This window comes from Oryctolagus cuniculus, chromosome 14 (genome assembly GCF_051225735.1).
Source record: "Oryctolagus cuniculus isolate XC-2025 breed Fujian yellow rabbit chromosome 14, ASM5122573v1, whole genome shotgun sequence".
NCBI classification, from domain to species: domain Eukaryota; kingdom Metazoa; phylum Chordata; class Mammalia; order Lagomorpha; family Leporidae; genus Oryctolagus; species Oryctolagus cuniculus.
This window is the reverse complement of record NC_142880.1, coordinates 38,198,475-38,447,500: the sequence shown is the minus strand read 5'-3', so window position 1 is coordinate 38,447,500 and position 249,026 is coordinate 38,198,475. Positions and strand designations below refer to the sequence as shown.

General features: G+C 44.6%; 3 protein-coding genes, 1 long non-coding RNA gene and 1 other non-coding gene across 12 annotated transcripts; 3 read left to right on the top strand and 2 right to left on the bottom strand.

Moving 5' to 3' along the window:
• Positions 1 to 43,938: 43,938 nt before the first annotated feature.
• On the bottom strand, positions 43,939 to 63,192 carry LOC138845216 (uncharacterized). The gene is made up of 4 exons (XM_089312570.1): positions 63,124 to 63,192; positions 62,574 to 62,631; positions 44,732 to 44,808; positions 43,939 to 44,443 (listed from the first exon to the last, which is right to left on the bottom strand). The coding sequence occupies exons 1-4, from the start codon at positions 63,165 to 63,167 to the stop codon at positions 44,215 to 44,217; spliced, it is 408 nt and encodes a 135-aa protein (XP_089168696.1). The 5' UTR covers positions 63,168 to 63,192; the 3' UTR covers positions 43,939 to 44,214.
• A 25,208-nt stretch (positions 63,193 to 88,400) lies between these two features.
• Positions 88,401 to 88,769, top strand: LOC100342662 (histone H2B subacrosomal variant). Its single transcript, XM_002721120.6, has one exon. It carries the CDS (start codon positions 88,401 to 88,403, stop codon positions 88,767 to 88,769), a length of 369 nt encoding a protein of 122 aa, XP_002721166.3.
• Positions 88,770 to 106,342: 17,573 nt separating this feature from the next.
• On the bottom strand, positions 106,343 to 156,746 carry LOC138845165 (uncharacterized). 2 transcript variants are annotated; one of them, XR_016220057.1, is made up of 3 exons: positions 156,611 to 156,746; positions 106,947 to 107,224; positions 106,343 to 106,501 (listed from the first exon to the last, which is right to left on the bottom strand). It is a non-coding gene; the product is annotated as an uncharacterized LOC138845165 (long non-coding RNA). The 2 variants fall into 2 exon arrangements; XR_016220058.1 differs by having other exon boundaries at positions 106,947 to 107,221; positions 156,611 to 156,740.
• Positions 156,747 to 156,832: 86 nt separating this feature from the next.
• TNPO1 (transportin 1) lies at positions 156,833 to 248,407 on the top strand. 7 transcript variants are annotated; one of them, XM_051833251.3, is made up of 26 exons: positions 156,983 to 157,108; positions 181,572 to 181,703; positions 190,443 to 190,556; positions 193,015 to 193,090; positions 196,730 to 196,879; positions 203,680 to 203,786; positions 206,953 to 207,086; positions 213,506 to 213,587; positions 216,786 to 216,908; positions 218,218 to 218,336; positions 221,378 to 221,438; positions 222,267 to 222,435; positions 223,537 to 223,689; positions 224,439 to 224,664; positions 227,308 to 227,479; positions 229,176 to 229,262; positions 230,088 to 230,195; positions 230,321 to 230,479; positions 230,567 to 230,654; positions 233,045 to 233,143; positions 233,331 to 233,426; positions 236,173 to 236,248; positions 237,085 to 237,184; positions 238,477 to 238,551; positions 239,339 to 239,481; positions 242,802 to 248,407. In XM_051833251.3, the coding sequence occupies exons 3-25, from the start codon at positions 190,452 to 190,454 to the stop codon at positions 239,444 to 239,446; spliced, it is 2,673 nt and encodes an 890-aa protein (XP_051689211.1). In that variant the 5' UTR covers positions 156,983 to 157,108; positions 181,572 to 181,703; positions 190,443 to 190,451; the 3' UTR covers positions 239,447 to 239,481; positions 242,802 to 248,407. The 7 variants fall into 7 exon arrangements, 4 of the variants coding, with proteins under 4 accessions (XP_051689208.1, XP_051689211.1, XP_051689210.1 ...); XM_051833248.3 differs by lacking the exon at positions 181,572 to 181,703 and having other exon boundaries at positions 156,833 to 157,108; XM_051833250.3 differs by lacking the exons at positions 156,983 to 157,108; positions 181,572 to 181,703 and adding an exon at positions 190,018 to 190,306.
• LOC149122296 (U1 spliceosomal RNA) lies at positions 167,196 to 167,359 on the top strand. Its single transcript, XR_016220910.1, has one exon. It is a non-coding gene; the product is annotated as a U1 spliceosomal RNA (small nuclear RNA).
• Positions 248,408 to 249,026: the final 619 nt, after the last annotated feature.

Here is a 249,026-nt window from a genome sequence, read left to right as displayed (position 1 = left end):
GCATATTTGACCCCTGCCTCCCCTATGTCCTCCCTGTGCCTTCTGAACCTCATCACTCTGCTTCTGAGACCAGAGGACCCTGCTGAATAAGCACTGAGAAACAGAAATTCTGGGCTTTGCCTCGAGTTCTGCCACAGATTCCCTAAGCAGCTGTGGCCAGAGCCCTCTTGTCCATGAGTCCTCTTCCACATCTGTGAGTCACACCATCGAACTTACAGCAGGGCACCTTAGTCAAGGATCGCCTTACACTGGGGCTGGTTAGAACTGGTTAGAGCACTCTACATTGGGTTGGTTAGAATGGTACCAGATTGTGGCGTAGTGGGGAAAGACACCGCCTCCAGCAGCAGTATCCGATATGGGCACTGGTTCGAGTCCCAGCTACTCCACTTCCTATCCAGCTCCCTGCTAATGCACCCGGGAAAGCAGCAGAAGATGGCTCAAGTGCTTGGGCCCCCGCACCCACGTGGGAGACCCTGAAGTTGTTTCTGGCTCCTAGCTTTGGATCTGCCCAGCTCCAGCCATGGCAGCCATTTGGGAAGTGAAGCAGCAGATGGAAGATCTCTCTCTCTATCTCTCTCTCTCTCTCTCTCTCTGTGTGTGTGACTCTGCCTCTCAAATAAATGAATAAATCTTAAGGGGGGAAAAAAAAAGCACTGTGCTGTCTGACCCAGAGCTGAGTGGTGCTTCCTGCAGAGAAGATAGCTATCAAGATGGTCTGGGTCAGCCCTTGTGCTAAGCACGGCACACACTCAGTCTAAAAGAAGGCTTATTTATTTACTTCAAAGGCAGAGTCGGTATCGTCCAGCCTTATTAATAGTTGTAGGTGTTAATCCTGTGGGTTCTTACTGTCTATTCAGAGAATTCTGAATATCAGCTCAAATAGGCCCAGCAATGTGGTAAGTTTTTAAGCATTTTATTCAGTGAGAGAAATGCACAGAAAAACAAGGGCTTTAATTAGGGGAGAAGGAAGTCTAAAAGCTAAGTTGGGTCCATAGCAGGCAGAGAGCAGGCCGGGTGCCACGTGGAGCAAGCATTTGGGCGGGAAAGCAGAGGCAGGTGGTCAGAAGGCCACACACCTGCAGTGCTGGACAAGAAGGGAGGGCCCACCGTGCTCCAGGCCTTTTATCCACTTCCAAAGGGGCGTGGTTACGTAGTGTGATGGGCAGGTGGGAGTCCAGGTGGGGTCAGATAGGGGTGTGAGATCACACAGGGGGTGTGGGGTGAAGGCGTGGTCTCCAGTTCACAAATCTAATCAATTTGACCCTATCTGCCTGCCAATATCAGAGTGAGAGAGAAAGGGAATGATCTTTCATCCACTGGTTACAAATGGCCTCAATAGCCAGGGCGGGGCCAGACCGAAGCCAAGAGCCAGGGACTCCATCTGGGTCTCCCATGCAGGTAACAAGAACTCCAGCACTAGAACCATCATCTCTGCTTCCCAGGTGCACTAGCAGAGAACCAGGTCGGATGTGGAGTAGCAGGACTCGCACCTGTGCTCCCATATGGGCTACATTCGTCCCAAGCAGCAGCTTGACCCAAGGCACCACAACACCTTCCCTTATCCTCACACTTTTTTAAACTATTTGATTCTCCCACCATCTCCAGGAGGTAAGATCACAGCTTCAGGGAAATCAAATAACTGGGTAGAAGCAAAATAAGCAAGAGGATGGTGCCAAACCCAGCCAGACAGCTGATGAGTCCTTAGGGGTCACTGGAGGTCACGGCCACTTTGCTGGGGGCAAGGCCCACTTCCCAGATGACTGAGTGCTGTGGCCGTGTCCTGGCCGGAAGCTTTCCAAAGACAGTGCACCTGCACACTCTGCAAGCCCGTGGAAGCTGATACGTGAGGCAGGGGCTTTCTTAATGTTTCGATCCAGTAGGAAGGACTGAAAACGATGTGTGACACAGGGGGAAACATGGCTATTTAAGCAAAACCAGCAAAATGAGGTGATTCTAGGGCCCAGCTGTCAGAAGCACCTCCCGGTCTTCCTTCTCCTTCCTGGGAACTGTAATCAGGATGGCGCCGGAGCTCTGTCTCGTCTCCCACGTCCTGTTCCTCCCCGCACAGGAAAGGCACATTCCTAGTCTCTGGAAGCACCCCACAGACGAGATCTATTTCTGTGAACGCAGACACCCCCTTGCCACTGCATCCACCATCCCCCACCCCCACGACCCCAGGGCCCCCTACCTGCCCGCCCCTCACAGTATCTCACTCATCACTCCAAGCCACCAAGCAACCAAGACAGAAGAGAGCCACCCCACCCCCACCCCACACCCCCGGCCAGCCAGTTGCTAAGCTCCCTGCTGAGCCTTCACAGCCACCACCCTATTGTAGCAAAGCCCCTGCTGAGCCAGGAACCGACTCTAGTCAGCACCCAAGCCACACCGACCATACTATGGAAAAGGAAGAAAATGGGGAAGAGACGACGGACAGCTTTGGCCTCCTGGGACTACAGATGCCCTCAGAATCCAGCAGCCCCTAGTCCCATGAGGCCACCAAGCATGTGACCTGCACTTACTCCAAACTGAGACGTGCTCTATGCTAAAACACACAGCAGATTGCAGACTTTGTATGGAGGAGGGAGAGCCGGGGGGAGGGGGTGTAAAATAGTTCAGTGATTTTTTTTAATTGAGTATATGTTGAAATGAAGAGTATATTGGGTATATTGGGTTAAATAAAATATATTAAAATCAATAAATAGAACCTGCTGTGGCGTAGTGGGTTAAGCCACCTCCTGCAGAGCCGGCATCCCATATGGGCGCCGATTTTAGTCTTGGCTGCTCCACTTCCTATCCAGCTCTCTGCTATGGCCTGGGAAAGCAGTAGAAGATGGCCCAAGTCCTTGGGCCCCTGCACCCACATGGGAAGACCCAGAAGAAGCTCTTGGCTCCTGGCTTCGGATCCGCACAGCTCTGGCCAAAGCAGCCAATTCGGGAGTGAACCAGCAGATGGAAGACCTCTCTCTCTCTTTCTCCTTCTCTCTTGAGTAACTCTGACTTTCAAGTAAATAAATAAATCTTCTTAAAGAAATCAAGTTCACCTATCCTTTTTACTTTTATAATCTGGCTACTAGAAAATTCTAAATTGCATGGACAGCACACACTGCATCTTCGTTGTATTTCTTCCAGGCTTTACCAGGGTTATTAGCATTTCACATTTCTCCCGGCCCAGCACCCACAGTGGGACCTGAGGTGGCTGCCTCTGCCTGCGGCTGTGGGGCCAGACAGAGGTTCAGAGGTCACCTCACTCAGGTCCTGTGAGTCACTTTTCAGGACATCCACATACACCTGAAAACGTAGCCAAGAGTGAGGCAAGAGGGAGGCATAGGAGAGAATCTGAAACCTTTCACTTGCTTGAGCCTGTTTTCCCTGGATGTCCCAGGAAAGCCAAACTCACCACCTTACACTCTGACAGGGCCAGAACCCAGCAGACAGGGACCCCTCACAGCTGCAGAAAACCGGTCTGAGGCCGGCGCCATGGCTCACTAGACTATCCTCCGCCTGTGGTGCCGGCACCCCGGGGTTCTAGTTCTGGTTGGGGTGCCAGATTCTGTCCCGGTTGCTCTTCTTCCAGTCCAGCTCTCTGCTGTGGCCTGGGAAGGCAGTGGAGGATGGCCCAAGTCCTTGGGCCCTGCACCCGCATGGGAGACCAGGAGGAAGCACCTGGCTCCTGGCTTTGGATCAGTGCAGCGCACCAGTCGCAACACACCGGCCATAGCAGCCACTTGGGGGGTGAACCAACGGAAAAAGGAAGACCTTTCTCTCTCTCTCGCTCACTGTCTAACTCTGCATGTCAAAAAAAAAAAAAAAAAAAAAGAAAGAAAGGAAGGAAGGAAGGAAGAGAGAGAGAAAGAGAGAGAGGAAGAAAGAGAGAAAGAAAGGAAGAAAGAGAAAACCAGTCTGAGTCACTTTGTTTATTTTTTTAGCTTGAGAGATAAAGAAATAACCCCCATCCATTGGTTCAGTCCCCAAATACCTGCAGTGGCTGAGGCTGGAGCCAGAGCTAGAAACTCAACCCTGGTCTCCCACGTGGGTAACGGGAGCCAGACTTTGCAAACTCAGTGGTATGTTGTAACCTCTAAGAGCCCTCCTGCTCCCCCCGTCCCACATCCTGTGTTAGTAAAATGGCGCAGTCCCGACACCATCCTAGGCTCTAACCCCCGCCATCATGGCTGGAAGCCAGGTGACCACACGGCTCAACCACCCGTGTCAGCTCCACTCCCATCCTAATAGGATTCGCTGCTCCTACTTCTCTGCCCATCCCCTGGCAAAGTTTTAAAAGGACCTATTCCTGAACACGTGGCTCCCTTTCTCTCCGTCTCCTGATCTCTGTCTCTCTCTCTGTCCTGGATGTCTCTCTTTTGCTCTCCTTCTCCCTCTTTTCTTTCTTTACCTCTTCCCTCAGCTCTGTCGGGTTTCCCCACCAATAAACCCTTGCCCTTACTCCGGAGTTTGGTGTGTTTTGTGGTGGCCTTACAGAGAGCAGAAGCCAGCGCAGCCCCAGGGCCAGGCCCACCTCAGCACAGGGGCACAGGACAGTGTCTTGGGTCTCAGGACTGGGGTGGTAAAGCCCAACAGTGCCCCAGTCCTATGGGGCAGTCTCTGGACTTGCCCCTGTGTCCGGCAGAGACCTGCACCTGGTGTGGCTCGCCCCTAGCCTCTCGTGGGCCTGGTGTGCACCCCCAGGATTGCACAGCGCCTGCTTCAGTAGCTGAGGGCCTGTCTCTATCACCTTGGGCAGACAGCAAGGAATCACAGGACTGTTTGGGGACTCTGCTGAGCTGATAAAACATAGCAGTGAGCAGCGCCTAATGGCCCCAGTCCCCAGGCCCGTTCTTGTAGTCAGAGCCTCTGCACCTGCTGCAGCACCTCAGTGGAGTCCCGTGGTCCCAGGTGAGCAGTCTTACACCCCAGCAAGCATTACCCATGGCAGGTAGGCATAGCATCAGGCAGTGAGCTCCCTTTGTGATGGGTGAAATGGTAATGGTGAAGATATTAATACCTTGGTTCTTTGTCTCACATGGAAGAAGCATTTCCAAGCGGACAAGCAGAGAGATTTAAAAGCAAGATTTATTAAGAGTCAAAGACCTCCAGCCAGAGCAGCATGGAGGAGGACTCCAAGGGAGGGAAAAAAAAAAAAAAAAAAAAAAAAAAGCAGCTGGGGGTACTGGGATTTTTAAGCTCAGTTTTGGGGAAGAAAGGAACATCAGCTTGACAGTCAGTTACTAGGTGAGGACAAAACCCATCAAAAGACCTGATTTGCGACCTTGTATCCTAACTGGCTTGCTCAGGATAAAACAAAGACCATCAGAAGGATGGGGATGGGTAACTTGTTTACAGTACACTGTGAGCTCAGGAGGATGGAAGGGCCACTCTCTTGCGATTCTCATGATAAGATAGGAAGTTTCCAAGGAGAGGGCCGGCAGGTACTTTTGACCTTGCCAAAGATAAGCTGTTTGGGGGAAGGAAGCATCCTGCAACCCCAGTTTTCCACCAGGGGACCACGCTGACTGCCTGTTAACCTACTTGACTCCTTACACCCGCAGCAGCACCCATAGCAAGGTGAGCTTCGTTCTTGCCCTCCTGCTGGTCTGCTCTTTCAGGGCTGTGGGCTGCAGCTGTGATCCAACAGCACTGGACACAGGACAAGGAGTCTGAGCCCGTCCCACACCCAAGGAGAATCCTCCAAGGATGGACTACTTTTGAACAGGTGCTTCCCCGGTTCGTACTAAGCCGCACATAAATGACTTGGGGGCAAATTTGAGCTTGGGGATGTGGTAAGACCGAATCAGTACAAAGAAAGCAAGGGCAGACCTGGGGCAGACCTCTACATGTAGTGCTATCCAGTGCCGAACCGGCAGAAGGGGCCACGGGCTCCGAGGAAATAAACAGACCGCTTAGGGTATCCAGGAACACAGCCAGAAGGGAAGCCAGATTTCTGCAGCCCGGCCTTCAGTGTGCAGGAGACGTCGTGCACCACAGGCATCAGGCTCTTCCTGGCCTCACCCGGAGAGCAAAACAAGCACCAGAAACCAACCATCTAGCAACTGAATCCCCAAATGTTTGGGGTTTAAGGAAACTCAGTGAAATTCCAGGGAACACAGAGAAACAATTCCGTTTTGTAGCCGAGAGCTTTGATAGAGGAATGGAAGTCATTGAACAAAATCAACCAGAAATGCTTCAACTGAAAAGCACACTGAGTGAAATTTAAAATCAATAGGAGGCATCAACAGCAGAACAGATCAAACAGAAGCATCCGTGGACCCAAAGGCAGGCTGTTTGGAAATACACGGTTGGAGGAGAAAAAAGAATCACAAGACATGGAGAAAGCTTACACGAAACATGGGCTAGAACAGGAAGAGCGAAGATTCGACAACAGGGGTGGAATAATGACTGAAAGCTTCCCCAACCTGGAGGAGGATGCAAGCATCCAGGGACGGGAAGGTCAAAGGTCACCAGTCAGAGTCAGCCCAGCCAGGTCTACTCCAAGATATACAGTGATCCATCTCTCCACGGTTACAGATAAAGTGGGGATTCTCGAAACTGCAAGCAGATAGAAGAAAATTATACAAAAGGGGCCCCAGTTCTGACTGCGGCCTTCTTAGCAGAGATCTTACAGGCCAGGAGGAAGAGGGATGGGACTTTTAAGGACTGAAGGAATAAAATTTCTTTTGTATTTTTTTAAGATTTTTTTTTTTTTACTTGAAAGTCAGAGTTACACAGAGAGAGGAGGAGAGGCAGAGAGAGGTCTTCTATCTGCTGGTTCACTCCCCAGTTGGCTGCTATGGCCAGAGCTGGGTCGATCTGAAGCCAGGATCCAGGAGCTTGTTCCAGGTCTCCCACGCAGGTGCAGGGACCCAAGGACTTGGGCCATCTTCCACTGCTTTCCCAGGCCATAGCAGGGAGCTGGATTGGAAGTGGGGCAGCCAGGACTTGAACTGGCACCCATATGGGATGCCAGCACTGCAGGGGGTGGCTTTACCCACTAAGCCACAGCGCCAGCCCCAGGAACAAAATTTCTAGCCAAGAATACTGTATCTAGCAAGCTATCTTCATATATGAAAGAGAAGTAAAGACATTCTCAGACAAACAAAAGTTACAAGAATTTATCACCGTCAAACAGGTATTTCAAGAAATGTTAAAGGATTTCTTCAAACTGAAAGAAAGATGCTAACAAGAAGAAAACATCAGAAGGTAGAAAACTCACTGATATGTATGGGTAAGTATACAAACTCAAAATGCTGTGATATGGTAAACATTACATGTAAGCATAAAAATTAACCATTTATATCTTTACTGTGAAGAATAAAAAGTTATTCTTTTTTTTTTTTTTTTTTTTTTTTGACAGGCAGAGTGGACAGTGAGAGAGAGAGACAGAGAGGAAGGTCTTCCTTTTGCCATTGGTTCATCCTCCAATGGCCACAATGGAGCAACCGGGACAGAATCCGGCGCCCCAACTGGGACTAGAACCCGGTGTGCTAGCGCCGCAAGGCGGAGGATTAGCCTATTTGAGCCACGGCGCCGGCCAAAAGTTATTCTAAAATTACTACATTAAATGGCAATAAAGAAAGAGGTCAAAGGTAACATCAAATATTCAAAATGTAGGAAGGAATAGTGTACAAATGCTTTATTAGGATTTCTTATACTTTTCCTTTTAGTTTCATCTTATTATCATCAACATTAAGTTGTTATCACTTTAAGATAGCTTTAACAGCCAGAGGAGTTTTTTGTAAGCCTTGGGGTGACCACAAAGCAAAATGCCATAACAGATTTGCCAGAAATAATACACAAGGAAGCAAAGTCCACCACTAGAGAAAGTCACTTAAGCACAAATGAAGATTGTAAGAGAGAAAGAAAGGAACAACACTAAAAATACAGACCAAGTATCCAAGCGACAGAAGCGAGAGCTTACCCACCAACAATTACCTGAGATGTCAATCGACTAAATTCTCCAACTAAACCGCAGAGTGACCTAAGGCATTAAAAACCCGGAGCCGACTCTACACTGCTTAAAAAGATAACTAGACTTCTAAGGCCACATATAGACTGAGGTATGGAACAAGATATTCCCAGCAAATGGAACCCAAAAGAAAGCAGGAGTACCCATACTTCTAACAGGTAAAATAGATTTTAAGTTAAAAGGAGTGGGCAGGCACCGCAGCTCACTAGGCTAATCCTCTGCCTGCGGCGCCGGCACACCGGGTTCTAGTCCCAGTCAGGGCTCTGGAATCTGTCCTGGTTGCTCCTCTTCCAGGCCAGCTCTCTGCTGTGGCCCGGGAGGGCAGTGGAGGATGGCCCAGGTCCTTGGGCCCTGCACCCGCATGGGAGACCAGGAGGAAGCGCCTGGCTCCTGGCTTTGGATCAGTGCAGCGCACCAGTCGCAACACACCGGCCATAGCAGCCACTTGGGGGGTGAACCAACGGAAAAAGGAAGACCTTTCTCTCTCTCTCGCTCACTGTCTAACTCTGCATGTCAAAAAAAAAAAAAAAAAAATTAAAAGGAGTGAAAAGAGACCGGAAAGGTTATTAAATAACAACAAAGCATTCAATCCAGCAAAAGGAAATACACTTGTAAATGGACCAACACAAGCATAATCTATCATGGGAGACTTTATGAAGTGGACGGATCATCTAAACAGAAAGTCAAGGAAGCAAGAGCAGAGTGAAACTGCACCCTACCTAGTTCAGCTGGACCTAACGGGCACCTACGGAACATCCATCTGACGGCTGCCTGATGCACGTGTTCTCAACAGACATGCAACATTTTCCAGGATGGACCGTGTGGTCAGTCACAGAACAAGTCTCGATAAATGTCAAGGAGTAGAAAGCATATGATCTTTTCTGACCACACACCATAAAACTAGAAATCAGTAACAACAAAAACTTTAGAAAGTACACAACTACATGGAAATTAAACAACTTACAGAATTTTTAGTGTTTTCACTATAAAGGAAAGTTAAATGCTTGAAAGGATAAATGTACATACCCTGATTGGACATTATGTAATTGCCACATGTCTGTTAAAAATGCTTTTAAAGAAAAATATTTTGGGGTCCAGTGTTGTGACATAGCAGGCCTTGGAGGGCCCGGCCTGATCAGCTGGCAGCCTGTGCCTGAGGGAGGCTCTGTTTCAAGGTGTGAAGGTCAGTTGTAGGGTTTCAACCTGACGGGATGAAGGAGTACCTGGGGACCTGGAAGAGCGTTCTGTTGGCTGTCTGCAAGGGTGTTTCCAAGTGACATCAGCGAGTGTGGGTGCAGGAGGTGGGAAGAACAGGCCTTGAAGTGGGCGGCCATCATCAGTGGGCTGGGGTTCTGGAGAGACTCAATGGGAAAAGGATCTGGGGTTCTCACAGAGAGAGAGAGAGAGAGAGAGCGAGCGCTGGGACACCCCGGACCCCTGTAGCCGTGTCAGCGGCTGGCCTTTGGTCTGCAGGACTACACTCGCGGCCATCCGGCTGGCTCTCAGGTTTTCTGACCTTCAGTGAAGACTCACATCTCAGTTCTCTGGTTCGGAGGCCTCTGGACTTGGGCTGAGTCCCGCTGCCAGCGCCTGAGGCTCTCCGCGCTGCAGACGAGCTGCGAGGGACCTCACAGCTGCCACAATCCCCTGAGCGGAACTCACCCTTCGTGTATTCGTATGTACGTACATCCCAGCAGTCTGTGTCCCTAGAGAACCCTCCCCGTGCACGAGGGCGTGCTCAGAAGGCAGGTTACAGTTTGCTTATTCAGCAGGTTAGCATACAGAGGTTACTTGGGGCCAGGCTTATCATTCAAGTACGGAGGCCGGTTAGGGCCAAACTTATTTCACTTCAGCATTGCAAACTCCTTAAGGAGGGCTGCATGCACGGCACACTGCTTCCCGGCTTCAGCAGCTGGAGAATCCTGATGACCAGTGAACACCACGGTGCAGCACAACAGCAGGTGACCAGGCACCAGCAGCAGCAGCGCTCCGAGAGGTGCCAGCCCCTGAGCCTCACCTCATCCCACCCAGACTTTCTTTTCTCTAAAATTAATTGTTATTGATTTCTTTTATTTGAGAACCAAAGCAGAGATTGAGACAGAGGCAGAGACAGGCAGATAGAGAGAGCTCCCGCCCACTGGTCACTCCCCAAATGCCTGTAATGGCCCCTGCTTGGGGCTGAGGCCAGGAGCAAGGAACTCCATCTGGGTCTCCTACGTGAGTGACAGGGACCCAAGGACTTGAGCCATCACCTGCTACATGCCAGTGTTTGCATTAGCAGGAAGTTGCAATCTGATGTGGAGCCAGGACTCAAACCCAGGCACCCTGGTATGGGAGGCAGGTGTCCTGTCCTGGGGTGTCTGGGCCCAGATCCTTGTCTCCAGTGCAAGAAAAGACTTGAAGCTGAGATGTAGGTAAAGGTCAGCAGAGAAGCAAGATCCATTCATACGCATGCGAAAGAGCGCTGAAGAATGAGTGTGGGCCGACAACGTGCTTTCTGATCAAGTCAACGAAAAGTCACCTGGCGCCCTAGAGAGTCAAAATCATCAGGTTCACGTAGTGATTCTGAAGGGGAACAGGAAGCAAAAAAGACATCTCTACAGGAAAACCAAAGCCAAAAATAAAGTTAAGGAAAAAAATAAAGATAGTGAAGGAACTAAACCAGAAACACAGAAAGAACAAAAATATACCAAAAAAATTCATCAATTCCAAATGAAGAAAAACCCAAAGCACATGAAAAATCAAACCCTTATGGAGAACGGCAAGAAAGTAACCAAGAAGTCAAGTCTGAGGAAGAGGTGGATTTGGAACTCCAGAGCACTGAAAATGAGTACGTGTCAACTTCAGACGGTGATGATGGGGAACCCAAAATATTTAAAGAAAGAAAGTCACTTCTCTTGGCGTTGTGGCAGACGGAGGGGCCCCCATTTTCAAAAAGAGAAGAATTGAAAATGGAAAGCCTAGAAATTTAAGGCAATGAGGTGATGATCAATAACTTGGGACAGAATGGAGACAACACAGCGATTCTCTGTGTGCGTTTCTAACTATTTTGATGCTAAAAATTTAGATTTATTCTAAATGTATTTTATGTGAATTAAAATAAATCTTTTGTATGAGAAAAAAAAAAGAATGGGTGCAGGCATGCTCAAGGAAGCTGAGCTCCTGAGGTTCAAGTCCACCCTTCCATCAGGGGAGGGGCCCTGGGCGGGGCAGGGTTTGAGTTCTGCCCATTCCCTTGCCCTTCTCTGGCAATCTCAGAAGAGTCACAGCATCAGGTGCATGATGGGAGTAGATGTGTCAATCATGGTAATTTTATTATCATAACTTTATAACGAGGAGAGGTCATCACAGGCCGAAGCCGGCAGCCATCTTGGTTATGTACAGCCAGTGACGCTGTCAAATGGCAAAACCGTGGGAGCTGTGGTTTTGCACTGCACAGAGGGAAGGTGCTTTGGGGTGCTGTAGGCGGGGCTGCAGGGGCTGGGTGGGGACCTCAGCTCTGCCTTGCTTGGCATCTTCCTGCCTGCATCTTCCCCTGCAGTGTCTCAACCACTGTGCAAAACACACCTCCACCCCAGAATCTCCGAATTAGAATCTCTAAGAGTGAGCCCCGGGGTTCTCCGTCTGACCCGCCCTCCCAGTGGCTAGAATTGCCATCTGTTGTTTTTGCTGGATCTGCATCCACAACCACTACCCTCTTCCAATAACACCTGTGGCGTTGCCTCAGGAAACCACTCCAAGCCCCCTTCTCGGGGTGTGTGGCTGCGGCGGGAGAACTAACCCGTCCCTTTCATTCCAAAGGAATTGTGGTCCAACAGGAACCTGGCGTTCACCTTGGGAGTAGTCATTGGTTCAGGATTTGTGTCTGTGACACAAGACAGACCGATCGTGACAAATGAGACTTAATCTTAGGACCTTCCTGGGAACAGCTGGAAGAGGCTGAGAACATAGGATGGATGGAAGCCTGGGACTGCTGTGACACAGGTTGTCCGCATGGGGAGGGAGCCTGCTTGAAAGTGAACACTGTAGAAGGAGTTTCGGAGAGAGAGAGAATGAGCTCTGGATGCAGCCTAAGCCAGCTCCTCTCAGGGCAGCTGAGCCCCCTCGTCCTGGGTTTGCACCATCACCCTCACGGGTGCTGTGCCCGTCCATCACTCAGGCTTCCACACTTGCTAAAGTGTTCAGGAGGAAGGCAGACTAGTACCTGGAGACAGACACTCTCTTTGAATTTTCACAAAGCACCACCTGGTAATGGCCCAGGTTCAACTCCTAAACTTTTCAGAAGAAAGTAAATTCTCTTTGGGGCTCAAGCCAGTTTGAGTTGCCTATCAATTACAATTAAGAGAGTTCTGATTCTGTGACCCACACCACACAAGGTTCTTGGGGATGGCAAGATCACACTCCGGGCTGACCTTGAGTCTCTTGAAGGCCATGAACTAGACCAGTGAGCTAGGAAAACCCAAGGAGGCTCTGAAGTGGGCGCTCCAGGCTCTGCCTTTGCTTGGTCCTCCCAAGCACGCTCTGAGACAAGGATTTGGGTGCAGTTAGTTTACTGGGAGGTGATCTTGGAAAGCACAGTGTGGGAGTGGGGAAATGAGGCAGGCATGGAAGGAGAGCCAGCCAAGGGGCATTGACTCAGGGCTGACTGCCAGGGATAACAGAGCACGCCCCTGCCTCAGAGCCAGAGCAGGGTGCCCCCAGGAGCGCTTGTTTATCTGCACACTGCCAGCCACCCGGGGGTGGGTCACCACTGTAGGTGCAGAGTTCCCAGCACCCCGGCCTGGCCTTCCTGCAGGCTGACCACGCTGCCGCAACCAGCAGATGCCTTTGCAACATCTGGCACCTGCACAGGTGACCCATGAGTGGCTAAGGGGACCTGTGTGGAGGGGGCATCAAGGGTCTGCTGCAGTGTCCCTTTAAGACTTGTTTGCACAAAGTTTCGGTTGCAGCTGAAGACAAGTTTGAAAACCACTGGTCTGGGTGATGGCTAAGGTCTCTTCCAGCGCCTCACAGCTGCCTCCTGGACATGTGTGTGGGGCACAAGCATGCTTAGGAGAGTTCCCCTGCCAAGACAAGGTGGGGTGTGGTGGATTGAGAAGGCCGTGCCAAGATGGTGCTGGCAATTGAGCGTCAGTTACTCAGGAAATGGCAGCGGAACCCACCTGGCAAAGAAGCCTGCCTGGCAACAGGCTGTGATTGGTTGCGGCATAAACCGCCCCTTGACTGGATTGGCTGCCTCGGCTATATAAGCTGCTGTACCAACTGAAATGAATGAGTCTGGGGGCTGCTCGCCTCTAGCCCACTTTCACCCGACTCCTGGGGTCTGTGTGGTGACTCCACACCTCTTGCCTTCACCATGCTCCTCCTCTCAGAACAAATCCACAGCAACAGTGGGGTGTGCGTTAGGCTCCATCCTTCCAGTAGGGGGAGATCGCAGAGGCAGGCGGACTTTCCCCAGTTCAAATCCCCATAGAAACCACGGAATGGAGGCTGCAGTCTGGGCAAAGTGAGCTAGGCTGCCGCCGGCAACACCAGCATCCCATATTGGAGCTCCCATATGAGTCCTGGCTGCTCTGCTTCTGATCCAGTTTCCTGCTCATGCACCTGGGAGGCAGCACATCATGGCCCAAGTACTTGGGCTCCTGCCACTCATGTGGGGGACCTGGATGGAGTTCCAGGCTCCTGGCTTTGGCCTGGCCCAGCCTGGGTCCATTGTGGCTTTTTTGGAGGAGTGAACCAGCAGGTAGAAGACCTCTCTCTGTGTCACTGTATCACTCTGCCTTTCCAATAAACCTTAAGGAAGAAAGAACCACAGAACAAACCTATTCATAACCCCTTTCATCCTAAAGCCCAGTCCACAGACACAGCCTTGGGCAATCCCAATGAGCCTGCTGCCCGGTTTCTGGGGCTCCCTTTATGCACAGTATGAATTCCAGGGCCCCGTGTCTCACTGAGTGGCCCCTCCCCAAGAATCTCCATGAAGCAGTGGTGGGACATAGTTCAGAAGGATACTATCCAGCCAGGCCTGGATACAAATCGCTCTCGCTCTCGCTCTCGCTCTCGCTCTCGCTCTCGCTCTCACTTTAAGCACGTCGGGTGCTCAGTCTCTCCCCTGACAATGTGGCTGTCACCAAAGACTGTTGTGAAGATTGAGGATGCTGCATGGACTCCATGTGAACAGAGAAGGTGCTCAGGGGCTGCCGAGAGTCGGAGCATCCAGGCTGGCCTAGTTCTGTGCGACCGTGGAAGGCACCGGCGTGGCTCCTCCCAGATGGGCCATATGTGTTTGTTCGGGTCTGGAGACACCAGTCCAGCAGAACAGAGAGGACAGATCGGAGAAGACAGGTTCAGGTTTATAGATTCAGAGACTAAGACGAGAGCTCTCACTTGGCTGACCAGCAGGGGTGTTTGGTCAGCTCGGGAAGTGGGTCACAGGGTCCTGAGACCACAGATCCTCGCTGGGATGATAGAGATCCTTGGAGAACTCAACTAACCCCAGAGAGATTGCAGGAAGAGAATCCTCAACCAGCCAAAGCCAGATTTTCCACTTCTGCATGCAACTGTCACACCTGCCCACATAGCGAACATCCTTGTGACGTCCCCAGGATTCCTGAACAACATTTGGGTTTGTCACACTTGAGACAACCAGGTGGAGACTGTGTTTGCAGCCTGGCCTTTCTGGGGAGGCCCTGCAGGGCAGAGGAGGGGACCTGCTGAAACTGAGCTCCTTAACCCTGCGGCCTGAAGAGTCGCTGCAGGTGCACAGCTGCGCTACAGCTATAAAATGACCTGAACGAGATGTCTCCAGGGCACAGCAGGATGCTCAGCACAGGCCTCCCCGCAGGGCCCACCGTGATGCCCCCGGCTCCTGCTGCCACAGCAAGCCTTGCCCAGAGCCAGAGAGCGCAGCCTCCGGGCTGCCCACAGCTGCGATCAGCCACTCTGTGTCCTTCCTGGCCTGCTTCCGCTTAGAGCACAGGGGGCTGCCGACCAGAAACCCCCAGAGTGCCACGTAGGACAACGGGTGCCACAGCCTCCCTCTGGCTCTCTCTGCAAAAGCGTGTCGAGTCCTGAGCCGGCTTCCGTTGCTTCGTGCTCTCCTCTGCCCCCGTCCCGCCACCCGGGGAGACACTTCAGCGTGGTGCTTGCAGCTCAGAGTATTGGAAGGGGCAGCCGCTGCCAGACAGGGCAGGCCTGCCCTGTGCTGAGGGCCATTCTGCTGGCCCAGGACCAGAATCCTGTGGGGGACATAGGGACCTCTGAGCACCAGCCCTTGTCCACTGTCCCCACAGAGGGCGGGGTCCGGATGGCGGCTGTGCAAAGGATAGTTGCTATGCAGCCAGCCCCGAGCAGCCAGCAGGGGCGACCCCCACGTGCCCCCAGAGAGCCTGGATGGTGCAGGCTTGGGCCCTGGGGAGACAGGAAAGCTGCAGGTTGGGAATGCTTCCCCCAAGCCTCTTGCCTCCTCTCTGGGGTGCTGGACCAAATCAGGGGGCAGTCAGCTGTGGGGCTTGGATGCAGGACTTCCTGTCAAGGCTGGACACATTCCAAATGATTTCCCAGCTGAGTGACAGCAGGGCCTGAGCAAGGGATCCAACAGTGCTGCCAGATAGAAGCATTCATGGGGAATTATCTGTGGCTTCTCCAGAATCTCTTCCCCTGAGATTGTCAGCAGCCAGACCGGGCTTAAAAACCGCCTTTGAAATTGTTGAAGCGGTAGGCTGCCTCTCCTCCTTGAGTGGCTTGTAGACTATGGCTTTGTAAGCAGCCATCTGTGAACTTCAGGCAAAGTTTTCTATCATCCATCCATCTATCTGTCATCTATCATCCATCTGTCATCTATCATCCATCCATCTGTCTGTCATCTATCATCCATCTGTCATCTATCATCCATCCATGCATCTGTCATCTATCATCCGTCATATATCATCCATCTATCTGTCCTCTCTCATCCATCCATCATGTGTCATCCATCCATCCATCCGTCTGTCATCTGTCATCCATCCATCCATCCGTTTGTCATCTGTCATCCATCCATCCATCCATCATCTATCATCCATTCATCTGTCTTCTATCATCCATCCATCTATCTGTCATCTGTCTGTCTCTTACTTTTGCCCCTCTTTCTCCTCTACTGTGGCCACTAAATATAAGAAACAATGGCCTAGATGCCCAAAAGAATCAAAATCAGGGGGGTCGGGGGCCGGTGCGGAGAGCCCTTCATCCCCGGAAACGGGGCGCGGCCGGAAAGGGGGCCGCCCTCTCGCCCATCACGCACCACACGTTCGTGGGGAACCTGGCACTAAACCATTCGTAGATGACCTGCTTCTGGGTCGGGGTTTCATACGTAGCAGAGCAGCTCCCTCGCTGCGATCTATTGAAAGGCAGCCCTCGACACAAGGGTTTGTAATTAGTAATACAAATGAAGAAAAAAAAAAAAAAAAAAACAAGAATCAAAATCAGAATCTCAAAGAACTATTTCAACAGCCATATTCATAGCAGCAGTATTTGGAACAGTCAAAAAATAGAAGCTGGGGGCTGGCTCTGTGGCACAGTGGGTTAAGCTGCCATCTGCAGTGCCAGCATCCCATATGGGCCCCAGGCTCCAGTCCTGGCTGCTCCACTTGCAATGCAGCTCCCTGCTAATGCACCTTGGAAAGAAGCAGGGGGCAACCCAAGTGCTTGGGCCCCTGCCACCCATATGGGAGGCTTGGATGGAGTTCCAGGCTCCTAACTTCAAGCCATGGCAGCCATTTAGAGAGTGGATCTGCATATGGAAGATCGAACTCCCTCCCTCCCCCATGTAACTCTGCCTTTCAAATGAAGAAAATAAGTCTTGGGGAAAAAAGTGTCCACTGATGGATGAATGGATAGACAAAACATAGAATATACACAATACCTAAATATTATACAATCTTTTTTTTTTTATTTTTGACAGGCAGGTTGGACAGTGAGAGAGAGAGACAGAGAGAAAGGTCTTCCTTTGCCGTTGGTTCACCCTCCAATGGTCACTGCGGCCGGTGTGCTGCGGCCGGCGCACCGTGCTGATCCGATAGCAGGAGCCAGGTGCTTATCCTGGTCTCCCATGCTGGTGCAGGGCCCAAGCACTTGGGCCATCCTCCACTGCACTCCCTGGCCACAGCAGAGAGCTGGCCTGGAAGAGGGGCAACCGGGACAGAATCCGGTGCCCTGACCGGGACTAGAACCCAGTGTGCTGGCGTCGCAAGGTAGAGGATTAACCTATTGAGCCGCGGCGCCAGCCAATATTATACAATCTTAAAAGGAATTCAATTAGGATAGAGGCTACGACATGGATGAAGCTTGAAGACCTTATGCTAAATGAAATAAAGCAGACACAGAAGGACAAATACCACATGATTCCATTTGTATGAGGGACCTCAAGTAGGAAGATCTATAAAGACAAAAACACAGTGGTGGCTGCCACGGGCCGGGGAGAACACCAGTGATTGTTTACCAAGTACTGAGTTTCAGTTTCACAGGGTGAAAAAGTGCTGGAGATTCCTTAACGATGTGAATGTACTCAATGGCAACAGACTATATATTTGAGAATAGTTAAGAGGGTGAGTTTTAGGTTTTGTGAATGTTACCACGATTAGAAATTCTAAAAGAGAGAAATAGTGGTGGCCAGAGATGAGATACCCAGGAAAGCGAGGCTTGGGTGGAGTCCGTTTGCCTGCAGCCCCACTGCTCCGGCAGCAAGGTCACAGAACAACAGGTACTTGATGCTCAAGCCCTTGCAAAGAGGGGAGGCAGCCCTACTCCACAGCTCGTGGCTGCACTTGATGTCAGGCCGAAGGGTTCGACCTCTTTCCCCTGCGGGCTGAATTGCGGAAGCCTTCTCCGTATAAGATGTCCCCAAAGGAACCCCTCACTGCAAACACACAGGCAAGGACGGAGGAGATCAGAGACAGCCCCTGCTTCCACACGGCCCGGTCCCACCTGCAGTGCCACCCACCCGTAGACAAGTGCTGGGTAGGCTCTGCCAGTGGGGGACTCGCCTTGTTCTGCTTGTTTCTCTCTTCCCTCCTCCCTGCTCCCACCCAAGAAATAACACCGCAGCAGAACTGTTCCAAACGGCCGCTGAACGAGTAGGCTCTGGACACAGACCATCTGCATCCGAACCTTGGCTCTGCCTGTATTGTTTTAATATGAGAAAATGATTTGCCCTATCTTCCATTTTTGAATTAGCGGTGATGATATTTCGGTTCTGCTGGGGAGCCTCAGCCCAGAGCCTGCAGCTAGCCCTTGGCAAATGAGGGTAGTTACAACCTTCTCCCATCCCAGTTCCAGGGGCGCGTAGCAGCCCCTCCTCCTCCAGAAAGTCTTCCAAACAAGCTCTGCTTGAGCTTCCCCGTCAACTCCCATTTTTTAAATAAACATAAGTCCTTTGTCTCTTTTCTAAAAAATATGTATTTATTTGAAAATCAGAGTTACACAGAGAGAGGAGAGGCAGAGAGAGAGAGAGAGAGGTCTTCATCCACTGGTTCACTCCCCAGTTGGCCACAACAGCCAGAGCTGTGCCGATCTGAAGCCAGGAGCCAGGAGCTTCTTCTGGGTCTTCCCACATGGGTGCAGGGGCCCAAGGACTTGGGCCATCTTCTGCTGCTTTCCCAGGAGATAGCAGAGAGCTGGATCGGAAGAGGAGCAGCCGGGACTAGAACCGGCGTCCGTATGGGATGCCAGAACTTCAGGCCAGGGCGTTAACCCAATGCGCCAGCCCGTAAATGCCCATTTATTTGCACCTTGACCACTTGTCAGAAGCAGGCCCCATCCAGATTGCAGCGTCGAGAGCTCCCCAGTGCACAGGGATCACAAGTGAGGGCTCACGGTTGCGCTCAGTGACAGCTAACACGGGACTCACTGCGCATCCTGGAACTTTCCTGCTTTGAGGGGCACCGAGAAAGGCTGCCACCCCCAAACCTCTGTGTTAAACCCAAGTGTTAAATGTTTCCTGGGGGAGGGGGATCTCATTCCCACCTCATCCCGCAATGAGTCTCTTGGTTTTCTGAGACTGTCTTTTTTTTTTTTTTTTTTTTTTTTGACAGGCAGAGTGGACAATGAGAGAAGAGACAGAGAGAAAGGTCTTCCTTTTGCCATTGGTTCACCCTCCAATGGCCGGCGCAGCCGGCGCGCTGAGGCAGGCGCACTGCGCTGATGCGATGGCAGGAGCCAGGTACTTCTCCTGGTCTCCCATGGGGTGCAGGGCCCAAGCACTTGGGCCTTCCTCCACTGCACTCCCGGGCCACAGCAGAGAGCTGGCCTGGAAGAGGGGCAACCGGGACAGAATCTGGCGCCCTGACCGGGACTAGAACCCGGTGTGCCGGCGCCACTTGGTGAAGGATCAGCCTATTGAGCTGCAGCACTGGCCTGAGACTGTCTTTTGAAATGTTGAATTTACCCTGTTTGGGGACAAAGATTCAGAAAGCAAGGGAGATGGCTTCCACGGAAAGCCTGACCTTGGCCATTAAGCCATCCACCGACCTTGCCTGTCAAAACATGCATTCAGGACACGCTTCTCCAACATCCACCACAGGCCAGGCCCTGTCTGCCTGGCGGGGGTGGCCCTGCTTACAGGGCACTTCAAGTCTGTGAAAAGGGTTCTCCAGTCTTTCCCAGGCTGCTTTGGCTTCCGGTGGCTAAGGATCTCCACCTGGCGATGTGGGAAACACAGACTACTCAATGGAGCAAGTGTAATTCAGTTCAGAGGCTATGGGATTATTTCTCTCTTATCCTGAACATCTCATGTGGGCATATGGTAGCTTGGGAAGGAGGAAGGCAGAGTGGATGCCAGGACGGACAGAGGGAGGGATGTGGTGGCAAACATGAAGCAGAATTGGATCCCGCGGAAGCACACCCTGCAACAAGGATAGAAGGGCACTGTTACTTGGCAGGTGCTCACAGGAGGTGCTGACAGGGAGAAGGGAAGGAAGGCAGGTGAGGGAAGAACGCCTGTGAGAGCTGTGTCATCCAGCAGGCCCGAGCCCGCTGCAAGCTCCAGGAGACTTCACACAACAAGGTGCAAATTCACCCCAGCCAGGGTGCAGGGACGCGGGCTGCCTCAGCCTCTGACTCCCATGCAGCACCACTGCCAGCGCCGGGCAGAAAGGGGCGGGCCTTGCCACTCGCTGGGCAAGCTGGCACCTGCAGCAGATGTGAGTGCTGAGCAGACGGATGGTTCACTCCACCCTCTGCCAGCCATGGAGACAGGGCCTCTAGGCCAAGGGCCCCTCTGTCCACGTGCACGACAGTCACCTGCCCTGGCTGCCACGAGCACCCTGGGTGACCTCGGCCCCTGCCTCGTGCTCTCCCTGCAGTCTGCTCAGGGCTGTAGGAGACTCGGCAGCTGCCCTCTGCCTGCCAGCACATTCCGGTCCCCCACAAAGGGTGCCCTGTGACAAAGCCGTCTCCCTACACACTTGCTGCAGAGCCTGGCTTAGCACCAAGATCCCCAGGCTGTGCCCTGCATGTGCTGCCCAGCGCTGACAGCCGTCAGCTTCCCTCAGAGCCGCATCCCCGGCCGAGGGGCGGATGCCCAGGTGACTGCGAGGCCCATCTGCTGCGCTGGGCTGGCACGTTCCTTGCAGGAGGCTGTGTCACCTGCCCTCCACGATAGGCAGGCTGGGGACTGCGTGCATAGGTCTTGGTTGCCAGTACACAATGATGGAGCCCACGGACCCACCAAGCAAGTGCCCTGAGCGCCCCTGGCAAGGCCTTGTCAGTAATCACTGTGGAGTTCACATCTCCCTCTCGGTGATTCCAAAGTGGGCAAGGAGCAGCACGCTTTTTTTTATTATTATTATGACAAAAAGAACTGATTTCATGTAATTAACGGATACAATTCTTTAAAAAAAATATGTATTTATTGAAAGGGCGGAGTTACAGAGGGAGAGGTCTTCCATCCATTGGTTCACTCCCCAAATGGCCGCAAAAGTCAGAGCTGTGCCAATCGGAAGCCAGGAGCCAGGAGCTTCCTCCATATTCCCACGTGGGTGCAGGGGCCCAAGGACTTGGGCCATCTTCTAATGCTTTCCCAGGCCACAGCAGAGAGCTGGATCTGAAGTGGAGCAGCCGGGTCTCGAACCGGCGTCCATATGGGATACTAGCCCTGCAGGCAGCAGTTTTACTGGCTACGCCACAGTGCTGGCCCCTCACAGATACAATTCTAAGACAATAACCATACTTCCCTACCTCTTCCCTCACTCTCTCAATCCCTCCTCCCTCCTTCCTTTCTTTTTTCGCTTTTGTAATTTTTGCAAAAACATAATTTCAATCCATTCTACAATCACAGGCTTAATGCACCACTAACCGTAATATTCAACAAGCAAGAATATAAACAAGGCTACAAACAGCAAACACAAGATGTCCATTTCATTCCTACAGGTTTTTTTTTTTTGTATTCTATATTAACTATTACATATAAAAGAAAGCATATTTGTCTTTTTGGGACTGGCTTATTTCACTAAGCATATTAATCCAAGCTGCATCCATTTTGTTGCAAAAGATAGTAACTCATCCTTTTTTATGGCTGGGTAGTATTCCATAGTGGCCACATACCACGTTTTCTTTATCCAGTCATCAGCTGATGGATGTGCCATATCTTAGCTATTGTGAATTGCAATAAACACAAGGGTACAAATAACTCTTTCATATGCTGATTTCATTTGGGTAAATTCCAGGAGTGGGATTCCCAGGCTGGGTCATATGGTAGATCTGTTTTCAGATTTCTGAGGCATCTCCATACTGTCTTCCAAAATGGTTGTACTAGTTTGTATTCCCACCAACAGTGGATTAGGGTACCTTTTCCCCCACATCCATGCCAGCATTTACTACTTTTTATTCTTGGATGACATCATCCTAGCTGGGAAGACAACAGACACAGGCACAAACGCTCAGGATCACTTGCCGCCAGGGAAATGCAGATAAACAAACAGCACCCTTGACCTTCCTTAAACCCCACGAGGGGCCTTCTCCTAGTACCTGTAGCCACCAGATATACAGTAGTTTCAGTGTGCTGCACCAAACACAGGCTCCAGGGTCCAAAACAAATGCGAAACGTTACACTCTGGGCCCATGAATATGTTAACGGCTCTCAGAAGCCTGTAGGTTATACATAAACAAAAAATCTCGCCAAATTTCGTTTACGGAATGTTTAGCTGTGTCATGCATTTGGCTTGCGCTTCTTTTTTCAAATGACTTCTGTCACAATCCAGGAGACAGCGTCCAGAGAAGACACTCTCGGAAAGTGGGCGGATCTCTTCCTCCCTCCTGAAAGTCCTGGAGCTCTCCCCACCTGCGTGGCCAGGCCCCGCCCACTCTTTCCTTGGACAGCGGGCACCCCTGGCGGATGAGGCCATGGGAGCAGGCTCACCATGTGAGAGGTGGACGGCCCACGCCCAGTGTTTCTCAGCCGTGACCCAAACCCGCACCTGCACATCACCGTCTGGGCCTGCCACTGGATCAGGAGGACGAGAGAATTGGGGCGACCCCTGTTCATGCTGCTTGCTGTGTTGTGACTCCTCCTGCCTGGGGGGTCTTGTGTCTTCTGCCAACATCCGGGAATAGTAACTCATTAGCTCAGGGGCAGAGGAAAGTCCACATTCTCCCCGGCCATGGGGATAAAACTGACATGCTGTCTTGGAGGAGCACCTCCAGGAGTCCAGGGGGCGCCCTCGTCTAGGTCCCTTCAGCTCCTTGTCCTTACCTTTATTCAACTGATTTTCGTTGGTTTCTTTGTTTTTAATTTATATAAAGAAAAAAATTCCATGTATTTCATACATACACTTTTTTTTTTTCTGTTTGAAATTCTTTATTATACATCATGGTTGCACAATTTGAGGCTGGTTAAATACAATTGGTTTTCAAAATCTCTTTGAATATTTTCTAGATTTACTACATGCAAGTGACCATGAAAATATTTGGCATTTTTAAAGTCTGAAACTCTAAGCAGACACTTACATGAAGGAAATATGAGCATCCATAGATACCGCCACATTCAGAACAGACGCTCCAGCACGTGGCGGATGGAGCCTTTGCCAGTAAAGAAATGGGTCACTGACCGTTGATCAAAGTGCCATAGTAGTAAAACAGGCTTAAATAATGTAATTTGGGTTATTTAGCTTACTCATAAAGTAAGGTTAACTGACAAAACTTACACTGAAGTGTATTTTAAAAAATATTGGTACAAAACCAATGAGTCATAAGTGAAAGCAGTTTCCCCAGAGAAGGCTTCCTTTTGGTTCTACACATCTTAGTGTACTTGAGATCAGACCCTGCATATGAACCAGTGACTGCAACTTTTTTAAAAGAGACAAATGACTTGAATTTAGTGTTAATAACTAAAACAGACTGTGTAAGTTTAGACTAGCCAAAAGTTTAACAAATGTAAATTGTCAAGATCTGAATAACTACATTTCATACACTTTTAAGAGTATAATGATACTTCCCATCCTACCCTCTCTCCCTTCCACCTCCTTACTTTCTGATTTTTCTTGTGATTTTTACAGTGATATAATTTCTTTTTCTTTTTTTAAAGATTTATTTATTTATTTATTTATTTGAAAGTCAGAGTTATACAGAGAGAGAAAGAGAGGCTGAGAGAGAGAGAGAGAGGTCTTCCATCTGCTGGTTCACTCCCCAGATGGCTGCAACAGCTTGGGCTAGGCCAAGCTGAAGCCAGGAGCCAGGAGCCAGGAGGTTCTTCCGGATCTCCCACGCGGGTGCAGGGGCCCAAGGACTTGGGCCATCTTCTGCTTTCCCAGGCCATAGCAGAGAGCTGGATCGGAAGTGGAGCAGCTGGGACATGAACTGGTACCTATATGGGATGCTGGCACTGCAGGTGGTGGCTTTACCTGCTACGCCACAGTGCTGGCCCCACAATGATGTACTTTAATTTACCTTATAATCACAAGCTGAACCCCTCCGCTAAATAAAGAATTCAGCAAGTAGTAAGTAGTGAAGCTACTGTTCTTCAAGAGTAGAGACAAGGGCTATAAATAATAATCACATCTCAATGTGTCAATTTCACTCCTACATACATTTTTTGTATTCTGTATCTTAGTTACCACAAATGAGGAAAAACAGGACATTTGTCTTTTTGTGATTGGCTTATTTCACTAAGCATGATGGTCACTCCAGTTGCTTCCATTTTGTTGCAGAAGGCGGGATTCCATTCTTTTATGCGGCTGAGTAGTATTCCCTCGTGGATGTATACCACAGTATCTTTATCTGGTCAGTTGGTGACATCTGGGTTATTCAGCTGATTGTATCACACGGAATCCTGATTGTTTCTCCATGTGTCGACTCCCCTACAAGAGTCAGACCACCTACAGGAAGAGGTTGCCCTTTATGCACCTTCAATCCCCAACACGGAATCTGCAACAAACCAAGCACCTCCTCGGGGCTTTTAAACGAGAGTCTTGTTGATACCTACTGTGTGCATAAGTCAATGAGATAATGAACGAAGTGGATCTTTCATCCTGGGTTTAGGTGCAAATTACAGAAACCAGCACATTGCTTTATGCGACCAGGCTCTAGGTGCTGGCAACACAGGGAATTTGGTGCTGACAGAATCGGACAGGTTAGAAAAAGAGACTCTGAGCTGAGCTTCTGGGAATCTTTTGGCAAATACATGGTAGCATGAGCTGCTGCTTCTCCAGCGATCGGGAAACCACAGAAGCTGCTGCTCCCGCTGTGCGCTCCACAGTGGTCCTGCCCAGAGGCTGCAGCACTCAGGAGGAGAGCATGTCCCCCATGCCATGGGGAAGCCCAGGCCTCCCCGCGGGGGCTTGCTGCAGAGCCTGCGGGCGCATGACCTCGCTCTCAGCACCACGCCCGCCTTTCGGCAGCAGGCACGTGGTGAGAATCTGAAATCCACAGGTGTGTGAAACATACAGTCTTTAGCAGACGGCCTCCATCATGCAGCAAGAACCCCTCCAGGGGGCTGGGAGGCCTCTGAGAGAGCACTTGCTAAAAATAGCCAGGTGCCGCCTTCCGCTGAGTCTTGACAAGATGTCCCCAGAGAAAGCTCTGGGACTCGGGGACTAACGAGCTGTGTGATCAGGAGACAGCGCCATGGAGAGTCTGGGACTGCGAGCTTGCGGGGCCTGCAATGCTCTCGAGGTGGAGCAGGTGCCATTCCTGCACTGCTCCCGCACTCTGCAACTTGGGGTGCTGCGCCTTCAGGGAACAGCAGGAGAGGGAAACAGCCACAGCTGCCTGGGGATGAACCAATGGCAAAAGTACTTTTGTTCTGTAGCAGGTGTGTGTGTGTGGGTTTGTTTGTTTTTTTTTTCTTGACAGGCAGAGTTAGTGAGAGAGAGACAGAGAGAAAGGTCTTCCTTCTGCTGGTTCACCCCCCCAAATGGCCGCTACAGCCAGCGCCAACGCCAGCGCCAGCGCGATGCGCAGATCCAAAGCCAGGAGCTGGGAGCCAGGTGCTTCCTCCTGGTCTCCCATGCGGGTGCAGGGCCCAAGCACTTGGGCCATCCTCCACTGCAGAGAGCTGGACTGGAAGAGGAGCAACAACCGGGACAGAACCGGCACCCAACCAGGACTAGAACCCTGGGTGCCAGTGCCACAGGCAGAGGATTAGCCAAGTGATCCGTGGTGCTGGCCTGTAGCAGGTGTCTTAGGAGACCCTGGAGTTGCCCTCTGCTTGCTCTCCCCACCCCCATCCCGGCCTCACCTCTCGGCACTCACCAGCCCTGCTGCTGGTGTTGCTCCGGGCTCCCAGACCCCAGCTGAGTCCCTCTCCTGGAATCACCCCTCTCTCAGATGGCATACGTGCTCCTGCCACGGGGGAGAGGGAGGCAGACCCCCCCAACCAATCAGTGCTTGCCTGCTGGCCTCAGCATGGGTCGACCCAGAAAACACCCTCCCACCTCTGGGCTTCCCGACTCTGGAATCAGCAACTGCAAGTTGAGTCCCTCCTGCCGCCTAGCCAGGTCCTGCCCGCCTTGGCCTTGGCTGCGGTGCTGCCTGCGCGCCACCCTCACTCACACTCTGGGAACCCCACTCCTATTCAGCGAGGCAGTGAGGATCCCACAGCGCGAGGAATGGGCAGGGCTTGGGATGAGCGTGCGGTTCAGGACAAGCCGTGGGCAGGTGAGCACCAGAGGAGTCGAGGACCAGGGAGGGAGGGTAGCCTGCAATTGGTAACTGAAGTCTCAAGTACCTGATCCAGTTTCCTCACTTACTCCTGGCCCCTCCCCACCCACCCCCAGACTAGAGGTGGCGGGGTGGGGCTCAGTCTTGGCTGCACAATAGAATAACCAGGCGTGCTGAGAACCTTCCTGCTGCCCGGGCCTCCTCCCAAACCAACCGAATCTAAGTCCCCTGAGGCTGAGTCAGCAGGGCTTGGTGCTCACAGCCCATCTGGGCCTTGCTCCCTCTCTTCGGAGGCGACACCAGGACACCACAGAGCCTCCCTACAGGGCCGATGGGCACGCCCCTGGCAGCTGGTTTTCGTTCGAGGCGTGCAGAGCACAGACACCCGGCGTGGCCTCCACTACCAGGGCATCAAAGGCGTCTTTCACCATCCCTGAAGATGAAGGGCTTCCTGGAGACTGCCCACGCTCATGGGAAGATCTAAGCAACGTTTCTGGAAAATCTGTTTCCTTTTTGATACATAAGGAATGAAAACTAGAGCAGTCTTTAAAATTTTTTATGTATTTATTTGAAAGGCAGAGAGATAGAGAGAGAGAGAGAGAGAGAGAGAGAGAGGAGAGAGAGAGAGGGAGCTGGCCCTGAAACTCTAGTTCTTTTTTTTTTTTAAGATTTATTTATTTATTTGAAAGTCAGAGTTACACAGAGAGAGAAGGAGAGGCAGAGAGAGAGAGAGAGAGAGAGAGAGAGAGGTCTTCCATCCGCTGGTTCACTCCCCAATTGGCTACAATGGCTGGAGCTGCACTGATCCGAAGCCAGGAGCCAGGATATTCTTCCGGATCTCCCAAAAGGTGAAGGGGCCCAAGCACTTGGGCCATCTCCCACTGCTTTCCCAGGCCACAGCAGAGAGCTGGATGGGAAGTGGAGCAGCCAGGACTAGAACCAGTGCCCATATAGGATGGCAGCGCTTCAGGCCAGGGCGTTAACCTGCTGTGCCATGGCGCCGGCTCTGAAACTCTTGTTCTTACATCAGTGTTCTAGGCACACAGGGAAGAGGGTGGGAAAGACAAGCTGGGCCCACTGGCTAAGTTACGCCCCTGAGAACGCTAAGAAAGCCTCCCTCAGCTGGCTCAAGGACTTCCTGGTACATTTCATGCCCCCACCCCTACACACACCTCTGCAAAGCAGCCTGGGGCAAAAACCCATCAGCGGACACCTTGCCCAGTGACATGGGGATTCTGTTAATGAATAGGAAGGGAAGCATTACACCCAGCCATCTTTGCCATGCCCGTTCTCAGTAAACAGTCATTAAAAGAAAGAAAAGGAAGGAGGGGAGGGAGGAAGGAAGAAAGGGAGGGAGGCTAGAAGAAAAAGAAGAGAAGAAGGAGAGGCCTGCTGAAATCCCTCCGCCCCGTGAGCCCCCCCCCGGGGGGGGGGCGGCACTGCATTGCATTCATCACTGCATCCCCAAAGACTAGCTCAGTGCTGGCGTTCAGTGGGTGCTCAATAGTTGTGTAACGATTTTACGAAAGACGGAAAATAATAAAACTGATAACTGATTTGCCTGAAAATCTGTCCCTGAATCCAGATACTTGGCCTTTAAAGAATTATGCTAGCAAGGGCCAGCACTATGGCATAGTGGACTAAGCCTCCACCTGTGGTGCTGGCATCCCATATGGGCGCTGGTTCGAGTCCCGGCTGCTCCACTTCCAATCCAGCTCTCTGCTGTGACCTGGGAAAGCAGCAGCAGATGGCCCAAGTGCCCCTGCACCTGTATGGGAGACCTGAACATCACAGGCCTGGGGAAGACTATCTCAGGCCAAGGCCCCTCGTGCTCATCCCCTCAGCGCAGGCAGTGTCCGGCTGGCCACAGGGAATGAGCCGAGTTGGATTATCCAAGGCCTTCCTGGTTTGTGGCTGAGGACACTGGAGACCCACAGAAGGCAGGCGGCATCCTGTCCAAGGCCACACAGCTCAGAGAGAGTTGCGAGCTGATTAGAATCAGGGGATCAGCTCCCAGTCCATGCTGACGGGGCACCGCGTTGCCATCGGCACCAGCCCCTCAAGAAATCAGTGTGATTGCCTGCAGCAGCGTTAGATGAACTGGGGGCTGCTCAAGACCCCTCTTTCCGCCACCGCTGGCTAACACGTTCCGCTCGCTTGGAAGCCTGCCCAGCACCTGAGCTGGGATGTGCAGTGCAGGGTGGCAGCCTGCACGTCTCAGCAGTGTGGGAGGAGAGGAGGCAGCAGAGGGGGAAGCAGCAGCCCCGGGAGCAGATGCCCTGGAGCGGGAGACGAGCGCCATGAAGGACTGCCAGCCCTCCCGGTGTTCCCGGGACAGCCCCGGATTTAGGAACCGATGTCGTACACCCCAGGAAATTGCTCGCACCCTGGTCAACAGAGCCAGATGGTCTCCCCAGCCTTTCTCTGTTGTTTCCCTTGGGCCTGACCTTTAAAGACTTCCCATGGAGGGGCTGGAGCTGTGGCGCAGTAGGTTAATCTTCCACCTGCAGCACCGGCATCCCATTGGGCACCCGTTCCAGTCCTGGCTGCTCCACTTCCAATCCAGCGCTCTGCTGTGACCAGGAGATGCAATAGAAGATGGCCCAAGCCCTTGGGCCCCTGCACCCACGTGGGAGACCCTGAACAAGCTCCTGGCTCCTGGCTTCAGATCAGCTCAGCTCCAGCCGTTGTGGCCACTTTGGGGGATGAACCAGCGGATGCAAGATCTTTCTCTCTGTCTCTCCCTCTCTCTCTGTCTGTAACTCTACCTCTCAAATAAATAAATATATAAATAATGAAAATAATTTTTTAAAATGAAAAAAATAAAGATTTCCAGTGAAACCCGAGAAAAGTGGGAAACAGGAAAATGAAAATAAATAAATAGTTTTTAAAAGCCTTCCTGCCGGAACCGTGCTCAGTCCTGGGAGGCGGAGCCGCCTCTGAGAGGGGCCCTCGCCTCTCAGACAGAGGGGCGGGAAAGCAGGCTGGCTCTGTGGCTTCTCCCGGAGCCCAGGAGACAGTGAGCCCAGAGCAGAGGGGAGCAGACACGAAGCCTCCTCCTTCGAGCATCAAAGTACACAGAGCTGTCAAGGCGTCAGGGTCCCTGGCGAGGGAGTCGGTGACAACTGCACTCACCAGACCCGGAGCACTGGGCTCACGTCTGACAGTGACCACGGGAATGATTAAAAACAAGAACCATTGCTGGCCACACCCTGGACATGGCCTGAGTCCCCTCCATATGTGTTTAAAATTTCTAAATACCCCACAAGGGACTATTATCTTCACTTTATAGAGGTAGAAAAAAAGGTACAGAGAGGTTGAGCGGCTTAGCCCAGATCACACAGCTAGAAAGGGGTAGAGCTGGGATTGGAACTCAAGAGATCCGAGGGAAACTGTGGGAGTTCCCAGCATGGGAGGGAGTGGATGCTGGCACAGACAGTTGACCAGGCCAGAGTGAATGAACTTCCCAGGTCGCCACCTTTTGAAAATGGTTTTGCAGGCATGCAGCCTGTGGTGGAATGCGGAGGTGAAAAGGTCATGCTAAGATGGCCGCTGACAAAAGAATCTGCCTGGCAACAGGCTGTGATTGGATGGCTTCAGAAACCACATGACAACAGAGGAAACCACATGACAACAGAGCCTGACTGACAGCAGGCCATGATTGGATGGTTTCAGAAACTGCCTGGCAACAAGAACCTGACTGGCAACAGGCTGTGATTGGATGGCTTTGGAAACTGCCTGGCAACAGGCTATGATTGGTTGGGGCATAGACCGCCCTTTGACTGGATTGGCTGCCTTGGCTATATAAGTAGCTGTAGCAAGTGAAATAAACAAGTCTGCGGGCTGCTCGCCTCAAGCCTGCTTTCACCCGACTCCCGGGGTCTGTGTGGTGACTCTGTGCCTCTTGTTCCTCACCACACTCCTCCTCTCAGAAGAAATGCAACTGCAACAGCAGCTGAAACACTAGAGAACAGTATTAGCCTGAAAATGCAAGCATCTTGCCATCTTCACCCTGCAGGGCTGCCTTCTGGACCATAAAGGATCACAACCAGCCTTAAAGTCCAGCCCTGTCTTGGGCATCATCAGCCAACTCTGCTCTGTTCATGAGACACAGACATCCACGGGGAGGCTACAGGCCAGCTGAGAGGCAAGGCAGGCATCGGGCAGGTAGAAAGAAGCATACCTCTGTCAACACTGTTCGCCCTGTGGCCCCAATTCCTGCAAACACGTCTCAAAACATTTGCTACTAATTCACAATGATGCCAACTTGTGCAATCAATGTGTCTCTCTCTCACAGCCAGCTGGTCAGTGCAGAGAGCAGCACACATCTGCATGCTCTCGGTGTGGGGAGACAGTTCTCCTGTGTTTCTGCTCATCTGATGAGCAAGACATTGACCGGCCTTTGTTCCAGATCCTCTGTGCAAGAATGTTTGGGCAATGGAAAGTCTTGGAGGGTGGAGATGGTGTCTCCCTCTGGAGGAAACGGCAGGCATGCTTACTGTCCATTATAAACTATTTGGGCTCCTTAAGCTCAGGGTTCTTCCCTGTGATGCAGCCCACTGCCTGTGCAGATGTCTGGTCCCATTACCATTACGTTATGAAAACCGGGCACCTGTGGAGCCCACTCCAAATGGCTTATACCCCAGCTGCTGCTGTTGCCATGGACAATAAGCTGTTCTTTGTCCAGGAGTCCCTGATACGGGCAGAGTAGATTTCTAGCTTGCCAGGAGGGTCACAACTTTCAGACCCTTTCCAGTGTGTGACACTTGGAGACTGCCTGCCTTGTTCAACAGGACAGAGTCTGCTTTTCTCAATCTGCAGACCACTGTCCATTCCATTCCCTCAGCTGAGGTCTCGCCGCCTCTGCCATGGATTTCTTTTCTGTGGATTTTTTTTTTTTTTTTTTTTTGGACAGGCAGAGTGAATAGTGAGAGAGGGAGAGACAAAGAGAAAGGTCTTCCTTTTCCGTTGGTTCACCTTCCAATGGCCGCCACGGCCAGCACACTGTGGCCAGCACACCGCACTGATCCGAAGGCAGAAGCCAGGTGCTTCTCCTGGTCTCCCATGGGGTGCAGGGCCCAAGCACTTGGGCTATCCTCCACTGCCTTCCCGGGCCACAGCAGAGAGCTGGCCTGGAAGAGGGGCAACCGGGACAGAATCTGGCACCCCGACCGGGACTAGAACCGGGTGTGCCAGCGCCACAGGTGGAGGATTAGCCTAATTGAGCCGCGGCGCCAGCCAAAACAAATCTTTTTAAAAATATATTTTTAAAGGACAGCACCACTACAACCAGAGAGGGTAGATCAAAAGTTAACAGAAAACTAAAGAGAATGGAAGAGCAGCAACCTATGGAGTCCACTGAGAATCCATCCTCTCTGGGGTATACCAGGGAGGCCAGCTGGCACTGATTTAACTCAAGGCTTCTATCCCAGGACTTCTTCTTCCAAATAAGACACCCCTATGCCATCATACGGAACGGATTATAAGAACCATAGAAATCTGTAACCTGGAATCCATTCCTGGTTCCAGGCCAGCAGCAAATAAAAGAGCATGTATAAATTTGCCATATTGAGACTTTGTCCTAAATTACTGCCGGAGGAAAAGAAAAATAATTACAAGGTTTAATCAAAAACACTTCACACAATTATTCCCTTTCATTTTGTTTTCAGCTATGGGAAGTCATGACCATGCCACAAATAATAACCTCTGAAAACAGAGCATTCACGGAAAGAGTTTAGTAATAAAATGCAGGATAAGATTAATCTGACTCAGTTCTCAGTGAAAACAACCACTGCGCTACCTGGTGACTAGGCATAAGCAATGGAATGAGCACCACCTCGATATGGAAGCCAAGCGCTTACAGCCCTTTCTTTTTCTCTCCTTGGCAGGATCCTTTTCTCTAACCTCCCAATCAGAGGCAGCAAAGGGCACCCAGTAAGCTTCCCTGTCACAGGACTGATCTTTCAGTGGCTGGGGGAAGGGGTCCACGTTAAGTTCCTTCTCCAACTGCTTGCCTTGGAACGGAGAACTGGTGTCCCCAGGTAAAAAAGTAAAAAAAAAAAAGGGAGCCAACAGCGGGACTTGGGGAGCAGGGAAGCTCCCCCACATTCAGCCTGATGTAGCAAAATAGAAGAACCAAAGGCAAACTGAGAACTAGGAGACAGTGTGGCCCCCTTGGCCTTGTTCTTAGAAGAACTGTCAGCAGAGACAGATCCCCGAAATAGAGGCAGAGGGACAGGGAAGACGAGGCGGGCAATGGTTAGTCCCTGCTTAGTGAACTGCCTGTTTTCCCACTTAGCATCCATAATGCAAATTACCGCACCTCCTTCCCTCTCTCTCTCTCTCTCTCTCTCTCTCTCTCTCTCTCTCTCACACACACACACACACACACACACACACACATACACTTTCATTCTTATTCAGACACATGGGCCCTTAGCCATCTCTGGCCCCTACCCCATGCACATCCGTCTTCATGACTGTCAACGCACGTGGCACAGGCTGCTCCCATTTGTGAGGGGATCACCTGTCTTACACAGTCCCCTTAGTTTCCTGAGAGCTCACTGCGTGGGCACGTGTGGCTCTCTAAGAACTGACTGTAGAACCCTCCACTCTTTCCATTTGACGGGCCTCCTCCTGGCCTTGGCAAGTACTTTATAATGACTATACTGAAATATGATTCACATTTCACATTCACGTTTCAGGGTGCAGTTCAATGGTTATGTGCCCACTGCCACAATCAAATTTAGAACATTCCCATCACCCGGAGTAGAAGCCTTTAGCTGTCACTCCCTGCTCCTCCAACCTTCCCTTCCACCCCACCCAGTCCTTCTCTGTGGATTTTTTCCTGTTCTCGGCATTCTGCATACATGGAATAGTACTGGCTCCTTTCTCTCGGCGCAGAGTGTTCAGGGCCCAGGCACGTTGTAGCGGTTACTGGGACTCCTGCTTACTCGTGAATGATGCCCCACTGATGAAGACACCGCATTGGATTTATCTGCTCGTCAGCCGTAGACCTCTGGGGCAGTTGCACTCCTCAGCTGTTGTGAACGATGCTCCTGTGAATATTCATGTGCAAGTTTTCGTGTGGACACGTGTTTTCATTTCTCGTGGGTATATGTAAGAGTAGAACTGCCGGGCCACAGGGTAAACTATGTTTCCCCTGCTCAGGAACTTCCAGATTGTTCTCCCAAGCAGCTGTCCCACTCACACTCCACCAGTCACCAATGTCTGACAGTTCTAATTTTTTCTCACCAACAACTGTTCCTATTAGTTTCTGATACCTCTAGCCTAATGGATATGAAGTGGTATTTCAGTGTGGCTTTGATGTGATTCTAAGGGTTAATCATATTGAATACTTTTTCTTGCATTCATTTACCATTTACACCTTCTTTGGAGAAGTATCTATTCATAAATTTTGTTCATTTTTTAAATCAGTTTATCTTCTATTATTGAGTTGCAAATATTCTTCATATATTCTCAGTACAAATCCCTTTTAGGATCTTTGATTTGCAAATATTTTCTTCTATTCTGTGGATTGCCTTTCCACTTTCTTGATAATATCATTTAAGGCCAAAAAATTTTTATTTTTTATTTGAAGTCCAATTATTATTTGAAGTCTAATATTATTTGAAGTCAAATTCATCTGTTTTTCTCTTGTTGGTTGGACTTTTAGTGTTGTATCTAACAAATTCATTATCTAATACAAGACCATCTATGCTTATTCTAAAAGTCTTATGGTCTCAGTTCTTTTAAAAATATTTTATTTATTATTTATTTTATTTTTATTTGAAAGAGAGAGAGATAGACAGAGAAAGAGCTTCCATTTGCTGGCTCATTCTCCAAATGTCTGCAACTGCTAGTTTTGGGATGGGACAAAGTTAGGAGCCAGAGCTCAATCTGGATACCCCACGTGGGTAGCAAGGAGGACCCAAGTACTTGAGCCATTGTCTGCTGTCTCCCAGAGTGTGCACAGGCAGGAAACTGGAATTGGAAATGGAGCCAAACTTAAACCCAGGCACTCTGACATGGAATGTGGGGATCCCAAGTGGCACCATTTAAAAAAACTAATTATTTTATTCGAAAGTCAGAGTTAGAGAGAGAGAGAGAGAGAGATATCTTCCATCTTGTGTTTCACTCCCCAGATGGCCACAATGGCCAAGACTGAAGCAGGCCAAAGCCAGGAGTCAGGAACTTCATCCAAGTCTCCCACATGGGTAGCAGGAGCCCAAGCAGTTGGGCCATCCTCTGCTGATTTTCCAAGACCATTAGCAGTTAGCTGGATCAGAAGCGGAGCAGCTGGGACACAAGCCAGCACCCTCATGGAATGCCCAGGTGGAGGTGGTGACTTTGCCCACTACGCCACAACGCTGGCCCCCAAGTGGCATCTTAACCTCTGTGCCAAATGCCCACTCTAGAGTGTTTAGCTCTTACATTTAGGTCTGTGACCCATTTTGAGCTAATTTTGTGTCTGGTGTGGGGTAGATTTAACTTCTTTCTTTGCATGTCTAGTTGTCTCATATTATTTGTTGAATAATTTTGCATTTTACAAAACTTCCCTCAAGAGATATGCTTTTCAATTCCTGGTACTTCAACTCTGCCTCCAAAGAAATATCCTTTTGTATGACTTCTTTCAGTGATGGAGGGTGGTGGTCTTATTTTAAATCACAGGAGGCTGGGGCGGGGGGTTGGTGCCCAGCCACGTTCCAGCATGTCTCCTGTGACACCCATACGTCTTTTACTGGGTTTCTTTGACTCAGCCAAAGTGAGTCAAAGACCCTGTGACTATCGTATTTTCATTTGGTGTAGCAGTTAAGATGCCACTGGGGATCCCCGTGCCCGAGTTCAAGTCCAGGCTCCTGCTCTGCACACCCTGCCAAGTAATTGGTGATGGCTCAAGTAGTTGGGTCCCCGCCATCCACACGGAAAACCTGAATTAAGTCAACAGCTTGTGACTGCAGCCTGTCTTTGCCTCCCAACTAAATAATTAAATAAACAAATAAACATTTGACAAAGGACTAAGCAGATGGCAGTGGGCGGAGCTCAGTAATAAACATTTGCCTGCTGGGGACGGGCCACTTCCTTGAACGCTGGCTTGACCGTCATCAGCCTCCATGCAAAGGTCACACTCAGCAAGGCCAGCACCAAGCCATGGAGCGCAGCAGGCCAGAAAGGGACGCCTGACCTCAAAATTCCAGAACAGCCTCATCTTTCTCAGATACGATCTTCAAGTTAGATGATGAGAGTCTTCCACTGGGGAGAAAGAAGTTGCCCATAAAGGAGTTTCCTTGAGGGGCCAGCGCTGTGTCGTAGTAAGCTAAGCCTCTGCCTGCAGTGCCGGCATCCCATAAGGGCACCAGTTTGAGTCCCAGCTGCTCCTTCTGTTCCAGCTCTCTACTATGGCGGTGGCAATGGCTCAAGTGATCGGGCCCCTGACACCCATACGGGATACCTTATGGGTGCCGGTTCAAGTCCCGGTTGCTCCTTTTCTGATCCAGCTCTCTGCTGTGGCCTGGGAAAGCAGTGGAAGATGGTCCAGTCCCTGGGCCCCTGCACCCATGTGTGAGACCCAGAACAAGCTCCTGGCTCCTGGCTTCAGATAGGCACAGCTCTGGTCGTTGTGGCCATCTGGGGAGTGAACCAGTGGATGGAAGACCTCTCTCTCTCTCTGCCTCTCCTTCTCTCTCTGTGTAACTCTGACTTTCAAATGAATAAATAAAATAAATCTTTAAAAAATTAAATAATGTTTGTGAACCTACAATTTTAGGCTCCAAAAAACTGCCATTCATGAAATAAGAATATTTCAGCAGAACCAAACCTGAAATCCACAACAAAGGATTTCTAAAGGTTGCACCTCAAGAAAGAAAATTATTTCAGAAGGAAATCTGAGAAACAGGAAGAAATGTTTTATTTATTTATTTGACAGGCAGAGTGGATAGTGGGAGAGAGAGAGAAAGGTCTTCCTTTTTGCCGTTGGTTCACCCTCCATTGGCCACTGCAGCTGGCACACTGCGCTGATCCAAAGGCAGGAGCCAGGTGCTTCTCCTGGTCTCCCATGAGGTGCAGGGCCCAAGCACTTGGGCCATCCTCCACTGCACTCCCGGGCCACAGCAGAGAGCTGGCCTGGAAGAGGGGCAACCGGGACAGAATCCGGTGCCCCGACCGAGACTAGAACCCAGTGTGCCGGCGCCGCAAGGCGGAGGATTAGCCTAGTGAGCCGCGGCGCCGGCCAACGGGGTGACTTTTTACAGGACCAGCCATATGTCTGTACACTCATCATCAGTTGTCACTTCCCCTGATGCTGCGCAGCCAATCAGCTTTGGTGGTAAACTACTTGGGGTACCGCCCACCTTACTTCCTTTGGGCGCCATCTTTAAATTGCCACTTGTGCCTAATTTCCCCACATAGGACTTCTGCCATTCTCCACGTGGCAGTGATAAACGACAAGGACTCCAGTGGCCCCCGAAATGAAAAGAAACATATTCCATGTAATCATCCAGAAGCCCTGAGGGAGGGGCAGAAGGGACAAACAGGAAAAAGGTGACCTCCAGATGTTGCATCTGCTGGAGCACACCCCTACCTTCCCTATGTAAATGAGCTCCACGTCAGGCCACTGGTGATTGGCTCCTGGTCGAACGAATCACATTCAGGCTCAGAATACCTTATTAACATACACCTCAACCAATCAGGGGACCAGCTTTCCCTGGTAACGCATAAAATTGGAGGTGGGGCGCGGAAAAAGCAGCTCTCTGCGGAGCGTCCAGCGGTTTGGAGAGCGATAGCGCCTACCAGCGCCTCTTTCAAGATTCCTGGATGGCTTCCCCCACTCTTCCTTGTCCATGTGCCCCGTTCCTCGTGGTTAGGAGACCAAGAACCCCTCAGAGAAGACAGGCTGTATCGCAGAAGACTGCGACATGCCTGTAGGACGAGGAGCCCAGCCGAGAGAGGCTGCAGCAGGAAAGGCTGGAGCGCGGAGCTGCTGATCACCACTGGGGTCCGTCACAGCAAAAGCTACTGAATGGATTTTCCTTGCACCGAAACCTCGCGTCCCTGAACAGCAGTGACCCTTGCGTGGGAGCCACTTCAAGCGTCTCAGCCACAGGCGTGCCCCGCGTGTCCTCTCCCACGGGCACTTAAGAGTCACTCACGCACAGGATGTCTACTCAAAGCGACCCCGGGGCAGCGCTGACAGAGATCTTGGCAGCCATGCCTGTCTTCAGTTTGCCGCCCCAAAGACTGCTTCCGGGGTGGAGGTCTCCGCAGCCTGCACGTCCTCTGGGCTGTGTGCGGTGAGCGTTCTTGTGTTGTTGCAGAGCGGGACCCGGTGGTCTGGCGACAGAACCAGCAGACGGAGGCCCTGCGTGATCAAGGACAGCACCCTTGACTCGGGACCTGCAGTCGTGTTGCCCCTGTGACGGCCGCACGTGCCAGACCACAGCTTCCCACAGAAAACACTGGAACCTGTGTCTGGAAGGCGCGGCTTCCCACCGTGAAATGGCCTCGTCGCAAAGACAGGAGTGACAATAACGCCAGATTCAATGAGCTGCTGTTGATAAGACCATGGGACGTTCTGAACTGTGGGAATGGTAATTGTTATTACCGGCAGTAACATCGAACCTTTGCAAGATTAAAAAAAAATGCTTTTTTCCCTATCTCTATAAAAATCTGGCGACCAGATAGAAAAGCTTTTCTATTAACAGCACACAAAAATGACCAACGTAATCCCAGCAGCCCCACTCGTGCTTGCCAGTCGGACAAAGGCGCCTCCTCTGCATGAGAATGATCCACAGTAGCCCCAAGGTTATTCATAAACCTCTAGTGCCTGCTCGCCTGGAGTCAGCCTAGATGAGCTATTCAAAATGCATCCACGGAATCCATTCGCTCTGATAGACTCGAATAACAAGGCAGAGGGCTTGATTCCCCCCACTGGAGAGGCGTCACAGCCATTGTCTACCTTCCCACAGATCACAGAGCTAGGGCTGCGCTCCTACCTGGCAACATGACTTGAGGCTTGACATTGGCGTTCAAACTCATATGCAGAGAACTTGCTAGGCACTTTATAAGAAACTCCAAAAGCTCACGGGCAGACATGAAGCCTGGCATCTCAGTGGGTATGCGGTCTTTTCTAGAACCGATGGGCGTATTTACAATATTGGGAAAGGATAATTAATTTAAATGGTGTATGTGGCAGTATGTCCTTAAAAGGGAAATCTTACTAAATGAATCATCAAATATTTACTGAGGTCTTATCTGCACTGTCTTGCTGGCAGAACACTGCAATTCAAATTGCTAATTAATATGCGATTAAAATCCCAAAGCATCTTGTTAACTGGAATTTGGGAGCTTTTGGCGCATTCAGGGAGCAGAAGACACAGAGGAGTGCAGAATTCAGACCTAGGCTGACACCCTGTGAAGCAGTGCCACCTGTTAGGTCACCCTAAGGAAATCTGGGTCACTTGTCTGAGTCCCCATTTTCCCATCTATAAAATAGGGCTAAAAATGCTTTGTAAGAGGATGAAATGACAAAGTGTGGGTGAAAACGTTGTAATCATTACATGAATATTAGTGATTATTGTTGCAACTACTAGAAAGCTGTTAGAAAAAGAATGGCTTGTTGTCGCTCCCCCTCTTCGTGGAGGAACGACACCAAACCCTGCCTAGGCTTCATATCCGAGTCACGGCACCATTATGTCGCTCCCCGTCTTCGTGGAGGAACGACACAGGACCCTGCGCTGTTCTTTCGTCTGCTCGGCCCTCCCCGGGTTTGCTGCTGGTTCTTCCCGGGTTGGCTGCCGTCCCTCCACCTCCGTGGAAGGGCAGTTCCCCCTGGCCACCTTCCCCACTTCCGCAGGGGAGCGGCACACCGCCGGCCAACTCTCTCGGGGGCTGCACAGGTGTTCCCTCAGATGTTCCCCTTAGATGTTCCTGGTGCATGTTGTCTCTCTCCTCCTTTATAGTCCTCTTCCACCAATCCCAACTCTGCTACCCACACGCCGAGTACGCTGCTCTCCTCCAATCAGGAGCGGCTCCTGCAGCTTGTCAAGTTGGTGAGAGGCAGCTGGGTAGAAGCTGTTTCTCCCTTCTCAGCGCCATATTGTGGGAGAGCAGATGCATAGAATAAGTCTTAATTCCAGTAACTTAGTCTAGTCCGAGTTGCTCCCCACAGCTTGTCCCATTATTTTCCATGTCCTGTGTGCAGTGATACAACCATTACTGTCACCTCCCTCACCACCTCAGTGTGCTATGCACACCCTAGGGAAAACGAAGCGTGTATTCTGAGATAGTTACAGGTGCGGTGATATGATGGCTGGGATTTGCTTCACGGGAAGAATGCAAGCTCTGTGCTTCCTTGGAGACAGATACAGCTGTGGAAATGAATGTGGAAATAGATGTGGCTTAGATGCAGACTTCCATAGCGGGCGACAGAGAGAGAGAGACACCACACACACAGAGCCAGCCCGAGATAGCGTGATTATTATATCTGAGTGTAATTCTCCCGTTCTTTCTGGACACAGCTGTACTTTCCAACTTTTTTAAAACAATCGTTTGTTTCTCTAGTATTGAAGTGTGGTTTGCTTTCTGTTTTTATATTGTTTTTCACAAAGGCATTAGACAGAAGATTAAGCTGGTGCTAAAAACACGAAGGGTTGGTTCTCAGTGCTGGCTGGAAACCAGCACAACCTCTGGACCTCCTCCAGGTTTCCCACGCAGGTGCAGGGGCCCAAGGACCTGGGCCATCTTCTACTGCTTTCCCAGGCCATAGCAGAGAGCTGGACTGGAAGAAGAGCAGCCGGGACTAGAACCAGAGCCCATATGGGATGCCGGCGCTTCAGGCCAGGGCTTTAACTCGCTGTGCCACAGCACCGGCCCCTTGGCACCTTGGCTTTGCACAGACTGGTCCCTCCTCTTCCTTGGTCCTCCCCAATCGTGGGGCTGGCCCTGTAAGGTCTGGGGATGAGTGCGTGCACGTGCAGCCTGGGGACTCTCCCAGCTGGCCTACCCAGTGAAGCTCATCGCTTTCCTTCAGCATGCCCAGCACAACTGAGAAATTCTGTCCACTTCTGTTGGTGCCCTTGCCTGTTGCCTGTGTCCTCTGAGGCTCTAAGTGTTAGGAGGCAGCCACTGTGACCTTTTCATTGGTCACTGGTTGCCCAGTGCCTGGCACAGGGCCTGGCACCTAAGCATGTATTGAATAGATAAATGAATGAATGGAATGAATGAATGAACAATCAGAACCCATGAACAATGAAGGCCAACGTCTTTGTTCAGACACCCCAGGCTCTGAAGTGGAGGCCAAGGGCAGAGTCAGCAGGCATCAGAGGACTGGCTTATCAATAAACACCTGCTCGCCACATTCCAAAGGACCACTGAGGCCATGGTGAACGAGCTATGTTGGAAGGCGAAGCACTCCTCCAGGCAGTCTTACCTGACAAACCGGGCCTTGAAACCCAAAGCACCTGCTGCAGATGGGGAAACTGAAGCGAGGGAAACCACACAGAGGTTGCTCCTGCTTGTCAGTGCAGGGCCTCCCATGTGCACCTCGCGGCCCGCACTGTGAGAGCAGCATCACCCAGGCACGCCCAGGCGGATGGCCCCAGAGTGTTTCTTGGATTTTGCTAGCACCGGAGTCTAAAAGGAAATGAACAGACCTGCTTTCCTGATGGCCTGTTTATAGGTTGTTTAGTACATCAAGTACTTATTCATACCTCCGCCAGGGGAGCCACCTCACATCCCAAGCCAGTACAAAACTCACTCTTCCTCTGACTCCTCTACCGTAGGAACTCACTTAGGGTTCCTTAGAGACAGGTTTGACTTCAATCCTCACTCCACTTGTTTTGCATTTAATGGTTGCATTGGAATACACATTAAGCACATGTAATGATTACATGAGTCTTTACTGGAATCCTGGCTTGAGAAATCACATGCGTAACTCCACATGGTTTTACACGGGGTATTTTTTTTTTTCAGGCAGAAGTGGCATAGAGGAAGAGAAGGAGAGAAAGAGGTCTTCCATCCATGGGTTCACTCCTCAAACGGCTGCAGCAGCTAGGGCTGGGCCAGGCCGAAGCCAGGAGCCTGGAACTCCATCCACGTGGAGGTCTCCACACGTGTGGCAGGAGCCCAAACACTCTGCAAAGTCCACTGCCTCCCCAGGTGCATTAGCAGAGAGCTTCACTGGACGTGAAGCAGCCAAGACTTGAATCAGTGTTCATATGGGACACCTGCATCGCGTAGTGCAGGCTCCAGCATGTGCTGTGCATTAGCAAGGAGGCCCATGGGCCAGCCCTAGGAGGCTGCCTCTGCCTCCCTCAGCAGCTGACCTCTGTCTCTAAACCCAGTTGGAGGAAAGGTGGAGCGGGGAAGCAGAAGGCCAGCTGCTCCCTTCTTCTTGGCACCTTTTCATTTTTTTAAAGATTTATTTTATTTATTTGAAAGACAGAGTTACAGAGAGAGGTAGAGACAGAGAGAGAGGTCTTCCATCTGCTGGTTCATTCCCTAAATAGCCACAATGGCCAGAGCTGAGCCCATCTGAAGCCAGGAGCCAGGAGCTTCTTCCAGGTCTCCCATGTGGGAGGGGTCCAAGGACCTGGGACATCTTCTATTGCTTTCCCAGGCCATAGCAGAGAGCTGGATTGGAAGAGGAGCAGCCGGGACTAGAAACAGCGCCCATATGGGATGCCGGTGCTTCAGGCCAGGGCTTTAACTCGCTGTGCCACAGCACCAGCCCCTTGGAACCTTTTAATTTTGAAAATTTTCAAATCTATAGGGAAAGAAAGTGGAAAGACTTTAAAAAAAATGCAGCCAACAGCAGACTCTTTTGTGTAGGTTTCCCAGTTGTGAACACATTGCCCCTGTTCGTGCTCTCTCCCCCAGCCAGTTAGAAGCATTAGAAATGAAAACATTTGATGAGATAAAAACACTGTGGGTGACTTTCTTCCTTATTCTCCTTTTAGATAGAATGTTGTCTGTCCTTCAAGAAGAATGCACAAACCAAAAAAAGGAAAATGTTTTTTAAGAGATGAAAACATCAGATTCACAATCACACAATGTTGCCAGGCAACAGACTGAAAGAGGCAATGGGGGAGGGGGGAGTCCCAGCCTCAGCTCTGCCCGGGGCTGGGCTCTGGGATAACTGAGCAAGCCACTTGGACTCCCAGAGCATCAGTTTCTTCATGGTTAAGATGTATGGGGAAGAATGTATAGATCTCTATTTCCAATAATTCTAGTAGGTCCACGATCGAACCCAAATCTGCCTCCTTAGTGAGTCCAACGTAGGTAGTTTCACAGAAACATTGAATAAAAGAAAGGAAAAGAATTTCTGGAAGGCAGGACAGGATCTCCAACTGTCTGCAATGTCTCTCCACTCTCCTTCCCGCACTGACCCTGCTGCAGGAACACTTATCCTGTCCCACACTGAAGCCTGCACACAATTTTGCCTGTCTCACTCCAGTTTAGTCTTCTGCAAGCGAAGTCATCCTGTATGAGGGTATTGCAAACATTCATGGAAAAGGGGGCTGGCATTGTGGCACAGTGGGTTAAGCCACTGCTGGGGAGACCTGCATCCCATAGCTGAGTGGCTGAGATGGAGTCCTGCCTCTGTTTCCCATGCAGCTTCCTGCTCATGCACCTGGGAGTCAGCGGACAATGGCACAAGCACTTGGGTTCCTGCCACGCACCTGAGAGACCAGGGTGGAGTCCCTGGCGCCTTGCTTCAGCCTGGTCCTGCCCTAGCTGTTGCAGGCATTTGAGGACTGAATCAGTAAATACAAGATTCTTCTTTCTTTCTCTCTCTCACTCTCTCTCTGTCTCTCTCTGTCACTCTGCCTTTCAAATAAATAAATAAATCTTTTAAAGAAATGACGTAGCCTTTACCTCTACCATGCACCATTCTCACTCTGGGTGTCTCTAAATGAGTTCTGAGCTGCTTCAGGACGGAGGCAATAATTTCTCCAGCCTCCTATTTTCTGGGACACCGGCACAGTGCTAGACACACAGTGGGTACACAACTCGCCCGGCCCTTAGCTGACTTGTGGAGAACACGAGAGGAGGAACGCAACTCTGTAAGAGTGAGAACAGAGGTGGAGCTCATCCTTGAGTCATGGCTGACCCGCTCCTCGTGTTCGCTTTAAATAATGAGCTGTAAGTGGCAGGATCAAAGCAGAGTTCAAGATAAAGCCTGAAATGAATAAGAAACAATGGGAAAACAGCTGTAGCCACATGCTCGGTTGTATCTTTCATGAATTTCAATTAAAAATAACCCAACCACGTTAAAAAAAAAAAAAAAAACCTGGTGAATTCCCTTTATTGTCCCTTTAATGCATTACTAAGGAGTTGTTGGTATCATTTTATGGCTCCGGCACAAATGGCTTTAGGATTTATCACGAGGTTCATATCTCTGCCTTTTTATGGATTTTTTTCAGAGAGGGGCTTGAACACGGGGCTCCTATTATACGTCCCCTGTGGTAGGTTGGCGAGAGCAAGCTGCATCAGCAAATGGCAAGAAAGCTCACCGAGGCAACACGGGCTACTCACCAGCGGGGCCTGATTGAAAGCAGAATGTTTCTAGATGGATTCTGATGTAACCCTTTTACCTCCATCTCCCAACAACACGGAAATTGAAAAATCAATTATAGCACCACCCAGGTTCCTATGCTGCTGAGCCTTGGTGGGGAGGAGAAGACACACACACACACACACACACACACTTAACAATGCATTTTGTAAGCAACCAGAAAACAATGAGCAGTCTTCCAGGAAGGTGAGAGGTGTGCTTAATTAAGGCAAGTTACAAAAAAAAGCACTATTGTAAAAAGGGCTTATTAAAAAAAACAATTAATTATGTGTTTAATTACTTTTGGTGCTTTTTTTTAAAGATTTATTTTATTCATTTGAAAGGCAAAGTTACAGAGAGAGACAAAAAAGGCCTTGTGTTTTTTAAGGGTTCAGAAACCACAGAAATCACGAACTCTTTGTTGTTTATGTCAGCAAGCTATCAATACAGATCTGTGTACTGGGGTCGATGCTGTCTTGGGGCATCCACCAGTCCCGGGTCTTTAACCAGAGGCAGTCACCACATCTCATTAGCTCCTCTGCCTGCAGGAACAGGGACAGCATCCGCCAGGTACCCGTTACTTCGTGACAAACAGCAGGAAGCAGAGCCTGAAATCCAAGCCCAGGAAGGAGGGGCTCCACGTCCTTGGTTGCCAGCTCTGGCAGGAGGGGGCTGCAGGGGCGATGGCTGTGCGTGGGTTGGGATGTCTGCTGTTCTGTTTTACATTACCCAATGGTTGCACGCTCCGTTCAGCAGGCATGGCTTGCCCTTTCTGGATGCTTCCTCCTCTCACTCTCCACAGAAGACTGGAAAATGAAAGTTGTGAATCTAGCAAGGCTTTAGTGACACTGTCATGAGATAACTTTCGCGAATCACGACTGTTCGGGCTGCACAGCGGCTGTGCAGACAGCAAAAACGGGACAGGAGCAACGGACCCACGAGAGTCAGAGACTCCCTTTCTTCCTTCCATTCCCCCGGGGCACCTTCTCTTCACAAAAAGCAACACGCCATTGCAACACACACTTTCTTCCCACCCTATCAAGCTTCCGTTTATCTAAATGACTACCCTTGTGTAAGGGACCACCCCCACCTACCAGAGGCTGGGCCAAAGTCTCAGCTCAGCAGACGGTCCAGGCACCCGGAGCGGAGCGGCGCTTCTCAAACCCCCGCCCTGTGGGCAGGAGAGGGGCTAGTTAAAAACCGCGGGTTCTGATTCCGGAGTCTGCAGTCAGGCCTGGGATTCCACGTTTCTGGGGGACCCCCGGATGCTGCTGCTGCTGGTCTCCGAGTCACCCGCCGAGCACAGATCACCTTAATCATCTCGAACATTTCCAACAGGAAGTATGAACACAGTTGGGTAACTGCATGCATTTTGCTTCCTGAAAGAGAGCATCTCTTATTATTAAAGCGACATTTATTTTGGACATAAATTTTCAAACACAACCCTGAATGCTATCTCTACGGATAGACATTTTTCAGATCTCGGAGGTCTTTTAAGGTCAACAAGTATTGACTGCAGGAAGTGATCCAAATCCAAACACACAGAGATTCATTTAAAGCAAAGCTTAAATCCAATACTTTCCCCCTGCTGCGCTATTGATGACTGCTTGGCTCTTTCTTTGCAGTAAATGTATATAAACAAATCGAAATACGCTCTCCTTATTTTTGAAAGTGTCTCCCTGAGAACAGGCTTCAAGTTCATTGGCTCACCTATAGCACCTGCTGTGCAAAGTTTATTTAAAAATGACACACTTAGGATTTCTGTAATTATCAAGTCTAACTCCCTTTGAAATTTATTAGCCTAATATGGATTCACCTATATGCCGAAAGTATATAAATACCAAAAGTTCCGAATGTGCTGCTTCGTCTTCAACATACTGCAGTCCTATATTTAGTAACAGTTTTCTTCTGGGGAAGTCGTAACACCTTATATGCATATTCCACAAAACTTCCCTGAGTTTGGAAAGGAAGCAAGTCACTGTAGAGAGATGATTTTTGCAAGGCTGTTACTTAAGGGTGATCTAATTTAAACAGAACACGGTAATACCTTGGATAGGATTCTCTAACAGAGTATAACTAAGTTCTCCAAAAGCAAAGTCAGCAGATTCCCTGACACTGGCATAATTTCCTATCCACTAAAGGAAGATCATTACCACACAACTGAATACATTCCTTCTACAGACATTTATTTAGCATCTATAACACTGAGGCTAATGACAGTACTGATGATACAGAATGCTTAGAATAAACTAGAAAGCTTTCCATGTCAGTTATTATCCTTTGCTACAGTTCTATAGGGCAGGCACTATTATTATCCCCAGTGCACAGTTGAAGAAAGTGAGATGCTGAGAGCTAAATAATTTATCCAAATGACAAAACTAGCAAATAGCAGAGCTGGGATTCATAGCCAGACAGCCTAGCTTCTGTCACACCATCCTAGGCAATGTGCTCAAAACAAAAGGTGCTTGTAGGGACAGCACCTGCACCAATGGCCATGCCTCTTGGAAGCATCGGTATTCATCATATCCTTTGATATGAGCTTACATTTGGCCTCAGAATCTCAGTGTCCCAGGTAGCCATCACCAATCCATTGAAACTGACTCAGGAATCCAAGTTTATTTGCCATTCCTGATTGCATGAAGTACATTCATTTACGAATCTTTGAATTATTTTATTTTAAAAGGGGTATTTATTTGAGAGACAAAGAGACAGATACAGAGACAACTCCCATCTACTGGTTAAGTCCCAGATGTCTGTAGCAGCCAACTAAGTCTGGGTCGGGGCAAGATCTGGGAGCGAGGAGGCAGTCAGGGTCTCCCATGTGCGTGGCAGATTCCAGTTACTTGAGCCATCACCACTCTCTCCCAGGGTCTGCACTGGCAGGAAGCGGAAGTCAGAACAAGAGCTGAGATTGGAACCCAGTTACTCTGAAACGGGACGCAGATTTCTGAACCATTGGTCTAAATGTCCACGGTTGCTAAAGGCTGCAAGGAAAACCGAGCGCCTCCCAGAGCAGCGATGTTTCTGGCCAGTAGGGACGCTCGCCTGTGTAATTAGCTCCCATCCAGTCATGGGTCCCACGCTTTGGCTGCCGTCTTCAAGGAATTTTTACACGAGCATTCTTTACAAATGTCTTCTAGGCCTTACTCTCTCGTTAGCCTGAGAACTTGAGGAGGAAACACAGGCCTTCTGAAATAATATATGATTTCAAAATCAATTATCTATAGAAAAACATGAAAATTAGATTCATATACTCCACACCATAAATATATTCAGATTTTTTAAATGTTCGTTTCAAAATATCTGACTGGAAAAAAACGTTTGTATCATCTTAGGGGAAAGAAATCTTTCCCAAGCATGACAGAAGTCCTTAAGCAATGAAAACAAACAAACAAAAGCGGACAGATTTGGTCACATAAAATGACAACACTACAGGGACGCTATGCACTACGGTGAAAGAAAGTTGACATCATTTCTGGGTGGCTGAGTTTATAGTGGCTGCTGAGTAAGAATCTCTCTACACATCCTCCCAGAAAAGCATGCAAGTCAGTGTAAGAAGTGAGACACAAAGGCCCGCCCTTCACCATAGCTAGAAAACCAATGGCCTTACACACTTGCAATCACTTATAATTAACGGGGAATGGATGGAGCTGGAACAGCCCTGGATCTAGACCTTCCACCGGAGCCATCGTCGTGGCAGGGGAACGAGGGACCTCCCGAAACTCCTAGTGAGAGGGACAGGGGAATGAGCATAAACAGGAATCCATGTTATGCATCAAAGAATGATCAGAAGTGCTCTCCGGCTGGTGTCGTGGCTCACTAGGCTAATTCTCCGCCTAGCGGCGCCGGCACCCCAGGTTCTAGTCCCGGTCAGGGCACCAGATTCTGTCCCGGTTGCCCCTCTTCCAGACCAGCTCTCTGCTGTGGCCCGAGAGTGCAGTGGAGGATGGCCCAAGTGCTTGGGCCCTGCACCCCATGGGAGACCAGGAGAAGCACCTGGCTCCTGCCATCGGATCAGTGCGGTGCGCCAGCCGCTGCGCGCCAGCCGTGGCGGCCATTGGAGGGTGAACCAACAGCAAAGGAAGACTTTCTCTCTGTCTCTCTCTCTCACTGTCCACTCTGCCTGTCAAAAAAAAAAAAAAAAAAAAAAAAAAAAAATTAAAAAAAAAAAAAAGAAGAAGTTCTCTCCACAGAAGGAAAACAACAGGGAGCCTGGGAGCCGAGGAGGCAGGAGAAGAAGACCCCAAAGAGGAAAGGCAGAAAGGAACAAAAGAGAAAGCTCTGGAGACCGGCTAGACAAAACCAAACCAAGGGACGCACACCATTGTTTGAGCCAAAAGTTCTTTTATAGAAAACATTTGTTTGTTTGTTTGAAAATCAGAAAAAGAGAGAGATCTTCCATCTGCTGACTCACTCCCCAAATGGCCACAACAAGTAGGCCAGTCAGAAGCCAGGAACCAGCAACTCCGACCAGATCTCGCACATGACTGGAGGGACCCAAGCACTTGGACCATCCTCCACTGCCTTCTCAGGCACATTAGCAGGGAGTTGATTCATAAGTAGAGCAGCCAGGACTCGAACTGGAACTCTGACATAGGAGGCCAGTAGCACAAGTTGTGGTTTAACCCACTGAATGACAATGCCAGAGCCTGGGCCAAAACTTCTTTGTTGTTGGCAACCCCCTGGCTTCTACCTGTTGCACGTCATCGTCACCCCACTCCTGGTCATAACAACCAAAGGTGGTCCACAGGCATCCACAAATTGCCTTGGGGGGGGGTGGGGTGCAAAATCAGATCCAATTGAAAACCACCGACCTAGAGCACTGATTTGTGAATGTCTGATTGGTTGGTTTGTCACTTGAAAACTCTCCTTTACATTCCTTGTGTGTCTTTAGTAAACAAGGGGCAAAGAACAGAAATTAAGAAAAACATACTTCATAGACAATAAGCACTAAGAGATAAACAGGTAAGAGAGCCATAATCTAAAGTTGGATACTTTCAGGACTACTTACTTAATTTAATTTAATCATAATTGTATTAGCTTCCGTATTTCCAAGAAATTGATGCGATACTCATTTCTAATCTAGGATCTTAACACACAAGCAAAACGTTGCGTACACGTCATCTTGCTACACGTGGTTAAGAAACTCCTTGTGGATAGTTGTTTGTTGGTGCTACAGTGGGTGTATCAGTTAGATGTTGCCACATGATGTTGTATAACAACCATGTAATCTCCATGAAGTACAAATAAGCATTTACCTCGCCCCTCTGCATGTTGACCAGAGCCCTGCTGGTGCAGGCTGGGCTCAGCACAAACAGCTGGGCTCCATCCGCCCCTCTTCTTCTTCCATCCATCGGCAGGCCAGCCTGCCCGTGTGCTTGCACAACAATGGCAGAGGCACAAGAGAAGCAGAATCACACACGACCTAGGCTCACACTGTCGCTCTGCTCTCCCATCCTCAGCCAAACACAGTGTCGCAAGGCAGAAAACACATACCCCACCATGCAGGTGAAGGACACTCCAAATTCATATAGGAAAAGACATGGTGGAGGCTGCAGGCCACTGCTGCAACTTTTCATGGTGATTTTTTAAAACTGAATTATATTTTAGTATCTCAGAACTAAGATTTCTGCACACAGGTTCTTAAATTAAATGAATGAATATAATAGAATAATAATTTTCAACAATGGGGAAAAAAGGTTACATAAGCTGACAACCTCAGAGGGATTATTATTTCAGCATATTTTTATTAGAACAGCAGCAATACCAAACATTTCTATTACAGCAGTTCATTTCCAAAGACCAACATTTCAGTGATAGATGCCAATAAATGACTTTTACTGTCATATATATTATACCTTTTATAGCAATTCTAGGCAAAAAAAAAATCCAGGTGTCATTTCCATCCTCTATTTGTTCTTAAAAGGAAATTTCCTGAAGCACAACACTTCTTAAAGTCAAGTACTAACCTTCTAGGTTTAGATTTCTGCATTCTTAATCTCCAGGGGAAAAATGTAATTGGAGTGTGCTTTCTCATTCATGACCACTTAAATATTCCGTTTCTGAGGTTATATTTTAGCGTGTTTTATGTTTTATTCAGGACACAATGTTCCAGCAAAATCACAAACCCAAATCTGTGGTTTAGACCGTCATTAAGTATGCCATTAGCATGCGTGTTCTCAGAGAAGCTGTCAACAAACCTGCAGAGAAAGCCTCAGTGCATTCAAAATAAATGATGAAAGAGGCACCGGAAATCACTTGAAACTTTCAGGGCAATGGAGAAGAAAAAAGGGAATCCGAAAATATTCACCTGTCTGATTGGCAAACAAAAATTACTCCAATTTCCATACGCCTGTAGCTGACAGCAAAGCAGTGCGTGCCGTGTGCACAGCCAGGGAACTGCTGTGCCTTTTAGTTCTGGGACCAAAATGGGCACAGCAACTGGGATGGGGAACACCCGGCCCGCGGGCTGAATAAGGCCCATGAACCACTGGGTCTGGCCCTGTTGAGGCAACTGCAGACAAGACTCCAAATTCAATGCATCTGCAGCAGGCTGATTTTCAAGTTGATGACTTTGTATGGTCCATGAATGATGGTACAAATATCCAAATGACTGTCTGCAGAGACAGAGTTGCCCAGCCCTGCTAGCCTTGGTCTTCAACTTCCACATCACCATGAGCAATTAGCAGGAGCCCACAGAGCAGCGCCCCTGAGAAAGACAGCATTGACAGATGAGCACCTCAAACTCGGGGCAAAAGGAAGATCGGATATGTCAGGTCACAGAATTCTTTGTTCATTCATTGATTAAACAGACAGTACGTGTGTGGAAAGGTGGTAGATGTCCCGCCAGCTGGGTAGAGACGACCGGGGGTAGCCCAAGGAAGCTGAGTGAGTAACAGTTGCTTAGCCTGGGCAGTAAGGGGAAGAGGCTTCCGCTGAGGCAGCCTGGGAGGCCTTGGCGGTACACCTGCAGCCCAAGGGGTCTTGGGTGAAGAGTCCAGTGGAGGGGACACACCCAGCGTGGGTAGGAGGTCACGAATGGTGGCAGCACTGGGAGGGGCACCCAGAACTCCCGGTCTAGGCTCAGCTGCCTCCGTGTGTCTGGGCTGTTTTGGGGGCTAACAATAGCTCATATTCATAGCGATGACCCAGAGTCACCCAAAGGTATTAAATCATGGCCAATTAGCTCTTTTATGAAAAAAAGGGGCGGCTGGCGCTGTGGTGTATCTGGTAAAGCCACCACCTTCAGTGCTGGCATCCCATGTGGGAGCCGGTTCAAGTGCCGGCTGCTCCACTTCCCATCCAGCTCTCTGCTTTGGCTTTGGAAGGTGGTGGAGGATGGTCCAAGTCCTTGGACCCCTGCATCTGCATGGGAGACCCAGAGGAGGCTCTTGGCTCCTGGCTTCGGATGAGCTCAGCTTTGGCCATTGCAGCCAATTGGGGAGTGAACCGGCAGATGGAGGACCTCTCTCTCTCTCTCTCTCCACCTCTCCTTCTCTCTGTGTAACTCTGACTTTCAAATAAATAAATAAATAAATAAATCAAAAGGAAGGAAGGAAGGAAGGAAGGAAGGAAGGAAGGAAGGAAGGAAGGAAGGAAGGAGGAAAGGAAGGAAGGAAGGAAGGAAGGAAGGAAGGAAGGAAGGAAGGAAGGGAAAGAAAGAAAGAAAGAAAGAAAGAAAGAAAGAAAGAAAGAAAGAAAGAAAGAAAGAAAGAAAGAAAGAAAGAAAGAAAGAAAGAAAAAGAAAGAAAGAAAGAAAGAAAGAAAGAAAGAAAGAAAGAAAGAAAGAAAGGAAGAAAGGAAGAAAGGAAGAAAGAAAGAAAGAGAGAGAGAGAGAAAGAAAGAAAGAAAGAAAGAGAAAGAAAGAAAGAAAGAAAGAAAGAGAGAGAGAGAGAGAGAGAGAGAGAAAGAAAGAAAGAAAGAAAGAAAGAAAGAAAGAAAGAAAGAAAGAAAGAAAGAAAGAAAGAAAGAAAGAAAGAAAGAAAGAAAGAAAGAAAGAAATGCAGGATAAGAGCTATAGTGTAGTGGGCAAAGCTTCTGCCTGTGGCGCTGGTCTCCCTTATGGGCTCCTGTTCAAGTCCCAGATGCTCCTATTCTGATCCAGCTCTCTGCTGTGGCCTGGGAAAGCAGTGGAAGATGGCCCAAGTCCCCAAGGACCCACCTGGGAGACCTGGAAGAAACTCCTGGTTCCTGGCTTTGGACCTGCCCAGCTCCAGCCATTGCAGCCATTTGGGGAGTGAACCAGCAGATGGAAGATCTTTTTGTCTGTCTCTCCCTCTCTGTCTGTAATTCTAACTCTCAAAAAAATCTTTTTAAAAATACAAGATAAAGGACATTCTTCTTTAAAGTAAATTTAGTGAAAACTTGTTACATATTTTCAATACTTTCATTGAGCTGTACTTAGCACACACATGTTTCAAGTATGGGGAGGTTTGACACACACCTGTAAGACCATTGCCACGATGAAGACAATGAACACCTGTGGGGAGGAACTCGGACTAGACTAAGTTACTGGAATTAAGACTTATTCTATGCATCTGCTCTCCCACAATATGGCACTGAGAAGGGAGTAAACAACTTCTACGCAGCTGCCTCTCGCCAACTTGAGTGATGACCTGCAGGAGCTGATCCTGCTCCTGATTGGAGGAGAGTAGCATACTCGGCGTGTGGGTAGCAGAGTTGGGATTGGCGGAAGAGGACTATAAAGGAGGAGAGAGACAACATACACCAAGAACATCTAAAGGGAACATCTGAATAACGTCTGAGCAGCCCCCAAGAGAGCCAGCCGGTGGTGTGCCGCTCCCCCGCGGAAGTGGGGAAAGTGGCAGGGGGAGCCGCCCTTCCACGGAGGTGGAAGGATCGGCATCCAACCCGGGAAGAACCAGCAGCAAACCCGGGAAGGGCCGAGCAGACAAAAGAACAGTGCAAGGTCCTGTGTCGTTCCTCCGCGAATGGGGGAGCGACAAACACCCTTGAACTCATGACTTCCAAAAGATTACCCCAGCCCCTTGTGACGCCTCCCTCATGCAGTTCTCTGTCCCCACAACCAATCCCTAGGTCACTGCTGATCTGATTTCAATTAGCTTCCATTTTCCATAACTTTATATAAATGAATTATACATTACTTGTTCTTTTTGTTTGGCTTCTTTCACTCAAAATAATTAATTAAAAATCTATCCATATTGTTTTGTGTATCCATAGTAGTTCATTCTTTTTAAATTGCTGAATAGAATGTCACTATAGGAATTCATCATAATTTATTTATCTTTTCACCTGTGGGTGGCTATTTGAGTTGTCTCTAGCTCGGGGCTGTTATAAGCAAATAGTTCCTAAGAACACTTATGTACAAAGTCTTTGATTAATACCTAGGAGAGGAACAACTTGATCAGAGAGTAGGTATGTGGTTAACATTTTAAGAAACTGACAAATTCGTTTTCAAAGTGATTGTGTTAGTTTTTCATAGCACACACTGTTCTTGAACTTTTCTTAAAGATTTATTGATTTGTTTATTTGGAAGGCAGGGAGACAGAGAGGTAGATCTTCCATTCAGTGGTTCACTCCCCAAATGGCCATAAATAGCCAGGACTGGGCAAGACAGAAGCCAGAATTCAGGAGTTTCATTCAGATCTCCCACATGGGTGGCAGGGGTTCAAGTACATAAGCATCCTCCACTGCCTTCCCGGTCATTAGCAGGAAGCTGGCTCAGAAGCAGAGTCACCAGGACTTGAACCTGCGCTCTGCTCTGGCATGCCAGTGTCACAAGCAGCAGCTTAACCCACCAAGCCACAACGCCAGCCCTTCTTGAACTTTTTAAAGATCCTTATAGACATCAATTACAAACATTTTTGCACTAAAATAAGCATCTTTCAATTCCATTTTTCACAAAGTTTTTGAAGTACTCTTGTTGTGGGGCCTGAGTTGTTGTCTCTGATGCAAGGAAAGTATGTGAAGATGAGATAATCAAGAGAATTAAGATTTATTTACATTCAAAGTGAAAGTATAAGCCCAGGACGAGTGTGGGCATGATCAGCAAGGAGCAGCACTCCACCAAGGTCCAACCCTAATAGGAACTGGAAGCCCAGGCGTGGCATCTGCACAGCACTTAACTGAGTATTCAAAGAGGGTGGAATCTGAGTCATGAGTATCACCCATTGCCTTGTCCATTTCTGGATATCTCAGAAGAGCCATAGGGTCAGGTGCATGATGGGAGTGGGAGTGTCAGCCATGGTGATTTTAGTATAATGACGCTATAATGAGGTAAAGATCATCACAGGGACACAGCCTGCAGCCCTGCTGGACATGTTCAGCCAGTGCCGGCTCTAAATGGTAAATCTGTAGAAACTGCAGTTTTCCACTGCACAGGAGAGGGTGCTGAGGTGGTGTAGGTGGGGCTGCAGTGCTAGCCAAGCTGCAGGGAGGGGCTGGGGACAGCCATTCCTCCATGCAAGCTCCGTCCCTGCCTGCATCGCTCTCCTGCTTTTCGACCCACAGTGCACAAGACTTCCCGTTGTTACACATTTTCACCAACACATGATACAGGGATTGTGATTTTATACAATTCTATAGGCGTGTAACATTATCTCAGTGTGGTTTTGATTTGTATTTTCCAAATAATTAATATATTTTAAGGTGCTTATTTCCCATATATATATATATATCTTGTTTGATGAAACATTTGTCCAAATCTTTTGTTCATTTTTTAACTGGATTGTTTGCTTTCCTTTTTTTATTATTTTTTATTTGAAAGAAAGAGTTACAGAGAGAGGTAGAGACAGAGAGCTCTTCCATCCGCTGGTTCACTCTCCAGATGGCCACAACAGCCGGAGCTGCGCTGATCCAAAGCCAGGAGCGAGGAACTTCTTCCCGGTCTCCCACATGGGTGCAGGGGCCCAAGGACTTGGACCATCTTCCACTGCTTTCTCAGGCCATAGCAGAGAGTTGAATCAGAAGAGGAGCAGCCAGGACTAGAACCGGTGCCCATACGGGATGCCAGCATTTCAGGCCAAGGCTTTAACCCACTGTACCACAAAGCCGGCCCCATGTTTGCTTTCTTAATATTAGGTTTTGGGAGTTATTTATGTATTCTTGTTATAAATCCCTTTTTTAATGATGTATTTTATTTATTTAAAAGGCAGAGTTACAGAGAGAGAGGAAGGGACACAGAGAGAGGTCTTCCACCTACTGGTTCACACCCCAAAATGGCCAAAACAGCCAGGGCTGGGCAGGCTAAAGCCTGGGGTCAGGAGCTTCATCCAGGTATTCCGCATGGGTAGTAGGGGCCCAAGTAGGCCTTCCTCTGCTGCTTTCCCAGCCTCATTAGCAAGGAGCTGGATCAGAAATTGAGCAGGTGGGACTCAAACAGGCACCCATATGTGATGCCAGGGTCACAGGCAGCTGCTTTATCCACTAAGCCCCAATGTCAACCCCACTATAAATCCTTTTTCAGATATGCAGTCTGCAAATATTTTCTCCTAACTCACAGCTTGTCCTTGCATTCTCTTAACAGAAGTCTTCTGAAGAACAAAGGTTCTTATGTGTGATGGAGTACAATTTAATGTTTTTTTTTTTAATGAAACATGGAAGAAATCTTTGCCTTATTAAACAGGAAAAATGTTCTCCCATGTTTTCACTAAGAAATTCCTAAGTGTCTGGGATCTAGTTTGAGTTAGTTGTCATGTGTGCTGTGTGGGTTCCTTGTTTCTTTCATACCCTGTTGTAATAGCACCATTTGCTGAAATGACTACCCTTTCTCCATTGAATTGCCTTTGCTACTTTGCCAGGAATCACTTGATCCTGCATGGTGTGTCTGTTTCTGGATGCTATACTCTTTACTGATTCACTTCCATGCCAGTATCACACTGGCCTGATTAGGAATTAAAAAGCAGGTAGTATTAGCCACCTATATGAGTCTTTTGAATTCTGTTCAGGTATCCAGACCTTTTTCATTCTCATTTGAATTTTATAATTAGCTTGTGAATTCCTGCATAAAATCTAGGTTTGGATTGCACATAATCTATCAGTAAATCTGGGGAGAATTAAAATCTTTAAAGTGAGTCCCCATTCCATGAAGACTATATTACTGTTAGAGCTCCTTTCATTTCTCTCACTGGTACCTTACAGCTTTCAGTGTGCAGACTTTGTACATTTTTTGTTATATTCATATCTAAATATGTCATATATTTTCTGCTATTATAAATTATATTATTTTTAAAATTGTTGCTGCTATACAGAATCATAATTTTAACTGTATATTGATCTCATGCCCAGAAAACTCGCCAGCTCACTTACTAGTTCTAGTAGCTTTCTTGTACAGCTCATAAGATTTTCCACATGGATTATCTATCAAGATAATTTTACTTTTTCTTTTTGAATCCAGATGCTTTTTATCTCTTTTTGCTGTTGCTGTTGGTATTGCACTGAAACCCTCAGTTGAATAGAAGTGTGAAAACAAACGCCCTTAATTTGTTCCCATCTAGGGAGAAAGCACTAAGTTTGATGTTAGCTGCTGGTTTTTCAGAGGTGCTCTTAGATTGAGTGAGTTCTATTTCTACTTTGCTAGGAGTTTTCATTGGATGTTGTCCAATGCTTTTTTTGTATCTTTTGAGATAATTATATGGCTGTTATTGTCACATCTGTTAATATGGTAAATTATATTAATCAGCTTTTTTAAAAGGTTTATTTATTTATTTGAAAGTCAGAGTTACACACAGAGAATAGGAGAGGCAGAGAGAGAGAGAGAGAGAGTCTTCCATCCACTGGTTCACTCTCCAACTGGAGGCAACAGCCAGAACTGAGCCAATCCGAAGCCAGAAACCAGGAGTCTCCTCTGGGTCTCTCACGTGGGTACAGGGGTCCAAGCACTTGGGCCATCTTCTACTGCTTTTCCAGGCCATAGCAGAAAGCTGGATCAGAAGTGGAGCAGCTGGGACTCGAACCAGCACCCACACAGGATGCCAGCACTGCAGGCGGTGGCTTTACCTGCTACACCACTGCACTGGTCCCAGTCAGTTTTAAAATGTGAAACCAATGTTGCCAATTCCTGGACAAACATCCCCGGTAATATATAGTCCCTTGCTATATTGCAGGCTTCTATTTCCTGTGTTCATGAAGGACACTGATTTTGTGGAGAGCTGAGCTGATCTGGAGGGAGTTTAGCTGCCAGAGGTCACAGCAGCCAGTTCAGACAGAAGGAAAGTAACAGTCAAAGCTTCCCTCGCTCACTACAATAGTACAGCAAGGTGCTAAAGGGAGAAAGTTCTGGTTCCCTCAGTGGTCCATTTATTGGCCCGATGGAATGACATCCACTGAAAGTAAGATGCACCAGCATGGACTGGGGGCCTGGGCCCCAGACAAAGGTCTCTGCCACTTTATGGACCCAGAGAGTGGGCCCCAGGGGAGGGGAGGGTGAGCCAGAGTGGGGAAACACTAAGTGCCGACTGAGTGGAGGAAGATGACTTCAACGCTGCCTTTTTATTTTTTTTTAATTTTGTGTGTCCTGTTATGTTCTTGTCAGGTTTTGAACGAGAGCAATTCCAACTTCATGGAATGATTGGGAAAGTAGTCTTTCTCCTTCTCAGTTTTCTGGAGAGGTTGGTAGAATTGCTATGATTTCTTTCTCAAATATATAGTGTGGGCCTGGATTTCCCCTTATGGGATGTGTTCACTACAAATGCAAATGGAATCACCATACGAATTTCCAGGTTATCTGTTTCTTCCTGAGTGAACTCTGGTAGAGTGTGTCTGTCAGGGAATTTGGACAGTTCATCTACATTGTTGGATTTATTGGCAAGAAATCAATCATGATTCCTTTATTTTTGTTTAATTTATTTTTGCTTGTTTGTTTTCATCTATTTAAAAGGCAGAGCAACAGAAGGGGATGTAGGGAGACAGAGACAGAGATCTTCCATCTACTGATTCACTCCCCAAATGCAGGAAGCAGGCAGGACTAGGCCAGGCTAGTCAGGAGCCTGGAACGTCATTTGGGTTTCCTGCAAAGGTGGGGGGGACCCATGCGCTGGAGCCATCGTCCGCCGTCTCCCAAGGCGCAGCATCAGGAAGCTGGATAGGCAGCGGAGGAGCCAGAACTGGAACCAGCACTTGTATACTCGTGTATAGGATGCAGGCACCCCAAGCATCAACTTCACTGCTGCACCACAATGCCATCCCCCACACCCCTCCACAGCTCCCCACCCCGCCATATAATCCTGTAGTCTGCAGTGTTGTAACCTCCCAATCCAGATCAGTCTGGCTAGAGGCTTATCAATTTTATTGATCTTCTCAAACCGTTGGCTTTTGGTTTCATTAATTTTTCTCTGTTGTTTTTTTAGTTTTCTGTGTCTCTGAATCTGATTGTTATTTCCTGATTCTACCTATTGGTTCTTCTTTTACAAGTTTCTCATCATGGATGGTAAGGTCATTGATTCAAGACCTTTCTTCTGTTCCAACATAGCTCATGTAATGCTATCAATGTCTAAGTCATGCTTAAGCTGCACCCCATAAATCTTGATAGGCTGTGTTTTCATTGACTTCAGTTTCAAATACTCCCCTACACCTGTGTAGGAGACCCGAAAGAAGCTCCTGGCTTCTGGCTTCGGATTGGCACAGCTCCGGCCATTGTGGCCATCTGGGGAGTGAACCAGAGGGTGGAAGATGTCTCTCTCTCTCTCTCTCTCTCTACCTCTCTACCTCTCTGTAACTCTGCCTTTCAAATAAATAAATAAATCATTTTTTAAGAAAAGAGAAATTTGGCTGATGAAACTTCTAGTTATGACCTTGGGTTTATCTGCTTTTTATTGTTTCTCTGTGTGAAACACACAGAATAATTTGAACTTTGAATAATTTGCTGGGTCTTCAAGTTCACGAGTCTCTTCTTCTATCATGTTTAATCTGCTATTAATATGATTTAGTATATTTTTCATCATATTGGTGCTTTAATCTTTAAAAGTTCAATGGTCATTTTTATATCTTTCTTGTCTCTCCTTAATATGTTTAAGTTTTCCATTAGCTTCTTGAACATATAACATATAGCTATTACAAGAACAATAAAATGTTGTCTATTAATTCTAACATTTGTATCATTTGATTTTTAAGTTTTTTAAAATTTATTTATTTGATTTATTTTTATTGATTGTTTTAATTTTAATTGATTTATTAATTTAAAAATTTTTTTTACCTAGTTGTAGATTCTATTTTCTGTTTCTTTAAAGTTTTCTTATTTTCTATTTATTCAAAAGGCAAAGATACAGAGAGAGGAAGAAAGAGATAGAGAGAGATCTTCCATCCACTGATTCACTCTCCAAATGGCCACAGCAACCAGGGCTGGGCCAGGTCAAAGCCAGGAGCCAGGAACTTCCTCTGGGTCTCCCACGTGAGTGGCAGGGGCCAAAGTACTTGGGCCATCCTCCACGTTTTCCCAGGCCATAGCAGAGAGCTGGATTGGAAAAGGAACAGCTGCACACAAACCAGCACCCATATGGGATGCCGGCATTGTAGACAGTGGCTTTACCCACTATGCCACAGCACTGGCCCCTGCTGGTAACTTTTTTTTAGGTGCTTGTCCCTTGTTGAAATTGTTCTGGAACATGGTTAAGTTGCTTAAAAACTTCAAGTTTTGCTTTTAACCTCGTATTGTTTAAATCTCTTTGAAACGCAAAGGGACAGAGAGAAAGAGAATGACAGAAAGAAATTTCACATCAGCTGCTTCACTCCCTGAATGGCCACAATAGCCAGGGCTGAACCAGGCCAAAGCCAAGAGCCCGGAACTCTATCTGGGTTTCCCACACTGGTGGCAGGGGCCCAGGTACTTAAGCCATCACCTGCTGCTTTCCTGGGTACATTTGCAGGAAGACAGATCAGAAAAGGAGCAGGGGCCAGCATTGTGGCATAGCGGGTAAAGCCGCCACCTGCAGTGCCAGCATCCCACATGGGTGCCAGTTTGAGTCCCTGCTACCCTGCTTCTGATCCAGCTCTCTGCTATGGCCTGGGAAAACAGAGGAAGATGGCCCAAGTCCTTGGGCCCCTGCACCCACACGGGAGATCCAGAGAAAGCTCCAGGCTCCTGGCTTTGGAAAGGCGCAGCTCTGGCCAGTGCGGCCAACTGGGGAGTGAACTAGTGGATGGAAGACCTCTCTCTCTCTCTCTCTCTCTCTCTCTCTCTGCCTCTTCTCTCTCTGTGTAACTCTGCCTTTCAAATAAATGGATAAATCTTTAAAAAAGAAAGAAAAAGAAAGAAATGGAGCAGCTGGGACTCTAAGGAGCTCTCCACTATGGGATTCTGGCATCGCAAGCAGCAACTTAACCCACTGTGCCACAGCACCAACTCCTGCTTTTAAGCTTTGGTAGGCAGGACTGAAGCACCATTTAGAATACAAATAATTTTACTGTGCTAATTAAAGAAAATGCTTCTAAGGACTTTACCTGGCGTCCTGTGGATAATACATTTGCAGCCCATGCTGGTGGAAGCTCACACTATTCCCTGGGCCGTGGGAGCCAGAGACTGCTCCTCTAATAGTTTTGGAGGGGGGTGTGGTTCTTCCTTGGCTCCCAGTGAGTTTTTACACAGGCCTGAGTTCATCAGTAGCCACCCGAGTGCTCAAGGAGACTCTGTGCAGATCCTTGGATTCTCCCTCTGTGCCTCTCCCTCCGCTCTTGTACTCTGTCCTTGAACTCTACCCTTTTGGTCTACCTAGCATTAGGGCCTGAACTCAGGGAGCTGACCCGGCCCCATCCTGAGTCCCCCTGCCAGCACCCCAGCCTAGAAACAGTCTCAAGACAGGCAGGTGAGGCAGGCACAGGGACCGCTTGTCTGTTTAGCTCCTCTCAGCGATCACGGCTTCCCCCGAACCGATGTCAAATCCTTAAGCTCTCTTGCTTCATATATTTGGTCCTACTTTTCACCACTTTCAGGCAAGGGAAAAAATCTAATCATTATTACTCCAACATGGCCAGAAGCCAAAGTCTAAAAATTGTTAAATATTTTAGTATCAGCAAGATAGTTTGGCTTTTTTTAATATAAGAGGGTTTTTTTTTTATTATTTCCATTGCTCAAAAGTCTACTTATTCCTTGCTGATGGCGGATAGAGCACAGTTTTAGTATAAATTGTCATTCATCATGAGACCACCCAGCGTGCAGATCAGGAAATAATGGACTGTGCACTGACAGTGGTATAGATCTGCACACACATTTCCAAGGAGCAACAAGAAGAGATCGATAAACAATTAAGTTTTTTTGAGGAGTCAACATTTTAGATGTTACCAGATCATTGAACTTTGGATGTCTGCGCTGGAGTAGAGCCTAGCAAAGAGCAGGAAGCCACTGGTGCGGGCACTCCTCAACTTCCAGGAGCCTTTATCAGCGCATGCATCCTGCCCCGTGTGTGTAGTGAGCACCGACGTCCGCCAGCGACTATGCAAGGCTCCAGAGACACAACAGTGAAGAGAGCACCGGTCCCAGCTTCAGAGAACTTACTGGAGAAAGACAGTGAGCAAGCATCCAATAGACAGGAACCTGAGTGAAAGGGCGAAAACTCCAGGGGATAATATTTTAGCTGGAGCTGTCAACAAGGCCTCACTGGAGCTGTTACATCGGATTTGAAGGAGGTGCAGGAGGAAGCCATGCAAAACTCCAAACAAAAATATTTTGGTGGAAAGAAAGAGATAGTGCAGACACTCAGGAGTGAATAGGGCTTAAGGGCTCTGATGGGAACACCATCTAAAATCAGCTGTAATTAGAGCCATTGACTAATTTTGCTTGTATTAATTCATGTAATAAACTCTATAGCAAGCACCCTGCTGTACCATGGAAATGCGGAGTTGCCTCAGAAAAACTCACAAGCACAACTTCATGGTGATGCTCCAAGACATGAATTACAAGCAATGATCATAATAATGGGAGCAGTGGTGGCCGGCGCCGCGGCTCACTAGGCTAATCCTCCGCCTAGCGGCGCCGGCACACTGGGTTCTAGTCCCGGTTGGGGCGCCGGATTCTGTCCCGGTTGCCCCTCTTCCAGGCCAGCCCTCTGCTGTGGCCAGGGAGTGCAGTGGAGGATGGCCCAGGTGCTTGGGCCCTGCACCCCATGGGAGACCAGGAAAAGCACCTGGCTCCTGGCTCCTGCCATCGGATCGGTGCGGTGCGCCGGCCGCAGCGCGCCGGCCGCGGCGGCCATTGGAGGGTGAACCAACGGCAAAGGAAGACCTTTCTCTCTGTCTCTCTCTCTCTCACTGTCCACTCTGCCTGTCAAAAAAAAAAAAAAAAAATAATGGGAGCAGTGGGTCTTCCAGTTTAAGGGTCTAAAGGATGGGTTAGAGTTAAAAGAATAAAAATAAAAAACCTGGAGAGAGTGCAGTCTCAGGGAAGAATTAGGGAGAAAATGGCAGAGGAAACTTCAGACAAATTACAGGGACACTGTGGACCTCCACTTCCCTAATTTGGAGAAAGAAAGGGACATCCAAGTACAGGAAGCACATAGAACTCCTAATAGACATGACCAGAAAAGATCTTCACCACAACACTGTAAAACATAAAGAAAAGATTCTAAAAATGTGCATGAGAGAAACACCAGATTACTTTCAGAGGATCTCCAATTAGACTCACAGCTGACTTCTCATCAGAAATCCTAGAGGCTAGGAGAGAATGGCAAGATATATTCCAAGTCTTAAGAGAAAAGAATTGACAATCCAACATACTGTATTCTACAAAGCTCTAATTTATGAATGAAGGTGAAATAAATACCTTCCATAACAAACAGAAATTGAAAGAATTTGTCAGCACTTGTCCAGCATTACGAAAAATACTTAAGGATGTGCTATACACAGAAACATGGTCATTACTATGAAAGAAGATGAAGGCAGAAAATCTCCCAGTAAAGGTACACAGGATACCCAAAGTAAACAATAAGAATACTTACAGAAAAAAGGCAGGGCCAAGTTGTTACTTACCAATAGTCCCCCCTGAATGTTAACGGCTTCAACTCTCCAGTTAAAAAATACAGACTGCCTGAATGGGGGAAAAAAGGAAAAAAAGCACACCTATTTACTGCCTACAAGACACACATGTCACCGACAAAGATACACACAGACTGAAAGGGAAAGAATGGAAAAAGATATTCCATGCTAACAGAAACCACAAAAGAGCTGATGTAGCCATCCTAATATCAGACAAAATAGACTTTAACACAAAAACTGTTAAAAGAGACAAAGAATGGCACTACATAATGATTAAAGGGTCAATTCAACAGGAAGATGTAACTATTAACATATATGCACCTAATTACAGGGCACCTGGCTACTTAAAAGAAATGTTGATGGATCTAAAGGGAGACATAGACTCCAATACAATAGTCATGAGGGACTTCAAAACTCCCCTTTCAGAAATGGTCAGATCAAGCAGTCAGAAAATCAGCAAGGAAACAACAGTTAGACCAAATGGACCTAACAGATATCTACAGAACTTTTCATCCTACTGCTGCAGAATACACATTCTTCTTACCAGTGCATGGAACTTTCTCTAGGATAGACCACAGGCCAGGCCATAAAGCAAGTTGCAGCAAATTCAAAGGAATCGAAATCACACCATGCATCTTCTCTGACCACAGTGGAATGAAGCTGGAGATCAACAACTCGAGAGTCTCTAGAACGTAACAGACACACAGAGACTGAACAGCCTGCTCCTGAATGAACGGTGGGCCAAGGAAGAAATCAAACAACTGTTGGGGAGCAGTTTTTTTTTTTTCATACCATTTGTTGACATCTTTACTTAATCTAGAGTTAATCTTCTATGTATAAAGTTAATTGAAAATAGATCTTAGTAAAAAAAAATAATGAGAATAGGGTGGGAGTGGGGGTAGAAGGGTGGGTACCATGGGGAGAACCACTATCACTGTCACTATGTTTTTTTTTATAAACGGATTAATTAATTCATGAGGACAGAGCCTTAATCACCTTGGTTTTTTTTTTTTCAAGATTTAGTTTGTTTATTTGAAAGACAGAGTTACAGAGGAAGAGCTAGAGAGAGAGAGAGAGAGAGAGAGAGAGGTCTTCCATCCACTGGTTCACTACCCAAAGGGCTGCAATGGCCAAATCTGGGCCATTATGAAGCCAAGAGATTCTTCTGTGTCTTCCCATGCAGGTGCAGGGACCCAAGGACTTGGGCCATCTTCTACTGCTTTCCCAGGCCATAGCAGAGGGTTGGATCAGAAGTGGAGCAGCCAGGACTTGAACCAGCTCCTATATGGGATGCCAGCACTGAAGGCAGCAGCTTTACCTGCTACACCACCCACTACACCACAGCACCAGCCCCTATCACTATGTTCTTAAAATTGTGTTTATGAAATGCATGAAGTCTGTATACTTTAAAAGGTTTCTGTGGGGGGCGGGGAGGATAGGTTAATTCTAAGAGGTCAGACCCACTGGAGCATGTGGGTAAAAGGCAAAGGAAGGTACTGAGGGGTGGAGAGTGTGAGGGGCAACGTGACTTGTGTAACAATGAGTGGCTTTGAACAGAGCGGAGCACACGTAATGAGAGCCCTGCTGCCCTGTCCCTTTGCGTTCATGCCCAAGCTCTTAGGAAGAACAACTTGTAAAAGAGGTTTTCTTGCTGGCACCGCTGTAAGAAATCAGAGCTGCAGGCCATGCTTCTTGAGGAAGTGGTTGAATACTGGCCCCCTTCACTGGGGTGACTGCTGGAGCATAGCCCAACAAGGAGTGGAAATGGGTACAGGGAGGAGGTAACCACAGCCACCAGGGCCACAAACACCACTGCCACGGCCAACAGTCAGAGCAGCCCCCTGGGATGCTACCTGAGAGGAGGCAGTGTTGTGGCCGGGAGAGCTGTGTTTATGAGCACAGGGGATGTCCCTGGGACTCCCTGACTGAGCCTCTGGGGCAGGTCTTTGGCTTGGTGGTGGAGGCTCCAGTTGAGACACCTGTCTTCCATATCAGAGTGCCTGGGTTCAGTACCCAGCTCCACTCCTGGCTCCAGCTTCCTGGGAGGCTGTGGGGATGGCTCAGCGATTGGGTTCCTGCTACACATATGGGAGACCTGGGTTGAGTACTGGGCTTCCTGCTTTGATGTGACCTTTAACTATTTGTAGCTCTCAGCAGACTGGAGCATCTCTCCCTCCCTCTCCCTCCCTCTCCCTCTCTCTGTTTCTCTCTCTCTCTCTCTCTTCCCCCACTGTTTCTGTTTCTGTAAAGAAAAGGTGGGGTGTAGCTCTCCTGGGAGAAAGGGATAAAGCAGATTTTATCTCACAAAGACTTAGTCTCTGTATTTGTCTTAATTCAAACATGCGATTTTGGAATTATATATGAGGGCAGTTCAACAAGTTCATGGTAATGAGGAGTGAAAAGATAGGCATATTTTGATGCAAAAATATTCTGAAATCCATATTACCATGAATTTGCTGAACTATCCTCATGCACTTTGTTTATTATGATCAGTCACTTACTAGCTGTGTTATCTTGGGCAAATTTCTGAACTTCTGTTTTTCCAACTGTGAAATGGGGATAATAGTACCCCGTTAGTTGCTGGGATTGCTCTGAGGCAAATGTGTTCAGTCAGTGCTTAAACAGTGGCAGCTGGAGACCACGTGAGGCAAAGCTACAGTGCAGGCATCCCATATGGGCACCAGTTCGAGTCCTGGCTGCTCCACGTCTGATCCAGCTCTCTGCTAATGGCCTGGAAAAGCAGCAGGAGATGGCCCAAGTGCTTGGGTCCCTGCATCCACTTGGGAAACCTGGAATAACCTCCTGGTTCCTGGCTTCAGCCTGATCCAGCCCCAGCTACTGTGGCCATTTGGGGAGTGAACCAGCAGGTGGAAGTTCTCTCTGTCTCTCCCTCTCTCTCTCTGTGACTCTGACTTTCAAATAAATAAATAAATATTTTAAAAATATGGCAGCTGCTTTCTAAATATGATTACTGATGATGATGATGGTAGTGACAGTCCCAAAAGTTGGTGAGTAAGGAAGAGGAAAGACAGCTTAGAAACTGTTAGATCAAGGTGTTGATGCCCGGGAAGCATGGGGTAGCATTGCAGCAGAGTATGAGGCCGGTGGGTTAAGTATGGTGAGCTTCAGTGTCTTCGTCTGTGCCACAGATTTCGTGCTATCTGCCCTGCTCCCCAGCCCACGCCCGAAGTTGTTTTTCTGACAATGGATAGGGAAAGCGTGCTATAAAGAGCCATTTCCCATCTCACTCGTGTTCAGCTGTCATCACTCTCAACAGCTCTGCCTGATGCAGCTCTCAGGTCCCAGAAAACTCATTTTCAGCTCCGTAAAGCCACAGCTGCTTGGAGCCGAGAGAAAGATGGCTCAGACGTTCTGCAAGCCCCTGTCTGGTCGCCCCTGCAGACGCCCTGGGAGCAGTCGTCCCCCAGCTCCTGACTCTGGGGGCTCCTGAGACCTGGCGGAAGTACCTTTCCCCTGGGGTCGCTGTATTTACTTCCTGCTGCCTGCCTACCTCCCTGCACATCACTAACAGCCCCTGAGCCTTGAGGATATTTATTTTCCACCTGCTCCCTCCCCCTGGCGACAGCAGAAATGCACCCCTCAAGGTCTCCTCCTGGAGATTACAGGCGAGAAAAGCTCCCAAAGCAGTAGAGCTGTCATTTTCCTGGGGGATCTCACACACCGGAGGGTGGGATTCCAGTCCTCAGGACACAGCCAAGTCCGGCTGAAGCCAGGTACATCCCTGCAGAGGGGACCCCAGTCTGTCCTTCCCCTGGTCACAAGGGAACACATCATTTGAGACGTCCTTGAGAAGCAACTCCCAAACCTGCCCCAAATTTAGTGCTGCTCTGGAAAGCATTTTCTTGGGGTTGCTGTTGTGTAGTGGGCTAAGCTGCTGCTTGCCGGGCCAGCATCCCATATAGGCGCTCGTTCGAATCCTGTCTGCTCCACTTACAATCCAGCTCCCAGATTATGGCCTGGGAAAGCAGCAGAAGATAGCCCAAGTGCTTGGACCCCCGCCATACACGTGGGAGAGCAAAAGGAAATTCTTGTCTCCTGGCAGCCCTGTCCATTGCGGCCAGCTGGGGAGTGAACCAGCGGATGGAAGGTTTCTCACTCTCTCTGCGTCTCTCTTTCTGTAACTCTGCCTTTCAAATAAATAAATAAATCTTCACACATACACACACACACAAAGACATTTTCATTTCCTTCCCAATTAAGCCAAGACTCCACTTCTCAACCTCATCCTGAGAGGTCTCTGGAGAAAGCGAGAGAGAGAGAAAAAGAGAGAGAGAGAGAGAGAGAGAGAGAGAGAGAGAGAGAGAGAGAAACATGAACAGGCCAAATATGGAATAAAAAAGGGAAATACTGACACCCTGGAAAGGAAATTAAGTCTATTTAAAATATTTTTAAAATTGTACTTTAAATAAAATTAAAATTGAGAATTTGTAGAAGAAAAATTTGAAAATTTCTAGAAGGAAGAATTTGAGACCTTAGAAATTAAGAATATGGAGGCAGGCGTTTGGCTTAGTGGCTAAGCCAGCTGTTGAAACACCCACATCCCACATCAAAATGCCTGAGTTTGAGTCCCAGCCCTACCACTGATTCCAGCTTCCTGCTAGTGCATATCCTGGGGGTAGTAGTGATGGCTCCAGTACTTGGGTCTCTGCCACCAGGTGGGAGACCTGGATTGGATTCCTGATTCTCAGCTTCGGCCTGTCTCAGCACTGGCCTTTGTGGGCATTTGCAGAGTGAACTAGTAGGTAGGCAATATCTTTGTCTCTCCCCTCTCCCTCCCTGCCCTTGCCTAAAACAAATAAATATTTTTAAAATGTAGGCCTGACAAGAGCAAAAGTCATGGACACAGTTTTTTTTTTTTTTTTAATAGAGACTTGCAATATGTTAGAAGGGATAATAAATGAAAAGAAATGTGTGTTTACATATCCGAAAAGAAAAACACTGAAAGCAATGGTGCAGTATCTGAGGGCAGAAAAAAACCCACAGGAGAACAAACGATACACTAGAATCCATGAGCAGACTTGCTTGGAATGGTAGAATTTGGAATGGAATAGAAACACGTAGGGTGGGAAGATTCCTAAGAAGTTCTATTCAGTCATTCGTGACATTGAAGGAAACGCAGATAGCTATTCTCCCAGAGAGTATGGCTTCATTTTCACTAGAAAGGATTTAGGACGGGCATTAGAAGATAGCCTGCATAAAATTGTTTGAGAATAATGTAAAAACCCCATCTCCAAGGCCATTAAAAAGTCATCAGGGTAACTAACCACTGTCTCTCAGTGTGGCTTAGGGGCGAACCCAGATACACCATCCACACGCAGACGTGACTCTGTGTTAAGTGTTCTGCACTCCAATTCCTTCTCCATCACAGTATGGTATAGAGAGCTTTTCTTAGGCACCTTTGTTGTTTACAGGGTTTACCTGTCCCAAATCGGCTTCCTAAATCTAGTCCAGCTCCCTGACCAGCATCCCAAGTGCTCCTTAGCCTTTCAAAGGCAGGGATCCTGACATTTCTCTCAGAACTCCTGGTCCATGCTGTGTCTGGGACACAGAGAGAACTCCCCAAACAGTCTCTGGACAACTTGCCCTTCCGAAATAATGAAGAAAACCACGGCAACAGAATAAAATAAGGGTTAAGGAAACCTGAGCCATGTTAGAGAGAAGGGGATTGGCTTCGGCTTCCTCCTTTAAAACTTGCTTGGTAAGGGTCCTTGTCTTTCACCCATGCGGTGGCTAATTGTATGCATCACCTTGACTGGGCTACAGGCCACCCGGATAGTTGTAAAAGGGAATGTATTTCCAAGAGATTAACATTTGAGTTGGTAGACTGAGTAACAAAGATCTGCCCCCACCAATACAGGCGGGCATCACCCAACTGTTCAGGAGCCAAACGGAGCAAAAAGGAGGAAGGAGAGTTTCACCCCCTCTCTGCTTGAGCAGGACATGGGTCATCTCCTGCCCCCAGAGAATCAGGTGCTCCTGGCTCTCCGACCTTCAGACCCCAGGACTGAGCTCAGCAGCCCCCAGTACCCACGGCATGCTCAGGCCTGCCCACTCCGCCTGGAGTGACACCAGCTGCCCCCTGCTCCTCGGGCCGGCCGCTGGGTGTAGGTGCTATTCAAGTGCTGGCTCCCTTTTGTTCTGCAGCTTGCAGACAGGGCTCCTCAGCATTTTTGGAGAACCCTGACCAGTACAACCCATGAAAAGCCCAGGAGAGAGAGCGACAATTAATTCTGCCTGAGTATTTATGACTGCCACTAAGTATTTAAAGCAAAGAAAAAGTGCACACGCAAGGAGTAAGTTCAGGCAAGTAAGAGACAGAGAATGAATAAAAGTCAAAGCTCACAAAGACCCCTCAGCAAGGTCAGGGCCATTCTTGTATATCATCAGGAGGCACAGAGGATGGTGTCTGGGGTGCAGCTTAATCAGATATGCAAAAATAGCTTGAGTGACAGCTGTTTCTGTGCATTTTTTTTGCAAATATTGCAAGCGTCACGACATCAGGTGCATGATGGAAGTGGGAATGCCAGTCATGGCAATTTTATTATAATGACGTACTAACAACCTGAGGTCATCAAAGGAACACAGCTCGCATCCATACTGGGTATTTCAGGTTGGAGCTGGTTCTAAGTTTGTAGCCTTGTGGAACTTGTAGTTTCTGTTACATGGAAAAGGTGGAGTGGGGCGTGGGGGAGACTAGAGGAAGCCAGGTTTTGGATGGTGCCCAAGAAGAGAGTTGCAGTGGTGCAGACTGGGCTGTCCCGCAGGCCGGACCAGGCCATCACACAGGGGCCAGCCACAGCCACTGCGCAGAATTCCTGGCTGGACATGTCCCGTGGTGGGCCACCATGCAGTAGGTGGGCTGTCACGTGTGGGTCAGCCACAGCGGTCAAACCGCAGGGCAGCTGGAACTGTGGGACCACCGCTCCTTTCTCTACCACCCCCTACTTATCCACAGCAACTTTATTTTTGTTTATTTATTTATTTTTTTGACAGGCAGAGTGGATAGTGAGAGAGAGAGACAGAGAGAAAGGTCTTCCTTTGCCATTGGTTCACCCTCCAATGGCCGCCGCGGCCGGCACACTGCGGCCTGCGCACCGCGCTGATCCGATGGCAGGATCCAGGTGCTTCTCCTGGTCTCCCATGGGGTGCAGGGCCCAAGCACTTGGGCCATCCTCCACTGCCTTCCCTGGCCACAGCAGAGAGCTGGCCTGGAAGAGGGGCAACTGGGACAGAATCCGGCGCCCCAACCAGGACTAGAACCCGGTGTGCCGGCGCCGCAAGGCGGAGGATTAGCCTAGTGAGCCGTGGCGACAGCCAGCAACTTTATTTTTTAACACTAAAGTGCGTAAAAGCAAGTATGAATCAGCCACTTACTATTCCCCTTGTGGTGGGAAATTCTGTCCAGGGTTAGATTCCAAGTGACGGCCCAGCCTTTGTCAATCACGTTTCCTTCTTCCTCCAAGTTGCTGTTCACACGGCCAGCCCAATCTCACAGTGTCTGAACTTTCGGCCAGCTTCCAACAGGAAAACTGGGGCCCAACACCGTGCTTTTCTCATTTGGTAAGGTGCACCAGAGCGCAAGCAAGAGGACACGGTCATAGGGATAACCTTGAGACAATACTTCCTCAGAGGTGACGAGATACCAGAACGAGCCGTCGAAGCACTGAGCTGGTGCAGCACCCAGCTGGAACTCAATAATTCAGTCCTGTTTTTGCTTGCATGGATTGTTCATCAACATCAGTGATATTTCCTCAATTAAAAAAATTTGGGCCGGTGCCACGGCTCACTAGGCTAATCCTCCGCCTTGCGGCGCCGGCACACCGGGTTCTAGTCCTGGTCGGCGGGCCAGATTCTGTCCCGGTTGCCCCTCTTCCAGGCCAGCTCTCTGCTGTGGCCCGGGAATGCAGTGGAGGATGGCCCAAGTGCTTGGGCCCTGCACCCCATGGGAGACCAGGATAAGTACCTGGCTCCTGCCATCGGATCAGCGCGGTGCGCCGGCCGCAGCATGCCAGTTGTGGCGGCCATTGGAGGGTGAACCAACGGCAAAGGAAGACCTTTGTCTCTCTCTCTCTCTCTCTCTCACTGTCCACTCTGCCTGTCAAAAAATTTTTTTTGACTTTTTTTTAATGGCCTTGTTTTGATGACTGTCTGGGGGCTCTGACCACCTCTCACACCAACAGGCAAATAGGTGGTCCACTGCCCCAACCATACTTTCCCCCAGAAAGGATTTCCTGTTACTTCGTGGCCTCATGACTCTATATTTATTTTTTGTTTGCAGTAGAGCTGAGCAAATTTATATTCAAACAACATCTTTTCCTGGTAGAGTTTTATCTTATTCCTCCATGTAAAATGGGTTCTGACAGGCTAGTGGGATTTAAAGACACCATCTATCAAATCATTAAGAAAAACATGAGTTTATGTTAGAAGTTTAGAAGAGATAAAACAATCATCCTGTTTTCTATTAACACCTTCTAAAAAGAAACAGGGAAAGATAAACACCTGGTGCAGCAGGTTAAAGCCCCAGCCTGCAGTGCCGGCACCCCATGGGGTGCAAGTTCAAGTTCCAGCTTCTCCCCTTCCGGTCCAGCTCTCTGCTGTGGCCTGAGAAAGCTGTAGAAGGTGTCCCAAGCCCTTGGGCCCTGCACCACCAGCATGGGAGGCCTGGAAGAAGCTCCTGGCTCCTGGCTTCAGATCAGCTGAGCTCTGGCCGTTGTGGTCATTTGCAGAATGAAACAACAGATGGAAGACTTCCCTCTCTCTCTGGCTCTATCTACCTTACTCTGTAACTCTGTCTTTCAAATAAATAAATCTTTTTTAAAAAAATATAAATACCAAAACTACTATGAGATCAGAAGCAAACTGAGATCAAGTCTAAAATAGTTATTGTATTCCAGAAGAATAATCATTTATTCTTTTTTTTTTAACTTTTTTTTTTTTTTGACAGGCAGAGTGGACAGTGAGAGAGAGAGACAGAGAGAAAAGTCTTCCTTTTGCCGTTGGTTCACCCTCCAATGGCCGCCACTGCAGCCGGCGCACCGCGCTGATCCGATGGCAAGAGCCAGGATCCAGGTGCTTTTCCTGGTCTCCCATGGGGTGCAGGGCCCAAGCACCTGGGCCATCCTCCACTGCACTCCCTGGCCATAGCAGAGAGCTGGCCTGGAAGAGGGGCAACCGGGACAGAATCCGGCACCCCGACCGGGACTAGAACCCCGTGTGCTGGCGCCGCAAGGTGGAGGATTAGCCTATTGAGCTACGGCGCCGGCCATTTATTCTTTCATTAACTTATTTTTTCAATGCACATTTATTGAACAAATGTTCTTCAAAAAGCTCTGGGATGAGAGCAGTGGGGAAACACAGAAACATTCTTTTTCATCAAATAATTTACATTCCAGTAAGAAAAACAAAACAGTAGAACATGCAGCACAGTTAGGTGAATGTCTTTTTTTTTTTTTAAGATTTATTTATTTATTTGAAAGTCAGAGTTACACAGAGAGAAGGAGAGACAGAGAGAGAGAGGTCTTCCATCCGATGGTTCACTCCCCAGTTGGCCGCAATGGCTGGAGCCATGTCAATCTAAAGCCAGGAGCCAGGAGCTTCTTCCAGGTCTCCCATGTGGGTGCAGGGGCCCAAGGACTTGGCCATCTTCTGCTGCTTTCCCAGGCCATAGCAGAGAGCTGGATCAGAAGTGGAGCGGCCAGGACTTGAACCAACGCCCATATGGGATGCGGGCACCGCAGGTGGCAGCTCTACCCACTACACCACAGCGCCAGCCCCAGGTGAATGTCTTAACTACTAGCATCTGTGTCATGAAAATACCCTCAGAGCTTTCAGCTGCTCTTCTCTATTCCTAGGTTTGTGATTCGTTTTGAATCTTTATTAACAGCCCAGGGTGTGCATGGTTGGTTAATATTGGACCAGAAGCCAACATGTCTCATCTCTTCCCTTACGGCCCACCGGTGCCAGTGGCCCCAGCCCGGTAATGGAGACAAGGACGGGGAAGGGACTCAGAGTTACAGGAGGCAGAAGATGCTCGCACCCCAGGAAGTCAGTAATAGTAAGCATTACTAAGTACAACTCTTAAGTCCCATGACAGCTTCTTCTTCTTTTTTATTTTTTTTATAAATTTGCTCCTGGTATTTTTTTATTGTGTTGGGTTTGAACTTAAAGGAGCATTTGGGGGCAGGCATGTAGCCTAGTGGTTGACCTGGGTTTGATACCAGACTTTTTTTTTTTTTAAATTTTTTTTATTATTTGACAGAGCTATAGACAGTGAGAGGGACAGAGAGAAAGGTCCTCCTTCTGTTGCTTCACCCCCCAAATGGCCACTATGGCCAGTGCTGTGCAATCCAAAGCCAGGAGCCAGGTGCTTCTTCCTGGTTGCCCAGGAGGGTACAGGCACCCAAGCACTCGGGCCATCCTCCACTGCCCTCCCAGGCCACAGCAGAGAGCTGGACTGGAAGAGGAGCATCCAGGACTAGAACCCGGCGCCCTTATGGGATGCTGGTGCACAGGCAGAGGATTAACCAAGTGAGCCACGGCGCCGGCTCCTGATACCAGACTTTGGCTCCTGACGCAAGCTTCCTACCACTGTGCACGCTGGGAGGCAGTAGTGAGGGCTCAGGAAAGTGAGCTCCTACCACCCATGTAGGAGCTTGTGATTGAGTCCTGGCTCCCAGCTTTGAGTTTCCAGATAACTCCAGATGTTTCCGACCTTTACAGAGTGCATCAGCAAATGGGAGTGCTCTCTATCTGTCTCTCTCTTTTTGCTGCTCAAAGAAAATTGTTAAAAAATAACATTTTGTCAAGTACAATGTAGAAAAGAAGATCAGAAAGTCAAACAGCCAAGAAAAAAAGAAAGAAAGAAAGAAAGAAAGAAAGCAAGAAAGAAAGAAAAAAAGAAAAAAAGAAAGAAAGAAAGAAAACTTTGAACTGGGACCAAGAAAAACTATTTGATTATCTGAAAACAGTTATGATCCACGCTCCTTCTGAACAGGTCAAAGAGAGTGGAATCAGGTTCTTTAGAAGTACAGTGTATGAGGAGGCATGGGCTTCGGAGTTGGACAGAAGTAGGTTCAACTTTCAGCCCTAGAGGGCGATGTTGTGGCACAGTGAGTTAAGTTGCCACCTTTGGCTCCAGCAACCCATGTGGGTGCCAGTTGGTGTCCTGACTGCTCCACTTCTGATCCAGCTCCCTGCTAACGTGCCAGGAAAGCAATGGGAGATGGCCCAAGTGCTTGGGCCCCTGCGCCCATGTGGAAGACCCAAAAGAAGCACCTGGTTCCTGGCTCCCAGCTTGAACCTGGTCCAGCCTCTGGGACATGAACCAGCAGATGGAAGATGTCTTTCAAGCTCTGCCTCTCGAATAAATCAACAAAATCTTTTAAAAATACAAAACAAAGCAAAACAAAATGCTTCCAGTCCTAGCATTGCTCATATGATCTCAAGCCACCTTACTCACCTTTCCACCTTTGTGAGCCTCAGTTTCCCCATTTGAGCTCAAAAAACCTGCTTCACTGAACCAAACGAGACCGACACCCATAAAGCACCCTGCACTACAGCCATTCAAACCTATCTGTTTCCTTCGGTCCCTGCATTGCGGAAGATTGGGATGTGGCCCCGCCCACTGCTCCAAGCGTGCTATTCGTTCATTCAGAAGTAGCTTTGATCACCAACAGGTCTAAGTAATCGTGCTAGCACTAGGAATAGCCCAGTTCCCATTTCCTGTCATCTTGGGAGTTTTGGAGCCTCTCTTCCTTCAGGGAACCCCCTGCCCTGAAAGTGGAGGATGCGCTGACAGAGGAGGTATGTATGCACAAGGACACGCAGTTTAAACAGCAGTAGAAGACCCAGGATCCGAGCTCATTGTCAGCACCCTCTTTTCACCTGCAGCTCATCCAAAGCCCGCTGGAGAGGGAAGAGGCCGGGAAGAGAAACTCAAAGGTTAGGTGGGAGAGTTCGGTGACTCCGGGTAGCAGCTACGGTGGGGGGCAGGGAGGCGCAGAAAAGGCTAAGAAGGAAAGCAGGCCGATTTTGACTGCTTCCACAATCCTTTGCAGTCCACTTAAATGGCAGGATGACAGCACAGTGGGGCGGCAGGAGAGGGTGTTGGGGGAGGAGTTAGTGAGCGAGCCTGCAGCGACAGTGAGACACGTAAGTCAGGGCTTCCCCGACGTATTCTTCAGAACACCGGCTCCTCCCCGGCGTCACTGACTCCAAACTTCTGGAGCCCTAAGCAGGGCCCAAGACCCCGCTGCTTTCACAAGTTTCTCAGATGAGTCTTTATCATGAGAAATGTCAGTCCCTCCAGTGTTTCCGTCTGTCTCTGCTTCAGGCTCCGGAGCAAACGTTTTGCCCCTGAGTGGGTACTTGTCACGAGCGTGTGGCACCCCCTGCGGTGAGGAGGTATCACTGCAGGCTTTTAACCGCGGGGGCGGAGCTGTGAACCCCTCCTTCATGAGCACAACTTAACGTATGATAGATGGCGCTGTTCACGTGTTTGTTTGCTTTTCATAGTAACTGAGATTTGATGAGATTATTAAATATTTCCAAGAAAAAAAACTAAAAAAATACTCAAAACTATTTGCCATATTTACATTATATATCTTTTTTAAAGTAATCAAAATATAGATACAGCCAATGATCCCATCATCCACCCTCCCTCTCCCCTCAGAGGGAACCTCTACCAGGTATTTGAAATCATCTCCAAATTTTTTTTTGTATTTGTACCATATATATCTAGTTCCATAAATAATAAATCCTGCTAGGCTTCTTTTTTTAAAGATTTATTTATTTACTTGAATGGCAGAGTGACAGACAGGGAGAGAGAAAGAGATCTTCCATCTGCTGGTTCACTCCCCAGCTGTTGGCAACAGCCAGAGCTGGGCCAGACTAACGCCAGAATCCCAGAACATCCAGATTTCCTATGGGCAGCAGGGGCCCTCGCACTTGGGCCATCCTCCACTGCCTTCCCAGGCACATTGGCAGGAAGCTGGATCAGAAGCATGGAGCAGCCAGGACTCAAAGCAGGCACTGCAATATGCGATGCAGGAGTCCCAGGCAGCAGTTTGACCCACCGTGCCATAATGCCCACCTCTAGACTGGTGTTTTGTGCTTCAATTTTTTTTCATGAATGACATCATGCCAAACAGTTTGTAACTTGCACATTTTATTCAGCAGTATTTGAGTTTTGTGTGTGTGTGTCCCAATTCATTATTATCATTGCTTCAGATTATTCCACCATATGGAGCCAACCAGTTTACTCAGTGATTTCTCTACTGAGGAGTAAATCATTTCCTCTGTTTTCCTATATAAATATGACTCCACTGACATCCCCTCCCGAGTCTCCTCCTACATGGGCATTTTAATGTCTCCAGTGTCGACATCCACAAGTGGGACTGCTGTGAGGTAGAGGTGCACATCTTCACACGCACCAGCTAGTGCCAAAGTCGCAGTTCAAGGTGGTTGCATCAGTTGACACTTGCAATAAAAATAAATAATGAGCATTTCCTCACATCCTTGACACCATCCGGTGTTATCAGGGGAATTTATTTTCATCAATTTGTTGTATATGAAGTAAGTTCTATATAGTTAGCAAGGACTGAGCCAGCAGCAGAACAAAAGTACAGAGCAGAAGGATGTAGGTGTAGCAGTGACACCACCCCTCAGGATGCTCGTCTCCCATATCGGAGTGCCTGGGCTCAAGTCCAAGCTCCGCCCCTGATTCCAGGTTCCTGCTAATGAACACCCTGGTAGGCAACAGATGAGGGCTCAAGTAGGTCCCTCCCACCCACATAGGAGCCAGACTGAGTTCCTGGCTCCCTACTTCAGTCCAGCCCCATCTGTTGCAGGCATAAACTACAGGTTGGGAGCTCTCTCTCTCTCTCTCTCTTTCACTCGCTCTCTCTCACTCTCTTTCTTTGTGTCTCTCATATTGTCAAATTTAAATATATGTACTTATATGCATATAAAATATATGTACATAATTAACATATATATACATATTTACATATATCTATTCAGGGAAAAAACTGCATATGTACTAAATACATACAGACTATTTCATAACATTTTCCCCTAAACGATATTGTATGACAGCTATTCAGCTATTTACATCACATTTACTTTGCATCAAGTACTACAAGCAATCCGAGGATGATTACAAGTATATGGGAGGGGGCTGGCGCCGCGGCTCACTAGGCTAATCCTCCACCTAGCGGCGCCGGCCCACCGATTTCTAGTCCCGGTTGGGGCGCCGGATTCTGTCCCGGTTGCCCCTCTTCCAGGCCAGCTCTCTGCTGTGGCCCAGGAAGGCAGTGGAGGATGGCCCAAGTGCCTGGGCCCTGCACCCCATGGGAGACCAGGATAAGTACCTGGCTCCTGCCATCGGATCAGCGCGGTGCACCGGCTGCAGCACACCAGCCGTGGCGGCCATTGGAGGGTGAACCAACAGCAAAAGGAAGACCTTTCTCTCTGTCTCTCTCTCACTGTCCACTCTGCCTGTCAAAAAAAAAAAAAAAGTATATGGGAGGATATGCACAGGTTACGTGCAAGCACTAGACCATTTTATATTTTATATTCCAGACTCAAACCAGCACTCCCATATGGAATGCCAGTGTTGCGAGCTATGGTTTGCTGCGCCATGACACCGACCCCTATATAAGGGACTTGAGCATCCACAGAGTTTGGTGTTCCTGGGGGTGCAAGCCCTGTGGCTCTGAGGGATGGATGTGGTTTCTATTTGCATTTCCCTCATTACCGCTGAGGTTGAGCATCTTGCCATAAGTTTATTAGCTTCGGGAAGATTAGTCTTCTATAAATTGCCTGATCACATAATTGGCTCATTTTTCCAACAGGTTGCCATTTTAAAATGATTTACAGTTCTTTATATCCTCTAAGTACCTACTCTAGACTAGTTACATGCTGTATAAATATCTTCTGCTAGGCTACAGCTCGTCATTTAATTTTGTTTATGGTGTCTTTTTTCATACAGTTGTCTTAAGTCTAATACAGGCAAATAGCTCTATCTTTGCCTTTATGATCAGTGCTTTTTTTTAATCTCGATTGAAACAGTTCCCCTTGTCCCAAATTCCTAAAAAAATTATTATTTGATATGTGCTGAAAGCAGACAGAGTTTTTAAATTACCCTTATGTATGGGGATAATTCTTGAGTTGGCTATCACCCATATGATGAAGGAGTCAGGTTGGAAGTCGAAGAGAGGGGCCAGTGCTGTGGCGTAGTGGTTAAAGGCCTGGCCTGAAGCGCTGGCATCCCATATGAGCCACTGGTTCTAGTCCCAGCTGCTCCTCTTCCGATCCAGCTCTCTGCTATGGCCTGGGAAAGCAGTGGAAGGTGGCCCAAGTCCTGGGCCCCTGCACCTACGTGGGAGACCCGGAAGAAGCTCCTGGCTCCTGGCTTCAGATTGGTGCAGCTCCTGCCATTACAGCCATCTGGCAAGTGAACCAGTGGATTGAAGATCTCTGTCTCTGTTTCTACCTCTGTCTATAACTCTGCCTTTCAAATAAATAAAATAAATCTTAAAAAAAAAAAAAAAAGTTAAGGGGAAGAACAGCCACATCCCTTGACATAGCCCCCACCCACCAGCCCCTGAAAACGTAAGAAGTCTCCTACAGCCCACATTGGCTCTCAAGAACGAACTCCTGGTCAACGCTGCAGCTCACTAGGCTAATCCTCCGCCTTGCGGCGCCGGCACACTGGGTTCTAGTCCCGGTCGGGGCACCGGATTCTGTCCCAGTTGCCCGGGAGTGCAGTGGAGGATGGCCCAAGTGCTTGGGCCCTGCACCCCATGGGAGACCAGGAGAAGCACCTGGCTCCTGCCATCGGATCAGCGCAGTGCGATGTCCGCAGTGCACCGGCCGTGGCGGCCATTGGAGGGTGAACCAACAGCAAAGGAAGACCTTTCTCTCTGTCTCTCTCTCTCACTGTCCACTCTGCCTGTCAAAAAAAAAAAAAAAAAAAAAAAAAAAAAACGAACTCCCACTGTGTGTGTCCTGGTTCCACACTCACAGGCATTAGGAAGAAGGTCAGACGGCACAAGCAAACAAGCAATGTTCGCAAGACAGCGACTGTGTACTGGGGTGCACCTCGCAGATTCATCCAAGAGCAGGGAGCTGCAGAACTGCAGAAACGGGCTGCCTGAATCACTCCCTTCAGCCCACTGAAGCCACAAAGCCCACGGAGGCACCGAGGTCGGCGCGAGCTCTGATTTTCCTGCAGCAACAGTGTGAAAGGGTGGCCAGACTGGCCCCCGGACTCCGTCCATTCGTGCTGCTGGGCTGCGGGACTTTGAAGCAAGTGGCTTCATTTCTCCAAGCTAAGTTTCATCTGTAAAACCTCCCATCAGAGCGTTGCTAAGGAAGCGGCATTGTTTAAATGCTTCGTGTTTTGGTGGCCGTGACTTCTTCAAGATGATGAGATGCTCAACGGGGAAGCGACCAGGAAGGCAAGACCCGGCCTGAGCCAGTCGAGCAGTAGGCACCGTTCCGAGAGCCAGCGCGCGCTTTCAGAGTCCTCGGTTAGCCACGGCTTGCCTCTTCCGTGCCCTGGCAAACCGGCAGCAATGCTGAGACGTCCCACCAGCCAGACTTGGTTATGCAGCATTTTTTGGATCCCAGACAAACCCACCTATGTCGAAGGCCCCTAAACCCTTTCTGTTGGAAAACAATATATTACTTTTTTTTAAGATTTATTTATTTATTTGAAAGACTTACATGAGAGAAGGAGAGGCAGAGAGAGAGAGAGAGAGGTCTTCCATCTGCTGGTTCACTCCCCAAATGGCCGCAATGGCCAGAACTGCACTGATCTGAAGCCAGGAGCTTCTTCCAGGTCTCCCACACGGGTGCAGGGACCCAAGGACATGGGCCATCTTCTACTGCTTTCCCAGGCCACAGCAGAGAGCTGGATCGGAAGTGGAGCAGCCGGGTCTCGAACCAGCGCCCATATGGGATGCTGGCGCTGCTGATTGCAGCTTTACCTGTTACGCCACAGCGCCAGCCCCAAAACAGCGCATTACTACGCAAGAGTGAGGAAATGGTCGCCATCAGGCAAGCTGATGGGGCCCACCATAGGGCCTAGGATGATTCTTCTTCTTCTTCTTCTTCTTCTTCTTCTTCTTCTTCTTCTTCTTCTTCTTCTTCTTTAGAGAGATGCATATATTTATTTATTTGGAAGGCAGAGTAACAGAGAGAGAGAAAGAGAGAAGCAGAGAGGATACAGGAGAAAGAGGGGGGAGAAAGAGAGACCTACCCTGTGGTTCACCCCCCAAATACCCACAACAGCCAGAGCTGGGCCAGGCCTAAGCCAGGAGCCTGGAACCGAATCTAGGTCTCCTACATGGGTGAGAGGAACCCAAACACTTGGGCCATTGCCCACAGCCTCACACCCGGAATCAAGGCAGAGCCAGGGCTCCATCCAAGGCCCTCCAAGGGGGAATGCAGGAGTCCCTGGCCACAGCTTAGCCCGCGGTGCCACAACACCTGCCCCGTATTCTTCTTCTCATTCACAAACTCCCAGTGCTCTAGGAAGGAGGAGGTACGCTGCAGACGGTCATCACAGATGATGGCTGCCGAGGCCACTGTGTCCCCACACGGCGGCCGCCAGCACACGCCAAAGCAAGCGAGCCTCCCTCGGGGTCCATCATTCCTGTGTGCAGTGCAGCCCTGGCCGAGGGCCTTGGCGAGACCGGGAGACCATGAGAGCAGCCGTACTCCATGGGAGACTCCTGTAAAATGAAACATGGCCCCAAGAACGTGGGCAGTGTCTTCACACCAAGGTTCCGAAAGCATTGCATGCTTTTATCAGGCCCTGGACACACACTCGATGTGGGCGTTTGGATTTTTAAGATTTATTTATTTTTATCTATTTGAAAGACAGAGACAGAAACAGAGAAAGTGAGATCTTCCATCTGCTGGCTCACTCCCCAAATGGCCACAATGGCCAGGCTGGGGCCAGACTAAAGCCAGAAGCCTGGAACTTCATCTGGGTCTCCTATGTGGGTGCAGAGGCCCAAGGACTTGTGACATCTTCGGCTGCTTTCCCAGGCACATTAGCAGGGAGCTGGAGCAGAAGTGGAGCAGCCTGGTCTCGAACTGGGGTCCATATTGGATGCCAGCATCACAGGCAGGGACTTAACCTGCTGAGCCACAATGCCAGCCCTGGACATTTGAGTTTTATTAAAGTCAAGAATGTTGTATGTTTTCATTTTTAGTGTAACCAAGGCAAGACTATATGCCATCGCTTAGCATGGAAACTAGTCCTGTGTACTTCCACAAAGACTCATGGCAGCCCCAGGTTTCTAGTTCAGCTGATTTGCAGTGGGCATCATTTTCTCATCAAGCTCATAACCCCCCAATTGTGCCTGTGTGACATATTTGCCTTTTTGATTTCTGCATGTGTAAGCCGGCTTTAAAAGGCATCACAGGAGAACTGGGGACAAGATGTGGTTGCTAAAACCTTATTGGGATTCTCTGAGTGTCGGCTCCCTCCCTTAATCCTTTCCTCCTGATCAATCCTCCCTCCCTTGCAGGTAAGGATGTGCTTTGCCCTCTGACTTGTCTGGAATGTGACCGCTGTCCATCTCCTCCCTGGTGGAGGAGACAAAGGCTTCATCCTTTCTACACACTGCAACAATCCATTTCTAGCCAGAGGAAAGTGAGGGAAGCATTTTCCTGAAGCTGATGAAAATCAGATTTATTTTATGGGACTGGCATTGTGGTGTAGCAGATAAAACTGCTACCTGCAGTGTTGGCATCCCATAAGGGCCCTGGTTCAAGTCCCAGCTGCTCCCCTTCTGATCCAGCTCTCTGCTGTGACCTGGGAAAGCAATAGGAGATGGCTCAAAGTCCTTGGGCCCCTGTACCCACATGGGAGACCCGAAAGAAGCTCCTGGCTCCTGGCTTTGTATTGGCGCAGCTCCAGTCGTTGTGGCCATCTGGGGAGTGAACCAGTGGATGGAAGACCTCTCTTTCTCTCTCTGCCTCTGCCTCTCTATAACTCTCTCAAGTAAATCAAATAAAATCTTTAAAAGAAAATCAGATTTTTCATCCTAAATCCTAAAATCACATCTTTTCTATTGCTTCTACTCACTGTCTTGCTTTGGTTCATGACTCTTTGTGGGTTTTTTTGTTTGTTTTCTGGTAATCTGGGCCACAGAGTTTGGCCACAGCCCTAGAGACGGAGTTAAACCTGAGTTCCAGCCTTGATGCTGACACTTCTTTGTTGGTCACAACCACAACTATGGCTGTGAGGCCAGAAATACCACCTCTCGGCCTTGTCTCTGGTGACGATTGAACAAGATGCTGTGGCCAGGCCTGTGCGGTATGCGGAGCACCACGCACGCGCAGGGGGATGAGGGCAGCAGGGGGTTGGAGAGGCAGGTGCACGGAGCCCGCAAGCAGAGTCCTGGACTTGAATCCGGGCTCTCCTACTAATCGCTGTGTGCTGAGGCACGCTTGCTTTCCTCACCTGTGCAAAGTGCCCGTATCATAGGATAGTTGTGAGAACTGAGACGGTACCTGGAAGGTCCCGGATGAAGATTCCTTATGCAAAATGCTTGGGATCGGAAGTATTTGGATGTCTCATTCCTTTTGGATTTTGGAATATTTGCCTGTGTAGAAAGAGTTGTCTTGGGAATGGGACCCGAGCCTGAACACAAACTTCATTTATGTTTCATATACACCTTAGACAGGTAGTCTGAAAGTAATTTTATGCAATATTTTTAATAATTTCATGCATGAAACAAACGTTCATGGTCAGGAATTTTCCATTTGTTGCATCAGGTTGACACACAGAAAAGTTTCAAGTTTTGGAGCATTTCATATTTGGGTTTTCGAATGAGATGCTCACTCTGTACTTAGAGCAATGCGCAGACACAGGGTGCTCCTTGCATGCCAGCAGACTCTTAGAGCCTTCCTCCACCTTGGTCCTGGGCATCAGTCCAGTCTCACCAGCTCTTCCTGTGAGGATGGGTTCTCCCTCCCAGTCCCAGCACTTGCAGTCCAGGCCCCTGTGGAACCACTCCACAGCCCCTGAGCACAGCTCACACCCTCTGACCCCTCCTGCACCTGGCACCGGATCCCATCTCTCCAAGCATCACTTTGAGTGGTCGCTTCATGCTCCAAATTCTAAGGGACTCTCAAATGCCCATAGGACCATTTCAGCAGCTCAGACCACACGTTAAGAGATGTTTATGGGGGCCGGTGCCGCGGCTCACTAGGCTAATCCTCCGCCTTGTGGCTCCGGCACACCGGGTTCTAGTCCCGGTCGGGGCGCCGGATTCTGTCCCGGTTGCCCCTCTTCCAGGCCAGCTCTCTGCTGTGGCCAGGGAGTGCAGTGGAGGATGGCCCAAGTGCTTGGGCCCTGCACCCCATGGGAGACCAGGAGAAGCACCTGGCTCCTGCCATCGGATCAGCGCGGTGCGCCGGCTGCAGTGCACCAGCCGTGGCAGCCACTGGAGGGTGAATCAACGGCAAAAAGAAGACCTTTCTCTCTGTCTCTCTCTCACTGTCCACTCTGCCTGTCAAAAAAAAAAAAAAGAGAGAGAGAGAGAGAGAGATATGTTTATGGGGGCTGGTGCTGTGGTATAGCAGGTAAAGCCACCGCCTGCAATGCTGGCATCCTATATGGGCGCCAGTTCGAGTCCCGGCTGCCCCACTTCCCATCCCGCTCTCTGCTATGGCCTGGGAAAGCAGTAGAAGATGGTCCAAGTCCTTGGGCCCCTGCAGCCACATGGGAGACCTGGAAGAAGCTCCTGGCTCCTGGCTCCTGGCTTCGGATCGGCACAGTTCCATCCATTGCAGCCAATTGGGGAATGAACCAGCGGATGGAAGATCTCTCTCTCTCTCTCTCTTTTACTCTCTCTCTCTCACTCTCTCTCTCTAAGTCTGTCAAATAAATAACTAAATCTAAAAAAGAGATGTTTGTGAATTGAATCCACTGCGCCTCCTCTACCCCCTCTCATACCTGTAATCCCTCTGCTCTCCCCCAGATAAACCATCTCCCCCTGGTTCTTGAATATCGCTCATGATTTCTTATCTCTGTGTTATCCATTCCTTCCCTCCTGCTTTGGGCCTGCTCCCCTTAGGCCCGGCCACAGGAGGCGGCGTGGTAGGGTACTGGGCTGCCCAGTGTGGGTGTCCTGCAGCCTCTGTTCATCTCCTGACCCCACACCTTCGCAGACATGGACCTTGGGTAACTCTCATTCCCAGCCCCTGTGCTCAGCCACTCTTATTCCAGTCAGACAAAAATCCACTCTACACAGATGCACTCATTGAATCGGGCCTTTGGCTGTGTAGCCCCTGGATGTTTCCATGTGAACCAGAAGGTGAAGCAACAAGGCAATGTTTCCTTCTCTCGGCTGTCCTGATTCATTTTCTATTTTCTGTTTCAGATCCATCGGGAACCTCATGAGGGGTTGACAGCTTCCTGCGTACTTTTTTTTAAAGATTTATTTATTTATTTGAAAGTCAGAGTTACACAGAGAGAGAAGGAGAGGCAGAGAGAGAGAGAAAGAGAGAGAGGTCTTCTATCTGCTGGTTCACTCCCCAGATGGCTGCAACAGCCGGAGCTGCACCTATTCAAAGCCAGGAACTAGGAGCTTCTTCCAGGTGTCCCACGTGGATGCAGGGTCCCAAGGACTTGGGCCATCTTCTGCTGCTTTCCCGGGCCATAACAGAGAGCTGGATGGGAAGTGGAGCAGCCGGGACTAGAACCAGCACCCAAATCAGAGCCCATATGGGATGCGGGCACTGCAGGCGGCGGCTTTACCCACTACGCCCCTTGTGTCCTTTCAAGGCTGATTCCTCCACTGCGTTCTCACTCCACACAGAGCTAATCTGCTTTGTCTCTCCCCGGTCACCTGAGGACTGTGAGCCAGCTGACTGATTAGCCGGGGCCAGACACAGGTGCCTGCGGTAGGGGAAGGAGAACACGCGGGGCTCGGTGCTGCCAGGCAGGGCGGGCAGACTTGGCCACGCAGCGACAGAGGGCAGAGAGCAAGGGCCTTGGCCAGCAGTGGGGGGTGGGGAACGTTGGTTTTCTTGCCACTCAAATGGGCAGAGGGAAGATGGGGAGCGCTGAGAGGGTGGTCCCGCCGCCTCAGCCCCCTCCTCGGCTCCTCCAGATCTTTTCCTGCAGAACAAGGAATGACTCTTCAGGTCGCTCCATCTCCGAGGCAAGGAAACCAATTGGCGCCAAGTCTGCTTCTCTGTGTGCCCGGTGCTGGGGGTGTGTGGCTAGGGGGCCCGAGTGCCCTCCGAGCCCTCTCATCCACTCCTGCCTTTCACTCTGTCTCCTTCCTCTCCCCCCTCTCTTGTCCCTCCCCCCGCCCCCACCTGCACCTTGCAACTCCCATCCCAGGGTTTAACAAATAGAGCTCCCCCAGCACCTTGGACAATTTTGCTGTCTCTGAGCTCAGTGATTCTCTTTCTCTCTCTCTCTCTCTCTCTCTCTCTCTCTCACACACACACACACACACACACACCGCCTCCCACTGCACAGTAGAAGCCCCTGAAGCTCCAGGCCAGTCTGACCTGCAGAACCCCATTCTGCCAGTGAGGGCCCAGCCCTGGTTTTGCTGCTGATTCCTGTGTGCAGCCATGCTTGACGACCCCACCTCTCCCCTGCCACCAACCATACCTATGCCCTTCAAGGTGCGGCTGAAATACTGCCACCTCCTGGAAGCCTGCCCTGCCAGGCTGGGTGATCTACGCACCGCCCTCTCTTCCCACGGACACCCAGCAGGTCATTCTACTCAGGTCCTCTCTGTTCCTTGTTCCAGACTGCCTGGAGGAGGAGAGAGGGAGGGGGAGAGGGAGAGAGGGAGAGAGGGAGGGGAAGGGGAGAGAGGGCAGGGGAGAGGGAGGGGGAGGAGAAGGGGGTGGGAGGAGAAGGGAGGTGGGGGGGAGGGGAAGCAGAAGGGGGTGGGAGGGGGAGGGGAGAAGGAGGGGAGAGGAGAGGGATAGGGAGAAGAAGAAAAAGCAAACCCAGCATATCAGCCATGGGTTCACACATATTTTCAAAAGCCTCATTAAATGTTAAAAGAGAATTTGAGCTAACATAAATGAGCCAGAAATTTGATAGAATCAGTGTGCCTCATTTTCTGAACTTTCTGGTCCGTAAGTGTTTAGCACATACTTATTATCTTGACTTTGAAAGCTCTTTTCTTTTAGACATTCTTGTACACTGTACCCTTCCTTCTCCCCACCCTAGCACAGAAAAAGCAGTCTAAGGAACCAGAAGATTGGATCTCAAACTGTCAGCTTCTTAAAAAGAGTCACCACTTGATACACGTGATGCATATTTTAATTTATTTATCTATTTGAAAGGCAGCGCAACAGAGAGAGGAAGAGAGAGCAAGCTTCCATCTGCTGGTTCACTCCCCAAATGCCCACAATAGCCAGGGCTGGACCAGACTAAAGCCAGGAAGCAGGAACACTCTCAGGTCTCCCTTTGGCTGCTTTCCCAGGTGCATTAGCAGGGAGCTAGCTAGGAAGCAGAGTAGTGGGTGCTCGAACCAGGCGCTCTGATATGGGACGTGGGCATCCCAAGTGGCGGGGTAACCCGCTGTGCCACAGTGCCCACTCCAAATGTCAGTTTTATTACCAACTGAGTGTATATAGAACAACAGGCTTGCTAGTGTAGCATGGGAGGGTCATGGAAGAACAACGAAGAAGAAGGATGCAGTCCCAGAGGCAGAGGTGCCCACAGTCAGGTCCCAAGGAGAACACAGAAGGAGCTGCGCTTCACCATTTGTCCCAGGGAGGAGTATACGGGCGGTGGGCAGGTGAGGGGGAGAAAAGCAGTGTGACTCCTTACGGTGGCTACGTGAGAACAGGGCGTAAGTGTTCTCCACCTGCTAGTTACTCCTAAATGTCAGCTAATAAAGCTAGGCTATAATTAAGCAAACTGCGTAATTATATGCAGAGAAATCTGCAAGCACAATTAGCCACAGCTGCCAAAAGACGCATCCTCCCAGAGCCCCCCTGCAAGCGGCAGCCTCCAGGTTGGTGTGTCCCAAGCAGCAGCAAGTGCACGCTGACCACCTGTGTCTGTGGTCTTTAGCGCTTCGAGCTTGCTCCCTGTCGTCGGCGCCCGCGGTAGCACCATCCTTCCTCACCTCCTTTCAGCTCTATTTTCTTGAGGGAAAGAAAATGGGATTTCCAGATCCCGTTCCAGAATTCAGCCGTAGCCATGCGGCTCTGCCTAGGCAGCAGCTCCCGTGCAGGACACGCAACAGCTGCACGGAGAGTGTGGCCGTGGGAACAGCTGGCAAGCTCCAGGGCTGCCGCACTGAGGGCTACTTCCAGCTCTCTGCTGTTTTACTCTGGGATAATATAAACACGACACATGCTCAAGAGTGACCCTAAAACATGGCTTGCTTACCGACACATCTACAAAGCCAAGTAAAAGCAGACCCCGAAAGAACACGTAGGAAACTTGTAAGAAGCATCCAGCTCAATTGGAACTGCAAAGTGGGGGAAGTTTTTTGTTTGTTTGTTTTTTGTTTTTGACAGGCAGAGTGGACAGTGAGAGAGAGAGAGACAGAGAGAAAGGTCTTCCTTTTGCCATTGGTTCACCCTCCAATGGCCACCGCCTGCGGCTGGCGCACCACGCTGATCCGAAGGCAGGAGCTAGGTGCTTTTCCTGGTCTCCCATGCGGGTGCAGGGCCCTAGCACTTGGGCCATCCTCCACTGCACTCCCTGGCCACAGCAGAGAGCTGGCCTGGAAGAGGGGCAACCAGGACAGAATCCGGCGCCCCGACCGGGACTAGAACCCGGTGTGCTGGCGCCGCAAGGCGGAGGATTAGCCTAGTGAGCTGCGGCGCCGGTGATGAAGCTTTTGTTTTTGTTTTTGTTTTTATTCAGTGGTACTTGTTTGCCCCTAAAGAGCTAGAGTCTAGAAAAAATTTAAAGCTTCATTTCTAAAATAACAGCTTCAATTATTTTTTTAAAATATATTTTATGTACTCGAAAGGCAGAGTGACAGCAAGAAAGAAGGGTAGAGAGAGATCTTCCATCTGCTGGTTCACTTCTCAATGGCTGCAACAGCCAGGGTTGGGCCAGGCTGAAGCCAGGAACTAGGAACTCCATCTGGGTCTCCCATGTCGGTGCAGGGGCCCAAATACTTGGGCCATCATCTGCTGCTTTCCCAGGTGCATTAGCAGGGAGCAGGATCAGAAGCAGAGCAACTGGGGCTCAAACTGGTGCTCAGACATGGGATGTTAGCATCCCAAACACCACCTGCTTAACCCACTATACCACAAAGCCAGCCCTGGCCGCAATTCTTAAAACCAGGTTAGCCACATGAGTTTATTTTTTTGGCAATAAACAATCCTTCTGAGATTTTCAGTGGTGAATTTATTCATTGGTTTATAAAGTGAATTTAGGACTGCTTTGTCAACACTGACCTGCACACAAGGCCCCTGACAACTTTTTCTTTGCTTTTCTCCCAACAACTCCTGCTCCCCCGCCCCCCGGGGTTGGTGGGACCATTGTATATGATGTGTCCAGACTGCTAAGCAACAAAGTAGTGAAAATGCCCTGAAGTCAACCTCAGTCCTTCCGTAGTTCCTTTTCTCGGCTTAGGGGAGATGAGGTTAACCAAGAACAAGACAGCCTCCAGCAACAAATCAGCGCCACGGCTGCGCAATTGTGACATAGGGAGAGTAACCGCCAATCAGAGAGGAGGTCCGGCAGCCTGACTGTGACCTGTCCCTATAAATACGAGTGCCCCCACATTCCTTCCTCCTCTCCCTTCGTACCTGCCAAGGGGAACACCACCTGCCATGGCCAGATCCAACATCAGAAAGTACAAGTACTCCAGAGGATGTCTAATCCCCATCTCCAGAAAGAAATCACATTGCAGCTGCGATTCTGGCCATAGAAACTATTCTCTCTATGTGAAGAGGGTCCTGAAGGAGGTTGTTCCCCATAGGCACATGTCATCTTGCACCTTGGAGGTCATGAACACCTTGATCAACCACATGTTCGAGCGCATTGCCGTGGAAGCCTGCAACATGATGTATTTCAGAAACCGCTGCACCCTCACCCCGGAAGACATCCAGAAGGCAGTGTATTTGCTGTTGCCTGGGAAACTAGGCAAGCACGCGGTGACTTTTGGGAGCGAAGCGGTCCACAGATTCTTCCACTACTAACCTCCATGTATCAGCAGAAAAGTAAATGAGGCTTACTACCCAAATGATCACCTCCATGTCAAATTCCCTTTTCTTTTTCACAGCATAGCAGTGTTTCCTGGTATTTTCGTATCTTTCTGATTTCTAGATTTCTTCTTTCTAAGATTATTTTCTTGCTATTTTGCCTTTTGAGGACCTGGGTTTTCCTGACACCTACTCCCCTGCCTTGACTCCTGTCAGAAACTGTTTTTCCTATGGATGTGCAAAGCTTGTTACATAAATTCAATACATATTACATCGTAAAGGTGTTGTTAACTGCGTGCAGGACCGTACGATCTAGCTACTCAGTCACGCTGGCTTCCAGTTGATGAACACACATATCTTCATTCAGAAGTTGACCAACACAGATAAATTCTCATCAAGAAGCATTTTCTAGAGTAAATGGCATTCAACTGATTTGGTTATTAATGAATTTGTATTCAGCATGTTAGTTATTTCTGGTTTGCTTTAATTCTTACATTCTGAATGTCAACCAGCTCAATTCACATCCCTGTAAATTTTATCTTTGTGTTTTGGGTCACTGAGATTAATTGCCTTACTTTTTTAAAAAACATGTATTTATTTATGTGAAAGGCAGAGTTACAGAGAGACAGGGCACGGAGAGAGAAAGAGAGAGTTCTTCCATCTGCTGGTTCACTCCCCAGATGGCCGCAATGGCTGTAGCTAGGCCGATCTGAAGCCAGGAGCCAGGAGCTTCTTCCAGGTCTCCCACGTAGGTGCAAGAGCCCAAGGACTTTGGGCCATCTTCTGCTGCTTTCCCAGGACATTAGCAGAGAACTGGATTGGAAGTGGAGCAGCCGGGGCTTGAACTGACGCCCATATGGGACACCGGTGCTGCAGGTGGAGGCTTAACCTACTACGTCACTACGCCACCAGCCCCAGTTGTCCTAGATTTTTAATGTGAGAACAACACTCAGGGGCCCACCACCCACTCTACGAACTTCAAGAACTTCCCAAAAGTCACTGAAGATCTTTCCCAGTCCCATCTCCCTATTATCCTAAGTTTTATTTCTTCCCAATTCCTCGGTTTTCCATATGCTACCAATGTATGTGTCTCAAAAATAAGGCTTAATTTTGCTTATGTTATAAGGAAGGGTCACTACCTATGTTCTTCTGGGCCCGGCATGATTCTCTTAACATTGTTTCTAAGATTTGCATCTGTTCATGTATATGCAGCTCTGGTGTGTTGTTGTTATTGTCTGCTCTAGAGGGTTCCTGGGAATGAAGAGACCACAGGGTGTTTATCCATCCCATCAATGGAAGGGTGGGTTGTTGTCAGTTCTCAACCACTATGAATAATGCTGCTATAAGGAGCGCTGTAACCAAAGCTGTAACATGTAGCACTTGGTATGTCCTCAGTACTCTACATCTGTTAACCCACTTTTTAAAAAGATTTATTTATTTATTTATTTGAAAGTTAGAGATACAAAGAGATACACTCCCCAGATGGCTGCCACAGCCTGGGCTGGGCCAAGCTAAAGCCAGGAGCCAGGAGCTTCTTCTGGGTCTCCCATGCGGGTGCAGTGGCCCAAGGACTTGGGCCATCTTCTACTGCTTTCCCAGGCCGCAGCAGAGAGCTGGATAGGAAGTGGAGCAGCCAGGACACAAACTGGTGCCCATATGGGATGCTGGCTCTGCAGACAGTGGCTTTACCCAGTACACCACAATGTCAGCCCCTATTAACCCATTTAATCCCCATAACAAGGAAAACAGGGCACAGAGAACTAAGTGATTTGTCTGGGGTCACACAGCTATATAAGTGGCAAAGCTGCAATTTGCTGAGTTCCCCACAGTTGGCAATGGATCCTGTGCTACATGCTGCAGAAATTCTTAGACACATGAGGGTACTTCAAAGAGTATGCTTGTTTATTTATTTGTTTATGTGAAAGGCAGAGTGACAAGAAAGAGAAAGGGAAAGAAAGCTCTTCCATCTGCTGGTTCACTCCCCAGACGGCTTCAATACCTGGGGCTGGGCCAGGTCAAAGCCAGGAGCCAGCAACTCCATCCAGGTCTCCCACATGGTTGGCAGGGGTCCAAGTATTTGAGCTATCATTCGCTGCCTTCTCAGGCACATTAGCAGGGAGCTGGATCAGAAGCAGAGCAGCCAGGACTTGAACTAGCGCTCTGATACAGCATACCAGCATCCCAAGTGGAGGCTTAAAATGCTGTGCCACACCACCAACCCCACCACGCATTGCTTTTTCATAATACACATTTTCCATCAAGGTTGTGAAAACATCTCTCATTTCCCAGTACACATAAGGATGTTGCCAGGAAAAATACCTAAGAGTGCAACTGCAGGTCAGTAATAGCTCACATTCAATTTTACTAGATAATGCTGGATTATCTTTCAAGTGTGTCAATTTCTGTTTGTAATAGGTGAGAGTAGTTTAGGTTTCTCTGGTTACAGGGAATACAGACATTTGCGCAAGCAGGAAGTGATTTGGGGTATGTACGAACTGCAATGGGAACAGAGGCTAAGTCTGTTTCTTCTGGGGTCTGGAGGCTTCCTTGTCAGTTTCAGGAAGTAGATCCAACACAATCTGCTCCTCCTACTGGAGTCAGGGCCAGGCAGAGGTTGCTGTCACCACCCTAAAGATTGGCTGATCTTAACCAGGTGCCCGCTTCTGCCCATGGGCTTCAGCTTGGTGGCAGAAGGGCCTCTGGTCTACCAGGGTCAGCAAGTTACAACCTGTAGGTCAAATTTGCAGAAAAGCAAATTACAGCTGTTTTTGTGTGTGACCCCACAAGCTAAGAATCTTTTCATACTTTTATAGTTTTTTTAATAATAATATTCAGTAGTCCTCCAGCAGCCCACAGAGCCTACAATGTTCACTACGAGGTTGTTTACAGAGAAAGATCGCAGATCCCCATGCTTGAAGGGCAGGGTCTGTGAAAGGCAGGTTTTCTGGGGCTTTGGCCAATTCAGTTCAGTTCAAAAACATGGAAAGTTCATAGCTGGTTTTTCAAATCATTGAAATAAGGCTGGGAAATACAAATGGTCCTCAACAGCGGTGGCGATGCTCTGTTAGGGACTCGGTGCTGAGACTGCAGGAAGAGAGCGAGGCAGGGCTCCATGTGCTGTTCTGGGTGCTTTGGTGCACATTTTAAAACTTTTTTAAAAACGTAATTGGTTTTATGTATCTCAAAGTTAAAGAGAGAGAGGAGAGAGAAAAAAAATTCACTCTCCAAAAACTGCAACAGTCAGAGCCAGGAGCCAGGAATTCATCCAGGTTTCCCACTGGGTGATGGAGCCCCAAATACTTTGAGCCATCACCTGCTGCCTCCCAACAAGAAGCTGAATTGGAAGCGGAGCCAGGACTCAAACCCAGGCTCTCTGATATGGGACGCAGTGGTCCAAGTGGCATCTCAACCACTGTGCCAGCTGCCCACCTGGTACACACATCTTGAAGCCTCCTGAAAAACAAAATTTCAAAATAAGACCAAGATTTGGGGAAAACATCTCTGAAATTGACTTCAAATCAGATTGTATAAATGCGTGTATGTGAAAGTAACTATGTAAAATATGTAACCATGTGTTACAGGTGTAAAATTTGCTATTTTAACCATTTGTAAGTGGACAGACAGTTCAGGAAGGTTAAAAGCATCCACGATGTTGTATAACCATCACCAGCATCCAGATAGAAGCTTTTCATCTTCCCAAATGGAAACCACACCCATTAAACATGAACTTTCCAGGCTCCCCTTGCACCAGCCCCTGGAAATCACTATTCTACTTTTTACCTTTCTGAATTTAACAACCTCATATAAATGGAATCACACAGTACTTTTTAAAGAAGATTATTTATTTATTTATTTGACAGAGTTACAGACAGTGAGAGGGAGAGATAGAGAGAGGTCTTCCTTCCGTTGGTTCACCCCCCCAAATGGCCACAACAGCCAGAGCTACGCCGATCTGAAGCCAGGAGCCAGGAGCTTCTTCCTGATCTCCCACGTGGGTGCAGGGGCCCAAGGGCTTGGGCCATCTTCTACTGCTATCCCAGGCCATAGCAGAGAGCTGGATTGGAAGAGGAACAGCCGGGACTAGAACCAGCGTCCATATGGGATGCCGGCGCTGCAAGCAGAGGATTAACCTACTGCACCATGGCACCAGCCCCCAGTACTTTTTTTTGAGAGAGAGGGAGGGAAATGTCCTCTGTAGTCCTTTGACCATTTTTAAAAATCCACTTGTTTGGTCTTTTATTATTGAGTTGTAGCTTTTCACACATTGTTGCTCTTCATCCTTCCCAGTTACATGATGTACAAATGTTGATCTCCCATTCCTGGGTTTGCCTTCTCATTTGTGCAGAGTGTTCTTCAGCACCCCAAAATTAGTCATGTTGATGACATCCTATTTCTCTATTTTGTTCTCAGTTTTCTGTGCCTTCAGAGTCATATTTGAATACTTTTTAGTGCTCCTTTGTGTAAAATTATGTGCAACAACCTTAATAATATGAAGGAAAGGGAAAGGTCAAAATTATCCCAACACATCTTTTTTACATCAATAAGGCCATTTTGCCAACTTTCTTTTTAAAAAAAATATTGTCCATTTCATCTATCTGAAAGGTAGAAAGACAAAGACAGAGATCTCTCCTCTGCTAGTTGACACTCCAACTGCTCACAACCGCCAGGCCAAAGCCAGGAGCCAGGAACTCCACCTGGGTCTCCCACATGGGTGTGCGGCCCATGCACATGGGCCATCTTCTGTTGCCTCCCGGGATGCACATTTTTTTTAAGATTTATTCATTTTATTTGAAAGTCAGAGTTACACAGAGAGAGAAGGAGAGGCAGAGAGAGAGAGAGAGAGAGAGAGAGAGATAGGTCTTCCATCTGCTGGTTCACTCCCCAAATGGCTGCAACAGCCAGAACTGCGCTGATCCAAAGCCAGGAGCCTGGACCCTCTCCCGGTCTCCCACGCTGGTGCAGGGACCCAAGCATTTGGGCCATCTTCTACTGCTTTCCCAGGACATAGCAGAGAGCTGGATCAGAAGTGGAGCAGCCGAGACTCAAACCAGTGCCCATTTGGGATGCCGGCACTGCAGGCGCAGCTTCACCCAGTTCGCCACAGCGCCGGCCCCCAGGATGCACATTAGTAGGGAGCTGGATCCGAAGTGGAGCAGCCAGCACCAGCAATCAGCACTCTAACATGGGCTGTATGTCCCCTTGGTGGCTCAATGTGCTGCACCACAACTCCTGTCCCTTATCAACTCTTTTCCTGGTCCTGGGTTCTGGCAAGCTGAGACCGTGAAATGGCAAAGACGAGCAGCGTGGGCTGGTGGTGATCTTCTTACACACTGACCCCTTATCAGAGATAGGACTCAGTGTTTTAGTTGAGCCCTGGGCTACCCAGGACCAAGACTGTATTTCCAAACCTTCCTTTGACCTACAATGTGGGTGTGTCCTACAAACAGAAAGGTACCATCAACCCTCTCTCCGTAGGTTTCACATCTAGTCAACTGGATTCCGATGGAAATTACAGTATTCAAAAAAAATTATCTCTGTACTAAATTTGCAAACTTACTTTCTTGTCATTATTCCCTAAACAATAATGTATAACAACAGTTTGTACAGTATTTACATTATCTTAGGTATCATAAGTAAACTAGAGATGAGTGTGTAGTGTATTAAAGTATATGGGAGGATGTGCATAGATTATATGCAAATATTAAGCCATTTTTTCAAAAATTTATTAATTGATCTGAAAGAGTGACAGAGAGAGAGAGAGAGGTCTTCCATTCACTGGTTCACTCCCCAAATGGCTGTAATGACCAAGGCTGGGCCAGGACGAAGTCAGGAGCCAGCAGCTTCTTCTGGGTCTCCCACATTGATGCAGGGACCCAATCACTTGGGACATCTTCCGTTGCTTTCCCAGGCACATTGGCAGGGAGCTGGAGCAGAAGTGGGGCAGGAGGGACTTGAGCCAGTGCCCATGTGAGATGCCAGCACTGCAGGCCATGGCTTTACCTGCTGCGCCACAGCACCAGCCCCAGTACTAAGCCATTTTATGTAAGGGACTTGAGTGTCTGCAGATTTGGGTATCTTGAACCATTCCCCACAGATACTGAGGAACAACTGAGAACGCAACTTCTAAGAAGTGCCCTCCAATAAGAGAACAGTGCTCTTCTCCCTACTCATGCTCCCTCCTGGCTGGACTGGGGATGGCGAAGGCTGGATCTGGAGCAGCCATGGTAAGCCAGGAGCTGAAACCTGCCGTTAAAGATGGTGGAGCCGCAGAAGGGAGAGAACTTGGCCCCTGATGGCTGAATTGCCTTCCCATCCCAGGACGGTCTGTGTTTACGTGACAGAGAAATAAACTTTAACTTATTTAAGCCGCTGTTGTTTTGAGCTTCTATAATTCAAAGCCAAACCTAATTCTAACAGAGACATTCAGAAGATTATTCACTGCTGCACAATGCAGTTAGTCCCAAAATGATTCTGCACTTATCCAATAAAAGCGCGCTAATCTAGAAATGCAGGGTGATGAATGTCTTGTGGATTTGCCAGATGACGTTGCTGTAAAATGAAATCTTGTGCCATTTCACAGCCCTTTCTTGGGGATCTGTAATGCAGATGGCAAGCTCCTGTTTGTTCGTCGCCTGTTGAGTCCACAATGCAATTTTAAAGCATTATTTATAATACGGAAACAAAGGAGAGATCCAGAGAAGGTAAGAAACGAAACCAACACCACTGGAACTAGTGCCACATAATATGTTAAGAGATGTCTTACACCGAGAGAGAGAAGGACAATGCTGACGGGGCGATACCCTTCTCTACGTTCAGACACGTTTCTTTGGAAATAATGTTATCCCTTATATCATGCATGTGCTGCAGTTCCTCACAATTCTTTAGAGACTTGCACACTGAAAGCTTGTTTCTGTATGAACTAAAAGCGTCAGAGAGCGCTGGGGAACAGGAAACATCACTAAGTCTAATAATACTTTACATGTGGTGCTGCTTCTCACTTGTGTTTTCAGAGACCACTAAGCGGCTTGTCTGCACTACAGGCTGAGAAAACCAAGCCAATGTCCATCCTTTTAACAGCTTAGAATTTTATGGAACAGCAAACTGAAAGTAAAACAAACTATTGGGGCCGGCGCCACAGCTCACTAGACTAATCCTCCACCTGTGGCACTGGCACACCGGGTTCTAGTCCCAGTCGGGGCGCCGGATTCTGTCCTGGTTGCCCCTCTTCCTGTTCAGCTCTCTGCTATGGCCCAGAAGTGCAGTGGAGGATGGCCCAAGTGCTGGGCCCTGCACCTGCATGGGAGACCAACGGAAAAAGGAAGACCTTTCATCTCTCTTTCACTGTCTACTCTGCTTATAAAAAAAAAAAAAAACTATTGGGAACAGCTGACATGCCCTGGATGTTCACACTGAGCTAGATATTATTCTAAGCATTCTATATTTTCCACTGCCAATATGCATCCCAAGAGAGCCACATGACAGATACTAATATTTATAATTGGGAAAATGGAGGCACAAAGAAAGCTAAAAAATTTGTTAGAGATTGCACAGGTAGTAAAGTAATACAATCGAAACCTGCATACGCTGGCTCCAGGGTCCAGAAGTTTTACTGCAATGTGTACTGCATCCCATAGCAAAAGAGACTTATAAAAGATGCTGTGGGACGTGGGACAGGCCTCTAATCCAGACCAGAGAGGCGGCTGATAAGGGTTGAGATGTGCCATACGTCTTGAAGGCTGAGTAGAAAATGCACATCAGATAGAAGGAGTAATACTTGCAAAAGCATCAGGCGTTTACACAGCATGAACTTAAGATCCTTCCAGCAAGCACAGGAGGTGGGGCAGGGGGATGCGGTTAGAGAAGTAGGCAGCAATCTGCGGGCTGGTAGTGGACATTTCGCTCAGCAGTCAGGACACCCAGGGCTCACCTTAGAGTGCCTGGCTTCAGTTCTGGCTGCTAATCCTGACTCCAACTTCCTGTCAGTGTAGACCTCGGGAGGCAGCAGTGTCATCTCAAGTAATTGGGTTCCTGACGTCCTTGTGGGAGACTTGGACTGAGTTCCTGGCTCTGGCTCCAGCCCCTGCTGTCACAGGCATTTGGGTATGAACCAGTGGATGAAATTCATTCTCTACTCTCTCCCTCTCCCTCCCCCTCCTCCCCCTTTCCTCCATCTCCCTCTTCCTTTATCTATCTATCTATCTATCTATCTATCTATCTATCTATCTATCTCCTTCTCAAACACATTCTTTAGAAAGATCTTTGTTCTGACTTATAGTTTGATTCTGAAGCCCAGTACCCATGGGGAGACCCAAGAAAGGACTTTAAGCAGAAATAAGATGTGATTTTGCTTCTATTTGGCAAGATTATTCTGACAGCGATAACGTGGAGGATGAATCAAAGCAAGGTGAGACCAATTTGCATATTGTTGGCATTTTCCAGGGAAGATTTGCAAGAGGCTGAGCCAAGCATGTGACAGCAGATATTTAAAGAGAGGCATCTGAAAAATACTCAGGAGACAGGACGCACAGGGGACAGAACACACGTGTGCCACACGTGCAGCAACTGACCAACAGCCGGCAAGGGGTTCCCAGGGCACAAGACACCAGGCACCATTTCCTTAGAACTCTCACATAAACCTTCTACACAAGAGACAATATTAAATGGGTAGCACAAGGGTTCTCAAAGTGCAGAGGCTCTGGCGAGAGTCAACAGCCGCGGGCTGGCGACCAGCACTCGTTTAAAGCTTAGCCACAAGAGGACCGCTTGGCTGTCTAACACTTGACATCCTCTCTTATCACAGCTCCGGGAGGTGCAACACAGCAGGTGCTGACAGGTGTCCTCACCCCTGGCAGCTGATTGCTTTAGGAGACGTTTGGCAACGTGAGGGAAGGCTAATAGACGTGTGAAAGTACAGCCTTTTAAATGTAAGGAAGAGCATCTAAAAAAGAATAAATGAAGATAAAAAGAAGACTTTCATATGGACTTGTTTCAGTTGGGCTGATAGATAACAGCTCTTTCAAAACAGCAACGACTAAAAGGTTAGTTAGCTGCATTAAAGATGAAGGGCACAGAAAATAATTTGGGGCTGTCAGGAAAAGGAGAGGGACCACTGATGGATTCTAGCCTGAGTTCAAAAGATCGCTGGAAGGAGAGGAAGTGTGTGTTTTGGTTTAGAGCTGCAACTGAAATCTGCCTGCGGATGAGTTCTTCCAAAAAGCTACTTTCCAATACCAAGGCGTGTTTGATTGCTCAACAATGGTGAAAACTATCAGGTGGAGAATCAGCTAAGGTTGAGACTATCTGAGCAGCGTACTTAACAAGCATTACCTGAAGGATGTATGAAACACTCCACCCCACATCAGCAGAATCCACATATTTTCAACTTGCCATGGGATATTCACCAAAACAGACCATCTCTTGGGCCATAAAGCATCAATAAACATTTAAAATTAAAATTAGGGGCTGGTGCTGTGGCATAGCAGATAAAAGTCACCACCTGCAATGCCGGCATCCCATATGGGCACTGGTTCAAGTTCTGGCTGCTCCACTTCTGATCCAGCTCTCTGCTATGGCCTGGGAAAGCAGTTGAAGATGGCCCAAGTCCTTGGGCCCCTGCACCCACATGGGAGACCTAGAAGAGTCTCCTGGCTCCTGGCTTCAAATAGGCGTAGCTCTAGCCATTGCAGCCAACTGGGGAGTGAACCAGCATATGGAAGACCTCTCTCCCTTTCTGCCTCTCCTCTCTCTGTGTAACTCTGACTTTCAAACAAATAAATAAATCTTTAAAAAAATAAGTAAGATAAAAATTAAGATCATACAGGGTATGATTTTGAATCACACTGAAATCAAACCAGAAGTCAATAACAAAGATAAGAGGAAAATTTTCTATACACTTGGAAATGAAACAACAAACTTGGGATACCTGCATCCTGTTCTGGGGTTCCCGTGTCCGGGTCCTGGCTCTACTCTCAATTCTGGCTTCTTGCTAATGTGCACCCTGGGAGGCAGCAGTGACGGCTCAAGTACTTGGGTTCCTGCCGCCCATGTGGGAGACTGAACTGAGTTCCTGGTACTTGGCTTCAGTCTGGCCCAGGCCTGGCTGTTAGGGAGCTTGGAAAGTGAACCAGCAGATGACAGCTCTCTCTCTCTCTCTCTCTCTCTCTCTCGTTCAAATAATATTTTAAAGTTTTAAGTGAAGGAAGAATAAAGACTTTCTCAGATAATCAAAACTTGAGATTTGTTACCAGTTATATTTGCCTGCAAGCAATGTTCAAGTCTTTAGCGAGAAGGGGGAAGACATGCTATAAACTCAGATCTACATAAAGAAAGGAGGAGCACCCAAGAAGAAATAAGTGAAGGTAAAATGAAGACTTTTATGTCCTCCCATTTCAACTGATCTTATAGCTAATAGCTTTTCCAAAACAGCAGCAATGTGTTTGGTTATGTATTCTTGCGTGTGTGCATGCTTATGTAGGCTTATGTATGAGTGAACTGCATGAAAGCAATGATCCAAGGATTGAGGGAGGAATTAGGATTACTTTTAGCTTATAGGGGCAGGCGTTTAGCCTAGCATCTAAGATTGCCACATCTCTCGCAGCAGCCCCTGAGCCTGCTCCTGGCTCCAGCTTCCTGCTAACGCAGACTCTGGGAAACAGCACCGAGGCTCAAGTGATTGAGTTCTGCCACCTACACAGAAGACATTGAATTCCTAGCTTCCTGCTTCACATCAGGCCCGTCGTGGACATTTGAGGAATGAACCAGAGGGTGCGCATGTTCTCACTCTCTCTTGCTCTCTCTCTCTCTCTATATATATATATGATATGTTTATTTATTTTATATATTCTATATTATTTATTATATATAATAAATAATTTTTGAACTGTAAGTTATTTGTACTACCCATGAAGCAGTGTAGTGTTGTTTGATGTAGACTTGAATGAGTTGTAAGTATATATCACAAACTCTAGGGCAACAAACCACTAAAAAGTGGGTTTTTTTTTCCATTTTAAAAAGTATAACCCACATGCTAAGAAAGCAGGAAAAAATGAAACAATATAAAATGTACAATTAAAGCCAAAAAAAAAAACCTTAAAAACGGATAGAAGACAAAAAACCGAAACAAAAAATGGGCAACAAATGAAAAGTACTAACAATGACAGACATTAATCCAACCATAGAAATAATCACTACCAATTAAAAGTCAGAGATTATCAGAGTGGCTCAGAAAACATCCAACTATATGTCATCTACAAGAAACCCATTTAGGAGCCGGTGCTATGGTGTAGCAGGTTAAGCTGCCTTCTGCAGTGCCAGAATCCCATATGGGCACCAGTTCGAGTCCCGCCTACTCCAATTCCAATCCAGCTCCCTGTTAATGTGCCTGGGAAAGCAGTGGAAGGTGGCCCAAGTGCTTAGACCCCTGCACTTGTGTGGGAGACCCGGAAGAAGCCCTGGGCTCTTGGCTTCAGATAGAGCCAGCTCCAGCCATTGTAGCCCATTTCGGGGGTGAACCAGGAATGGAAGATCTCTCTCTCCCTCTCTTTCTCTGTCTCTCTTTCTCTGCCTCTGCCTCTCTGTAACCCAGCATTTCGAATAAATAAATACATCTTTAAAAGCAAAAGTCAATATGTGGAGAAAGACATACCACGCTTATGCTTACACTAATCAAAAGAAAGTCCATGTAGCTATATTAATTTCAGACCGAGCAGACTTCAGAGCAAGAAAAGTTAACAGGGAAAAAGAAGAACAAGCCTAATGCTAAGAGTCAATTCTTCAAGAACACTGAACAATCTATGGATGCATCAAGCAAGTGAACATCAAAATTTGTGAGGCAAAAACTCAAAGAGGCACAAGGAGAAATGAATTCACTATTACAGTTCTCTATCAGAAATGGACAGATCCAGCAGGCAGAAAATCAGTAATGACACAGCTGAATCCAACAACACATCCATCACCCGATACAATGAACAAAAACCTACACACATATGTTTATAGCAGCAGTAATCATAATTGCCAAAACTTGAAACAGCAAGGACGCCCTTCAGCAGGTGACAGGATAAGCTGTGGTACATCTGAACAATAGAATGGTACTCAGTGCTAAGAAAAGAATGAGCTATCAAGCCATGCAAAGACGTGGCAGAGACTTGGATGCGTGAAACAAAGTGGGAGAAGCCGATCTGAAAAGGCTATACACTGTATGGTTCCAAGTATGTGGCTCTCTGAAAAGGCCAAAAAGGCAAAAAGATGATTGGTTGCCATGGGTTAGTGAGGAGGTTGGGGTGGATGGGCAGAGCACAGCAGATTTTTAGAGCGATGAAGCAATGCTATGATCCTGTCATCGTGCCCATAAGAGGGGCAACCCCCGCAATGGTCAAGTAGGGGCTTCAGGTAATTGTGCTGTGGCAGCGGAGCTTCCTCAGCTGTAACAAAGGTACCCACTCGGTGAGGGACGTCGATGATGTGTGGGGGCAAGGAGCACAGGAAATCTATCTTCAGCTCGATTCGCAGTGACCCTGGGAACCCAAGAAAATAAAGTTTATTTGAAACAAAGAAACCACCAGACAGTTTATTGGAGAATTGAACCAAACATTTAACAACAATTTTACACAATCTCTTTCAGCAAACAGCAGAGGAATGAACACTTACTCAGTTCATTTTATGAGGCCTGTATTACCTAATACCCAAACCAGACAATGGCTGTACAAAAACCAGAAAGCTACAGGCCAATTTCTTCCATGAGCCTAGCCACAAAATAAATCCTCAATAAAATGATAGCATATCAAATCTAACAATGTTTGAAGAGAATTAACATATCATAACCAAGTAGAATTTCATCCAAGTATGCCAGAGATTTAAATATGCATGTAGAGACGTGGAGAAGTCATTACAGAAGCCTCGCTCCTTTATTCTAGAAAGCTTACTTGGAAAAATGGTCTTAGGCTATGCAAAGTACAGGTCATACAGGAAAAGAAAATACTTGCAAGATGGCCTCTCACAGGAACACCAACACCTGGGGTGAAGTGAGGAAATGTTGTCTCTGCTGTAGAGGTGATTTTCTGAGCTGTGCCAAAAAAAAAAAAAAAAAAAAAAAACCACCACTTGTCCTTGTGTGTTCCTGGAAGAGTTACTCAGAGGCAGGAAGGACCTGTGTTCGGGAAAGACTGTGATTGACTATGTGTGGGTGGTGCAGCTTCAGGGCCCTTGCAAAGAAGCAAGACACAAGAGCTAGAGAAAGGGCTGCACCTGCCCGGCATCCCTTTGGCCTCTGCAGGATTTGTAGCTTTGGAGGAAAAGTATGTTTGGTAAAGGCATTGGTGTTCCTATGATGGGCATTATTAGCATAGACTACATGGTGACCGCAGTCATGGACTCAATGTAGCAAGCAACAGAAGGACCCCAGAGAAATGTCAACATCACTGTCCCTTGGAGGGGCTGGATGATGGGCATGTATGAGGCCAGGGCTCCTCTGGAGAATCACAGGGTATCTGTGGGATTTTGCCAGAAGGGTGGGTTACAGGAACTTTGAGTTATTATGGATTTTACCCTACATACTGGGGCCTTGCAATGAGCACCTCTCCTCACCTCCGTGTGTCTCTCTGGCAGACAAGGCACAAAAGATCACTTAGCCTAAAATGAATCTCTGTAGAGAGGCATGCTGATCCCCAGCCAGGCCACCCTCTGAGAATGCTGTTACTAGACCAAACAAGTCTTAGCCCAGTCTGATACTTGTGCACTTGGGTTGCTCCACAGGTAAAAGGCTTTCAGGAAAAGCAACCAGTACTACTGAACGTGGTAGCCAGCCTCCAGGGGGCTCCCCAGCGACTCTTGCCTCTTGGTGTTAATGGCCTTACCCCCACCCCCACCCCCCAATGTACTAAGCTTGGTCTGTGTAACCAACAGGACTCAGTGTGTGTAGGGGCGGGAGGCACAGGACAAGCTTAGCGGTTAGGATTCTCACTTCCCATCTCAGTGTCTGGGTTACAAACCCAGCTCCAGCTCCTGATTCCAGCTTCCTGCTATTGCAGACCCTGGGAGGCAGCAGTGATGGCTCAAGTAGTTGGATTCCTGCCACTCACATGGGAGACCTGGATTGAGTTCTGGGATCCTGGTGTTGACCCTGGCCTGGCCCTCCTGTCCTTTGTGACTTTTGGTGAACCAATGGATGGGATCTCTCTCTCTCTCTCTCTCTCTCTCTCTCTCTCTCTCTCTCTTCTCCAAATAAATAAATGCATTTTCAAAAAGAAAACAATACAGCGAAATAGACAGCTCACAGTTCTTCGGGCTCTAGCATAAAAACATTGCCACTTCTTCATTTTCTCCTGGATCACTCCCTGTGGGGGAACCAGCCCCCATGTGATTATCTTGAGATTATCAAAGCAGTCCTATGGAAAGATGTGAGTGGTGAGGCATTGAGTCCCCTCCTACAGCCACGGTGGGAGTGGACCTCCCAGTCCCAGTCAAGTCTTCTGGAAACTGAAGCCCTGGCCAACATCTCAACTGCAAACTCATGAAAGACCTGGAGACAGAACCACCCGGCTAAGCTGCTCCTGCATTACTGCGTCTATGGGCTTCATGAAATAGTAAATTGCTGTTCTTGTTGCAAGCTTTAGGATAATTTGTTAAGCAGCAATATTTAACCCATATACAGAATTTATGTCGACATCAACAAGACAACTAACTGAAACAATCCTTCCAAAATGAAGAGGAAGGCTGGCCCTGCAACAGGCTTTGTTTTTCTGACATTTTTCAAATTCAGTCACATTTGTGTCTCTACCAGCAGACAATAATGTTCAGAAACACCCACTGCAGTCCTCTATCAGCAGCCAGCTAGGTTGCAAGGGCTGGTAAATTAATTTCAAAAAGCGAGCAAAAAAATTGATCTAGACAGCGGCTATGGGTAAACAACATCATTATACTCAATTATCTGTCTCAAGAGAGAAGGGAAAGAAACCTGACAGTAATTTGATTTTAGACAAGAGCTATAATAAAATGCTCTTACTAAAGAAAAGCTGAATGGTGTATTTTCCAGAGCAAAATGCCTACTCAAACATGAACACAAACTATTTCGCTGAAATCCCAGGGCGATGCTGCCCTCCACATCAGATGAGGTGCTGAGATATGTCCGGGGGGGGGGGGGGCGGCGGGTGGTGAACTGCAGTGTTTTAGGAAATCAAGATGTGCAGACACTTTGGAAATCACCGGAACCAGAGACAGCTACTCCCGCTGCAGAGCCGGGATTACTAGCGGTCATCACACACGGCCTTGCTGCTCATGCTTCGTGGATCTGTCTTGGAAGGGAGGCACTCGGGATCGGGCTCAAGTCCCTGTCCATAGCGGGTGGTTTAGACTTGAGTCCCCTAGGAAAAACAGGCTTCTAGCACAACCCCAGGGCAGGACAGTGGAGGAAGGGAAGCAAATGCAGGTGGAGTCCTTGGCCGGGCAGGTTACTGCTCCATGGCAAAGTGTTGCCTGGTTCACGCCCCCACCTGGCCACGCTCGACTTGTCTGCACAGGCTCTGTGGAAACACGGTGACTCTGAACGGGACATGGGAAGGAGGGATGGGATGGGAATTCCTGCCACCTCCAGCCCGGCACCTAGTTCCCAGACCAGAGTTGGCTCTGGGACTGTATCCTTCTGAACACACAGAGGGTGGCCCCCCAGCAGCCACCAGGGAGTCTGCACCCTGTGCCTTGCGGCTTAGGACTGCATTCAAATGTGGAAATGCTAAAGGGGCCAGAGACTGAGCAGCAGCCTGGGGTTGGGGGATAAATGCGTGAGCCCATGCTGAGTCCTTCATTGCGGGAGAGCCCTTAAAACACAAGGCTTTTGAAGACAGGGGAGGCTGAGAGAATGCATTCAATACAGCCAGTAGACATCGACATAGGACTTTCTTATCCTCTGAATGGCAAACTAGAAAATACCATGGACCCGGGATAGCTGCAAAGTCCAGTTTTATCCAGCTTCCCACTTAAGTCTAACTTGTCTAGCCAGCTCCAGCCAGCTCTCCCCAACACTCAGGCAAGGCGCTGTTGCCACAGAGATAGGGATGAAAGACCAAAGATTTTACTGTCTCTGCTCTTCCGAGACTAATCTTCTTAGGGCCCACCATCAGGTTTGAGTTCAATAGCTGTTTCCCAATGATCCAGGCAGGACTCAGAATTCCCAAAACACAGCCCTCTCTTGAGTAGCAGCCTAAGTTAATTCATTTGCTTGCATTTTAAGAACATGAGTTTGAAAGGTTAGTAAAAGCACATTTTGTGCACAAAAGTTTAAATAATTCAGGTGGCCTATTTTCAAAATAAATTCTCAGGGCAGCTGTTCCGCACAGCACAGCAGCTTAAGTCACCACTCAGGACCCCCAAATCCCATACTGCAGGGTCTGGGCTTGAGTATAAGCAACTCTGCTTTTGACCCAGCTTCCTGCTAGTGTGCATCTGGAGAAGGCTGATGGCTGAAGCACTTGGTCCCAGCCTGGGAGTACCTGGGAGACCCAAATGGTGTTCCAGGCTTCTGGCTTCAGCTTGCCCTGGCCTGGCTCTTGCAGGCATTGGAGGAAAGAACCAGTGGATGGAAGATCTCTCTTCATCTGTTTCTGTGTCTTTCTCAGTCTCTGTGCCTTTCAAGTAAAATGAAAATAAATTTAAATAATAATAATTACCTTAAAATTAAATAACTGTCACTAATTGCATAATTTTGAAGCTGGTGAATGATGCTTCTACAAGTATTTTTGCCATTTATTGGGACCACTGGAGGTGGTAAAGAAGCAAGCTTTTCATTTTTCAGAATGAGTCATGAATTATTTGAGATTTTGAAACTATATTCTCACACTCAGTGTATCTGCCTGATATTTTTCTAGAGTTATTATCATTTCACAGATGAGGAAACAGTGATTACAGATTGATTCGGGAACTGGAAGCCAAGTCTTCAGTCATCAGACCTCATGTGTGTTTCCAGTTATATTGCATCCATGGTTCCATTCCCCCTACCTTTGTTATAATCAAATGCAATAAGCAAACTTCACCTTCATGTATGGCATTAATAAAAATACTGACCAGGGCTGGCACTATGAAGCAGCAGGTAAAGCCAGCGTCTGCAGTGCCAGCATTCCATATGGGTGCTGGTTTGAGTCCCACTTCTAATCCAGCTCCCTGCTGATGCTCCTGGGAAAGCAGCAGAAGATGGCCCAAGTGTTGGGCCCCCACCACCCATGTGGGAGACCGGGAGGCTCCTGGATCCTGCTTCGGCCTGGCCCAGCCCTAGCCATTACAGCCATCTGGGGAGTGAACCAGGGGATGGAAGACCTCTCTCTCTCTCTCTCTCTCTCTCTCTCTCTGTGTGTGTGTGTAATTCTACCTTTCAAAATAAAATTAAAAAATAAATAAATGAATAAATAAAAGTTTTTAAAAAAGTATTGACCAAGCCTGTGGTGTTCTACACAACATGTTCCTTTAGACTGATGACAGACACTCTTTTGATAGCATGGTTCAACCCATTCACTTATTTACTTTAAGTGTCAGCAAGCTATAGTTTACCATTTACAACAATGCTTAAAAAAATTCATGGAAAATGGAATTAAAAGATAAGTTTATTTTGATCACAAAAAAAGTTTGAAATCCATGCAGGGTTGTTTTCATAATATACATTTTCCAAGAACTTTGTGAAGATCCTTTATACATTATTTCATTTAGTTCTTTTTGTTGTTGTTATTGTTAGTAGAATCTTTTTTATTCTGAAAAACAAAAAAAAAAATGAAAAAAATGTTTTCCAATCACACACAGGAGGGGTATGGGTAGGGGGAGGTGTCTGTCCATCCAGCCCAGGCCCCCAGCCTGTGTGGTTTTGACAACAATAAGGGGTGTAGGATAATGGCCCCCAAAATAAAAGTGGTATGGGTGTGTATTTGGGAAGGAGAGGGGTGCAAAGGTATGGAGGGGAAGGGGCAGAGAGGGCAGGGGCGAGGCCATCTCACGACCTCACACTGCCATGGACACCTTCTTTGCCCATCAGGACTAGCATCTTGGCAGCGATGGTGACGGTGACATGGAAGGTGGGTGCTCTGTGGACAATTCCCCTTCCAGGAGCAGTGAGTCCAGGGTCACAGGACATTTCTGGTCCCCAGGTGTCAGTCCATTCATGAAAAAACTTGACCGGTCTTTGCCAACCAGGACACCAACCTCAGCTGGCTGATGGTGTGATGTTGACGCCCCGGTGACAGCGACCCACGACGGCCGCGTCCTGACAGGTGCTGGCTGCCATGAGGTTGCCGATGTAGGCGTTCCACCCCGTGCCGGCACTGGCACTGGGGCCGCAGGCTGGGCCGGACTGCCTCCAGCTGGCAGGCGGGGGAGGTGGAGAGCTCGTGACACGCACTGCCCTCCGGCCCGCACCAGGGCTCTGCCCTCATTCAACTCTTGCATTAGTGCTTTGAGGCAGTTCTCTTCCTCTCATTCTACTGATAAGAAAAATGAGGCTCAGAGACATTTAACAATTTGCCCAAGATCACACAGTCAGTAAATGGACACTTTGCCCTCAAGTAAGATTTTTCCCCCATTCACCCAAATTGTATTACACCTGCAAATTACATTAGACTTAAAAACACAGTCATATTTGGTTTTTATGCGTGCATTAGCTCATTTAATCTTCATCTCAACTCATTTTACAGATAAGGAAATTGAGGCTCAAAGAGTTTAGATATCTTTTCCAAGGTCTACAGCTTAAAGTGTCAGAGCTGGGGAGGGGGGAAGTGTGGAGTTGTTTTTATTCACTGTTTCTCACTGGAGACCATGGAATGCTTAGCTGAAATCAAGACTACCTACATTCAATTCAGCGTTTGCTAATCTATCATCATAGAAATACTATCTGAAAATTAGTTTCAAGAAATCTATTAAAATTGCTTAGAACAGTTATGTCCATGAGTTCCTGGCCCTGAATTAATAAGAAGCCTGCATGTGCGCTGATGTAATTGCGATTTTATGCTGGGGTCTCGTGTGGATTTCGGAGGAGAGGGAGATAAATGAGGAAACTGTAAGATCCTTACAGAGAGATTGGAAACAGGAGTGCAGTAATAAAGGCCCCAAAATAGCCCACATTTTAATGGGAAGCTGGAAAGATTACAGAAGGAGAGACGATCAGACCAGGCAGCTGGAGAGGAGCAGAAACAAAAACCACACGATGCAAGTGCCTCACCATGCTGATGGGACCACGGAGAAAGCTCTCTTGAAAAGTTTCTCAAATTTCCTTAGACCTGAAGCAATGGCTTATTCATTAGGGTTGGGTTTGGCTGAATGTAACAGAAAGACCCAAGGTAACAGTGGAAATACGATGGAAGTTTATGCTGCCTCCACGTCACAGAAGGCCACCAGTAGGCACTTAAAGGTTTTATTGTGTCAGAAAGCCAGGATCTTCCCTACCTTGCTGTTTTGTCCTTGAGTGCCTCCATTTCCAAGGTCACATCACTGTCCAAAATAGCTGCAGGGGCTCCTGTCATTATATATACATTCCAGGCCACAGGAAGGAGGAAGGAGAAGAGTACTCCTTCCCTTCTGAAGAGATTGTTCCAGAAAGAGCTCACACTTCCATTTTGAACCTACTGACCGGTTTTCTCAGGTGGCCTCAGACACACCTAGCTGCAAGGGAGCTTAAGGCCTTTAGCTAGGGATACTGCACCCATTTAACACAGGGTTCCATCACTGAGGACAGCAAATAGATACTGGGGTGTGCACCAGGCTCGGCCACAAATGAGTAGTAGGAAAATCTAACAGCAACGCAGTAATAACTTATTCTACCTCCTCAGAGGCATCCACATCAAGACCTCCCAACACCATAAATAGGGCCCCATTGTACATTTTCTATTTACAAAATATTCCGTGTAAAATCAATTTAGATGCTTTTGTAGCAAGAATAATGGAGACAGAGTGGCTACGAAGCCAACAAGGAGCAAACTGAGTTTGGCATGGCACGAAAAGCACGGTATTCCTCTAGTCTGGCAGTTGGCTTTTGTCCTCAGGCTGGGCTGGCTGGCTGCGTAGGTAAGAAACCCTTTCACACTCAGTGCCGTCTGTATTCCCACACCGCTGCGCCGCAGATTGCTTAGATGGAACCTGCTGCAGCCGTTCTGCCACGTAACTACGTTCATATTTCAAGCAAGCACAGCTGAAATTTCGAGGGAAAACTCTATCAAAAATGACATTTCACTCCTATCCATCAAATACTGCATAGAAATGAATGTTCACCTCTTTCTAAAATCATTCAGAAATGTGTGATAAAGGGAATTCGGGGGGGCGGGGGAAGAAGACGTATGTTGTGTTCCTACGCAAGAACAATTTTTCTCCTAAATAAATACATCTTTTATTCTAAATAATGATAATAGCTGGCATTTATTGTGCTGTTTTATATTCCCAAGGAGTCGAACACTTCATCTTACTCATTCATAAACTATAAGAAGCCCTTCAGTGCGATGTCTTGGGATTGTGTTCCTTAGGCTCCAATCTTGCATTCGTCCCTTCCGTAAGCATTGCCAAGCACCTACTACGTGCCTCAGGCTACACTACAAGTTTGGGACACAGAGCTAAAAGACAGACACCACCCTAAGGAAGCTTGCGTTTTCTTTTTCTGAAGTGGCCAACGGGAGAACCAACATGAGTACTTCCAATGACTCCCGTGAGTGCTGGGGCTCCGGACCAGACCGTCCGGGTTCACCTCCCGCTCGCGGTGGGTCTGGAGGCAAACCACGTTGATCTCTCTAAGCTTTGGTGTCCTCGGCTGGAAAGTGGGGCCAACCAAAGGAACCGAGTGAGACGATCCATGCCGAGCCCTTAACTCGCTGTGCAGCGCACCGGGAACACTCGCGAGGCCCAGGCTAAGGGCACGGCGGGGACAGACACAGGAGCCTAGGAAGGCTGGACGAGAGGCGGCTTCGAAGCTGAGTGGGGAAGGTAGTACAGCCCAGCTCTTGCCCCACTTGAGCAGCTTTCAAAGAACAGCCTCGTCTGGAATGGCCACGCGAGAAGGCCACTGTCAGAGCGGGCTGAGCTTTTTGGTGGTTACTCCTTCAGGCATCGCAGCGGAAGCCACAATCCCCAGGTTCTCCCAACCACATACTGTCACAGGGCCGCTGTTCTGCGCGCAGCACCTCCGCTCAGGCCCGGCCACTGGTCCCAGACTCCTCCTGCAGACCCCACACGCAGTTGCTGATCCTCCATTAATGTCCCAAAGCAAAACTAGGAAGGGGCTGTCCCCTTCAATAAGACCTCACTAACGCATAAAGAAAGCAGAATGCACCCGGGAGAAACCCATACTATGACTACCAGTGGCTGCTCTGATTCCCATGCCGCAAACACAGGCTGGGCCTCGCGGGCCTCGCGGGCCTCGCCTGCCTCCCTGAGATCTTTTCCCTAACAGGAGGGCGACCAGCTGCATCCCCATCCCTGGGCCTCCGTGTTACAGAATCCAAGCACAGTTTCCTCTTTGCCCAAGAGTTGGCACGTGCATGAGCATCCATTTCCTTCAGGGCGATGCTGCCCTCATCCCAAAGACACACCTAGGGCAATCACTCAAGTTCTTAAACCTTCCCCCAAATCAGATTTGCTCTATCTTGAATTAACTTCTGTGTAGGACACTGAGTCCAGCCCATCTAGTGCTGCTACACGCTAATCTAATTTCTTATCACAGACTCCCACTAGCCAAGAGGCGAAGGAGATCCAAGCCTGCCTGAGCTTCCTGCCCTGTTCTCCACCTTGAAGAGGCATTGCTGGGACAAAAAGACACGGAATGCTACCAATGCAATGGCTTCCAGGTGAAAGTGACCCTAAATACAGATTCGGGTGATCATTTTTTTTTTCACTAACTTGCTTTTATGTTATTAAACAGGTGCTTAATACCTTACTCTGAAGCCTTTGCCTACAGTCTGGGATTCCCTGAGAAAAATGAATAGGTGTTTGCCTTACATTCCTTAAAGGATTCACTCAGGTGGCCCGTCATGAAACAGAGGGAAGTTTCAGCCCAAAGATAAATATTTACAGGCCGAGTGTCTCAATCCCTCAGCGCTCGCTCTCGCTGGATGATGAGTTAGCTGTGCTTTGCTTTTCCCTGAGTGGACGCGTCCATGCTTGAGACTGGAAACACCCCAGAGCATTTTAGAAGCAACGACGGCGTGTCTTGTTAAAAGCATTTGAGTGTTCGATGGCATGTGAACACATATTGGCCAAAAACTCAGTCACAGATATTAGACACGTAAGCTAGTCCCTGTTTAAAAAGGAAAACCACTTTTTGAATAGTTAACAGCCATTGGCATTCAAATATATATAAGCACAAAGGATTATATTAACATTACTCAATGATTTAAAGTTCAATCACTTAGTATTATGGTGCCCTTAACTTGTCTTCAATCATCGTTTGCCACACTTCTGCCTTAAACTGACAAGTTCAGATAAGTTTAGATTTTCATACCAATATGCCATGTTCTTCCTTGCCTCTATGCAATGGAGAATGTTAAGATATATATCATTGTTGGCTGGCGCCGCGGCTCACTAGGCTAATCCTCCGCCTTGCGGCGCCGGCACACCGGGTTCTAATCCCGGTTGGGGCGCCGGATTCTGTCCCAGTTGCCCCTCTTCCAGGCCAGCTCTCTGCTGTGGCCCGGGAAGGCAGTGGAGGATGGCCCAAGTGCTTGGGCCCTGCACCCCATGGGAGACCAGGAGAAGTACCTGGCTCCTGCCATCGGATCAGCACGGTGTGCCGGCCGCAGCGCGCCGGCCGTGGCGGCCATTGGAGGGTGAACCAACGGCAAAAGGAAGACCTTTCTCTCTGTCTCTCTCTCTCACTGTCCACTCTGCCTGTCAAAAAAAAAAAAAAAAAGAAAGAAAAGATATATATCATTGTTAATATTCAATGTTAACAGAAGTTTTAAAAATAATATTTGCTATCTATTTCAATGGATTATTGGAAGAAATCAGCTGGCATAATAGGGTAATGAATTCAACAACTTCTAGGAAACTATAGACCGCATATAAATTATTATCAATATTAATTTTTAAGGCAGAAGGAATGTATATAAGCATTAATTGTATGAATGTACTTCACACCCAGCCCAGGAGTTCCTTTCCAGTTTAAAGGAAAAGGAATGGGGGCCGGCGCTGTGCCATAGCAGTTAAGCCACCGCCTGCAGTGCTGGCATCCCATATGGGCACCGGTTCAAGACCTGACTACTCTACTTCCAATCCAGCTCTCTGCTGTGGCCTGGGAAAGCAGTGGAAGATGGCCCAAGCCCTTGGGCCCCTACACCCACGTGGGAGACCTGGAAGAAGCTCCTGGCTCCTGGCTTCAGATCGGCACAGCTCTGGCTGTTGCAGCCAATTGGGGAGTGAAACAGGGATGGAAGTAGAAGATCTCTCTCTCTCTCTCTCTCTCTCTCTCTCTCTCTGCCTCTCCTTCTCTCTGTGTGTAACTCTGACTTTCAAATAAATAAATAAATCTTAAAATAAAACAAAGGAAGAGGAATGAATTCACATTGAGACCAACTTTGTGACCACTTAGTCTTCCTCCTCACACCCAATCCATGAATTCAATGTTATTTTGATTTTACCCTATAGGAAGCTAGTAGAGGTTAAGTGACTTGTCCTATGGCCATACAATAAGAGTCTGAGTGAAACTTGAACTCAAGGGAGAAGGTTCAGAAAGCATAAGCAGAAGAGCAACAAGAACAGGACTGTTGGATATGCATCTCTCTGTGGCCTGCTCCTGCCGGCCTGATTCTGGTTCCAAAGTGGGGAATGTGAGAGCCTTCCTGCCCCAGTCCTGCAGGCTCAGCCCTGGTCCCTGAGACCACCCACGCAGGCGTGGCCCATTGCCTGCACCATGGGAGGGCTGGCATGATGGAAGACTGGCACACGGGGTCAGTGTGCCATTGCAGGTCCAGTGTCTGCTGGACCTACCTTCCAGCCCTGAGCCCCCACAGACCCACGGAGCTACAGCTGCCTGTTGCTTACACAGTGCTGTGCAGTTGTGCACAGTTGTGCTGGGCCTTTGTTACCCCATTCCCTGCTAGGGAGAGAAGCCTGTCCCAAGCCTCAGCCCATTAACCTCCCTCCAGTCAATGAACCTGTCTCTAGGATTGCAAGCAGATGAGCCAACTTAAACCCTTATCAGGTTTCCAGTGCTGCCATTAGCTGAAGATCCCTCCATCAGGAATTTCTTTGGACAAGGATTCCTTGGTCTTTGGTTGTCAGTTCTGAATTATTTGCTTCGGTTTTCCAGAAAGCATAAACAGAAAAGCAGCAATTCAGGCACATAGTTCACCTATGTGCCAACTGCTGACCCATTTTGGGCCAGGTCACACCTGCCCTGCCTTTATTCCTTCCCCAGGCTGCCCAATCTGCATTAGGGCAGGATGAGGCATTGCTCCACCATGGACACTCTATAAGGGTTTGCCACAAATGGAAAGTGTTCACACAGAAAACAAGCCACCTGCTGCAAAAACTCAAGGGTGTCACAATTTATCAGGATGCAGCTTGACTTGGAGAGTCACAGATAAGAAGTCTGGAGGTGCAGTGAGTTAAGCTGCTGCTTGCAACCCCAACATCTCACATCCACGTGCTGGTTGAGTCCCGGCTACTCACTTCCCATCCAATCTGTCTTCCTGCTCATGTGCCTGGGAAGGCAGTAGATGATGGCTCAAGCATTTGGGCCCTGCCACCCACATGGGAGACCAGGATGGAGTTTCTCATTCCTGGCTTTGGTTGCTGTGGCCATTTGGGGAGCAAAAGAGCAAACAGAAAATCTCTCTCTTTCTCTCCCTCCGTCACTCTGCCTTTCAAATAAATAAATCAATACATCTTTGAACAAACAGAAACCACAGAAATTTGTTCAGCAGGAGTACATCTTTAAAGATACAAATGGTATTACAGATTCCACCTGGATCGCATAGGTCACTCACCCCAGGGAAATGCAAATACCATGCTGTGAGGACACCAGGCAGCTGGTGGAGAGACCCACAGCCATGTGAGTGGCATGCCCTGAAGTTCAACGTTCTAGCCTCAGCCAAGTCTCTAGATGATGCAGCTACACCCAAGCAAACTACTCCAAAATTCCTGACCAACAAAACCTGTTAGAGATAATAATAAATGATTATGTTGTTTAAGAAAAAAAAAGCCAGGGGCTGGCGCCGTGGCTCACTTGGTTAATCCTCCGCCTGCAGCGCCAGCATCCCATATGGGCCCTGGGTTCTAGTCCCGGCTGCCCCTCCTCCAGGCCAGCTCTCTGCTGTGGCCCGGGAGTGCAGTGGAGGATGGCCCAAGTACTTGGGCCCCTGCACCCGAATGGGAGACCAGGAAGAAGCACCTGGCTCCTGGCTTCAGATCGGCACAGCGCAGGCCATAGCAGCCATTTGGGGAGTGAACCAATGGAAGGAAGACCTTTCTCTCTGTCTCTCTCTCTCTCTCTCTTTCTCACTGTCTATAACTCTACCTGTCAAATAAATTAAAAAAAGAAAGAAAGAAAGAAAGAAAGAAAGAAAGAAAGAAAGAAAGAAAGAAAGAAAGAAAGAAAAGAAAGAAAAAAGGAGCCAGCACTGTGGCATAGCGTGTAAAGCCGCTGCCTACAGTGCCCACATTCCATATGGGCACTGGTTCTAGTCCTGGCTGCTCCACTTCTGATCCAGCTCTCTGCTATGGCCTGGGAAAGCAGTAGAAGATGGTCTGAGTCCCGGAAGAAGCTCCTGGCTCCTGGCTTCAGATGGGCGCAGCTCCAGCCACTGTGGCCATTTGGGGAGTGAACCAGCAGATGGAAGAACTCTCTCTTTCTGTCTCTGCCTCTGTGTAACTCTGAGTTTCAAATAAATAAACAAATCTTAAAAAAAAAAAAAAAAAGAAAGAAAAGAAAAGAAGAAAGGAAGTTGAGAAGAGTAAGGAACACAAAACTTGTTCCATTTCTAGTTCTGTGATCTTCACCCAGTCTCACTAGATTTACTATGTCTGATTTTTTTTATCTGTTAAATGAGGGCAGGAATATCCACATCAATATATTTTTATAAGAATTAATTATGATGGGGGCAGGCATTTGGTGCAGCTGTTAAGATGCCTCTTAGGAGCCCCTGTATCCCATATCAAAATGCATACCCTGGGAGGCAGCAAGCGATGGCTTGAATAGTTGGGTTCTTGCCACCCACATGAAGATCTGGATTGAGTTCCAGGCTACTACAGATTTCTGTCTGGCCCAGCCTTGGCTGTTGTGAGCACTTGAGTAGTGATCCAACAGATGGGAGATCTCTCTCTCTCTCTCTCTGCCTTTCAAATGAACAAGAAATTAAAAATTGTAATAAGAATTATTAAGATAATATTTGTCAAGAATCAAGAACAAAGCCTAGTACATTATAGCTGTTAATAAATGCCATACATCATTGATTCCAAAATGCACATTTATTTTCACATCTTAACATCTCTGAAATCGGTGTGAATTTTATATTGTGTTATAGTTTAATGGACAATTTTTTCCTTCTTAATAGTGTATTATATAATGGTACATCTTAGGGTCAATGTCATCTTCAGTTTGATGAAATGCAGCAATCTCTTCCCGCCGTATCCCAGAACATATTTTATTTTATTCTCTCCCAAACCTGACAAGTCACACAGCAAAATTAAAAGCAGCACTATAATGGATGGTGCCTCGCAACCATTTAGAACAACTGAGAATGACTTTTCCTTCTCTCACCTGACGATTCTACTTTTAGGGCTGTGAAAACAGCAACTGAGATTTTTGTGAAACAACAGAATTTTTAAAGAAGGTTCATTATGCCTTGTTCACAGGCAGGACTTGTCCAGAAAAGGAACTACTAACTCTGTATTATTCAGGGTTTTCCAGAGAAACAGAAACAGGAGAGAGAGAGAGAGAGAGAGAGAGAGAGAGAGGGAAAGAGGGAGAGAGGAGAGAGGGAGAGAGAAATCTTCCATCTGTGATTCACTCCACAAATGGCTATAATGGCGAGGGCTGAGTCGGACCAATGCTAGGAGCCTAGAACTCCAGCCTGGTCTCCCAGTTGGGTGTAGAGGCCCAAGGATCTGAGCCATCATCTGGAGTCTTCCCAGGCACATTGGCAGGGAACTGTATGGAAAGCGGAGCAGCCAGGACTTGAGCTGGCACGCATGTGGGCTGTGCCACAATGCTGGCTGGGAAGAGATTCATTATAAGGAATTGGCTCCCTCTGCTGTGGGGGCTGAAAAGTCCCGTGACCCACCATCTGCAAGCTGGATATCCAGGAGAGCAGGCAGTGTGCTTCCAGTGCACTTGCTGGGGAATCAGGGAACACGACGGCACCCATCCCAGCCCAGGGGCTGCAGACGATGAGATGAGGCATCCCAGCTCAAGCTGGCAGACAGGCAGACAAAAAGGTCAAACCTTTCCTTCCTCCACCTTTACTTCCATTCAGGTCCTCTGGATGGACTGAAGGAAGCCCACTTGCATGGGGCAGGCCCACTAGCTTTACAAGGCCCACCAACCCAAACGCCCATTCCACCGGGAAGCACCCCACAGGCAACCTTGGGAATAATGTTTCATCTGGGTTCCCGTGCCTGGTCCAGCGGACATGGGAAATGAAACTAGCACGCCCTACTTCATGAAACTCTGTGAGAGGAAATAGTGCTCGTGATTTCCAGATGGTCCACTTAGACCAGACTGGCTGGTTCTGCTAAGTCCCTTTTAAAGCAGCTTGAGTTGTTTGGGCCCAAGTCCTGCTTTTAAAAATTATTCATTCGAGAACAGCCACGCCTACACACTCACTAGACCACCGGTCCCCGTCTTCCTGGAGGGACCTTTCCTCTTTGCCCCTCCATCTGTTCTTTCCCAAGCGTCTGCTGGTAAAACAGGAGACTACAGAACTGTGGAACGGGGCTGAAACACGTCCTCAAACCTGCCATCCGACATCAGCCTTCACTGCTGGATCTCCGTGACCCCTTCCCCTCGTTCCCATGCTCGCAGCGAAGTCCCGACGGTGGGACCCTGGGACCCCATGTTTCGTGTATCTGTATCTTCTGAGCACCCCATAAGGTATCTTAAATAGATAAGTTGTCTCATTTTCTCTGAAATGTATTGAATTGGAACGGATATATATGCAAATACTGTCACCAAACATGACGCAATGATCATTTGTCAGTAATTTTATTATGTAAATGATATCGGAGAATCCAAGTAATCAGAAATAAACATGCATCCTGACTAAGGAATTAGACCTTAGACACTTTTCCCAGAACAAGAGGTGCTCATAAATGTTGAATGAAAGAATCATTACTCAGCCTTCTCTCCATCTTCCTAGTTTCCCCAATATCCTCCCAGGAGCTTAAGAGTATTTTTCTCTGGTTCATTCAAGCAAGAAACAGTAGACTTTCTCCCATCTCCAGGTCACAACCTCTGATACTATGACTACAGAAATGATACTGTGAATTTAGAGGACTAGGTTGCAGGACAAAACAAATGAGTACTTATTTTGGTGGCCGTGGAAACCAACCAGTTTTGGCATGCAGAAAGGAGGTGCTGATGATGTAAGATTGGTGATGTTAAGTAAAATCCTGAATTTTCATTGTGTATTTTTTTTAATTCCTAGCTCTATGCATTGAAAAATCTAGAAACTTGACTGTAGTTCCAAAATATCAATCTCACTAGAAAACACAGGAACAGCTGATTCCAGATCTGGGGCAGAAAATGTGCCAGATGAAGCAAAACTATCGTATGACACAAAAAAGTAAGGAAAGTGTGAAAGACCAACTGTGTCCTGTGGAAAGAACTCAGGAGCCAGTGATGACATTCCCACTGGCTGCAGTTCAGTCAGCACACAGACTCACCTATCTCTAGTCTACACATAAATGCATCTATAGCCAGCATTACCCTGACTCCAAAACCAGACAAGGGCACAACAAAAAAGAAAACTACAGACACAGCTACAAAAATTCTCAACAAAATACTAGGACATTGAATCCAAGGGGACATGAGGAAGATTTTACATCATGAGCAAGTGGGACTTACCACCATGATGCAAGGACGCCTCAACACACGTAAATCAATAAACAGCGCACATCACATCAGGAGAATGAAGGGCAGACACTAGAGCGGCAGATCAAGAGACACAGAAAAAAACACTCAAAACTGAACAGTGCTTCAGGATGAAAACCTCAGCAAATTAGGTACAGAAGGAATGCCTCTCAATACAACGAGGACTGTGTAGTGCCAGACCCACAGCCAGCAGCAGACTGGCAGGGGAAAACTGCAACATGTCTCCTAAGATCGGGAATAAGACAAACAGGTCCACTTCAGTGCTCTCATTCAGTAGAGTTTTGGAAGTTTTAGCAAGAGAAATAGGCCAAGAAAAAAAAATAATAAAGGGAATCCCAATAGGAAAAAAAGCAGGTCAAATTATCCTTGTTTCACATGACAAGATTTTGTATGGAGAAAAAAAATCCAAGACACCACCCAAAAACTGTTAGAACTGATTTACAAATTCATTAAGTTTCCAGCTACAAAATCAACATACAATAAAAAATCAGCAGCTTTTTTTACACTACAGTAATGAAATTGCTGAGGAAGATCAAAAAAGCAATCCCATTCAAATAGATACAAAAAAATAAAAACTGCCTAGGAATAAATTTAACTGAGTAAGTGAATGGTAACGAAAACTAAAAGCACTGATGAAAGAGATTGAAGATGACATAAAAAAAAAAAAAAACAGAAAGATATCTTATGATCATGAATTGGAAGAGCAAACATTGGTAAAATGTCCCTACTACCCAAGGTGACCTACAGAGCCAATGCAATCCCCATCAAAATGCCAATAGCATTATTCATAGAAATAGAAAAAAAATATAAAATTCATATGGAACCCTAAAAGACCCCGATTAGTGTTACAGCCTGTTAGGTCTCTGAGGCCTAAAACCCCAAACCTGGTGAAACGGGGCACAGATACAGAATCCAAAGGCTGGTGGAATATTCATTGCTCATGAAAGCCCTGCACCTGAGACATTCCAAACTTCTGAGACAACGCTCCCACCCACCCACCCACCTTATCAGCGTCCACATGGCTCTCTGCATCTCCCCCAACAAGCAGCTTGAGAAGGGGCTTTGCCCGCTGATCAACAGAATGAAGCCTGGGTTCAACCCTGCCCTGCTCTGTCTGGGCAGGCTCGACCGCCACTCTCTTTACTCCCCAGCCTGTCCATTTTGAAATAAAGTCTTTTCTGCTTTAACTGGCTACCTCCTTGCCTTCTTGGAGCCCTAAAAATTCTAAAACCTAACAAATAGCTAAAGCAATCTTAAGTAAAAAGGACAAAGTTGGAGGTATTACACTACCCAAATTCAAAAGAAACTACAAAGCTGTGTTAACCAAAACCACATAGTACTGGCATAAAAACCAACACTTAGACCAATGGGACAGCAGAGGAGTTCCAGGAATAAATGCAAGTTTTTATGGCCAACTCATTTGTTACAAAGGCAGCAAGAACATGCATTGGACAAAGAGAAGTTTCTTCAATAAATTATGCTGGGAAAACTGAATAATCATATGCAGAAGAAACTAAACCCCTGTCTCTTACCATGTACAAAAAAACCAATTCAAGATGGATCAAAGATTTAAGTTTAAGGCTCAAAACTATGAAACTACCAGAAAAAAAAAATAGGGGAAATGCTTCAGAACATTAATCTAGGCAAAGAAATTTTCAGCCATGACTCTAAAAGCACAGACAACAAAAGCAAAATTGGCAAAAACCCTTGTGCCCAAAAGAAGCCATCAACAGCGTGAGGAGATCACCTACAGAATGGGAGAAAATATTTGTAAACTATACAACTGACAAGGAATTAATATCCATGGTATAGAAGAAACTAACAACTCAACAGCAAAAAAAAATCTAATTTAAAAATGGGTGAATGATCAGAATAAGATATTTTATCAAAAGAGGATACACACATAGCCAACAAGTATATGAGAAAATACTCAACATCGCCAACCATTAGGGAAATACAAATCAAAACCATAGTGAGATATCAGTTTACCCCAACTTCAAATGACTATAATCAAGAAGACAAAATATACAAATGTTGGCAAGGATGTAGAGAAAGGGGCACTCTTAAACACTATTGGTAGGAACGTACATTAGGGCAGCAGTTATGGAAAAAATAGTGTGGAAATTCCTCAAAAAGCTAGAAAAAGAGCCAGCGTACGATCCAGCAATCTTATGACTGGGTATGTATCCAAAGGAATTTAAATCAGTATGTAGAAGAGCCATTTGCACTTCCATGTTTATTACAACACTGTTCATAACAGCCAATACATGGAATCAAAGTGAAAGGATAAAGAAAATGCGGTATATACACAAGGGTGCAGTGTGTAGGCGTAAAAGTGATATTCTGACATTTGCAGCAAGATAGGTAGAATTGGAGGACACCATGTTAACCAAAGCCAGTCAGGCTCAGAGAGACAAATACTGTGCATTCTCATTCTTGTAGAAGCTAAGAAGCTGACGTCCTAGAAGTAGAGAGCAGAGGAGTGGTTACAGGACCTGGGGAAAGCTGTGGGGACAGGGAGGTGAGTGGGCCCAGAGGTACACTGGACGGGAGGAATAACTGCTACTGTTCCGTACCACAGGAGAATGACTATGGTTGACACCAAATAACTGATTATTTCAAAATAGCAAGTAAAGAGAATTTTGAAAGTGCCTAAGACAAAATAAATTTATAATGTCTGAGGTAGTCAGTTCCCCTGCTCAGTGCACCTTGTGCACATGTGCTGAGAGGTTACACTGTACCCCATAACTGTGTCAACGAAACATGCCTCTATGGAAAGGCTTTTTCCAACCACACCAGTATTCATGCAACACCACGTCTAGAGGATTCTCAGTCGCCTAATTGGGATGTTGTGGAACATGGCAGAAACAACTGTGCTCATTCCTTTGGGTACCCTGGCAATGCTAAGGTTTTTCCTGAACATGTGCAGCACTGTGCCTAGGCCCTTGATTTTAGATTTACTGGTGCCAGGAAGGCTTAGCTACCAAGGCCCCTCTCATCTGAGGCTGCAAGAATTCCTTATGTAATTTTATCAAAAAGATAAACATCCTTGGCTCCTCGCCTGCAGCGTTCTGCTCGTCGTTCAAGATCTTGGGTACACAGGAAGACTACATTTACCTGACGAGGGCGTCTGGGCCTGCACCTGGGCCCAAACTGGCAGCAGTCATGGTGACAGCAGCGCACCAGCAGCATCAAGAAGAGCAGGGGCAACAGCCCCGGGAGAAAAGAGGGGCTCAGAACCCACAGCGGGGTGCTGCTATGCCCATCAGGCCCAGAAGCCTGACCCTGGAACAGCTGCACAGATCAGCCCAGACGCCAGGACAGAAGCTGCCAGAACACAGGCAGTAAATTTTGTCAATAAATAATCAGGAACTCCTGATCACTGCAAGAAAGTATCGAAGGGGGCATTAGGAATTTAGAATCTTGGCCTTTGAAGGCTACTTCAGCATCAATATAGACCTAGAAAAACACAGTAAATGTAAAGTTTGTGACATTAGGCGGAAAAGTACACTACCTTCATATGAAGCTTCAGATGAACAAATTATTTATGAGGAATACAGTTTATAAGTTTTTTATTTATTAATTTTCATTCTCATTTGAAAAGCAGAGGGAGACAGAGCCACAGAGAGATCTAGCCTCTGGATCATTTCCCATGCAACAGCTGTGACTGAACCAGGCGCCAGAAAGTCCAGCTGGATTTCCCAAGTGGGTGGCAGGGATCCAAGCACTTCGGCCGTTATCTGCCTCCTCCCAGAATGCACATTAGCAGGAAGCTGGATGGAAAGTGGAGTAGTTAGGACTCAAACCAAGCCTCTGATGTAGACTTAGCTACTGCAGCAAACACCTGCTCTGAGGAATGCAATTTTAAAATTAATTTTTAGGGCCAGTGCTGGGCAATAGGTTAAGCCTCTGCCTGCAGTACCCACATCCTATATGAGTGCTGGTTTGTTTGCCGGCTGCTCCTCTTCCCATCCAGCTCTCTGCTATGGCCTAGAAAAGCAGCTGAAGATGGCCCACGTCCTTGAGCCCCTGCACCTGCACGAGAGACTTGAAGAAAGCTCCCGGCTCCTGGCTTCAGACTGGCACAGCTCCAGCTGTTGTGGCCTTCTAGGGAGTAAACCAGCGGTTGGAAGACCATTCTCTCTCTGCCTTTGTCTCTCTGTAACTCTGCCTTTCAAATAAATTAATTAATTAATCTTTAAAAAAATTAATTTTTAAAGGATTATATTCATTGCATTTGAAAGGCAGAGAGACAGAGACAGAGATTTGCACGTACAGTTCTCTCCCCCAAATGCCCATCAGGAGTATGGAGCTCAATCTGGGTCTCCCACAAGGGTGGCACGGACCCAAGTACTGAGTCATCATTGCTGCCCCCCAAGGTGTGTTTAAGCAGGGAAGCTGGGAACAGAAGCACAGCTGGATCTCGAACCCAGGCAAAATGCCCACAGCTAAAAATAATTTTTTCCATGTAATCAAAGATACAAGGGTAGAATGTATAAGCCAATATTTTGAGTTTTATATAAATCATGAAGAAACATCTAGTTTCTCATACAAGCTCCACAAATTACAGAAAATGTCAAAGGAAACATTACAATGCCATTGTACAAATTTACACTTTTTTTTGACAGATTCATACTTAAAACGAAACTTAGTCTTATATAAAACTGATTTGTCTGAAGAATTAAATATTGTTAGAAAATGTGTCAAGCATCAGTAGCCCTACATGTACCAACATTTTTGTATCAAAGTAATTTATTGAAAATGTATCCCAAATATTGTCACAAGTCATAAAATACTTTTAACAGATCCAATAACAATTGCATTGGGGCCAACATTGTGGTACAGAGGGTTAGGCTGTGGCCTATGGCACCGGCATCCCATATGAGCGTCAGTTCAAGGCCCAGTTACTCCACTTCCAAACTAGCTCCCTGCTAAAGTGCCTGGGAAAGCAGAGAAGGATGGCCCAAGTGCTTGGGCCCCTGACACTCAAGTGGGTCACTGGGCTGGAGTTCCAGGCTCCTGTCTTTGGCTTGGCCCAGCCCATGGCCATTGCATCCATTTGGAGAGTGAACCAGTGGATGAAAGCTTTCTCTCTCTCTCTCTCGCTCTCTCTGTAACTCTGCCTTTCAAATAAGTAAATGAATCTTTTTTAAAAAAAGGAATGCATCAGCAGAAAGGTCTTTATCAAACTTTAAAATGATCAAAGGCAGATATCCTAGATTAAGCTGCCATTTGTATCACCTACATAAAATATCAGAGTGCCTAGTTCACACTCTGACTCCTCTACTTCTATTCCTGCTTCCTGTTAACGCACCTGGGAGGCAGCAGGTGGTGGCTCAAGTGTTTGTGCCCCTGCCGGCCTGTAAGAGACTGTGATGGAGTTCAGGACTCCTGGCTTTGGTCTGCCCAGACTTGGCTATTGTGGCCATTTGAGGAGTGAACCAGTTGATTAAAGACTTCTTCTTTCTTCTTTCTTCTTCCTCTTCTTCTTCCTCTTCCTCCTCTTCTTCTCCTTCTTCTACCTCTTTTCATTCTCCTCCACCTCCTCCTTCTTCTCTGTCACTCTTCCTTTCAAATAACACATAAATAAATCATTCTTAAAGCGTTTGACATGCTTGAGGTAAAAGCTGAGCTCCCAAACATATTGTGAGACAGCTTACATATCTACTCCAACAAAAAGGAAGACATGTTCAAGGGGGCTGGAGCCACGGAGGGAAACATAGCTACTGACCAAGCCACCTCATCCACTGACACAAAGAGGGGAGGAGCAGCCTTCCATCTTCCTTCCCCTCTCCCTGCCTCCCATCTTTGACTACAGATCTCCATGCACAGAAGTGAGCTGGATGCCAGATGACAGAAGAGCCTGGAAAACTCCAGCTGTGGAAGCCAGCCCTGCGTGATAGCAAGCCAAGCAGGGAAAGGGTGAGGAGTGGATATGAAAGCAAACAAGCAAATGACTGGCACACTGACTACCCAGAACTGATAACTTCTGGTCTGCATGCTGCCTGAAAACCCAAAGACACCAGTGGTCCGACAGCACTGGGAGTCCTCAATTTCTGTGATAATGCATTTAAGGCCTTCAGTATGGCACAAGGAACACAGTAAGTACAAGTTACAAAATCGTTATCTCTGCTATGACTATCAGTGCCTTTAAGCAGGAAGGGGTGAAGGGACAGTAAAAGAATCAGGAGGCTGAATTCATTGCTTCCTGTGGTGTGGGAGGGCTATGCGGTGAGGCACAGTCTCCCCAAGTACAGCAATCTGTTGACCTTATACAGGGGTTTTGTTTAAGAGAGGTATAGAGTGCCAGGAATTGGCAAGCTTCCAGTGGTGTAAGTGGGTTGACATCACCTGTAAGAAGCATGGTCACTCAGGTGAGACTGTTGTTGATTGGTTGGCACTCAAAGGTGTGTTTACTGGAGTGAGTCTGTCCTTGATGGGCTGACTCCCACGAGCAAGGGGGTTGCTGAAGCAAGTCATTTCTGATCGATTGAATGGGTTAAAAACTAGTTCTTGCAGATCCTTGTTTCCATAGCTGCAGAAGAAACTCACTCGTTTTCTATTTTGGTGGGAACTTCTTTGTTTCAACCCTTCCTGTTGGTCCTCATTCCATCAAAGCTGTAGAACAGGGCTTTACTTGTTGTGAGGACCTTAATGACTGTAACTGATTTTCCTTGAAGGTGAGGTTTCCTCAATGGAGACTCCGTTTTCAGTTTTTACATCTATGGACATGATTTTATTCTCACTTTTGTCTTTGAATCATTTGTTGAATCATCAGGACATAACTGCACAAAAGCACTTAAGACTCTTAGACAATAGACATTGAACAATGGTGACATCATTAAGTATGACTATATGCAAAAGGTCCTAGAAGGCATTTCTAGGAATCATAAATCCACATTTCTCAGACCTGATCATGAAAACCTGATACGTCAAGTCTACTTATTTATTTATTTATTTATTGACAGGCAAAGTTATACAGTGAGAGAGAGAGACCGAGAAAGTTCTTCCCTCTGTTGGTTCACCCTCCAAATGGCCACTACAGCCCAGTGCCTCCTACTGGTCTCCTAAGTGGGTGCAGGATCCAAGCACTTGGGCCATCCTCCACTGCCTTCCTGGGCCACAGCAGAAAGCTGGACTGGAAGAGGAGCAACCGGGACAGAATCCGGCGCCCCGACCGGGACTAGAACCCAGAGTGCCGGCGCTGCAGGCGGAGGATTAGCCTAGTGAGCCACGGCGTCTTTTGGCTTAGATACAGGTTATTCCAATTCACCTGCCATGCTTAGGTTTTTCACAATGGAAAAGAATCTTCCCTCATTGCCCAAAGAAAATCTAAGGGCATTCTATTATCTATAACTACCTGGTTTAAAGAATTAAAACTGTTTTGTTGTGCCTCAGGATTTGGGCTAGATTATTTGCTGTGGCCAAGTAATGAAACACAATTTTGATGAGTGTCTCTAATAGTTTGACATTTGTGGATATGATCACCAATCTCAGGATTCTCGCCGATAAAGGGTGTTACACTTTTGTGCTCTTTGAGATGTATTCCATTGGGTTGATGAGTAATTGTATTGGTTACCTATTGCTCTGTAAAAATTATTCCAAACTTAGCAGCTTGAAACAGGAATATTATCTCACAGAAGTTCTACGGATCATGAATTTAGGGGCAGCTTAGCTGGGTGGTTCTGGGTCAGTGTCTGTCTTGAAGTAGCAGCCAAAGTGTCAACTAAGGCTGCAGTTTTCTGAAGACTTACAAAGGACTGTAAGATCCACTTCCAAGAAGCCTCACTTACTGGCTATTGCCTAGAGGTCAAGGAGAGGAAGTTTCCTCTCCTTACCACACAGGACCCTCCATAGGGCTTCTCACAACATGGCAGCTAAATTCCCCTCAAGTGAATGGCATGACAGAGATCAAGACAGACAATGCAATTTCTTTTATAACCTGCCCTTGGACGTGACATGCCATCATGATTGCCACATGTTATTGGTCACACAGATAGACACTGGCCCAAGGCAGGAAGGGTACAATGGACAAGGGCACGATTACCAAGGGCACGATTACCAAGAGCAGTGTCCACCTTAGAGACTGACTCTCACAAATTATACCCTAGAGATGATCTATTAACACATCTAGGGAAACTGTTTTTCTTCTGCCAAGGGACATTTGGGTATTTATTACATCATTAGCTGGCCATACAAAATTATCAACTTAAACATTAGCTTGCTAGAGACTGATTGAATTTTGAGTCCCTGCAGTTGCCTTGGCAGGACCAGACCAAATGATTTTGCATTCTTACATGACTCATGTGCCAGATGTTCTTCATGCCCTAACTAATAATCCAACAGGACAATTATCCTTGATCTTCCATTGGCTTTGAAGAAATCTGCTTTTTTTTTTATATAGGAAAAAGGGTAGAAAACTGTACAATAGGCAATTCAACTTTGGTGGAACTACAGATATTCTTATATTGTCTCAATATTGTGACAAATAGTCATTGTTTGCATTCTGTAATTGCCCTGGTGCAAAGAAATTTTGCTTCATTTATGTATTGTATGCACAGAATATCATTATTGGTAAAGTTAGAGCAACATGCCCATAACATCATTTATTAAAATGGCTGAAATAAAAATAGCTTTAAAAAGCTGAATTACAGAGTTATGATGATCAGTTTCTAGACAAGGGTCAGCTAACATTCTCTGTAAAAAGCTAGGCATTCAATATTTTTGGCTTTCTGGGCCCATACGTTCATTGTGAGTACTCAACTATGCTATTGCAGCATTAAAGCAGTTGTAAACCATATGTGTTTTTAAAAATGGATGTAGTAGTGTGTTTTTTGTGTTTTTTTTTTTTTTGCTTTTTTTTCCTTCATATTTGTTCTGTTTTTTTTTAAGAGGAAAGGTTTATTGTAGGATGGGAGAAGCCTGACAGGCTGCATGGAGAGGGCAAGAGGGTAAGAGAGAGGAGGAGAGCATAAGAGAGAGGCGAGATCAAGAGAGAGACATGTGTTCAGGGACAGGTGTGGTAGTGTTCTAAGAAGACCTTATTTACAAAAACAGATGACAGAACAGATTTATCCTGCAAGTTGTAGTTTGCCAGTTCTTGGTCTTCATTTAGGCAAGTCACTGTTACAAGTAAAAGGAGGAAGATAGACCAAGTCATAAGTGAAATGCCTTCAAGCAACAAAGAATAAAAGTATTACCAAGAGAAGATAATACATAAGAATATGCAACAAAACTTCAGAAGAGCTAGAAAAAAGATTTTTGACTGTGCTCAACACAAGGAAATGATAAATATTTGAGTGGATATGCTTACCTGATTTGAACACTACATTACGTGTATGTGGATTGGCACATCATATGGCATCCAGTAAATTTGTGCAATTATTATGTGTCAATAAAAATTTAAAAACAAAACAAAAAGAACATGCAATAGAGAGTATGATAGAATCATTTCCTTCTTTTTTTTTTTTTAATTTTTTGATAGGCAGAGTGAACAGTGAGAGAGAGAGAGAAAGGTCTTCCTTTGCCGTTGGTACACCCTCCAATGGCCACCGCGGCCGGCGCGCTGCGGCCAGCGCACTGCGCTGATCCGATGGCAGGAGCCAGGTGCTTCTCCTGGTCTCCCATGGGGTGCAGGGCCCAAGCACTTGGGCCATCCTCCACTGCACTCCCTGGCCACAGCAGAGAGCTGGCCTGGAAGAGGGGCAACCGGGACAGAATCCAGCACGCCGACCGGGACTAGAACCCGGTGTGCCAGTGCCGCAAGGCGGAGGATTAGCCTAGTGAGCCACGGCGCCGGCCTAATTTTCTTCTGATGGGCTTGGGTCCAAATTGTTTGCTCCATGTAGTCAACCTATTCTGAAGCTCTCAGGCTAGCAATCAGCTCCTGGAAACACTTGCCTCAGGAGAATCTCAACTTAAGACACCCAGTGGATGTGAATTTTAAGTTGGGCTAAGGGCCTTCCATTTTTTCAGAGTGGGAAGGACAATATAACTTCCAAGTTACATGGTTCTTAAGCCTTCTAGGTAAATGTGTCTGTACACCATTGGATAAATAATCGGAATTTTCTTATACTGAATTTTAAGTAAGTAACATAAAATCTAACTGTGCTTCGGTTTTGTTTTTACCACTGTCAGGACCGTGATTTTGATTGGGAAACACTTTAAACCAGCCAGAAAATAAATGCACTATTATGAGTACACATGATAAGCTAGTAAGGGACGAGAAAACCACCTAGGGCATAGTTCTAGTCCATGTCCAACACTGACAATGTTCTCAGCTTAATGTAGTTAGAGATAAGACAGGAACTGGCCATGTCCTCTGCTATCCCAGAGACGGTTTCCAGTCACTGCTTAATATTGCAACAAATTAGTGCCTACTGTGACAGGCTGTTTCATGGAAAATTTTGGCAAGTGTCAATTTAAGGTTTCATCTGATGGTCCAGCACTCTGATGTTGCCAGGCCTTATCCTTATGGAGCTCATAATCACCTAGCACAATCAGTCATGTTTACTTCAAGATAAAAATTTTCTCTTCTTTTTTATTGAAAGTCTGCTGTTTCTCAGATAACCTGAATATGTTACTGTGTGGAACCTGATGTTCTATAGTAAAGACATTAACGGTAGATATGGCTGCTGCCATAGCAACAAGGAAGCTGTGTTGGTCCCTTTGGGAGTTTAGAGGTACAAAAGGGAAGTGGTAGGGGCAAATGTCTCCCTCACGGCAGCAGCAGTGGAAAAATTTTAGATAACTGTTCTGTTTCTTAGCCAGTCTGGGACATTGATTCTACCACATTTGTACCTGCAATGTTTACATGTGTCCTATCTGTAGGCTCCCAATTTTTAGAGAATAGAGAATGTTTTGGTTGTGGGTTTTTTTTTTTTTTTCTTTTTTTTTTTTTTCTTAGAAACTCAAACATTGTACTTAATTTGAGCTTATTTATGTTCTGAGGCTCTGGGAATATCTTGACACTTACTGGATTTTTTTTCCTTCTTTATAACGCTAAGTGCAAATGATCCCATACAGCAGCTGGTTTAGCCTAACTATTTCTTTTTTGGAAAGGCAGAAATACAAAGAGAGAAGGAGAGAGAGAAAGAGAGAGATCTTCCATCCACTAGTTTACTCCCCAAATAGCCATAATGACCAGGGCTAAGCCAGTGCAAAGCCAGGAGCCAGGAGCTTCTTCCAGTTCTCCCTTGTGGGTGCAGGGTCCCAAGTACTTGTGCTATCCTTCATTGCTTTCCCAGGAGCATTAGCAGGGAGCTGGATTGGAAGTGGAGCAGACAGGACTCGAACTGGCACCAGTATGGAATGCACACGCTGCAGGCGGAGGCTTAACCTTCTATGCCACAGCGCTGGCCCTGGATAGTTTCTAAATTGGCAATTTTATATTCGATTTAATTTTTTATTATTTAATTCCCTTTTTCAGGATTGATCCTATTTATAAGAGAAGCTAAGGGCCAGCATTGTGGCACAGCAGGTTAAGCCTATCGCTTGCAACACAGACATCCCATATCAGAGTGCTGATTCAAGTCTTGGCTGCATTTCCAACCCAGCTCCCTGCTAAGCACCTGGAAAAGCAGTGGATGATAGTTCAAGTGCTTGGGCCCCTGCCACCCACATGGGAGACCTGGATGGAGTTCCTGGCTTCTGGCTTCAGGCTGGCCCTGACTGTTGTAACCATTTGGGGAATGAACCAAATGGAAAATCTCTCCTCTCTCTGTCTCTCCCTCTTCTTCTGTCACTTTGCCTTTCAAACAACTAAAACTTTTTTAAAAAGAAGATACGGCTCCCTGCATTAGTGATGGGTTTACAGTAACTTCTTGAATATTTCCTGAAGTCTATTTTTCATTTTTTCATCTTTGTTTTGTTTTTTTAATTTGAGCCTTTTAAAATTTACCCCTTCCAGCGCTGTAGCGAAGCAGGTTAACGCCCTGGCCTGAAGCGCCAGCATCCAATCCAGCTCCACTTCCGATCCAGCTCTCTGCTATGGCCTGGGAAAGCAGTAGAAGATGGCCCAAGTCCTTGGACCCCTGCACCCCTGTGGGAGACCTGGAAGAAGCTCCTGGCTCCTGGCTTCGGACTGCACAGCTCAGGCCGTTGCAGCCAATTGGGGAATGAACCCCCCCCTCTCTATTTCTCTCTCTCTCTCTCTTTCTCTCTCTCTCTCTCTCTTTGCACCTCACCTCTCTCTATGTAACTCTTTCAAATAAATACATCTTTAAAAAAATTTACCCCTTAAAACAATGCTTTCTTAAATTGCCTTATTGTAGTGTTTCTGAATTGTTATTGCTGTTTAAGTTTTTTCTTATAACATGACAGATTTCAAATGGATAAAAAGTAGCATCTCTTACAGTATCCTAAGCCTTGGAATGGGAGCTTCCTTTCTAGTGTTGTGAAGTCTGTAAGACAAATCTAGAAAACATTCTACGGTGGGAGATGGAGACTGTCAATCAAATGGGGGAGGGAAGGGCGTGGCGGCAGCTGTTCTTTCTGGATAACCTCTGGAACCCTGTCTTTCGGGTGGCCAAGGAGTCTCAGTGCTCCTGCAGACAAGCTTGGCGCGGCAAGACTTCTGCTGCCTCCAGCACCGGCATGGCCTTAGGGGCCTCCATCCCACTAGAACTCCCAACTCCAATCATGTCAACTTTTACTACAAATCAAAAAAGCAGGTGCTTCTGGGTATTCAGGCTTGCATTCTACTTCAAGGTTATTTTTGTAGATTGCCCAAGTTCATGGTAGTTGCCATATGTGAAGGTGTCACCCGCTACATCCGTCTTCACCCCCTGGCACTTATCTAAGATAACTTTTTAAAGTTTTATATAACTGGGTGATTTAAAGATCAAGTATGTTCCCTGTCTGAGAGGCTAACAGCTGGCCTGGTTGCTAAGGGCTGTAGTAGAGGGAATCATGTGTGCAACGAAATACTTAGATCCTAACAATCTTCCCCTGTGCTCTGAAAGTCCAAAGAGATCTCCAGTTATGGCCCTTACCTTGGCTCTAGACCAGGACTTTTACAGTTTTTATTTATTTTATTTATTCGAAAGGCAGAGAGAGACAGAGATCTCTAATCCACTGGTTCACTCCCCTAATGGTAGCAACAGCTAAGGCTGGGCCAGGCTGAAGCTGGGATCTGAGAACTCAATCCAAGTCACCCATGGGGGATCCACCATGTTGGTCATCATTTGCCACCTCCCAAGGTGTATATTAGCTGGAAATTGCATTGGGAAGTGGAGATGAGGGAGCCGGGCCTTGTAGCCTAGGGGGTAAAGCCGCCGCCTGCAATGCCAGCATCCTATATAGGTGCCAGTTCATGCCCTGGCTGCTCCACTTCTGATCAATCTTCCTGCTAATGCACCTGGAAAAGTAGCAGAAGATGACCCAAAAGTTGGGCCCCTGCACCCACGTTGCACACACAGATGAAGCTCCTGGCTCCTGGCTTTAGACTGATCGAACCATAGCTGTTGCAGCCATCTGGGGACCAGTAGATATAAGATATCTCTGTGAGTATGTGTATATCTCTCCCTCTCTCTCTCTCTCTAACTCTGCAATCCAAATAAATAAACAAATACTTAAAAAAGAAAAGGAAAGTGGAGATGAGCCTGAATCCAAACACATCAATATAGGATGCAGGCATCCCAGGTGGTGTCTTAACCTCTGTGCCAAGCACCTGCCCCAGACCAGAATTTTTAAACCAGAATTCATCCTATGATCTAAAAATTTTACTTTATACCTATTCTTTCTTCTCCCCCTGAAAAAAATCACATTTACAATATCAGGAAAATCTGAGTAGAAAAAGAGACAAATGCAAAAAGCATATGTTTCAAATAGTTACAAAGTTTTTGAGAGACTTTCTTGGAATTAGATTTTTTTAAGGATTTATTTTTTATCTGAAGGCAGAGTTACAGAGAGAGAGGGAGAGACAGAAAGGGAAAGAGATCTTCCATCTGCTGGTTCACTCCCCAAATACCCACAACAGCCAGACCTAGACCACGATGCAGCCAGGAGCCAGGAACTCTATCTAGGTTTGCCACATAAGTGGCAGGGACCCAAGTACTTGGGCCATCATCCACCGCCTCCCAGGGCATTAGCAGAGAGCTAAACTGGAAGGACAGAGCAGCCAGGACTCTGATAAAACATACACCCTTTAGAATCATTTTCTGAATCTTTAGCATATCAGTTAAAGCCACTGCTTGCAATGCCAGCATCCCATTAGGGCACTGGTTCACCTTGGACTTGCAGCCATTTGGATCTCTCTCTCTCTCTCTTTGTCTCTCTCTCTCCCCCCCTCCCTCTCTCCCTCTGTAACTCTGCCTTTCTTCTTTCTTTTCTAAAAAGATTTATTTATTTATTTGAAACTCAGAGTTCTATAGACAGAGAGACCTTCCAGTCACTGTGTCATTCCCCAGATAGCCACATAGCCAGGTCTGAGCCCAGGTCAAAGCAAGGGACCAGGAGCTTCTTCCAGGTCTTCCACATGTGTGCAGGGGCCAAAGCACTTGGGTCATCTTCCACTGCTTTTCCCAGGCCATCAGCAAGGAACTGGATCAGAAGTGGAGCAGAGCCGGTGCCGCGGCTCACTAGGCTAATCCTCCGCCTTGTGGTGCCGGCACACTGGGTTCTAGTCCCCGTCGGGGCGCCAGATTCTGTCCCGGTTGCCCCTCTTCCAGGCCAGCTCTCTGCTGTGGCCAGGGAGTGCAGTGGAGGACGGCCCAAGTACTTGGGCCCTGCACCCCATGGGAGACCAGGAGAAGCACCTGGCTCCTGCCATCGGATCAGCGTGGTGCGCCAGCTGCAGCGCGCCGGCCATGGCGGCCATTGGAGGGTGAACCAATGGCAAAGGAAGACCTTTCTCTCTGTCTCTCTCTCTCACTGTCCACTCTGCCTGTAAAAAAAAAAAAAAGAAGTGGAGCAGTCAGGACTCAAACCAGTACCCATATGGGATGTTGGTATAGTAAGCAGTGGCTTTCCTGCTACACAACACTGGCTCCATATTTCTCCCTTTCAAATAAATAAATAGGAAGTGAGGGTGATCTGACCATGACATCTGTCATCCTACTGATTTGGCTGATCCAGCTGGCCAGGCCAGGGTCCCCTTCCTCCCACACCGTTCCACGTGCATCCCTCTGGAAGCTGGAAGCTCTGTGAAAGATGATGCCAGCACCTGCACTCCCTGGCCATGACCTCGAAACAAGCTCTCAGGTAAATAAATGAATCTTAAAAAAAAAAAAAAAAAAAAAAAAAAAAAAAAAAAAAAAAACAAGCAAATAAAAGAAGAAGGTTATTGGCCATCTGGTAGTTTGTCTACTCATTTTTTTTAGTTCCATTTGAAGACATTAATTTAAAGATTATACATGTCTATCAAGAAAACTGAAAAGATAGAATTATAGTTCTCCGTAAAGGAAATGGGAGTTCTTCCAGGAGGATGAGTTGTTGGCATGGACAAACCCTTAACAGACAAGAAAGGAGGCCACCGTGGCCCACCTACAGCATGAGGTCTTAAAAGGTGTTTGGGCTGGGGGCCAGCGTGGTGGAGCACTTGGTTAGTCCTCCACCTGCAGCGCCGGCATCCCATATGGGCACTGGATTCTGTCCCGGTTGCCCCTCTTCCCGTCCAGCTCTCTGCTGTGGCTCAGGAGTGCAGTGAAGGATGGCCCAAGTGCTTGGGCCCTGCACCCCATGGGAGACCAGGAGGATGCACCTGGCTCCTGGCTTTGGATTGGCGCAGCTCCGGCCGTGGCAGCCATTTGGGGAGTGAACCAATGGAAGGAAGACCTTTCTCTCTGTCTCTCTCTCACTGTCTGTAACTCTGTCAAATAAATAAATAAAAATCTTAAAAAAAAAAAAAAAAAAGGTGTTTAGGCTCCCAACCAAGCAGGGGAGCTGCACAGTCAAAGTTCTGACCATCTTTGCCTCCTGAGTATGGCCAAAACAAAGTGAACTGCTTTCACAAATTAACAGGAAGGAGGATGCCCTCCATGAGGTTTTATAGGAGGTCCCAGACAAAGTTTGACAAAACCTTTTTTTCACTAATTAACTGTTGGTCTAACAGATCTCCAACCACCAGCCTTCATGAATGCATTTGGCTTAGAAACTCATCAGACCTGTTTCCATGTGGTTTTAGTGGAACACTCCCTTATATACTTAGTAGAAACAAACAATCCAGGGCAAGACAGAAATACACATAGACAAACAGCAGCAAAAGAAAGCAAGAGAATAAACAAGTTAATAGAAAACAAATGTATCAGATGGCATACTTCAAAACAAAAGGTCTAGTTATCTTGCACAAACTCCTAGGTCTAGTTATTTACTGTATAGTGCACCTTTAAACCGAAAGGTCCAAGTGCTTTTTTCAAACATCTAGACCTAAACAGATTATTGTCAAGACCACCTCACTAGGCAGCTTGTCTGAAGGGTAGGTAAAATTCTGGTACAAGGTGCCCAGGGGGTGCACCTGTTGGCCGAGTGTTTCCCTGGACTTCAAAACCATCTGTGTGAAACTTCCATATGGTCAAAAGACAAAGAGACCTTCGCTCAATATCTAAAATAAAAAGGCAAAGCCAAGTAATGCTTGTTACAGAAAGAGATGTGGGTCAAGGCTGGGCTTTTAGAGCACAACAAATGGCTGATCTCATACGGCAGAAGCATGGAGTTCGGGAATTGGTGGACTCTCGGACACACAGGTGGTTGACATCATCTGTAGAAACTTGGTTACTCAGGTGAGGCTACTGCTGATTGGGTACCACTCCTAGACATGAAGACTGGAGTGAGTTTGTCCCTGATTGGCTATCATAAGTGAGAAATTGGGGCTGATGTTGTGGCCCCTGGAAAGGAAGCAGAAGATGGCCCAAATACTTAGGCCCCTGCCACCCACGCGGAGACCAGCCTGACCCAGTCCCCTGCCATTGCAGCCATTTGGAAAGTGAACCAGTGGATAAAAGACATATTCTCTCTCTCTCTTTCTCTCTCTCTCTTTCTCTCTCTCTCTCTCTCTCTGCATGTGTGTGTGTGTGTGTGTGCCTTCCTCACTTTGTCACTCTGCTGTTCAAATAAAAATAAATAAATCTTTTAAAACATAGTTACAGTAGCTATTTGCTACAATCACGTCTGAATAATTGGGATTTTCCTGTGTTTGGAAGAACATTTTTTATTCTCAGGTTCAAGAATAAGATAAATGTTAAGAAACCTTTTAAGAGAAAGATTTGAAGCTATTTATGGGAACATGGTAGATCTCAGTCAAAAATGATACAACTTCTCTGGAACAGGTGTGGGTATTTGAGTTAGCTGGCAAAATTTTTGGTATGAGTGAGATTCTGTAAACTGTGCTTTGTATTATAGAACCAGAGAAGAAGGGAACAGAGATTCTTCTTGAAGAGTTGCTCTTGGAATTAGTACTTATTTAGGTAATTTTAAAATTAATTCCTATTGGCATGAACACATTGTACACAATCTTTCTCTTTATTTTATTTTATTTTTTAAAAGATATTTATTTATTTGAAAGGCAGAGTGACAGAGAGGGAGAGACCCAAGAGGAAAGATCCTCCATCTGCTGGTTCTCTCTCCAAATGGCCACAATGGCCTTGAGTCAAGAGCCAGGAACTTTATCCTGACCTCCTACATGGGTGACAGGGGCCCAGCACTTAGACCATCTTCCACTGCCTTCCCAGGTGCAACAGCAGGGAGCTGGACTGGCATGAAGCAGTTAGGATTCGAACCAGCACTCTGATATGGGATGCCAGCATTGCAAGCAGCAGCTTAACCTGTTGCACCACAATGCCAGCCTCACAATACTTATTTGTAGAAAATGTATTTGTAGAGGCTGGCGCTGTGGTGCAGCGGGTTAACACCCTGGCCTGAAGCGCTGGCATCCTATATGGGCACTGGTTCGAGACCCGCCTGCTCCACTTCCTATCCAGCTCTCTGCTATGGCCTGGGATAGCAGTAGAAAATGGCCCAAGTCCTTGGGCCCCTGCACCTGCATGGGAGACCCAGAAGAAGCTCCTGGTTTCTGCTTTGGATCAGCACAGCTCCGGCTGTTACGGTCAATTGGGGAATGAACCATCGGATGGAAGACCTCTCTCTCTCTCTCTCTGCCTCTCCTTCTCTTTCTGTGTAACTCTGACTTCCAAATAATAAATAAAAATAAAATAAATCTTGGCCGGCGCCGCGGCTCACTAGGCTAATCCTCCGCCTAGCGGCGCCGGCACACCGGGTTCTAGTCCCGGTAGGGGCGCCGGATTCTGTCCCGGTTGCCCCTCTTCCAGGCCAGCCCTCTGCTGTGGCCAGGGAGTGCAGTGGAGGATGGCCCAGGTGCTTGGGCCCTGCACCCCATGGGAGACCAGGAAAAGCACCTGGCTCCTGGCTCCTGCCATCGGATCAGCGCGGTGCGCCGGCCGCAGCGCGCCAGCCGCGGCGGCCATTGGAGGGTGAACCAACGGCAAAAGGAAGACCTTTCTCTCTGTCTCTCTCTCTCTCACTGTCCACTCTGCCTGTCACAAAAAAAAAAAAATAAAATAAATAAATAAATAAATAAATAAATCTTAAAAAAAGAAAATGTATTTGTAAAACATACATGTAAATGTGTCAAACTGGTGTTATATGTTTGGTTTTTACATTCCTTTCCTTGATTTCTTCTTCTTTATCTGATCATTATTGCAGGGTTCTCTTCAAAGGATCTTATATTTAATATTGTAAACCCTGTCTAGTTTTAATTTATAATATATTCTTCATTTACATGGCAATTGTTTATAATGGTATTAGTAACCAAGGAGTTAGAACTTCATCACAGTGCTCAACAATAGAGTAAGTAACTCTAAATTCACTTTTGGAAAAGAGGAAGGCAAAGACAGCATCAGTATAATCTCTGGATTCAGACAGCTCCGGGTTGTAGTCCTGGCTCCGCCACTTACAAACTGTGTGACCTACATAAGTTACTCAACTTCTCCAAGTGTCTTTGTGCTCCTCTGTAAAAAGGTGGTAATAAATAATACCTACTTTGTATGTCTATCAGAAGAATTAAGAGCAATAAATTATGTATATTATGGTATATGATAGATACCTAATAAATTGTATATATCATTTTTGTAATTTATATAAAAAAGTATGAAGATGCTTTATGTTAAAAATAATTTATGTTTTTTCTCACATTTCTATTTCATTTCTGCATCAAAAATTACTTTTAATGTTTTGAAACTCTCCAATACAAAAATCTACTTAGATTCCCGTGACTCTTCAAGATTAAAAAAAAGTTCATAACTATTTATAATATGCATATAGTAAGATACAGCTTTACTTTGGAAAGGTAACAGGATGGAAGTCTGAGGTCAAAGAGAGCAATGAGTTTATTAAATGTGACTAACGTCCCAGGGAAGACAAATACTCCTGAGAACTTTCCCTGCAGAGTACTCAGTCCACCTACTGACATCACAGATGGAGCCCCAGGGTTTCTGCAGCAGGAAGTGGTGAAGTCTCCTTTAGGGACAGGGCCTACTGATCCTTAGAAATGGCTGAAGGATATAGAGACATAGAGAGGACTGCAAAAGACAAGGAATCCTTCTGTGATTTGGTGGCCTGAACCTCTGTACCTTGGGAAAACAAAAGTTTTCCTGAACAATTCAGGTGGAATTTTCTGATTTAGTCTGCTTTTGGTTACTTTAATGAAAACACCTGAGAAGAGCTTCTTGGGAAGGAAGGGTTCTTTCAGTTACGGTTTGGAGCCTATAGCTCAGGACCAGGCTGCCTGACAGCTCGGTGTCTGGTGGAGGCTGCCCGTGGCAGGTGCGGAGAGGGAAACCACAAGGTGAGTCAGGAAGCAGAGAGAATGGTGAGGCCGAACACGAGCTCAAATAATCAACCCTCTTGTGAGAACCACCCTCTGAAGGCACAACCCTGCACGCTCTCACCAGACCTCCCTCCCAGATACCATGATTAGACCAAGCCTCGTTCCTTCCTCCATCGACCATTAACACTAAATCATCACAGTTTAAACATCTGTGTGAGTGAACACTAAAGCATCACAGTTTAAACATCTGCATGAGTTTCGGGGACAGAAATCCCACTCAACCCATAACACACACCTATTAGATGGATACACCATAATACGTCTATCTAATCATTCTCCGATTTGTCAATCAAATATGTAGTCTCTCCTCATTTTTTTCCCATTATGAATGATGATTGCCACAGGCATCTTCGTACACAGAGCATTTCTGTAGACAGCAGCAGCACAATGCAATGATAATGAGTCCAGACCCCAGAGTCACACCATCTCAGCTCTGCCATCAGTGAACTGTGGGATCTCAAGCAGTGTGTTTATTCTTTGTGTCCCTCAGTTTCCTGATGTGTAAGATGGGAGTGTTCAAAACCCCTACTTCTATGGCTGCTGTGAAGATAAAATCAGTTAATACATGAAAAGAACTTAGAAAAATGGCTGGCATGAATGAAGGATTTTAGGTAGTAACTTTTTAATAATAAAAATTTGACTTAGGATAAATCTTCAATCACAAAAGGGCATTTACTTCTTGTGTTTTAATATTTAGTGGCAAGTCACCTTTAAAAATTACTGTACTGCGATAGCAGCAACAGATGGGTGCTTGTCTTTCAATAGCTCTTTTACAGTTTTATGATTTTTCTTATACTTTTAAGTATATTAATTGCGAGTGCTATCAGTATCTTTTTGTTCTTTTTTATTTAAGAAATTTTATTTATTTGACCGTCAGAGTCACAGAGACAATTCCCATCCGCTGGGTCACTCCTCAAATGCCCACAATGGCCAGGGCTGGGCTGAGGCTGAAGTTGGGAGGCAGGAGATTAATGCAGGTCTCCCGCAGGGGTGGCAGGAACCCAACTACTCAAGCCACGACTGTTGCCTCCCAGGGTCGGCATTGGCAGGAAGCTGGAGGCAGGAGTAGGGGATGGGAAATGGACCCACACACTCCAAGCTTAGCACCAGCTTCGCCCTTTTGTTCTTTCGCGGTTTGGTGGATTCAAAATTTCATGATTTCACCTGTCATATTTCCTACAAGTAATCCCCTCAGTCTCTTGTTCCCTTCTTTAACTTCCTTTATTATTCTTCACTTTGTAGATATTTCAAATATTCATATAATCATGTGTACTCATCTTCTATTTTTTCCTTTGGTTGTTCTTCTTTCTCTTTTTTTTTTATACAATGTTATTTGTTAATATTTAACTTCCTGTAGTTTTTTCTGTTAGTCATCATATATATGCCTAGCCCAGTCCCATGTAATGAATGACAAATAAATATTTATGGAATGAATAAATAGGTCAACTGACCCCAGAGGTCCACAGATTATACAAACCTGAGATTACAAAAAGGTCATGTTTTCTTTATTAGCCAAATTATGAAACTATGAATCTCAATTCCAGAGACAAATAATAACCCATTCAGGGTTGCTTCCCATGGACCTGCTACATGTTCCACCCAATCAGTCCTTAGGATCCTCTACCACCGTTAGAGGCCAACAGATCACTCCCGCCTGCTGATAACCAGTTTCTCCACTCCGCCCTATCAGTCTCTCTCCAAGCACGGACTCTGAGTCCTCTCTTAATTCTCCAAAGCACAGCTAAACAAGAAGAAAACACTTAACGAAAGTTTACTGCAGGGGCCAGCGCTGCGGCATAGTAGGCTAAACCTCCACATGTGGCGCCGGCATCCCATATGGACTCAGGTTCTAATCCCAGCTGCTCCTCTTCCAATCCAGCTCTCTGCTATGGCCTGGGAAAGCAGTGGGAGATGGTTCAAGAGCTTGGGCTCCTGCACCCATGTGGGAGACCCGGAAGAAGTTCTTGGCTCCTGGATTCGGATCAGTTCAGCTCCTCCCGTTGAGCACATTTGGGGAGTGAAGGATGGAAGACCTTTCTCTCTATCTCTCCCTCTGTCTGTAACTCTCTCTCTCTCAAATAAATAAAATAAATAAAAGAAATTATAAAACAAATGGGCCACAGGTTTGGATATGAAACAAGTATAATACAGTGTATTTCCAAACAATTACTAGAAGGAATTACTTTTGAAGCAGTGTAGCCGTAGCCAGCTAACTCTACCAACAGAAAATCTCCAAGCATCTCCATGCACTGAAGCCCTGGCCCTAGGAGCACCTGTTGTGGGAGTGGAATTGTGTGTGTGTGCACGTGTGTGTACAGAGAAGAGAAGAGAAACAGACTCAGACACTCAGAGACAGATCTTCCCTCTCCTCACCCATGCCCTGCCTCATTTGGCTGCCGAGAAGATTCAGTTAGTTAAGTTAAACGACTGAGGGTGGGAACAACTCCCGATGCAGGGGGCAGTCCGGCTGCCACTGCTCAGACAAGGCAGAGATGAAGGTCAGCAGTGCATCTCCCAGGTCTGAGCTCCTCTGTCTTAAATAACACCGTGTGAAACGCGCCAGTGGTCCAACCTAGGCAGCGTTGTACCAAGCCTCATCCTATTGATTGCCTTCCACACTTTTCATCTCCAGTATAAAGAGCTCAGATCTACACAATTCCAGGCATGATCCTGTGACTTCATCTCTATAAAAAGAAAACAGCAGGGCTGAGGCTGCAGCATAATAGGTTAATCCTCTGCCTGCAGCGCCAGCATCCCATATGGGTACCAGTTTGAGTCCCGGATGCTCCTCTTCTGATCCAGCTCTGCCCTGGCCTGGGAAAGCAGTAGAAGATGGCCCAAGTCATTGGGCCCCTGCACTCGCATGGGAGACCTGGAAGAAGGTCCTGGCTCCTGGTTTCGGATCAACACAGCCCCGGCCATTGCGGTCAATTGGGGAGTGAACCAGTGGATGGAAGACCTCTCTCTCTCTCTCTCTCTCTCTCTCTCTCTCTCTCTCTGCCTCTCCTTCTCTCTCTCTGTGTAACTCTTTCAAATAAATAAAAATAAATCTTAAAAAAAGTTAAAAAGTTAACTCTTAATTTTAAATTCTAGTTTTTTCTTCTTTTATGTCAACAAAGAACAACCTTCTATGTCAATTTTAAGGTTTTTTTTAAGACTGGGTGTTGAATTTTATCAAATTTCACTTGGGGCTTTAATTGCTGTGATTATACAGTTTTACAACTGGAGTCATCCATGCGTGACTTCATTTTCACAGTTCCCCTTTCATTGACTCATTCATTGATTCAGAGAGAAAGTCTCCGGTTGCCCAGTTCTGAGTCAGCTCCCTGTGCTCTTTACCATGCCCCACACTATGTTCTCAGTGGCAGCTCTCGTGGCTATCTGGAATTAACGTGTTTACATGCTTGCCATGTCTTCCACACATGGGTGCTTAACTGACATTGCGTGCTTTGGAGTTTCTATTGGTTAGATGCTCACTGCAGTGTTAGACTGGGATCTTCCCTGGTCTAGGGTCATAGTGCTATCCCAGAGCTCATGGACCCCAAAGCTGCTTCCTCAATCCTTCTCTGTCCTGCAATCCTCTCTGGGTGGAAGCGGCCTTTCACTCAGGAAAGAGCCCAGTGTGAGAATGACATTCTTCAATGCCTGAACTAAAGTTATTTTTTTTTTGAAAGTCAGAGTTACAGAGAGAGATCTTCCACCAACTGGTTCACTCCCCAAATGGCCACAATGGCCAGAGCTGGGCCAGTCCGAAACCAGGAGCCAGGAGCTTCTTCCAGGTTTCCCACGTGGGTACACGTGCCCAAGCACTTCAGCCATCTTCCACTGCTTTCCCAGGCCATCAGCAGGGAGATGGATCACAAGTGGAGCAGCCAGAACTCAGAGTGGTGCCCGTTTGGGATGCCAGTGCTGCAGTGACTTAACCCACTGCGCCACAGCACCTGTCCCAAAGTACTGACCTGCTCTTGGACACCATGAGATCTGAGATTTATGTACACTTTGAATCAAAGATTGTACAAATAAAAATGTATTAGCCTTAATTTTTTCAGCAAAAGATGAAGTATTTCGAGGCCGGCACTGTGGCGTAGCGGGTAAAGCCACCGCCTGCAGTGCTGGCATCCCATATGGGCACTGGTTTGAGTCTCGGCTGCTCCACTTCCAATCCAGCTCTCTGCTATGGTCTGGGAAAGCAGCAGAAGATTGCCCAAGTCCTTGGGCCCCTGCACCCACATGGGAGACACAGAAGAAGCTCCTGGCTCCTGGCTTCGGATTGGCGAAGCTCCTGCCATTGTGGCCAATTGAAGGAGTGAACCAGTGGATAGAAGACCTCTCTCTCTCTTTCTCTCTCTCTCTCTCTGCATCTCCTCTCTGTGTAAATCTGAATTTCAAATAAATAAAAAAAAAAGATGAAATATTTTTAAACAAATGGTAAGATAGCAGCAGTAGATAAGACAGAACAGTTGGGTTTCAACCCTGATTTTTTTTTTCACCATTTGCCATGTGATCTTGGTCAGGTTCTCCCCTGTAAAATGAGGGATCGTTAGATCTGTTGACGTTAGATTTGTTGATGCCTTCCAGCTGCGAAGGCTGAATGAATAAAGTATGAGAGATATTTAAAACATTAATTTTGATAAATTACTCTTATATCTAAATTGTTTAAATAATCCTTAGTAAATCTTCAGGTACTCCCAGCTCACCAAAATATGATGGTTACAGTAGGAATTTTGTGCCCAAACATCAAATCATCTCTTACAATGAAATCGCATGAATCAAATGAATTGGAGAAGTAAATCTACGGTGGAAGATTCTAGAGCAGTCTTGTAACTCCTCTGCTTATTCTAGGAATTGTTCCTCTCTCCTCCTCCTCCTCCTGCCCCTCCCACTCTAATGCAGCTGTAGTGTGACCCTTCCTTCCAGTCAAGCTGATCATGCAGCCCACATGTAGGCACCGCATCCCACCAGGGCCAGTGAGTCCCATCTCCAGATATTTGGGTATTAGGAAAAAAGATAGAAAGCAAATTGGTCCCTAAGGTTTGAAGCCATAAAATGTGAACCTCAGATGTAAAAAAGAATATGCATTTCCACAAATTTGTATGTTTCACTCATGCTAGGCAAGTGTTCCCCAGGGAGGGAGGGTCTGCAGAAAAAGGTGCCAAATGCAAGGGCTGCCAGTGCTGGTCCCTAGCTGTGTCCCTGTTGCTCTAGTAGAATGCTCAATTCAACCTTTCCAAGTGCCCCAGTGTGTTTTCCTTAAGTTCTTCTGGCCTTAGCAGCTCAGGATTTGGTTTTGTTGCCTTCTCGCCAATCACTAAGACTTCTGTAGGGATAAAATGAAACCTCTCATCTTTGGACTTGCAAGTCCTTCCCCTTTAGAGTCTGTTGCACAAAGTACTACAGTTTTCTATTGGAGAAAATTCACACAGAGCATTAAACTATGTGTAGATTTCTGTTGGACCTGCAAGATGGGCCTTAATTCATCTACTCAGATCTTGAAGTGAGATGGAAAAGATGAATGATAGTTTGTCAGAAATAAGCTTTTGAACTAAAACTCCTAAGTATAGTAGAATCATTAATAAACTCTCAAGATTGCAATGGGATGGCAATTCTGCTTCCTCAGCAGCCCAAATTCCAGGATTATATTCCCTTGTAACAATGCAATTACACACTCTGTGACTTAACACACTTCCAAGGAAAAAACACAAATGACTTGAGTGAAAATGAGTATGAACAGGACTAACCAGCACGGAGAAGAGGACTAATGAAGAAACGGAGAAGGTGTTAGAAGACATAGACATAAATTACCCACAACTAGCACTGAAGTTTTTGTGTGGATATTTTTAGATGTCTGTGTTCTATGTTTAGATGTCTAGTGTCTATGTTCACATAATAAAATCCCTTAATGGCTCTTCTTTCTAATTTATATGACTCTATATACATGCCCTTAGAAACAATCTCGGCTGGCGCCGTGGCTCACTAGGCTAATCCTCCGCCTTGCGGCGCCGGCACACTGGGTTCTAGTCCCGGTCTGGGCACCGGATTCTGTCCCGGTTGCCCCTCTTCCAGGCCAGCTCTCTGCTGTGGCCAGGGAGTGCAGTGGAGGATGGCCCAAGTGCTTGGGCCCTGCACCCCATGGGAGACCAGGAGAAGCACCTGGCTCCTGCCATTGTACCAGCGTGGTGCGCTGGCCGCGGCAGCCATTGGAGGGTGAACCAACGGCAAAAGGAAGACCTTTCTCTCTCTCTCTCTGTCCACTCTGCCTGTCAAAAACAAAACAAAACAAAACAAAACAAACAAACAAACAAAAAAAAACCAAAAAAACAAAAAAAACACCAATCCCAAGATTAGAAAGCTTCCCTCTGTCTACACCTAAGGGAACACGAGCTATGTTCTCCCAAAGGCAATGCAAGCCCTGCAACAGCCTCCCTGCCTTTGTTTCTCCAGCTGTGCAATCATTCCTGGTGCAGGCAAATTTAAACCACTAGGCCAACTAGAGAGGGACTGCCCTCATTTCAGAATTCTTCAACTTTTCCCTAACGCGACTGCTAGGAAAAGCAAAATGCTCAAAATCACAAATTGGCCTTTTGACAAACTGCCAATCTATTGACTCCAAAAAGAACAGCAGTGAATTCCAAAGACAAAACAAAAGCAATAGCTAGAAATGCAGTTGCAAATTGAACTAAAAACGCAAAGGAAGAAAAGACAAACAGGAGCCAGTCCAGCATACATGTAACTTCAGAGCCCCAAGGGAAAGCCTCCTAAGGAAACCTTTCATGGTTTTAGAAGTTCTGAATGCATATCTTCATAGCAGAAAGGCCCCATGGTTTGGTGGAATGCGTGAGATGCCTGAATATTATAACACCAGAATTTCTGGCACAGAAATTAAAAATTATAAACAGATTCTCCTATTGCTTTTGCTTGGGATGATTTCTTTAAAAAATATGTATATATGCATCTTGACTTTCTAATCTGCAAGTTCTGCTATAATAATCTGTTTAAAAATATAAACCTTTCTGGATAGAATACCTCTATTTTATGAAAGCTACTGAGTTTCATTTATAGCTTGTACAGAAGTTTTACAGCATATAAAACTTGAAAATTATATACTAGTTTATTTGGATCAATTTCAAGTAATTTCACAGGCATTATAATATAATACTAATTCCTAAATTATTAATAGAATTAAATCTAAATTTAATTTTTAAATATTTAATTCCAGCTGTTAACCTAAGTCAAAATTACATACATTTAAATATTTTTTTTTTGCTTTCTCAAAATTAAAAGTGAAATCATGTCCAGAGTATCATTTAACAACTTTAAAAAGCAGTGTTGAATATTCTGGCTCAGGGAGTGGTGAAGACACCAATCAAGATGCCCGTATTCTGGCGGGCGCCGCGGCTCACTAGGCTAATCCTCCGCCTGCGGCGCCGGCACACCGGGTTCTGGTCCCGGTCGGGGCGCCGGATTCTGTCCCGGTTGCCCCTCTGCCAGGCCAGCTCTCAGGCCAGCTCTCTGCTGTGGCCCAAGTCCTTGGGCCCTGCACCCGCATGGGAGACCTGGAGAAACATCTGGCTCCTGGCTTTGGATCAGTGCGGTGTGCCGGCCGCAGTACGCTGGCCGCAGCGGCCATTGGGGGGTGAACCAATGGAAAAAGAAAACCTTTATCACTGTCCACTCTGCCTGTCAAAAAAAAAAAAAAATGCCCATATTCCATACTGGAGTGGCTCCTGATTCCAGCTTCCCACTAAACCGTGGAGTGGGAGGCAGTGGAAATCTCATTCATTGGAATCTTGTTATGTGGCAGACCTGGTTGAGTTCCCAGGGGCTTTAGCTTCAGTATAGCTCTGGTTCTGGCCACTGTTTATTAATTTATTTGAGAGGCAGAGAGAAAGAGAATAGAGATCTCTCATTCACTGATCTACTCCTAAGATGCCCTCAACTCTGGGAAGCCAAAGCCAGGAGCCAGAATTTCAATTACGGATGGCAGGAACCCTATTACCTAAGCCATCACTGCTGCTTCCCCAGGTCTGCATCAGCAGGAAGCCAGAGTCAGGCGCTGCAGCTAGGAGTCAAATCCTGGTACTTCTATGTAGGATGCAGGCATCTTAACTGCTAGGTTAATGCCTAAAATCTATAAGCACAGAGAACTGGAAAAAGACTACAGCAGACAGAGTATTAAATCTGTGAGGATGGAAAGCAGATGGAGAAGTGGGAACTGGTTTAGAAGAGCAGAGAAACCTGAAGTCAAAATGTCTAACATCAAACCGAAGCAAGCTGATTCTCTCCATAGAACTAGGGAAGGGCACAAGAACTGGAGATACTGATAAAGGCAGATGAAGAGTGGAACCCAGAAAGGGAGACATGGTGAAAAGGTCTTTGGTGCACTATACTCTGAGGTCAGTTCACTATTCTTGTCTCACCCTTAAGGAGAAAGGATGCTTATTCTCTATGGTAATCGGAACCAGAGAGGTCCCAGATTTGAAGCTTCCAAGTCCACAAAGGGTAGGGGTGAGGCATCAGCCTGGAAATCAGGAGCTAATGGGGTTGGGTGGAAGGAACCCCCACCTACCAGCCCTATAACCCTTTCAAGGTCCCAGAACACTAGGAGTCACAGATATTCCTCCAAACCAAGACATCAAAGGTACTGTCCTTGGAGACCCAGAGGAGTCCTCAGCACAAAAACTTAGTGTCCCATTGCCTGTGGAGATGTGTACTTGTCCAGAAATTTCTCCATCACAACAGACTTCCAATAAGCTTTTCAATGCCTTACTCTTAAAATGTCTTTTCTGAATGGCTTATTGAGTTATTTAAATAGGAAGGAAATTATAAAAGAAGGAATACAGGAACACTGAGAACCAAGAAAAAACATACTAGGCAAAAATACCGGCAAATTCAGTAGGCTTCCCTTCCCCCCTGGATTTTTCTAGATTATGTCTGATGGTGTAATAAAAAATAACATTAACAGATGTGTTTCTAAATGGATTTAGAGGAAATATTGAAGCCAATTATATAAAAAAGGAAAAGAGATATAAGGATGTTATATAAAAATGTCCTAAAGTATTGAGTTGAGACTTTTCATCATTTCTAATATTTCCACTTAAATTTAATCTAATGTATACTATACATTTCCTTCTTGGGACTGCTTTAGCTGTTTCATACTATTTCATATATAGTATTTTCATTTTGATTCAGCTTTTTTTAAATTGACTTTGAGACTTATTTGACCCACAGATTTTATTTAATAGTTTGGTGTTTAGTTTACAAATGTAAACTAAATTTTCCTCTTATTGTTCTTTTACTGATCATTTGTTTGATTCCATTATAGTAGGAGAACACAATCAATATGATTTCAAGTCTTTCAAATTTGTTGAGGTTTGTTTCATGATCCAGATATGATTTTTCTTTATATATGTTATGTAAAAAGAACATTCATTCTGCTGTTGTTATGTGTAGTGTTTTATAAATATTGATTAGATAATTTTGGTTGGTGGTAAATTTTTTAAAAGATTTATTTATTTGAAAACCACAGCAAGAGAGAAAGAGACAGAGAGAAAGAGACAGAGAGAGAGAGAGAAATCTTCCTTCCATTGGTTCACATCCCAAATGGCCACAAAACCCAGGTCTGGGCCAGGCCAAAGCCGGGAGCCAGGAACTCCATTCAGGTCTCCCATGTGGGTGGCAGGAGCCCACAGCTTCGACTGTTTTCCACTGAGTAGAGAGGCAGGCATTGTGATGTGGCTTCAGAGCGACTGCTTGCGATGCTGGCATGTCATATGGGTGCTGGTTCATGTCCTGGCTTCTCCACGTCCAACCCAGCTCCCTGCTAATGAATGGTCTGGAAAAAACATCAGAAGATGGCCCAAGTGTTTGGGCCCCTGCCACCTACATGGGAAATCTGGATGAAATTCCTACTTCCTGGCTTCAGCCTGCCCCAGCCCTGGCCATTACAGCCATCTGGAAGTGAACCAGCAAGTGGAAGATCTCTCTCGCTCGCTCGCTCGCTCGCTCTCTGTAACTCTGGCTATCAAATAAGTAAATAAATCTAAAAAAAAAAAAATAAGCTGTGTTGGAACTGGAGCAGGCAGGACTTGAACTGACATTCTGACATGGGATGCCAGCATCACAAGTGGTGGCTTAACTCGCTGTGCCACACTGCCTGTGATGGTATTGCTGAGTTCTTCTATATCGTTGCTGATTTTCTGTCTACTTGTTTTATTAAGTTGTTGAAAAAGAGATGTTGCAATCCTTAATTATGAATTTGCCAATTTCACTTTTCAGTACTATCTATTTTTACTTCACATACTCTGTACCTCTGTTGTTTGGTATATACATATTCATGATTGCTATTTCATCTTGGTGATTTCACCCTAAGTGATGTAAACTTGCTCCTTTTTTTCTTCTTGCTCCTGATTTTTAAAATTTTTTTGCTTTTATTGCTCCTACCATGCTTTAAGTTAATATTTCTGTGATAAATCTCTTTTTCTTTATTTTCTTTTTCATTCTTTTTCTATCATCCTAACTATATCATTATATTTGAAGTGAGTTTCTTGCAGACAGCATATACTTAGGACATATTTTCTAATCTCTTCTGCCAATCAAGATACAACGCCATATTTAGGCATTTATATTTAGTGTAATTATGGCTACATTAAGGCTTAAGTCTATCATTTTATTTTCTGTTTGCTGTCTGTTCTCTATTTTTCATTTCTATGGTTTTTTTTTCTACCTTCCTGTGGGATTATTTCCATATATTTTAGAATTCCATGTTGATTTATCTACATTTTTAGTGTATCTCTTTGTATAGCTTTTTATTAGTTTTCTTATGTGTGATACATATTTTAATAACTTTTAGTTTATATTATATATATATATATATCCAGTAGATTTGATGTGTCTCCTCCAAATGGCACTGCCAATAGGATGGTATTAAGAGGTAAGTACTGGGGCCAGTGTTGTGGCATAGTGACTGCAGCACTGGCATCCCATATGGGTGCCGGTTCAAGTCCCAGCTGCTCCACTTCTGATCCAGCTCCTTACTAGTGTGTCTGGGAAAGCAGAGGACAGAAGTGCTTAGGTCTTTGCACATACATGGAGACCTGGAAGAAGCTCCTGGCTCCTGGCTTCAGCTTGGCCCAGCCCCAGCTGAGGAGTGAACCAGTGGATGGAAGCTCGCTCTCTCTCTCTCTCTCTCTCTCTCTCTCCTTTTCTCTCTGTAACTCTACCATTCAATTAAATAAAATAAATTTTTAAAAAGAGGTGGGGACTTTAAGGGGTGCATAGGCCTTGAGGCTCTTCTCTAATTTATGGGATTAAGGCCTTTATCATTGAGGCTTCATCCAGCAAGAAGATCCTCACCAAGTATCAGATGCCAGTGCCTTGATCTTAGATTTTCCAGCCCCCAGAATTGTGAGAAAATACACTTCTGTTCAGCAGAAATCAGGCAATCTCCAGTGTTCTATCAGCACAAACAAGCTAGACAATATGTATCTATAGCCTATTCTAGTGTCTGATGTCATTTTACCTGCCTTTCTATCTCTCATCCTTTCCCCTTAGTTATCTTAAGTATTTCCTCTAAATACACTTAGAAGCCTAGCAGATAACATTATAATTTTTACTTAAGCCATCAAATACGGTTTAGAAAGCTTAAGAAAAGGAAAGCCTATTGAATTTGTCCATATTTTCCTTTGATATGTTTTTCCTTGGTTCCAATATCTTATATTCCTTCTTTTATAATTTCTTTTCTGTTTAAAGAACATCCACTATCCATTCTTTCAGAAAAAGCTGGACTGGAACAGGAGCAACCAGGACAGAATCCGGCGCCCTGACCGGGACTAGAACCCGGGGTACCGGCGCCGCAGGCGGAGGATTAGCCTATTGAGCCGCAGCACCGGCCTCAAAGGTTTTTATCCCTTGTATTTATGTTTCAGAAGTGAACTATGATGTGTCATGACATGGATGCCTTCGAGTTTATTCCATTTATGTTCCATTTGTCTTTTTTTAATGATAGCTTTACACAGATATACATTTTTAGACCACAAAATTCACTATTTTAAAGTTTACATTTAGGGGCCAGCACTGTGGTGCAGCAGGTTAAGCCACCTCCTGCAGTGCTGGCTTCCCATATGGGCACCAGTTTGAGTCCTGGCTGCTCTACTTCTGATCCAGCTCCCTGCTAATGTGCCAGGGAAAGCAGCAGCAGAAGGCCCAAGTCCCTGGGCCCCTGCAACCACATGGGAGACCCAGAAGAAGCTCTTGGATCCTGGCTTCCACCTGGCCCAACCCTAGTCGTTGTGACCATTTGGGGAATAAATCAGCTAATAGAAGCGTGCTCTCTCTCTCTGCCTCTCCTTCCCTCTAACTCTGACTTTCAAATAAATAAATAAATCTTTTAAAAAAATGTTTGCATTCAGTGGTTTGTAGTATACTTCAGGATTATGTAACCTCAACTAATTTTAGAAAATTTTCATTACCTCAAAAAGCAACTCTACACCTACTAATATTTTATTCTATTTCTCCTCCCCCAGCTCTTGGAAATCAATAATACACTTTCTGTCTCTGCATAGTTGCCTATTCTAGAAATTTCATATAATCGTACCATCTGTGGTATTTGTTATTGACTTGTTCTACTTAGCATAATGTATTCAAGGCTCACTAATATTGTAGCATGTACTGGTATTTTGTTTCTTTTTAATGGCAAGTAGTATTGAGGGACACTTGGGTTGTTCTAGTTTTTGGTTATTACAAATTACTGTGAACAGTGTAGTTATCATAAGTTGTTGCATAGACAGATGTTTTCGTTTTTATCAGGAGTGGAATTGCTAGGTGATATGGTGACTATATTTGATTTTTTGTGAGGAAATGCCAGGCTGTTTTCTAAAGCAGCTGTGGTTGGGGTCGGCACTGTGGTGTAGTGGATAAAGCTGCCACCTGCAGTGCCGACATCCCTTATGGGTGCCAGTTTGAGACCTGGCTGCTACACTTTCGATCCAGCTTTCTGCTATGGCTTGGAAGAGCAGTGGAAAATGGCCCAAGTCACTGAGCCTCTGCACCCACGTGAGAAGACCCGAAGAAACTCCTGGATCCTGACATCGGATTGGCATAGCTCCAGCCTTTGTGGCTAATTGAGGAGTGAATCAGCAGATGGAAAACTCTCTCTTGCTCCCTCTCCATCTCTCTCTGTGTAACTCTGCCTTTCAAATAAATAAATCTTTAAAAAAATAAATAAATAAAGCAGTTGTTGCATTCTACACTCCCACCAGCAGTGTATAGAGTTCCAGGGTCTCCCCGTGCCCCTGCACTACTTACCTGTCCTTCCCACCACAGCTGTCCTAGTCGGTGTCACACGGTAGTTCAGGGGTAAAAGATACACAATTTGAAGATATTATCTCCTATTCTGTAGGTGGTCTGCCCACTGTCTTTTTTGATGGTGCCTTTTTTTTTTTGACAGGCAGAGTGGACAGTGAGAGAGAGAGAGACAGAGAGAAAGGTCTTCCTTTTGTCGTTGGTTCACCCTCCAATGGCCGCCACGGCCGGCACATCCCGCTGATCCGAAGCCCGGAGCCAGGTGCTTTTCCTGGTCTCCCATGCAGGTGCAGGGCCCAAGCACTTGGGCCATCCTCCACTGCCCTCCCGGGCCACAGCAGAGAGCTGGCCTGGAAGAGAGGCAACCGGGACAGAATCTGGCGCCCCAACTGGGACTAGAACTCGGGGTGCCGGCGCCGCAGGCAGAGGATTAGCCAAGTGAGCCGTGGCGGCTGGCCAGAAGTCTTTTCCTAACAACATCACAAAAATTTTCTTCCAGGGACTGGCACTGTGGCACAGGAGGTTAAGCTGCTAATTGAGATGTTGGCATCTCATATGAGTGCTGGTTCAAGGCCCAGCTGCTCCACTTCTGATCCAGCTCCCTATTAATGTGCCTGGGATGACAGCAGAAGACGGCCCAAGTACCTAGGCCCTTGCTGCTCCTGTGGGAGACCTGAATGAAGTTCCTGACTCCTGGCTTAGGCCTGGCCTAGATTTTGCTGTTGCAGCCATTTGAAGAGTGAACCAGCTGATAGGAGGCCGATCTCTCCTCTACAACTCTGCCTCTCAAATAAATACAATTAATTTTAGAAAAGTTACTGCCATATTTTCTCCTAAGAATTTTGAAGTTTTAGCTCTTATATTTAGTTATATGATTCACTGTGAGTTATTTATGTATATGGTGTTAGGCAGGGATCCAACTTCATTCCTGTACATGTGGATTCCCAGTCGTCACAGCATTACTTGTTGAAGAGTATCTTTTTCTCATTTTTCTTACAAATTTCAGAAGTTTTCAGTTATTATTTCTCTGAGTATTTTTTAGTCCTAACCTTTTTCTTTTCTCCAAGACTCCAATGATTTAAATGTTAGAACTTTCAGTATAATTACGCAGTTCTGTGAGACCCTGTTCATTTTGCTTCTATTTCTTTTTGTTAGATTGGGTGATTTCTATTGTTCTACTGTCAACTTCCCTGATTCTTTCCTCTGCCCCCTCCATTCTGTTATTAAAAACCCATCTGTTGCATTTTTATTTACATTATTGTATTTTTCAGTTCTAACATTTCCACTCATTTTTTTCTTTTTTTTTTTTTTTTGACAGGCAGAGTGGACAGTGAGAGAGAGAGACAGAGAGAAAGGTCTTCTTTTGCCGTTGGTTCACCCTCCAATGGCCGCCATGGCCGGCGCGCTGCGGCTGGCGCACCACGCTGATCCGATGGCAGGAGCCAGGAGCCAGGTGCTTTTCCTGGTCTCCCATGGGGTGCAGGGCCCAAGCACCTGGGCCATCCTCCACTGCACTCCCTGGCCACAGCAGAGGGCTGGCCTGGAAGAGGGGCAACCGGGACAGAATCTGGCGCCCTGACCGGGACCAGAACCCGGTGTGCCGGCGCCGCAAGGCGGAGGATTAGCCTAGTGAGCCGCGGCACCGGCCATCATTTTTTCTTTATACATCTATTTCTTCGGGGAGACTATTTTCTCATTTGTTTCAAGTGTTTCTGTAGTGCCCACTGATGCATTTTTATATCTGTTTTAAAATGTTTGTCAAGTAATTCTAATTTCTCTGGATTTGCAGTTTTGTCATCTATTAGTGGTTTTTTTTCATGCAGTTATGAGATCTTTCTGGTTCTTGTTGAGTGATTTTCAATTGAAATCTGGACTACAATGGGCTACTACGCTATGAGATTTGATATTTTACTTAAGCCCTCTCTAGTGGCTGGTTTTCTCAGACACAGTGCTGGCATGGGAAATAGGGATGGGAGTAGGGAATGGGCACCACCTCATGAGTTCCAGGCCTTCACTGCACCTGGGAGAGGAGGCTCCTCTATACTGCCTGACTGTGAGGAAAGTCCTGGCTGCCAACTTGACCCTCTCCAACAGCACTCTGAGAAGGAGAGGCGGGGGAACACTGTTACACAGCTGGCACAGGTGGAATCTAGCCTCTCCACTAGGCCTTTGCTGACGTGAGTGGAGTGGGATCACTTTTCTCTCCTGTGGTTTTTGGCTAGTGTCAGCGACTACTGTCTAAAAGTTTTCTGTCTCCCATGTTGGCCCCATCCTACTCCTTCAGCCAGACAGACTAGTGTCGTGGCGGAGCTTGTTTGGTCTGTGTGCTGCGTATTCCCAGGTTGCTTACTTCTTCCATGGCAATGAACCATCGGTTACTCCCTGGCTCCCCAGGTCTGCAGCCGGACAGTCTCCCCTGCACCTTCTGGAGTCTCCCTCCGTTTGTCTTATGTGTAATGCTCAGGACTTTTTGTTGCATTTAGTGTGAAGAAAGGGGAAAATACGTCTACTCCATCTTCTCAGAAGTAGACATCTGAGCAGACCCTATCATAAATAGAATCATATTTTAATCAGTACCTCTAGTGAGGGTATTAATAGTTACAGGAACTTGGGCCGGCGCCGCGGCTCACTAGGCTAATCCTCCGCCTAGCGGCGCCGGCACACCGGGTTCTAATCCCGGTTGGGGCGCCGGATTGTGTCCCGGTTGCCCCTCTTCCAGGCCAGCTCTCTGCTGTGGCCCGGGAGTGCAGTGGAGGATGGCCCTGCACCCCATGGGAGATCAGGAAAAGCACCTGGCTCCTGGCTCCTGCCATCGGATCAGCCCGGTGCGCCGGCCGCAGCGCGCCGGCCGTGGCAGCCATTGGAGGGTGAACCAACAGCAAAGACCTTTCTCTCTGTCTCTCTCTCTCACTGTCCACTCTGCCTGTCAAAAAATAAAATAAATAAATAAATAAATAGTTACAGGAACTTTGGAAGTTAATCCTTTCCAGTCAATAATAACTCCTTAATTTTTTAAATAACTCAAACTGTATATACTGGTTTCTTTAAATGGCAAATTTCCACATATTATTTTCACATTTCTGAATATTTACTATAATTGTTCTCTATCGACATTTGAATTAAATTCTATTTTTAAAAAAGTTTTATTTATTTTTATTTATTTGAAAGGGAGAGTGACAGAAAGAAACACAGAGATCTTCCACCTACTGGTTCACTATCCAAACTGCAGTAACAGATGGAGTTGGCCTAGGCTGAAATCAGGAGTCAGAAACTCATTCTGGGTCTCCCATATGAGTGTCAGGGTCCCAAGGACTGATCCATCACATTCTACCGCCCAGGGTACACGTTAGCAGGAAGCTGGAATCAGAAGTGGAGCTGGGACTCAAACAGAGGCCCGCTGATCCCTGATACAGGATGCAGGGATTCCAAGCAGGGTTTTAAGGCATGAAAATTCTACCCCGATGTTAATTCTTATAAATGAGTTCTTAAATTTTTTTTCTTTAATGTCAATCTGAATATATTCCTTAAATAATAGAATGAGAATTTACGTGCCTTTCCAGAAGTGTAAATGGAAACAGTATTTCTCAGAAGTATCCTATTTTGGAAATCTGTTTCTGTTTTAAAAATCACTTCACTTGTCTTAATGAGAGTATGTTACCAATCACTGCCAATTGAAGACTCTTCTTTAACAATTTTTGCACTTTCATGCCCGTTTTTAAAATAACCATTCCTCCTTCTCAAACATGTTGTTTTATCCACATAAATGTCTAGCAATACTTTCATTTATTGCCCTTTAACTATCTGCCCAGCACTCTGCTAATGAGCTCTTTGAGTACTCCACTTCATCTACTCCTGATTAAGATGAAAAAGTGATGCTCAGAAAGACTGAACTGAAAGGATCCCCAAGTGGTAAAGCCAGCATCTGCACCAGGCTTCTGCCCCGAGTTTCACATTTGTCTAGACAAGGCTACATTTGCAAAAGTGTGCATTTTCTCTCTCCCAGCTGAAGGCTTATAGGTACGGTTTCTTTTGTAATTTCTAACAGTCTTTGACTTTGGTCTTGGTCATTTTTTTTTCTTAGTATATTTAAAGATATACCAAGAAAGTATATACTAAGAAAAAACAGAAATTTATAAGATATCTATAAAAGTTTAAAAACAAAATGTATTATTTTTAATTTCAGTATATGTCATTTTAAAGTACCAACAGTTTTTTAACCACATGAGCACTGCTGTATTGGTTATAGAAATAAAATGAAAATAATACTGGATAGCTACTCTTATAGGCACACACTGTGCAAAGACAAAACAAATAATGGAAAGAAAAATAACAGACGCATGTAAATAAATCTTTGATAAGATTTACTGTTTAAAGCATAGACTTTTAATTTAAACTATAAGACAAAAAGGCTACATGTGTAAGCATCTATATTCAACACAGAACCAATATTTTCATTCTAATTTTATAAAAGAATAGTCAATTGGCCTGATCTCAATTTTACAACACCTGGTAATCAAGATTTTGGTTTTTTTTTTTTCCGAAAGATTTTGGCTAATGATAATTTAGGCTAATAAATCCTCTTACAAACACTAAATAACACTGTGCTTTTTCTTCAGTTCATTTCAATTATTTCCAAGCTATTAATTGGATGAATTTCTCATTAATTGTTTAGTCACTGGTTTACATCTGTTATTGCATGTCATTTGCTAATCCTTTAGATTTTTAAAAAATATTCCTTCTTTCGTTAGCAAAGTAAAAGGCAGATAACACACATCCTTGAACACGCAGATTCATATCCCCCTTAAATGCAGAAATTTCCTGGTTCTTATTTGGGCAAATACACTTGTTCGGAGTAAATTTTCTTGTAGATAAGACTAACCACTTAGGAAGGCTTATCTTCAATTATTTTTTTAAAATAACCTGTTCCTATTTGGGGGCGTTTGCAGTAGGCAATTGCAATCAAATGAACATTAGACAACACTGAAATTATAGCAGTATTTTAGTTATTTAAAATATTCTCTCCTATTCAATTCCAAATGATAAAATGGTCCTTTTAGACTCAAAATTCAAGTTAAACTAGTTATTCCTGTAAAAGGATGATTGTTAAAAATCAATATTCTTAACAGGTTTACAAATATGCTGTCTTAGCAAAAATTTAAAAAACCTTTTCCAGTGTTAGGTGCTGTAATTTCGTCCAGAACATGTCTGGAAGGCAAACAATGCGACGTATTTTTGAAACACGTACAGAACTTTCCAGAAGAGCAGAAACCGCTGGCAGTTTTACACACATTGATCATACAAGGACTGTTATCTCTGGCATCATCGTCTTAGGCAATAAGGATCACCTAGCCGTGCACATTTAAGAATATTCCCATATAGTAAGTTTATGTATGAGGATAATGGGGGGGGGGGCTGATATCACGCGTTCCTTACCAGGATGAAAACCGGGTATGAAAATGTCTGCCTCTCCCATTTTGAATTGTTTTCTGCTCAGAAAATAGAGGACATTTTAACAGCTCCTAATGGCTGGTGAAGGGCAGAAGAAGGGCTTGGTATTCCTAGCAGCAAGCCCCTACCGTTTCACGTAAAACACACACTTGGAGACGCTCCGCTTCCTTCGCTAAGGCATATTCATTTCGACCCGACAGTGCGGGGCCGCCGTACCTCCGAGGCCTAGCTCGCACGAAGAGGCAGCCGTCCGCCCTCGTCTACCTCGCGGAGCCACGTCTGCGTCCACTGTGGCACCCGGCCCCTCAGCGCGCCGCGGCCACGCCGCGGACGGCTCGGCACGGCCTCGAGGCCACCACACGGGCCGGCCATTAGCGCTCGCCCCCGCCCCACCGCACCCTCGGGCAGCGGCTGCGCCCGCGAGCCGCCGGCGGCGCGAGCATCTGCGGCCCCGGCGGCCGAGCCCGCTCTGAAGGCTCAGGCCCCGCGGGCCCCGCCGGCCCCGGCCGCCGGCTTCCCAGCCCCGCCGCCGTTGCCAAGGCGACCGCCGCCGAACGTTCCCGCGGCGGGCCCCGCCCCCCGGCCAATCGGACCGGCGCTCGCCCGAGCCCAGATTCTCTTTGTTCCGCAGCCATTTCAGGCCCCGGACGGGAGGCAGCGCCGCTTCGGCAGAAGGCCCGAGCGCCGGAGGCCTCTGGGATGGTGTGGGACCGGGTAGGTGGCGTTAAGGATTCGCGGCCCGAGGCGAGAGAGGCGGGAGCCCAGGCACGGAGTTCCGAAGCCGCCCGCCGCGGCGTGAAGAGGGGGCGCCGGGCTCCCCCGTCCCCCCGGTGCCCGCCCGGCGGTTTGGAGCCCGGCGGCGGCGCGGTTCTAAGCCCAACAGCTGCCCGCCCAGGCGTCCTGCGGACCCGGGTAGCGGCCGGGCGGCTCCCTGGGGCGTCCGAGGTCGGGGCCTGGAGCCCGTCGGGGGCGGCGGGAAGGGGAGGGCGGCGTTTGCCCCTGCCTGTGGAGCTGCGGCGTCTGAGGGCTCGTGGGTGCGGCCGGCGGCCCCCCGAAAGGCCGCTTCCCGCCGGTTCTCGGCGCAGCCGGGCGCTGCCGGGCGTGGGCCGGCCTTTGTCCCGCCGCGGCGCCCCTGCGCGGCGTCCCGGGTCCGCGGCTCCTTTCCGGGGCGCCCCCGGGGGCCTCCCGACTTGTTGACATCGTGTCTGTGCCCGAGCGGGGTTTGCGCCTTTTGCACTTGTGCGTCCCACCCGTCCACGCAGCTGGGGACAGCTGCCGGGGAGGCACCAGCCGCCGCCATCAAACTTTTGCGGACGGCTTCCTTCCTTTAAATTAACTGGATTGTGCAAAAATTGCTTACGGCTTCAGTCCCTTATCCTAATCACGTTTAACCAGTTTGGTCCATAAGCAGATAGAAATGTCGGAGTTTGAAGTTGGAAACTATCCACAAATTGATTTTGACAGTTGTATTAAGAAGCTTAGTAAGAGCCCTGCTTGGACAGGTTCTTAATTTTTTTTTTTTAAATCCTAAAGAAAAGATACATTTTAAGCTTGAGACATATGTTGTGGTGGGTATTTGGAAGTGTAATGTTGTAAAATGGCTGTGCTGACCGCCCAGAGTTCCAGCTGGATTTTAGATTTCCCCTGTTAAATCAAAGCTTTCAAGTCAGAGTGGTGAAGAGCTTATATTTAGTGTGAAACAGGGAAGGATCCGATTTGCGGGAAAGGATTCTGTTTTGCACTTTGACCTTACCCTGCACCCTAGTCGTTCCTAAAGAATGGCTGCTCCAAGTTGAAAACTTGGGATTGCAGAAACAAAGTAAGTATTGGTTTGAAGGTGCCGATTTCTTTTTACTCCCTGGCATACACAAAGCATAAAGGCATAGTGGTTTGGCCGTCTGGTCTTTTCACTTCATGTAATGTAATGGGAACCCAATGAAGTGCTCCATTTTCTTTTTCCTAAAAGTCCCGGCATTGGCCTTCGTGTGGTTACATCTTCATCCTACTCAGGAGCTGTTAAATTCCTCCCCGTGATGAGATATCTGGGAAAACCTTTTCTTGTGTGTTTTTCCACCTGTACTCCCCAGTGGTTTATATTACTAGTATGTACCTTGAATAAGATTTTTGTAAAAGTGTGAGGATTCTGGTTGTAAATTTTCTCAGTATCAGCACTTGTTACTGCATTTGTTATTTTTGTGACTGTGGTTTTTCACTTATGTAACATTAAGACCATCACAGGAACTGTTTTTCTAAGTGCTGAAAATGAACCGCATTGAAATGCAAATGTCCTATGTTTAGAAGGATTTCTTGCATTTTCATCATGTTGGATTCCTCAAACATTTTAAGAAATCTGGTTCTAAAGGAAGCTAAAGCAAGTAACATGTGTAATGAAATAAATTTAGCAAAAATAAACCTCAGGGAAGAGCACAGCAGTAAGTGGATGTTATTTTTGTTTGCCAGTGCATAAATTATGAATATTTCTTCCTGCGATTGATATTTGAGTGCATGTTAGTGCCAAAAAAGATCTGGTTCCTTCAAAAACAGTTTGGTTTACCAGCAAAAGGGTGAGAAAGCTGAATCAGAGTGATTGAGGTTTTCAAAAACAGTGGGGAACAGTGTCATCTTCAAAAAAGAAGGATCAAAAACAGTGACATTTCCCTGGAATTTGAGGATCTTAGGTGGTCCTGTTCTGCTACTGAGTGTTGGCAGGTGAGGGGATTGTGTTGTGGAAGGGCTGAACTTCACATGGTAACTGATGGTCTTCTGGTGGGTTTAGTGCAGGAGAAGTTGCCCCAAGACCTCCGTCCTAGGTAGGATTCTTTGCAGTACTGGTGGTTGGTGCAGTGTCAGACTGTTAAGAGTTCCAGAGTCTCAGTGGCAAAATGAGATACTGAAACAGGAAATGGGAATGCAGATTTGTCTTGGAATTTTCTGGAATAGATAGAACCCCTACAAGAATGGTAGCTATATTTTTTTTCAAAAAGGCACTCACTCAATGGCAGAGCAAATATTTGAATACTGAAAGAAGAAACTGGTAAAGATTGCAAGATTTGGATTATTATTTGCATTTTTAATGGTTAAGTTTTTATAACTAAGCAGAATGTTTCAGTGTAGTGTGGAGATTAGGAACAGGGGCTCTGAAACCAGACTGCTTGGGTTCAAGGTTAGACACTTTGAGTAATTTTCTGTGTGACCCTGGGCAAGTCATTTAATCTCACTGTGCCTCAATTTAAAAATTAAATAAAAATAAAAAGAGGGGGCCAACATGTGGCACAGTGAGGTCAGCTGCTGCTCGCAACACCAGCACCCCATATGGGTGTGTCACTTGCGTCCCAGCCGCTCTGCATCCAGTGCAGCTCCCCACTAACGGGCTTGGAAAGCAGCGGAACATGGCCCAGATGCTTGGGCCTCTGCTCCCATGTGGGAGACCAGATCGAGTTCCCAGCTCTTGACTTCTGCCTGGTCCAGCCCCAGATGTTGCAGCCATTTGGGGAGTGAATCAGTGGATGGAAGATCTCTCTCATCCTCTTTCTCTGTCTCCTCCTCTCTCTGGTGCTCTGCTTTTCAAGTACATCTTACATTTTTTTTTTTTTTTAATTTTCTTTGAGAGACAGAGACAGACACAGATCTTCCAGCGCTGTTTCATATTCCCCCCCCCCCCCCAATATGTCTATGGTGGCTGAGGCTAGGCCGGGCCCAAACCAGGAGCTGGGATCTCAGTTTGCATCTCCCATATGGATGGCAGGGACCCAACTACTTGAACCATCACCGACTGCCGAGGAAGCTGAGACCAGCACCCAGTCACTCTGATATGAGATGCAGGCATCCTAAACAGCACCTTAACTGCAGCACCAAGCATCCACCCCCATAAAATAATAAAAATCATCAAGAGCAAGACTGTGTAATAGCTACTATAATCTCTTTGGTGTGTTTCCTTCCAGTATTTTTTCAGTTTATTACAGTTGAAACTTTACTATGTGAATAAATTTGTATTCTTTTTCATCTAGGACCTAAGCATTTTTCAATGCTATTAAATTACTAGTATTTTTAAACAACTGTATACTGTTCATATGAATATCTCAAATTAAATGTTTTGTGCAGTTGTAAGAAACACTGTAGTGAACTTTTTTTAAAAAAAGATTTATTTGTTTATTTGAAAGATAGAGTTACCTGGTGGTGGGAAGGGCAGAGGTCTTCCATCCCAAATCACCCCAACACCCAGGGCTGGGACAGGCTACAGCCAAGAGCTTCATCTGGGTCTCCCACAGGGGTGCAGGAGCCCAGGCACTTGGGCCATCTTCTGCTTTCCCATGTGCATTAGCAGGGAGCTGGATTGGAACTAGAGTGGCCAGGACTTGAATCGCTGCACATTTGGGATTCAGCGTTGCAGGTAGCAGCTTAACCCACTGTGCCACCATGTGGTCCCCTTTAGTGAACTTATTTATACATGAAACAATAATACTGATTTAGATTATTTCCATAAAATAGTGTCCCCAAAGTGAAAATATGTGAACATCCAAAGCTCATGTTCCAGTATTGCCAAATTGCTTTTACTTAAGAAAATGTAATGATGATCTTTACATTAATTGAGACAACCCTATTTATTGCTCCTATTGCTTGAGATAGGAGGGAAGAGAGAGTGAATTAGCATGTTTTCCTTGTAATGAGCCTAGGTGTATTTGGAGGCATTTAGCATACATTGTTATTTTTAGTTACAGTATTCTCATTTGTTATCTTAACCCTGTGTTATACATGGAAGTTATTTCCTTGTTATTGATAGGAGAAGGAAGTGTAGATAAGTACTTTGCCCAAGGGCTCTGTGTTTAAGCTTGAATCTAAATCAAGATCTGCTTGATTACAAAGCTCATGCTCGCTCGCTTGCTTTTTCTTTCTTTCTTTCTTTCTTTCTTTCTTTCTTTCTTTCTTTCTTTCTTTCTTTCTTTCTTACTTTCTTTCTTTCTCTCTCTCTCTCTCTCTCTCTCTCTCTCTCTCTCTTTCTTTTTTTTAAGATTGATTTATTTGAAAGGCAGTGTGAGAGAGGGAGAGACAGAGATCTTCCACCTGCTGGTTCCATAGCAGTCAGGGCTACCCAAGGCCAAAGTCAGGAGCCAGGAACTCCATGCAGGTCTTCCGTATGGGTGGCAGAGGGCCAACTACTTGGGCCGTCCTCCGCTGCGTTTCCTGGCACATTGATATGAGATGATGGTGTCACAAACAGCAGCTTAACCCACTGTGCCACAGTGCTGGCCCCTTGTGTTTTTTTTATTTGTACACTTTTGAGTAATATATATATTCAGATTGTTAACTGTTAATAATTAACTATGGATCATAGATCACATTATTAAGATAATTAAACTAAGTTGGAAATAATGAATGTATAAGTTGTAAAGTTAAACCAGATGAGGCTTAACTTTCCACATATATTTTAGAAAAGGAAAAAAATGCTTACCTTCATAATACATAATTCGTAATATATAGAACTAAGTTCTAAATGCAGCAAATGTTTGTGGTACAACATTCTTTGTAACAATCTCAGCAAATGGGGGAAGAAAATCAAAGCAATCCATCAAATTTGATAAATATGGAGGCTAAGAGACATAAAAATGCCCATTAAATAATTGTGTTAAAAAATACACATAGTAAACCCCTGATAAAGTAAGCAGAAGTCCTAATGGGGAGATAAGCAAAAAAGAAAAAAAAAGATGTTCCAGGTAAAATAAAATTACCCACAAGGTGTAGAAGGATAATTTTTATACTGAAAATCAAAGCAAAAAAATACATTTGAGTTGCATTTTGCAGTTGACTCATGCACTAGTGGAATAGTTACCAATGAAGTCCCATAGTCCTTGGTGCATAAATTCCTAGCATAGATTATAAGGTTGATTCCAGAAAGGACAAGATTCATTATTTTTGTCTTTACTAAGGAAGGGTTCAGGGAAGAAAAGTGTTTTAGCAAATCATGGATGTACTAAATAAATGGTTAGGAATAGGTGCTATGCCCCCAGATTTTAAAGAAATGAACATAAAATTGTAGGACCATTGATTAATTATGTTGCCATTAAACCATGTTTATGGGCCTGGTGTTGTGGTGCAGTGGGTAAAGCTGCCACCTGGGACACCAGCATCCCATATAGGCACCGGTTCAAGTCCCGGCTGCTCTACTTCTGATCCAGCTGCCTGCTTATGACTTGGGAAAGGCAGTGGAAGGTGGCCCGGTGCTTGGGTCCCTGCACACACATAGGAGACCTGAAAGAAGCTCCTGACTCCTAGCTTTGGGCTAGCCACTCCAGTGCAGCCATTGTGAACAAGTAGAAGGAAGATATTTCTCTCTCTCTCTCTGTCTCTTCCTTGCACTGTGTAACTTTGCCTTTCAAATAAAATAAATCCTTTTTTAAAAAGGATTTATATTTAATTAAATTTATTATATTTAATTAAATTGAATGTTAGTAGTTTACTTTGGGTGGAGAATAGGGAACAATTTGAAAACAATAAGGAAGATGGCAAGGGGCTGGTGTTTGGCACTGCTTGGAACATCCGTGTCCCATCTTGGAATCTTAGATTTGAGTCCCACTTAGCTTCTGATCCCACCTCCTGCTAATGCATCCTCGGAGGCATCAGCTGATGGCTCAAGTACTTGAGTCCCTGCCACCCACATGGGAGACCTGGATTGAGTTCCTGGCTTCAGGTTTTGGCCTGGTCCAGCCCCAGCTGGGATTGCAGGCGTTTGAGGAGTGAACCAACAAATGGAAGATCTCTGTCTCTATCTTTCCCTCCATTTAAAAAAAATGAAAGTAAATAAATAAATAGTTTTTAAATTCTTTTTCTTTTTTAAAAAATATTTATTTATTTATTTGAAAATCACAGTTACAGAGAGAGGGAGGGAGACAGAATGATCTTCCATTTTCTGTTTCACTCCCCAAATGGCTACAATGGCCAGGGCTGGGCCAGGCCAAAACCAGGAGCCTGGAGATTTTTCCAGGTCTCCCACATGGATGGCAGGGGCCCAAGTGATTGGACCATTTTTCATGCTTTTCCCAGGCCATTAGCAGGGAGCTGGATCAGCGTGACACCTGTGCCATAAGGGATGCCAGCACTGCAGGCAGCATCTTTACCCGTTTCACCACAGCTGGCCCTGGGTTTTTGTTGTTTTGTTTGTTTTTAATGGCAAGTCATAAAGGACTCTGCCATTTATTGTGCTGTGTTATCCCTTGTCCTTTACAGATGGGGGGGGAGTGGTAAACAAGTGAATACAATAAATGTGGTTAACAGCATTTGTGAGATTAAATCATTGCAGGCACCAGGAGGATTGGTACAAGATTCCTTGAAGAGAATGGGAACAGCCAGGGCATTTTGGGCAGTGGGGACCGCATTCCTGTGAGAGTGCCAACCAAGTTAAAGACCCACAGTGTTCTTGGAACTCTTAAGCAGTTCAAGGATCCCAGGGGAGAATAGTGTAGGGGTCCACAAACCTTTTCTGTAAAGGGCCATATAATATTTTCCTGCTTTGTAGACCAAACCAAGCCTATCATGTGGTGCAAAAGCAGACCAACAGTGAGGAAGCTAAGAGTGTGGCCAGATTGGACCTGGGGCCTGAGTTAGACAGCCTCTTACATGGAGTAAGGAAGAGGTAACCTGAGCCATTTGTGGCTGGAGCTTGCGTCATTGAAAGATTTGAAACAAGAAGTTTACAACATTGATTTGTATGAATTAAGAGCAGAATGAAATAGATTTTAACTACTGTAAATCAATAAGAACAGGGAAGATTTCCTTTTTAAAATGGGCACATTCACAGAAGAGGAAATGTTGCTAGCCAGTAAACATAAAAAAATGCTCTACCTCACCAGCAGAAAATGCGAAGTGAAGCAGAGGATTTTTTTTAAACCTGTCACACTGGCAGAAGTGAAAAGGGTTTGCCAGTATGTATTGACAGGATTGTAGGGAAACTCATACATTGACTCAGTGAGTACACACATTCCAGTTTTAAGGTCAAACCACTTTGACCCAGCTGTTTCCATTTGTTGGAGAAGCACATGGGGTAACCACAGAGGCTCCAGTTGCCCAGGTCACCTTTTATCTCTTGCACTCCATTCATAAAAGAGTCTGCTCACTCTCTCTGTTTTGTTTAACTGTCCCCAACTCTTCATATCCTCCAACTGTGCCCTCTGGAATTTACTGTCCATCTTTCACAAAATCCAATCTGAACCTGTTTTAAACATTCCTTTTTCCTTTCTTGCTCTAATGGAAACCTGACTGTACAGTTGTGCATGGTTTGTTTTGATTTTTTTTTGTTTATTTTCTCATTGCTCTCCTTGCTAGTGTTTATTGAGGTGGGAAAAGGGTGTGCCATGAGTCTCTTTTGTGCTTTCAGATTATTATTCTTTTTGTTAAAAATCCTCAGTTTGGGGTTCTGTCATAAAGGCTCACATACCTATCTCCCATACCACCTTGCTTTGTATTGAAATTGACAAGAATGAAAATGGCTGAGCTTCCAGTACCTTGATCACTCATTTCCTAGACCCCTCTTCCCCTCTACCCTCCCTCAGCCACCCCTCCCATTCCCTGTGCTTACTCTGTGACCCCTGCTTCCAGTTTTTGCCGTTCACTCCTGGTGACTCAACCCCAGCCATTTTCTGACCCCAGCGGAATTTCTAATCCATTCATCAGTTACTGTTCCCCTGCCACTTGCTCCCTTGATGTTTTCCCTGCCTTCCATTCTGCTTAAATTCTATGGTTAATCATTTTAACCACTTCTTTGGATCTTCTTCCTTGCTTGTGCTTGTTTGGCAGAGCCTGAGTCCTGATTAAACCAACTCTGCTTTTTCCTGTATATAAGCGAATGTAGCCAGAAAAAAGCACACAACTGCATATGACCATGAGCCTCAAGTGGAGCTTTAATGCTGCCTGATGGTTACATTGTATTTTCCTAGTCTGCTCATTCTCCTGCTCTTATAAATGATTATTTCTTACCTTCTTTTCCTCAAACCACCCATATCCATTTTCCCATCTTCACTTTCAGTTCATAACTTTGCCAAGAAAATTGAAGCTCCCACTGGCCCATGTACCTACCAGCATCTGTGTCAGTACGTGCTGTCTCCTGCTGCTTATCTTAGATTAATTAGTCATGTTCTGTGTGCTTTTCTGTTATGTCCCGTCTCTCATCTACTCTAGGAGATTGCTTCTACTTCTGTCTCTCCACATTATTAATCTTGTTCTCTCTTTTGGATCATGTACAGTTGTCCTTCAGTATCCCTGGGTATTGGTTCTAGAACCCCTCCCTGCCAAGTTACCAAAATCTCTGGGTGCTCCTGTCCCTCAGATAAAATTACATAATATTTGCATGTACCTTATAATCCTCCCACATGTTTAAATCTTCCCTGGATTACTTACAATACCTAGTATAAAGAAAATGCTATACAAATAGTTATGCTGTATTCAGGAAATTACAAGGAAAAACGTCCATTCATGTTCAGTATAGGTGCATTTTTTTAAGGTTTATTTATTTATTTGAATGTCAGAATTACACAGAGAGAAGGAGAGGCAGAGAGAGAGAATCTTCCATCTGCTGGTTCACTCCCCAAATGGTCACAATGGTTGGAGCTGGGCCAATCAGGAGCCAGGAGCGTCTTCCAGGTCTCCCACGCAGGTGCAGGGGCCCAAGGATTTGGGCCAGTTTTCACTGCCTTCCCAGGCCATAGCAGAGAGCTGGATCGGAAGATGAGCAGCCAGGACTTGAACCGGTGTGCATATGGGATGCCAGCACTGCAGGCCGCTGCACCACAGCGTCGGCCCCTATGGGTGCAATTTTTGCCCCTAATATTTTCAGTTTGCAGTTGGTTGTAGAAATGGATACGGAGAACCGACTGTATTTCTCATGTCTTAAGGGGGTGAAGAAAAGTTGGCCTGCTTCCTCTCCACTTTTTCCCCAGCTTTTTGTTTCCATTTGCAGCAGTATGCTTTTAAAGAGGTGTCTATACTTGTACTGCCATGTTTCCCCATCCAGGACTCTAACAGTCAGGCCTTTGTCTGCACTACTGTTAGGCTGTGGCTTTTCAGTAGCCTCCATATCCATTAACTCTCTTCATTGTACTTGACCTGTCAGGACCACTTGACACAGCTGTTTGCTCCTCTTCACCTTAAAACACTTTCTTCTTTGCCTTCCGGGACACCCACTTCTGGTTATCTCCTACCTCAGTGCTGGCTCCTTGAAATTCTCCATGGTCTCACCTTTCATTGCCCTCTTAATGTGACAGCCCTGGTCCAGCCTTTTTTTTTTTGTTGTTTTCTATTTACACTCTATAATCTCATTCAGTCTTAGGGCTTTAAGTACCCTCTGAAGCCAGCAATGCCCAAATTTAGATCTTTAGCTTCTTTCTCTAATGCCAATCACATACTCTAACTCATTAATGTGAAATAGTAGACATCAAACTCAACATGTCCAGAACTAAACTCCCAAATTTCCTCCTCAGTGGCTCCCTACCCGTAGACTTCCCCACTTCTGTTATTGACAGCTCCATCCTTCTGTGGCTCAGGCCGAAATCCTGGAGTTATTCTTGATTAGATGACTTCTTTTACTCTTCAAATCTGTTCTTTCAGGACAGTGTATTTTCTGTATCATCTGAATACAGCCCAAATCCTGTCATACCTCCCACTCACTACCACCACCCTGTGGTAAGCCACTACCGTCATATTCTGTTGAGTTACTGAAACAGGTTATCACTGTCTTCCTCCTCTGCCATAGCCTCTCCCAACTGTATTTTCTTAATACGGTAGACAGAGTAAGCCTTTTACAAATGATGACTGTATACTTACCTGGCAGGGGAGATACCATGATCACGAAGGTGGTTTTCCCAGGGCGAGGCTCATCCATTGCACTACGGATGTGCTGACCCCTGCGATTTCCCCAAATGTGGGAAACTCGACTGCATAATTTGTGGTAGTGGGGGACTGCGTTCGCGCTCTCCCCTGATAAAGAAAAAAAAAAAAACAAACAAATGATGACTGTTCCTGTCACTTCTCCATGGCTCCTGGTGTGGTCTGAATGTATGTTTTCTTCCAAAGCTCACATGTATGATTAATTGCAGGTTTAATGAGATTTTTGCTGCCTTGTCTGAGAATAGGAGCAAAAGAAGAAACAGGGAAATCTATTGTAGTAGACCATGTTCTTGAGGAGCATGGTATCTGAACAAGGAAAGGGAGTGCAGGGGGAGAGGGGTCGGAGACAGATTATATTTTGAGGGTATTTTGACATCACTGACTGATGGCTTGGATGTGGGATATGAGAGAAGTCAAGGTGACCTCTTAGTATTTTGGCCTGAACAACTGGGTGGGGACTATTGGAGCATATCTGAGTGGCATAAAGAAGGGAATCAAGACTTTGGTTTTAGCCAGCAAAGTGTGAAATGCTTTTCAGCGAAGGGATGTGCCTGTAAGAAGTTGGAGTCTCGAGTCTGGCATTTAGTGGATAAAGAAAAGAAGGAGTCTTCTGGTATTTAGGGGTAGGGGAGCCAGCAAAGGAGCCTGACAAGGAGAAGCCAGTGAGATAAAAGGAAAACCAGGGAGAGGTGGTGCCACAACCAAGAGGTGAACGAAGGGTCACCTGTGTTGAGCTCTGTGAAAAGGTTAAGATGAGGCCAAGTGGCCTGGCTGCATTGACAACAAGGATGTCTGCCTCAAAAGAGTGGATGCAGTGACTGTGGACAACTTTAAAGATGTTTCTGTGAATGCAGAGGAATGGAGAAGTTGAGTAGCAATGAACAGAACAAACACTAGTTTGTTAAGATGACATTTAAAATTATTTTTAAGCTTATGGACAAATTATGAGAATAGTTCAGGGAACTCACATATACATTTTACCTGTCTTCACCATTTTTCACATTTGCTGTAATTGTTGCTTCCCCCCTCCTCTGTTTTTTGGTTTGGATCATTTCAAAGTAGGCTGCAGAAATCTTTGCCCTTAACCCTTAACATTTTAATGTGTATACTGTAAGAGCCAGGATATCCTCTTGTGAAACCACATACAGTTAGTAAATTCAGGAAATTTAGTCTCTTACAGCCCATATTATAATTTTGTCTGGTGTCTCAGTATCATTGATTATAGTATTTTTTTTTCCCCACCAGTACATGATTCAGTCAAGGGTTTTATTTTACATTTAGTTGTCCTGTCTTTTTAAATAGAGGAGTATTTTTGTGTGTGTGAAGATAAGACTTTGTAATTTTATCCTCAAACAACCCCTTGAATAATATATACTGTTAATTGTCTCATTTTATAGACCATAGTTAATTATTTTTTCCATGACTAATAAGTGGCGGAGCCAGAACTCAGAACCAGAGGAACTACAGGTTGAGCATTCTTAAATGCTGTATGATTATAGTATCTCCAGGTAGTACATGGAAAAATCTAAAAGTCCTTATTTCAAGCGGACAGATGAGTCACATACATAGAGTAGAGGCAATTCTCATATCAAAAGAAAATGTTTAAATTTGTAGTCCTGTAGTAAAGCTATCTTCATAATGGTAGGTAAGTTTCACAGGTCTCCCTGGTAAGCATTAGGGACAGAAAGAAGAAAAAAAGTGAAAATATTTAAACTTTATACGTAAAAGTTATTAGATTACCTAAATGATATGTTTTCATAGTTATTGGTACTGGTTGTCTAGGAAGATAGAATAAATGACTTAGATTAATTCTTTTGTGGCAGGATTGAGTTGTCAGTATATGGACATGGTCTAAAGAGTTACGATCTGTGTTTCAAAACGTTGTTTCAGCTCATAAAATGCCACTTGTCAACCTTTATTAGAAAATGTTGAGAGACTTGATTGAGGAAAAGAGCATTAAAGACTGAACCATTGAAACTGTAGGTGTTCCAGAATGGGAATTCGATTGCTCCATTGGATTTTGGGTTCATAATGTTTTTTGGTCACACTGTATTGAGGGGTAATGAGTAAAGATAGAAAACCAAGGTCTGGTGAAAACTTGTCTGTAACATTTTCAACCTAAAGTTGTTCTTAGTACTGAACGGGACTTCTGTGATAAGTGATTAAAGCTGACACTATTGTGCCCTTTAACTGGAGGCCAAGTTTTTGCCAAAGGAATCAAGTAACTTGTAGCTGTCACTCAGGTAACTCAGTAGTCCCTGAACTGCCTTCAACAATGGACTTGAAGTTTCCCTGGAGGCTAGGAGGAGCTTGAAGAAGTTGAACAGCAAGTATAAAGAAAGAAGACTGGGTTGGTTTGTGTAGTGTAGATTCATTATTTATAGTCAACTGTTTCATGTCTAGAAGCTGAAGGAAACCTGGGCTCTAACTGCTTTATAGGTGAGGAAATACAGGAATATTAGTGATTTGTACAGGATTGTCCATTAGCTCTGCTTAAGTGCAGCGAACTGAGACTAGGGTGCTAGATCTTTGATGTCCTGCCCTTTTTTTCTGTTATTTGACTCTTCCTGGCACAAATGATTTAAGATCACTTAGGTTGGAGGCAGTTTGTCTTCAGCCCCATGGGCTTGTTATCCCCAGACAGGCTGTGGCTTTGAGTCCCAGCATCAGTGTCATATCCCCAGGACCATCCTTTCCTTGGCCTGACATCCCTACCTGCATGAGTGAAGATTCAAACAGTAGGAGAACTGAAAGGTGGGAGATGACTCAGAGTCCTGTTTTAGTGTGGACGGTAAGCCTGGAACCAAGAGTGGAGTGGGACTTCAGATTTAATGTAGGAATTTGGTGGAGAGACTTGTGCCAGTAAAGAAATAAAAGGATGAGACATAAAAAGAAAAAGGGCTGTGTTCAGAGCTCTGGTTTTATTTTAACCTTACTTTCTAGGGCAACAGGCATGTGTTTTAGTGTTGATACTTGCTGATCAAATATACAACAGGCAATTTTTATTTGTAAAACAGAATATACACATTCCCCTCCAGTGATTCTAGTGGGGTTTAAGTTGCTCAGCAGCCAGGGGAAGATTATAATTTCAGATAAAATTATCATTTTCCAAATCTGGCAAATACAAACATCTCAAATGATTTTGAGTCAAGTTCATTCAGTGCCTAGCCACATATTGAACTATTGAATTTGATAATTTAAATTAATTTCATAACTTAAGAAATCTCAGGAATGTTCTAGTTCATGCTTCTCATTTCAGACCTTCCTGTTACTGGATTTGTAACCTCCAGCTGTATAATCCTAACATATAAATGTTTGTATATTGGTTTAATATGTGAAGTTCCTTTCTTCCAAAATACATACATATATAATCAAGAGTCGACTAAAGAGTATGTATTTTAGGGGCCGATGCTGTGATATAGTGGGTAAAGCCTCCGCCTACAGTGCTGGCATCCCATATGGGTGCCAGTTCAAGTCCTGGCTGCTCCACTTCCGATCCAGCACTCTGCTATGGCCTGGGAAAGCAGTAGAAGATGGCCCACATCCTTGGGCCCCTGCACCCACATCCTTGGGCCCCTGCACCCACATGGGAGACCTAGAAGAAACTCCTGGCTCCTGGCTTGGGCCTGGCCCAGCCCTGGCCATTGCAGCTGTTTGAGGAGTGAGCCAGTAGATAGAAGATTTCTCTCTCTCTGTGTAACTCTGAACTTTCAATTAAATAAATAAATCTTTGAAAAAAAAAAGAGTATGTGTTTTATTAACTGTAAAGTGGATTAGTTGCTACTGGAAATTATTGTTTTTAAATATTTATTTGAAAGAGTTTCAGAGAGAGAGAGAGAGAGAGATCTTCCATCTGCTGGCTCACTCCACAAACAGCAGTAATGGCCAGGGCTGGACCAGGCCAAAGCCAGGAGCCAGGAGCTTCCTCCAGGACCCCTTTGTGAGTAGCAGGGTTCCAAGCACTTGAGCCACCTCTGGCTGCTTTTCCCAGACCATTTCAGGGAGCTGGATTGGAAGTGGAGCAGCCAAGAGAGAAACCAGTGTCACATGGCTTTACCTGCCATGCCACAATGCCAGCCTCTAGAAATTTTTAATTTTTATTTATTAATAATTTTATTTTTAATGGAAGTATCATTTCATATGATAACATAAAGATTTGTCTTATATGTCTCCTCCCCTACTCCAGGAAGATCATTGGGAAAAGGTTATAGAAATGAAATGTTTTTAAGAGTTCAGTTTGGTATAACAGAAATAGTGTATGCTTTTGAGACAGTTCATTAGACTTCCTGTGTCTACCATTTATAAGTGTATATTTATTAAATGGGATCAACCTAAATACTGAATAGGGACACAGAACTGTACCATTAGTTTTGTCTTTTTTTTTTTTTTTTAAGATTTATTTATTTTACTTGAAAGAGTTACACAGAGAGAGGAGAGGCAGAGAGAAAGAGAGAGAGAGAGAGAGAGAGGTCTTCCATCCTTTGGTTCACTCCCCAATTAGCCGGAACTGCGCCAGTCTGAAGCCAGGAACCAGGAGCTTCCTCAAGGTTTCCCACATGGGTACAGGGGCCCAAGGATGTGGGCCATCCTCCACTGCCTTCCTAGGCCACAGCAGAGAGCTGGACAGGAAGTGGAGCAGCCAGGTCTCAAACCTTCACCCATATGGGATGCTGGTGCCTCAGGCCAGGGCATTAACTCGCTGCGCCACAGCACTGGCCTCAGTTTTGTCTTTTTTTTTTTTTTTTTTTTTTTTAGATTTTTTAGTTTAGGGAATAAATCTCATGTATTTCTTATATACAGTTTTAAGAACATAATGATACTTCTTATCCTACCCTCCCTCATTATTTTGTTTTTTAAGATTTATTTATTTATTTGAAAGGGAGAGACAGAGACAGAGGAGATCTTGCATCTTCGGGTTCACTCACCAGAAGCCCGCTGCTGTTAGGGCCAGACTAGACTGAAACCAGGAGCTAGGAACTCCATCCTGGTCTTCTGCTTAGGCAGCAGGGACCCATGTACTTGGGTCTTCCGCTGCTTTCCCAGGCACATTAGCAGAAAGCTTGATAGGAAGTGGAACAGCCAGTATTTGAACCATGCCTATATGGGATGTATGTATCTCAGGCAGCGACCTAATCTGCTGCAACAATACTGACCCCAGTACTATTGCTTTTAAGTGAAGATCATTTGTAATTTCCCATGCTTGGTTTCATATTATTACATTAGCTTCCTCAGGCACAAAAATATATTAAGAATAATCCATTTATGAGTCTTTTTAATTTAATTTTTAAATCTTAAACACTTTTCATTTATTGTTTTCTAAAGCTTTTAATTTTTCTTATGTCTTTTTTTAAATTTACTTATTTTCAACTAATTGGAAGGTGAGCGATAGACGGTGAGAGAGACAGATCTTCCATTTGCTGGTTAATTCCCCAAATGCCCACAACAGCTAGGGCTGGGCCAGGACAAAGCAAAGAGACTGGAATTCCATCCAGGTCTCCCACATGGATGACAGGGACCAAGCACTTGAACCATCATCTGCTACCTCCCAAGATGCATTATCAGGGAAGCTGGATTGGAAGTGGAGAGGCTGTCACTCAAATCAGCACTCCAGTGTGGGAGTCATGCATCCCAGGCAGGTACTTAATCTACTGTGCCACAATGCCTATCTCCTTAATTTTAAATTACTGAAATGATTTATGAATTATATTTGAAAAATCGGTTTAAACTAGTATATGGCACATGGTTGACTAGCAAGATTAAAAGTACTGGAATGTTAACCTTTTCAGCTCAGTGTATGCTAAATGACAAGATTTAAATTATTTTGAAGGGCAGGTGTTTGCAGCAGCAGTTGGGATGCCTGCATCCCGTATTGGAGTGCCTCAGTTTGACTTCCAGCTCTGCTTCTGATTCCAGCTTCCTCTTAGTGCACGTCCTGAGATGGAAAGGTGTAATTGACTCCCTGCCTAGGACTGAATTCCCTGCTCCTGACTTGGGCCTGGCCCAGCTCAGGGATTGAACCAGCAGATGGAAGAGCTCTGTGTCTGTCTATCTCTATTTCTTTCTCTGTCTCTCTGCCTTTAAAATACATAAAAATAAATTTTAAAATGTTATGTTAGATATACTGTAGTTTTAAGAAATTAAAAGAAAAAATTAAAATTTGTGGATGTGCCCATTTATTTAACTTAGAATTTATTTCTCCAGTAGAATTTTTCTTAGAATGCATTACTATATCTTTTTGCTTAATATATATATAGTTATGATTTTTGAGAATAGCTGTGGAACTTAATTCTACAGAGATTTCAAGAACCACTGTGGAAGAATTACACGCTCATTTCTAAACTAACATCCATTTTCATTTGCTTTTGGCTTTTACATATTTGGGATTTTTCCCATTAATTCTTAAAGTCCAACATAGTATTTGAGTTATTTACTAACTGTTTTTTTTGTACATGATTTTTCTAGAATTATGTGTCTGTCTTTTGGAAAATAAGGAAATTGCTGAAAGATGCTTGCAATGTTATTTCTTTTGATATTCAATAAAATTTTGGAATTTCTTGTTTTAAATTTTGTAGTAGTATTACTGTTTCTGTATAGCTTTACTTAATGTGTCACGGCATTAAATGTCTTAACATTAATTTTTTATTATAACATTAAAATTATTGCCATATACATAAGGTATTAGAACAGTAATTACAAGGATAGAATCTAATAATCCTATTATCTAAGTAAAAATAAAACTTCTATTCTCTAATATTCAGGATGGCCTTTCTCTGAGACTAAGCCTCCTGAATTATAAGACAATATTTCTGGTATAATTTTTGCACTTTGCAAAAGCTGAATCAGTTTTTTTCATCACTACAAAGATTTTCAGTCATTGTATCTAGTCATTTCAATGGCATAATGTGGCAAAATGTTTCTCCAAGTATGTAAGTTTTCCAGATAACTAAAAGTTGACCCCTTTAAGTTTAAAAAAAAAAAAAAAAAACACCTTTATCGGCTGTATTTCCCACCTTCCTTCCCTCTTCAGGTTTTTTTTAAAGGTATGGTTTGAGGCCCTTGCCGGCTCAGTTACCAGCTTCAGTAACAGGTATCCTACCATGAAATGATGACGTCCTTGGGGTTCTTTTGCCCCACTTCTATGTAGGACTTCAAACAGCTATAATGTTGGGAGGTTTTACTGTTTGCTTTATTCACAATATGGAAAACATTAATTTAAGATTTATTTTATTTATTTGAAAGGAAGAGTTGCAGAGGGAGGGGGAGAGGGGGAGGGGAGAGAGGGAGAGACAGAAAGAAAGATCCTTCCTCCACCTGTTTACTCCCCAGATGGCTGCAACAGTCGGAACTGGGCCAGGCCAAAGCCTGGGGTCGGAACTCAATGAGTTTCCCAGGTTGGTGGCAGCGGCCCAACCTGCACTAAAACATCATTCCTAATACTGAAAAAATTTTAAACAGAAGAGAAAAAAAGGACCTATAATGCTAGCACCATAGTATACTGCTAGCTTGTCACATTTCTTTCCAGTCTTTACTTACCTGTCACTGTAGTGTATATACAATAACTTTAGACCTTTTTTCCACTTTTTTATAAATTATAAAAATTATCTATCTTTTTTTGATGGTTGGGTAGTAGTCCATCAGTTGAATGTTGTGTTAGTTATTCATTTATTTATTGTTGATATTAGAAATAATCCTGGGATGAAATCTGTGGCACAGCAGGTAAAGTCGCTACCTGCAACACCAGCATCCCATATGGGTACTGGGTCATGTCCCAGCTACTCCACTTGTGATCTAGCTCCCTGCAGCGGATGATGGCCGAAGTGTTTGTGCCCCTGACACCCATGTGGGAGACCCTGAAAAAGCTCCTGGCCCCTCCCAGCTTTGGCTGGCCTGGCCCAGTGCTGCCTGTTGTGGCCACTTGAGGAGTGAACCAGTGGATGGAGCATCTCTCTCCCTCCCTCCCTCTCCCTCTCTCTCTCTCTCTCTCTCTCTCTCTCTCACTCTTTCAAAATAAATAAATAAATGTTCTTTTTAAAAACAAAAAAGTTATAATTATTAGGGAAAAGGTTATAAAAATGTGTGGCTTTTCATTTAAATTGGTGAGTTGATTTCCATCAGATTGTTTTCAGTTTACCGTACCAGCTACAGCTTGTTAAAGTTGATTCATCATATCTTCAGCAGCACAGGACATTATCATAAAATTATCTTTTGCTAATTAGACTCAAAGCATTACTTCATTATTACATGTATTGTTTACTAGTAAGGTTTCTCTGTTTTCCAGTTTATTAATGTTGGGTTTCCTCATGTGAATTTTCTTTCATGTGCTATTGGTTCTACATTAGTTTTCCAGATAAGTAGAGTTATTCCTGTCTTGTTGGAACATCCAACTTTGAATTGCTGTAGTACACTAGGAGCTCCCTCTTATACTTGTTCAAATAAAGCCATATCCACCGTATTTGTAAACAGTGGTACCTCATATAAATGCGTAAGAGATGTTGTCTGTCCTTTGCAATATGGAGTGTGTGTTTTCAGAAGCAAGTATCACCTGAAAGCTGGCATCATATTGAGTGTAGATTGCCACTGTCCTAACTGTTGCACTGACGTGAAAGTGTTAATGAAGTGAATGAGCTAGCTCCTATCTACTGGTTCACTCCCCAAGTGCTGGCAACTGCTTGGATTGGGGAAGGTCAAAGCAAGGAGCCAAGAACTCAATTCAGATGTCCCTTGTGGGTGGAACATCTACCTGAGCTGTCGCCTGCTGTCACCCAGGCTGCACATTAGCTAGAAGCTGGAATTGGAATTAGACTCAGCACTCAAACCCAAGCTCTCTAATAGGGATACAGGCATCCCAAGTGGTGTCTTAACTGCTGCTCCAAGTACTTGCTCCTCACTCTGATGATTTAGGTGCTGTGATTGCCTTCCTCTAATTACAGTTAAAAGTTAGATTGATAAATTCTAATTTCATAGGATGAGGGGGATGAATGGTGGTAAGGATGTGACATTCGGTTGGCTGAAACTTTGTATTTCTATTTTGCAAGACTACAGTAAGTTGTTTAACCCAAAATTCCACTTTAAAAATATATGCTTATAGGGCCAGGGACATGGTGCAGTAGGTTAATCCTCCACCTGCGGCGCTGCATTCCATATTGGTGCCAGTTCTATTCCCAGCTGCTCCTCTTCCAATCCAGCTCTCTGCTGTGGCCTAGGAAAGCAGTAGAAGATGGACGAAGTCCTTGAGTCCCTGCACCTGCATGGGAGACCCAGAAGAAGCACCTGGCTCCTGGCTTCGCATCGGCGCAGCGCGCCGGCCGTAACAGCCATTTGGGGGGTGAACCAACAGAAAGAAGACCTTTTTCTCTGTCTCTCTCACTGTCTAACTCTGCCTGTCCAAAAAAAAAAAAAAAAAAAAAAACCCATTGTCAGGGGCAGCAGTCGAATCCTAGCTGCTCCACTTCCTATCCAGCTCTCTGCTATGGCCTGAGAAAGCAGCAGAGGATGGCCCAAGTGCTGGAGCCCCTGCACCCGTGTGGGAGACCCAGAAGCAGTTCCTGACTTCTACCTGGACCAACCCCAGCTGTTGCAGCCATTTATGGGGGTGAACTAGTGGACAGAAGATTTCTCTCTTTCCCTCTCTCTGTGTCTCTGCCTTTCAAATAAATAAATCTTTAAAAAAAAAAAGTAAAAAAAAATCTCAAGTACTTCATTTTGCCTTTTTATAATTTTTGTATACATTAAAATCATAACATTCACCACCTAATTTCCGTTTTTTTGTTCCTCTTATTCCAATTTTAGCAAAAGATTTTTTGTTTGTTTGAAAGGCAGAACAACAGAGAAAGAGAATGAGAGAGAGAATGAGAGATCTTCATTCATGCCTTTACTCCCCAAATGGCCACAACTGCCAGGGCTGGGCCAGGTTGGAGCCAGGAGCCAGGAGTTCCATTCTGGTCTCCCAACTACATGGGTGGCTGAGACCTGAAGTACTTGACCTTCCTGTGCTGCCTTCTCCTGTACATTGGCAAGGAGCTGGATCAGAAGCGGAGCAGTGAGTCCCAGCACTCTGATACAGGATGTCAGTGTTGCAAGCTGTGGCTAAACCCACTGCACCACAAAATTTCTCTTCTGATTTTTCTGTTTTTTAAAATAGTCTTACCTGCCTTTAGTCTTCTCTTGCTACTATGACATAATACCTTAGCCTGAGTAATTTGTAAATAATAGAGATCTGTTTCTCACAGTTCTGACGTCTGGGAGACCCAGTACCAGGGAGCCAGTGGATTAGGTGTCTGGTGCAGGCTCACTCTCTGTTTTCCTAAGTGGTGTGCTCTGGCTGTATCCTCACATGGAGGAAGGGATGAACTGTTTCTTCACATGGCAGAAGGAGAGCACAAGGGCCAGACAGGCTTCCGCAAACCCTTTTATAAGGGTTCCAGTCCCACTCCCAAGGTCAAAGCCCTCATGGCTTGATCACCGTCCAAAGCCCCTGTCAATAATATTGCATTGAGGATTGAGTTTCAACATGAATTTGAGAGTGATAGAGACATGCAAACCATTTAAACAAGTGCAACAGCCCATTTTGTTGCATATTCTTTGATAATTAAAAATAATCCAAGTAATCATTCTCTTGTTATCTGATGGTACTCACTGCCATCAGTAAGCTGGAGTTTTAATAGCAGTTTTCATAGGGTATTTAGTCTGAAGGAACAGACATTAAGTACCTATTGTTGAGGTACTTTATGTTCTCATGAAGTCCTCTCTTCAGCCTTGTTTCACAGGTGGCTAAGCTACTGCCCAAGTAGTTAACAACTTTGCTAAAATGGACAGTCACTAATTGAGAGAACTGAGGTTGGAACGCATGCTTCCCATACTCAACTAGTGTAGAACCAGTATTCAGCTCGGCAAGTAAAATGATAAAAGTTGACTTCATTTCAAGAGTTTTTTCTGCTGTGTCTGTCTGCCCTTAACTGAATTTAGACTGATATGTGCCCATGTTACATATTAGCAAGATTTCAGTGAACAAATGAAAGATTAGATAAATGCTGATGCTGACCAGCCACTAACCGCTTACCTTTTTTTTAACCTTTCTGGTTTTGTTTTTTAAAGATGTATGTATGTGTGTATGTATGTATGTATGTATGTATAAGGCAGAACAACAGAGAGTGGGAGAGAGAGGTCTTCCATCTGCTGATTCACTCCCTAAATGGCTGCAACAGCCAAGCCTGGGCCAGGCTGAGGCCAAGAACCAGGAATTCCATCTGGGTCTCCCATATGGGTGGCTAGGACTTAAGCACTTGGGCCATCTTCTGCTGCTTTCTCAGGCACATTAGCAGGGAGCTGGATTGGAAGTACAGCAGCCAAGACTCTAACTGCTGCTCTGATATGGGATGCATGGGGTACAGGCATTGCAAGCAGAGGCTTAACCTGCTGCACCACAACACCTGTCCCTTAACCTTTCTATTTTACTGTCTAGACTGCTTTGACTTTTTCCTAAGCCAGGCCTTGCCGGTAAACATAGTGCTTTGTTTCTTTTCTATTTGCACTTGAAAATATAAAATGTTGATTCAACACATTGTTTTAGGTATGAATGAGATATTCTTAGGGCCCTCTAACTTGGAACTTTAGGAACACCCTAACTGCACTGAAACAGTGGACTTGGGGTTAACAAATGACTTGTAGTGGTTACCCCATACACTATCTAATTTTTAAAAAAATTATCAACTTGGCTTCCTATCAGTTGAATAGGTATGTCTTACTTTGTAAATACATACAGTGGATTCTAAATATTGAATCTTAACTTTTATTGATTTATAATTTCAGATGTATTTCACAGGAAAATACTTGGCAATTTGCATCATAGTGCTTTTACCAGCTCCTTAGATTCAGTAAATGAAGCTATAACCAGTTGCTTGCCTGATACTGATATATTTTTAATCATGTAGTGCCAGTATTTTTCTGAGAACATTATAGTCTTGTAGGAGTACTACAGATTTGTCACCATGTTTTATGCATGCAGTATGTAAACCAGCAAGTAAATAAGCAATGTAGAGCAATGTTACTTTAAAATAAACTATTCACTTAATTGATTATCCTTACATATTTAATGAACTATGAATTAAAGAGTCAGTTTGGAGTAGTAGAAACATTGGACTAGAAGTAGAAAGACATTCATTCCAACCTAATTCTTAACACTAACTGGATGACTTTTGACAAGTTAGTTAACATCACTGAGATTGTTTCCTCAACCTCACAGCATGGTTTTGAAAATTAGATGAGATGCAATGTGAAAGTACTTTGAAAATTATCAAGTACTGATTCACTTGAAACCTCTTGGAGCTTTTTGTCTCAAATCTGTCATAGAAGGGAAAACTATTGGGATAGGGTTGATACAGGCATTGACAATAGTTCATTGAATTATTTAAATAAGTAACTCTTCAGCTGAGTGGCAAGATTCCTAGATAAAGCTCATTAATGAATACTGTAATGCTGAAAGAACCAGGTACCTAATTTACTTACTTTGTATATTATTTAAAAGATTTACTTTTAATTTTCTGAATGACATAATATTGCTATTTTTTTTAAAGATTTATTTATTTGAAAGAGTTACAGAGGGTGAGCAAGAGACAGAGATCTTCCATCCGCTGATTCATTCCCCAAGTGGCCACAGCAGCCACAGCTGGGCTGGTCCAAAGCCAGGAGCCAGGAGGTTCTTCCAGATTTCCTTGGGTACAGGGGCCCAAGGACTTGGGCCATCCTCCACTGCTTTCCCAGGCACAGTAGCAGAGAGCTGGATGGGAAGTGGAGCAGCCAAGACTCAAACCGGCACCCATGTGGGATCCCAGCACTGCAGGTGTGGCTTCCTACTGTCCCACAATCCCAGCACCATAATATTGCTATTTGAAGGAAGATGTGATGATCATTTACAAGAAAGTTGAAGTGCAACTCTCACCCAGCCTCTGTCACTGTTAGGTTACAAAGTAAGTGTATACTATGCTGTCTAGCTTCTGACATATCCAGTCTTTTCTTACTAGGTAGTACAAATTGTTACGTAACTTTAAGCAATATGATCTTACCTTTTAGCTTTCATTAAAGGCTATTTTTAGCAATTGGTAATGTATACTAATCAGTGCAGTCTTCATTTTGCTCTTTTTTCTCCTATTTTCTTGCATTTCTAGTACAGTCAGACATTGTTGCTTATTAGAGTGAGAAACAGTGAAAATAGCCAGATACAGATTTAGCGAGTTAATACAGTTCTCAGCTGCTTGTAAGTTCCCAGTCATTATAGACTGCAGTCCAATTGAGAAGCAGTGGTTTAAATTGCTTAAACTTTGTGGAGAGGGAGACCAACTGTGAAGCTTAAATCTGTTGTAAGACTCAACAGAAAGTTGATATTTTGATGTGACCAAAAGTTAAATCTATGGGAGGCATTACTCCCTTCTATCCTTTGTTTACATTCAAAATGAGAAGTTTGTGAGAAGCAAGGTATAGTTATCACACCTGAAGTGACTGAATTGAAGCGCGTAGAAACCGGTCAAGAGAGCTGTTGAATTATTGATGGTGCATGGAATAGGAAGGAAAAGAGCAGTGTATCCAAGAGTGTTCATACTCCACGCACTGTTCAGTTCTGATAAGGGCTGGTCACATGTTCAGGAGTTGGCATAATGAGAATAATATGGCAGAGTGACTCAGTGCACAGGCTCTGGAGTCCTATGTACCTGTGCTTGAGTCCTGGCTTTGTTCATTACTGCCTGTGTGACCTTGGACACATTACTTAAGTTCTCCTAAGCCTGTTCCTCTTCTGTAAAATACAGATAATAATAGTACATACTCAGAATTAAATGAGATTATGCATTTAACGAACTTAGCATAATGACTGGCACATAGAACTGCTTCATTAATGAAAATGGGTTGCTGGGATTTGTAGGCACAATCCAGACTTTGGAATCCCACAGGTTGTGTGTTTTGTTTTTTTTTTTTTTTTTTAAGATTTATGTATTTTATTTGAGAGCTTGTTTAGAGGTTCTAGCAGGGGAGCACAGCTACTCGTATACCCTTGACTGAAGACCGGTCCTCCTCTAGCGGGGAAGGTCGTCCTCTTTGAGCGCACAGCTTCGGGAGAGACGCACATGGAGCGGTGAGGGAGGAAGGGGACACCCGCCTAGCCAGCCAGATTAGCCGAATCAACCCTGGCGATCAATGGGGTGACAGATGTCGCAGCCAGATCGCCTTCACATCCATGATTTATGTATTTTATTTGAAAGAGTTACAGAGAGGCAGAGAGAGAGACAGGTCTTCCATCCGCTGCTTCACTCCCCAGGTGGCTGCTGTGCTGCTCCTAAGCCAAGAGCTTCTTTCGAGTCTTCCATGTGGCTTCAGGGGTCCAAGGATTTAGATCATCTTCTACTGCTTTCTCAGGCCACAGCAGAGAGCTGGATTGGAAGTGGAACAGGTAGGACTTGAACTGGTGTCCATATGGGATGCCGGCACTGCAGGCAGCAGCCTTGCCTGCTGCACCACAGCACTGGCCCCACAGATTTGCTTTGGAATGGTCATTGTGCCGCCTACAAGCTGAACCTCAGTTAAATGAAATGGAGTTAATATCTACTTCATGGTATTGTTGTGAATATTAAAATAATCTGAGGTATGGTAAGTGCATGGTTATAGATTGGGTTGAATTTTGAGATCAAGTATTCCCTTTTTTAAATTTATTTTGAAGGTGTTATAAAGAGAGGTTTTCATTTGTTTGCTTGTTTGCTTTTAAGATTTATTTACTTGAAAGGCAGAGTTACAGAAAGGGAGAGACAGAGAGCGAGAGAATCTTCCATCCGCTGGTTCACTCCCCAAGTGGCTACAATGGCTGGGACTGGACCGGGCAGGAGCCAGAAGCCAGGAGCTTCTTCCTGGTCTTCCACATGGGTGCAGGGGTAAGGACTTGGGCCATCTTCCGCTGCTTTCCCAGGCACATTAACTGGAACTGGTGCCCATATGGGATGCTGGCACTGCAGGCAGGCAACAGCAGCTTAACTAGCTGTGCCACAATTACAGAGAGAGAAGTTTTATTAAATAGTTATTTTTCTTAAAAAGCATGCTCTTTTTAGATCTTTGGATATCTCTGATGTTTTTCTTCCTTAGCATAACATCTTTTTCTTTTGTGAAAAATCATTATTGTAGACATTTACCGTGGAAATCTACATAAATGATTCACATTTAGCAAATGGTTCAACAAATTTTAGACTGTATTTTGATTTATCTGTTTGTCAAAAGAAAATAAGACTTCCAGGGTAAACATTTGGCCTAGTGGTTAAGATATCCACCTCCTACATCAGAGTGCCTGGGTTCTGGTCCTGCCTCTGCCTCTGCCTCCTGGGAGGCAGTGATGATAGGCTAATGGTTGGGTTGTTAGCACCCATCTGGGAAACCTGGGCCTGCTGCAGCCACTGCAGGCACTTGGTGAGTGAACCAGTGGAGCTGTCTTTGTCTTTCTCTCTCTGCCTTTCAAAATGAATCAATAAATCAGCAAATAAAAATTCTTAAAAAAAAAAAAAAGGAAAGGAAAGGAAATAATACTTGCTATCTACTTAGAACAAAGGGATGTTGTAAGGATTAAATTTGGGATTTATTTAAGTCTTTTATTCAATGCTGTTGAAATAGCTCATTCTCATTATATTTTCAGACTGGACATGCTTTTTTATTTTTTAGAACTATTGTAATTGTAATGATAGTGAAGTATAATTTTTACTTTTCTCTTGTATCTTACCATGAAGTTATCAAATATGTTATTTCTTTAGTATGTAAATGGTTTTATTTTTGATTAGTGTTCCCACTTACAGAAATTGTTGTTGCTGTTGAAAGGATGGTGTATCAGGGGCTTAGACACAGACTGATTGGGTTTGAATTGTGTCTTATCATTTAAGTAGCTTAACTTTTCTGTGCCTCGATTTACTTGTCTGTAAAATGTGCTTAATATTAATACATTATAGAGTTGTGAGGATTAAGTTAGTTAACATATGTGAGTGTTTAGAGCACTCCCTGGTACTCAAAATATACTGGCTGTTACTGTTATTGACAAAATAATAGATGTGTTTGTCTTTAAGTACCACACTTTTCTGGTATTTTCTTGGATCTCTATGAAATGTCCTTCCCCTAACAACCTGGAATTTTAAAAAATGTTTAATTATTTTCATCTACTAGAAAGGCAGAGAGATGGGGAGAGAGAGAGAGAGACAGATTCTATCTGTTAGTTCATTCCCCAAATGTCTGCAATAGCCAGAACTGGGCCAGGCTGAAGCCAGGAGCCTGGTACTCCAGCCGAGTCTCTCGTGGTTGGCAGGGACCCATGTACTGACCATCATGTGATGTGTCCCACGATGTATTAGCAGTAATCTGGATTGGAAGTGGAGCTTCCAGGTAGCATTTTAACCTGCTGAGCCACAACATGTGCCCCTGGAATTTCATTTTATGTGATGATTGAATAGTTAGGTCTTCCATACCATCTGTCCATTGGAGTTTAGAAATCATTTTGATTATAAAAAGTGACACTGGATATAAAAATAAACATACTAGTGAAGTTACAGAGCGGACAATGAACCTCTGTCCTGTTTCTATTCCAGGAGGATTAATCCTCTTCCAGTTACTTATTCAACCATGTCTCTCAATTTACACCCACCTGCACAAGGTTTCTCGCAACCTTAGGATCTTTGGGGAGTGAACCAGCAGAGGGAAGATCTCCCTTTTTCCCTCTCCCTCTCTGTGGAACTCTGCCTTCCAAGAAAATCTTTTTAAAAAATGAAAAAAATATATATGTGGTATCTTCAAATAGTTAATGGAAATACATTTTGTGGAAAAGAATTACTCATAGATTTGAGAACTTATGTACCAAAATAAGCTTATTTTTAATTGCATTATTTTTGTGAATATTTTTGAGATACCCTCATACGTCTGAACTGTTTTGCAGAGTTTTAAGGCATGTTGAATTGTCCAGGAATAAAAACTACTGAGTTATTGAAGGAGGATTATAGTGTTTGTATGGAACTCCACCAAGAGCTCTTTACCATTTAGGAAAATCATGTCACTTATGGCTACATTTATCATATTCATAGTGATTCAACATGTCGGTGGAAACACTTGACTGCTTGCTAAATATTTGTTTGGATTTAATTGAAATTACAAGAAAACAATGCTCTGAACCAGAGGGGGTTGGGAAGCACTTCCCTTCTTCCCAGCAGAAAATATTTACTTTTCTCTCATGTCGTATTGCACTTCATCGCACACTTCATTCATAGACCACACGCCGCTTGGTCACTGAATAAGAACTTAATGAGGACAAGAACCTTTGAATCACTAATGCTCACCAAAGCCGTGGTAGTTGCTCAACCTAATATCAGTTGAATTAATAGTAACACCAGTAGTATTTATGCAACAACTATTTATTGAGTCAGACTGCCAGGTGGTGGTGGGGGGGGCGGGGAGTAGACAATCAAGGAGCATATATGAGATCTATTACTGAGACAGACCTGGAAATAATTATAACAGAATAATTGGATATGTAACTATAGATCTGTAATAATAATAATAAAAAAAAACCACTCAAGTCTTGTGGGGAGATCCGGAAATAATGTCACAGAAGAGAAATATAGTATCTCATAACAAATACAGTGCCAAGGAAGATTCTCAGTAAATAGTTGGAAATGTTGTGGAGGATAGCTCTAGAGAGTGAAAAGGGGCTGGCCAAATAAGCAGAGGTTTACAGAGGGCATTCCAGATGGGAAATCCCTGTTTTTAAAGACTTAGAGATTTGAAAGGTGCAGGAAGAATCATTATAGCATTGAGTTAGAGGTTGGGTTGTAGGAGATGAGGTTGCCCCTGTAGGTGATGGAGCAGACCATGAAGAGCCTTCCTCCATGGAAAGAAGTTTTATCTTGGTAAAATTATTTTTTAGTAGTTAAACTGCTGCTTTGAAAGTTAGTTGTTGGGGGCCGGCACTGTGGTACAGCAAGTTAAAGCCCTGGCCTGAAGCGCTGGCATCCCACATGGGTGCCGGTTGTAGTCACGGCTGCTCCTCTTCTGATGCAGCTCTCTGCTATGGCCTAGGATAGCAGTGGAAGATGGCCCAAGTCCTTGGGCCCCTGCACCCACGTGAGAGACCTGGAAGAAGCTCCTGGCTCCTGGCTTCGGATCCGCAAAGCTCCGGCTGTGTTGCAGCATCTGGGGAGTGAACCAGCAGATGGAAGACCTCTCTCTCTGTCTCTGTCTCTCTCTGTAACTCTGTCTTTCAAATAAATAAAATAAATCTTAAAAAAAAAAGTTAGTTGTAGGAGTTAAACCAATGGTTTACCATTTCTTTTTTTTTTTTAAGATTTATTTTATTTATTTGAAAGAGTTACAGAAAGAGTTCAAGACAGAGAGAGGTCTTCCATTGGTTGACTCACTCCCCAGCTGGAGCTGCACAGATCCGAAGCCAGTAGCCAGGACCTTCCTCCAGGTCTCCCATGCGGGTGCAGGGGCTCAAGGACTTGGGCCATCCTCCACTGCTTTCCCAGGCCACAGCAGAGAGCTGGATCGGAAGAGGAGCTGCCGGGACTAGAACCGGTGCCCATATGGGATGCCAGTGCTTCAGGCCAGGGCTTTAACCTACTATGGCCATAGCACCGGCCCCTGGTTTACCATTTCACATCTCATTCTGTGCCAGGTACCTATAATCCCTAATGCAGAGTTGGAATCTTCTCATATTATAGTTCGGAAGCTGAGTCTGGGAGAGACTAATTGACTTGCCCAAATTTTCACAGCTGCTAAGTCAAACAACTAGGATTCAAACTTAAGTCAGTGGTGTGTACAACTCCCAAGTACTCTTTAAACTAGATTTTACAGCCTCTCCATCAGTGAAGAAGCTGTATATTTTGACTTTTTCCAGATAGTCTGCCTTCCTCACATCATTCTCAACTGTAGTACACTCAAAATGTTGATCTAAGTTTTAAAAATTAAGAGACTCATCAATACAATTTGGTCTTTTGAAAGTCCAAAATGGTATCATAGTAACTTACTTCATATTCTGGTACCATCTTTTCTCTAAACAGTTTTCAAATAACTGTCTCTTGGCTTAATGAAATGCCTTTTTTTGTTTGTTTGTTCATCACTGAATGTCATGGGCCAATCAGGTGTAATTGTTATAAATCTGAAGGAAAACATTTTGAAGTAGTACTTCATTTTGTTGAGACATTTAGATCTTAGTCTTCAACATACAAAAATAATACCCCAAGTAGTAGTAATTTAAACTTGATAAGAAAAAACAAAATTAATTTTGATAGTCTACTAATACAGCTAACTATTTGACTAATGAATTCTACTTCATATAGAATAATGCTTGTATGCTAGGCTAGCTTGAAGTACTTTAGGTGTTATATAATTAACCCTGCAGTATCTTTGGCTACCCTGGGGTAAGAGTCTTCCTAATTCCAATGGCTACTAAAATGTGGTAAGTTCTGGAGATGAGTGGTGGTGATGATGCACTTAATGCTACCAGACTGTACAGCTACCATGGTCAATTTCACATACGTGTATTTCACCACAGTTTTAAAGCACATGTGGTACCGAAGTTGAGAGTGGCCTGAGATCTCTTACTCAATCATCAGGCAAAAAAAAAAATTTTTTTTTTTGACAGGCAGAGTTAGAGAGAGAGAAAGGTCTTTCTTCCCTTGGTTCGCTCCCCAAATGGCCAGGAACCAGGGGCTTCCTCCTGGTCTCCCATGGGGTGCAGGGCCCAAGCACTTGGGCCATCCTCCACTGCCTTCCTGGGCCACAGCAGAGAGCTGGCCTGGAAGAGGGGCAACCGGGACAGAATCCAGCACCCCGACCGGGACTAGAACCCGGTGTGCCGGTGCCGCAAGGCGGAGGATTAGCCTAGTGAGCCGTGGTGCCGGCCCTGGCAGATATTTTTGAGAGCTTTTTGTTTCAGGAAGCTTGAATAAGATGTGACCGTGTAGGCTGATCAATTTAAACATTCTGTGTACCAAGAGAATCCTGTTGCTTGAGCGCAAGGCTAGAGGAGGAAGCATGGCAATGAGTGAGTCTTGTGCGCAGGCATTATCAGGGTGGATGGGATGCTGAAGATGCTCTTCACACTGAATGCTCTTGATGTCCTGCTCTGAAGGACAGCCAAGGAGCTAAGTGGTCAAGCTGTTGGGTGCCCCAACTCTACCAGTGTCAGGGGAAATTAAGTTGTCACCCATTAGCCTCACAAAAAGCAAAACATGCTGGTGGGGGTATAGGAAATATGCACAGTGTTTATGAGTGTGAATTGTGGTATTTTTTGAAAAGTTAACCTAGTAATAACTATTAGTCATTTATTTTAAAAGCTTACTTATTTGGAGTCAGCGCCATGGCGTGTTAAGTTGAGCCTCCACCTGCAGTGCCAGCATCCCATATGGCACCAGTTCTTGTCTCAGCTTCCCCTCTTCCCATCCAGCTCTCTGCTATGGCCCGGGAAAGCAGTGGAAGATGGCCCAAGTGGTTGGGCCCCTGCACCCACATGGGAGACCTGGAAGAAGCTCCTGGTTCCTGGCTTCGGATCGGCCATTTGGGGAGTGAACCAGTGGATAGAAGATTCTCTCTCTCTTCTCTCTCTCTCCCTCCCTCCCTCCCTCTCCCCCCTTTTCTGTTATTCTGCCTCTCAAATAAATAAATCTTTTTAAAATGTATTTATTTATCATCTGAAAGGCAGAATTATAGTGATAAAGTGAGAGACAGATATCTTACATCTGCTGTTCACTCCTCAAAAGGCTACAAGGCCAGGGCTGGGCCAGACCAAAGCCAGGGACCTGGAACACTATCCCTGTCTTCCTCGTGGGTGCAGGCGCCCAGTCACTTGGGTCATCTTCCATTGCTTTCTCAAAGGTGCATTTCCCAGGCTCAGAAGTGGAGCAGCTGGGACTGGAACTGGCACTCCTACAGGATGCAGATGGCCTGTTAACCTGCTGCATCACAATGCTGGCCCCACTGTTAAGTCATTTTTAAATAGATATACTGGATTTGACACTATTGTACAGGGACATTCGTACAAGAATTTTTTTTCCTGTGTTGTTCATAGTGACAAAAAAGTGGAAGCATTCTCGAAGCCAGTCAGGAAATGGTTGAATAAATTCTGCTCTATCCATCCAAAGAACAAGATGCAGCTATTGAAAGATGAGCTAAATCTCTATATATTAGCCTGAAATGAATGTTGTGCCATATTATGCATTTAAAAAGTCTAATATATAGTCTATAAAAGAAAAACTATATTCGGTATATGTTTGAGATTAGAGAAAAAGTGTCAAAGGATTCATATCACACTGTTAGAACTGATTCAGGGAGGTAAGCTTGGAGTCTGAGTGAAGTAACTTTGCTGTACAACCGTGTTGTTCAGTTTCTCACTAATGCAGTGATTTTTGTGATTTCCTAAGTTTTTGAAGTTGAAAGAGGGAAGGGAAGAAATCTACAGTGATGGTTGTATCAAAGGTACTTTGGGGAGAGTCAGTGACCAGGAGTGGGCACCGCAGAGACCTCTTGGCAGTGGTTAATGATCTCTGTCTTGAGCTGGGTGTTGGTGGCACAATTGTGTTCACTTTGTAAAAGTCCATGTCGTTATATGCTTACAATTTGTACAATTTTGTGTCTATATAATACAAATTAAGAGTTTATAAATACAGTGAAATACTGTTATGTTTTCTTAAAATATTTTCAGTAACTATGCAATGACCTATAAAGTCAGGCAAGAATGAGAACAAGCCTGTTATTATAAAATACATGTACATATAAACACACAGGATGAAGGCTGGAATAAAAACACTACAACGCAGTAGTATTTTGTTCAGATGATGGTTGTTTTTGTTTATGAGGTTTTTATTTGTTTTAAGTTAGAACAGTTTATTGAATTAGGTCATTTAGGAAGTCAGTGGAAGGTGGTGAGCAGTCAGACACAGGATATAAGCAGAAAATAAAGGTGAAGAAGGGGAGAGGAAAAGGCATTAAAAAACAAAAAGCTAATTCGAGTTAGGGTAATTTTTTTTCTTTCTGCTAGGAGGGTACTTTTACCAACTTCAGCTCTCAAACTATCATGTAGTCCTGGCTGTAGTAAAAATCATCTTGATCAAAGTCAGTGTGGCCTATAAAAATAACTCTCACTTGATACTTAAATTGTGTTAAGCATTTCCTTTTAATGAAAGTGTCATTGATATAACGTTTCAGTTGACCTTGACAGATGTGCCTCGTAGTAGCTTGGGAAACCCACATTCTCCTCCCAGCCTTCACCGGTTAACTGTGGTACTTTGCTCAGACTCCTCCCTCCATAGTTCCCACATGGGGCCGGAAATTCACTGGATTGTGGACTGTAGTGACAATCAAGTGAGAAAATGTATGTGAAGATGCTTTAATACAAACACTACCCCATTGTAGAACATTACTTTTTTTGTTTTTCCCTGAACCCAAAGTCTTTATTTCACAGTGAAATTTATTTCACTTAATCAGTTATAAAGTTTGTTTATGGAGGAGTGCAGTTTTTTTTTTTCAGTCAAGTTCTGTTAATGTTTTTCGAGGTGCGAGTTGTGATTGCAATATGTTTAGTACTGTAGACTACATATTAGTATTTATTAATGTATCAAATTGAAACGTAAACATTTCCATTGTTTCTCGCTAATTACGGTCGCGCCCTCGGGAATCATCAGGCTTTCCCTGCATTTCAGTCATTCTTCGGCTTTCCACCACTTTTATTTAAATGAATCATCCCTAGAGATCTCGTCAGGTGTTTTGCAGGGGTTTTGGTAAGGACTCTACTTCTGATTAGCCCTGAAAGCAGTAGTCATCCGACGGAATTGGAGTTGGGCTGCAGAAGCTGCGTGGCGCTAGGACCCAGGGGGCTCCCGAGAGCGGATCTTGGGGCCAGATTGCAAATTCGCGGTGACTCAGTCTGGTCGGCTCCTTGCGCTCGGCGGCCGCGGCGGCGGCGGCAGACGTTGGCGGCCAAGCTGCTGCGAGCAGTTCCGCCGGCCTTCTGCGTCCGAGACTTCCTGCGGGGCACCCGAGGCAGGTCCGCGGCGCGTGGGGAGCGCCGAGGCCGCCGTGGCGGGCGGCAGGGGCGGCCGGGCGCGGGCCGCCGTGGGGCCTGTGCACGGGGACTAACATTTGCGCCGTCTCTTCCTGTGTCTGGCTTTATTTGCAGCAAACCAAGATGGAGTATGAGTGGAAACCCGACGAGCAAGGGCTCCAGCAGATCCTGCAGCTGCTGAAGGAGTCTCAGTCGCCCGACACCACCATCCAGAGGACCGTGCAACAAGTATCCTTCCGAGGCCTGGCCGGCGCCCGCGCCCGCGCCCCGCGCGCCCGCGGGCCGGCTCCCCGCGGCCGGGGGCGCCCGCGCCCCTCCCCCGCCCGCCCCGCGCCGCCGCCCCTGCCCGGGCCTCGGCACGCGGCCCTCTCGCCGGGCGCGGGCGCCGCCGCGTGGGGCTCCCGCGCGGGGCCGCCGGCTTCCGGGCCGCCGCCCGAGACCGCGACATGTGCGCGGGCCCGGCCGCCACGTCCCCGCCCGCCGCCGACTTGGTGGGGTGAGGTGCGGCCCGGGCCCACACAATGCGCCCCGCGGGTGGGGGCGGCGCAGCCGGCGGCCGGCCGGCTCCAAATGGGTGGAGCTGGCGCGGGGTTTGAACTGCCGCCGTGTCGGGCTTGGGGGCTTTTTCCAGGCCCTTGTCCTGGAAGGGCTGGAAACCCACTGGTGGAGAAGTGGGGTCTCTGTCCGGGCCTCGGCCTGGGCCTGCTGGCGTGAACACCTGTTGCGAGTTCCCTGGCACTCGGGTGAGGTTTTCTTTTTAAAGCTCTGGCCCAAGGCATCTGCGCCTGTACCGAGCGAGGGTGCTGGGGTAGTGGTCCCGCGGCCGCGGCTTGCGTCGAGGAGGTGGGACCTCCGCGGTGCTGGCTTGCGGAGGGCGCAGGCCCCCTCGGCCCGTCGGCAGCCGGCGCTCGCCACTGCTGCGCGCTTGGAGCTTGGTGAAACCCAGAACGCCCTGAAGACGAAGTTATTAGCCACAGTGTTAGAGGCAGTGCTGCATTGCCGTAACCTACAGCCCTCAATAGATGACTAATAAGTACCTAGCCCCTTGGTTAATAGAACACTGCCCGAGTAGATGTAGGGGGTAGTGATTTAGATCTGCTGGGATTGTTTTTTTTAAAGCCGTTTTGTCTGAATCCTGCTTATAACAAGGAAAGAACTGGAGTTGGAGAGGTGTTGGAGTTTGTGTCTGCAGCCCTGCTGTGTCTTGGTCTTCATTTGTGTTGTAGCTCTAGGAATAATAGAAGTTGACAGTTGTAGGTATTATGTGACACAATTATCAGTTCTTAAATTAGCCAAGCCCAAGAACTTCATTGTGAATTTTTTCTGTTGTACTAGTATAATATCATTTCTCGTTTTAATACATGTTTATTAAATTTTTTTATATGTCCACTGCTGTTTTGGGGCCAGTAGTCCATTTACAGTTTATGTGCCTATAGTGTGTCCTCTGAGCAGAACAGATTGCTGTTACTGAGGCAGGAAAACAGTGTTTTAACTAAAAATAATACACTGCTTTATACTTTCAGAGTGCTAGGGGTTGCCCTTGTTCTTTTTGTGTCTTCTAAGAAAATAATATATTTAATTTTCATTTTGTGTAGGCTTGAGCGCTTTTTGAAAAGAGGGCTAGAATAATAGCTATAGACTGAGTTGTAAGAAAGTAAACTGAATCAGAAAATATTTATGAAAAATTTATTGGCAAGTCCCAAAGCTGTTACTCCTGGCTGATCTTCAGTAAAGCAAGAAATTGTTATGGGATATTTCGTAGTTACACCTTGGAGTTTTACTAGAGAATATTTTGCTAATTTACATTATGATACTGAAGTTTGGGGATATTCAAGCATGTAATAAATAGCTGATACAGTGTGCCTAAAGTTTGTATCACAGATTTAATAAGAAATTTGGGTTTGTTGAATAAAAACATGGTAATCGTTCTGTGTAGGAAAACATGGAAAGCGCATTAGTCAAATCTTGAGGAAAGAAAGATAAAATAGAGCATCATGTCTGTTGCCTGCCAGCAGCTATGAAATACCTGCACATCTGTTCTCACTGGAGATGTTAGATGAGGGAGAGTCAGTTGTAAAACTTAAAGTACAGTATCCTGCCATCGGATCAGCGCGGTGCGCCGGCCGCAGCGGCCATTGGAGGGTGAACCAACGGCAAAAGGAAGAGCTTTCTCTCTGTCTCTCTCTCTCTCTCTCTCTCACTGTCTACTCTGCCTGTCAAAAAAAATTAAAAAAAAAAAAACTTACAGTACAGTAACCTTATGATGCTGACTTTAGTAAGATATGATAGACTTTTGCATAAAAAGTGTTTTAACTTTTGAAATTCTAAAGGACAAACGAGTACAAAGAGTATCTCTTGTTGTTCTAAAACTATTTCATAAAATTAATTTCCCTTACTGATCTTTAACTAAAAAATTTATTTTGGAATGCTTTTCATTGTCACCATTTTATACTTAAAGTTAAGTTTTGGTTAGGATGTTTTAAAGTTGTCAAGTATAAGAATTCTTGAAAAATTTTTTGCTATATTAAACGTGAGGCTGGAACTTCAGTATTCATTGAATATCATTGCAATAAATAGATTTTATAAATTAACCACCTTCTTAGTGAAAAATGCAAGGCAAAAATATCACAAAGACTTTTTTTCTTAGGTTACACAGAGAAGTTTCCTTAACTACTATTTGTTCTAGAAACTGGAACAGCTCAATCAATATCCAGATTTTAACAACTACCTGATTTTTGTTCTGACAAAATTAAAATCTGAAGGTAAGTAAGGTTTGTGTTGATAGCTATTTAAAAATCTTTTTAAGACTATTTAAATGTTACCCATCTAAAAGGATTTTGTTTTATGATAACTGCATGCTTTGCAGAAGTGGCATGGAGAGGCCTAGTTACTGCCACTGTAAGCAATTAGATGTATAATAAGTATTCAGTTCCCTTTCTTCACAAGTGGAAAATGTGTTGTTGAGTCTACTTTGGTGTTTCACTTCAGTGCTTGTATATGAGTTGAATGGATGAAAACTGATTTCCTTTAATGTATAGTTTGATGCAGGGTTTAATAATTGCCTAAGTATATGTACATTCATTGCAGAAAAATTTGAAAGGTCATAGAACCCAAGTGAAAAATATCCTATCATCTAGGGATAATTTCTGTTGACCTCTTGAATCATGTTTTCACACTTTTTCATGTAGCAATGTACTTCTTTAAAACTGACCTCAAAAAAGGGACCATTTTATTCATAAACTCTAGTAACATTTTAAAAACTTACACTAGTATACAGGAAACTTTTATTAGCTGTTCTAAGCAATTTAAAATTTAAGTTGCCTCTGACAATTTAAAGCATGAAGAGTCTGATTTTTAAACGACATGGTCATTGGCTTATTTGTGATCACATAATGTGTCCCAGTAGACTTCATTTCACAAATACTTATTGAGCCCCACCTCTTTGCCAGGCGATTTACAGGCTAATAGGAGTGCAATACTTGTGAACAAAACAAACAAAAATCTCTGTCCTCAAGGAGCTTACACTGTAGTGAGAAGTGTTCTTAATAGCATTATGTGAACATTGCCCAACACATAGAAAACACTCAAAATATTTATTGACAATTAACTGGCCCCTAAAGGAAAGTGACGTATTCTATTAAATGATTAGTGTTTTAGAAGCTATCTCAGGATTACTGAAAACTACTGCACTTGGAGTTGAGAAATGCATGTTAGACTCTTAAGTCATTTAACCTCTGTTGCTTTTTTCAGCTATAAAATGCCTTGTACTTTATAGACAACCAGACCACCCACCAGGGTTCAGCTCCAAACGCAGGCAGGTTAAATGTGTAGTGGAAACTCACTAATCTTGTGTTCAGATTTTGATAATTCATACACAATATGGTGATTCCATTTATGTTGTTTTCAGATGATTTTCTGGTTAATATTTGTGGGTTTTAATTTATGATTGGGGGCATAATAGAAAATTTAAAGCTTTAAATTTAGTTTCTAAGAATTAGTAATTTCAGCACATTTTTAAATACAGCAGCATTCTAGTATGATAAATATATCTATGATACATGATTTCTTAATACAGAAATTTTTCTCGCAGTCATTTGTAATCAATAATCAGTGCTATTTGGTTTTTGAATATTCAGTAAGTGGACTTTCCTAATATAAAATTATCTTGGAAATTTAAAATTCTGATAAGCTGCCTATTCTGTCATGTTTTCACCCTAGGTTCCAAATACTTTTTAAAGAAGATATATTTATTTATTTATTTAGAAGTCAGAGTTACACAGAGAGAAGGAGAGGCAGAGAGAGAGAAAGAGAGAAAGATCTTCCATCTGCTGGTTCATTCCCCAGTTGGTCGCAACAGTTGGTTTCACAATCTGAAGCCAGGAGCCAGGAGCTTCTTCCAGGTCTTCCACGTGGGTGTAGGGACCCAAGGACTTGGGCCATCTTCTGCTTTCTCAGGCCATAGAGAAAGCTGTATCAGAAGTGGAACAGCCAGGACTCAAACTGGGACCCATATGGATGCCAGCACTGTAGGCAGCAGCTTCACCTGCTGTGCCACAGTGCTGGCCCCAGCCAAATACTTTTAAAATATATCATTTATTAAAGCTTTCTTGGGATATAAAGGTACCTCAGAAGTACTTTTTAAAAAGTTATGCCTCGTTTCTCAAAACATACTGAGGTTTTACATGTGTGTGATGCTTGATGTTTCTTTTTGTGTTGATTTTTCCCCCCAGGAAGATTGGGACACAAGTTTGCCATAGCTGGTTTTTCCATTAAAAATTAATCATTGTGGCTGTTTTAGAGAAGGAATACAGATAACACCTTTAAATGATGTATTTTGGGCAGAGTGTATATTTTTAATTTTAATTGTCCTACTCTTACTGTGGTTAATTAAATCTCCCTACCACTCACGCCCAACCTTTTCCCTCTTCTTCCTCTGCCTCTCAAATAAATAAATCATTTTAAACTATTTTGTAGCATTTATTGTAAAAATACACTGTATTTGTGAACAAATATGTATGCCATTTTAATAATTACATGACTAAATTATACGTAGTAAGACAAGATTATTGCTTGAGAAAGTTAAACATCTGATTATTCATTTCCTTGGTGGCAGTTTTAATCTTTTAAGAGAATTTGAAAGCTAAGTTACCTCTGGAATGGGATGTAGTTGAAAATGGGGGCAAATCTTTAGATGACGCTGGGTCATGTGCATGCGCGTGGGTTTCATTGCTGTGATGACCTGAGTGGGGTTTATGTGCAGAGAAACTTTGCTGTTTTTGCCTCTACATGTGCTTCATCCTTGAAGATTTCAGTGCCATTCAGACTTTGGGAGCATTAATACTAACTAGAACAAGTTGGGGTTATTTTATTTGTTAATGAGGTAGGTAAAACAGTAGTGTTACAGTAGCATGTTGTGTTCAGTACACCAGCTCTTCATTTTTTGCAGCCCTTGGAGAGGAGAGGCCGAGGATAGAGTAACGTCGTTCTGAGTGTATGCTCTGGAGCCAGACTCCCACGGTTGATAATTTGGTGTCCCACCTAGGGGCCTTTTGTGCCTCTGGCAAGGCCTCTGTTTCGTCATTTGTGCAGAGGGCTTTGTCGTTTCTGTCTCACAAGCTTGTGAAGTACAGTAATAACTGGCAAGCACTTGGAGTGTTTACATATGTAACAAGCATTTAGAGGATGTTAACTATTGCAGATATTGGTGGTGGTGGTGGTGCCAGTTGGTAAAGCATTGCTTCTAGTTTTCTATTAAATTGATTGAAAATTTGGTAATAGCATTTGTAGATCAAACTCGAAGCTGTATTTTTAAATGTTATTGGAGATTTGGTGGGATTTTTAAGCTCAGAGGCAGGTGAAAAACATATAACCTGACAGATTTGTATGTGAAGTTGATCCCTTATATTCTTTGTAAACTTACCGTGTTCAGTGAGATATTTTTAGTGACTAATACTTTCAGATCTATAATGATTACATCAAAAAACAATAAAGCTTGAATATAGTAGCTACATATAAGCCATATTAAGTCAGACTAAATCAGTGGGTTCAGCAAGGAGCAGATTTACCCCAAGGCGACATTTGGTATTACCTGCAAACATTTCGGTCATCGCAGCTTGGAGGCCTGTTACTGGCATCTTATGACCAGTGATACTAAGAAGCATACTGTGCAGGGCAGTCCTCCACAACAAGAAATTGTCCTCAGAATAGCAGTGTCAAGGCGAAGAAATACTGAATGGTAAATTAGGGTGATTGTTTATGATTTATTTTTTTCTTGGTTATTGCAAAAATAAATTATACTGTCACAATTAACTTTTAAATACAAATATTTCAATGTGACATTTGTTGGCACAGTTTGAAATGTCGATTACTTTGAAACTCAGAACTGTGTTACTTTATTGCAGATGAACCCACAAGATCATTGAGTGGTCTCATCTTGAAGAATAATGTGAAAGCACATTTTCAGAACTTCCCAAATGGTGTAACAGACTTTATTAAAAGTGAATGTTTAAATAATATTGGTGACTCCTCCCCTCTGATTAGAGCCACTGTAGGTAAGTTATATGGCAATAATCTTACTCACCAGTGTTTGCAAGTGGATGCTTTTTTAGACACAACATACCATTTACATAGCACTTTTTATTATCTACTTACTGTAAAATTGTGATGGGGAAATTTTTCATTGCTGTTTCAATGTTTCTGAAATAATGTTAACTACTATCAGAGCTCTCATCCAATGAGACCAAAGTCACTGGTAGTTGCTGAATCAAAGTTGATTGTTAGATTAAAATATTTAACCCATTATAGCTCATCATCCTATATATAGGGCATCTATAAAAACTTACGTTGAACAATAAATATACCACATAAGGATAACTTTTTTAAAAGATTTTATTTATTTGAGAAATAGAGTTACAGACAGAGACAGAAAGATCTTCCATTCACTGGGTCACTCCCCCAGTGACTGCAACCACCAGAGCTGCGCCGACCTGAAGCCAGAAGCTTCTTCTGGGTCTCCCACGCTGGTGCAGGGTCCTAAGCACCTGGGCCATCTTCTGCTGCTTCCCCAGGCCATAACAGAGAGCAGGATTGGAAGTGGAATAGCCGGGACTAGAACTGGCACCCATACGGGATGCTGGAGCTGCAGTTAGAGGATTAACCTACTGCACCACAGCACCAGTCCAAGGATAACTTTTTTTTTCTGTCTCTTTCATTGACGTATTTGCAGAGTTGAAAACTTGGGACTAAAGGGGCTAATTATGACAACTGGTGTAAACTGGTCTATGAACACACACACTGGCTGTTGGTAAGCACACATTATCAGCCAGGGAAGACAGAAATAGGCAGGTGTGCTCTCTGCTTCTAAAGGGCAGCATTCAGTATGCCATGACTTAAGCGGCTGAATTTTACAAGGACCACCTGGAAAGATTCTATTTCTCTAGCCGGTTGGTTAAATGGACAGTTTTAAATGAGTCAGAGTCTTAAAATGAGAGTTCCTTAGTTTTTGTTGGGTTTGGAAAGTACCCAGTTGTATAAAGCAGAGGCTCTGTGACTTCTTGCCAGGCATTCTTATATTAAACAGTGCCATTGTTAATACTGATTTTTAGAATTTGATGGGTAAAGGGCGTTTATAGTTGGGAGAAAAGAGACCCCTGGTCTTTCTGATGTGCCCTCTTTTGACACTGATTAAAAATGAGTAAGTGTAGGCCAACATTTTCTGCTTAAAATCAAGGAGAGAAAACTCCATATAAGTGGTGGAATAGAAAGGAATAGGTGTCCTGAGAGGAGGCAACTCAGGTAAGGGAAAGAGGCAGGACAAGGTATAGAGATTGTAAATGTGAGATTGTTTTCTCTCTAGCTTGTATTTCACTGTTTAAGTGCTATTTGGTCTGAATTACTGTACATGGAATCTTAAGTTTAAAAGGTTAGAAGTCATAGTATTAGAGAAGAATTGGTGATACCTTCCAGTGAGTTCTGATTTCTTTTACCTTCCTTAAAAATTTGTGAACATGTTTGGGAGCCAGGTTTATCTTGGGAATTATTTGAACACTTGAAAGTATCTTTTGATTATTTTAAAACAGGTAGATGAAATTGATATTCATAGGTCTTGATTTTTTTTTTTTTTTAAGATTTTTTTTTTTTTTTTTTTTTTTTTTTTTGAAAGGCAGAATTAGAGGCAGAGGCAGACAGAGAGAGGTATTCCATCTGCTGGTTCACTCTCCAGATGGCCACAACAGCCAGAGCTGGGCCAACCTGAAGCCAATCAACTGGTTTTATTTAATTATTTGTTATACACTGCTTCACATAAAATGAATTTTCAAACTTCTAATATAACTGCAATATATTTCCAAACAACATAATGTCAGAATTGTGAAGGTAGACATGGCTACATGACAGGAATAACTTGTGTAAATTAATGCCTATTGTTGAAGCTAGGGAATGGATACACTTAGCCCATTATATTTTTCTACTTACATACTCATGTAAGTGGAGTGTCCTCTGCTCAAAGTGCTTGGAACCAGAAGTGTTTTGAGGTTTTTGGGCTTTGGAATATTTGCCTAAACTTTATCTGTTGAGTGTTTCTAATCCACATATCAGTATCTGGATTCTTTTGAGGTGCTGAGTACTCACAGTTTCCAGGGGCGGGTGTAGTTCCTCAGTAGTTAAGGTCAGTCACAGCTTAGGATACCCACCTCCCACCAGTTGAGTTCTAGCTACTGTGCTTCCAGTCCAGCTTCCTGCTAGTGCATCATGGAAGGCAGCACATCATGTTTCAAGTGCTGGGCCGCCTACCACCCATCTGGGAAGCCCAGATGGAGTTTCAGGCTCCTGGCTATAGCCTGGCTCAGCCCTGGCTGTTGCAGGTGTTTGGCAAGTGAACCAGCAGATGAAAGATATCTCTTTCTTCTCCCTCTCAAGCAGATAAAAACTACAGACATTTTTTTTTTTAATGTTTTGGACTTTGGAAGTTTTTTTTTTTTTTTTTTTTTTTTTTTAAGGTTTATTTATTTATTTGAAAGAGTTATACAGAGAGAGGAGAGGGAGAGAGGTTTTCCACCCGCTGGTTCACTTCCCAGTTGGCTGCAATGGCCGGAGCTGCGCCGATCCAAAGCCAGGAGCCAGGAGCTTCTTCTGGGTCTCCCACGCAGGTGCAGGGGCCCAAGGACTTGGGTCATTTTCCACTGTTTTCCCAGGCCACAGCAGAGAGCTGGATCGGAAGTGGAGCACCCAAGTCTTGAACCATTTGGGATGCTGGTGCTGCAGGCCAGGGCGTTAACCCGCTGTGCCACAGCACCAGCCCCATACTTTGGGTTTTTAGGTTAGATATATACTGAATCTTTTAATCTGAAATTTTCAATGAAAAAGTCCATAGGTACTGGCATTTGGCCTAGTACTTAAGCTGCTGGTTGGAATGCCCACATCCCGTATTAGAGTGCTTGGGTTTTAGTCCTGGCTCTATACCAGATTGTTTCCTATTAATGCTCACCCTAGGAGACAGCAGGTGATGGCCTCCCCTGCCACCCCTGTGGGATAGCTGGATTGAGTTCCCGGCTCTTGACTTTGGCCTGTCCCACCTAGCTATTGTAAGCATTTGGAAAGTGAACCAGTGGATAGGAAAACTGTTTTTTTCTTCTTGTACAACTAAAAATCAAAACAAAACACATTACAAAAGTATAATATTAACTATCGATAACAATTACCTTGGCCAGTTACTTGCATTATGTTCATTTAAAAAGATTACATTTGTCCTTTTTCTCTCTCAACCTCCTTTTAATGCAGGTTAGCAAAAGTGGTAGGAGATCAAGATTTACCTACAAAAGTGACTCCCAAGGAGGGGAGAAATTTGGGGAGGGGGACAGTGAAGATTCTGAAGTATTTGAGCATAAACATATACTTCATGTGTGTGTGTGAGAGAGAGATCTGAAACATAATGCCTCAGAATCAGAATCAGGGATCCTTGTGGTAAACATAAATTATCTTTTTAATGTGTGAATTAGTGGTACAGCAGAGCGAGCACACATTCTTATCCACTGGTTCACTCCCCCGATGCCCTCAATGGCTGGGGCTGGGCTGGGACCAGAGCCAGGAATAGTTGAAGTCTCTCATGATGATGGCAGGGGCCCAGTTAACTCAGCTGTCTCTGCTGTCTCCCAGGGTCCACATTAGCAGGAAGGTTGAGTCTGGGGCCCAGAATGAAACCCAGGGACCCTGATGTGGGAAGTGGGCATCTTAACCACTAGGCTTGGATAAGTATTTTTCTTTGCAGAAAATTGATTAGCTTAGTTTAAAGTATTAGTGCTTTCTATAAATAAAGGAAGAGTTTTTTTTTTTTTTAACCTCTTAAATCAGTTAAATTTTTTGCATAATTATTGTAGGCTTCTGAAAGGCATGTCTAAAAATTCAGAACCAGCTCTTATTACTCATGAACCAGGACAGAAAACTCTTGTTAATATAATATGTATAGTAGTGTAAGTATACTGCATTATATGGGTAAGGAGGATTTTGTTCATCTAGATAGGGTTTTATAACCGTAGCACTTGGCGTTTTATACCAGATAGTTCTTTGTTGTGCTTTTAAAGATTTATTCATTTATTTATTTATTTGAAAGAGTTAGAGAAGGAGAGGCAGAGAAAGTCTTCTGTCCACTGGTTCACTCCCCAAATGACTACAATGGCCGGAGCTGGGCTAATCCAAAGTCAGGAGCTAGGAGCTTCTTCCAGGCGTCCCACATGGGTGTAGGGGCCCAAGTGCTTGGCCCATCTTTTACTGCTTTCCCAGGCCATAGCAGAGAGCTGGATTGGAAGTAGAGCAGCCAAGACTCAAACCGGTACCCATATGCGATGCCAGCACTGGAAGTGGCAGCTTTAACTGCTACGCCATAGTGCCAGTCCCATGCCAATCAATGTTAATCAGCCCCTGTGACCTCTTCCCACTGGATACCAGTAACAGCCAGTAATGTCTCCAGATAGTGAGCTGCTTGAGGGAGTCTGCTGCTTATTTTTATGGATCAATAATTTTTACAGTATTAACTATGTAGTAAATACTTTAATTAAAAGATGTCTGATTATAAAAATAAACTTGTAATTTTGGCTTTTAAAAAAATTTTTAGAAGAATTGTTTATTGGAAACCAAGAGTTAGAGAGAGAAACACACACACAGAGATCTTCCATTTGGTGGTTCACTTCCCAAATGGCTGCAATAGCCAGGCTTGGGCAAGGCTGAAGCCACAAGTCAGGAGCTTCTTAAAGGTCTCCCACATGGGTGCAGGGGCCCAAAGAGTTGGGCTATCAGGATCCAAAGTATAACAACCAGGACTCAAAGCGGAGCCTTTATAGGATGTTGGCATTGCACATGGCAGTTTAACCCACTATACTACAATGCAGACCCTCTGAAACCTTTTAACCTTGTACACATAGCAAATCTTGTTGAGAAAGTATATTTGTAAGGCACTGCATTTTTGACTAAGGTAATACATTTGGATGAATGGAAAGTTGTTTCCCTTGTTAAAGAATAAATGATTTGTTTGGAATTTTGCTGTTTCAATGAATATTCCATTATGTTTACACATAGGGAATCTTCTGTAGAATTTATAGAAGTGGCATTACTAGGTCAAAGTATGTTGTCAAATACACTGAGTTTCATTCCCTTATTTGTCGTAAACATTAAGAATTGTGTACAACTTTTTACCTTTATGCTAGTATTCAGTTTTTTTAGAGTGATGAGATGATGAGGCCAGATAAGTTTGGAATTTATTAACATCTTGTGATGCTCTATTAGAAGAAGTAATGAATATCAGCAGTCTGGTTATACCAAGTTGTAGATTTTGTTTAATTTTTACGAATTACTATGTGTGGTTTTACTTAATACACACTTGATTTCTTTTAGACAGATCCAAATCATACTGTTATCCTCGATTCTTTTATGTTTTAACTTTAGGAAAGGAAAATTGGCAAGAAGGATCAGATCTTGCGGGTTTATTTTAAGACTTATATGAAAGGCAGGGTGACAGAAAGAGATCTTGCACCTGCTGGTTTACTCCCCAAATGGTCACACAACTGAAGCCAGGAACCTAGAACCCCATCTGGGACTCCTGGGTAGGTGGCAGGGGCTCAAGCACTTGGACTATCCCTTTGTTGCTTTCCCAGGTGCATTAGCCGGGATCTGGATCAGAAGTGGAGCAGCCAGGACTCAAACCTGTGCTCATGGGATGCTGGCTTCGCAGATGGTGGCTTAACCCACTGCACCAAAATGCCAGCCCCCAGGTCTTGCTTTTTAATCTGAAGGCTGTTATGAGAGTTGGATTTTTAAAATGCTTTCAGTACATTGACCCTCGTTGTGTTTACATGGGGCGCGCTTTGTGCTTTATATTTCTTTCATTTCATTTCTGTACCATTAAAGCAGCCTTCTCAAAACTAGAGGTAGAAAGCTCCTAAGAATAATTTGCTATTAGTAATAGTTATTGTAGCCATCAGGCATTTTATGTGTATCTCACTGGATTTTCATGGCAGCCCTATGGAAAGAGTACTTTGTCTTGTTTCATTTTTACAGATTGGTATTTTACAGTTTAGCCTATCTTCAATTGATACTCTTAGACACTAAAGGATCCATGGGTGCCAAGCACTTTTGTGTTGTTACTGTGTTGGTATTACACAGAACTGCATTACATGGTACATTTTTGTGAATTACACAACCACTGGCTGTCACAAATCTGCTGCCCACCATAGTCAGAATAATCCAGTTAGTCAGAAGAACATGATCACTCAGTGTGTGCCAGCCAACCTCCAGGGTCCAAGATCACCTTTCTGGTCACTCATCCTTGACCAAGGAAGTCAGATTTGTTGGAGAGGTAAATGGCCTGTCCAGAGGAAGGTCAGCGTTGCAAACTGCATGTGAACCATTGTTCTCGTACTTCATTTTCCCCACCATGGTCCTTGGCTCTTATTCCAGGTTAAATCAGGGAGCTATTCTTAGTTTCTTAAGGTATCTTTTATTTAAACCTAAGAGTCTTACAACCTCATCATATCCATAATAACTGCACTGATACTTTGGAGCTACCCTTGGCCTTATTGGAGAAAAGTAAGCTGCACCGTTTTGTACACCCACCTGGTTTAAGGGGGAAAAAAAGCTGACAAAAACTTAGGGGTGAAGTGTTGGAAGGCTAGAATTAGATCTGCTTTATGTTGTGGCTTTCTCATAGATATGCTGTGATAGTATGGCTGTGGTTATTATTTATAGATTTGGAAATCTTAGGCTGACTTGAGACTTTGAAAAATGTGGATATTTACACACAGCTGCTCAAATGGTAGTATATAACAATGCAGTCAAGTGTCCTAAAAATATGTTTTCTTTCAAGGTATTCTGATTACAACCATAGCTTCCAAGGGAGAATTACAGAATTGGCCTGATCTGTTACCAAAACTCTGTAGCCTCTTGGATTCTGAAGATTATAACACCTGTGAGGTAAGGATATTTGCTTCATATATAATTTCTTCTGTTGTCATGTTGTGTATTAGAAACCCCTAAGGAAAACTTAGAAACCTTGGAGCTCAGCAGCCAGTTACGCTGCTGCTTACAATGCTAGCATCCCATAACGAGACCCAGCTGCTCTGCTTCCATTCCAGCTTCTTGCCCATGTGCCTGGGAAGACAGTGATGATTGCCCAAATACTGGGGTCCCTAGTACTGACATGGGATGCCAGGGTGGAGTTTCTGGCTTCTGGCTTTGGACTGGCCTAGACTCGTTGTTGGGGTCATTTGGGAAATGGAATAGTGGATGGAAGGATGTAAGATCTCTCTCTCTTCTCTCTTTTTGCTCTGCATTTCAAATAAAAATAAATCTTTAGGCCGGCGCCGCAGCTCACTAGGCTAATCCTCCGCCTAGCGGCGCTGGCACACCGGGTTCTAGTCCCGGTCGGGGCGCCGGATTCTGTCCCGGTTGCCCCTCTTCCAGGCCAGCTCTCTGCTGTGGCCAGGGAGTGCAGTGGAGGATGGCCCAGGTGCTTGGGCCCTGCACCCCATGGGAGACCAGGAGAAGCACCTGGCTCCTGGCTCCTGCCATCGGATCAGCGCGGTGTGCCGGCCGCAGCGCGCCAGCCGCGGCGGCCATTGGAGGGTGAACCAACGGCAAAGGAAGACCTTTCTCTCTGTCTCTCCCTCTCACTGTCCACTCTGCCTGTCAAAAAATAAAAATTTAAAAAAAAAAAAAAAAATCTTTAGAAAAAAATTTAGAAACTTAAAGTCACCTTTGTTTTACATTTGTGATAATTTATTTAGCTTTTCTATAAAGATTATGTTATAAAACTTCTTTACTATTTATATACCCTCTATTCTGAAATTGCTCTTGAATGTGTACATACATAATAAATAGCTGTTGCCAAAATCAGTTGATGTGATGTTTTTTAAAGATGGTCTGAGATTTACCAAATCCCAGACCATGAGCACTCTTTTAGCTTCTCTATATTTTTAGTTTTTTTGCTTCTTATTAAATGACATAGCTTAGGTATGTCTTAACTTGTCAACCTGTAGTCAAGCATTAACTGATTTCTTGGTTTTGGCCATGGACCATTCACAGAGGTAAGAGGACATGTATATAGCTTTCTTATATACTTTCTCACTGTCAGTAAGGGCTTAAGTACCGCTTTCATTTGCAGCATTCAGTTTGGGCAGAAGCTATTTAAATGGAAACCATTTTAGGTGGTTTGACTTTCCAAAACAATGATTCCGTTCTGTTTGAAAACAGAGTGGGGCTAGGAGGCAGAGAGGCATAGGAATAACCGTACAGAATGAAATCAGGTTGCCTATGGCTCTGTAGTCTATTGCCTGGCATGTCTTGGCGAAGAAAAAGGAAAGAGGGAGAGTCAGCAAAATACTGTTTATAAAGTGGCTTTCTGTCTCCCTAAAAGGAAAAAAAGGTATCCTTCATACTCACAAAAACAAAATAATGCCTTGAATTTACAAGGTTACAGAAAGACTGACTTAGAAGAATTAGTCATCATGTAGCAGTTTACATACAAACAGTGCTTTGGTATCATGGTAAACATAAAAGACCAAAACAAAATTTTTGTAAGATTTATTTTATTTATTTGAAAGGTAGAGTTACAGAGAAGGGGGGAGAGACAGGTCTCCCATCCGCTTATTTACTCCCCAAGTGGCCAGAGCTGGGCCAATCAGGAGCCAGGTGCTTTTTCTGGGTCTCCCACGTGGGTGCAGGGGCTCAAACACTTGGGCCGTCTTCTACTGCTTTCCCATGCCATAGCAGAGAGCTGGATCAGAAGTGGAGCAGCCAGGAATCAAACCAGCACTCAATGGGATGCTGGCACTGCAAGCAGAGACTTAAACTGCTAAGCCTCAACACCAGCCCAAAAACATCAAAATTTTAAACAAGCACTTTCCAAAATAAACTTAAACTGCAATAATTGTGAAATTGTGGAGCCACTACTACTACATAAAGTTGTGCTTTTAATAAGCAGTAGCCGATGTGTCTGAACTAAAGATGTGGGTTTTCCAGCTCTTGTTATGAGGTGATTGCTAAGTCTTCGTTCTCAGTTGAAATATTTACTGTGGTTTTTTGTTTTGTCATAGGGAATAAGTTGGCATTTAATTTGAGTATAACAGGCTTTCAGAACTAAAACTTTTTTTCCCAAAAAAACCATAATACTCACTGGTAGCCATTTTAAGCTGGCAAGTAAATTTTAAACTTAATACGCAAATTAAGTTATTATAAACTCTAAAAGGACATCGAGAGTCCTTAAGAGACTTCACCTTCTTTTGGCCACCTTTTAAGTGAACTATACCAGCAAGAATAAGCACCAAGTTGCTGCTGATGAAGCCATAAGCTGGAAGATAAACAGTTGAGGTAACTGGTGGTTTATATTTTATGCCCAAGGGCTTTGGATTGTCCCCCTTTGATATAAAAATGGTTAGAATTAAATAGTTGGCAGCTGTTTTAACTGCCTACCCTCTCAACAGATTTTTTTTCTAGTTACCCAATTAGTGGTTTTTTTGTTTGTTTTGCCTTTTTATTATTATTATTTGAAAGAGTTACACAGAAAGAAGGGAAGCCAGAGAAAGAGAGAGAGGTCTTCCATCCACTGGTTCACTCCCCAGTGGGCTGCAGTGGCCGGAGCTGTGTTGATCCGAAGCCAGGAGCCAGAAGCTTCCTCCGGGACTCCCACACTGGTGCAGGGGCCCAAGGACTTGGGCCATCTTCCACTGCTTTCCCAGGCCATAGCAGAGAGCTGGATCAGAGTGGAGCAGCCAGGACTTGAACCAGCGCCCATATGGGATTCCAGCACTGCAGGTGGTGACTTCAGCCACTGCTCCACAGTGCCAGCCCCAATGAGTGGTTTATATAAGTAATTTTTAAATGGTATTAACTTACTGTATGCTTTCCCAAGAAAGTGTTATAATGGCTAAATACACTGTATCAGTGTGGTTTTACATTCAGTTTTAACAAACTGGTATTTAGTAAGAGATATTTGTGTTATCTTAAAACTGACAAGACTTTCAGGAGAGCGAGGTTTTGCGGTTAGATTTAATCTCAAAAATTTTTCTTACAAATTAGTATTTTGCTTTTAAGTGCCTTCATTTTTAATGAAGTCTAATAATTTAGCTATTGTCTTTTACAGGGAGCATTTGGTGCCCTTCAGAAGATATGTGAAGATTCCGCCGAGATTTTAGATAGCGATGTTTTAGATCGTCCTCTCAACATCATGATTCCCAAATTTTTGCAGTTCTTCAAGCATAGTAGTCCCAAAATAAGGTAAAATCAGCATTAATTTATAAACTATATATAAACCTAACTGCTGTCTTATCTTATATTACTTTACCTAATTTTAATAACGAAACCCTTGAAATGTTGCCGTTTAATGTATGATATAATTCTCTACCTTCTCTGTGTTTGTGATACTTAAAGATCATGTTCAAGTCCTTTTGTTTAAGGCCAAGATTATTGTTTGTCTGTTATCTTAAGTTACCAATCTTGCCAAGCTCAAACACCTTCATTTGTGTCTTTGTAATAATTCCTCCAGTAAAACAGATGGGTATACTTATCTATTGGAGTTGGACAAGATTATCAAATGTAATACTGTGAGTTCTTTGCACTTTTAAGCATTCAAAGGTACTTTAAGAAGTTTGTGGAGGGTCCAGTGTTGTGATGCAGAGGGTTAAGCCACCACTTGGAATGCCGGTATCCCGTGTTGGAGCATTGGTTGGAGCTGCAGCGGATGATGCCTCAAAGTCCTGGGGCCCCTGGCCATCCACTTGGGAGACCTGGATGGAGTTCCTGGCTCCTGGAGTCTGCACGGTTCCAGGCCTGCCTGCTACACTTCTGATCCAGCTCCATGCTAATGTGCCTGGGAAAGCAGCAGAAGATGGGCCAAGTGCTTAGGCCCCTGTACCTACATGGGAGACTCGGATGAAGCTCCTGGTTGTGGCCATTTGGAGAGTGAATCAGTAGATGAAAGATCTCTATCTCCCTCTCCCTGTCACTCTACCTTTCAGATAAATTAACAGATCTTTCTTGTTTGTCAAAAAATGGAAATAAAAGATACATTTATCTTGATGCAAAAAAAAAATTTGAAATCGGTGCAGTTTCTCTCATATTTTCCGTGAAATTTTTGAAAACTCTTTGTAGGAGCTTTGAAATTTTTTACAACAAAACAAAGTTAACTTTAATTCCATTTTTCAGGAACTTTTTGAAGTATACACTATCTAGTATCCTCTTAATGATGTGCCCTCATTTTTAGGCCAGTGCAGGCCCGTTTTCTGTTTTCTCCATCCTGTGATTAATAGACTGATTGAATTTAAATGAGAATATGTTCTCATTTGAATCAAGTACTTTTAATTGAAGAGTTTCACGTATTAGAGTTTCACATCTAATTATGAGAAGAATCTTTTGCTGTGAAGGTGGCAGAGCTTCTGCACATCCCTAAAATCACGTAGTAGGCCTGGCTGACTAATCCTGAAATGAACCTAGTTTGCTTTGTTCATTTCTGTATCTTGGTTGTATCCCTGTTGTACAATGTCTGAAATATTTAGAATATTAGCTTTTGAGTTACTGTCATAAGCTGTCCTATCAAACAGTAGTTTTAATATCTTCATTGACTCTACCAAGGGCTTACTTCTGTGGATGTCGTTGCTCCATCTGTTGAATGTCAGTTGCTTGGGTTTTTGTTGCTTCCAGTTGTCAGTGCTGCATGGTTTTATACAGAATAAGAAAACATCATACTACTATCTAAAGTAGAGCTGATGCAGTGTCTGCAGGTGATCAGTAAGGAGTCCTAGTGTGTGAATTTAGTGTATAGGCTGACACTGTTAGTTCAGGTGGCCATTGGAGCTTGTAGTGTTCTAAGCTGCACTACGTGGAATTATGGCTTTGGCAATGTGACCAGAGATTACTTGTATGTGTAGATCTATTTAGGGGCCCTCTATTTCCTGTTAGTAGGATGAACATAGCTCTCAATTGAGTTCTGATATACTTAAGTGCAAATATTTGAACTATTGAGGCTTTTATCAAATTGCAGCAAAGCTTCTAAAAGATATTAGAATGAATTACTACCCAGGAAGGAAATAGTTTAAAAAATTAACTGATTAGAGCTCAAACTATGAGAATAGATTTTTTTTTTAAATTGTACTCTGGAATGTCAGCTTGGAAGAAATTTTTGATACTGCTGCTATTTATAAGAAGGAAATTTTATATTTTCTCCCTGAGTGGAATGAAAATAATAAGGACTAGAGTAAATTTGTAAATTTGGCAGATCTTTTGAAAGAATCTTTTGAAATCTTATATTTCAGGAGTTCGTCTTACAAGAATATGTGAAGACTCAAAAACAGTAGTTGGCCTAAAGTACACAGACAAAAGGGGGTGTTTTAAGATGGTCAAGTCCCAAAACAGAATTCCTGAGTTCAGTTCCTCGCTCCCTGTCCTGTTTCCAGCTTCCTGCCAATGTAGACCCTGGGAGGCAGCTGTGATAATTCTGGTAATTGGGTTCCTGCCACCACAGTGGATTGCATTGACAACTCCTGGCTCTTGCCATGGGTCATCCAGAGCCATTGTGAGCATTTGGGAAGTGAACTAGCAAATGGGAGTTTGCTCACTCACTCTGATCTGTATGTATTCGTCAAATTTTAAAAATATTTTTAATTTAAAAAATGCACTAACAGTCCAGGATGAAAAATTAGAATTAAGACTTCTGGGAACATTTGGCCTGGCAGTGAAGACTTGGATTGTGTTCCCATCTCCTATTCTAGCCCAGTCCCGCTCAGTCCCAGCAATCATAAGGCATTTGGGGAGTGAGCCAATCCATGGGAGCTGGCTCTGTCTCTCAGTCTCCCAAATTAAAAATAGGGAGAGAGGGGCTATCTCCAGTTTAGTAGAATTTACTCTGAGCTTACTAAATGTCTCAGAGGGTCTAAAGAAAATAGGTTTTTTTATTTAAAAAGCTGTACAGAAGAAACCATGTTGCAAAAATATTCAGAAAAAATACCACTTACGTGTCTGGACAAATCTAATTAAGAAATAGACTAAAGTATATGGATATGTACCAAGAATAAATTTTCTTCCTTTGTTAATGCTCAGGTAATATAAATAGTGTTTTGATAGACATAGGATTCCAGGTTTATCATTTACATTTCTGTCCTATGTCTGATTCCTTTTTAGGGGGAGAATTAGTATTTAAAGCTTACAACAGTAGGAAGAATTATTTATTGATTTGAGAGGCAGAGTGACAGATCTTCGATCTGCTGGTTTACTACCCAGATGGCCACAATGACCAGAGCTGGGCCGGGAGGAAGCCAGAAGCCTGAAACTCATCCAGGTCTCCTATGAGTGGCAGAGGCCCTACCACTTTGAGTTGTCTTCATGGCTTTCCCAGGCACATTAGCAGGGAACTGAATCAGAAGTGAAGGAGCCAGGGTTCAGGCCAGCACCATATATGGGATGCTGGCATTGTAGACAGTAGCTAACCTGCTGTACCACAAAGCCGACCCTTAGCATTTTGTTTTATGAAAAGCTTTGTTGTAATTTACACTGGAATTATGTTTGAATCAGTAGGTCTCAATGTGTACTGTAGAGGTCTTGAACATTTTATTGAATATATTTCTGAACATTATTTGGTGCTGTTGTAAATGGTAAGTTTTCTAGTTGTTTGCTGATGTTTAGGAAAATTAACATACAGAAGTATGTTATTAAGCTTTTTACAAAAAAAGACATGAGGTACAAGGGAATTCTCATGTAAAAATGTAAACAGTACCCAATTTCAAGTTTCTAAAATTATTTGGGAAATGTCAGTGGCTTATGCCTGTGGAGGATGAAGTAGGTGAAACTTCTACCTTTTAAATTTTGCCCCACATGCACATGAAGAAATACAAGTTAAAAGAAAAGATTTTTGTTCTTGATTTAAAAGCCTTTTTAAAAGTCATATTCTTTTATTTTCTGTCCCATTTTTCTGCTGTGCCAAAATGTAACATAGTAGCTCATTTAGTTGAATCCTCACAACAAATAGGTGAGTTGTAGTGTTCTTACTTTGTAGATGAGAAAAGCAGACTATAACATTTGTGTTACACATTTAAGTAGTTGAGCTCCCTCGTGTGTGTATTAGTATCACTGTTATAGGTATTAGATCTTCCATCAAATAAATATTTATGTGAATTTGCTTTAACTGCTAAACCAAAAAACAACTGTTTTGGCACAGTGGTTACAACATATTGAAGTTCTTATGTGGCTCATATTTCAGAAGAGAAGGCAGATAGGACAGACAATAAAGTAATTTCAGTTCGTGACAAATACAATGGAAAAATAAGACTATTGCCTAGACAATGGTTCAAAGAGGTATTTTATATAGGAGTTTCTCTGCAATGGTTAAGTATTTTATTTTTTTAAAGATTTTATTTATTCGAGAGGTAGAGTTACAGACAGTGAGAGGGAGAGACAGAAAGGTCTTCCTTCCGTTGGTTCACTCCCCAGGTGGCCATAATGGCCGCAGCTGCATGGATCCAAACCCAGGAGCCAGGTCCTTCCTCCTGGTCTCCCACATGGGTACAGGGGCCCAAGTACTTGGGCCATCTTCTCCTGCTTTCCCAGAGAGCTGGATTGGCAGAGAGATAGCCGGGACTAGAAATAGAACCAGCGCCCATGTGGGATGCCCGTGCCGCAGGTGGAGGATTAACCTACTGCGCCATGGCGCCAGCCCCAATGGTTAAGTCATTAAAAATCACAGTGAAGAATAGCAAGTGAAAAGACCCTGGAATTAGGGGCTAAAGGAGAAGCTCCATCATAAAGCAGTGCCTAGGCTAGTGGTCAGCAAACTGACCCATGGAGCCAGAGTTGGCCTATGGCTTGTAGCTAAGTTGTTGTTATTAATTTATTTGAAAGGCAGAGTTATAGAGAGGAGGGAAGGAGAGACAGATTTTCCATCTGTTGGTTCACTCTCCAAATGGCCACAACAGGTGGAGCTGGGCCAATCAGGAGCCAAGAGCTTCTTCTGGGTCTCCATGGAGGTGCAGGGGCCCAAATACTTGGGCCATCTTCTGCTTTCCCAGGCAGCTGGATTGAAAGTGGAGCAACTGAAACTCATACCGGTGCTGTAGGTGGTGGCTTTAACCTGCTAAGCCACACTGCTGGCCCCAGAGAGAGGTCTTCCATCCTCTGGTTCGCTCCTCAAGAGGCCCCAATGGCGAGACATGGGCCAGAACAAAGCCATGAGCTTCATTTCGGTCTCACACATGGGTGCAGGAGCCCAAGTACTTGGGTCATCTTCCACTGCTTTCCCAGGTGCATTAGCAGGGAGCTGGAGCAGCCGGGATTCAAACCAACACCTATATGGTTATGCCAGCATCATAGGCCACAGTGCCAGTCCTATAGGAATGATTTTTATGTTTTTAAAGGTTATATCTAAATAAAGTTGTAACAGAGGTCTTATATAGCCTTTGAAGATTGAAATATTTACCATTTGGCCTTTTGCAGGAAAAGTAGATGAGTTTTTACTGGAACAAGAGTATAGGTAGGTCTTTTCATTCATGTGTGTCAGATAGGTTGTAATAGGGGTTGACGCAGTGGAAATCAGGAAACCAATTAGATCCTATTGCAGTAACTCTGGTAAGAGATCATGGTTTGGGGGCCGGTGCTGTGGTTGTAGCAGTTAAGGCTGCCGCCGCCTGCAATGCCAACATATGAGCTCCAGTTCAGGTCCTGGCTGTTCCACTTCCAATCTAGCTCTCTGTTATGGCTTGAGAAAGCAGTGGAAGATGGCCCAAGTCCACCCGCCCCTGTACCTACATGGGAGACTTGAAAGAAGCTCCTGACTCTGGACTTGGGATCGGCACAGCTTTGGCCATTGTGGCCATCTGGGGAGTGAACCATCGGTTAGGAGACCTCTCTGCCTCTGCCTCTGCCTCTGCCTCTCTCTAATCCTGCCTTTCAAATAAATAAATACATTTTTTAAAAGATCATGTTTGAATTAGGGAAGAAGTCATGGCAGTAGGAAGTGAATGTGGCCCAGAAAAGTTGAACTGAGAATGTACCAGAACACTAACAAAGTGTGTCCCTCTCCCAAGCACCTACTCTTTACAGAAGAATCTGCCTTTAAAAATTTGCACATTCCCTTTTAGCCATTGTTCACCTACTTAAACTAACGTATAGTGTTAATCTGCAACTTAACTTCTTTCACTTTATCATTCACATACTTTTTTCTTTAAATAATTTATTTATTTATTTATTTATTTGAAGCTCAGAGTTACACAGAGAAGGAGAGGCAGAGAGAGGTCTTTCATCTGCTGGTGCACTCCCCAATTAGTTGCAACAGCTGGAGCTGCGCTGATTCAGAGCCAGGAGCCTCCTCTGGGTCTCCCACACAGGTGCAGGGACCCAAGTGCTTGGGCCATCTTCTGGCTTCCCAGGCCATAGCAGAGAGCTGGATCGGAAGTGGAGCAGCCGGGACTCGAACCGGTGCCCTATGCTATGCCAGCACTGGAGGTGGTGGCTTTACTTGCTATGAAGTGCCGGCCCCTCACATACATTTTTGATACACAGAGATTCGATTCATTTTTTTAGGTGCATGTATGTACATATGGATCTATGTATACCATGATACTTTTATGAATGAATATTTATGTTCTTACCAGTCTTCTCTAGTCAGAAAAGTTACCGTGAACATATGTTAACATTTTATACTTTGTCCCTAGGTCTCACGCTGTTGCATGTGTCAATCAGTTTATCATCAGTAGGACTCAGGCTCTGATGTTGCACATTGATTCTTTTATTGAGGTAAGCTTTGCTCTCCCCACTTTGTTTTTGGAAATATTAAATACTGTCAGTATTATTTCTGATAGCATTAAAATTGGATACAGTATAGATTCTTTTTTGTAGCTGAAAATAAAAGCTTATTTTTTTCTACTGGTATCATGATACAAACATCAATTTTGGTGCTTTGTATTATCTGATTACTATTTAAATATCTATTGGTATACTGTTCAAGTTTCATGTGAAAATTAAATCACTCAGCTTGCATACAGTATTTGAAACATGGAGAATTGATGAGGTTGGGTAAAGTTACTCAGTAAGGAATTGGAAGTTACAGACTAAAGAGACAACGCAGTCATGTACCACATAATTATGTTTTGATCAAGAGCAAACTGTGTATATGACAGTGGCCCCCTATAGCCTTGGTATATAGTAGGCTGTGCCATTTAATTTAGGTTTGTGCGCGTATATCCTATCCACACCCTGACAAAATCCCCCTAATGGTGATGTCTCAGAACACATCTAAGCAATGCATGACTGTATTTCTATGTTTCTGTGGTTTTATGTTATAAAATTAGAGGTGTTAGGGAAAAATTTAACTTAATCTCAGTGTACAAGCAGAAAGACATGAAGAGCAGCACATTCTGGCCATAAACCATACATAAGCAGTACAATTCCTTTTCAAAACCTTTGGTGTTTGAAAACAGCAGTAGAAAGGACTGATTATTATAGCTTGTTAATAACTTCTACTTTTTTATTGATCAGGTGAAAATTAGTTCATTGCTTTTCAACTGATAACTGCAGTTGAGAAATTTTAAGAATACGTTGAGGAAGGGTACCGTATTATTTTTGTTAGCACTTAGAAATTAACCAACCCCATTCTGAGCATCTAAGAAGGATCCTGCAGACAGAAGTTCAAATGAGTTGTTTTACTGAGTCCCTACTATGAATCGGACTGTGTGCTTGACGCTAGGGATATGTAAATATTCTGCCATACAAGATGTTTTCAGTCTTGTTGGGATTCAAGGTGGCAGAGTGTAGTGTCTGCTAATAGAGGTCTGGGATAAGACTGACTGGGTTCAAATGCCACATCTTAGTTTAGTGGCTGTGTAACTGTGGGCACTTAACTGATGCTTTCTGTTTTGTCATTTGTAAATGAGCTAATAACTGGCCTACCCTGTTGGATTATAAAGCTAGTTGCTATAAATAAATTGGAAAATGGCCTGTCATGGAATAAACACTTCATGTTGGTCGTTTTAGAAGTAATAGTAGTCTCAGGCCAGCGCTGCGGCTCACTAGGCTAATCCTCCGCCTTGTAGCACCGGCACATCGGGTTCTAGTCCCAGTCGGGGTGCTGGATTCTGTCCCGGTTGCCTCTCTTCCAGGCCAGCTCTCTGCTATGGCCCGGGAAGGCAGTGGAGGATGGCCCAAGTGCTTGGGCCCTGCACCCCATGGGAGACCAGGAGAAGCACCTGGTTCCTGCCTTCAGATCAGCGCAGTGCGCCGGCCGCAGCGCACTGGCCGCGGCGGCCATTGGAGGGTGAACCAACGGCAAAGGAAGACCTTTCTCTCTGTCTCTCTCTCACTGTCCACTCTGCCTGTCAAAAATAAAAAAGTTAAAAAAAAATTTAAAAAAAAAGTAACAATAGTCTCTGTTGTACTATACAGTAGGATATTTGGTTGGTATTCTTTCACAGCTCAATAAAAAGAATGATAGACACACCAACATCTTACAAGGAAATGAAATTCAGAAATTCTCTAAATAAGAATTCCACAAGACTATACTCACCAAGTAGCATTTTTTTGCTGTTTATTATTTCTATAAAATTGAGCCAGCTCTCCATCCCACAGGGCAGTAAACCTCTGGAAGAAATGTCTGACACATACTAGGTCTTCAGTGATAATTTATTGGATAAATAAGTGGATTAATTATTTTCTTCAATTACCAGTGATCCTTTGTGACTTACATCTGCTAAGTCTGACAGAACACTGATGAAAAGTATATTGGTTATTAATGCATGTCTATTACTTACACATTGGGGAAGCTGAGTGTTCATTCAAATTACAGTAGTAACAGTGAAAAGTGCAGGGTGATGGCACTGGACACTCCTCCCAACCAGTTGCTGTTCTCCACAGTAAATTAAGGAAATTTTTGAATAGAATATAATGTAAGATACATATCTAATATATCAGTATTGCTTGCTGTGGAAAGTTTTATTTTTTGCCACATGAAATACCTGGTTACCTACAGAGTTTTGAGATTGATGTAGAAGCAAGACTTGGGGAAACCAAAGTTTCTTTAATGCTACAACAATACTTCATAGGCTATTACATTTAATCATTGAACCTCTTCTTTGTCTTTCTTGTAATAAGATTTCAGGTTCCATTTTAGAGACATTTCTGTGGTTTCCTGAAAAAAGGCAATGGGACACATTGGATTTAACTTAATTTTTTTAATGAGCTTTTTACTGATTTTAAATGCACACATGCATGTGTGTTTGTCTAAGTAAAGTAGAACTTCATGAGTGAGGTAAGGAAGGCTTTGTTGTTTGTTTCTTCTCTCAACCTTGCTTGTAACCTCTACAAGAGCCTGCTTGTTCTTGTAGTGAAAGCTTTTTGGTAGACTGCAGTGAGTGTAGACTTGAAAGCCAAATTCAGATCTCCCACTGGCTAGGGGTTGACCTAACTTCTACTAACTTTGATGTCAGTACCTGACAGAAAATTCTTTTTTCAATAGTTGACTTGGTGAGCAGCAGCAATTTAGGGTTAGTTTGTAAAAATGGTGTTAATTTCCCAGTTGTGGATGCTTTTACAGAACTTGAACCTGCCATCACCACCTTCAGAATAGTGTCTTACAGTGATTTTGAGAGGTAGATCAAATTGTGTTGTAATGATTATCTCTGCTTCCAGGTGAGCTGGATAAATGCCTACTGTGTCCAAATGACATGGTTTCATTTTTAAAAACTAAAATTGCCTTAAAACACAACTAATATTCTGTCAGAAAGAATGGCTTTTCATCTTTAATCAAAATTATAATCTTTGGCAGTTACTCCGTATTTCTGTTGTTTTATTTATAATCAAATACTGTAGGCCAATTCAGTCATTTTTATATCTTAGAGTTTCTTTCATTGTTACCAGGTTACAGATTGCACATTATTGTGTATACATGTTTCTAATATTGGAATTTTAAAACTAGAAAGCAATATGTTTCTTGTACAATAGAATCTCTTTGCATTGGCTGGTGATGAAGAACCGGAGGTACGGAAAAATGTGTGCCGGGCACTTGTGATGTTGCTGGAAGTTCGAATGGATCGCCTGCTTCCTCACATGCATAATATAGTTGAGGTAAAACAAGAAATTAAAATCTCTTTTTCATTCCTAAAGTTGTACTTACAAAATTTGTATTCCTTAAAAAATAAATTTGTAAAAAATTTTTTAAAAAATTAACAAAGAAAAAAGAGCTCTTTTCCCATATTTTCCCCTGAGAAAATTTTGGGCACAAAATGTGTAGTGTGAAATCACTGCTTTCTAGTTTATGTAATGTATTATTGTGAGGAAGGGATTGTATAAATGATTATGATTTCTTAAAATGAGAAATTGTCTTTAGTGGTGATTTTTCTCTCATGACATTTAAGATATTATGAGAAAGTTATTTAAAAGAGGAGGAAGCTTTTGATCTGAATTACTAGGAAATGCGTAGATCATTTATGTTTACTTCAATATAAATTTGTTTACTTAAATATATTTAAGGTTAGAGTAAACGGTTAAAAAACTTTAGGAGTTTAAAGTGGCAGGTTACTATGTTATTGGCATCTAGATTTAGAACAAAATTATTATCTAGACTGCTTTCAGTCCCTTAATGGATGGAGGTCTGAGGTCTACTAGAAGGTATCTAGGATCCGTGATGCATAGTAACTCCTATTCTAAAGCATTAGGAAAGGTAGTTGTGGAGAAGAGTATGTATTAGCCCAAGATAGAGATAAGTGATATTTTTGCTGATGAGCCTTTTCTCTCAAAAGAGACAGGAAGGATTGGTTGAAAGGTTGTTGAGAGAGTTTGCAGTTAACCAGAAAGTTAAATTCTCTCAGTTAGTTGCCAAGGCAGACCTAGAGAGCCTAATTTACAGTGCCACAGTTCTTTTTCAGAGGTTCTCCAGTAGCATAGGGCTAAGACCTAACATGGTACGTGATGAAGGCTGGCCTGTGACATCTGTTGTGTTGTTCTATTTTGTCACATGAGACATGCCAATCTAGAAGAGGTTATAGTTAAGGGAATTCATCAGTTTCCCATATTTCGCCTGATGTACATTGGGAAATCAGAATGATGGTAGCTTGATATAGTCAGAAGACATGGTAAACCTGTTTTGTTGAAAGGTTAATACATTTCAAAAACCTCAGTGGCTTCTTAAAGTACAACTACTCAGAAACAGATAAATAATACATGTGCTGAACACTTTTAATTGGGCAGCATTCTAGAGCAGTAGTTCTTAAATTTAGCTACATTTTAGAATCAGCTTGGATTTTTTTTTTAAACAGAAGTGTAAGTTGAAAACCACAATAAAGTGGGAGACCATAACAAAGGCCTGATACAGGGTTGAAATTACGGTAATTGTATGGTTTTAAACTGCTTAACATTAAGGACTTTTTGTTCACAGTACATGCTGCAGAGGACCCAAGATCAAGATGAAAACGTGGCTTTAGAAGCCTGTGAATTTTGGCTTACTTTGGCTGAGCAGCCAATTTGCAAAGATGTGCTTGTGAGGCATCTCCCAAAGTAAGTGTTCCGTCTTGTAAATGCTGCCTGCTTAATTTCTTAACAGTGAATCCTTATTTTCATATTTTCAAAAAATTAATTCTTCTGTAATCAGGGAGTTAACTTCTAAATAAGCCAGACTTAATCTTACTATTGGTATAAGAAAAGGAATTTTTTTAAAGAAACAATTATCACTTTTTATATTATATGAGGGTAGTTTTTTCTAAATAATAATTTTGGATTTAACAATGAATTCTAGTGGTTTTTTTTTTGACAATATAAAAAATGTAGTTAGGTCTGAAGTTACTTGTTAAATTAATGCTCATTTTTGGAAAAAAATTTCCTCATGGGGAAAATTAATTGCAGAATTTTATTTTATTTATTTATTTATTTTTTTGACAGGCAGAGTGGACAGTGAGAGAGAGAGACAGAGAGAAAGGTCTTCCTTTGCCGTTGGTTCACCCTCCAATGGCCGCCGCGGCCAGTGCGCTGTGGCTGGCACACCGCGCTGATCCGATGGCAGGAGCCAGGTGCTTCCCCTGGTCTCCCATGGGGTGCAGGGCCCAAGTACTTGGGCCATCCTCCACTGCACTCCCGGGCCACAGCAGAGAGCTGGCCTGGAAGAGAGGCAGCCGGGACAGAATCCAGCGCCCCGACGGGGACTAGAACCCGGTGTGCCGGCGCTGCAAGGCGGAGGATTAGCCTAGTGAGCTGCAGCGCCGGCCCCAGAAATTTTTTTAATCACTTAAATTGTCACCACTCTTTGGTAATCACTGCTAGTATTTTTGTTGTGTTAACTTTGTTTTTCCTGTATAAGTACTATATTTCACATACCCACCATGTATTCAGGGCATGTGGGAAAAAAATTGATTTCATAAACTAGAGCTATCGTGTGGATTATCCATTTAAGGCAACCCAGTGCCTACTGCATATTTAAGTATTCAGTAAAATTCATTGTTAATACTTTAATGTTGCATGAAACCATGAAGCTTCAGGAGAAAGCTTCATAACAGAAATAATGACTTGCCTTGCATGATTGGACTTGGTCAGTCATACCTGACTGCTCCATGGTCCCAGTTAACTCCCGTGACTAACTTTGCAGTCTCATGTTCTTACTTGCTGAATTTTACCAGGCCCTTATTCTGGCAAACCTTAGAACCCATAGGCCAAGGCCCTTGACCCCTTTGTGTTCTCCTAATCTCAGATTTTTCCTTTTATTCTTTCTCTCACAAATGTGATGACCAACAGATAAACCGTACTGACCAACTACCCTGGGTCTGTCTCCCCTGCTCAGGATTAATTGAACTATTTTCCTTCTTTTCTTCTTTAACCAGGCTGTTGAATATTATTGGGGAAAGTTACACTGCCAGGCCATTGCTGGCTGTAGAAATCTGTGGTCTTCCCCGACAGGTGGGCCCTTCACTCTATCCGCCAGTCTTTGTTCCAGCTTAACTCTCTTCTTCTGGTTACCTTTTTCGGTCCTCTGAAGTTCTCGTTCACTTTTAGCACTTCTGCCATATAGAGAAAGCAGGTGACGCTTCATCTTGCCCCAAAACTTAGATGTATTTTCATATGCATTGTATTCTTCCTAACTAGTCTTTGTACTTATGGTCTGGATAGCATAATTTTTTTTCTTATCCCTAGAGACTTAGTTGTATATTCTCTGAGCTTTTCCCTGTGGCCTTTCTTTCCCTAACTTTTTAATTCAGTTTCTTCTGTCTTAAAATTCAGAAAGGAGATGAGGCCTACTGTCTTCACAAATTTTAAATCAGTTCTTGTTAAATCTGTAGTATCTTACTAAAATTGTTGACAAAGATCTTCAGTGATTTAACTATTAGGAGTCCAGAGAGATGTGGTTCTGTATACTGTAAGTTTTACCTTGTTGGGGCCGGTGATGTCGCGTAATAGGCTAAGCCTCTGCCTGCCGTGCCGGCATCCCATATAGGTGCCAGTTTTAGTCCCAGATGCTCCTCTTCTGACCCAACTCTGCTATGGCCTGGGAAAAAGCAGAAGGTGGCCTAAGAGCTTGGGCCCCTGTATTCCCATGAAAGACCCAGAAGAAGCTCCTGGCTCCACTCTGACCCAGCCCTAGCCATTGCAGCCGTTTGGAGAGTAAACCAGCAGATCAAAGACTCATCTCTCTCTGTCTGCTTCTCCCTCTCTGTAATCCACCTTTCAAATAAGTAAATAAATCTTTTTAAAAATAAATTTTTTTTAAATCTTACCTTGTTTGTGTTATAAAGGGACTTGAAAAAAGTCCATGGAAAATGGAAGTAAAAGTTGAATTTTGGGTCAGGCATTATGGCACAGTGGGTTAAAACACCATTTGAGATCCTCACATCCCATATCAGAGTACCTGATTCAGTTCTCAATTACTGTGCTTCCGATCCAGCTTCCTACTAAAGCATTCTGGGAGGCAGCAGATGGTGGCTTAAGTGCTTGGCCTTTGCCACATGCATGGAAGCCCCAGATTGAGTTCCAGGCCAAGCCCCCAAATTTGGCCTGATCAGCCCTAGCTGTTGTGGGCGTCTGGGGAGTGAACGAGCAGATGGAACAGCTCTAGCTCTCTCTGTCACTCTGCCTTTCAAGTAGATGAAAATGAGTAAACTGTTTAAAAACAGTTTGGTGCAAAAAATGTTGAACTCCCTGCATATTAGGGGTTTTCACAATATTAATGTTAAAATGTGTAGTATGAAACAATGCCTGGCTTTGAAAACTTCATTGCACCAAAGTAAACTTTCAGTTACATTTTCCCACAAACTTTCTTAATTCTGTAAGTACAGTGCTTACTTACTGTTTGTTACTCTTGCATTTGGATTTTAGAAGGACTTAGAGCATGAATGTTTCACTGGCCCACATTTCTTGAACCTAACTAGGGGATTTGAAATCCCATTGCTTCCTTTTGTCTATTAGAATTCTTTCAGCTATTGAGGGAAGATATATATCACTGAGTATGCCCAAAAAAACAGTGTTGCCAGCAGTTGTCTCATTGGTTTTATTAGCATGCATAAGATTGGGTTGAGAAGCATAGATCTTTATCTCATGAATTGATTTCTTTATAGGTTGATACCTGTGTTAGTGAATGGCATGAAGTACTCAGATATAGATATTATCCTTCTTAAGGTAAGGAAATTTTCCTGACCAAAAGGGAAAATGATTTTCATATTAATAAGCCCTTGAAAGGCCAACAGAACATTTAGAAAAGGCTTTATCTAGGGACAGATGTTTGGCAGTGTGCTTAAGATGCCATCATCCCATATCAAGAGTACCTGGGTTCAAGTCTCATTTGCACTCCCAGTGCCAGCTTCCTGATAGTCTGTACGCTGGGAGGCAGCAGATGATGGGTCAGATAAAAAGTTGGTCCCTGCCTAAGTGGAGGCATACATAGGAGATACAAATTGAGTTCTTGATTCTTGACTCCTGGCCTTGACCCGGCCCACCCGACCCAGCCCAGCCCAGGCCTTTGTAGATCTCTGGGGATTGAGCCATTAAATGTGAAATACTCTCTTTCTTCTCTGCCTCTCAAGCAAATTATTACAGTCTTTTTATAAGTAGGCTTCCTACTATATATACTAGACTACAGAGGTTCAAACATGGAAGCAAACATACTGAATTTGGGTGGTAATAGGTTCTAACTTAATTAGTAGGTTTATCATTTATTTCCCTTTAATTTCAGCGAAAGTACTGCATCTTAAATGTGCTGATCTGAATTTGATTTCATATACCCTTAGATTGCATGAGCCAGTGTGGGGCATTGTGGGGTAGTGGCTCCTTATGACCTAACAAGTGTTACTTGTTTCTTCCCTCTGTGAGAACTGTTCTCTGCAGAGGAGCTGATTCTTAATCAGGAAATATACTTGAGAATCTAGTACCCAGCTCTGCCTCGATATTCTGGTTCTTTGACTCCTTTATATATTATTAGCTAATAAAAATTTCTATTCAAAAAACCAGGGTGATGTTGAAGAAGATGAAACAATTCCTGATAGTGAACAGGATATAAGGCCACGTTTTCATCGATCCAGGACAGTGGCTCAGCAGCATGATGAAGATGGGATTGAAGAGGAAGATGATGATGATGATGAAATTGATGATGATGATACCATTTCTGACTGGAATCTAAGTAAGTCAAGAGAGGAAAAGTAAAGATTTATTAGTTTCTTTGAAAGAGCTCCAAAGGGAAAGACAGAAACCTTCTGTGTGCTGGTTCACTCCCCCAGATGGCTGCAACGGCCAGGGCTGGCCCAGGTGGAAGCCAGGAGTCAGGAGCTTCTTTGAGGTCTCCCACTTGGATAGCAGGGCCCCAAGGACGTGGACCATCATGTGGTGCTTTCCCCAGGCCATTTGCAGGGATCTGGATTGGAAGTGGAACAGCCAGTACATGAACTGGTGCCCATATGGGATTGTCAGCATTGCAGGCAGCAGCTTATCCGCCATGCCACAGTGCCAGCCCCAGCTTCTTGACTTTTGATAGAAGTGAAACCATAAAATATGTAATCATTTGTGACTGGTTGCTTTCATGCAGCATGTCGTTTGCAAAGTTCATCGATGTTGTATGTATCCATATGTGTATTTCATTCCTTTTTGTTATGAAATAATATTGCATTGTATTAGCATACCATATACTATTTGTAAATATACTCATTCCTCAGTTGATGGATATTGGTGGTGTTTCTTCTTTTGGCCATTGTGAGTAATGATGCTGTGAACATTCATGTACAAGTTTTAGTGTGGCCATCTGGTTTTGTTTTTGTTTTGTTTTGTTAAGATTTATTTATCTATTTGAAAGAGTTACAAAGATCGATCTTCCATCCGTTGGTTCACTCCCCAAATGGCCGCAACGGCCAGAGCTGGGTTAGTCCAAAGCCAGGAGCTTCCTCGAGGTCTCCCATGCAGGTACAGGGGCCCAAGGACTTGGAACACTGGAAGCCGTGAGCTGAGTGAAACAGTATTTGTCTTAATTTTTCATAAAGACAGTGTCTATTATGGTAGTCATGTACAAAATAGAATTGTCTTCATAATTAATCTGCTAAGTCTTTATCCTAAGAAAATAGATTTAATAGAATTTTTAAGTGGTAAGACTGCCTCCTATTTAAATGAATTCTTTGAAAGTGTAAAAAGGTATGAATAAAGTATTATATATACAAAGTACATCTCATTTAAAAATATATGTAATGAAATTATAGAAGTTAATGGTGTGTTTTTTAATTAAATATTTCCTTAGGAAAATGTTCTGCTGCTGCCCTGGATGTTCTCGCAAATGTGTATCGCGATGAGCTACTGCCACATATTTTGCCCCTTTTGAAAGAATTACTTTTTCATCATGAATGGGTTGTTAAAGAATCAGGCATCTTGGTTTTAGGAGCAATTGCTGAAGGTAAGTCCAGGTTGTTTTGTGCTGATAAGACGAGGCTTCTTTAGGGAGTTGCTGTTACTTTATAAGCAAAGATTGTTGGCTCTGAAACTCATATACAACTGTGCTGTCTAGTTGTGCTGGTGTTAGGTAGACAAGTCCCTGATCTGCACGTACCTTAAAGGGGGATGATGAATCCCAAACCATCAGGATAAATTTCTACTTTGAACCAGTTAACTGTAACTAACTGTTACAGTTAGTTAACTGTACTAAATAGTCATAGGCTTACTTTTAACCCACGTGGATACTTTGCATATGTTTTCGTTAAAACTGAGGAACAGAATAAGAGGGTTCTGATGTCTGAAGTGTCTCCATTGCTGGAAAATAAGCTTTGTTTTCTCAGTAAGTATAGGAACCACGAGTAAGAAAAGAGTCGTCGTCCTTTGTGAAGGTTATGATTGATTCTGTCCTGGCTATAAACGTCTATCAGTAAGAAGTTGAGACATGTTACAGGCATTTCTGAAAGCTGTGATTTGTATAACAGAGGGGAAATGATGTCCTGCTCCTGCTGTGAGACCCCTAGGAGTACTTAAGCTCTAATTTCAGTCGTTTTATAATTTTGGTACACATTATTATAGCATATTTGTAGTAGTGGGAATATATGGAAATTTTTCATGGATATATGCATTACTTTTAGGATTCAACTGCAGTAATTTTGTTTGAACCAAATTTCAGCACTTTATGAGATATTTCTGTTATTTTGTTTTCTCCAGGCTGTATGCAAGGCATGATTCCGTACCTTCCTGAGCTCATTCCTCACCTTATTCAGTGCCTCTCTGATAAAAAGGCTCTTGTGCGTTCTATAACGTGCTGGACTCTTAGCCGCTATGCACACTGGGTAGTCAGCCAGCCACCAGACACGTACCTGAAGCCATTAATGACAGAATTGCTAAAGCGTATTCTGGATAGCAACAAGAGAGTACAAGAAGCTGCCTGCAGGTGGGACAGTCCATAAAATAAGATTCATTGTGATGTGATTAATTCAGTGAGAGAGCAATTTTGAACCCTGTAGAAAACCATGAATGGAATATTTAATGATTAAATATTTTCTGACTATGTAACAAAATTTAGTTTTCCTTGCTTTTTCTTCTTGGTGAAAAAAAGTAAGATTGTCAGAAATGTTTTTGTTGTTGTTTTGTTTTAGGGGTAGTGGTTTTGAGCGACAAAGACTTATCATCTACCAGCTCACTCCCTAAATACTCTCAATGGATGGGTCTCAACACAGTCTAAGTTGGGAGCCCAAGACCCATTCCAGGTCTCCCACATAAGTGACAGGAGCCCAGCTACTTGAGCCATCACTGCTGCCTCACAGGGTCTACTTCATCAGGAAGGTGGATTCAGGGACCAGAGTTGGTAGGATGTAGGCATCTTACCTGCCCCAGTTTTGTAAATCTAAATGAGACTCTAAGTAGACATTAGTCTCTGCATTTCTTTCCCAGCTCAGTGAGTATAACTATAGTGTTATCTTTTACTTTAATTCCATCAGAGGTCTGAAATGGTGATCACAGGGCTCCTACTCTTGAAGGAATAATAAAGTTTGAGCAGATTCATATCCATCAATATTTTTATGCATCTGTTCCAGAACTTGTTCTTTTTAATGCTGTTTTGTTAGGCTTTCCTTACTATGGATATTCTAGTTTTCTTGGAACAAACATTTAAGATTCACAAAGTCTTTCCATGCATGTTTACTTTTTTGAGTAAAATTCCTTTTACCGTTGACATTTTTTAATAGGGAGAGACAACTGTTGAAAAAAGGAAAGTAAAATTGAGTTGAACCTTACAAGGTCTGAAGCAGCAATATTTGGAAGGAGTTAGTTCTGATTCTTAATGAGATGAAAGAAAGTTGAACAAATGGACTGTGGTGATTAATAGCACTACGTTTTTTTTTTTTTTTAAGTTGGAGGATACAGACTATTTGGGTTCCTGTGATTTATTCATCCATACACCTTTTTAGCTGTTAACTGTTAAATGTATAAATAAATGCCTGGCGTACAGTCCCAGCAGTCTTGAAACTTACGTGCTAGTTATGTGGTTATAACTCATGGCAAGTTCTAAGAAGAAAATGGGTAAATAGTTCACAGTGCTAATGAATAGGATTTTCATTAGTAAATGCCTTAAACCTATCATTTTAAGAAATTTCTAGAGTAGGAAAAACACAAGAGATTTTAAGAACCAGGTGTGTCTTGTGGGCAAGAAAAATTGGGGTCTCAAATTTATTTTTTATTTTTATTTTTTTTGACAGGCAGAGTGGACAGTGAGAGAGAGAGACAGAGAGAGAGAAAGGTCTTCCTTTGCCGTTGGTTCACCCTCCAATGGCCGCCGCATCCGGCGTGCTGTGGCCGGCGCATCGCGCTGATCAGATGGCAGGAGCCAGGTACTTCTCCTGGTCTCCCATGGGGTGCAGGGCCCAAGCACTTGGGCCATCCTCCACTGCCTTCCTGGGCCACAGCAGAGAGCTGGCCTGGAAGAGGGGCAACCGGGACCAAATCCGGTGCCCCGACCGGGACTAGAACCCGGTGTGCCAGTGCCGCAAGGCGGAGGATTAGCCTATTGAGCCGCGGCGCCGGCCTCAAATTTAATTTAAGTACTTAGACTGAGACTGAACTTTTTTCCTTTCTTACATATTTGTCCTCATAGTTGAAATGGCACATACCGTAAATTTATAGTAATGTTTGCATTGCTAGGCATCAGTGCATTATGTGTATCTTAGACTTGACAAGCTGCAGTACTGCTGTGTTCTTCCACATTTCAAACACTGAGCATTAGAATGATTGTCATTTTGTTACCCTTGGTATGCACCTGAAGGGTAAAGTATAGAGCTTAAATTTTTTTTTTTTTTTTTTTTTTTTTTTTTTTTTTTTTTTTTTTTTTTGGACAGAGTGGACCGTAAGAGAGACAGAGAAAAAGGTCTTCCTCTACCGTTGGTTCACCCTCCAATAGCCACTGTGGCCGGCGCACTGTGCTGATCCAAAGCCAGGAACCAGGTGCTTCTCCTGGTCTCCCATGGGGTGCAGGGCCCAAGCACTTGGGCCATCCTCCACTGCACTCCCTGGCCACAGCAGAGAGCTGGCCTGGAAGAGGGGCAACCGGGACAGAATCCGGCTCCCCGACCGGGACTAGAACCTGGTGTGCTGGCACTGCAGGTGGAGGATTAGCCTATTGAGCCATGGCACCGACCAGAGCTTAAATTTTAATCTAGACTTTGTTCATCTAGAATGGTTGCCAGAATGTAAGCTTCCTGAAAATGAGGGTATTGTTTTGTTCATTTTGTCCTAGCACTCAGTGTCTAAACATCAGATACACTTGTTGAAAAAGGATTAACAACATTTATAGTTCTAGAATTTACCATTGTAGCTATGCAGATGCCAGTGGGTGATAACCTCTTAGAAAGGAAGAAGTGATAAGAAATGAGAAAAAATAATAAAAATCAGCATTTATGTGATGAGGCAAGGAGACAGGTATGTAAAGTTTAGTTTCAATGGATATTCTATAAATGAGATTTAGTTTCCTGTTGTGAACCACTATTGCTTTTATATAACATGTTTATTAATCTTTTTTTTTTTTTTTTTTTTTTTTTTACAGTGCCTTTGCTACCCTGGAAGAGGAGGCTTGTACCGAACTTGTTCCTTACCTTGCTTACATACTTGATACTCTGGTCTTCGCATTTAGTAAATACCAGCATAAGAACCTGCTCATTCTTTATGATGCCATAGGAACTTTAGCAGATTCGGTAGGACATCATTTAAACAAACCAGTAAGTATCAGTTGATCAATTATCATGGAAAAGCGATGGAGTATGGTTATAATCAATGTTAAGAAATAAGCATTTTTGGAGATAGGAAAGGCAACACGTATATCCCCCTCTCAAGTAGGATTTCAAAGATAACTGCATACTTGTGAAAACTACAGCAACATCTCATGAATGCACCAATGCTTATTCCTCTCTGTCCTTTTTGATTTTTTTTGGTTTGGTTTGGTTTGGTTTTTTGTTGTTGGTTTGTTTGGGAGATAGAATGCAAAGCCAGGACCTGGGAACTTGATCCAGATGACAGATACCGAACTCCCAGAGTGTGCATTAGCAAGAAGTTGGAATAGAAAATGAACCTGGAGGCCGGCGCCGCGGCTCACTGGGCTAATCCTCCGCCTTGCAGCGCCGGCACACCGGGTTCTAGTCCCAGTCGGGGTGCCGGATTCTGTCCCAGTTGCCCCTCTTCCAGGCCAGCTCTCTGCTATGGCCTGGGAAGGCAGTGGAGGATGGCCCAAGTGCTTGGGCCCTGCACCCCATGGGAGACCAGGGGAAGCACCAGGCTCCTGGCTTCGGATCAGCGCGATGTGCTGGTCGCAGCGCGCCGGCCGCAGCAGCCATTGGAAGGTGAACCAACAGCAAAAAGGAAGACCTTTCTCTCTCTCTCTCACTATCCACTCTGCCTGTCAAAAAAAAAAAAAAAAAAAAAAATGAAGCTGGAGCTCAGTCACAGGAACTTCAGTATAGGATGTGGGCCTCCCAGTCTGCATCTTCACCAGGCCAGATATCTGCCCTGCGCCAGTACTTTATGAAAGAAAAAGGATAGTAATGCTTTTAGATGATGAATTTTCAACTTTTAAATTTAAAGGGTTTTGGGTCTCTCACTTCATAAACCTTGTAGCTTTAGAGTACCACATCTAAACATTTTTTTCTCCAGGCCATACAGATATGGGGAGCACACTATTTAAAGGAATAGAAAATGGAATAATAGATTAAAACTGTTGAATAATGGTCAGAAGTACCTTGTCTCTAGGAGTGTATATAGTTCTCAATACTCTGCTGAAGAATAGAAGATTTAATATGTGATTGCATTATGATTCGGTTACACCAAAAATCTGGGATGGCACAGTTGCTGTATTGATTTCTTTAGTGCTTGTAGTTTTGGTTGGTCTTTGGGGGGTGGGTTTTGTTTTCTGAATATCTTTAGAGTCTGTTCCCTTTGTTTACATGATTTTTGTGGTTATTTGGTTCTGTGAGTTATTCTTCAGTTTAAATAAAGACACTTAAATGATTGTGAATCTTTTTCTACAGAAGACTCTAAATTTTTTCCTGACAATTTATAATACACTGTAATAGCAACAGCCATATTACATTTTACCTTAGGACTAAGATTCTGTCACTGGAGAGTAAAATATATATGGTTCTTCTTTGTCATTTAACAAGTGATACATTTTGATGTGACAGTGCACTTACTTATATATGTTTTGTTTCAAAAAGGATATTACTTAAAAATAGAACAATGTTTTGTAATTAAAGATAGGCAAAAGGAAGAACTTTAAAAAGGACTATGTAAAGCAAAGGATGAACCTTAGAATCCCTTCTGTAATTTTATAGGGTTGCTCTAAGTGGATTTTAATTTTCATAGACTCGAAGTAGACATGTTTATGATAGTGGAGCTTTATATGTTTTTTATCCTTGTAAATAGGAATACATTCAGATGTTAATGCCTCCTCTGATCCAGAAATGGAACATGTTAAAGGATGAAGATAAAGATCTCTTCCCTTTACTTGAGGTATGCTGGGCTGGTAATATTTAAGTTAATCTAACACTGTAGTTCCTCAAAAATAGATATTATAATTCAGGATAGGTGTATACTCTAATAGGTAATATTAATACATTGACATTCAAACCCATTTCTTTTGAAATGCTGAATATGTATGTAACGTTGTAACTTTGATTTCTATACTAAGAAAAACTTAGATAAGAAAAGCAAATGGGCCGGCGCCGCGGCTCACTAGGCTAATCCTCCGCCTAGCGGCGCCGGCACACCGGGTTCTAGTCCCGGTCGGGGTGCCGGATTCTGTCCCGGTTGCCCCTCTTCCAGGCCAGCCCTCTGCTGTGGCCCGGGAGTGCAGTGGAGGATGGCCCAGGTGCTTGGGCCCTGCACCCCATGGGAGACCAGGAAAAGCACCTGGCTCCTGGCTCCTGCCATCGGATCAGCGCGGTGCGCCGGCCACATCGCGCTGGCCGCGGCGGCCATTGGAGGGTGAACCAACGGCAAAGGAAGACCTTTCTCTCTGCCTCTCTCTCTCACTGTCCACTCTGCCTGTCAAAAAAAAAAAAAAAGAAAAGAAAAGCAAATGGACATATGCTTTTAATTCAGTTTTTCCACAAACTTTTTGAAGTACCCTTTGTAACATGGTGTGTTATTTGCATAAACAGCTTTACATTTTCTTCTGAGTAAGCCTCTCCTGGTTGTCTGATAGGCTAACAGTGAGTCCCAGCCAAAGGAGAGGTCTCAAAAGTTAAAATTGTTAGTGTAAGTTGAGTACAGTTCCACACACTTGTCTTCATCCTTAGTCTACCCAGAACACTGAGCTTGCGTTATTCTTCCTAGTGTCTGTCTTCGGTTGCCACAGCCCTGCAGTCTGGCTTCCTCCCATACTGTGAACCGGTCTATCAGCGTTGTGTAAACCTAGTGCAGAAGACACTCGCACAAGCCATGGTATTTTGTTTAATGTCTTTTCCTTCTTGACATAAACGTTTTTCTAAAGACAGATATAAATGTGTACAAGCTTCTTTGGTAATTGATTAGAAACAAACTTTCAAAACCATCATGTGTAATTTCAGCTGAACAATGCTCAGCCAGATCAGTACGAGGCTCCGGATAAAGACTTTATGATAGTGGCTCTTGATTTGCTCAGTGGCCTGGCGGAAGGACTTGGAGGCAACATTGAACAGCTGGTAGCACGAAGTAACATCCTGACACTAATGTATCAGTGCATGCAGGTGAGACGTGTAAGATGGAAGCAAGTGCTGTGTCATTTGAACGCTTCTCTGTGCCATGTGGGGGTTAATCTTTTTTTCTTGTTGTAGGATAAAATGCCGGAAGTTCGACAGAGTTCCTTTGCCCTGTTGGGTGACTTGACAAAAGCCTGCTTTCAGCATGTTAAGCCTTGTATAGGTATGACTATTTTCTTCTGCTTCAGATGTGATTTTATTTTATGTAAGTGTGCATTTTCCTGGTTAAGGTTGCTTTGATTGAAGCAGACAGGATATGAGAGACCCTTCTGCCTCGTGTTTCTGCGCATCTCACTATCATTCCCGCAGCTCTTGGAGCATGCCTGTGACAGTGGGCAGGTTTGAGCAGTACAGATGTGGAGTCAAGAACATCGCCACCGGTGAAGCTTGGGTGCTTTTTTTTTTTTTTTTTTTTAAAGATTGATTATTGTTTTATTTGAAAGGCAGAGAGAGAGAGAGAGATTGATTTTCCATCCGCTGGTTCACTCCCTAGATGGCCGCAATGGCCGGAGCTGCGTCGATCCAAAGCCAGGAACCAGGAGTTTCTTCTGGGTCTCCTATGTGGGTGCAGGGGCCCAAGGACTTGGGCCATCTTCCACTGCCTTCCCAGGCCACAGCAAAGAGCTGGATTGGAAGTAGAGCAGCCGGGACTCAAACCAACGCCCATCCGGGATGCCAGCACTTCAGGCAGCAGCTTTACCTGCTATGCCACAGCACTGCCCTATGAATTCTTACATTATGGGAAACTTACAATACAAATATTTATCACTTAATTTCATTTTTGAGCTTAAACTATGTGAAAGGATGTCATTTTTTTTCTTTTTTGCTTCTTACTATAAAGAATTTTTTTAAGATTTATTTATTTATTTGAAAGAGTTACACAGAGAAGGAGAGGCAGAGAGAGAGAGAAGCCTTCCGTCCACTGGTTCACTCCCCAGATGGCCATAACAGCTGGAGCTGCGCCGATCTGAAGCCAGGAGCTTCTTCCGGGTCTCTCATGCGGTTACAGGGGCCCAAGCACTTGGGCCATCTTCAGCTGATTTCCCAGGCCATAGCAGAGAGCTGGATCCGAAGTTGAGCAGCCAGTGCTCAAACCGGCGCCCATATGGGATCTGGCAATGCAGGCAGTGGCTTTACCTGCTACACCACAACGCTGGCCCCTATAAAGAATTTCTTAAATTATACAAAAAAAGGTATAATGAAAAAGGTATAATGTGCCTTCTAGTACCCATCTCTGTATCTGTCAATTATGATTCCTGTATACAACTATTCATCGTCAAACACAAAGACCCCAAGATACTTTGAAGCATGCTCAGACACATCACTTGAACTCTTTAATATTTCAGTATATGTCTCCATATCTCTTCCATTCAGACATTGTTTTTTCTTCCTTTGTAAAGTTTTGTTCTAAAAGGTTTCCCTTTCTAAATTTTACTGGTTTCATCATCTAGAGACTAAGGTTTAGTGAGATTGTTGTTGGGGCAGGGGTTTGGGGGTTTGGGGTTTTGTTGTTAAAACTATGGATGGTGGTATATACTGTCTTAAGCAGTTATGTAACATTAAGTTGTCACTTAATGTTATCATCTATGATAATTACTGTCTAGGATTGTGGTTCTCACTAAGGGGAGTTTTGCCCTCCAGGGAACACTTGCCAGTGGCTAGAGACATTTTGTTTAACACTAAGGAATGCTAATGGCAAAGGCTGTGTCAAATATTTAAAAATGTATGAGACAGTCCTTCCTTTCTGCATTACAATGATCTGGTAACCCAAACTGTTGATTAGTGTTATCAAGATTGAGGGAATGCCGGCACCGTGGCTCAATAGGCTAATCCTCCGCCTGCTGCGCTGGCACACCTGGTTCTAGTCCCCATTAGGGCACCGAATTCTGTCCCGGTTGCCCCTTTTCCAGGCCAGCTCTGCTATGGCACGGGAAGGCAGTGGAGGATGGCCCAAGTGCTTGGGCCCTGCACCCCATGGGAGACCAGGAGAAGCACCTGGCTCCTGCCTTCGGATCAGCGCGATGCGCCGGCCGCAGCGCACCGGACGCAGCGGCCATTGGAGGGTGAACCAACGGCAAAGGAAGACCTTTCTCTCTCTCTCTCTTTCTCACTGTCCACTCTGCCTGTCAAAAAAAAAAAAAGATTGAGGGAAGCTTTGATTTAGACCCATGTCTTAGTTCATTTTCTGCTGTGTAGAAGGCTAAGCCCCCGCCTGCAGTACTGGCATCCCATGTGGGTGCCAGTTCGAGTCCTGGCTGCCCCTCTTCCGACTTAGCTCCCGGCTCTGGGAAAGCAGTGGAGGATGGCCCAGTGCTTGGGCCCCTGCATCCACATGCATGTTTCTGCTTCTGATTTGAATTTTCCTAGTCTGATGATGAAAGATTAGTCTTGTCAAGTCGTTATACCTTTTTTATAATTGATGTGTTTGTTCAGTGCTGAAACTTGTGGTTTCTTGCCTAGATTTCAGCTTCCACCTAGAAAATTCCCTTTAAGATACAATGGATATACTACTATTAAAATATTATTGTTTGTGTGTGTGTGTGTGTTTTGTAGCTGATTTCATGCCAATACTGGGAACCAACCTAAATCCAGAGTTCATTTCAGTTTGCAACAATGCCACATGGGCTATTGGAGAAATCTCGATTCAAATGGGTAAGATTCCCCCCCCCCCCTTGAAAAACAGAACTATTTAGGTGACTTGATCATTTCTGTAAATTTTTTTTTATTTAAATTATTTTAATTTCTGTATATGTATGGCTTAATAAAGGTAGCAAAATATTTTATGTTGCTATTTAACATTAAATTTTTCCTTTTTTTCTCTTCCTGTGGGATGATCTAGGTATAGAGATGCAGCCTTACATTCCTATGGTGTTGCGCCAGCTTGTAGAAATCATTAACAGACCCAACACACCAAAGACGTTGTTAGAGAATACAGGTACCATTCGACTGAACTGTTATGGTGAAGAGAAAATTAGTTGCCTTGTAATTTTAAGATGCCTGGAGAAACCAAAGCAAAGTTAGCTTTTAAAAATAGCTATTTTAGATTCATAGTAATGAAATGCACTGTTTTAGCTACATTCTATAACTGGTTTCGGAAACTTCCAAAATTACTGTTCTCCCCTATTTCAGTGTTTTAACACTCCCTAAAATGGATCCCAGCTAACTATTGAATCATACGAATTTTGTTTGAAATTAATTCAAGAAAGTAACTGGAGATGGGCAATAATGATTTTTTTTAATCTAAAAATGTGGCCAAAAATAGATTGCAGTTCAGTGGCTAATTGGTTAACAGTGGCATTTGTGTTTTGTATTTCATTATAAAATTTCTTGAAATTGGGAAATTAAGCAGTTCTTTGTAGGGTTTTTATTTTGCAGGCTTGTTTCTCTTTTGCATTTATGGGGAGCATGTTGATGTTAAAGAGTACCTTCCATACTATAGAACACATATTGGGGTGACTGGGTCCTTTGCTTTCTGCCCTCCCTGTTGTTGCTAATGATCAGTGATCTAAATTTTGTTTTCATTCAGGTCCATTTCTTTTTTATGTACTAAAATAATGCCCAGTGGTTTATTTGTTGTGGTTGAAAATATTACCAAAATACTGGACAAATATTAAGGTTTTTCCTTAAAAGAAAGTTCATTTTCAAAGGCATTTTAAATTGGTATTTCAAACTATAGAAAATATATTTAAAATCCTAATATTACTAAAATTGATCATGTTTATTGGTATGGAAGGAAATCTTTTAATAATAAAATGATTATATGACTGGCTGTATGGGTACTGTATATTTCACAAAGTGAATTAGATTTTCTTGCTGAAGAGCAAAAAAAAAAATGTATAGGATGGTTGTGGAATCTTGTCAGGTTTTTCTTTAGAATGCAGTACCTATACATGACATTCAGATTTGAAACACTTGCCATTATAAAGTTACTGTTGAACCTAAAGAAAATTTGTATTTATTTTTAAATGTGAATGCATAACTGCAAATAAATGTTGAGTGTAATGTATATTGAAGTTTCTTGTGGGATATCAAGTGCTGAATGTTATAGTTCCTCCTAACAAATTGGCTTTATTATAAGATTGTGTTCCATGTGTGATTATAACCTAAATAAGATGGTTGATAATGCCCGACAAGTTGATGGGTTGAAAATTAAGAAACACACTTGGAATTCAAGAGTGGCTGCATAAAATATTGCTTATTCCTTATCCAAAAGAATGCATTTTTAAATTATTGAAATAAAATCATTGCCAATGGCTAATGTCTTTTCAATTTTAGCAACTTAATTAGCATTCTCTCAGTATTTCATAAAGCCAATTCCTCAACATGTCACTACTTCCCCTTTTTTTCCAATTGGTATATCCTACACTGAACTTTTTCAATGGACCATCATCTGCTTTATCGCATGTTTCATTGGATTGTTCATACTTGCCTGTTTAATGAGAATGTTGCATAGTTTGTGTCTTTTGAACATAGGTTTTCTTTCTCTTGCTTCATATAAATCTGCTGGATTTTAGTATTATCTGTGTAGTTTGCTTCAAGTAATCCTTAAACATTTTTCTTTACCCTGACCCCACCCTTTTTTTATGAAAGGTTAACCTGTAAGTTTTTGAGAGAACACCATTAAAGTACCTCATGGTTTGTTTTCTGTTTGTATTTCTTCCCGTTGTGTATAAGTGTATTTATTTGTGTGTACCTTTGAATTGCAGAATGCAGTTCTGAGTTGCACTTGTTTTAGCTCTTTGTAAGTTTAAGACTTCCTGAATTTTGATAGAGAATATGTTTGCCCACTTCAAAATTCTTAAAAATCAGATATTAGGGTATAGCCATAATGTGTCATCATCTGTTCGGTGCTACTCTTTTTCAGCAAAAGCAGTATTTTTTCCCCTGTGGTCCACATGTCTTGTCATCACAGTGGACTGTCTGGATTTCCTTTATTAGAATTTTGTATATCAAATATGGTTTGAAATTGGTAGATTATTATCATCATCAGGGAATTGTCAGAATGCCATCTGGCAATTGAATCTGTTCAGTTCAGTGGCTACCATAACACTTGATTTTGGTGTCAGGCAACAAATAAAAAAATGTTCACTGGTTTGGGAGCTATTAACCCCAGCCTACACCCCAGAACTATCAAAATTTGGATTAAATTCCCTAGATAAGTTTCAAAGAGTGGACACGACTTAAAAACAAAGATGAAAGGAAGTGAGAAATATGTTTCAACTCTTCTAGCTACAGAAAAATGTGTCTGAGGAGACAAATCAGAAACATAATCACATTTGCTAATGCTTCCTGGAGGGAAAAAACAGATTTTGTTATTAAGAATCTCTATATCCATGCATTTTTAATCACTCACTTTTTATTATTAACAATGATATTTGAAATTTGAGTGAAAAAAAAAAGCAGTTGATCATGGTTTTTGGTGTTCTCTCAATCTTTAGAGTTTTTTTAATTCCTTTCGTTTTTATTTTCCAAAAGTATGCCATATATGTTGCTGCCCCTTATTTTAGGGGGTGGTAATAAACAGCACTGGTGAAATCTTATGTTTATTATCATACACAAATTCTGTTGGTTTCTGTTTCTGAGTTATTTGTTGTTTTTTCTTTATTTTTTCTCCTTCCCCCTCATTTGCTCATGTCTTGGTTGGCGTTTGGTGGTGTATAACCGTGATTGCGTTACCTTAGCAATAACAATTGGTCGTCTTGGTTACGTTTGTCCTCAAGAGGTGGCCCCCATGCTACAGCAGTTTATAAGACCCTGGTGTGTATTATTCAATCTTTTTTTTTTAATTCATTTTTCTTCACTCTTTCTTTCTCTATCACTTTTAGATATATTTTCAGTTGGTTACAAAATCACAATCCTTAATCATTGCCAACCATGTGACTAATCTTGTCCTATCAGGTTTGTGAGGTTCTTCAGTAGCATTGTGATGTATATTTATTTTATGTTGTGGCTAACGACTAATTGATGCATGGGATAAGATTGTCACATGCTTGCTGTGTTAAAAGCTTGATTATACATAAAAAGCATTTAAATATCCACCAGAAAAATAAAGATGCATGCAAATTCTGTAAATTTAGGTTTTTGCATTACATTTATTTTTAGAATTAATTTGAAAACTTGGATTGCATTAAGAAATACATGTTTAAATTTGTTATGTATAAAAATCTTTGCTTGTTAATATAAACGTACACATCTACACCATAAGTTGTATAGTAATAGTTATATTGTGGCAGTGTATCCTATGTTCTGCTTCTTTCGATTGATAATCTTTCAATTCAAATCATTTCTAGTCGTGTTTAATGGAATACAAGTCATAATAATAATTGTTAAAATTTACTACTCTTGGTTCAAGTAAATCAGTAGTCCATTTTACAGATGCACTCTATTATAAAGAAAATATGAATTTCACTCTATAATGAGATTAAATGTATCCAACATACAGGAAGTGTAAGAAGATGAAACTAAGTGTTCTGAAAGCTCTTAATATAACCATTATCTATCTCTGGTGCTTATTCCATTAAATACTGTCCATTAGTATTGTAATTGAACCTGCATTTTTCCTAAATGCTAAACTCGGTTCTATAATTCAATAGGTGCACCTCTCTGAGAAACATAAGAGACAATGAGGAAAAGGATTCAGCATTCCGTGGGATTTGTACCATGATCAGTGTGAATCCCAGTGGCGTAATCCAAGTAAGACAGTTAAAGGATTTGTTTTTAATTTTGTAATGTTTTGAATTTTAAGGGAAGAAGACTTTAATTTCAAAAATATTAAAAGTTTTTTCAAAGGCATTAAAACAAATTCTACATTTAAAATGCCTGTATTTCTTAATGATTTGAAGTTATAGTGCCAGCTCCTACTTCCTAAATCTTTTTTTTGGTCATAAAATAGTGTTAGCAGATTGAGAGTGGTATTATTATATCTTTTCTCAGATTGGGCCGGCCCTTCTCTCATCTGCGTTCAGTCCTCATTTATTTACTTTGTACATGTCTCCCGTTCAGTTTGCTGAGTTTGAGGATACTGTCTTCATGTTACTTAGAATTGAACTTAGAAATAGTGAATAAAATCAAATGCTGAATCAGCCATTGAAATTGCCTCAATTGGGCAACCTTCTTAGGGTTCCTCCTGGATGCTGGGAGCTTTATCTTTCACTTAATAAATATTCAAGAAAGAAAGGAAAGAAAAAAGAAATTACCTTCATTATGATACATTTCAATTATTTGTCAGCAGTGTTGAACATGAGTCTAGTCGAAACCTCTGGACCCACCTGTCAGTTTGCATTGATACAGGCAATAGACATTGAAAACATACAAATTAGTACTGAAGAAAATTGTTTTACTTCACATTCATAGTGCATTAATAATTCAATTAGAACAAGCCAGTATACCTTGAGAGAAAGCCTCTACTCACAAAATAACCTTCTAGCATTGTCTTTTTCTTCTGATGCCTAGGAACTTTGCTTGTCTCAGATGTGTTTTAGAGATACCTGATACTGTATTTTCTTTTTTAAAGATTTATTTATTTAAAAGAGTTATAGAGAGGAGAGACAGAGATGTCTTCCATCTGCTGGTTTACTCCCCAAATGGCCACAATGGCCGGAACTGGGCCAATCCGGAGCCAGGAGCCAGGAGCTTCTTCCAGGTCTCCTACGCAGGTGCAGGGGCCCAAGGATGTGGGCCATCTTCTACTGCTTTCCCAGGCCATAGCAGAGAGCTGGATCAGAAGTGGAGTAGCCGGGACTCAAACCAGTGCTTACATGGGATGCTGGCGCTGCAGGCGGATGCTTAACCTACTACACCATAGCCCTAACCCCCAAGTAAATTGCGTTTTTATCCAGTATATGAAGGAATATATTGATGTTGATATGGTGCTTTTAATCCATTTTTGATGCTACAAACATTTATAGGTAGGACATAGGTTTGCTTTCATTTTGTGTTATAAAATATGATGTGATATAAAATATGTCTTTCTTGTTTGTTCACAGGATTTTATATTTTTTTGTGATGCTGTTGCATCATGGATTAACCCAAAAGATGACCTCAGAGACATGTTCTGTAAGGTAACTAATATGTCTTTATGGTGTCTCATTTTGGGACTGTTAAAATCCTAGTTGAAAGTTTAAATTATTTCTATATTCCATATGAAACTTAGACTCTTCAAGTCGGAATTGATAATCTGGGTAACCTTTATCCTTGGTATAATACTTGTTGGGTCTTTTTAAAGTTAAGTCTGTGATCAGTATAGCTAAGCAGTACAACAAATCTATGTAGGCTCAGTATTTCACTTAGGGGAAATAGCATGTTTTCACAGATGGATGATTGCAATTTGAGGATAGTCTGAAACTGGAACAGAGTAAGTCTAAATGGTCTTCTCAGGGATGAGACTAGATAGTTCTTTGCTTTGTTAAATGCCCTCTTTTGATTAACTCTTGTCAGCACTCAGCTGAAACAGATTTAGAAGTGAAATACAGTTACACATTTGGATTCCCTAATGTCAACATTAGTAAACCAAATTTCAGCAATGAACCTAAAGCTTGTGTATTTTCAGTTTGAAAAACTCAACATAAAAAGTTTTATTTTGGTGAATTCTACACCTTTTTTGCTGGTTTATCATTAGTGTAAGGTCGAAGGCTGCTGAGTTTGTCAAAGCAGAGTTTAAGCATGGGCTGTGAAGAACCTTAGGCATGTCTTGGAATCGTTTAAAAACTAGCAAAATTTGAGAATTACAACCTCAAAACAATGAAACTTTGAAGCAGTAAGATCTGTAGTAATTTATTTCATAAGCTATGCAAATATGAGCTTTTCCCTTTTATTATTGATAAATTAATAGTTTTTTACTCTTTGTAGATCCTTCATGGATTTAAAAATCAAGTTGGGGATGAAAATTGGAGGCGTTTCTCTGACCAGTTTCCTCTTCCCTTAAAAGAGCGTCTTGCAGCTTTTTATGGTGTTTAATTGAATACACTTAAGCTGCAGTCCCAAAATTAGGGGTAAGTTAAAACAAGTTTAAAATTTTCAGAGTGAAGAAAAATTATAGCCTAGAAATGCTGAATATGATTAAAAGCCTTTGTGTTCTGTGGGGGTCTGAATAACATGTAGTCTCAGATCATGCTATGTTGAGTTTTTTAATTACTTACTTGAAGACTCAATTTTTTTTTAAGAATTGCTTTATATTTAAAAGGCAGTTACAAAGAGAGATCCTCAACCCACTGGTTCACTCCCCAAATGGCCCCAATGGCCGTAGCAGGGAGCTGGATTGGAAGTGGAACAGCCAAGTCTTCAGTTGGCACCCACGTGGGATGCCGGCATCACAGGCAGAGGCTTAACCTACCACGCCATAGCACTGGTCCCTTGAATTCTTTTGAAGAGCTAGCAAACAAGGTAAAAATGAAAAAAATGAGTGACTTCTCCTTTCAGTCCTAGATAGAAAGAAATCCAGGTTGGATTTCTTGACGCTGCTTAAACTACTTTATTAATTTATTTTAAGGAATTTTGGGTAGACGCCAGCCCTGGACTGGAAGAGGGGCTACCAGGACAGATTCCAGCGCCCTGACTGGGACTAGAACCTGGTGTGCTGGCACCGCAGGCGGAGGATTAGCCTAGTGAGCCACAGTGCCAGCCTTTTTACTTTTTTTTTCCCGGCTGGTCTACTTTTTAACCAGCTATCTGCTAATGTACCTTGGAAAGCAACAGAGAATGGCCCAACTTCTTGGGCCCCTGCACCCACATTGGACTGGCCCAACTCCATCCGTTGTGGCCATTTGGGGAGTGAACCAGAGAATGGAAGCTCTCTCTTTCTGTCTTTCCTTCTCTTTGTAACTCTGTCTTCTAGTAAATGTTAAATAAAATCTTAAAAAAATTGAAGGGGTGAAAAATATTTGAGTTTTGAAAGAATTTAGTTACTGATACAGCAAATACTTTCCATATTACTATATTTAGGGAAAGTCCAAGTAGAGTTAAAACTTAGGTTTTGGCTCACTGAGTGATACATTTGTTCCCTGTTTTATTTGAAAGACAGAAAGACAAAGATGTTCCATTCACTAGTTTATAGTCCCCAAATGCCTGCAAAAGCCACGGCTTAACCAGTCAGTCTGAAGCAAGGAGCCTGGAACTTAATCCAGGTCTCTGTTATGGTGACAGGAACCCAAGTATTTGAGCTATAACTACTGCTTTTCCAGTAGTATTCGCAAGAATACAACTTGGAAAGGAAGTAGCCAGAACTTGAACCAGAAACCCCAGTATGGGATGCTGGCGTCCCAGGTGGCTACTGAACTGCTGCACCAAACACCTGCCCCAGTAGATATGGTTTGGTTTTGGGAGTTTTGTTTGTTTGATTAATATTTGCATAGTTAGCTAACTAATTGTTTGTTTATTTGAAGAACAGAGTTATGGGAGCAGGGCGGAGACAGGGAAACAGAATTAGTTCTTCAGACTGCTAGTGCACTCCCCAAATAGCCACACCAGCCAGTCCGAAGCCAGAATCCAGGAACTCCATCCACATCTCCTATGTGGGTGGCAGGGGCCCAAGCAGTTGTGCCATATTTTGCTGCCTTCCCAGGCAAATCAGCAGGGAGCTGGATCAGAAGTGGAGCAGCTGGGACCTAAACTGGTGCCCATTTGGGGTGCTGGAGCTGCAGGCGGCAGCCTAGCCAGCCCCTCAGTAGATGATATTTAACACATTCCTTATATATATTTCCTTCCTTCCTTCCTTCCTTCCCTCCTTCCCTCCTTCCCTCCTTCCCTCCCTCCTTCCTTCCTTCCTTCCTTTTTAGCAGGCAGAGTGGACAGTGAGAGAAAGAGACAGAGACAAAGGTCTTCCTTTGCCGTTGGTTCGCCTTCCAATGGCCGCTGCGGACAGCGCACTGCCAGGAGCCAGGTGCTTCTCCTGGTCTCTCATGGGGTGCAGGGCAGAGTGGACAGTGAGAGAGAGAGAGACAGAGAGAAAGGTCTTCCTTTGCCGTTGGTTCACCCTCCAATGGCCGCCGCGGCCGGCGCACCGCGCTGATCCGATGGCAGGAGCCAGGAGCCAGGTGCTTCTCCTGGTCTCCCATGGGGTGCAGGGCCCAAGCACTTGGGCCATCCTCCACTGCACTCCCAGGCCACAGCAGAGAGCTGGCCTGGAAGAGGGGCAACTGGGACAGAATCCAGTGCCCCGAGCGGGCCTAGAACCCGGTGTGCCGGCGCCGCAATGCGGAGGATTAGCTTATTGAGCCGCGGCGCCAGCAAATGGAAAGCGAGCCCTCACAACAGCACGCAACCCTTATATATATTTTATTGAGTAACATGTGTCATGTGTCCAGCATTGTTTTAAAATAATTACTGGAAGATTCAGTTTGATTTGGATGGGTGATAGAAGACAAAGTCCACTTGGACTCTTTGATCTTTGGGTTTTTCTATACTTCAACGGGGCTAATCATTCTGATCTCTTTGCTTCAGGTCCCTTATTGGTTAAGTTCTGTACTGTGTGTGATTCCAGAACCTGGTACATTAGCTAGCACACTAAATTGGCTCAGTAAGGGTTAGGAACATATAGTGAATTGGGATTATCACACGCTTCTTTAAGGCTTTGACGTGAGTGGAGGCATACTTGACTGGAAGCCAGAATATATATTGTACTTTATGTTGGAATCTTCTTTGCTCGTTTATCACAGTCTGGGAAGATTTCAGCATCCACATTTCTAACCTAGCAGCAGTAACCGTGAACTTGCAGACTCCGGATAGCATCACACAGGGCACATTTCATCTCTGCAAAGGGCTGCCTGCCTCTCCGTTTCCACGGCTCGGCCTGTTTTCATATCTGATGCAGTGACATTCAGAGCCCATAGAAGAAGGCAGCAGCGTGGTGATAATGAATGAGGCTGTAGACAGTTTGTTCAGTGTCTTATTTTCTTTTTAATAACAGTGCTCTTTGATTAGATTTGTGTTGTGCTGGCATTGAGGGAGCTGTTGAAGATAAAATTGAGGGGCTGGTGTTGTGGTGTGACAGGTTAAAAGCCACCACCTGCGATGCCACCGGTTTGAGTCCCAGCTGCTCCACTTCTGATTCAGCTCCCTGCTAATGTGCCTGGGAAAGCAGCAGCAGATGACCCAAGTCCCTAGGCCCCTGCACCCATGTGGGAGACCCAGATGAAGCTCTTGGCTCCTGGATTCAGACTTGCTCAGCTCTGGCCATTGCAGGCATTTTGGGAGTGAACCAGCGGATGGAAGATCTCTTGTCTCTCCCTCTCTCTGTTTAGCTCTGCCTTTCAAATAAAATTAATTAATCTTTAAAGAAAAGAGAAGGATAAAATTGATGTTCTTTTTCTTACAGGTCCTTCGGTCTTGGAGACTCTGAGGGAGCCTCTGCACCCAGGGAAAATGTTACCCTTTACAGGGGGGAAGGGTAACCCAGTAGGGAATGCAGTACAATCCCTACCCTACTGGGAGGGGCGGGAGGGAGGTGTTGCCGTCACTGTATTAAGTCGATGTTGGGAAACGTTTTAACATCTGGAGCCTTTGTGGGTGGAAATCTGTCTCCAATTACAACTCTGCACTGGATGTGAAGAAGCAAAAAAATCTATCAGTCTACTCACAAAACAGTACATTCTGGAATATTATGGGGATTTGTACCAAAACAAGAACCATATAAATGATGCATAGGGATAAGAAAGAGGAAAAATCCTATAGCGCACAATAAAGGAAACCTAAGAATGGGGGTTACAAACAGTAAAGAAGCTCTTTTTTTTTTAATTTAAAGATTTTTATATTAAATTTTCCCACTTGGTCGAGTCTGGTTTTGCATGCTGATAAAGAACTACACAGACAAAGCTAATAGAGTTAGAATCAGCTTGCCGTCCCACGGGAGACGCAGGTTCTTGGAAGTTACAGTTTAAAGTACCCCAGAAAAAAAGGTGGAAATAAAACAAATTTAAGAAATGAAGCACCCTATGAAATGCCAAATGAGTCACTCCTTTTACTTTCGTGGGGTGGGCAGGGAGAGAGGGGAGTAGGTGGGGTTGGGCATATCAAACTAAAGAGGACATGTTAATTTTGCATTAAAACATTAATGTAGTGGATATAATTTGATGGTTGTACTTCATTAGATTTAATTTCTAGGCCACAACTTAAAGTGCAGTTTAAGGTTCAGGCATGCATTCTGGCTCATAGTGATTGAAAGTGACTTAAATTAGTGGGGAAGTAGCATGCTTGCATCACATAGAGTGACACTGGTATTCATTTTACCTATGTTGCGCCAGTTTGTGTTGCAGTTTACCAATTCAAGTTAGCCCTGCATTTAAAATTCCTTTTTAAGATTTGTGGATTTTATTTTTATTAAGACTATAGATCTATAAAGTCCTGTAGTTTACAGCTAGGCCTTGAGATACCTTGCTTAGGATCTGTTAGGAATAAGGTTGATATTGTATTGTGTGTAACCTGCACAATGTGGAAAGCTGATATCCTGTGCAAAATCTTTGCCTCTGTGCTGTCAGTGTGATGTGCTTTCTGCATGGTTATATACTACTCGTGATTTTATCAGAAATTCTCAAATTCAAAATACATGGTAAAAGATCTGTAAAAGGCTGCATAAATGTTAGTTGGCACATAAAGACAATTGTAGAAGTTGAAAAATGATTGCTATATTTCAATGTTTATTCCCACTCAACATATTGCCTTCTAAGCTTTCTTTTTTCCTTTTTTCCTTTTTTATTCTTTTGTTCAAAGCATGATCTTGAAGATATGTTTAAGTTAATGGATGTAATGCAGGGTTCCTACACTGTATTGGCGCATGTTGGTGGCCCTCTGTGCCCTAAATATATGCACACAGGGTGCAAGTTAAAAGCTACAGAGTGAAAGTTGGTTTGGATCCTCATTTCATTTGTTTAGCTTTTCTGTTATTTTCTCTACTTACATGTATTCCTGTGAATAAATCCTTGTTAAGTTAACCCTTTACTTTTCCTTCCATGTGTATTTTCTTATATACTGTGAATGTGAAAACCTAACTGGTACACTTGATCTTGTGTCCATATGAAAGTGCAAATCTTTATTAATTTGGATTGCCTGAACAGTGTATCCCATGATGATGAAGGAAAAATGGAGAGAATTTTCTTTTTAACTCTGCTGGTCAGAGACAAAGCCACACCTTTCCATTTTTCGATGCTGCATATTTAATCTGCAACAAAAAAATGTTAAGCCATAACAGCCTTTTTATATTTTAGTTTGTCACCTTTGCATTGCAGAATAAATCCTGAGTAACCATTTTTATAAGCAGTTGCTCCTCTTTGCATGGTTCTGTTCTCTAAAAGTTTTGAATGATACAGCCATTGCACTGAAGTTTGAGCTATGTGTGTGTGAATTTAAAAATACTGTTTCAAAAATTTTCAAGTGCATGGTAGCATGCAGAAAGGTTGTTCTTGTATGTGTGTGTTTGTTTTTTTAACATGTTCTTTCACCTACTTCTACTTTGGCTTTGCAAATTTCAGTCTGTAGAGCCTGAAATTAAATCATTTTATAACAGCCAATTTTTTTAAAAAGTTGTGAATTGGAGTCAGAGGGGATGTAGCATTTTACTCTCTAGCTCGGTTGCATCACTGGGAGCTCAAAGTTAATCTTTAATACCTTAGTAGGGTAACTGTGTTAGCAACTATTTTAAATGGAAATAGCCAAATTCCTCTCTGATGATGATCACAGTAGAACAAATATATATCAAAACAACTAAGTTTATCTGGACCTGTGATTGACAATTCTGTATTGACTAAAAGCAATATTGTCACCTGTCTGAAAAATTAAGTTTCCAGTTAGGCAGATGTGTAACATAAGAATGTGCCCAGTTTTGTAGTCACTTGACCGTTTTTACATTTCAAGGAAATTTAATTTTAAAATAGAAAATAAAAGTAAGTAAACACAACTGGCAACCTGAGATTGAGCTGGCTTTTTTTGTGTGTATTTTCCCCCTTGAGGTTATTGTTTTCTTCCTGATTTATATTTCAGATAACATAGTATAGCACAGGAATTTGCAGAAGCCATTTAAGTTATCTTTTGAGGTAAGCTCTGATTCAGCATTTACTGTTCTGATAAAACCTAATACATCATGGGATATATATAAAGCAACTTAATTCTTGTGGTGTAGTCTTAATAGTTTTGAATGTTGACTGAATGTCTATGAAATTGTGAGTTTGTCTTTGTTACATTCCAGTGTTTCTGCCTGTTGGCATGCTTAAGGCACGGCTTACTTCATCTGCTCCTTACACACTAAAATGCTGTTAGTGTGCTCAACTACATAAAAATAGCCGCTGCTACGTGATGTAGATTTTCTACTTGAATATTTTTATGTTGTAGGAACCTCAGGAGGTCAGTGTTTACTGTTTTATATATGCCTTCTTTTTCCTGTTTGAGCTTCTCTCTTTGAAGGATTCTAACAGAACAAAAGCTGCTGATCAACCTAAGTTGGAAACAGAAAGTGTATTTTTAATATAATTTAAGTGCACATTTGGCAGTTCCATGTTACAGCCCTTAGCAAGTGAACTTAGTGCCATAGATATTCATTTATTCAAGAAAGCGTTTTGCTTTTTGTATTGTCTAATCTCTTCAGTGACTTCATACTGTGTAAAAAGTAATCAGTTTTATATTTTTTTGGTTGGTTGGTTGTTTCCCAAATAATCAACGTGTAAATAGTCTTCAAGAGCCAGTTCTGATGCTTTACATTATTGCTACTTGATTTTGTTAATAAGCAAGTTAGATTTCAGAAGAATAGGTTTTAAAACACTTAACCAAGCCATTACATACTAAAAACAAAACAAGTAGCATACATTTTGTAAGTAACATATTGATATAAACACTGTGATTTTTTGGTTAAGACTTTTTCATTGATCTGAATTGCTTAAATTGCATATATTGTAAAATAGAATCAGATGTATATTTTAAAAATAATTTCAACTGACTTTCTTCTTGAAATGCTTTGTCTACTCAGTTATAAAATATTTCAGATACAAGTTTTATCTCAGGTGAATACTCTTGTATCAATTTTGCTTTGATGACATAGGCTTATAAAGGGTCATCATACTTACATTCTTTGTTTTTTAATGGCTTTCACTGAGAATCTTCCCGTTTTATTTTTCCTTTCTGTTTTTCTTCTGTTTTTTTTCCCCCCAATTCCTTTAGCAGACCAGAGTGATATAAAATCGTTCTGACAAGCCTTTTGCATGCAGGTTTGTCTGAAGATGAATTAAATTTGGGCCTCCTTTCTTCCAAATCCTCAAAATAGCAGAATGGGAATTTGTCTCCCCTCTGTAAAGTTATTCTGTGTAGCTGAAATGCCAGAATACAACCGTGTCTTAAACCCTTCAGTCTAAATGTAAGTCCTTTGCCATGAGGAAAAAGTGGTTTTTTGCTTCATATAGTTAATCTATATTATTCATATTGAATGTATTAACAGATAACGGTGCAAAAACATTCTTCCCAGGAGAAGAATGTGTCATGCATAAGTGCAGTTTAAATCCTTCCTTTGGTAGTAGTTTAAAACACAGCTTTGCTTATTGAATTATTTTTGCAAATAATACAGGGAGAGGGTAGCACACACTAATTGTTGGTACTGTTACTATTAATGAAGTACAGCATTGGAATCTTGAAGAAAACCCGTCCTCGGATGGTTAAGGGCCTGGGATAATCTAGATGAGAAAACAGATCGATAACAGGCTGTGTTAACAATATTATATAGTACTGATACCGTGCAGTAGCTTTGTATACCAACTTAGTGCATTTCACACTGTATTAAACATGGAGATACTTCTAATCTGTCTTCAAATTTTTACATCCTTGTTAGTTCATTCACCTGTATAAAGTCTTACATAGACCTTTCCCACATTGGCATTACTTATGTAGATAATCTTTATGTCTGATTGTTACATTAATTTCTAAAGTATACATTTAAATGACAGCAACTGTCTATTGTGGCTTGTATCCCAGAATGTTTTGTATGTGTATTTTTTTTTAAAGATGCATAATAACTAAATGTGTGCATGCATGATTTTGAGGAAAGTTAAAGTAGTGATTTTTTTTCCCCACCTTTTTAAAACCAAGCCAGATCTGTAGATCTGTTTGCCAAGGTAGGCTGCCACTAATTAGAAAACCAGTAGTTTTCCTTTTATTATTACAAATTTTGTTTATTTACAATAGAATCCTGTTATGCTATGGCTTGGTGTTATGCAGAAATAACTGTCTTATATCTATCTAATTCTCTTTCTCTTAAAACCTACTATAATAACTTGGTTAGCCTAAAAGGCAGTATTGGTCCCCTCCTGTTACCAGCCTCATAAAGGGGTTCTGCTCTACTTTCCTCATCACTGTGTTTTCCTTTGTGGATGTATAACCAAACTGAGCTTGAGTGATTTGTATGGAGGTAATAATTAGACAATACTGTATAATTAATTTTACTGAATAGATTATCATCTTGTGAGAAGAGATATTTAAACATGGTAAATGGCTTCACTTCATACTATAAAAGTTCTCCTATTCATGTTAACATTGGGTGCAATAATTTTAGTAGTGTTAGCTTTAGTTCTAAGTAACTGGATCTTTCTGCTGACAACTTAGGTTGTATGAGTTATGCTTCAAAGCTTTAAATCTGACGTTTCCTGTACCGCCACACTATGTTAGAATGTGTCCTTCAAACATATCCTCCTGCAACTTCTCCAAATGTACTCGATTGATATTCCTTCTAACTCTGTGCTAACAGATCTTCATTTTAAATAGAATACGGTTTTAATTTTTGATAAGCTGCTGACTTTTAAAGAGAGTTTTTTGGGGCCACCAAATATTTTGGATCATGCAGAGAATATATATTGTACTGTAGTAATTTTGTATTTACATTTGTATGATGTGACATAATAGATGTGAATGTTAATCACTGCTTGACTATGTTAATAAAGTTGTTTAACTATAGACGTTGCACTCTGATTTTTAATGAAAGGAAATGAGCTTGCCTTCTCCCCCTCCTCCGTTTTAGGTCCAGGTAGTCAGGATTTTTTTTTTTCTTAGTTTACACATTAAGCCACTCTTACTATTTAGCATCTTTTATTTTTTTAATTGAGCGTTTTCTGATTTGTATAAGGTAGTAAAACCTATATTTCCCCACATTTAACTTAACTCCTATTGAAATTTCTGAACAGTCGATCTTAGGTTCAGCTGTTTGAGGATGGGGAAGATACTGCTGTGCAGAAGGGGAATTAAAATAAAGGTGGAATTGTCAACATACAGCACTGGCGGAAGGTAGAGTGTATGAGTGTGTGTGGGTGTTTGTCCTGTCGAGTCTTCCTGTCCCCCTTCACAGGCTTTGAGACTTGGAACTTTAGAAATTAACATTTGTAGAAGTAGTATTTCTTCAGGTTGTAATCCATTAATAGAGTTGCATGTTACTAATTAAAGTTAAATGTATTAATAGACTTCAGGGGATATGTACACATAGCTATCTGTGTGATTTACTTGAGATTTGGAACAGGAAAGGGTGTGAGGACCGATCAGTATACCCCAGAGCCTGTGTAAAATAAGTGAGGGTTGGGTT

Excerpts from the sequence above, each read along its gene's own strand:
- LOC138845216 (XM_089312570.1), bottom strand. The coding sequence starts at position 63,167 with ATGGCCTGGCCTGTGGTCTATCCTAGAGAAAGTTCCATGCACTG. Across the intron at positions 44,809-62,573 it reads ACATTCAGGGGGGACTATTG|GGCGGGGGTTTGAGAAGCGC; the intron begins GTAAGTAACAAC and ends TCCTGCCCACAG. Across the intron at positions 44,444-44,731 it reads AGACTTTGGCCCAGCCTCTG|TCTTCTGTGGAGAGTGAGAG; the intron begins GTAGGTGGGGGT and ends TTCATTTTCCAG.
- LOC100342662 (XM_002721120.6), top strand. The coding sequence starts at position 88,401 with ATGGCCAGATCCAACATCAGAAAGTACAAGTACTCCAGAGGATGTCTA.
- TNPO1 (XM_051833248.3), top strand. Across the intron at positions 193,091-196,729 it reads GACAAAATTAAAATCTGAAG|ATGAACCCACAAGATCATTG; the intron begins GTAAGTAAGGTT and ends ACTTTATTGCAG. Across the intron at positions 196,880-203,679 it reads TCTGATTAGAGCCACTGTAG|GTATTCTGATTACAACCATA; the intron begins GTAAGTTATATG and ends TTTTCTTTCAAG.